The sequence below is a fragment of the Phocoena phocoena genome, chromosome 19 (assembly GCF_963924675.1).
Source record: "Phocoena phocoena chromosome 19, mPhoPho1.1, whole genome shotgun sequence".
In the NCBI taxonomy this organism is placed as follows: Eukaryota; Metazoa; Chordata; class Mammalia; order Artiodactyla; family Phocoenidae; genus Phocoena; species Phocoena phocoena.
Genome location: NC_089237.1, coordinates 8,982,362 through 9,241,792, shown reverse-complemented (window position 1 = coordinate 9,241,792; position 259,431 = coordinate 8,982,362). Strand labels below are relative to the sequence as shown.

At 49.6% G+C, this 259,431-nt stretch overlaps 9 protein-coding genes and 2 pseudogenes across 15 annotated transcripts; 3 read left to right on the top strand and 8 right to left on the bottom strand.

Annotated features, from left to right (window-relative positions):
* Nucleotides 1–14,911: 14,911 nt before the first annotated feature.
* Nucleotides 14,912–15,289, bottom strand: LOC136138965 (transcription initiation factor TFIID subunit 13 pseudogene; annotated as a pseudogene).
* A 2,125-nt stretch (nt 15,290–17,414) lies between these two features.
* Nucleotides 17,415–23,653, top strand: LOC136138430 (uncharacterized). The gene is given in 10 exon segments (XM_065897109.1): nt 17,415–17,455; nt 17,918–18,354; nt 19,977–20,060; nt 20,665–20,753; nt 21,197–21,371; nt 21,600–21,610; nt 22,302–22,439; nt 22,677–22,869; nt 23,380–23,535; nt 23,538–23,653. Coding segments are annotated over 10 exon segments (1,440 nt in total).
* Nucleotides 23,654–26,484: 2,831 nt separating this feature from the next.
* Nucleotides 26,485–33,314, bottom strand: TMEM235 (transmembrane protein 235). The gene is given in 11 exon segments (XM_065897108.1): nt 26,485–26,501; nt 26,784–26,910; nt 27,225–27,288; nt 27,733–27,773; nt 27,776–27,981; nt 30,291–30,428; nt 31,035–31,115; nt 32,581–32,610; nt 32,613–32,678; nt 32,681–32,805; nt 33,262–33,314. Coding segments are annotated over 11 exon segments (948 nt in total).
* Nucleotides 33,315–39,537: 6,223 nt separating this feature from the next.
* On the bottom strand, nt 39,538–45,495 carry BIRC5 (baculoviral IAP repeat containing 5). The gene is made up of 4 exons (XM_065896949.1): nt 45,380–45,495; nt 45,013–45,122; nt 42,725–42,842; nt 39,538–39,631 (listed from the first exon to the last, which is right to left on the bottom strand). The coding sequence occupies exons 1-4, from the start codon at nt 45,488–45,490 to the stop codon at nt 39,542–39,544; spliced, it is 429 nt and encodes a 142-aa protein (XP_065753021.1). The 5' UTR covers nt 45,491–45,495; the 3' UTR covers nt 39,538–39,541.
* Nucleotides 45,496–54,501: 9,006 nt separating this feature from the next.
* AFMID (arylformamidase) lies at nt 54,502–67,196 on the bottom strand. The gene is made up of 10 exons (XM_065897107.1): nt 67,137–67,196; nt 65,153–65,243; nt 57,199–57,303; nt 57,069–57,117; nt 55,892–55,977; nt 55,724–55,796; nt 55,440–55,537; nt 55,110–55,188; nt 54,860–55,001; nt 54,502–54,651 (listed from the first exon to the last, which is right to left on the bottom strand). The coding sequence occupies exons 1-10, from the start codon at nt 67,194–67,196 to the stop codon at nt 54,502–54,504; spliced, it is 933 nt and encodes a 310-aa protein (XP_065753179.1).
* A 440-nt stretch (nt 67,197–67,636) lies between these two features.
* On the top strand, nt 67,637–77,274 carry TK1 (thymidine kinase 1). Of its 2 annotated transcripts, none has more exons than XM_065897042.1 (7): nt 67,637–67,702; nt 67,791–67,822; nt 68,849–68,959; nt 71,206–71,299; nt 76,471–76,560; nt 76,865–76,984; nt 77,074–77,274. In XM_065897042.1, the coding sequence occupies exons 1-7, from the start codon at nt 67,637–67,639 to the stop codon at nt 77,272–77,274; spliced, it is 714 nt and encodes a 237-aa protein (XP_065753114.1). The 2 variants fall into 2 exon arrangements, with proteins under 2 accessions (XP_065753114.1, XP_065753115.1); XM_065897043.1 differs by having other exon boundaries at nt 76,865–76,987; nt 77,248–77,274.
* Nucleotides 77,275–79,866: 2,592 nt separating this feature from the next.
* SYNGR2 (synaptogyrin 2) lies at nt 79,867–82,982 on the bottom strand. Its single transcript, XM_065897638.1, has 4 exons — nt 82,793–82,982; nt 80,719–80,956; nt 80,235–80,374; nt 79,867–80,145 (listed from the first exon to the last, which is right to left on the bottom strand). The coding sequence occupies exons 1-4, from the start codon at nt 82,889–82,891 to the stop codon at nt 79,948–79,950; spliced, it is 675 nt and encodes a 224-aa protein (XP_065753710.1). The 5' UTR covers nt 82,892–82,982; the 3' UTR covers nt 79,867–79,947.
* A 13,303-nt stretch (nt 82,983–96,285) lies between these two features.
* TMC8 (transmembrane channel like 8) lies at nt 96,286–103,906 on the bottom strand. Its single transcript, XM_065897106.1, has 16 exons — nt 103,755–103,906; nt 103,421–103,569; nt 102,925–103,074; nt 102,551–102,633; nt 101,884–102,020; nt 101,455–101,602; nt 100,925–101,095; nt 100,485–100,624; nt 98,882–99,005; nt 98,441–98,538; nt 98,075–98,258; nt 97,789–97,919; nt 97,541–97,699; nt 97,041–97,119; nt 96,496–96,554; nt 96,286–96,460 (listed from the first exon to the last, which is right to left on the bottom strand). The coding sequence occupies exons 1-16, from the start codon at nt 103,904–103,906 to the stop codon at nt 96,286–96,288; spliced, it is 2,139 nt and encodes a 712-aa protein (XP_065753178.1).
* Nucleotides 103,907–108,693: 4,787 nt separating this feature from the next.
* TMC6 (transmembrane channel like 6) lies at nt 108,694–125,010 on the top strand. The gene is made up of 23 exons (XM_065897105.1): nt 108,694–108,752; nt 108,907–109,049; nt 109,222–109,317; nt 109,637–109,795; nt 111,098–111,203; nt 111,348–111,441; nt 111,679–111,936; nt 112,227–112,417; nt 113,283–113,427; nt 114,059–114,214; nt 114,641–114,792; nt 114,899–114,980; nt 115,211–115,308; nt 116,374–116,469; nt 116,721–116,796; nt 117,467–117,600; nt 117,734–117,910; nt 118,005–118,083; nt 120,283–120,350; nt 121,587–121,649; nt 121,984–122,175; nt 122,782–122,889; nt 124,863–125,010. Exons 1-23 carry the CDS (start codon nt 108,694–108,696, stop codon nt 125,008–125,010), a joined length of 2,880 nt encoding a protein of 959 aa, XP_065753177.1.
* A 1,590-nt stretch (nt 125,011–126,600) lies between these two features.
* Nucleotides 126,601–127,974, bottom strand: LOC136139213 (uncharacterized; annotated as a pseudogene). The gene has a single exon (XR_010656794.1). The product of XR_010656794.1 is annotated as an uncharacterized protein (transcript).
* A 659-nt stretch (nt 127,975–128,633) lies between these two features.
* TNRC6C (trinucleotide repeat containing adaptor 6C) lies at nt 128,634–185,213 on the bottom strand. 5 transcript variants are annotated; one of them, XM_065898112.1, is made up of 20 exons: nt 184,895–185,213; nt 169,855–172,458; nt 162,682–162,897; nt 160,666–160,832; nt 157,655–157,735; nt 156,295–156,352; nt 154,033–154,175; nt 152,273–152,422; nt 150,817–150,963; nt 148,782–148,901; nt 146,578–146,661; nt 146,165–146,396; nt 142,774–142,941; nt 141,241–141,432; nt 140,606–140,749; nt 136,734–136,850; nt 134,699–134,893; nt 133,869–133,939; nt 133,216–133,355; nt 128,634–128,994 (listed from the first exon to the last, which is right to left on the bottom strand). In XM_065898112.1, the coding sequence occupies exons 2-20, from the start codon at nt 172,238–172,240 to the stop codon at nt 128,634–128,636; spliced, it is 5,172 nt and encodes a 1,723-aa protein (XP_065754184.1). In that variant the 5' UTR covers nt 172,241–172,458; nt 184,895–185,213. The 5 variants fall into 5 exon arrangements, with proteins under 5 accessions (XP_065754184.1, XP_065754186.1, XP_065754187.1 ...); XM_065898114.1 differs by lacking the exon at nt 136,734–136,850 and having other exon boundaries at nt 152,273–152,446; XM_065898115.1 differs by lacking the exon at nt 136,734–136,850.
* Between the last annotated feature and the right edge of the window lie 74,218 nt (nt 185,214–259,431).

Genomic DNA, 259,431 nt, shown 5'->3' with positions numbered 1-259,431 from the left:
TGAACCCTGGCGGTGCTGAGGGAACCCAGAGTGCAAATTCCACATCTAGCTGTGGGCCGGCGCAGGCACAGTCGGGGAGCCTTCCCTTCGTCATCTGCAGCGAAGCATTTACAGTCAATAAACGGGCTAATTAATTCTCTTCAAAGACCTCTCAATTATTCATCCTGGGCTACAGACAGAATAATTAGAGCATCGCCCACTCACAGCTCTGAAAGTAGAAGCAGGCTGGGCCACAGAGCTGAGCCCCCTGGGCCCACACAGCCTCAGGGGTCCCCAGGGGCCCCTCCCCCATAGAGACAAGGCAGGCTTTATCCCTGGGGCTCAGCAGGATGGAACCCCTCTTCTTCCTCAAACTTGCAAGCAGCCCAGATCATTACCCTCACTTCTCAGGGGAGGAAGGCAAGACCCCAAGCAGTCGGTGACTTCTTTTGCCCAACAGCCCATCAGAGCAGACCTACGTACACAAAGCCAGGCTCCGGGCACGCAGCCTCCCTTGGGGGGCTGCCAGGTGTGGGCAGTGGGGCTGCTGGACTTGAGCTGAGCCCTCTCTGCCTCTAGGAGAGAGGTCTGTGCTGGGAGGAGGGGCAGAGGAGGGAGAGGGGAGAGCGAATCCGCCAGCAACTGCAGGCCAGGCTAGGTAGGTCTGCTGCCCCAACGACTGCAGCGGAAGGCACCCTTGGGCGGCTGCAGCCCAGCTAGGACCCTGGGGTTCCACCGGGAGCAGTCCTGGCGCCCCAGCAAGACTCCTCCAAGGCGGCAACGGTGGGGAGCTAGCTTCCCTTCTCCACTCCAACTTCCTGGAGTTGCTGAAGTCCCATCCTGGGGCCCTGAGGGAGAAGGCAGCCGGCCTGCCCCTGTCCACCTTCTCCTCTCCAGCCCAGGTCCCCCACTGCCAGCTCTCACTCCCCTGACTCCCCCAAAGAGCATCGGCTGGCCGGCAAGCGAAGGGTTAACTCCCAGCCAATCCCAGACCGCGCCGAGTAGGGGGTGGGGGGCCGGGGGCGTGCCTGTCGGGAAGTATGGATTTCTGCAGTGGTTTTACTGGAAAAGCTGTAGCTGTAGGTGGGAGGGGGTCACCATGGCAACTTCTGGCTATGGGAACAGGTTGGCTGGTGGGAACCAATTCTTCCAGGGGCCCAATGGGGCCCTGCTGGCGCTTGGCACCCGGGTGGGGGGGGGCCCTCGGCTGCCTCCCGGAGGATCCTCACTTCTTGGGGCGGCACAGAGACCCTCCCCAACCTGGAAGTACCGCCTTCCCCACCTCCCTCCAGCAACACTCCCCCAGGGCTGGGCCCCAGACTCAGCCGCCCCGCCCCCACCCGCTGAAGCGCGCCCCACACCCGAGCTGTTAATCGATGAACCAATTACCCAGGGCCGCCTGGAGCTCGCGGGAATCTCCCTCTGAAAGAGCTTTACCTCTGGAGACATCCTCGACTCCGAGGCCTGGGGTGAAACTCAGGGAATGCCATGGATGAGCCTCCCCTTCCCTGGCCCTGCCCAACCAAGGGAGTCTAGATTCCAGGGGGCCCAAGAGCTCACCCCAACGCGGCCCCTACCCAGCCCCGACCGGGAAGATTCCGCCCAAAGCGGCAAGTTCAAGGAAGTCCTCCCCACCCCCAGCATAAACATGCACACCCTCTCTGCAAGGGACAAGGGCCCCGCTCTCCCCCCTCGAAGGCCCAGATGGGGAGGGGAAGGCAGCCCCCACGCACAGGGGGCTCCTGGGTGCACTTCCAAATCTCCATGCCCTCTGCCCCCGTGGAATTCCAGGCAGCTGGGGTAGACGCCACCCAGCGCCCCTCCCCATCGCAGGCGCCCCCTACCCCCAGCCAGACCTCCCACCGGGACCCTCTGCCGAGCCTTCCCAGGCCGCTGATTCAGCCCTCGGCCCCAGAGGGCCTCGTGGGTGCGGCTGGGACGAGGGTTAGGCCAGGGCTCGCTGGGCACTGCCGGTGGGGGGAGTCGGGGGGGCTCCCGGGCCCTCCATGCTCAGGTTCCTGGGGGCCTGGAGGATTGGCCTCGGAGACCCCCCTGCAAATCCTGCACACGTGGGGGGGGGCGGGTGTAAGGAGGGGTGTGTGCACGGGAGGCGCTTCCAGGAATCTCCAGTGGCGCTGCCCGAACGGCCAGGAATAGAGGGCATATACAGGACATAAGCAGCTCGAGGGACCTGCTGGGGACGGGGGCCAAGTGAAGGGGCAGGCCCGGCCCACTACCCTCCCATTGCTCCAGGAAAGACCACCCGCCTGGGTCCACATGGGCACCAATCCCTGCTCTGCTGGAGGTCCTTAGGCTGGTGACTCCTCTGAACCTCAGTTTCCTCATCTATAAAATGGGCAGGAAATGTCTCCAGGGGATGGTGAGCACTAAAAAAGACCATGATGCCCCGGCTCGTTAACAGGTGCGGGGTCCCAAGGTCACGCCCATTCTCTTCTCCTGCCACCTCCACCAGGCAAGAGCAGGGACCCTTCTTAAGGCTTCCTGGGTTGCTGCTGAAAGATGTGGTTCTCCACCCTCCTTCGCGTCCACCAGGGACTCACCGGGGAGAACTGGCCCCCCGGAGTGGCGCCCCCTGTTATGGGGATCGGGGCAGGTCAGAGCCCAGAGAGGTTAAGCCGCCCCAGGTGTTAATTCCCGCAGGCCGGATACCCGTTGCGGTTTCCCAACGCCCATCAGGGCCTGAAAGAATCAAAGCGACCGTGAATGGGGTCCTTCCTTCCCTCACCCCCGGGCTGATTTAGGGGACGCCTAAACTAGCTTCCCCTGGCTCCCCACTGCTCCTCCACAGTCCCCTCCCCGCCCCCGCTCCTGCCCTGGGCTTCCATCTCGCGCTCTCGGATCTGCCGAATCCCGATAAAACGTTTGGGGGAGATAAGTGCTGCGTATAAATAATTAAGACCACATGCATATTCGCCAACAGAAAAAAAGTTTAAAACCCCCATTCCGGGAACAGCTGCCTGCGTGGGGTCGGGCGAGACTGCCGAGGCCCACCCCTACCCCAGTTGAAGCCCGCCCCCGCTTACCCCCCCTTGCTCCTTGTGGAGGGTCTGCCGGGGCTCCTTCCCCAGAGAGCCCCTCCCCCAACCCAGGGGGACTGTCTCCCTGCTTGGCCCAGAGTGGGCAGAGTGGGCCGGGAGAGGGTGGCAGAGGGGCTCTGAGCCCACCGGTGGGGTGAGGGAGACTAGCACCACCATGGGGGTGGCCCTCACACACCGTCGGAGGCCAAGCCCCTGGCAGGATCCGCCACCCCAAGGCCAAGCACCCATGGGTGCTCAATAAACATTTACAGAATAAACGAATGAATGAACCAGCAAACTAACTGACCCCAGGTTTCAGGGGAGTGTCTGTCCTGAGCTCTGGCAAGAGGGCAGGCAGCCCTCATCCCCAACCAGCTGCTGGCAGACACGTTTCCCAGGTGCACCTTGTGGGCCTTAGGTGAGAAGGCGAGAAGTACTTCCAGAGGGAGTCAGGCCACAGGCCAGGAGAGTGGAGCTGCCCTCCCACCCCCCACACCCGCAGGAGGGTCAGCCAAGATGGTGCAGGGCTAAAGGGAGGCTTGCCCTGTCGTGCCCCTGCTCAAGAACCTGCCATGGCTCCCTCCTGACAGCAATGTCTAATGCCTGTGCTGGGGCTGTCCCCCGGTAGCCTGCCCTCTCTCCACAATGCATGCAAATCCTGTCTCTCTCGGGGTCCACTTCCCATCTTCGGAAGGAAGGCTCTCCCACCCCTCTACTCTTGCTTTTCTCATCCACATCTCTTCAGGTATTTCCTTAACACCCATCATGCTCCAAGCCCCATGCTGGGATCCTGAGAACAAAAGACACAGGTCTTGCCCTCAAGTAGCCTGCAGCCCAGTAAGGGACACTGGCAAGTGACTGGTAACAAGGCCTGCTCTGAGGTAAGCCAGGTGCAGAGGAAACAGGGAGAAAAAGGTGTGTCTTGGCAGAGGGTTGAGGGCTATCATGGAAAGCTTCCTGGAGGAGAAGACAAGCTAAGCTGAGTCTGGAAGACAGATAGGATTCCTCCAAGTGCAGAAGGGGAGCAAGTCCTGGGGGTGCCTCCAGGCGCTTCCAGCACTGCCCCCTACTGGCTCTACACACACCTGTGGTGCTCGCAGACAGAACTTTAAGGTGTGGGTTCCAGTCCTTACTTACCAGCAAGTTACCCTCCGGGACCTCAGTTTCCTCATTTGTAAAATGGGGATCATGGTCCCGGCCATGCAGAGCTCCTTGTGATCTATCCTTGGCCCTCTGTCATCGGCAGGAGACAAAGCACCCTACCCCAGCACCCAGCACCGCTGGGAAAACTAACAGGTACCCAGTAGACATTGACTGGTAGATGGATCGAGGACCTCAGCATTTTCCTCCTGATCTTGCTTCCTCAGCACCAACAAACCCCGGCAGGGAGCACTAGCCGCTGCTCACCCCGAACTTGGGGAAACGCACTGACACTCCAGATCACTGGCATCTTGCACTGTCACCCACCCACCTGACCAGGAACATGTGATGGCACAAGCTGTGCCCTGCCCCTGCTCTGGGCCCCACGGGAGCGTGACAAATATTTGTTTATGGGGTTAAGCACTCTGGCAACGAAGCTCCTCCCAGGCGCCCAGGGCTGGAGAGACAGGTGGGGGGGCTCAGAAGGTGCCACTCCTGCGTGCTGCCCTCCACCCTGAGCAAGGGGTTCTTGGGTTCCTGATCAGACGGCCCAGCCATGGCTGCCTCTCCCACACGCCGTGCCAGGGCGAGCTCAGTCTTGTCTCTGTTCCAGATGGGAGGAAGTGCCCACCAGAGAGAGGCCTGAGCCCCATCTATGCCCATGACACCTGCTGGTCCTCAGACCTCCCCCATCAAGCCAGCTTGAGCCTTTCCACTGATGCCAGCTCTCCAGGTCCCTGAATGGAGGACCTTCCTTCATCCTGCCATCCTGGACTTCAAGCTCAGTAGGAAGGGGCCCAGGATAAAAGATGAGAAGCCCTAAGAGACAGTGACGTTCAAACCCTCTCACTGTTTGGATCATGTAACCTCTCATAAGAAATATTTGAACTCATAACTCCATATGAGCTCATAACTATATATGTACAGTTATTTATAGGTTTCAAGTTTCCACGACTGTATGAATCTATTACCTGCATTATAAAATATTCACAAAAGATAGACCTTTTAAAAGGACGAAATGTAAATCCTAAGCATAAAGTTCTCCTCCCCACCCCAGTAGATTATCCTGTGTGTCCCACTTTGGAGACCAAAGTCAGGGAGAGGCCTCTTGGACTCCCCAGCTAAGACGGGGTCCTTAGCAGCTCCCCCGCTTTGGCCCATTCCCCAGCCTCACGTCCCAACCTTCCTCCTTCCCAAAGACTCCCCCTCTGAACTCTGCCACCATGAAGACCTGCTTTCCCTGATACCAGTCATCCTGTCCAAAGCTGGGGAGTCAAGCCCAGGATGTGCAGGGGGCCCCCCCAAAAGGGCCATCTCCCATCCTCTGCAGGGCTGCCGTGGGAAGAGAAATTAGACTAGTCTGTGGCACAGGGGACAGAAACAGGCCCACCGGGGACAAAATAACAGAAGGATCAGGGTTCCTTATAAGACAAACGTCCTGCAGTTAGGGCACAGAGGGAGGGTGCTCTTCACTACTAGACAAACGGGTTTCAATTGTACCTCTGGGTAAATGACTGATGGTGGGGCTGTCTCTAGGGCAAGAGGCAGGTGTGCCATCACTAGGAATACCATTTATAAACAAGGTAGGATCTACACCCAGGGTGCTGGATGTCTGTTCCTGGATTCAGAGCCTGGTGGACGCTGGGCTGCCATTCTCGCCCACACCCCCGTGACCTTGCAACTCCTCTGGGGCAGTTGGGGAGGCCCACCCCAGGTGCACATGGCAGGGAAGCCCTGGAATTCTGCAGCGGAAGCCCTTTCCCATCCTTGTCCCTGCGGATAAGGCCCAGGAAAGCTCTCGGGTAGCGGACCCCAAAGCCCCGACTCTTTCTGTCCATGTGAGTCCCGTCCAGGTCTGCTCGCCAGAACCTTGTTTGCGCTTCCTTCTCACACAGGCTCTGGCCCCAGCGGCTGCAGGAGCAGGGAAAGGGGAAGCAGGGGAGGTCAGATGGGAGGTGCTCTCCGTGGGTACTCTGCCCAGCCGAGGGGCAAGCGGAGGAGCCCGGCCGCCCACCACCCAGCACCTGGACCCCCAGCCTCCGAGCCTGTGGCCCGTCGCCCTCGAGTCCTCCACCCCCAGCACAGGGTCAGCATATGCGGAGCAGGTCCCACCCCAGACAGGCCGCCAAGCCCACGCCCGGCATCTGACCCCTCTGTGTTCCCCGCCGGGTGGGCTGAGGGGCCAGAGCAGAGGCCCCGGGAACAGGCGAGGGCCTGGTCGGCACGGAGCTGACCCTGCGCCTCGGCCCGGCCAAGTAACAGGAAGCGAGAGGCCGATGCCGGTAAGAGAGCAGATTCGAGAGATTAGCAGTCAGCTGCCTGATCAGAAGCCGCCTGGAGTTGGAGGACAAGTTACTGGAGGAGGAGGAAGCTGCCGCAGCAAATGGCGCCAGGCCCCCAACACTGGCCTCCTGCTGACGGGGCCCAGCCGGGGCCTGGGGTCGGCGGGGCAGAAGGTGCAAGGGTCTGCTCTGGTGGCAGCCAGAGCCGGGGGGGCCTGAGAAGGCGGGGAGTCCAGAGGGTCCCCTGGGCCCAGAGGGCGGGTCCTGCAACTCAGGGAGTCTCCAAAGCTCTACACCCCGCTCTCTCCTGGCCCTACTGCCTGTGCACTCCCAGCCCCTCCTCAGGGAGGCCCTTGAGGTGGGGACCCAGCCCCGGGCTTGCTTGGCTCCCCCCACAATCCTCCCTGCCCTCACCCCAAAGTGATTCCCGGAAGGCTAGCTGCTTCGCAGCAGAATGGAGGGCGCCCTGGGGGTACTGTCCCAGCGGATTTCCCAGGATTCCGGCGCTCGGCCCACCCTCCTGCCAGGCTTCACCCTGGGCCGTTCTGTCTCCCGAGGCTCCCCAGGCCCCTGAGGAGCCCTTAAGACCCAGAGCTCCCTGTGGCCCAACCCCTGGAGCCCAAGGTGTGGGTGCTTCTGTGGAAGGGGTTGGACCCTGACCCAGTACTCTAATCCCGAGAGGCTGAGCCCCCAGCCTTGCACACTCTGGGAGGGTTCCTGAGAGGCAGCAGAGGCCTCCCACCCGCACAGGGGTCACGGAGCTGTAAGGCCTGTCCATGGCCACCTTTGTCCCCAAAGCCTTGGTGGCATGTGCCTCCCATCTTCCCTTTCACTTCCGACCAAGACCTTCCCCAGCCCCATCTCAAGTGCTCCCTCCCCCAGTCAGGACACTCCGATTCCCACTCTGACCCAGGCAGTCCCCCAGTGCACGCCTGGGCCACGCCTGGGGTGGAGGGAATGCAGCCCCCGTGTCACACGGGAACCTTCTCTCCGAGCCGCAGTTTCCACACCACAGGGCAAGCAAGTGGCTCGATTTAATGGGAAAACTGAACTTCCAAACTTCAGAGGACGATTAGGAGAACGTCATTATGACCTTGAGGACAGGAAGGTGTTCTTAAACGAGACATTAATCATAAGGTGGAAGGGGATTTAATTACAGACAACAAAGAGCTTGTAATCTATGAAGCGTTCTACAGGGGCTGCCCTGGTGGCGCAGCGGCTGAGAGTCCGCCTGCCGACGCAGGGGACGCGGGTTCGCGCCCCGGTCTGGGAAGATCCCACATGCCGCGGAGCGGCTGGGCCCGTGAGCCATGGCCGCTGAGCCTGCGCGTCCGGAGCCTGTGCTCCGCAGCGGGAGAGGCTACAACTGTGAGAGGCCCGCGTACCGCTAAAAAAAGAATTCTACAAAAGTGAAAAGACAATCCATAAAAGGGGAAATTTTTTTGCCATACACGTAACTAACAAGGGTTAGTATCCAACATATGGAAATAACCGACAAAACAGTTCAAAGAGACTTAATCAGGCTCCTCAAAGGAGCGGAATCTGAGGGCTAAGACCTAAGCAAAGGTGCTCACGTCGGTCAGTTACCAGGAAGAGCAGATTAAAATCACAGGAAACTGCCACTCATCCACCAGAATGACTGAAGTTTTGAAGTCTGACGATGATGCGGAGTGATGGAGACAACGGCAAGCAGTGGGTACCACGGCGGCGTTTAAATCATTCCAGCCACTTTGGGGAAGGTTTGGGAGTGTCTAGTAAGGAGGAGATAAGGATTGCTGCCTCAGTAGTTCCTTCCCAGGCGTTTGCCCTGCAGAAATGTGTGCACTTGTGCCCCAGGAAACACGAGTGCGAGGGTGCCTGCTCACAGCAGGGCTGTTTGGAAACCAAGTCTGAAAACAGCCAAAGGTCCCCAAATGGGAGAATGGAGAAATATACCGTGGCACACAGTGGAAAACCGCACAGCCGTGGCGAGAGCCAGCTACAGCTGCAACACGGATGAATCTGGCAGGCGGAGCGTCAAAAAAGGAGCCAGGCACACATGACCCAATTCATAGCAAATCCAAAACCTAGCAGTACTCGGCTATGACTAGGGACCCATCCATGGCGGCAAAACCATAGAGCAAGGCAGGTAATAAGCATACAAGTCAGGCTGCAGCACAACTTCTGGCGGAGGGAAGGGGCTGTGCATAGCAAGGAAACTTACTGGAGTCCTGGCCGTGTTCTGTTTCTTGATCTGAGTGGCAACGACATGGGAGTTCGTTTTATATTTATTTGTAAAACTGTACAAATATGCTTCATGCGATTTTCTGTATCATGCTGTGTGATAGCTCATTACTTTTTCAAAAACACAAGTGCATCTGAGCACCCACTGTACCAGGCCCTGGGAATCCGCACACAGACTCGCACCCAGCCCTGCTCCTGGCACTAATGGCCCAGGAGCTCGTGGGATGAGGATGTGCTTTCCCCTTGGCCAGCACAGCATGGGGTCTCCTGCCTACCATAACCTCAAGCTCACTGCAGAGCCTGCCTGCTGAGCAGTGAGGCGCAGCCCCCCACTGCTCCCGTTCTCTCCTGGTCCCCCACCCTGCTTGGAATTCCAGAGATGGCTCTGGAGGGAACCCCTCTGCGGCGCTGTCACGGTTCCCTCCCCAGTGGGGGAGGCACAGGGGCTTGAACAGGCTCCTCCCATGCCCTACCCTCCCTCCCACCAGCACATATGACCTTGACATACTGTGCCCGGCCAGGGCCCCCAGGCCCAGAGCTCTGTCCCTTGTCATCCCCCAGTCTTCAGAGATGATGGTACAAAGAGCTTTCCCTCGACTCCCAGGCTGTTGGGCCTGGACCCAGGCCAGTGCCCTATAGATCCTGCAGGCTCAGGGCCAAGAGGATGGGATGGGAAGGACATCTCCCCAACCTGTTTACAGGACCCAGGCCGCTATCTCCAGCTCCAATCTGCTGCCTTCCTTTATCTCAGCGGGGCCAGCCCCGGGTTCCCAGCAGCGGCCTTGCCGTCACTCACTTCCTGCCAGCGGCCCAGCGTTACAGGAATATGCACACTGAACTTGGCTCGTGCGTGTGTACGTGTGTGTGTGTGCACCCACACCCCAGAGCCTGCCCCTGGAGGGGTGCCAGGGAGCCTGGGGGTGCCGCAAGAGGCAGCCACCCCAGGACTCATATCTCGCTCCCCCGAGAGCCTGCCCCGTCCTCCCACTGCTCTGTGTAGGCCAGGGAAGGGGCTACCTCGGGGACCCCCAGCTTTCCCCAGCATCTGTTCCTCATCCACTCCTGCCCCCTCCTGCACAGGGCCCCACAGCCCGCCACGGTCAGAGCTCCCGACGGGGCTCCCCGCCTCATACCACAGTGTCCGCACTGGCTGGGGGTCCTTGGGGTCGGGGAAAGTTGGGCCGTGTGTCCCCCTCATCTTCCATTCAACTGGAATTACCGAGTGCTGTGGGCTGAGCTGGGCTGGGCACACAGGACACCTCGAAGGCCAAGAGTGTCCCGGCCCTGCCTATAACCTGCGGTCAGTGACAAGAAGAGACCCTACCTGCACCCCAGAAGGACAGCCACCTCCCTCCCCTGCTGGACCAGGGTCAGGGAGCTTCCCGGAAGGAGCGTCTCAGCTGAGACAAGAAGACAGAGAAGGTGCTAACCAGGGACACGTGCCGCTGACTGGGGGGTTTCCGGGCTGAAGGAGCAGCAGGTGCAAAGATGTCGGGGTGAGAAGGAGGCCAGCACATTTGCGGAAGCAGAAAGGCTGCAGCAGTGTGAGGGAGGTAGCTGCGCGGAGGATGCGACCAGGGAGGGGCTGCATCTGGGGGCAGGAGCCCAAGTTGGCTTGACCCGGGGCAGTGGCTACGGGGTGGGGGTGGGGGTCCGCATGGAGGCAGGAGAGGACCCCATGACCTCCAGGGTGGCAGCTGGGGAGGGGGCTGGACTTGCCCTCTGAGAAGAGGGGCAGGGAAGGGGATCAGCTCAGTGACCTGGGGTGGGGGGCAAGCAAGGCTGGCTGGACCAGGGGCTTCTGGCTTCTCATCTGGGAGCTGTGAACTGTCCCCAGCTTACCAACAGGGTGACTCAGATCTCAGACACACACTCTAGGGACACACACACACACAGGCATACATATGTATACACGGGTACACACACATGGGCACACACACGTACCCCCCCCCCATGTGTACAGGCACACCTCACTTTATTGCATTTCAGACACTGCTTTTTTTTTTTTTTAACAGATTGAAGGTTTGTAGCAACTCTGCATCAAGCATGTCTATCGGCGCCATTTTTCCAAGAGCATTTGCTCACTTTGTGTCTCTGTGTCACATTTTGGTAATTCTCCCAATATTTCAAACCCTCCACCAGCAAAATGATTATGACTCACTGAAGGCTCAGATGATGGTTAGCAATTTTAGCAATAAAATATATATATATATTTTTTTTGCGGTACACGGGCCTCTCACTGTTGTGGCCTCTCCCGTTGCGGAGCACAGGCTCTGGACGCACAGGCTCAGCGACCATGGCTCACGGGCCCAGCCGTTCCGCGGCATGTGGGATCTTCCCGGACCAGGGCACAAACCCGTGTCCCCTGCATCGGCAGGCAGACTCTCAACCACTGTGCCACCAGGGAAGCCCAATAAAATATTTTAAATTAAGGTATATACATTGTTTTTAGACATAATGCTATTGTACACTTTTTAAAATCTTTTTACTTTTTTCATATTTTATTCCATATATTGATAGGTTAAGAAAGTAAAATATTCCTAAGTACTGATTCACAGATAATGCTTATAAGCGGCACACAAAACATTCAGTTTCACAAACGGTAATATCCAAGATCCCCTTAAATGCAATTTTAATCCTTACTTTAAGCTAAGTGCAAGAATAATACAATAAGCTAAATACACACAAAACCTGTATATGCTGAACTACAAAAGTGGTTTCCATAGCCACACATGGTCTTCACATTTCCACAATGAACAAGTACTAACAAATATGTTAATAAAACACTACCCCAGGACTTCCCTGGTGGCGCAGTGGTTGAGAGTCCGCCTGCCGATGCAGGGGACACGGGTTCGTGCCCCATTCCGGGAAGATCCCACGTGCCGCGGAGCGGCTGGGCCCGTGAGCCGTGGCCGCTGAGCCTGCGCGTCCGGAGCCTGTGCTCCGCAACGGGAGAGGCCACAACAGTGAGAGGCCCGCGCACCGCAAAAAAAACACAAAAAACCACTACCCCAAATGCTTATCCTGCCATCGGCTTTTTCCGCAGTGCCATTACTGCTACTGAAAGCACTTATTATTTTTTTTTTTATAATTTTGAATTTTACTTATTTTTTTATACAGCAGGTTCTTATTAGTCATCAATTTTATACACATCAGTGTATACATGTCAATCCCAATCGCCCAATTCATCACACCATCACCCCACACACCCGCGGCTTTCCCCTGTTGGTGTCCATACATTTGTTCTCTACATCTGTGTCTCAATTTCTGCCCTGCAAACCGGTTCATCTGTACCATTTTTCTAGGTTTCACATACATGCATTAATATACGATATTTATTTTTCTCTCTTACTTCACTCTGTATGACAGTCTCTAGATCCTTCCACGTCTCAACAAATGACCCAATTTCGTTCCTTTTTATGGCTGAGTAATATTCCATTGCATATATGTACCACATCATCTTTATCCATTCGTCTGTTGATGGGCATTTAGGTTGCTTCCATGACCTGGCTATTGAAAACAGTGCTGCAATGAACATTGGGGTGCATGTGTCTTTTTGAATTGTGGTTTCCTCTGGGTATATGCCCAGTAGTGGAATTGCTGGGTCATATGGTAATTCTAATTTTAGTTTTTTAAGGAACCTCCATACTGTTCTCCATAGTGGCTGTATCAATTTACATTCCCACAAACAGTGCAAGAGGGTTCCCTTTTCTCCACACCCTCTCCAGCATTTGTTGTTTGTAGACTGTCTGAGGAAGCCCATTCTAACTGGTGTGAGGTGATACCTCATTGTAGTTTTGATTTGCATTTCTCTAATAATTAGTGATGTTGAGCAGCTTTTCATGTGCTTCTTGGCCATCTGTATGTCTTCTTTGGAGAAATGTCTATTTAGGTCTTCTGCCCATTTTTGGATTGGGTTGTTTGCTTTTTTAATATTGAGCTGCATGAGCTGTTTATATATTGTGGAGATTAATCCTTTGTCCATTGATTCATTTGCAAATATTTTCTCACATTCTGAGGGTTGTCTTTTTGTCTTGTTTGTGGTTTCCTTTGCTGTGCAAAAGCTTTGAAGTTTCATTAGGTCCCATTTGTTTATTTTTGTTTTTACTTCCATTACTCTAGGAGGTGGATCAAAAAAGATCTTGCTGTGATTTATGTCAAAGAGTGTTCTTCCTATGTTTTCCTCTAAGAGTTTTATAGTGTCCGGTCTTACATTTAGGTCTCTAATCCATTTTGAGTTTATTTTTGTGTATGGTGTTAGGGAGTGTTCTAATTTCATTCTTTTACATGTAGCTGTCCAGTTTTCCCAGCACCACTTATTGAAGAGACTGCCTTTTCTCCATTGTGTATCCTTGACTCCTTTGTCATAGATTAGTTGACCATAGGTGCGTGGGTTTACCTCTGGGCTTTCTATCTTGTTCCATTGATCTATGTTTCTGTTTTTGTGCCAGTACCATACTGTCTTGATTACTGTAGCTTTGTATTATACTCTGAAGTCAGGGAGTCTGATTCCTCCAGCTCCGTTTTTTTCCCTCAAGACTGCTTTGGCTTTTCGGGGTCTTTTGTGTCTCCATACAAATTTTAAGATTTTTTTGTTCTAGTTCCGTAAAAAATGCCATTGGCAATTTGATAGGGATTGCATTGAATCTGTAGATTGCTTTGGGTAGTATAGTCATTTTCACAATATTGATTCTTCCAATCCAAGAACATGGTATATCTCTCCATCTGTTTGTATCATCTTTAATGTCTTTCATCAGTGTCTTATAGTTTTCTGCATACAGATCTTTTGTCTCCCTAGGTAGGTTTATTCCTAGGTATTTTATTCTTTTTGTTGCCATGGTAAATGGGAGTGTTTTCATCTTTAGCGTATAGGAATGCAAGAGATTTCTGTGCATTAATTTTGTATCCTGCAACTTTACCAAATTCATTGATTAGCTCTAGTAGTTTTCTGGTGGCATCTTTAGGATTCTCTATGTATAGTATCATGTCATCTGCAGACAGTGACAGTTTTACTTCTTCTTTTCCAATTTGTAGTCCTTTTATTTCTTTTTCTTCTCTGACTGCCGAGGCTAGGACTTCCAAAACTATGTTGAATAATAGCGGTGAGAGTCGACATCCTTGTCGTGTTCCTGATCTTAGAGGTAATGCTTTCAGTTTTTCACCATTGAGAATGATGTTTGCTGTGGGTTTGTCGTATATGGCCTTTATTATGTTGAGGTAGGTTCCCTCTATGCCCACTTTCTGGAGAGTTTTTATCATAAATGGGTGTTGAATTTCGTCAAAAGCTTTTTCTGCATCTTTTGAGATGATCACATGGTTTTTCTTCTTCAATTTGTTAATATGGTGTATCACATTGATTGATTTGCATATACTGAAGAATCCTTGCATCCCTGGGATAAATCCCACTTGATCATGGCGTATGATCCTTTTAATGTGTTGTTGGATTCTGTTTGCTAGTATTTTGTTGAGGATTTTTGCATCTATATCCATCAGTGATACTGGTCTGTAATTTTGAAAGCACTTATTTTTAGAAGCTTTAATTTGACCTGGGAAAATGAGTTCTCTTAAAACCTGACAAATAGTATAAGCTCCAAAGATTTTAAATCAAATAAGTCTTCCAACACAGAAGTATTCATAGGGAACTTTTAGTTTCTTAAAAAATAAAAAATTAAAATAAAAAAAATCACTCTTGTTATCTAAAGAAAAGAGTATTAAAACAAATTATCTTAAGACAAATAAACACTCCTAAAAAAAGGTTGTATTTTCTATCATTTTCTCCTTAAAAGAAACACAAACCAGTTCACTATCTTTTAATAACTTAAGACTACTGTAATCTAAAAACTTTAGAATACATGAAACACGTCTTAGCTATCAAAGGTACCATTTAGATTTCACATATTAAACAGCTACAGTACAGCCTACAATGGCACAAGTACACTTAAAACATAAATATTAATTCATCATTTAGACAGTCAAAAGTCAGAAGGAACTGAATGGTTTGCAAGGTACTTTGACTTACATGTGGTCACTAAAATCCAGTAAGTAATTCAAAGTATGGTAATATAATCGCAGGCAATTAAAGGCTCAAATATCACTCTAAAATTGAAGACATGAAAATAAAGACTGAAAACTCTGTGGTTCTCTATCTTTCATTCACATGGCTAGATATCAGAACCTTACTGTGGAAAATATAGTTATTAAATATGATTTCCCCAGAAAATAATGAAGCTGCAGAAAGTACAAAAGGTGTCAAGATCCATAGTCATAGTTTGCTTCATCAAATGCTTTTCTAGCTCGTTTCAGTTCTTCATTCATAGTAAACAAGTCTTTAACCCTAGCAAACTTTGCTGGGTCCTTTCGCATCAAGAAGATGATATCTTCAACTTGTACCCGACCTTGTCTTCCAATTGCCATTGCCCTGTGAGTCATTTCAGTGATGAACTCTATGACAAGGTCTTCAAGAATATCTACTGACTCAGTGTAAGGATTCTGATCATCCCCAAACCCATACACCATACGCCGTAATTCTTTAGAAAAAAGTCTCTTTCTTTGACCCTGTCCACCTTCTGCACCTCCTCCAATTTCTTCATTTTCCTCCTCAAAGGTGGGGTCTTCTTCACCTGCCATCCCAGCAGCCAGCCACCTCCAGCATGCACCCGCCTCCCACGGAGCTGTTATTGCACACTTAAAAGACTACAGTGTAGTGTAAGCCTAACTTTTTTTTGTTTTTGTTTTGTTTTTTTTGTGTTTTTTTTTTGCCTAACTTTTATATGCCCTGAGAAACCAAAAAATTTGTGTGACCCACTTTATTGTGATACTCACTTTACAGCAATGGTCTGGAACCCAACCTGCAACATCTCTGAGGTGTGCCTATACACTTACATAACAAATACTTATACACACAGCTACATATACTCCTATGTGCGTGCACATGTAAGTGCATGCCTGTACATGCATACATGCGTGGACATATCAACATGCACGTGCACACAAACTTATACACGTATACATGTACACACACATACACAGACACATTCACACACGTGCATGTGCCTACACAACCCCCTGAGGCCAAGCCTTGTTCAGAGGGTCTCCCCCCTTGATAAGACCTCAGAAACAGACCTCACTGGCCCAGGGAGAGCCCCCCCACTTCTCCCCTGATAGCCTGAGCTTTCTGGTCCCGCCCCCCCCCCGCCCCCGCACTGGAAGCCACCACTAGGCGAGGTAGGGGTGGCCAGGTGCCCTGGGACAAGATAGGAGGTGATAAGCAGCCACCTGGCAGAAGCAATCTCTGCTGGGCCCAGCCTTCCCCAGGAACAGCCCACTCTCTGGGGAACAGCTCTGCTATGGGAGGAGGAAGGCCCAGTTTGGTGACCAGCTGTGTCACCTGGGTGGCATTCTTGGGTAGCCCCCAAAAATGGCAGGTAGCCCCCTGCCCAGCCCCCCTCCCGCGAGGTTGCTGTGAGGATTAGCTGGGAGGCTGTAGGTGGGAAGGCTTGGCAAACTGTGAAGTGACTGCAAACACAAGGTCACTCTGTGGTTCTGCCATGGCTGGGAGGTGCCTGGGGATCCAGCTGTTTGCCCCCTTCTCCCTGCTCCCCTGGGAGCCACCATCACTGCCCCAGTCCCTCCCTTCCTTCCCACAGAGGCCTCTGCTCCCCTCCCCCCACTTCCCAGCAGAAGGGTTGGAGCCAGACACTGAGATAAGGGGCTTGTTTTCTAAGGGCCCGGAATTCGGTGGAGATTGAGGGTCAGGGCCGGAGGGCACTGGCGCTGGCAGGAGGAAGCGGGGCGGGGTTAGGGCATAGTGAGCCTTTCGTTGGGGCCCCAGACCCTATGGGGACTTGCAATTTCCACCCTTTCGGGATGGCTCTGCAGGCACAGGGGGAGAGGTGGAGAGCTCCAGTTGTTGGGCCCCATCTCCACCCCTGCTCCCTTCTCCTTCAGGGCCTCAAACGTTCCAGCTGCCTCCTACCCCAATCCTTTGCCCATGCTGTTCTCTCTGCCCAGAACACTCTCTCCCCTCTGCCTTTGTCTGATTAACACCTTAATGTCTTCAAAGCTCAGCCCAATCACTGCTTTCTCCAGGAAGCCTGCCCTGATGCCTCAGCCAGGTCCAATGCAGCTTCTCCCAGCACCAACAGGCAGCATCCTGTCCCCATCCCGAGGACCTGACCTCCAAGGGCAGGCTGCTTTGCTCTCCTATATCCCCAGACCCAACCCGGAGCAGACACATGGCAGAAGTCCGATGAAGGTCAGTGTCTGAGAGTCCTCTTTGCTGAGGGGTGCCCTGATCAGAGGCGTGGGTGCCTCTTCTGGTGACCTTCAGCCCCTCAGGACCGACTTCCTCCTGTGAGGAAGAGACATCTGTGGTCCACACTCTGGGAAGGGGAGCTGCTGAGTGGGGCTGGGCACTCAGAGGGAGGCCTGTCCTCCCTGAGTGAGGGAAGGTCACCCTGCAGGAGGCCCAGTCCAGGCTGTCAGGCTGCACCCCACAGCAGCACGAAGGCCCAGGGCCCTGGACTGTGACCAGTAACCATGGTAGAGCAGTAGGAGAGCAAGCACGCATACACGGTACCCACTACCAGCCAGGCACCAGGGCCAGCAGGAGAAGCCTTAAGTCGTCAAATCCTCAACAGCACATTTTGCATTTAAGGAGACTGAGGCACGGAGAGGTTAACTGAGCTGTCCAAAGCCACACACCTGGTAAGTTGGGACTTGAGTCAGTCGGGTCCTTTTACCACTACCTCGCATGGCCCTGGGTGGAGGCAGTCCACCCGTCAAGGGCCGGGGGTATGGAGAAGGGGGTTCTCCAGGCACCCCTCTAATTCCACCTCCATCTGAAGTCGGACGCTCAGATGGGTTGCACCATCTTTGTGTCCCTCTGCCTGGCACCTAGGCGATGCCTGACACCAGTGGGTGCTCAATAAATCTGTACTGAAAAAAGTAGATAATGGGAAGCTAGTTTTTAGGGGCAACGTAACACAGTGGTTCAGAGCTGCACGCTCCTCGCCAAGTTCATTAGCTCTGTGTGTCTCAGTTTCCCCATCTGTAAAACGTGATGAAAAGAGTACTTGTCTCCTAAGAGCTGTCTAGAGACTTTACTGCGTTCACACTTGTAAAGTGCCTGGGACAGTGCGGGGCACACGGTAAAAAGCACATGAGCGTCTGCTCTATAAAAACTTGCCTGGTTTCGGTTTCTTCTTGGGTAAGCAGAACCCTTCCTCGCCCTCATCCCTGGTTCGCGCGTCGCAGACCGCGACGAAGGTCGTACTACAACTCCCAGCATGCCGCGGGGGCCCTCTCCCGGACTTGCGCGGTGCCGGCCGTGACGAAGGCCGAACTACAACTCCCAGCGTGCCGCGGAGCCGTCCCGCCAGCCACGGTCGGCCGCGGCCGAATTTCGGAAAGTCCTGCTGCTCGGATCCCGCCGCTCCCGGTCGCCTTCGCCGGGGAGGTCGGGGCGGGGGAGCCGAGCGCTGCCCCCGCCATGCTCCGCAGACTGGCCCGGGCTGCGACCCAGCAGCAGGGGGCCCTCTGGGCGCGGGGATCTGGGAGCCAGGCGGGGATCCCGACGCACGTGGTGGACCTGCGCAGCGACACGGTTACCAAGCCCGGGCCGGCCATGAGGCGCTCCATGGCCGAGGCGGTTGTGGGGAACGACGACTACGGCGAGGACCCCACCGTCCGCGGTGAGCCCGGCGTGCAGGCCGGGGCCGGGGGTCCTCGCGGCGACCCCAGTGCGCTGTCCATGGTGCTGGCGGGGGGAGAGGTGGCCCGGGACCCGGGGTGGCGGCTCAGCTGCAGGCTAGGCATTGCGCTTGGCGTCCTTGCGGCTCAGTCTGACGCATCACTCGAGAGCCTGTTAGAAATGTAGATTCTCGGGCCCCACACCGGACCTCCTGAGCCAGAATCTGCAAGTTAAAACAGGATCGCCGGGTGACTTGTGTGCTCATTAAAGTGTGGCCCCACTGCCCGATGAGATGGGTGTTATCTCATCTTGCAGAGGAGGGCTCCGAGCAGCTGAGCCAGGCACTCAAGTTCCCATACCGAATAAATGGCAAAACAGGACTTGAACCCAGGTCTTCTCACTCTAGCACCGTTAGCTATTGTCCTGCACCCACCACCTTCCCACATGAAGACAAAGAGAAAACCCACCTAGAAAAGGGGATTCTCCACAGGCTGCATCCCCCCGCCCCCCAGGAGTGGGTTCTAAAAACCTAGGGAGTGTTTTCAAGATGGTGACTGGTGCCGCCACCCTGGGTTGAGAGTTGCTGCCTTAGTGAACCATTGCTATTGCTGGAGTGTGTAGGACCGTCAGCTGTGCCAGGGGCAAGCCTGAGGGTTACCACTTGAGCCCTGAGGGCCTGGATGTGGGGTCAGGTGGTGATGGGGCTGATCATGCATCCAGCAGACACCCACTTTTGCCTGGAACTTCAAAGATGCTGACCCACTGCTCAGCAGGCCACCTGATGCATAGACAGTCACCCCCACTGAGGTGAGGGAGGTGCTGGGGTTAACGTGCATCCACAGAGAGTGCCTTGGGGACTGGCAGGTGGGGACATGGGACTCACAGGAAATGGAGACTTTGTGGAGGAACCTCTTAAAAGATGAGTGAAGTGCTCCACCCCCAACTCTGGGCAGGGAAGGGAGTGCTGGCTCACCGGGCAGGGGAACTGCAGAAGCAGAAGCAGAGTGGTGCAAAAGGTGTCTGGGATATGGATGGGGAATGGGGCTGGAGTGGGTGTGCAGGAGAGCATTCCTGTCCCTGGAGGGGAGGCAGAAGGCAGATCCCCCCCGGTCTTGAATGTCACGGCAAAGGCTTCATACTGTATGCCACAGGCAGAGGGAAGCCACAGTGAGCTGTAAAGCCGGAGCCGGAAGTCCCGCCCCCTCCATCCCCCCAGAGTCTCCTCCAGTCCTTCTGTTCTGGGAGAGGAAGTCAGCAGAGAAACCGCAGGGCCCCACCTGCAAGGGACTGATGGGAAAGGAAGTGAGACAGGTGTGAGGTCTGGGTGGGACAGGAGGGTTCAAACCACAGAGTTTCAGTGTGTGTGGGGAGAACATGGCCCAGGAGGAGGCGGGGTACAGAGGGTCGACTGAGGGGCCCCTGGACCCAGATGTGCAGCCACCAAGACCACAGGCTGCAGCTGGCAGACCAGGGCTGGCGTCCTGCTTGGGTACTCACCACAGCCTTGGGCAAGATGCCCTCATCCGGACAAAGGGCTCATGGGATCGGCAAAGAGAGGAATTTGAAAAGTGCCATTGTTGATGTGACCCCCCCCCGCCACGCCCCCATCCCTTCCCACCTCAGAGCTTCAAGCCACGGCTGCGGAACTGCTCGGGGTGGAGCGAACCCTGTTCGTTCCCACAAACACCATGGCCAACCTCATCTCTGGTGAGCGCGGGGCGACTTCCATTTGCCCTCCAGGCCCTCCCTCCATGCTTCTCCCTTTTGTGCTGGGGGCTGTGACAATGTCAGTGGGGCTCTGAGCCATCTGGAACCTGTAACCACACCCTCCTCTCACCCCTTCCTGCCTGGGGGGGTCCTGCACTGAACTTCGTGACTTCCCAGCATGCTGCCACACCTTTGTAAATTGCTCCTTTATCAAATACTCCGGATTCCCAGGGTGCGTGTGCCCTCTGTTTCCTGCTAGGGCCTGACTGGTGCCCGTGCCCTGGGCTGCTTATTCCCCAAACAGCAGCATCGTGGCTGGCTTCCCCACGCAGGAGATACCCTGCAGGTGGGCTGCAGGGCACAGGGGTGTAGGGTGTGCAGCGCCCAGTGATCCACAGGGTCACCGTCTTAGACTTGTGGACTTAGTGGGATGGTTTTCCAGCACATGGCAGGAAGGTGTCTTGAAGGGGCGCTCTTTCCTAACTGGCATAAGGCACTTGGGAGTTAGCTGTGGCCTTGGGGGTCAGTCCGGCTGAGCTGGTTGGGGACAGATGGGCCCCATGGGACTCGGTGCCAACGCTGTCCCCCACCCCATCTACCTTAGTGATGTATCACTGCCAGCGCCGGGGCTCCCCACTCCTCCTTGGGCAGGAGTGCCACCTCCACGTCCAGGCGCAGGGCGGGGTGGATCAGGTAAGGGCCCAGCACCGCTCGCCCGGGGCCAGCACAGGATGCTCAGCAGGTGGGGTGAGAACCTGCCTCCCAGGCACCAAGTTGGGACCTGCAGAGGGAGAAATGGTGGCCTCTCCAGGGAAGGCAGTAAGGAGAGCCATTCCCAGATTGACCACACAGGGGCGGGCTCGGCTCAGGCCAGTCGGTTTGCTGGCTGTGCTTGTAACCCTGCTGCCCCCTAGTGGGAACCCAGAGCACTGGGCGCTTAGGGAGGAGGGACTGCAGCCTCTCAAGCAAACATGGTGCCTTCAGTCCTCCCCCACCCTTAGCTGGGATGTCTATGCCCACGTCCACAGCACAGGGGGAAGGCTTCACGGCCCAGAGCTGGGGAGGAGCAGACAGGACAGGGGTAGGAGGTGCTGCTGGACCCCTGGACCTCATCCTTTGCACGCCCACACCCGCAGATCGCTGGGGCGCACTCCCACCCCCTCCCAGACCTGCCCCATGGCACCCTGGACCTGGCTGAGCTGGAGGGGCTGGTTGCACGGAGCCTTGGGAGCCGCTCCCACCCGGTCTGTGAGCTCATTTGCCTGGAGGACGCCCACAGCAGCTCAGGGGGCCGGGTGCTCCCCATCGAGTGCCTATGCCAGCTAAGCCTGGCCCCGCCACTGTGCCCCCACCACTAGCCAGCTGCTGGCTTTCTGTCCCTCAGGCCCCTCTCCTGGGGTTTAGTCCCCTCTGATACATGCCTGGGTGCCCATCAGTGGCCGGAACTGCTGTAGGAGACATAGGTGCGGTTCTAGGCGCAGATGCAAAGGGAATTATTGCCCCAGTGCCCAAGCTTTTCTCCAAAGAGCAGAGACCCAGTCCTCAGGGAGGCGAGTCCCCAAGCAGCACCACCTTGGTCGGTTTTAGGGCCAGGGTGCGAGGGCTGGGCTCTGCCACTCTCCCCTGCGAGAACTTGAGCGCTAACTAACCCTCCAGACCTATTCCTCACCTGGGAAACGGGACTGAGGGCATCCTTCCAATAGGGTTGCGGTGAGGCTTCAGTAAGATGAGGCATTCATCGCTTGGCCCACAGTGAGCCCGCCATAAACAGGAGATAAAACCCTTATCCTCGGGCTTCCCTGGTGGCGCAGTGGTTGAGAGTCCACCTGCCAGTGCAGGGGATGCAGGTTCGTGCCCCGGTCCAGGAGGATCCCACATGCCACAGAGCGGCTGGGCCCGTGAGCCATGGCTGCTGGGCCTGCGCGTCCGGAGCCTGTGCTCCGCAACAGGAGGGGCCACGCAATGAGAGGCCCGAGTACCACCAAAAATAAAAAAAAGAAGAAGAAAAGAAAACCCTTATCCTCGACCCCCTTTCACAGAGGACAGCCTCAGGCCCAGGCCCAGAGTGACTGCTCGGGTGCCAGATGGCCAAGCTTGTCACCAGCCAGCTCTCCTGACTCAAACCCCTCATGCTTCCTCAAGGACACAAGCCCAGTGATCCTCCAGTGATCTGGAGACCCATCCTCCCTCTGCCCCTCCCCCCAGCCTGGCCCTCTGACCCCTCCTGCCTCTCACCCCCAGGTGCACCTGCTGGCCCAGAGCTATGGGGTCCAGGTTCACCTGGATGGGGCCCGGTTGATGAATGCCGCGGTGGCTCTGTGCATGCCCCCTGCCCGCATCGTGGAGCACTGTGATTCTGTGTCTCTCTGTTTCTCCAAGGTAGGGAAGCCGCTGGGCCGCCCCCGAAACAGGAGGGTAGAGATGCCCACAGCAAGAGGCCGAGTTGGGTCCCCGAGCTCCTATGTTGGCAGCTGCTCACGCTGGGCCCCTCTAACCCCCTCCCCCTGATGAGGCCACAGTGTCGCCCATCCCTGTCCCTTTTGCCCCCTCCAGAGCCCCGAGGACAGAGATGCACCCCCATGGGCAGGCAGGCAGGACTCTCCTCTCTTCCCCCAGGGCCTCGGCGCACCAGTGGGGGCCCTGGGTGGGGGACCCAAGGGCTTCACTGAAGAAGCCTGGCGCCTCCAGAAGGCCCTGGGTGGGGGGATGTGCCAGGCGGGGGTGCTGGCCGCAGCTGCCCTGGTGGGACTGACTGATGCTGAGGAGGTGTTGCTGAAGGACCACCAGAACGCCCAGAGGTTTGCCAGAGGTGCCTGGACACCCCCCACTTCCCTTTGGCCCCAGGGGTGTGCCTTGGGGGTCCCCTGTAGCCGGGCCCAAACCCCCAGCAGGTGTGCATCCTTCCAACTCTAGAAGGTGAAGGTTAGCCGCTGAACCAGCAGGGTTGGGATCCAGGTGGTCTATGCTTTACCAGGCCACGACCGTGCAGGTCCTAGACCAGTAGGCACCCAGTGCGTGTTAGTAATTTTCTACAGGATCCCGCAGAATGTAGCCTTTAACTTGGGTTGAGTCCTCACAACAACCCCACGATGTCCCCACTTTATAGATGAGGAAACCTAGACCCCAAGAGGTTAACGGATTTGTCCAAGGTCATGGAGCTGAAAAGTAGCAGAGACAAGCCTGCCCATGTTAGGAATAAGACTCCCTCTTTTCTTCCCACTACAGTTGGGCTGTCCTCTGCCTTTCCTGGGGTGACATGGCTGGAGTGGTAGGGATAGTGGTGGGGTACTGGGGTCGGGCTCCACTTACCACAGGACCTGGGCTCAGGAACTGGCATCCCCTGTCTGCTCCGTGGATCTCACCACCGGAGGTGAGGTGAGGGTGGATGGGCTGCCGCCCGAGGAGCTGTGCCAGCGCCTGCAGACCATGAGCGCTGACGAGGTGGCCCAGACTGGCCACGCGGTGCGTGTGCTGCTGTTCCCTGGACTGAGCGGTCAGTGCGAGCCGTGCGGCACCGCGACATCTCTGCACAGGACACCAAGCTGGCGCTGGGAAAGTGGGCGTTCGTGCTGAGGGCCCTGAGGATGGGGTGACGGACCCTGTGCCCTGGGTGGGACGGAGGGAGGTGGGGAGTGGAGGTGTCCCCAGGGAGTGGGTGGGAAGAGAGGCAGTAAAACAACACCCCTGTCATCCACTGGTCTCCTTGGACCCCTTCACTTCCATGACACACGGGGTGAGGCCTTCCACCTGTTCACCCAGCAAACCTCGCATACCCCTGTGTCCGGGACAGGGGCCCAAGCATGCAAGGACAGGTGGGACCCCATGCTGGCTCTCCCAGCACAGCCCAGGAGGCAGCCACATGGCTCATGAGAGCATCTTGGGGACTTGCAGGAGGAAGCATGAGAGGACACAGAAATGGACACTGGTATTGGGTGGCCTAGTAGGGGGCTGGGGCTTTATCTTGCAGTCATCTCATCTGTATTTACCTTTTTTTTTTTGCGGTATGCGGGCCTCTCACTGTTGTGGCCTCTCCCGTTGCGGAGCACAGGCTCCGGACGCGCAGGCTCAGCGGCCATGGCTCACGGGCCCAGCCGCTCCGCGGCATGTGGGATCTTCCCGGACCGGGGCACGAACCCGTGTCCCCGGCATCGGCAGGCGGACTCTCAACCCCTGCGCCACCAGGGAAGCCCCTGTATTTACCTTTTTAAACAGTAAAATTTTTGTGCTTATGAAATAATATGTCATTGCTGCACATAATTTGGGACAGGATCTCCTTTCTAGCAGCTCCTGGGGTAATTTAATTTAGGCAGACTCAGTGGTTAAGACCACCGTCCTGCTGAAGTTAACAAGAAAACCTGGACAAAATATATGTTTAAAAACCGCCTAAGAATAACCACTGTTAACATTTTTGCGTATTTCTTTCTGGATATATACATACGTATGTATATATATGAATCTGTGAATGTGTGTACGGATTTTTTTAAATAGGGGAAACAGGCCATCACATCAGTGCTGTAGAAAGCCCTTAGTAGGAATCATAGGAGGAGGACTAGCTTTGTGAGGGTAGAGGATGCTTCAGTTTAAGAGTGGTGTTTTAGCCCTGGTGCACAAGTAGTTAGAAGTGGTTGGAAGCGTAGGCATGGTGCTCAGGAGAGGGCCTGGGCTGGAAGCATGACGGTGAATGTGAGTGACACGAGGAGAGAAGGCATCTGGCGGGCCAAAGAGGCTGAAGCTGAGGACCCTCCTTCTTTGCCTCCCTCATTTAAAAAAAAATATTTATTTATTTATTTATATCGTTTTGCCACACTGCACAGCACGTGGGATCTTAGTTCCCTGATCAGGGATCGAACCCAGGCCCCCTGCAGTGGAAGTGCAGAGTCTTAACCACTGGACTACCAGGGAAGTCCCTGCCTCCTTCCCTTAGAAGAATCTAGATCTATGTATACTCTGGGAGATGCAGCTCCTGGGGTTCCCCAAGGCCCCAGAACCACTCTCCTGTGCTTGAGGGGTGACAATAATACAGAGAATCAGAAGAAAGCCAGCAACTCTAAGCCTCTGCAGGGTCTCCTGCCCTGCCCTGCAAAATGTGTACTGTAGTCGTTATCCATTGCTTGGTAACAGACTACCCCCAAACAGCAATAATCCTTCATTACTTCGCATAGTTTCTGTGGTCCAGGAATTAGGGAGAGGCTTAGCTGAGCAGTTGTGGGAGTTCTTGGAGCTACTCAGGAAGTTGCAGTCAAGACCCTTCCTGCCAATGCAGGGAACACGGGTTCGAGCCCTCGTCCGGGAAGATCCCACATGCCGCGGAGCAACTAAGCCCGTGCGCCACAACTACTGAGCCTGCGCTCTAGAGCCAGCGAGCCACAACTACTGAAGCCCGCACGCCTAGAGCCCGTGCTCCACAACAAAAGAAGCCACCGCAATGAGAAGCCCGCGCACCACAACGAAGAGTAGCTCCCGTTCGCCACAACTATTGAAAGCCTGCGCGCGGCAACGAAGACCCAACACAGACAATAATTAATTAATTAATTTTAAAAAAAAGACCTGGGCTAGGAGCTAGAGTGAACGTGAAACACCCATTGTGGACTTTGGCCAGTCAGAGACTGAGGCTTGCCTGGGCTGGCCTCACTGAGTCATGGACAGGTCTGTTCTAGAAGCAGGGGAGGGGCAAGTGCCCCTTCTCTCCACCCTCCCTCAGGGAGTTCTAGGATCCCAGGGCCACCCATGTGTGTCTGTTCCAGTGTCCACGCCTGGAGCCCCAGCCTGTCTGCAGTCAGAGAGGCCCAGGGTTAAACTCTCCCACACCCCGACCCCCAGCAAACCCACACGAGAAGCCCTGTGTGAGAGGATGGAGAGGTCAGGTAAGAGCCTCCCAAGCTGAGAGGACCTGCCCACAAAGCCAGACCCTGGATCCAACATGAGGCCCCAGGAGTCATCCCTGCCTGTGCTGACCAGAAATAAGAAGGAGCTCAATGCGTCTGCCGAAGACGACTCTGGATGGACGGACACACAGACCACACACAGGATGTCTCTCTCTGGATGGATAGACAGACACATAGGATGTCTCTGGATGGACACACACACACACACACACACAGCTGGTAACAGGGCTTCCCTGCACTGTTTGGAAGCCATGGGCATGTATCGTCTATTCTAAAAAGTTTTAAGAGAGTAAAGGTTTAACTGCAACACAGAACGAGCTGATTTCTTTAAGGACAAATTGACACAATGTTAAATGCTTAAAACACCAGTAGGAAGGGAGGCCCCCACTTAACCCCCAAGCTCTTTGTCCCTCAGTGGGACTCCCTTGATGCCCCCAGAGCTTCCTGTAACTTCCCAAGCAATAAAGGGAGACGGGGGGGAGGGGGAAGACCGAGGCACAAGAGAGGCCGCTGTGGACGCCCCAGCACACACCCCAGACTCAGGAGGGCCCTGAACCTGAAACGAAGGCCAAGGAGGGCTTCAGGTACTGCCCAGCATGGCAGGAGAGGAGCCTCAGCCTCCCTAGACCACGATGACCAGCGTGGGCGGGCCGACCACCTTCCCGTCTGTCTGGCCTCAGAGGAGCACCAGGCCTGGGTGTGCCTCCATTCAAGGAGCCTGCAGTCAGAACTCCAGGCTCTGGCCTCTGCCACCCTGGGTGGCCCCCGCCCCTCCTGGCTGAGAAGCCCCTCCCTCTCCACCCTGGCATGGCTCCCCCGCCCCATAGGACTTCCACACCTGCTTGTTCAGGGGCCCACACGGCCCTGGCAATCACAGACATTCCCCAGGGAGCTGCAGACCAGGATCGGGTCCTGGAGCGCCGGCCCCTCAGAAGGAGCAGCGGCACCAGGGCGGGGACAAAGGCCTGAAAACAGGGGGAACAAAGGCATGTCCAGCCCCCTGAGCTCCCCCTGCACCTGCACATCCGAGGGGTCGCCCCAGTCCTCAGTCCCCTCCCCAGCAACGCCTGCCCTGGGGAGGGGCAGGGAGAGGACAGAATAGAGGCCCGCGTGGGCACGGGCTCTGCTATCTGCTCTGGGGTGATCTGGGCCTGTCTTCCTTCCGTGAGATGGGTGAATGGGACCTGCTGTGAAGGGTGATTGGGAGACTGGACGAGCAGAGTGGACGAGCGGGCAGCACTCAGCACGGCGCCTGGCACGGGGGGTGTCTGCCGGGTACCTGCTTCTCTCTCGAACTGCCCCCTCCTGAGGACTGGGGTAGCTTTTCCGCCTGACTCAGGTACCTAGGAACGGGGGCAGCTGTGGCACACCAGGACTGACAGGGAGCGGCGAGCACAGGCCATGGTCTCAAGAGGCCAGGAGGCCCGCTGACCTCCCAGGAGCAGCACCCTCACACGACCACCACAAGCCGGCCCTCGGCCCTTCGCTGCTGCTTCTTTCTGGGACTCAACCTTTCTCACCTCTAAAAGGAGGCTAAACCACTTAGGCCCTAAAGAAACAACAGAGCAGAGGAGCCCCCCAAACATCAGGCAAGAGAAGTCTGGATTCTCAGCTCTGCTCTCAGCCCCCTGCTCACCCCAAGGCCACCCCTCCCAGCCAGGACTCCAGCCAGGCCTTCAGAACCGAGCCCCCAGCCTCCTTCCCGGGGCCTCTCAGGGCCGGGCTCTGACCACCCAATCTCAGGAGATGCACAGGGAAACCGAGCCCCTGTGCCATGACCTGCCTGCCTGGGACTCAGACGCCCACAGAGTGGGGGGCGCCCGGCTGCTGGCTTAGGCTGAGGGCTCGAGCCTCTGTGACCAGGAGGATGCCGCTGAGTGTCTGTAAGGGACAGGAGCCCCAGGCCAGGGCCACAGACCAGCCAAAGCTGATGCAGATGTCCTGCACGTGTCGGGGGCCGTCCTGGCGGGCCGTCTCAGCAAAGGCCAGGTGTGAGTAGCTGATGTAGGTGCTGACCCCTGTCAGGGTCAGGGCGCCTGGGGGTGCAGAGTGACCACTCAGCGCGTCTGCCTGCTGGGGGCGCCTGCCCTGCCTGGGCCCCTGGCCAAGGTGGGTGTGCAGACACAGCCTCGGAAGCTTCTGCCCACTGGCCTTTGGGGAAAATGGAGGCTCCGATTCAGTCCTCAAACCTCAGGACCTCACTCCACAAAACCGCCTTGCAAACAATACAGCCTACACCCCCAATACATGGTCCCTACTCACATAACTGCTTCCACATATACAGCACCCTCCCATACCCCCTGGAGTTCCCAACACACACACACACACACACACGTACGTGGCCAGTGACCTGTACTGGCAGCCGGGAAGGGTGGGGGGAGCTCTGAGCCAGGCCCCTGACCTGCACTTCCGTCCCCTGTTCCTCACAGCTCCCCCTCCCCACTTTACTGGGCCCCAGCCTCCCCTCCTGGCCCTAGCTCAGTGTACCTCTTTCCAGAGGCCCTCTCCCCTCCCCAGGTCTGAGTTTCAGCCCCTTCCTATAACTCCTGTTATAACCCCTGTCCTTCACCAGACGGGGATGCCCTCCTCCTCCGACCCTGCATCTCCGCACAAAGGAAGAAGACTGGCTTTGCACATAGTGCCTGGTGACCCTGGAGGGTCAGGGGCAAGCAACGAGCTGGGCACTGGGACACCTGCCTGTCCACCCAGGCTCAGAGGGACCAGCCCAGAGAGTCAGCCCCTGTCCCACAGCTGCAGGCTGACGTCAGGGCCTGCCCTTGGTGCCCACTGTAGGGAATGTACGGTGCTCCCTCGGGACACTGCCCAGCCACAGCAAGAGGCTGACCAGATCTGACCTTCAGGGCCAGGTCTGGATCTCACTGGGACCCAGAGAAGGGACAGAGCCTGGGGTGATGGCTGTGGAACTCATCACCCTAGGCCCTGTCTGTCCCCAGCTCCCTAGCTCAGGACCCAGCCAGTGTCATGCGGGAGCTCTCTGTGTCCCTCCCTTTTCTTGCAGTGATGATGGTGATGGGGAGGGTTGGGGTGATCTGGCCTCACACAGGTCCCCTTGGTGTGACATTCCTGTCTCAGAGCCCCCAGAGCTGGTGCATTTGCCAGCACTGGCCTCACCTGGGCCACCTGTGCGGGCTCCTGACGGTGATGTCAGATGATCCATTTCCACCGGGTGCCCGCCATGCAAGGAAAGCAGAGGTGCAGCCAGTGTGGCCTCTGAGCAGTGGAGCAGACAGGGTGTTCTTGGAACCAGGCCCACTGCCGGCTCGCCCTCGGAGCCAGCGGAGCGCCCCCTAGCAGCTGCCTGCAGACCCTCCCTCCGCCCACCGGCCAGTGCCTTGGTTCCAAGCGCAATACCAATTCAATACAAATTTCTCCTGCTCTCATTCTCTACACCAAACACCCAGGCTGCTGGTGCCCCTGGCAACTGGCACCTACTCCCTCCTGACCAAGGCCTCCCAAAGGGCCCAGCAGCCCCTGGGGAGGACGCAGGCCTGCCCAGGAGGGAGCCCCAGGCCGTTGTGTTCTGGTCCTCGTGCCACAGCCCTGACAGTGGAGCTGGCCCAGGACATCAGACTCGGCTCAGGGCTGGTCCTGGATGGAAGGGGTCACTGAGGACTGACCCTGAGGAGCCTCCAACCCACGGTCAGCGACAGCCAGCCGTGGGCAGCTGGGGACAGCGGGTGGGTGGCTGGCTGGGGCAGACAGCACCGAAAGGCAGTGAAGAGGACTCCAGGACAAGCTTCCTGCTGAGCTCGGGGAATCCTCGGACATCTCAGCAGGAAGATGCGACCCGAGTGCCTGCAACGCTGTGTCCCTGAGGGAGGGCTCGGCCCAGAGCCTGTGGGCTAGATGTACGCCAGCTCATGCACTGTTACTAGTTGCAGTCTGGGCCTGGCTTGGGGTCACTGCCAAGGACTCCAAGGTCCCGTCTCACCCTGTCTGGCAGATGCCAACCCCCCTGCCTGCACTGCCCCCTCACCAGGGTGATCTGGGAAGGACAGGGAACAGGTGCAGGTTGGTCCGCCACCCCTCGTGCGGGTCCAGCGGGGCAGTTCCTGGGACCCCTCAGAGATCCTCGTTCCTCCTGCGCCTGGAAGCTCAACCCTGGGGCTCCCTGGCCCCAGTCCCTGGCTCTGGGTTCACAATCAGAATCCCTGCCCCTACACAGTCTCCAGCACCACCCAGGGCGCCCCCACCTGCTGCAGCTCAACGGCCAGGGTGGGCTCCCAGGCTCAGAGCAGCGGGGTTGGGGGCGTAGGGGATGGGGCAGCAGGAGAGGCAGCACCCCACTGCCAGGAGCTGCGGCCCTCACAGCCCCCAGACTCACCCCCCAACAAGAAGCGGCAGCCCATGAAGAGCAGCCGGGGGAGGCTCTGGGCCGGGGAGCCGAGGAGGCCACGGATCCGGCCGCACACGACAAGGACAAGGCTCAGGGGCAGGACCACCACGAGGGCTCAGCACAGCGCTGCCGGGAGAGGGGGTTCAGGGAGCAGGAGGGGACCCGGACCGGCCCCCCAAGGAAAGCCCAGCTGAGTACTGCAGAGCCTTGTCTGCCTGGAGGTCCTCCTTCGTAGGACGCTCGGGACTGTCTTGGCCTTGGCCAGAGGAGGAGCTGGGCCATCCGATTCCCTCTGATGTCTCCACGGTAACCACCTGACCCTCCCAGGGGCCACCCCTTGTCCTGGCACAGCCTTCCTGAGGCCCAGGGCGAGGGAGGCTTCCCAGTACCCTCCCCAACCTCCCAGGCTTCTCTGGGGCAGCAGAGACGTGCCCCCAACTCACCAGGTGGGAGATGCCCACCGGGTAGACCCATTTGGAAACATAAAGGAGAGTCAAGAAGGGGCATAGGGAGGGCAGGACAGGCTGGGGGTCGGGCGCCTGTGGTCACAAGCCAATAGCAGAGCATGGGGGCTGAGGCCAGTCATGGGGTTTTTCAGATACATATGGCAATGTCCTCTGGGCAACAAAGGGTCCAGCTGGAAGCAGTTCTGTGGGTCTAGGATGAGGGGGTTCTGAGCCTTGCCTGGAGATTAAGGAAGGATGGGGAAATGCTTGCCACACCAGCACTCACAGATGAGGTGCCGCACCAAGGTCGAGGCATCCAGGCTCTCAGTGGCAAAGGGGTCAATCAGGGGGATGTAGCTGTTCTGCCCTAAAAAGCAGAAAGAACGCAAAACCTGGTGGGCTGGACCCACCCTGTACTTCTCAGAGATAGGTGGCCTGCAGGTTCTCACCCCCAACCAGAGCCAAGGGCCCCGAGAGGTGGCCACAGGGCCCCATCAGGTTCTCTCCTGCCACTTGGAGTTGAGGCCCCAAACGGGTTTGGACGGCTCAAGACCTTTTGTTTGTTTATCTAATGTACAAATAAGACCTACGTGGATGCCTGTCGAAAAGTTTCAAACACTGCAGAGAGGCTGCCCTCAGGCCTCCCTTGGGCCTGCTCACACGTGGAAGCCAGGCTTTGCCTGCACAGGAAAGGGGCCCTCTGACTCTCGCACACACGGGCACACACGCGTGCACACATGCAAGTCGGGAGAGCCTCGGAGGCTTAGGCTGCCTGTGGGGCGGCTGTCAACTGCACTGTCCTTCCTCCCCGGCAGCTCCGAGGAAGGCGCTGTGTCACACGCACACTGCCCTTGCTCACATACACGTGCACACTCGTTTACTCATGCTCACGCACATCCCTGCCACCCTGTGCACGCCCTGTGCAGGGGAAGGCCCCCAGGCTGGCCCCAGCTTGGCGAGGCCCGCAGCTGGGGTGCGTGTGGAAGCCCACTGCCTCTCCCCACCCCTCGCCGAACAAAGCCCTCCCCGCTCCTGCCCGGGTCTGAAGCCACGCGGTGCTCCGGTTTTCCGCCCTGTGTGTCAGGCCATCGGGGGTATGGGAACAGGGGCCCTGCGCCACAGCCCTGGCTGTGCCTGACAGGGACCGGGGCTGATGGGGTGACCAGACCGAGCCCTGGACGGTAATAAAGAAACAACTCCCAGTCACTGGGTTGAGGAACCCTGTCCTTGCCAGGGCCCCAGCTCCCCACACCTGGACCTCCCTCCTGCACACTGGCTCCCAGCTCAACCCCAGGACCCCTGCAGACAAGTGACAAGAACAGCAGCTGAGCACCCCTGGGTGCTGGGCCTGCCCGTGTCTCCCCTCCCTAATTCCTCCCACCCCGAGCCCTGCATCCAGAGAGGCATCATTTTCTCCCCATCTGACAGATCAGAACTTGGAGGTTGAGGGACAAGGTCCCAGGTCACCCAGCAGTGTCCTGCCATCTACCAAGTGATGTGCCATCACTTCTAACGCAAGACAGGCCCCCAAAGGGTGAGGCCAAGGGACTGTCAAGGGTTCCTGCTCTGGAAGGCTCTTGGGGTCCTTATGGGGCCACCCAGTGCCCCCCTTTTCACTTCCCACCCTTGGCTAGGCCCTGAGCCAGAGTCCCTTCCTCCTCCGGCCAGACTGTCACCAAGACAGTTGGGGGAAAGGTGTGCCCGAGAGACCCCCTTGTGGGCAGACAGGCAGGGGATGGGGCAGCCTCTCAGAGCTGCTCTGGGAGGAGGGGGTGTGGCCCCTGGGTCTGAGGGGAAGGGGTCACGCGGGGGAGGGGCAGCCGGTACGGTACCTTCGCAGATGCGCCAGAGCCGCGGGTGGGAGGGTGGCCGCTGTGGTTGCCTGCGTCCGCCACCTGCAGGAGGTACTGGTCGCTGGCCACGGCGGCACCAGCAGTGCAAAGCTGAGCAGCGCGCCCAGCCGGGCCTTGCGGGTCGGGGGTGCAGGGACCGGAGCGGAGTCGGGTATGGGGGAGAAGAGGGAGCCAGAGGGTGAGGGGGAGCACGGGAAGCTGGCACTTAGGGGGTGGAGAGAGCCAAAAGTGGGGGGAGAGGGCGTTCTGGAACCTGGGGGAGTAGGGCCAGGGAGAAGGGCTGGGGGGCACTTGGTGAGCAGGGCCGGGGAGGGGGCGCTGGGAGCGGGGAGTGGGGAGCCGAGCGGCAGGCGGGCACTCCCGGGGCTCTTTTGAGTGCAGTGCCCCTCCAGTTCGTCGGGAACTCCCACCTGTCGGTGATCGCGTGATAGCCCGCCCAGCTTGCCCCTGAGCTGTGTTCAAACGCCAGCATCCCCAGCGAGCTGGCTGCTGGCTGTGGGTCCCTGGGCAAATTTCTTAATTTCTCTGACCCTCCGGTTCTTCAGCGCCCAGATGGCCGGCTGAGGAGGGAGGGTGGGGCCTGAAATGGCCTGCGCGGGGGCTCAGCAGGCGGCCCGAATGGTGGGAGGCAGCCCGCCACCACCCCGTGCACACACATACTGGGGCACTCGGCTGCTGGTTGGCCCTGCGTCCTGGTCTTCATCAGTCTCCATGACCAAGCACCAGAGGGATCTGATGAACTGGGTGGGCTGGTGAGGGGCTACAGAAGGAAGGTGTCTTGCTTCCTTTTAGCTCCAATTACAAATGCCAAGTGAGGCAAGGCCAGCCTCTGCCTGTCCATCATTCACGCACAAACATAAACGAAGCTTCTCCTAGGACAGGTGTCAGGTGCTAGTGGGGTGGCAGGCAGAGGGGCCCCCACCAGAAGCATGCCTGTGACATGTGTGGGACAGACAGGCCGGGGCTGTCACAGTGAGGCTCTCGGGTTCAATCTTGGGAGACGGGAGGGCCTCCTTCCCAGGTCCCTGGACTGTGCATTGCTGTCCCCCTCCCCTGATGCAGGGCAGAGACGGGGGTCAGAGGCCTCACTGAGGGTGAAACTTCTCAGACGAGCAGCTTCTCGACTTAGGGTCATCCCAGGGCTCTCATTTCCAAGTGTTTGGTTTTCTCAGCCCCCTTTTCTCTACCAGGTTCTTCTAGGTTTGAGGAATATAATCAGGAAGTGAAAGCGGTCCTAGCAAAGTTACTGAAACCATACTTCCATTCAGACAGAGAGGCATGGAACAGTGTGGTACCATGCAGGCCACGCGTCATCCTCACGCCACACCCAAGACAGGCTTGGGGCACGCGGCGGGGTTGGGGTGGGAGTGACCCTAGCTGTGGCAGTCTCAGTACCCTCTTTCCTGACAGCCCTCCCCCAGCCCCTGCTCCGGAAGCTGGGTGCCAGCCAGGGGCCCTCCTCTCTCAGGGGGTAGTGGGCCTGGAAGGTGAAAGAATCCAGGAGGCAGACAGAGAAAAGCAGGTGCTCAGGGAGTAGCAGCCATCTACAAAGGCAGGGCGGCAGGTGGTGGTGGGAGTGGGGAGGAGGGGAGAGTGGGGTGGAGCTGGAAAAGCAGGTAATGACCCTAACACACACCTCACAATATGACAGAGATGGACACTGCTTCTGTGTGTGTTTAAGCTACGATCGTGACTGTGTTTAGGGAGAACTAGAGGAACCCTGTGGCTGCACGCTCCACACGCTTCCTCCCAGTGCCCCTGCCTCTCTGCCTGAGCTTGTTTGAAAGGGTCTCCTTTGCACCCATAAAACTTAAACAGAGCAGGATTCAGCTGTCAGGGCGAGCGACAAGTGCTGTTTGAGGCCACTGTGCCTCCAGAGCCCCACGTCTCTGTAGAGGAACAGACATGTATCCTGCTCATGTTGCAGTGTAGATGGCTGGGTGAGCAGTCTACTCCCTATTGCTTTAAAGCCCTGGTTCAGGGTTTTAAACCCTAGATGTGTAAGTCAGAGCCACAGATTGCATTGTCCCCAGACAGTGGGTACTGGTCCTTGAGAGGCTACTTGGATGAATTCCGCCAATCTACTTCTCTTGAGATGGATCCAAATTATACCGTAGCCCAGTGAAAAGGTACCGCTTAGAATGACCCACTATTTTTCATTATTCATCCTCCTTTCATCAATTTGCAATCCAGAACTTGTGAGCACCAAGCCTGTCACCAGGCTGTCAGGACCTCTTCAAAGCCAGCATCAGACCACTACCACCAAAATCAGGGGCAGGCGTGATCTTTGATGGAAGAAATCCCAATTACATGTGACAAAAGAGGGCTGCAGCCAAGCCTCTTTCCTTTAAACGTACACTGAACTAACTCACAGAAGCTGAAAGAACAGGATGCCGGAGTCCAGTGACAGGCTTCCTGCTCCAGGCCGACGACGCCATAAATGGCCTCCATCGCAGGACTGGGAAACAGCTGAAACCACTGGCGAAATTACTGTGAGAGCAGCTCGGCACCAGCTATACTACAACTAATCTCACCACATTTGGCAAACATCCTCCAACAGAAAATGAACTTTCCTAAGTCACCCTTCCCGACAGGTCAACTCCTTCACTCAGGGTGCATTGTGAAGCGAATTCATCCTGGTAGACTCTTCCGGTCAAAACCAATCCTTCTAAAGGGTTCTCGAATGATTGGGGTCACAGGTGGGAAGCACTGATGTGCGGGGCGGCAGCCGCATGGCTGGTCGCACTCATCCCCCAGGACTCACAGGCCTATGGGGGGCTCATCGTGGCCGCCTTGACAGGCTTTGCTAAGAGGGAAACGGGAGCAAGCCACCCCTCCCCCTCATCACAGAATGCACCTGCTGTCCCCAGAATGGACCCTCCCGTCCCCTCTGCCTGGCACATCTTTCCCTTCCTCATCCATCTGGCAGCCTCCTCCTCGTTCCTGACAAGCAGGATGCTCTGATAGCTCCTTGTCATCTTCTTGGTGCTCCACGGACACACTCATATGGCTACCAGGTGGCCTGTATCTTCCCACCATTCAGAGAACAAGGAACCCGTGAGCTCACTGCAGGAGGCTTCAAGCCCCGGACATAGCACCTGGCGAACAACAGGTGCTCAAGTGTCTGAGCGAACAGATGGACAAACGTCACCACCTTGGAGATCAGGTGGAAAACTGCCACAGAAACCTAGGCCCCAGTTTTGTCCCAGCCAGCTGAAAGCCGGCTCAAATGCTGTAGGCTGGGCCAGTGGAGAGAAAACCTACAGCTCAGTTGGCTCTTTGCTTCAAGAGCTAGATTCACCCAGGGCGAGACAGGAACTCCCTGGCGATGGTAAGCCTGGCTCAGAGCTCGCTGGGCTGTACCGCTCACCTCCTCTCAACTCAGGCCTTAGATGCCAAGCGACTCCAGACGCTGTACTGTAGTTATGACAGGAGAGGTTGGGCAAAGAGTACACAGAAACCCTGTTCTAGCTTTACGACTTCCTGTGAAACTTAGTTCAAAATAAAAAGTTAAAACTTGTACAGTGAGGATCCATGGAAGCCTCAGCAGGCAGGTGTCAGTTTACATGAGGGCCTTTGTGACAAAGCTGTCTGAAAAACGGAATGGGGACGGTTTACAGCACTAGCCGCCTGGGGTCAGGCTGTTGCCAAATGCCATCCCCCGCTGCACCCCCTCAAGGCTGGGCACTGTCATTAGACAGTGAGGGCCCAGCTTTGGGGATAGCCTGGATTCAAATTCCAACCTGAATGCTTACTAGTTGTATATCTTGGACAAGCTATTTCACCTCTTTACAAATCTCCATTTCTGCATCTAAAAAATGGGGGTAAGATCACATGAGACTTTACTGGCAATTGTTATTTCTTTTTAAGTGAGTACAACCTGCAAAGGATGGTCAGCATCCCAAGGGAGTGGCAACCTGCAGCCAATGGCTGACTGGCTGGCGCTCCATCTTTCCCAGCGCTGAGAATGGAAGATCCCCATTCCCCAGGCTGCCCACAGGCTCTGACCATGTCACACCTGACACCATTAACCACCAGTTACAACCCTTCCAGACTCCCTCCGACGTGGAGAACCTGAGAGGCAGACACATATTCGAGAGAAGGTTGAGGCTGTTCCCCTTAGCAAGGGTCTTAGACTTCATTAATAGATGTCTAGGAAACTTCCTGACGCTGGCGGCCATTAAGGTCCAGCAATAAATATGGTTTTTAGAACAAAAGTTTCTAGAAGAGGAAATGTGTAAGATGGTCTGAGCAGTCGGCCCCAGCTTTGCCTTGCTCCACAGCACAGCCCGACAAAGCCGAGAACTGCAGCAATACCCACTGTGCAAAGGAAACTGAGCGCAAAAACATTTTCTCAGCTTCTCTACAGAGCCAGTTTGTAAGGACCAGTTATTAAAGTGAAGTATCCATTTACAGATTGGCACAAATATCAAAAATAAGCAGCTGAGATGAATATAAAGGCGGGAGTGCTTTTTCCCCCATAACAAAAACCTCTGCAATATTCTCCAAACTTGGAGGGAAAAATTCATTTTACTCTCTGAGATGTGGCAGAAAAACCTAAGTCTGAGGTGCATTTTTCATAGCCGGTTTATACATGGAATGAGTCCAGATGACACAAACAAATGGTTCTGGGTTCAAGTGGCTCTTGCAGAGGAGGCCAAGGCTGGCTCTGTCTCTCTGCGAGGACTCATCCCCCCCTGCAACCGCTGGGGCGGGAAGGATCAGTTGGCAGGCTAAGAAGGGACCACTACCAAAAGCCAACAATATTTTAAAAGCCCAGTAGGGTCTGCAGTGTTTGAAATGAAATAGTTTCTATCCTTGGCAACTACCAAGATGACCCCCAGAGGTTTCCAGTAGGACAGTAACAATCCACCCTGCAGCTTAACTTCGTGAAGGAGGATGAAATTAGATCTATCATCTTAACATCAGGCCTCAGCCCTGCGTGAGCCGGCATCGGGGAGGAGAGCAGGGTACCCGTGCGGAGGTGGTGATGTGGAGAACGTGGCACAGACGTGGAGCAATGGAGACACAGCCATTCAGGGCTGACAGACCGCCTGCAGCGGCCCACCAAGTCTCCACAGCTCTGAGCCAAGTCATTTAGAAGGGATTCAGGCCACTGCCCTGTTCTCGGGGAGGAGCAGCCAGTGTGCGCCCTCCGCCTCACCAGGGCTGGCTAACTGTGCAGCGATTTCGTAAATGACAGTTGCTGCTAGATATCTCCTGCTACTTTACTTTGTCTCCAAATCCATCTCAAATTCACATTGGTGCCCCCAGTGACTAAGAAAGGCTTTGTGCTTACTTTTAATTGTAGTTTGTCCTGTTCTGTGAAATAATAATTCAAACAAACAAAAAAAAGAAAACAACATTGCAGAATGCTGTGCAGAGGGGCTGAGGGCTTTGTCTCAATTCCTCTCCTCCTCAAATGAAAACCATGTTGCTACAATAAAAAAAGCCAGCTGAGGCAACAAGGTTCTAGGATCCCCACATCACTGGTGAGGAAACTGCAGCTCCGATTCAACAGGCGCCAGTCCCAAGCCCACAAGGCAAGCACACCGCTGGAGGGCACAGTTAGGGCCCGGAGTGGGTGTCCCACATGCCTTTTTTACAACTGCTCCAACCCTCTGCTTAGTCCGTGCTGGTGTTGAAACTCAAGTACCACTGAATTTGTGATCTTGCAAGACTGCAGACAACATAAACGACTCATCTATGTTTTTAAGAAGTTTCCCCAAAAGACGTTTTCCAATCCACTTTTTAATTTATTCCTTTAGGAAGATGCACATCAGAGAGAGACAGTGGAATTATCAGCTGCCTAATCCACATCATTAATGGGAAGTAGCTATTTGAAGAGTATTAGAAATATTAAGAACAGGAACTCCTTCCTTGGATTTTTCATCCCACCCCTGCCTGCTGTGTCCATGGATGATCGCTGGTCCAGAGCAAAACTTCCCAGGAAGAATCCCCTCTGTGTGCCCTGCTAACTAAAGAGGAAGAAGCAGTGAGCCAGGCTTCTGGAAAGTTCCTTGTCTGGCACAAAGGACAACCTTCTCCTCGTCTACTATAGAGAAATGTTGCAAACTTTCCATGTGCCACTGGAGGTGAAGAAGTACCTTCAGCTGCCCTCAAAAGCAGGAGGCCAGCTCTACTCTCAGACATCAGTCCTTCTGCATCCCCTCCACCCCCGGCCGCTCATGCTACAGTCATGGAAAGGGCTCTTACACAGATCAAGTCCAGAGGCAGAGTCTAGGGTCTAATCCCATAGCTCCCCCTTGTAAACCTGAAAATCACAAGATGGGATGGCGAGGGACACCTCACACACAGGGCACTTTCAGAGGCGTGGCAGGGATGGGTCTGTACAATCCACCTGGGAGGAAGGGAGCTGCTGAGACACCACAGACCTGATGGGGTAAAAAGGTATGGTCACAGGACCTGCAGACGTCAACGTGAGATAATACAGAGCACCTGGAACATGAGAAGTGCACACGATAAATGGAGATTATTATGCAAATGAAATTTAAAATGGCATTCTTAATCCTGTTTGTCCAGTCACAATGGACCAATGATCACATTCACACATCGCATCTCAGCTGGACAGCCAGTCGTCAGTGTGAAGCCCAGACAGGTCACTGTAAAAGGGCTCTACCCACGTGGACAAACTTCTCCCCTCACCCTAAGTCCGGGAATCAGTAAAGCAAACACTACCCGAGAGAAAAAGAGAATCCATCGCTGCACTTAGCACCAGCTGTACAACAGAAACAGCCCCCGGCACCGCCTTCAGGAAAAACCCCCAAAATACAGGTGAATATTCTAATTTCAAAATGCTGATGTTCTCCTTTCCTAAGGCACAGTTAAGAGGCCCCAGAGGAAAGCTGGTCATGCTGAGGGCTGTGCCTTGGAAAGGATGTGTCTGTGTCCCTGCGGGGCAGTGACGGTGGGGATGGCGTCACTCCGAGGCAGCTAGCTGCTCAATGGCACAGCGGACTTTCTTTGCAGTTTCTTCAAATTCTTTCTGTTTATTGTTGGTTTCCTTTGCCTGGAAATAAAGAATAGACAAATGAAACTGAAGCTCTAGGCATGCTCGAATAGAGATGCCCAGCTATATGGGGTAAATGTCCTCATTCACCTCATCTGCCTCTCTCTCTCTCTCTCTTTTTTTTCGGCCATGCCGCTCAGCTTGTGGGATCTCAGTTCCCCGATCAGGGATCAAACCAAGGCCCCAACAGTGAAAGCGCCGAGTCCTAACCACTGAACCGCTGGGGAATTCTCCTCAACTAGCTCTAATTTGAGCTGTCCCACAATAATTATAATAGAAAACACTGATGGACCGCTTTGCTTGTACCAAGCACCATTCTACCTGCTCCACACACCCTAACTCACTCACTGCTCCACGTCCCCATGAGGTAGGTGCCACCTTTATCCCCATTACACAGATGAGGACACCGAGGTCCACAGCAGCATCCAGCTCAGGGGTACCAGCTAGTCTGTGGCAGAGCCCTGCTCTTCCCCACTCCCCTACGTTGCCTCTGAAGCTCGCACAGAAAGTCCGAAGCCCTCCTCTTGTTCACTTCAACAGACGCCGCCAAGCATCAGTGTGCTCCTCAAACAGAGAAACCTTCCACCTGCAGCAGCTCTCTAAACCTGGCTTCCAACCTTTCATTCTGCTAAGTGTTCTCTCCAGGGGTACAAATGACCATCACATCAACAAATCCAGAAACCTCCTCCCTAATTTTCACTCTCCTGATTTCTCTGCCACATTAAAAAACAAACAATAGACTTCTATTGGGTTAAATGTTTTCTAATAAGAAAAACAATAGAGGTAACTTGTTTTCAAAAGAAGGTGGCAGCGATGAAGTAGCAGGAGCAGAGAGCACGTGGTGCACTCCAGGGTCAGACCCTGAGCCCCGGCTCTACCTCAGCCGCACACGTGCCCAGCGTCAGGCTCAGGTGGCTGCCTGACCAGTGGTCCTGTCGAACTGACCAGCAGCATCTCAATTAAATGCAGGGTCTCAGAAATTCACAGCATCAGGACAAACAACACTTGTTCCTCGTTTTCAGTATTTGTAAACTGCAACACGTAATTATCTCACCTGGATAAACGTTTGCCTTACAGCTGTGTGCTGCAATCCCATAGCTGACTTAATAAATGGTTTAAAAGTTCAGCTCCCAACTTATTTCCACCCCACGGTACAGTCGAGGTCCGCACGCCATCCCACCCCCAGGAGCGATGTACCCTAGAGGGGCCATCCAGGAGCTCTAGCAGGAAGCAGACAGGCCTCTGGTTATGCCCATTCCCTGCACTCTGACCCCAAACCTTACTGTCCACATCCATTCACATGCAAATGTGCCTAGGGACACAAGGGGACCTGAATTTTTATATCAGTGATAAATTATTTGCAACAAACCTCAAAATTGGGTGTCACTCTAGAGCAGCCCTGTCCAACAGAATTTTTTGCAATGATGAAAATGTTCAATTATCTGCACCGTCCAGTAGTCACTGGCCACATGTCGCTAATGAGCAGATAAAATGCTGCTAGTGCCACTGAAGGACTGAATTCTAAATTTTCTTTGATTTCCTTTTCTTTCTTTTTTTCGGCTGTGCTGCGTGGCTTGCAGGATCTTAGTTCCCCGACCAGGGATCGAACCTGTGCCCTTGGCAGTGAAAGCACAGAGTCCCAACCACTGGACTGCCAGGGAATTCCCCCCAAATATATACATTTTAAAATGATCTGGGGGACTTCTCACAGCTTTCTCACAACTGTTCCTGAAGTACACAAAGCTTGTCTTTCACCTAGAACAGGACTGGCAAACTACGCCCTGTGGGACACATCCATCCAGCCCATGACCCGTTCTTTTTTTTTTTTTCCATGACCCGTTCTTAACCCAAGGCTAAGAATGCTTTTTACATTTTTAAATACTTGTGGAAAAAAACAAAGAAAGAATAATCTCTAACAGAAACTCTGTGGCCCACGAAGGCTAAATACTTACCGTCTGTGGCACTTCACAGAAAACGAGCTGACCCCTAATCTCGAAGGCCTTCCCTAGCCCCCTTCCCAATTCCAGCCCTGCAGTTCCCAAGACCTCCATCGAATACACCGCTTTACTGACCACTGATTTCTTCTCACTTCCTGAAAAAATTTTCAATTTTGTCCTTAGCATTTAAAAGGTACCATATTACACAGAATTATTTCTATTGATCTCTAAAAAGGAATACGATTTTCAAGCGGAAAAGGACCTCAGAAACCACAGGAGTCTATCCTCCATTTTACAGCAAGGAAACTACGACCAAGACTGGCCTAAACTCACAAAGTCTGTGAGTGGCAGAGACAACTGGTACATCTGGACTCCCTGCCCAGGGCTTTGCTAAAAATAGATTAAATACCTGAATATTTACTCTCTGTAGAGCTGCCAGATTTAGCACATAAAGATAGAGCCTGCTCAGTTAAATGTGAACATCATATAAACGAGTAATTTTTTAGTAAACAGCCATACAAAATGTGAGATATACTAAAAAAATTACTCGTTGTGTACCTGAAATTCAGACTTAACTGGGAGTCCTGGTTTTCTCTGGTAACCTTAATTCTCTACAGCCCGGGCTACTTGGGAGCTGCCTCTTTGTGGACTCACTGTTTCACTCTTCCAATAACCCAGTGCAAGAGCCTAAGCTCGCCTGCAGAAATCCCTTCAAGGTCCAGCAGGACTGGTGCCTCTTTCTCCCAACACACATAATGCCCCTTTCCCAATATGCTCTCTACTCTGTGTCCCCAAACCCTCTGTTCCCACCAGTGCTAACACATGAACACACCCTGTATAAATGAGCTACCATCTCAGTTGTCACTAAAGGCAGAAATGCCAGCCTAGCCATCACATGTCCCACCACCAGAGGTAACCGCACACTGAGGACACCTCTACTCAGGGGATACGTTTTTCTCTCTGCACAACCCCAGGGCCACACTCCAGGACAGATGCTTTTCTATGCTGTTATATCCACACACACACACATCAGAGGGGCTCAGAAAGTGCTTACTGAGGAAAAGCGTCTATGCAGTGCTTGTGACGGGCTAGGGAGTTTAGCACTAAAGATGCTGAACGGGATTTGCGCTTGCTTCTTATTCCCAGTAATACATACAATTTTGTTCTTGGCTCTTTCTTTATCCAGTTTTAAAAATTCGCTGAGGGTTAATTCTTCAAACTGCTTCTTGACAGAAAGGAAAGCACAACCAGATGAATGCTTTTTATGTTCTTCTCTAGAAAAAGCAACACACGAGCACGTCAACAGAGAAAATTCAGGTGAAGGGAGAAAGGCAAGTTTGTTACCACCAGCCCCCTCCCCACCTCACAGACACACACTGCTCTGCTTCAGGAGCAGGGTGTGAAGTCTGAAGTGGACGGAACCAGGGCAGGACCCACATTCCCACACAACTTGTCTCAGCACCTTCTTGCTCTGTGGACTCCCCCCAGCCCCACCCATATCCTGTGGCTGATGTAGTCTACCTGGAGTCTTTTAGCAATTAGTAGGAAAAGTGTTACAGAGTATAAATCCAAAGGTATCACATGTCAAAGCCCTTAAAATCCTTCAGGAACCATTTGCAGTTGTCTCATTTCACTCGAATTATTACATAATCTATTGGTTTGGAAAAAGGGCACCACTGACCCAGTTTCTCCAGTGAATTCCTCTGCCTCATACCATCATTCTGTGCATTCGGAATTATCCCTGCTAGCGGACAGCACTATAACGAGAACAGTCTGGGGAATTCCCTGGTGCTCCAGTGGTTAGGACTCCACACTTTCACTGCTGAGGGCCCAGGTTCAACCCCTGGTTGGGGAACTAAGATCCCGCAAGCCGCGCGGCACGGCCAAAAAAAAACCAAAACAAAAACCAGAACAGGCTGGAAGGAACACCCAGCCACGCAAATTCCAAAAGGACAGCCAATAGTAACTATAATCTGAAAATATTATAGCACTTGGAAATTCACTCCCAAGAATACAACCAATATTTCCCCAGTGATACCTGGTATGATCACCATATCATCCCAGTCAATACTGGGTCATGAGAGCAAACACATTAGGGAAAACAGCAACACTCTTCTTGCCAAGAAGAGAAACAACTCCGGTGATTCTCTACGGGGAAAAAAAGTTCAAGCTGTGGAAGCAATTGATTCTGACAGGAGAGAAAACGGTGCGGGGAAAATGTGGCATTACATTACAGGAATATTGTTGTCTGTATGAATATATGCACACAATAAAAAAGAAAACTAGATGTCCTAAAGAACAAAATCTAAAACAAAACTGAGTGTACTATTTTAAGGGGTGGTTTTTGTGCTGTATGAATTATAGTTCAATAAAGCTTCAGGGATTCCCTGGTGGCGCAGTGGTTAAGAATCCGCCTGCCAGTGCAGGGGACATGGATTTGAACCCTGGTCCCGGAAGATCCCACATGCCGCGGAGCATCTAAGCCCGTGTCGCACAACTACTGAGCCTGCACTCTAGAGCCCGTGAGCCACAACTACTGAGGCCCACGTGCCACAACTACTGAGGCCCACGTGCCACAACTACTGAGCCCACGACCCACAACTACTGAGCCCGCCTGCCACAACTACAGAAGACCATGCGCCTAGAGCCCGTGCTCTGCAACAAGAGAAGCCACCGTAATGAGAAGCCCTCACCGCAACCAAGAGTAGCCCCCGCTTGACGCAACTAGAGAAAGCCTGCGTGCAGCAACGAAGACCCAACACAGCCAAAAACAAATAAATAAATTTATAAAAAAAAAAAAGCTTCAGATTTAAAACCTCTTAAACAAGAAAGGCACCTGGACATCCCTAGGTCACAACAGGATCTGCTCCAGTATTCTGTCTAACCGGAAAGGTATCAAGCACCTACAAGAATGAGCCTTTCTTCAACACTCCACCCAGGAGGACATTCGGCCAAATCAGATTTGATTAGGTTGAAAGCTTCACCAAGGTGCCAGCAGAGACTCATCCTTTACAGCAGCTGTTTAGGGCACAAACGAGGCTGGAAAGCCACAGGTCCTTCAATAATACTTCGAAATTTAGATGTTTTTTGTGGGGGCCCAAGTCAAAACAAACGGTCCTATGGACATATATACACTACCAAACGTAAGGTGGATAGCTAGTGGGAAGCAGCTGCATAGCACAGGGAGATCAGCTCGGTGCTTTGTGACCGCCTGGAGGGGTGGGATAGGGAGGGTGGGAGGGAGACGCAAGAGGGAAGAGATATGGGAACATATGTATATGCATAACTGATTCACTTTGTTATAAAGCAGAACCTAACACACCATTGTAAAGCAATTATACTCCAATAAAGATGTAACAATAAATAAATAAAAACAAGGAACAAACGGTCCTGATGGAACTGGGGAACCCCGGAAGCCCAGCGAGGCTGGCCTGAGGGACTTACATAGGGTCGTCATCTGGCTCCCAGCCTTCCAACTCCTTGAAGCAGAAGAAACACTGAGCCAAGTCGGGCTCGTTCTCAGTTGGACAGTGGATGAAGCCGGCCGCGGCCATCTGCAAAGGAGAGCTCGGCTCAGGCCCCAGAGCGGAGAGGTTCCCCCGAGTTCCGGGAGGCCACAGAGGGGCTAGAGCCCGCAGAAGGGGTCGCCCCAGGGGCCCGGGAACCCACAGAGGGACCGGAGCGCGCGGGAGGGGTCGCCCTGGGGGCCCACAGAGGGGCCGGGGCCCGCGGGAGGGGTCGCCTCAGGGGCTGGGGCGGGGCTCTGGGGGCGGGGCGGGCTTGGGGGCTCCGGGAGGCCGCGCGGACTCACTCGCTCCGGGGTGCAGGCGCAGCCCTCCAAGAAGGGCCAGTTCTTAAATGTGGAGACACGATGGTCCTTGAGGTAGAGCTGCCAGGCCGGGGGCAACAACGGGGTACTCATCCCGCCGCCGCCGAGCGGTGCCGCGATTCAAATCCGGCGGTTGTCAGCCGCCGCGGGGCATGTCGGGAACGCGCCGCCCGCGGCCTTCTGGGAAATGGGAAGCTGGGCGGCGCGGGGTATGCTGGGAGTTGTAGTCCTCCCGCCACATGTCTCTGCTTCTGCTCACCAGGCACCGACCCAACCCCGCCCCGCGCTTACTCCCATCCCAGCTGCTTGCAAACAGTGGTAGGAAGAGGAGTGGAGAATGGGCCGAAGTCCCCGTGATAGTTTCATGGAGTGGCACCTGCCGAGCACAAATGGATTAAGCCCTTTCAGCGTGCAAACTGTTATTGTTTTTGTGGGTACCCCACTCCTGGAACCTCCTAGTGCCAGCTTCCTCAGCCAGCCCTTGTGCCGTCCGGGTTGGAACATGTGCTGAGGCACGTCCATCTAGAGGCCACGCATCCATCCTCCAGGGGAAAGATTTCACATAGATGAAGTACACAGCTAAACCTCCACCCTTGCTGGAGTGAGCTGTTCACTCGTCTCTTTTATCAAGTCTTTTCACTGAAGCTTCCTGGAAGTCCAGAAATTGACCCTTGGAGCTTTGTTCTTCCTTTTCCACCAGAATTCCTCAGGAGTTAGATATCCCTTCTAAGTCCCTGCCCCAAACAGACGTGCGGGTGGGGGTCAACAGAAGTGAAGCAATGTGTGGAAACAATGCCCACTGCCCTCCAGTCAGGAGACCTGGGTGTCGTATCAGGGAGGTGGGATTGTTATGTGACTCCAGGAAGTGAACAGCCTAGGACAATCCGCCTGGATAATAGAAATGAGAGCCCAGGGAGCAGGCACCTTCCTGTAGGCACAGCCAGACTGGGTTCAGAGCAGGCCTGTGTAGCTGGTGCCTAGCCTCATGAGACGCCCCAGCCTTCCAGCTGTATGAACCTGACTTTAAGTGGTTTTTATAGAGGTTTCACAGGCTTGGTTGATCAAATCATTGGCCTTTGGTGATTAATTGAATCACCAGCTCCTCTCCACTCTCTGAAGATGGGGAGGGTGGGGCTGAAAGCTCCAAGCTTCTAATGAAGGCTTGGTCTTTATGGCCACCAGCCCCAGCCAGAAGCATTTAGGGGTTGCTCATTAGAACAAAAGACACTCCTATCACTCTGGAGATTCCAAAGGTTTTTTAGGAGCTGTGTGCCAGGAATCGGGGACAAAGACCAAAAATATATTTATCACAAAGGCAAATTTGCATTTTTATGTGAACTTTCTGGATTTTCAAATAGTTGGCAACAAATCCTGATGGATAGTGTGATGATCAGACAAAACTGTTTTGAGATCATAAAACATCAATGCTAGATATTACCTTATGGCCATCTAGTCTCACCAAAACTTTTGTGAACACATTTTTCCTCTACTGTAAGAGTGACACATCAATGCTGTAAAAGCAAAAATCATGCAATGGGAAGGAAGTCTTCCTCTCCCCAAAGACCTCTAGCAGAAAGAAACTTTTCAGCAGTTTCTATGTATACTTCCAGGTGTGTGTGTGTGTGTGTGTGTGTGTGTGTGTGTGTGTGTGTGTGTTCATACACCACTTGGCATCCTGTCTTTTCAGGTAACAGCACATCTCAGCTTTATCAGCACCTAGAGATCTCAACATGTTTTATAATATCTGCATCGTGTTTATTGGATGGTCTACCCTAATTCCAATTAACAAATTTCCCATTGGGTATCTCCATTTTTTTTTTTTTTTTGCTATTACGAATTGTACTACAGCAAACAGACACACAAACGTACAACTATGCCTGTAGCATAAACATCTGCAAGCAGGATTGCTGGGAAAGTGTGTGTGTGTCTTTCAACATTTTTTAATATTGCCAACCTGTCCTCACAATCATCAGACCAGGACACGGTTTGCTCTGCCATCTTGTCTGGGTGGATGTTGACCCTGCCTTTTTCATCCTAGGATATTTTAATCAGAGTTCTACCAATACTGATAGCATCTGTATAAAAATATATATCTTCCAGGGAACTCCCTCGCAGTCCAGTGGTTAGGACTCTGCGCTTTCACTGCCGAGGGCACAGGTTCAATCCCTGGTGGCGTGGCCAATAAATAAATAAATAAAAATATATATCTTCTGGATCAAACACCATCAAGTCAACGTATTTCTGTGATTCATTTTCTATTTGGCACCAACATATACCAACTTTTACCATTTAAATTTTTATTTTACTGAAAACTTCAGCTGCTTAGGTCTTTTCCATAAGGTTTTTTTTTTTTTCCAGTTATCTATTTTTGTCTGCGTTGGGTCTTTGTGGGTTTTTTTGTTTTGTTTTGTTTTTTGCGGTACGTGGGCCTCTCACTGTTGTGGCCTCTCCTGTTGCGGAGCACAGGCTCCAGACGCGCAGGCTCAGCGGCCATGGCTCACGGACCCAGCCGCTCCGCGGCATGTGGGATCTTCCCGGACTGGGGCATGAACCCGTGTCCCCTGCATCGGCAGGCGGACTCTCAACCAGTGCGCCACCAGGGAAGCCCCAGCTTGTTTTATACATAATAGTTTATACCTCTTAATCTCCTGCCCCTATCTTGCCCCTCTCAAATTCCTTCTCCCCACTGGTAACCACTAGGTTGCTCTCTAGATCTGTTAGTCTCTTTTTTTAATATTAACTAATTTGTTTTACTGTTTAGATTCCACAGATAAGTGATAACACACAGTATTTGTCTTCCTCTGACTCATTTCACTTATGCCCTCCAAGTCCATCTATGTTGCTGAAAATGGCAAATTTTCATTCTTTTTTTATAGCTGAGTAGTATTCCATTCTATGTGTGTGTGTGTGTATATATCACATCTTCTTTATCCAGTCATCTGTTGTTGGACACTTAGGTTGCTTCCATATCTTGGCAATTGTAAATAATGCTGTTGTGAACATTGGGGTGCATGTATCTTTTCGAATTAATGTTTTCATTTGCTTCAGGTATACATCCAGGAGTGGAATTGCTGGGTCATATGGTAATACTATTTTCAGTTTTTTGAGGAATCTCCATACTGTTTTCCACAGTCGCTGTACCAATTCACATTCCCACCAACAGTGTAGGAGGATTCCCTTTTCTCCACAGCCTTGCCAACATTTGTTTGTGGTCTTCTTGATGATGGCCATCCTGACAGGTGTGAGGTGATACCTCACTGTGGTTTTGATTTGCATTTCCCTGATGATTAGTGATGTTGAGCATCTTTTCATGTGCCTGTTGGCCCTCTGTATATCTTCTTTGGAAAAATGTCTATTCAGTTCTTCTGCGCATTTTTTAATAGGCTTGTTTGTCTTTATGATGTTGAGTTGTATGAGCTGTTTATATATTTTGGATATTAACCCCTTACCCATCATATCATTTACAAATATTTTCTCCCATTCAGTAGGTCGTCTTTTCATTTTGTTGATGGTTTTCTTTGCTGTGCAAAAGTTTTAAATGTAATTAGGTCCCATTAGGGTTTTTTTGCCTCATTACATTCTTATCCTAAAAGATCCAAATAATCCAGATGAAGCCAAAACACCCCCTCCTTGTGTTCCCGATGCCACTTCCCTCCCCGGAGGGGAGCAGAGGTGTTAGGTGTGGCGCCTCCCCAAACTTTTTCTCTGCATTCACACACTCGTGTGCACACACAGAAACATGTCATTTTGTGAGTATTAGGTAATGCTGTTGAGATGGTACTATATTGTATCGTTGAGCATCTTGCTCTTTGTCAGGTAACAGTATGTCTTGGAGATGTCCCCCGTTATAAACACAGACCTCGGACTTCCCTGGTGGCGCAGTGGTTGAGAGTCCGCCTGCCGATGCAGGGGACGCGGGTTCGTGCCCCGGTCCGGGAAGATCCCACATGTCGCGGAGCGGCTGGGCCCGTGAGCTATGGCCGCTGAGCCTGCGCGTCCGGAGCCTGTGCTCCGCAACGGGAGAGGCCACAACAGTGAGAGGCTCGCGTACCGCAAAAGAAACAAAAAACAAAAAACCACAGACCTCTTTCTAATGATGGTCGGCTGCTCAGATGTACTTACTCCCTACTGATGAATATTCAGGCTATTACCTATTTTCGCTATAATCAATCATTCTTGAACTGCTAGCTATTCAGAGTGGGCGAGAGAGGGGTGTGGTGGATGGTGGGTGGACCCAGCTGGCTCCTTGGGAACTGAATGCACACACACCCCTGTGTGTGGGGGGGAGTGGCAGAGGAAGTATGTTCTACCTGTGGATGTCACTGTCCTGTCAGTCAAGGTGTTAACCCCAAGGATAAAATCCCAGGGCTTTCCGGGATGAATCCAGACGTCAGGTAGAGCCCAGGACAGAGTAGACAAAGGAGTGAAACAAAAACACAGAACAAAAACTGGTTTGGGGAGCTCTTACTCTTCATTTTGGTTGGGAGTTGTCACTTTTGTTTCACCCTCTCAGCAGACTGTGGGCCAGATTCTGGGTATCACACATGGCGTGGACCCGGGCCAGACTTTCCCTGGAACCCGCTCGATCCAGGCCAGGGGCAGGCCATGGAGATTTGTACTCGTGTCCAGAGCAGTGAGGGGAATGGACCCTGGCCGGGGTGGGTGGACAAACAGAGGTGCTGCTGGGCACAGGGAAAACTGAGGCCGGCAAGAATGGGAAGCAGTCGGGCTCTTGGGAGAAGTTTCACAAGTCGGGGTGCATGCTGGTGGCGGGGGTTCTGGTGTCATCAGGACTCCTGGAAGATTGTTTTCAAAATAATCTGCAGCAGGAGGGAAAAATACAAAAGCTCCAGAGTTGGAGAGGCTCTTGTGAGGATCTCTTGGGAGGAATTTGATTAAAGAAACAGGCTACATTTTCGATCACAGAAACGTAATTTAAATGAGTCCTTTCCCACCTCTCATTTGAAATGTCGCCCACTCATTGACCGTTTTTGTATGACCCATGAGCTAAGAATGGCTTTACATTTTTAAACAGTTGGAAAAAAAAAAATCAAAAAAAGAATACTTTTGTGACATGTAAAAATTCCATAAAATTCAAATTTCTGCATCCATAAGTACACTTTTATTGGAGCAAAGCCACATTTAGTCACCTGTGAATTGTTTCTGGCGGCTTCTGAGCAACAGTGGCAGAGTTGGGTAGTTCTGTCACAGACCATATGGCCCTCCAAATCTAAAATATTTATTAGGTTTCTTTAAGAGATGTCATTTATTGGGGGCTTGTTTTTCCCCAGTTAAAAAAAAAGTAATACATGTTCATGGTAGAAAACTGATTTTTTAAATCCATTGTAACACCACTGGTAAACGTTTTTTGCGGATGCATATATATGCCTCTAAGGGCCTAGCTACCTATGTATCATAAAACTAGGAAGATACTAGGCCAGTTAATTTTTGTGGTTTTGCTCTTACCTCTGAAGCAATTTGACATGTCCTAACTAATTTTCACAAACTTCACTCTGTTTCCTGATTATATCATAATTTAACCTCATTAGACATTTAGGTGATTTCCAAGTTTAGAACATTAATAGAGCTACAGAGACTATCTTTCTGTGTTTCTCTGATTATCCTGAAGACAAATTCCAAGCAGCAGAATTACTGGGTCAGTGGGTTTGGGTCCACATTGCCAGGCTGTACTCCCGAAGCATCAGGCCAACGTGTGCTCCACGGGATGGGGGAGGCCCACTTCACTGTGTCTTCACCAGCATTAGGCACTATTATAACTAGAATATTTCCCGTGAGAGGTGGGAAAGGACTCATTTCCAGTTACATTTCTTTCTTTCTTTTTTTTTTTTAAAGACTTTTTGGATGCGGACCACTTTTAAAGTCTTTATTGAATCTGTTACAATATTGCTTCTGTTTTATGTTTTGGTTTTTTGGCTGTGAGACATGTGGGATCTTAGCTCCCCAACCAGGAATTGAACCTGCACCCCCTACATTGGAAGGCGAAGTCTTAACCACTAGACCACCAGGGAAGTCCCATTTCAGTTACATTTCTATGATCACTAATGCAGCTTACTTTTCCCCCATGTTTACTGGCCATATATATTTCTTTTTGAATTATCACTTATTTTTTGTCCATTTTTTCTATTTATTTCTGTTCTTAAAGAGAAATAGACATGCTCTGATTAAGTGGTACAAACTATTGACACTATGTATAAAATAAATAAGCTACAAGGTTATATTGTACAGCACAGGGAATATAGCCAATATTTTATAATATCTTTAAATGGAGTATAGGCTATATAAAAATATTAAATCACTATGTTACACACCTGAAACTAATATAATATTGTAAATCAACTAAATTTCAATTTAAAAAAAGAACTGTTCTTATTGATTTGAAAGTGCTCTTTGTGTGGTAAGGATATTAACTATGTGAATTAAAACTGAACGCTATAAAAGCCTAATGGAGGGACTTCCCTGGTGGCACAGTGGTGAAGAATCCACCTGCCAATGCAGGGGACACGCCTTCAAGCCCCGGTCCAGGAAGATCCCACATGCCGCGGAGCAACTAAGCCCGTATACCACAACTACTGAGCCTGCGTTCTAGAGCCTGTGAGACACAACTAATGAGCCTGCATGCCACAACTACTGAAGCCAGCGTGCTACAACTACTGACCAGCACGCTTAGAGCCCATGCTCCACAACAAGAGAAGCTGCCACAATTAGAAGCCCGTGCACTGCAACGAAGATCCAATGCAGCCAAAAGTAAATAATTAAAAAAAATATTTTAAAAAAACGTCCTATTGAGGTGGCAGCTAATTGGGAGTGGGGGGAGGGGGAATTGGAGGAAGGTGGTAAAAGGTACAAACTTCCAGTTGTAAGCTAAATAAGCACTAGGGATGCAATGTACAACATGATAAATTTAATTAACACGGCTCTATGTTACATATGAAAGTTAAGAGTAAATCCTAAGAGTTCTCATCACAAGGGAAAAATATTTTTTTCTTTTTCTTTTCTTTTGTATCTGTGAGATGATGGATGTTCACTAAACCTATTGTGGTTCATTTCATGATGTTTGTAAGTCAAATCGTTATGCTGTACACCTTAAACTTATACAGTGCTGTATGTCAATTATATCTCAATAAAACTGGAGGAAAAAGAAATATTAAAAAAAAAAAGTAAAGTTAATCAGGTACCCACTTTCCCAGGAAAAAAAAGTAGTGACTGTATATTTTCCGGGTCCATGGCAAATATTTTCCCCAATCTAGCCTTTGACTTTTTTCAAATAATTTTTTCAGTTGAAGTATAGTCAGGACTTCCCTGGTGGGCCAGTGGTTAAGACTCCATGCTCCCAATGCAGGGGGCCCAGGTTTGATCCCTGGTCAGGAAACTAGATCCCACATGCCGCAACTAAGAGCATGCATGCCGCAAGTAAGACCTGGTGCAGCCAATAAATAAGTAAAATTTTTTTAAATAAATAAATAAATTGAAATATGGTTGATTTACAATGTTTCAGGTATACAGTAAAGTGATTAAGTTATATATATATATAATATATATATTTTTCAAATTCTTTTCCAATATAGGTTATTACAAGATATTAAATATAGTTCCCCGTGCTATACAGTAGGTCTTTGTTGGTCTTCTATTTCATATATAGTAGTGTGTATAGGTTAAATCCAAATTCCTAATTTATGCCCCCCGCTTCCCCTTTGGTAACCATACGTTTGTTTTCTATGTCTGTGAGTCTATTTCTGTTTTGTAAATAAGTTCATTTGTATCATTTTTTCTTTTAATTTGTTTTTTTAATATAGTTTTTGGCTGCGTTGGGTCTTCATTGCTGTGCACAGGCTTTCTCTAGTTGTGGCGAGCGGGGGCCATTCTTCGTTGTGGTGCGCGGGCTTCTCATTGTGGTGGCTTCTCTTGTTTTGGATCATGGGCTCTAGGCGCGCGAGCTTCAGTAGCTGTGGCACATGGGCTCAGTAGTGTGGCGCATGGGCTTAGTTGCTCTGCATGGGCTTAGCTGCTCCGCAACATGTGGGATCCTCCTGGACTAGGGATCAAACTCCTGTCCCCTTCATTGGCAGGCAGATTCTTAACCACTGCACCACCAGGGAAGTCCCTGTATCATTTGTTAAGATTCCACATAATAAGTGATATCATGAGATATTTGTCTTTCTCTGTCTCATTTACTTCAGTTAGTATGATAATCTCTAGATCCATCCATGTTGCTGCAAATGGCATTATTTCATTCTTTTTTATGGCTGACTAATATATATATACCACATCTTTATCCATTCATCTGTTGATGGACATTTAGGTTGCTTCTTGGCTATTATAAATAGTGCCGTTATGAACACTGGGGTGCATATATCTTTTTGAATTATAGTTTTCTCCAGGTATATGCCCAGAAGTAGGATTGCTGGATCATATGGAAACTCTATTTTTAGTTTTTTAAGGAACGTCCACGCTGTTCTACATAGTGGCTGTATCAATTTACATTTGCACCAACAGTGTAGGAAGGTTCCTTTTCATCCTTAGACTTTTTTTTTTTTGCGGTACGTGGGCCTCTTGCTGTTGTGGCCTCTCCCGTTGCGGAGCACAGGCTCCGGACGCGCAGGCTCAGCAGCCATAGCTCACGGGTCCAGCCACTCCGCAGCATGTGGGATCTTCCCAGACCGGGGCACGAACCCCTGTCACCCTGCATCGGCAGGCGGACTCATAACAACTGCGCCACCAGGGAAGCCCCATCCTTAGACTTTTAAAAGGATTCTCCACATTAAAATTGTAATAAACATGTGGCCAACTCCATCCCTCCTTTCCCAACGGAGTTGGTGTTGCTTTAATGCTTACACACAAACAAGCTAATACTTTCTTGTACCTGCCTGTCCCCATCCACACCAGAGCCCCATGCAGATCCCACCTGTGTGCCCAGGACCAGCCTCTGCAGATCACCTGGGGCTGTTTCAGAGGGAGGTGAAGTACAGGAAGCAAGCGTGGCATTCAATCCCTATCGTCAAGTCCCCCAACCTCCTGGATGCCAAAGAGCCAGCGAGGTGACTCCCCATGCCCCCTGCCTGGCCACCTCACCTTATGTGTAGGGGCTACAGCAGGATGCATTCTGTCCACGGTGAAGGGATGCACCCTACCTGGGTGAGCACGTAGTCCTTCTGGGTTAGGTTCCAAAGGATTTCAAAGTGATCCACATCATGGAGCTCTTCAAAGGAGGCTTTCCACCCTCCTCGGCGCAGAGTCTGAGTAGGAGAAACGAGGGAAGAGGAAGCATTAGCCTGCGGGGGGTGGGGGGAGAGGGGCTCTCGCAGCTGCCTGGCACATACCAGGTGCTAAGTATTTATTGAAGAAATGACTGGTACCGTGGGGTCCGTTTGGGTGAAATAAACAGGAAGATAATAAGACTGCATGACCCTCAACCTCGAGCCACGAGCGGGGTGCTGGGGGTACCTGATAAAGTTCCCTGGACTGTCGGTGGAATTCGGGGCTGTCGTGTTGGCCCACAGTCACCAGGATGCGGCAGGCTGGATCCACAGGCTGTGTCGGGGCTGTCTGCAGGTGCCACTGTGGGCTGTTCCTTTGAGCAACCTCCCTGGTGCAGGGAGAAAGTGTGGTCAGGACAGGGAGCAGCCCTTGCTGCACCCCTGGCCCTCCTCGCAGGCTGCAGGCCAGCTGGGGGACGAGGAGACAAGTGACTCACAGGGTTGTGAGGAGAGAGGCATTCTCAGAGGTGTGCATGACAGGCTCCAGGTCATAGATCCCGCTCACCAGGAAGAAGCCTGTGAAGGTAAGGAACAGTCACAGAGCCAGGCTGCGGGTGGGGCAAGGTGGGGCCAGCCCGCCTCCAGGGCCAGTGGGGCAAGGCCAGGGTAAGGGGCAGAGAAGAAGCAAAGCAGGCCCTGCTCCCCAGGCTCAAAGCCCCGAGGTCAAGCTATTCACAGCTGTTGAAATTTCAAGCAGCTGTTACAGACCCTCAGGCCCATCAGGGGAGGGTGAATGCCGCCCAGCCAGGCTCAGTCCCCGTGGAAACCTTTGAGGTTGGGCGTGACCCCATGCTCGGTCCAGTTGGCCAGGAGCATCATGGCGGCGAGGTGAGCCCCAGCTGAGTGTCCGCACAGGTAAATTCCCCTTGAGTGGGTCAGAGCAGAGAGCTGGGTTTGCATCCAGTATAACCAAAGCAACAGGCCAGTATAAAGGAGTCCCAATTTGCCTTTTGCTCCAAAGCCAGAGGGGGCAGTTGGGCTGCATCCAAGAAGCTTAGTCCACTGTCCTCCCACTCAGTCTGACAAAAGGAAAATCTACAGCGATACCCACTGGTTGCCTGGATACTGTTTCTGGACAAACACGATGCTCTGGGTCACCTGGTCTACCATCTGGTCCAGGGTGCCTGTGCAGAGGGTAGGAGCTATGTCAGTCTCCGCCAGGGGCCCTCTCCCCTCCAAAGCCCACCAGCCCTTGCACCTGCAAGACTACCCTCATTACCTTTGGGGGCAATGTCATAGGCCACTATCACCACAGCCACTCCCTGTGCTGTCAGTGGGCTGACCATGAAGGCTGACGAGTCTTTACTGCAGAAGGAGACAAAGACATGACAACTGGAGGCCACTTGGCCACTAGGCTGCTTCTGTGTCCTGTCCACCCAGGGCACTATCGCTCTCTGACCTGGTGCAGTAAGGGAAGAAGGGAGGCTTTGTCCTTACGACATCACGTGCTAGCTATGGGACCCTAGAGACTATATTTAACCTCTGAGCCTAATTTCCTTCTCTGTAAAATAGGAACAATTATGTTTTTTCTCTTAGGGTGCTGTTTTTGAGAATTGAAGGAGGTGAGACATGTAGAGAGCTTCACAAAGCAAAGGGTAAAAATGCAATAAATGTAGCATGAAGATGATATGCTTGAAGAGCAGTAGATCCTATAACAGACAACTCCTTAGTAAGATCCTAGGGAACAGCAGTGTCCCTGAAGATCCCAAATTCCCCTCTGCTTACCTTAGGATGCCCCGTGGTCCCAGTTTGCCTGGGACTCTCTCTTTTTTTACCACTGAAAACCCCAGGTCCTGGGAAACCACTCACTTCTGAGCAAACAGGGATGCTTAGTCACTGTGGTTTTCCATTTGATTAGAGTAGACTGAACAGGCTTTTCACTGGGTATAGTGGATCCAATAGTGTCCCCCCAAAAAACGTGTCCAAATTCTAAACCCCCATACCTGCAAATGTGACCTTATTTGGAATAGGGGCTATGCAGATATAATTCAGAATCTTGAGATGGCATCGTCCCAGATTTAGGATGGGCCTTAAATCAAATGACTGGTGACATTGTAAAAGAAAGGAGAGGGAGGATTGAAATACAGACACACAAAGACCCTGTGAAGATGAAAGTTGAGGTTGAAGTGATGCGGTCACAAGGCGAGAAAGACCCGGACACCCCAGAAGCTGCAGGAGGTAAGAACGGGTCCTCCCCAGAGCCTTCAGAGGGAGCGTGGCCCTGCCCACACCTTGATGAATTTCAGATTTCTGGCCTCCAGAACTGTGAGGTAAGACATTTCTGTTGTCGGAGCCCCCAAGTTTGTGGTAAGTTGTTGCAGCAGCCCTAGGAAATGAAGAGTCCAGGCAAAGATGAATCTCCCTTTTTCTCCATTCATCCAAATCCCCCGACTCACCTTCCGCTCTGCCAGTATCCTCCATGAAAAAACATGAGGAATGGCAAGGCTGTAGGACAAAACAAAGGGCGTGTGGGCCGAGGCAGGGCTCCCAGCTGAGATCCATGGGGGACCACTAGCCCCGGCTTACCTTCAGACACTGCCTCAGGAAAGTAGATGTCCAGTTTCTCCCCTTCGCCGTCTCCATAGGGGACATCGAGCAGGTTCCTCCCGGTGGCCTGGGCCCTCTTGGTAGCTGTCTCCAGAAATGGACAAGTTGCTGTCAGCACAACCTCAGGCAGAACCTTTTTGCCGAAAGCCCCTTTGGGTTGACCAGTTAGCTCCAGCTATCAGTGCTTCCCCAAGTCCTCATGGTAATCGGGGCTGGGGTCTGAAGCATCCCACAGGTGCATAGTTACAAAGAAATCAGACTGGCCCATCCAAGTGGGGGCCAGAACTATCTGTGACGTCTGTCTCTGGTGAGCTGGCAGTTCTGATGGGCACCATTTCGACCACTACTTTATTACATGCTTATTATATGTGTTACACTTGGCTATGTGCTCTGGGAAGTATAAACTTTTCCAAGTATTTGGAAAAATAACCTTCTAGGAACTAAGATATAAAATCACTTGAAACAAATAGATAATAAAGCAATATGAATATATAATTGAGCACCATGATGGGAGAGGTCAGAGGGATGTGAAAATTGGCTAGGACTGGGGTCAGGAGAAAGGAGGAAGTACATTTACGTAATTTACCGTAAGTAAATTAAATACCAAAGGCAAAGGCCTAGAGGTGGGATGGGACTCTGTATGTTCATGTTGCAGTGAACAATGTCCCCTCAAGGCCCCACTTCGATCACTGAAACCCAGGAAGCTCAGCTTCCTCTATCACTGGGTGCCAGAGAGTGTAAACTGGTAATTTCTTCCAGGGGGGCAACTTGGAAATATGTATCAAAGCCCAAGAAGATCATATTCCTTGATGCAGAAGTCCTTATCTATACATTTATTATAAGGAAATAATCAGAAATATTCTTAAGGACTTGTTTTAAAGATGCCCACACTAATGCTATTTATGACAGCAAAACATTGGACACAGCCCAAGTGATCTACAATAGAAAACAGGTAAAATACATTATGGTATATCCCCTTTCTCTCCTTTATTTATTTAAAATTTTTTATTTTTATTTTTTAAATTTATTTATTGATTTTTGGCTGCATTGGGTCATCATTGCTGCGTGCGGGCTTTCTTTAGTTGTGGTGAGCGGGGGCTACTCTTCGTTGCCATGCATGGGCTTCTCATTACAGTGGCTTCTCTTGTCGCAGAGCACGGGCTCCAGGCGCGCAGGCTTCAGTAGTTGTGGCTTGCGGGCTCGTTGTTTGTGGCTCACGGGCTCTAGAAGCACAGGCTCAGTAGTTGTGGTGCATGGGCTTAGTTGCTCCGAGGGATGTGGGATCCTCCTGGAGCAGGGCTCGAACCCATGTCCCCTGCATTAGCAGGCGGATTCTCAACCACTGCGCCACCAGGGAAGCCCCTCTCCTTTATTTTTTTATCCCAGCATTCATTAATCCTTCATATGTTTTTTACTTGTTTACTGTCTGTCTGTCACCCTAACTAGAACATGAGCTCTGAGAAGACAAGGGCTTTGCTTTGCCCACCTCTGTACACCCAGGACCTGGTACATCATAACCACTTAAAAGAAAATCGTGTAGGGAATTCCCTGGTGGTCCAGTGGCTAGAACTCGCACTTTCACTGCCGAGGGCCTGCGTTCAATCCCTGGTCAGGGAACTAAGATCCCACAAGCCGTGTGGTGCAGCCAAAAAAAAAAAAAGAAAACTGTGGTGCTCTGCGGTGACCTAAATGGGAAGGAAATCCAAAAAAGAGGGGATACATGTATATGTAGAGCTGATTCACTTTGCTGTACAGCAGAAACTAACACAACATTGTAAAGCAACTAGACTCCAATAAAAATTAATTTTTAAAAAGAAAAGTGTGTAAAAAAATAAAAGAAAAAGAAAATTATGTAATGAATAAATATTTCAGTGAGTAGTGTCGGGTCAACTAAATATCTGAAGGAAGAAAAAAATAGTTTCTTGATCCCTACCTCACACCACACCAGACCAATTCCAGACGGACCACAGCTTTAAATGTGAAAGCGAAGACAATAAAGCTTTTAGAAAAGGAAATAGGAAATCCTAATGACCTTGGACTAGGCAAAGATTACACAAACAGGACCCAAAATGCATTAACCAAAAAGGAAATACTGGAGGGAGAGTATTTTGCCACATAAAGAGCGAAAGCAGGTTACACAAATACCATACAGCACGAACACTGCAATCTTTCTGATACTGAAGATTGGTGGCAAGAGACCTTCAACTTGGGATCCCTGTCCCTGGAAGCCTCCAGATCCCCAACCTCGGTGGCCATGGTCCCCCCGCCCACCGGCCCCTTCCCAAAAATACTCACCAGGGCTCCCTTGGGTTGGGTGATTCTGCAATTCCAGAAAGGGCAAACTAGGTAGACGAAGATAGTTTGCATAGATTGTGTTTATGCAAGTGTGAATAAACTGTTAAAATGGGCCGCCTCCATTTCTGCTGGACTGCTCAAGGTCAAGAGAAATAAAAATGGTGGCAGATGCCAAGTTTCCCACGTGCCTAAAGCAGGGACCAGGCTGCCTCTGCAGGACAGGTGAGGTGGCTGAAAAACCGATTTTGCCATCACCAACACCCCACCCTTGAGTGAGGGAACAAGGCCAGGGGGAGGCTTCTTAGGAAAGGGATGAGGCTGGCTGTGTTCTGTGGGTTCCCACTCCCTCTCTCATGGAGGGGTGGAAAGGGGCTTCCCATCTCCTAAAGCTTCAAGCGACCAACTGCTCAGAGCCTGATGTGTGACTTCTACAAGGATCAGACCCAAACAGGCTTCACCTGCCCCCAGGTGCCACGCTGGGTACAGACCACTCCACAGGACACACTTAACTGAATCAATCCATTATTAAATAGGTACGTTTTACTTGATTAGAACCATGAGATTCTGTTAAGCAAATCAAATGCATTGCATCTGCGATTATAATTTGAAGTGCTTTTTTCAGAATTCCATCACATCTTGTAAGTTGCGTTGAAAAGTTGACGGGAATTTAATCTGAGCTATCTGAGCATTAACTTAAAAAATAAATGAAATGCCATTCATTTTTCTTTTGAAGAAATAATATGTTTATATGGTTAAAAAAATATACGACAGGCATTTGCATGAAATATCCCTGCCAAGGTGACTGTTATTATTAATATGGATATGGACTCTCTCTCCCTTTAATCCAAAGGGCAGCATATGAAATACATTTCTGCCCTGCCTGTTTCACTTCATATTTCTTGGAGAGCTTTCCCAATCAGTACATAGACAGCTTCCTCGTTCTTTTCTTTTTTTCATAAACAGTTAACTTTCTATTCCATCCTATGGCTGCACCTTAATTTATTTAACCAGTAGTGACACTTTTTTTTTTTTTTTTTTTTTTTTTTGCGGTACGCGGGCCTCTCACTGTTGTGGCCTCTCCCGTTGCGGAGCACAGGCTCCGGATGCGCAGGCTCAGCGGCCATGGCTCACGGGCCCAGCCGCTCCGCGGCATGTGGGATCTTCCCGGACCGGGGCAGGAACCCGTGTCCCCTGCATCGGCAGGCGGACTCTCAACCACTGCGCCACCAGGGAAGCCCTGGGTTAGAAAGAATTTTTAAAATTGAAGTGTAGTTGACTTACAATATTATATTAGTTTCAGGTGTAAAACTCAGTGATTCAACGTTTTATACATCACACTCCATTTAAAGTTATTACAAAATAATGGCTATATTTCCCTGTGCTATACAATATATCCTGTTGTTTCTCCATTTTATACATAGTATCTCTTCTAGAAATAATTTTTAAGGCTGTTTATGCTATTAAAAACAAGATTGCACATTATAAGTACAGAACACTTTCTCCTAGGAGAAAAAAAGACTATAAGAAATGATATCACAGTGTTAACAATGGGTGACAATTATTGATGGTTTTATTTTCTAAAATCCTTTTCAATCAGCAAATGCTCCTTTTGTAATCAGAAAACAATTGTTGCCTAAAAATAGCCAACCTCAGAGAGTGCAGAGCAGGGCTATTATAACGTGGTCTGTGGACAATGGGTGTCCCACACGGCTTGCTACTGGTCCATGATGAACTAAGTAAAAAGTTGGAGGTAAACATTTGGAATACATGCAGTTTGGTAGAATGGCTGTGTCTATTGAACTTAACAAGAAATTAGGGCTTTCAAACAAAAACTTGTGCATGAACGTTCACAACAGCACTTTTCACAATCGCCAAAAGGTGCAAACAGCCCAAATGTCCATCAATGGATGAATGGATAAACAAAACGTGGTCCATCCATACCATGGAAAATTATTCATCCATAAAAAGGAATGAAGCACTGACTTGCTACAACATGGTTGGACCTTGGAAACATTATGCTAAGGGAAAGCCACCACACACAAAAGACCACACCTTGGAGGATTCCATTTATACGAAACGTCCAGAATAGGAAAATCCATAGAGACAGAAAGCACTCAGTGGTTGCCAGGGGGATGCTTAACGGGTAGCGGCTTTCCTTCTGGGGTGATGAAAATGTGTTGGAACCAGGTAGAGGAGACGGCTGTACAACATCGTTAAGGTACTAAATGCTGCTGAACTGTACACTTTACAATGGTTAAAGTGGTACCTTTTATGTTATGTGTATTTTATCACAGTAAAACAAAATTGGGGCCTGTATTTTGCGTACCTTTGTTTTCTTCTTTTGGTTTTTCTGATGGAGAGGAAAAAGCACAATCTCAGCCTTGAAAGGCAGGAGGGGACCTCAGAGAGGCTCTCAGTCGCAGGGGCTGTCAATCACGAGGCCCCACCCACCTCGCTGGTGATTGGTGCTCCTTGGGCGAGGCGTGGTTTGGGGGAATGGGAGTTTGGAACTGTGCCCCAAGCCGGGTTATACATATACCTCCTTTAGTTTCTTGTACAATGTGTTTTTACTGAGTCTTGTTACTCAAATTTAATAGCTACTGGTAGAGGAAACAGTTCTTCAAACCTCCCTCTGCCCGTGCTCACCCAGCTGTCCCCAGTTGCCCAGCCTGAGAGAGGCCAGGCCTTGGTGGAGGATAAAAGTGACCTACTCGGGCTTCTCTAGTGGCGCAGTGGTTGAGAGTCCGCCTGCCGATGCAGAGGACACGGGTTCGTGCCCTGGTCCGGGAAGATCCCACATGCCGCGGAGCGGCTGGGCCCATGAGCCATGGCCGCTGAGCCTGCGCGTCCGGAGCCTGTGCTCCGCAACGGGAGAGGCCACAACAGTGAGAGGCCCGCTTACCGCAAAAAAAAAAAAAAAGTGACCTACTCATTGAAAGAGGGCAGTCCCCACTGCAAGTTACAGGTCGACGCTGTTAGAATGAATATAGATCAAAAGAAAAACAATTTCATTCTCCGTAGTGCAAAAAAGGAAAAGAGAGTTACCTTCCTCCCTTTTCTTAGAGCATTTATTTTTAGGAGACCTCATCAAATATCCTTTCTCTACCCCTTTGGGAATGTGTGTAAATATTTTATCTCTCTACCTATCTATCTATCTATCTATCTATCGCTGCGCGGCTTGTGGGATCTTAGTTCGCATACCAGGGACTGAACCCAGGCTCTCTGCGTGGAGTCCTAACCACTGGACTGCCAGGGAATTCCCCATATGTAAATATTTTTTAAAGCTAAAAGAGTCTCTTGCCAGTTTTACAACCTAGGAACGTTCTTTTCAACGACCTGGGAGCTCTCCCTTTGAAATATAATTATCAAGCAAGATACCCCATGGGAGAGAAGGACCCTAACTTCTGAAGGCACCTGGCTCCAAGTTGCAAAACCACCTCTTGCCTTAAGGATATGGGAATTTCTCGTCTTCCTCTGGATAAAGGCAATTTGCAAGCACAGATGGCCACCCTTATGGAATTAGGATGGACTAGGGCAGTAGATAGTGCCCTCAGGTCCTCTTGCTTGAACACGGGCATGCTGATTTTGAGAACAGGTATGCCCTAGGGATATAAGCCTGGCTGTATAAAAGGGTGAGGTTTCTTCCTGGTTTTGCAATTTCCTTACTCAATTAAAAATCATGTTTTCTTTCTCTTCTACCTCTGTGGAGAGGTTTTCTGGGTTGGCGGGGGATTCCCCTGTTCATTTTTTCCACTATACATTCCTTCGCCATCTTCTGGGAGTTTGACTCCAAGGAGGCAATCTGCAAGTCCAGAGGTCTGGGGAACTCCACCAAGAGAGGCAGCTGGTGGGACTCACCAACACCACCTAACTGTCATCACCCCTTGTCAGCCTGCTCCCCTCTTACCTGGCAGCTCAGCTCTGGGAAGTGGTGGCTGTCCCTAGCCACATGCGCTTGGGTGAGTTGTTTAACCTCATCATGCAGGACTAGGATGGGGTGAGTGAGACACCTCAGGCACAGCATGGGGCAGGGCACCAAAGACTCAGTAATGAGGATCGCTATGGGCTGAAGGCTTGTGCCTCCCAAAAATTCGTACCCTAATGCGATGGTGACTTTGGGAGGTAATTAGGTTTAGTTGAGGTCATGAGGGTGGAGCCCTTGTGATGAGACTAGTGGCCTTATAAGAAGAGGAAGAGCAAGCGTTTCTTTCTCTCTCTTTCTGCCATGTGAGGATGCAGGGGAAAGGGGTCTATCTGCAAGCCAGGAAGAGTACCCTCACCAAGGAACCAAATCACTTGGCACCTTTTTTTTTTTTTTTCAATTGGCACGTTGATCTTGGACTTCTCAGCCTCCAGAACTGGGAGAAAGAGATTCCTATTGTTTAAACCACCCAGTCTATGGCATTTTGATATGGCAGCCTGAGCTGACCAATACAAAGATAACATTTAAGTGCAGTATTTTTAAAAATCAAAATTAATGCCAAAAAGTCCACGATGAAAGAAATATCAACATTTCCAATAGACAGCCTCCAACCCTGCGCATGCATGGCTCCGCCCACTCGCCTGGCCCTAATGCCCCCCCTGTTGTCGCACTCACCTTCTTCACCAGTGAAATAGGGCAGATGCACCTGCGGCACCTCTGGGCCAGCTGGAGCATCGAAAACAGGAAGGGAGGTAGGATGTGAATGTAAAACTGTCCACAGGGCTTCTCAGGAGGGATTGCTAAAGACAGTCTCTGAGGGCAACAGCCTCAGAGTCTCTTTTAAGCCCTTGCTTCTTATGAGAGACTCCCTTTCTCTACAGGGTCAGCTCTTTTCTCCCTCAAGACAATTACAATAGACAAACGGGTTTTCTACCAGCTCATGTAGGTTTCTCTGCACACTCAAATATATATTGAGTATATAGAGACACATTTGGTGCAGAGCTAGGCACAGTAGGGGACTCTGAAGAGCCCAGGACACAGCTCCACCCCCTATCAGGACAGGGAGGGCGCTGAAATGTGCTGGAATAAACCCCCACTAGCCTGTCCCTCCAGCTGGGTTATCTCAGTGTAGAGAACCACCAACCCTGGGAGCTCCAGTCAGCCTGCTGACACAAAGCTCATTTGCCAACATCCAGTTTTCCGACTTGGAGGAGAGGCTGGCTGCTCCCTCACCCACACGTCCCCCATGGAGCCCGTCTGCCCAACCCAGCTCAAAATGTTCTAGAGACCTGGGGCTGGGATGGGAATTAACCTTGAGACTTCACTAGCTTACAGATTCCCAAGCCCTGATTTCTCTAAAGAAAAAAAAAAGACTTCTTTGCTTTTCGTAGATAGCAACAACATCCCACATTCAGCAGCCACATTCCTTTTTTCACTCCACTTCCCTGGGCCACTGTGGCCTTAGGGCCTGGGCATAGTTGGCAGGTTGTCTGAGCAGGAGGGGAGGTGGAGCATGGTCACTGCCCCTGCCCTGCCCCCGGCAGTCCTGCAGAGAGGGCTCCGGGGCACCTGGCCCCGAGCAGATGAGGTGCCTGGACTTTGGGAACTGTCCCGAGAGGCTGGGGCTGGGAGGCCCCTCCTCCCCGCCCCGGCATCCTGAAACACTGCCACATGCTAAAGTCCACCTGAAGCAGCCACAGAGAGAGCCCCCGGTACCTTCGTTTCCTATCTGTGAGTAGGTCCTCAAGGCCTCCTCTGCTCCCAGTCGGACGACCCATCTGCTCGGGGAGTACTGGTTCTCCAGCTCCTACGGAACAAAGACACGAAGTTCCATAAGACCTTTGACCTCCACACAGACTGTGCTCCTGCCCCTCCGTGTGCCTGTATGCTCCTCTCGGCCTGGAGAAGCCCCTTCCCTGATATCTCAGGCTCTCATAGATGCCCTTAGCTTCCTTCAAGCCCCCCAGTCTCCAGCCTGGCAATCCGCCCCCCACTAACTAATTCGGCATTTCAGATACAACACTGCAGGTGCTGCCAGATCCACGGTCTAGAGCAATGGCCACGCCTTTAACCAGCAGGACAGCTTTACAGGGAAATGAGGTCCCATAGATCTGTCCCAGTTAATGCCATCATGGGTACCACTTCCACAGCGGCTAAGACCACAGGAAGCCAGGGAGCTGGGGTGGCCACTGCAGAGAAAGTGATGTAGAGCTGATATTCCCTGAAAAGGTATGATTCTGACTGCAGGTGGACGCAGCGCAATCGGTGAAACAGAGGTGAAGAGGAAGGAATCAAAGGTCAGTTTGGAAATGTTGACCAGCCAGATTGTGGAAACACAGAGGTGAGGCTGGGAGGCGGGGCCCGGGGGGTGAAGGGTCTTGAATGTCAAGCTAAGATGTTCAGACTTAACGCAGAAAGTAATAAGGAACCAAGTTTTGGAGAAAGGGCTCAGAGGCAAAACAACAACAAAAAAACAGGTGAAGGCTGGACTGGGAAATTTGAAGACAGGTGGCCTCATGGAAAGGTCTTGGGCTCTGGAATCAGATGGGCTGAGTGCCAGCCAAGCTCCATCACTTGCAGGCTCTTTTACCCTGGGCAACTTACTGACAGTCAGTTCCCTCATCTGTATAATGGGCAAAACAATAGTACTTTACTTCATTCACATGACTTATAGCTTTCAGCCTTGTGAGGCCATATACCTTGTGAGGCTGAAAGCTATAAGGCATGTAAATGAAGTCAAGCTAGCCACTCAAATGTGGGTTTCCCCCTCTTCGCATTGAACAGGGTTCTTGGCCAGGGGTCTTTGGATCTGTACAATCTATGCCCGTCGGATGTCTGCAGTCATACCTTGCACACTCTGTGACTGCTATCATCATCATCTTTTATTATTGCTATTATTTATAATAATGATAATGCAATGGGTTTCTGAAAGTGCTCTGATATTATAGGGGTGTGGGTGTGTGTGTGTGTGTGTCTATGTGTGAGACAGAGAGAGAGACAGACAGACAGACAGAGAGAGACCGAAAAAGAGAGGTTAGGATTTCTTGGGGGCAGTATCTGTAACTGTCACCACATTCTTAGAGGCGTCTGTGACCAGAGAAAGAACCACTACCTGAAATGTAGGAAAACTAGTTAGGAAATTATAACAGAATGATAAGCATAACAAATGCTTTGCATATGTGGTTTCTAACCCCCATAACCGTCCCTCAGTAAATACCAGCCCTCCGGTATTTACTCCTTCAGGTCTGACACATCCTCCAAACATTGCACAACCTCAGATTAAGGTCCGGAACTTCGGCCCCAACCTCATCCCGGTTTATGGGTATTGACATAGCCAGGGCTGGACTTCCCTGGCGGTCCAGTGGTTAGGAATCCGCGCTTCCACTGCAGGGGCACGGGTTCAATCCATGATCAGGGGACTAAGATTCTGCATGCCAGGCAGTGAGGCCAAAAAAAAAAAAAAAAGTAGAAAAACATAGCCAGGGCTTCCATTTCCTCTACCCTTAAAATCAGGCTAGCAAAAGCCTACCTGTGGCGAGAAGTAAAATATCAATAAATCACAGTGCTAAAGCTTTCGGGAGCTGGCACACAGTAGGCTATCAACGGCGCCCACAGGAGTGGTTCTAAACTTTTTTCTCAATCCCCATCTCATCTCTGAACCACACTCCTCAGCCCCAGCCTCTCCCAGTGATCCGCCTACCTCTTTAGACATCCTCTTCCAGGGAGCCCCGCGCTTAGGACCTCCGTCCAAGTCGTCCATCCCGCTGTGTACGAGCCGACAGGTGCCCGGGCCGCCTTTTTATGCCAGGAGGGCGGGGCTCTGGTCAGGCCCAGTCCCTGGGAGCCGCGCCCACCGCCCTGGTGAGCTGAGCCTGGGGCGCGCGTTCCCGGTCCCTCCCACGAGGGGGCGGGCTTAGGCCAAATCTCCCGCCGGTCCCACAGCCGCACGCTGATTGGCTCCGGGCCGGCGGCGCCGGCTCCCGATTGGTCCGCGCGCCGGGGATAAAGCAGCACGGCGCGGGAACCGACGAGAGCCTGCAGGAGGGCGGCGGCGGCGGCGGCGGCGGCGGCGGCGGCGGCGGCGGCGGCGGCGGCGGCGGCGGCGGCGGCGGCGGCGGCGGCGGCGGCGGCGGCGGCGGCGGCGGCGGCGGCGGCGGCGGCGGCGGCTCCTCCTCCTCCTCCTCCTCCTCTGAAGGCACCATGAGCTGCATCAACCTGCCCACCGTGCTGCCCGGCTCCCCCAGCAAGACCCGGGGGCAGATCCAGGTGCGGGCCGCGGGGCGGGGTCGGAGTCGTGATCGGAGCCCGGGTGTCAGTGCGCACCGGGGCCCAGTGACCTCTCCTTCTCTCCTAGGTGATTCTCGGACCCATGTTCTCAGGAAAAAGGTAATGGCCTCGCGGGACGGGGGTAGGCCGGGACCTCTTCCTCTACTTCCCTGCTTCTCCTCCAACCCCCAGGACCCCGTCCTCCTCCCATGACGCCCCACGACCCCGAGCCTGCCGCCGCTCTCAGAGCCCCGCTTCTAGAGCAGCCCGCACTGCCCGACCCCGTGCTCGCGCCCAGGATGCCTCTCCTCCGTGGGATCCTACCGGAGGAGAAGCGCCTCCCCTTCCCGTCCGGGTCGGAACCTCTTCCCCTTGGGGTCATTCAACCACCGCTCCTTCCGGGAGCTGGTCAGAGCTGCTCACCGTTTAGCCCCTTACTAAAGCCCTCTCTGAAGGGTGCATCTACGGTGGCCAGGCTCTGTGCGCCCTGCAGTATCTGTGGCTTCCTTGCAGTGTATGATTGTTTCCTTAGATGGCCCAGAGGCGTAGTTACTCTGCACACTGAAGAGTCAAGCGCTGGTGCCTTTGCTTCCCTGAAGTGATAGAACCAATCCCAGTGAGCCCCCAGTAACTCCCCTGGCCCCCCTTCCTATATGGCGCTGGGGAATCACTCCGGCTCAAATCCCTTGCCCACGATGGTGAGGCTCAGGGTGGGCTCTTGGACTCAGAGACAAAGCGCTTCCCTTGTTGCACCAAAAGGTTCTGTGAAGTTAGTTCAGGCTATGTGAAGAACTGTGGGGTGAGATTACTTTGGAATGGAATCTGAACCCCTCTCCTGTGCATGTGGTCTTTGCTTTGCCTCCAACAAAATCACTCCTCCAGCCCTTCCCTGAATCACCTGAGGGCCCTTCTTTGCCTCCCTCCCCATAGAGAATGACTGTCAGCCCAGGCATGCTCCTCCCTCCTGGGTCTAGACTGAACTCTCTGTGTGGGCCCTTTCTGTCCTCACTGGTCCACGCTCTGCCCTGCAGCCTTCCCATCCATTGGTGGGGCTCAGGCTGTATACCCCTAGAAGGTGGTAGGGAGCCCGACTTGTGCTGATGGGGTCTTCCTCGCCCACACTTATGCATGGGCCTTACCTTGCAGTACTGAGCTGATGAGACGGGTCCGTCGCTTCCAGATTGCCCAGTACAAGTGCCTGGTGATCAAATATGCCAAGGACACGCGTTACAGCAGCAACTTTTCCACGCATGACCGGTCAGTCCCTGCCCCTTCTGTCCTGTCCCCACACCTTTTGTGAGAAGCCCAGTGGCTGTCAGAACTCTTTAGAGAGGATGGTTAATAATGCTGATGCCGGGCAACGAACCGTTCAAATCTGCAAACTTTTCAGGTTGCTTGGCAAGGTACCCTAGAACTTGGCCTTTCTTGGGGCTCTAGCCCAGTGGTTCCTAGCGGGACGTGATTCTGCCCACTAGCATCTATTTGCAATGTCTGGAGACGTTTTTTAGTTTTCACAACAGGAGGAGGTAAGGGCATGATGTCAACTAGTGGGTAAAGGGCAGGGATGCCGCTACATCCTACAATGCACAGACAGCCCCATGACAAAGAATGATCCAGCCCCAAATGTCAGTAATGTCTGGCCAAGGTTGAGAAACCCTGCTCTTGACCTATGTGGAGGTTGCAGACTGGTTTTGCTGGCCTGCAGGCTGAATTTTATTTAAGTTTTTAGTTGGCTTGTCCTTGCTGACTCCCTGTCTCGTGGCCTTTGTGCATCCCCCTTTTATGTTTATCTGCCTGTGTCCTGTGGACATTTCAGCCTGCAGCCTGAGGTTGGGAGGTTAAATTTAGTACCACGCCTGCCATTCCGTACAGCGTTTAGGGCCTGATGGTTTGGAGGCTGAGACACTTTTCTCGTCTTCTAGATTCATCCACCTGAGCCCCCAGCATCAAGGCTGTGCTGTGTGTGGCTTCAGGGTGGGAGTGCGGCGGGCTCTGAAGCTGGGCAGGTGGGTGAGGCGGAGAGGGCCCAGGACTTGGAGTTAAGTTAAACGTTGAGTGACGTTTCCTGGACATGTTGCCTGATGCAGGTCATTTACGTCTCCAAGTTTGCTTTCTCATCCCTAAAACATAGGTGTCCGCTGCTCAGGACGCGAGAAGTGTCAGGGGAAGACAGTGAAAGCAGTGGAGAAGATCAGAAGTGCAGCTTCTGGGTCTGTCAGATGGGGGTGGAATCCAGGCTCTGCCCCAGTGTCACAAATCCTCTCTAATCTGGGCTGTAGAGGCCCAGACGAGCTGCAGCAGAGGCCTAGCGCTTGGCAGGGGTGACAGTGCTCCAGAGACGCTGCTCTTGCTGAAGCTGGAACCGGCTTCCTGCGTTGCCTGCAGGATCAAAGCAAGATAATCACTAAGGAGTTGTAAAGTTTTACATGAATATATAGCTGCAAAACCACAGAGCCGTCAGGAAGCTCCTAGCTCCTTGGAAGGGTAGTTCAGAGGAGCAGGCAAAAATGGAAACAGAAGAAAATAACATTGCAGAAAAACAGAAACTAGAAGACAAAGAACAGCATTCCTCTTCCAAAAGGCCTGGCTGTGGGGCAGGGTGGGGTCCACCGCGTCGTCATTTAATGCACTGGAGCTCTTCCACACGCGGCCTTTCACTTTCAGACTCTGCTGGGTGGGAACCTCCCCTCAGGACACACGAGGCAGCAGTATGAATGCAGATCTGAATCCTGACTCTGCCAGTTAATAGCTCTATGATCTCTGAGAAATCCTTTAATCAGCCAGAGGAGTCAAAAGGAGGGAATTCTAGGTCACTGCACTGCTGGTTGGTGTTCGTGGCTTCTCTCTCCTGGGGCACGGGGACGCCTAGTCTTAGATTCTGGTGCTAATGGTCTGCCCGGGGCCATGGTAGGACTTTCATGGGCCCCGGGGACTTTCTGCCTTCATGGGCCCCTTCCTCTATAAAGAAAAAAATTTAAAAAATATAATTTATGACTGCATTGATATGAAGACAAAGATAATCCAGACTGAGTTACATTTATTCTGATTTTTAGAAGAAATTAAAATGTTTCATTCGTCCCCAAAGCATCATGGGCCCCAGGCACTATACCTGATGAAGTAACCCTGTCTGCACCCCACCCCACCCCACTACACACACACACACACACACACACACACACACACACACACACACACACACACACACGCAGAGCAGAGAAGAGCTTTGCATCTGGGTTGAGCTTTACATTGAGCATTGCTAATTTCCGGTCCAAAGCGTGAAGTGAAATAGCTCTTGTTGAATAACTGGTTTTCCAAACAAAGGCCTTTACTCTTCTCCCCAGATGCCTTCCCACAGGTGCTAATTTCTCAAAGCTCTGGGCAGACATCTCAGCCTGCTCTGCAGCTAGGGGTTGCTCATGAGACCATTTCCCTGGCCCCTCATTCTGGTTCCTGGTCTCCTCTGGCTCCCTTCTCTTGCTCACACTCTGGCTTTCTGTCCCCAGGAACACCATGGAGGCCCTGCCAGCCTGCGTGCTCCGGGATGTGGCCCAGGAGGCCCTGGGCGTGGCTGTTATAGGCATCGACGAAGGGCAGTTTGTAAGTTGACTTGTCCTGATAGCACTCTTCCTGTGAACTCAACTGTCCCCCTCTTTCCTCTGCTAATTTGGAGGTTATTGGTTCAATTTCTGATATTTTTATAAGGTAAACATTGTTAACTTGCTTTAACTAGTGTCTGAATACCCTTTGAATTCCCTTCACTGCTTTCTGTGTTACTGTTATATAGAATTTATTGTACCTTAAAAAAAAAAAAATTTACAGGACTTCCCTGGTAGCACAGTGGTTAAGAATCCTCCTGCCAATTCAGGGGGCACGGGTTCAAGCCCTGGTCCAGGAAGATCCCACATGCCATGGAGCAACTATGCCCACGAGCCACAACTACTGAAGCCCGTGCGCCTAGAGCCCGTGCTCCGCAACGAGAAGCCACCGCAATGAGAAGCCCATGCACCGCAACGAAGAGTAGCCCCTGCTCGCCGCAACTAGAGGAAGCCCACGTGCCGCAACGAAGACCCAACACAGCCAAACATAAATAAATAAATAAATTTTTTTAAAAAAAGAAGCAACATTGAGCTAAACAGAACCAAACCCTCCCTATACACCAGTGTTGAGAAATCAAATTCTTTGTTTACTGTAAAAATAATTTTTTAATATATATAGTTTATTTATTTACTTATTTATGTTTGGCTGCATTGGGTCTTCGTTGCTGCGCGCGGGCTTTCTCTAGTTGCGGCGAGCAGGGGCTACTCTTCGTTGCGGTGCATGGGCTTCTCATTGCGGTGGCTTCTCGTTGCGGAGCACGGGCCCTAGGCGCACGGGCTTCAGTAGTTGTGGATTGTGGGCTCAGTAGTTGTGGCTCACGGGCTCAGTAGTTGTGGCTCGCGGGCTCTAGAGCGCAGGCTCAGTAGTTGTGGCACACGGGCTTTGTGGAATCTTCCTGGACCAGGGCTCGAACCCGTGTCCCCTGCACTGGCAGGTGGATTCTTAATCACTGCACCACCAGGGAAGTCCGCTTTTTTTTAATTTATTTTTTGGCTGTGTTAGGTCTTTGTTGTTGCGCGGGCTTTCTCTGGTTGCAGAGAGCAGGGGCTACCCTTCATTGTGGTGTGCGGGCTTCTCAATGCAGTATCTTCTCTTGTTGTGGAGCATGGGCTCTAGAGCGCAGGCTCAGTAGTTGTGGAGCATGGGCTTAGCTACTCTGCAGCATGAGGGATCTTCCCGGACCAGGGATCGGACCCGTGTCCCCTGCGTTGGCAGGCGGATTCTTAACCACTGTGCCACCAGGGAAGTCCCTGCCCCACAGTTCTGTTCCCTGTTTCTATGGCTACTTCCTCCCTGGCCAGCAAGTCAAACTCGAGTTCCCATAACTAGTGTTTATTAAACCTACTGCAGAAACATCACCAATCTTCTGTTCTGCCCTCGCCCCTGTGGGTCTTGCTCTGCAAGAAGTTCTGGGGCCCAGAGGTGGCTGCCTCGGTTGCCTCTCAACATGGGACCTGACAAAAGGACTGCCTCTTCCTCCCTTCATCCTTCCCTTGGAGAGGGGTACATCTGAAGACCCCACGCTATAAGCTGAGGGTGCAGTGGTAGGTGGGCCGCTGGATCCTGGGCATGCCAGCCTCACAGTGTCACTCCGAGTGTTGGTCTTACCTCTGTTTCTTTTTAATTTTTTTTTTGTCTGTGCTGGGTCTTAGTTGCAGCCATGGGATCTTCGTTGCAGCGTGCGGGATCTTTAGTTGCAGCATGTGGGATCCAGTTCCCTGACCAGGGATTGAACCCGGGCCCTCAGCAGTGAGAGTGCGGAGACCACTGGGACCACCAGGGAATTCCCTAGGAGAGGTCTGGTTTTGTCTTGACCATCACAGTCACAGAATGGCCTTGCCGGAAGTTCGTATTTATAGATCGGGCTCATATCACGTGTTGTGACCATTTTTTCCTCATCAGCAAATACCTATCCTTATGAACGTAGCATGTCTTACATGAGCTGGCCCCTCGGGTGTGGCACTTACAGGCTGTGATGGACGTGTGTGCGGACATCCTGGCTATCGTCCGGTGTATTGGGGTTTATCTACTAAGTAGAATCACTGGTCAAGGGACCGATCTCATTCATTCAGTAAGTGTTTGCTGAGCTTGTGCCGTGTGGCAGCGATGTTCTAGGTGTTGGGGATACAGCCAGGGTCTCGCCCTTGCACTTACATTCTAGTTGGGGGAGAGAAATATGCAAAAGGTGGTGGCAACCGGGGGAGAAAGGCACTGTGAGGGGGTAGAGCTAAGGTGGGGATGATGCTTTTTGAGGACGGTCAGAAAGGGGCCAAAAGGAAAGTAGGGTGAAGGTTCCCAGTCAGGAGTGTGCTTTTGGGCATATCTCAGGAGCAGCCAGGAGGCCAGGGGCTTTGGCCAGGTCAGTGGGAAAGACTTTGGCGTTAACCCTGGGAGAGCCTGGAAGCCGCCCAGGGCGTCTCCTCTGCTGGAGGAGCATGGACAGCGTTGGGGGGTGGGGGGAGAGGCATCTGGGTCTTTGCGGAAATCCCCGGCGGTGGAGGGCAGGGTGGTGGCGGCTGCAGACACACATCCTGTTCCAACTGCCTTTCTCTTTTGTTACTCCGGTGGCTGACATCATTTTCCCTGTGTTTCTACTTTTGTAAATTGCCTCCTTCTCTTCGTTGATCTTTCCTCTACAGGACATGATGTAATCGGTGCCAGTTTGTCACATGCTGTAAATATTTCTTCCCCGTTTATTTGCCTCTGGATTCGGTCTGTGCATCTCATTTAGTCTCTACCATTCATGGTGGAACGGTTGAATGTTTCAGTGTCACATCCTTCGTTCCTGTCCTCTGTGGCCTTTGCGCCTTCAACACCAGCCTGGCTGCCAGGAAGCCGGGCCTCCCCCGGGGCAGGGCCGGGGTGCTTCCCTCGTGCATCATGAGGGCGCCACCTCTCGGCAAGATAAGGACGAGGGTGAAACTACTTCTTGGCTTCCTGATCTCCCCTTTCGGTCCTCGCCCCTCATCAAACCTTGTTCAGGAAGTGGCTCACGGCAGGCCAGCCCAGGTGCTGGATCGCCAGGTGAACCAAATGGGTAGACTTGTCACCATCAAGAAACCCCCCGTTACTTTTCTACCTGGATCCCGTGTGGCAATCATTTTTGTCTACCAAGAAAACCCTACGTTTACTAGGTCCTCTGAAGTTCCGCTTTGAATGTAACCTGTATTAGAGTCTATGGCTGCTGTGACATGTACCACAGACTGGGCGGTTTAAACCACAGACATTTACTTGCCACAGCTCTGGAGGCTGGGAGCCCAAGGCCAAGGTGTGGGCAGGGTGGGTTCCCCCTGAGGCCGTGAGGGAGAATCTGTTCCAGTCCTGTCCCCTTGGCGTGCAGGTGGCCATCTGCTCCCTGTGTCTGTCCCTCTCTGTGTCCAAATTTCCCCTTTTTACAAGGACACCAGTCATACTGGAGTGTGACCCTACTGACCTACTTTATAACTGGATACCTCTGCAAAGATCCTCTCTCCAAATAAGGTTCTGCACTATTGGGGGTGAGGGTTTCTACGTATGGATTTGGGGGGTGGGAAGGGACACAATTCAACCCATAACATAACCTAAAAAATTTAATGGCAATAAAAACAAACGTCAGTAATGTGGTCAGTTACCAGTGGGCATTCTGGGATATTGCAGACAGCTCTGACCTTACCTTTGATCACTCAGGAACCCCAGCTGGGGGCCCAGGGTTCAGTGTTTGGGTGGGGGCGGGGTGGCATGTGAACAGGGGACAAAGTTTAAGTGGAAGAACTGAAGTCTCTGATGGTGGGCATCGCTGCAGCGGGCAAGGCGGAGGACCCTGAGAGGTCCCCAACCCTGGTGTGGAAGGACCCACATCTGATGAGGCCTTGACAGGGAGAGTGAGACGCAGGGGATGCTCATCCCAGGGCGGTTTTGCCCCCAGCCCCTACCCGGGGGATGTCTGGCAATGTCCGGAAACCATTTTGTTTGTGACAATGGGGGTAGGGTGGAGGGCACTGGCTGACAGCTCCTTGCAGGCTGGGGGCTGCATTTCTGTGACCTGTGATGAGTCCTTTAGAGAAGAAGAGGGGCCTCACCTGGAGCCTCTGGGTGGGAGGTGCTGTTTCCGTAGCTCAGGCTCGGCAGCCCTGCAGAGGCCGTCAGATCTGGCTTCGGTGAATCCCGCTGGAACTGATCCAGGTTTTCTAACCCCTCTCCTGGACCTCGTCTTGCTGAGCCCTCAGGTCTTGGTAACTTTGTACCTACATGAGCGGCTTGGAGAGAGACCCTTTGCCCAAACACAAGAACTCCCCACTTCACCCAACCCAAAGACCAATCTAGACAGATGATTGACCAGTGAAAGTTCACCAAAGAATTTAAGTAGCAGCCTTGCCCTGGGCCACTTGAAATTTGATTTACCAAGTAAGTGACCTTTCTGCAGGCCCTGTATTTAGAAGGGTGTGCCGTGCCATCCTGCTCTAAGTGGCCAGTGGAACCCTCACCCCTTCTCAAGGCGTCACACGGGCACATTATGTTTTTTAAAAAAGGCAAACACACAGAGCCTGCCTCTCAGGCAAATAGCATATGTCATAAATTATTCGAGGGTCCTTAATCCCTAAACACCACCAAGGGCCTTCCTTGCCTTTTCTTGGGCTCAGAAACGTGAAGTCATTGCCAAGGTCACAGCTAATGGGTCCAACCAAGACCACGGTTCAAGCCCAAGGCAGCCTCTGGTCTGGGCTTTTGACCACTGCGGTAGCAGACTGCCTCTCCTGGTGACTGTTCCGGGTGCTTGGCCTGGAGTGGGGCCCGGTTCTGCCATGGAAAGCGGGCAGGATGCTGGAGTGACGTGGGGCCCGGTTCTGCCATGGAAAGCGGGCAGGATGCTGGAGTGACGTGGGGCCCGGTTCTGCCATGGAAAGCGGGCAGGATGCTGGAGTGACTGGGGCCCGGTTCTGCCATGGAAAGCGGGCAGGATGCTGGAGTGACGTGGGGCCCGGTTCTGCCATGGAAAGCGGGCAGGATGCTGGAGTGACTGGGGCTGCTGCAGATGTGCAGGCAGCGTGCCGGGTGTGGGGGGCTGGGGCCACCCTATTCTCGCGCCCCACGCCGATCCAGGTGGCCAGAGCTGTTGGGTCCAGCCACGTGTCCGTGGCTCCTGGAAGCTGCTGCCCAGGGCGGAAGCTCACTCCTCCTCTCACCCTTTCCAGTTCCCTGACATCGTGGAGTTCAGCGAGACCATGGCCAATGCCGGGAAGACCGTCATTGTGGCTGCACTGGATGGGACCTTCCAGAGGAAGGTAAGGCGTCTGGTCCACGTCTCGGGATGGGACCCAGGAGGGAGGAAGGGGCCGGGGCTGTGCACAGATGGACAGCTCACCGCGCCCTGGATGACCAGACTGTGCCAGAGCCCAGGCGCTCAGGCAAGCCAGACCCAGCTCCCTGGTTTGCCCCAGACTAGGCCGCCTGCTGCAGGGGCTGGTGCTCTGGGGGAAAGCAAGGTCAGGGCCCAGTTTCCTGGCTTCGGGGCTGTGAATCAGAGGGTTTCAAGGAAAAGCCCACCCAGTGAGGTAAGTGCACACCAGTCTTTCCATGGGAATACAGGCTTTCGGGACCATCCTGAACCTGGTGCCCCTGGCGGAGAGTGTGGTGAAGCTGACGGCGGTGTGCATGGAGTGCTTCCGAGAGGCCGCCTACACCAAGAGGCTGGGCGTGGAGAAAGAGGTGGCCCCTCCTGCCTTCTCCAAGGGGTGGAGGGGAGGGGGTGGTGCTGTGTCCCCGCTCAGTCCCGGCGCTTCCTGTCCCATGGCCAGGTCGAGGTGATAGGAGGAGCAGACAAGTACCACTCCGTGTGCCGCCTCTGCTACTTCAAGAAGGCCTCGGGTCAGCCTGCCGGGCTGGACAGCAAAGAGAATAAAGAGAACTGCCCAGTGCTGGGAAAGCCCGGGGAGGCCACGGGAGCCAGGAAGCTATTCGCTCCTCATCAGATCCTGCAGTGCAGCCCGGCCAACTGAGGCACAGGCCCCACACCCAGGATGGGCGCTGACCGGCCACCTGCTCCTGTGCCTGCTGCTGCCCCCTGGCGGACGCCTGCCCCCTGCGTGCTGCCCGGCCTTCTCAGAGGAGGAAGCGGGGGTGGGGGGGTGAAGTTTCACCAGCGCCCCTTCCCCGGCCAAGGGCCACGGGCCGGTGGTCTGCACGTCACACTTCCCTCCTTGCCTGCCCGCCGGCTTCCCTCAGTTCCCTTCCCAGACTACTCACAATCCACCCCAGGCCGGTGCGGGGCCACTGCTGACGTGAGTCCCTCCCTCTCCAAGCGGTGAGGCCGGAGGCGCAAGTTCCTGTGGCATCGGCGCTCCTGGCTTCTTCCCCTTTTGTGGCTTTTGCTGTTGAGTTTCTGTTCTCACTGGGAAGTCAGAGCACCAGCACCTCTGGCTCAGCACCAAGCCTCCTCTCGTGCAAAGACTTTAGTCCCCCTGCCTGGGACGGGCTCCTGGCCCTTCTGAGGATGGCTGGACTTGTTCTCTCTTACTTCCCTTGGGGCCAAAAGCCCTTCCTGCTCTGGCGATCATTTTCTCCAGAATTACAGCTTCTTCCATGTGGGTGACACCCTGCTGGGGCTCAGATCCCAGGGACTTGTCTTTTAAAGCAGGGGCTGTGATTTTTCTGTTGTAGTGTGTGAAATTAATAACTAATAGTAAAACTTACTGGTTGATGAAAGCGTATTTCTCTTTAACTGTCTGGGATTCCCCGGGTCTCACTGGAGACAGCTCTGACCTGATTTAGGTGTGGGGATTTCTTTTCAAATCATTTTCTAGTACTACTGATCTCTTAGCCACAACGCTTTTTAACTGAGAAATGATCGTGAAGTGTGTCCTGAGAGGAATGTTTGCCTGCTCTTCTGTCTGGGCAGGTTTCAGGTCAAGATGGGTGGATGAAGGAGCCTGAGGCCCAGGTTGGAAAGATGAAGCTTTGGTCTGTGCTGCCAGGTGGGGCTGTGAGGTCAGGTTTTGTTTGTGAAACAGACACTTGACAGTTCAGGAGCCAAGAAGACCAGCTCTGCTGTGCCTCAGAAAATACGCTGTGGGCAGCTTACACGGAGGCAAGAGTGCGCCAGGTCGGGTGTGGGTGGGGTGAGCCTGGGCTGTAGGTGTGCCCCATGCAGATGGGGGTCCGGGTTTCCCACCCTCGCCCCAGCTTCTCCCTCCCCTTTGCTCGCGGTTGGTCCCAGGTTACAAAGGTGCAGTACAGTGATGAGACCGTAATTCCCAAACCCTATTAGTTTTTACTCAGGATTTTGAAACTGTTGTGGCCCACCTTTGACAGCTCCCTGTCTGGGCTCAAAAGGGGAAGCCCCGAGTTGCCCTGGGGGCCCTGGCCTCCTGCCTGAGCCGGGCTTGTTCCCTGGGGCGGGCTGGGCGGTCAGGCCGGCCCCCTGTGTGTCCGGAACAGGCTGCAGAGGTGCTGAGCCCTGTCTACGGGAAGCAGAGGGCCCCTGCCCCTCCAGGGGCACGCCAGGACCCTGGCAGAGCGGCCCAGAAAAGCCATGTTGTTTACAGGCTGAGCACAGTTACTATTTTAAGATGCTGATGGGAGGGCAGCGTGAGCAATGAGACCCTGGGTCGGTGGGGGGGTGGGGGTGGCAGGGAGCTGCTAGGCACGCTGGAGGGCCAGACTGCCACAACTCTGTTCAAAATACAGGTTCCGTAAGACCTCGGCCAGAGGGTGTACCTCAGGGTGGAATTTCTCTTTCTCCTACCCCTAGACAGAGGCCCCACCCATGACAATGGAGATTATGAATGAGAAGAACATTTATTCCATCTCCAAAATTAGTCAACAGAATCCAAGGGTGCTGTGCATCTTCCCCCAAGGCTCTGCAATACATTCAGAGCAGCCTGGGGGCTGTGGGTGTGCTCCACGCCTCCCAACTAACGGTGGTGGGGTATTTACATAAAGCTGGTTGCTGTCGTCAGGCAAAGCCCCTTCCTGCGGCCAAGGGGTGGGAGCAGAGACAGTGCTGCCCGCCCGAGCCCGCTGGTGGGGGGCGGCACCAGCCCTGTGCCTAGGCTGTCAGGAAGGTGACCCAGAGGCACTGGCATAGAGCCCAGATCCAAGCGAGCAGACATTTCAGCAGTCAGCACGGGCTGCCGCTCGCAGAGCAGGCAGGGGGCAGGGGGCTGGGGGCAGAATGAACCTGAGTGAGGAGGAAAGGAGCCCCAGCCCAGTGCCAGCAGCAGAGCAGGGGGAAGGCCCCACAGCCTCATCTTTGGCAGAGACCCCCAGATGGCGGTGGCCACCGAGGCCTGCACGTGGCCCGGCTCCTTCAGGCTGGGGAGAAGCTAAGGCACTTGTCAAACCAGCACATCAGGCCCTTGGAGCTACTTCAGGTGGGGTTGGGGATCATTAAAAGCAATGACAAAACCCATCCAACCAAAAACCCTTCCCTAAAAAATGCCCTCGAGGAGTGGTGGGTGAAGCCCCCTGGGGCACAGGCCGAGGCTCTGAGGCCAGTAGCCAGGACGAGGAGGCAGGGGCTCTCTCTCCAGGCTGTGCGTCAGCTCCGACAGGTGCCAGGTGGATCGAGCAGGGCCGGCAGCTCTGGGAGACCAGCCTCGGGGGAGGAGTCCGGGAAGAGGGGAGGCCCCCCAGGCGCCCTCCCTCCTTCCCTTACCATCCCCGGCCGCAGCTCAGTACACGGGGGGCGGCTGGTAGCCCTCTGTGGTCTCGGCGTTCTGGGTGAAGGGCGGCTGTTGGTAGCTGTCCACAGGCGCGCCTGGGTAGGAGGCGTAGGCCGTGCTGGGGTCCAGAGTGGGGTCCACGTAGTTCTGGATGAAGTCGTCCACTCCGGCCTTGTAGCGCTGGTAGGCCAAGGAGGCCAGCACGCCCTGCAGAGAGCCCCGAGGTTTGGGTTCCTCAGCCCTCCACCACCCTTCACCAAAGACACCAGGACCCTGGCCCGTCCTGGTCCACTTACCCAGGAGAAGACAGAAAAGAAGCTGAAGGCGATGGCCGCCCGGGCCGAGTCGGCTCCCACCAGCACATATTCCGGTTTGGTGGCTGCCCACTGATTGGCAAGGAAGCAGAAGCTAACAAACCACATGAAGGTCCAGAGAGCTGGGGAGAAGGCCAGGAGGGCAGGGTTAGCTCCACGGAGTAGGCAGGAGGGCAGGCACCTCCTGGAGGGAGAAGCCTCCGGGGGTGTAAAGGCCACTGATGCAGAAGCCAGGGTGGGGACAAGATGCTATCCTGGGAGTCCCTGCTCCAAGTCCCACTCAGCTGCGGAGGGTTTCAGCAGATGGTGAGAAAACCTTCCGTGACAGCCTGTCTGCTGGGAGGTCTGGGGACCTGGAGCTACTCCCACCCCTCCCAAGCTCTGTAGTCACAGCACCCTAGAGCTCTTGGGACCACTGCCGCTCCTGTTCACCCCAAGATCAAATGGAGGTGCAGCCGGCAGATACCTGAGAAGAGCAGGTCGCTGATGACCAGGTACTTGCGGTCAGTGGCGTTGCTGATCTGGGGGAAATAGACGTCGACCACGAAGAAGAAGGCCGAGGCCAGGAAGGCCAGCACCCCGATGGCGCTGCCGAAGCGGCACGCGTCCTCGTTGCGGTTGAACACGCAGTACTGCTGTCTGGACTCGTGGGTGTTGCTGTAGCCCTCACTGAAGATGCACGAGAACACGATCAAGGCAAAGACCTGAGGGGGAGGCAGGGGAAGGGCTGAGTGACTGCTACCCTCGTGGGACAAACCCCCCAGGTGGCACACAGAGTGGGGCCTCCTCTGCTCCTGCTGTCCCCCCTGCTCCAGGTCGGTGTCCCAGCCCCTCCTGAACTTGGGGAGCGAGCCCCTCCCTCTCCCTTCTCCTGGGCTATCATCTCCAGACACCAGTCACAAGTCACGAGGGGCATGGCCGGGGATTCCTGGACTGGGGATGGTGGGGAGTGAAGGGGATCTCCTGGGAGGGGACTGCCCGCCCAGCTGTCTGCCTGGAGGATGGGTACTGGTGGTTAGGTACTTGAAGGTTAACGGCAATCGCCCAAACTAAAGCACTCCCACTTTCAGTGAGTTTTAAACAGGATGGGTCACAAAGTCATAAAAACCCAAGCTTGGAGTCTCACCCCCATCACCTGTCTGAGTCACCTCTACAGCACCCAGCCTCTGCCTAAACACCCAGTGATGGAGGGCTCCTCCCACCTCAGGAAAGCCATGCCTCCGAGCCGAAAGAGCGTCCCCAGACCCCCACCTCCTGGAGCTCCCTCCACCTCTTCCCTGCTGGGCTCCCCAGTTTGGCCAGCTTCTTTCCTACAAGGAATTCTGGGCTCTTTGGCATCCTGGCCCCTGCCCTCCCAGGGAACCCCAGCTGGCCTCCCGCTCACAGTGGGTCCCACCCACACAGAGCACCTCAAGCTGGTCTGCCCAGCAGGCCTGTGGACACAGCTCTGCACGCAGACCCCTGGATGTACTGGGGTGGGGGTCGAGGGGGTGTACCAGCCAGAACGCTGGGAGGGGCTCCAGGCCCTTGCGAAAAGCCTCACGTCACCCGTCTCCGCCCCAAACTGAAAGGCCACCGCTCACCCCTGCCTTATGTCAGCAGACCCGGGACAGTCTGGATGCCTGGCTCCCTCTGGGACCGGCCCAGGCCTCTCCCCAGCCTGCCCTGCCTGCCTGCACAGGCCCTCTCAATAGGCTCTGGAGCTGGCAGTCACAGGCCCCACCCCCAGCTGGAGATGAAGCCGGAACTCTGGATGCTGGGAGCACTGTGCCAGCCTGACTCCTGGCACTGCCATCCCGAAACGTGGGCATCTGCTCCTGGAGTCAGACCCCACAGTCAGGCAGAGCGGGGGTGAGAGTGTCACCAGGGCAACGCGTAGGGCTCCAGTCCCAGGCAGGGGCAGGTGTGGTGTGGGCGCCGCATGCCCAGCCCTCTGCCTGCGGGCTGGCTAACAGCTTGTTCAGCTTTGGGCTCTGGTTGTCCGAGAGCACGGGACCTCCCACCAACGCCCCACCCCCGGTAACCTGGTACTGGAGCGCTCATCCAGCTCACATGGAGGGGAACATCCTGGGGTCACCTGATCTTGGATGGGGAAGCAGACCCATGGGCTGCTCTTGAGAGACTCTATTTCAGGGCGCCAGGCTGCCCCCCAACCCCACGCACCCCACGTGGCTTCGGAAAGCCCCTTCCTGATGAATTCCCCCAGGGTGGGAGTCGCGGCGTGCCGGCCACCTGTCCTGGAGCCGCCTCAAACTCCTCCCACTGCCAGCAGGGCCACGGGCCTGCTCCCCGCGGTGCCGCCCGGCCATTCCGCGCCCGGGCTGGGAGGTGGGGGGTGGCGGGACCCGGGTTCGGGGGGCGGCGGCGCCCGGGGGGTGAGGGGCTGGAGGGTCCCGGGCCCCGCTCGCCCGCCCTACGCGCGCCGCTCCCACCCCCGGGCCTCGGCCGCCACCACCTGTCGCGCTCTCAGGCTCGCAGCGGCCCCACTCCCCCGGCCTGGCGACGAAGTCGGTTCCCCGAGGCCCCGCACCCCGGCTCACCAAGCACACGGCGCGCACCACCACCTGCGGCTGCGTCAGGAAGCGCCTCAGGTCGAAGGAGCCGCCCGCCTTGGCCGCGCCGTAGGCCCCGCTCTCCATGTCGCCGTCGCAGCCGTCGCAGCCTCCGCCGTCGCAGCCTCCGCCGCCGCCACCGCAGCCGCGGACTGCTGAGGAGCCAGCCCGCCGCCCCGCCCCCGGCCCGGCTCCTCCCCAGGGGCGTGGCCAGCACCGCCCCAGGGACCGAGGGCAAAGTCCGCCCCAGACGAGCGGCGGTGCAGGAGCGGCAGGGTTACCCCGACATCCCGGCCTGCGCTTCCAGCGGCCGACATCCGTCCAGCGGCCGCGGACTCGTTGTCCAGTCCACCTCTCGGCCGGAGTCTCGTCCCTCTGCTCTGCTGGTCCGCAGGGCGACTGGAAAGGGCCAGAGAGTTCCCAGGAAGAGAGGGTCGCAAGGAGGGCCCGCCCCCCTGCTCCATCCACTCTTTGCCCCTGCACTCCCACCTCCGCCTCCAGGAAGCCCCGCCAGACGCCGTCTGGGCCCCATCTGCCCAAGACCCAGGCTCCTACGCACCTCCTCTCTTCTCCCCCATTCTACTCAAACCCCAAGCCACAGCCTGGACCCCTCCCTGCATGGCCTGTTACTCTTTCCTCCTTTCTGGAGCTAAGCCTGGGATGTGGTCGAGACCACCGCCCCTCCCAGTTTTTCCCGAGCCGGGCCCGGCCCCAGGGCCACGTAGGGCCGTGCGTAGGGCCGACTTCCAGGCTCCAAGATGGTGTGCAGACAGAAACGAAGTTCCCAGGGTGGCCGGCAGGGGGCAGAGTTTAATACAATTCTTTCCGGAAATGGTTCAGAGCGTCCAAACTGGGATGGCTCTAGGTGTGTGTGGGTGGGGACGGGGGCTGGTTCTCCAGGAGCCTCAGGCTGATTCGGCAGGGAGGAATTCCAGACATCATAGTTGCAGGTAAGGATTAATGAGGGGGTGCTGGCCAGGTGGGGCCCAGAGTCCTCCAGGTGAATGGGACGGTGACAGGTCAGCGGTGGAGCCAGAGGACTGGGCCACCAGGAGATGGGGTGCCACTCCAGGGAAGAGGGGAGCAGGGGTGGGGGAGGAAGCAGTGGTCCTGGGTGGGCTGGTGCCTCTGGGCCTTCACATCTACCCCACCGTCTCCCCAGACCTGGATGGACGGTGACGAGCTGCTGAGCGGTGAGGAGAGGGGCCCTCACAGAGCCCCGTCCCCCTATGGACCTCTCCTTCCCCCTACAGCTCCCCCCGTACTAAATCCCTCAAACTAGCACCATGAGTATTTTTTTTTTTTTTTTTTTTTTTTGCGTTACGCGGGCCTCTCAATGCTGTGGCCTCTCCCGCCGCGGAGCACAGGCTCCGGACGCGCAGGCCCAGCGGCCATGGCTCACGGGCCCAGCCGCTCCGCGGCATGTGGGATCTTCCCGGACCGGGGCACGAACCCGCGTCCCCTGCATTGGCAGGCGGACTCTCAACCACTGCGCCACCAGGGAAGCCCGCACCATGAGTATTTGATGAAGAACACCAGCGCTTCAAGAATCCAGGCTGGTGGGGCTTTTCTTCATTCTTTTCTTCATTTCATTTCTTCAAATGGTGGGTCCTTCTATAGGGGACAAGGACCAGGGCTCTCCTGGGGACTCTGCCCAGCCTGCATCTTCTGGTCACGACCTTGATGACAAAGGAGTTGAGACTCCAGGTTAAGCCAGCACACCTCCCAGCCACCCCCTCCCAAGGCCTCCAGGAATTTTATTGGTGGCAAGTGCATCAGTGCCCTGGGCAGGACGAGGGGCGTGAGGCTTAGCCACACCACGAAATAAGGTGGGGGCACTGAATCACCTGGAGGCCAAGTACTGGCCCCTGGTCTGTATACCCCCTGTTATAGAAGGGGAAACTGAGGCTCAGAGAGCTGACATGGCTCGTCCATGAGCCTAGCCTCTGGGACAGACTTGGGAGGGAGGGGCGCAGAGGTAAGACAAGGAGAGTGCCAAGGACTCCTGGACAAAGCCCACCAAAGAGGCTGGCCAGATGTTAGTGAATCGGTCGACCAAACCCACACTGGGGTCCTAGCTCAGGCTGAGACCCCCTGTCTCAGCCAGGGAGGTTTGATTTGCTCAGTCAATAACAAAACGGATGCTGAGACTGGAAGAGCACCAGCTTTCTTCAATGGCCAAAGAATGGAGAAGCAGGAACATAGTTTGCAAATCAACTCAACCCAATTCAGTTGGAGACACCAAATACATAGGAGGGTTGGAGTAAAAGGGAGGGGTTTGGAATGAGTGGAGGAATATTCATGAGTTATCCAAAAACAGGGGTGTGGTTTGGACCTGGAACTGATGCAACTCTCCTTTTCAGTTCTCATAGGGGCTTTTCTGGTTGTCATCATGGTGATCGCCAGCTGTCCAGGTGCTGGTGGGTGTGTCATTTAGCTAACGTATAGAGCGTGTAGTAAGGCTCTAGATCTATTGGAAGTCGAATCCTCCGCCATCTTGAGCCTAGTTGGTTCTAATTGGTTCTTGTTTTTTTTCTGTTTGCTGCTTCCTCCTGAAACTTAGATAAGAGTAATTGGTTTCTCTTCGAGGGAGGGACAGGGGTGTGATTCTGGGGAGACAGCTTTGGTACCAGAGGGGCGGGGAGGATGACCAGGAGACAGAAGTGTCTTAGGAACGAGGGGAGGTGCGAAGTTCGGAGGCAGAGGTGACCGCTGCCAAAGGCCAGGCAGGTGGGGCACACAGAGGCCTGCGTTGCCCAGAGTTGGACAGCACAAAGGCCCTGGTCACTTTACAAGTCAGTGAAGTAATAGCCTTAGAGAGGGGACCCCAGGAGGTCCGGCCCCTGCCTCCGGTCACCAGCTGGAAAGACTGACGGGGTTTCCATGGAGGGCAGAAGCCCCTGGCCCACCCTGGTGCCCCGGAGGCTCCATCCTCCTCAGACCAATAGGGAGTATTGGAGAGAGCCCCACCCAGAGGCAGTGGACTCCACGACAAGGCGGCTAGAGCATGGTCAGGGTCAGATAAAGCTGCCAACGTGCTCCATGGGCACTTGGCACACGGTAGGCCCTAAGTAAACTTTTGCAAGTCATGCATAAGCCATACGGCCCTTTCTTTGCCCTGGTGGTGTTACCGAACTCAAGTTCATGTGCCCAACACACTGCGAAGCCAAACAAAACAAAATGTTGGAGTTTGGAGCACAGAAAGTTTTACTGCGGGGCCATGCAAGGGGGACGGGGCAGGGGCGCTCGTGACCCCCCAAATTCCGAACTCCTCGCGGGCTTTCAGCAAAGCACTTTTATTGGCCAGGTGAGGGAGGGGAGCCACAGGTATGTGATCAATTCTCTGATTGGTTGGTCTCACAGAGGTTAACATTATCAATCCTTAGGCACCAGAAGGCCCCTGGGCTACGAACCCATGATCATCAAGTAGTTAATTTCTTCCATTGGGTCGTGGGTTTTAGCATCTGAAAAATTCAGGAAATATGCCTGAGATACTGTTATCTGGGTACTTCAGAGAGGAGCTACAGCAGAAGATATGGAGGAGGGGTCTGTCCTGGGAAAGCCCCATAGGGTCCTGCTTGGTTCCAACGGCAGCCCTGCCCTACCAAACCACCACCGGCTCTGCCAAGCCAGGGCCCCCGTTGGTCCGCATAGGCCATCAGCAGTTCACTCCTCCCCCACATCCAGCACCCTTTTCCTACCTGATCTGCTTGGTCCAGCTCAGTTTCCAAGAAAAGATGGCTATGATGGAGATGAGGCAGCCAGCCAGCACGAAGGTGGGTCCCTGGGGCAGCTCTCCTGTGAAGGAGGCGGGGGACAGCTGGGCTGGACTTCCGTTAGGCCAGGCCAGGGTAGGCAGGGCTGCGTCAGGGCACCCGTCCCTGCTCTTGGCACCTCCCACTGACCTACTCAGAAGCGCCAGCTGCCCCTCTGGAAACCAAGGGGCCCTCTCACCTGGGGGCACCAGTGTGAAGGGAGTGTGCTGGACGCTGATGTTGTTTTCAGCCTGGCACCGGAACCAGGCCGACGTCTGGTTCAGTGGGAAGGAGAAGTTGGCTGGCTGCCCAGGGTTCCGAGTCTGCTGCATGTGGATGTGCCCGTTCCTCCTGACCAGTCTGTAGGTGATGGGTGGGCTGCCCGAGGACGCCTGGCAGAACACCTCTACCCTGAGGCCTGTCCCCCTGTCCAACAGGGTGAAGTCAGCTTGCAGCTGGGACACCGGCTCTGGCAGGGTGGGAGAGGGCGGGAGCACAGGTGTGGCTGGGAGACTTTAATGCCCTCCCCCTAGCCAGTTCCCTCCGTACACATGCCTAATGAGCCTAGGGGCCTAACTGACTGATTGCTCCTCCAGGCAGCCTTCTGGATTGCTCCCTCCGCTTCGCGTCTGAGCTTCTACCCTACTTGCAGTGTATACCATACAATTTCATACATGTATTTGGTTTTATTTTCATGTGGTATATTCTGGGTTGCCAGACTTAGCAGCTAAAAATACAGGACACCCAGTTAATTTTGAATTCAGATTAACAATTAATAAAATTTAGGCAGTCTCTTAAAGATGAGACAGTCCAAAGAGGAAGGAGGAAACCAACATTTAACAAGCACCTTAAGAAAATGCAATTCCTCAAAAAGTTAAAGAATTACCACATGATCCAGCAATTCCACTCCTAGCTATATACCAAAAGAATTGAAAACAGGGACGCTAACAGATACTTGTACACACATGTTCACAGCAGCACTATTCACAACAGCCAAAAGGAAACAGCCCAGATGTCCATCAATGGATGATGGATAAACAAAATGTGGTCCGTCCACATAACGGAAGAGTATTCATCCATAAAAAGGAATGAAGCACTGACACCTGCTACAACATGGATGAACCTTAAAAACATTATGCTGTGGCTTCCCTGGTGGCGCAGTGGTTGAGAATCTGCCTGCTAATGCAGGGGACACGGGTTCGAGCCCTGGTCTGGGAAGATCCCACATGCCGCGGAGCAACTAGGCCCGTGAGCCACAACTACTGAGCCTGCGCGTCTGGAGCCTGTGCTCCGCAACAAGAGAGGCCGCGATAGTGAGAGGCCCACGCACCGCAATGAAGAATGGCCCCCACTTGCCACAACTAGAGAAAGCCCTCACGCAGAAACAAAGACCCAACATAGCCAAATAAATAAATAAATAAAATGTAAAAACCAGAAAAACACATTATGCTGAATGAAACACATCAGACACGAAAGGCCACATATTGTATGATTCTATTCATGTGAAATACCCAGAATTTTTTTGTTTTGCAATACGCGGGCCTCTCACTGCTGTGGCCTCTCCCGTTGTGGAGCACAGGCTCCGGACGCGCAGGCTCAGCGGCCATGGCCCACGGGCTCAGCCGCTCCGCAGCATGTGGGATCCTCCCGGACCGGAGAACGAACCCGCGTCCCCTGCATCAGCAGGCGGACTCTCTGCGCCACCAGGGAAGCCCTCATACTATTTTTTTTTTTCAAACACTCCTTCATGCAAAATCTTTGAAGTTAAGTAAAGCTCTATCTAGAGTTTAATCTACTCTCCGGGGCTCCAGTTTGCAAACTGCTACCAACAATTTCGTCAACGTGACTCTGGGGCCCAACAGTCAACGGCTCTTGGGGCCAGAATCTTCCTCCCCCACCCCCCCCAGGGAAATGTGGGTCCAGGCTTCAGGGTGATGACACTTTTGCTCCCTTCACTGTGGGGAAATGACCTTGACTTAACAGAAATGGAAAGAAAAAGCTGGCCCACCTTCATTTCCATTTCGATGGCCATTAATAGAAGCCTGATTTACATAAGTTCACAGACAGGAGCCACTTTCTTTTTTAGTGCCCTACAGGGTAGAGCACTCAGTTTTTATTCTAACAAGACTTGTGTGGGTCTTTCCTTTTGATTATTTAGTTTATGCATCTAGCCCACCCATAACGAGGGGTCTATCATTTAATTACAAATTCATCATCTGTGTCTGAACGTTTGAAGATAGGATGGCACACTCAGAATCTGATGAAGCGACAAGGACACCCTGGGGACCGGAAGCTGAGCCAGGCCAGGGCTGGGGTGATCGAATGGCTGTGCAGAGCCTCCCACTGTCACTAAAGAAAGAGCGAGCGGCTTAGGGCTGTGCCCAGGCTGGGCAGTGGATTGCCGTCCAGCTGGGCTTGGAGGCCCTTCAGGATCGCCCCTACCTCTCCCTAGCTTGTTTCTGTGATAACCCAGAAGCTTGGAGATTGGAGTCCCAACCCTGGAGGCCCAATTCATTAGACCTGAGCTCGGGCCCAGGGATCTCATGAGGGTTGAACAAGCAGCCCATCTATTGAGAGTTGAATTGTGTCCTCCAAAAAGGAAGATGTATTCAAGCCTTAACCCCAGGTACTTGTGAATGGGACCTTATTTGGAAATGGGGTCCTTACAGATGGACTTCAGTAACCCATGCTGGATTAGGGTGGGCCCTAAAGAGAAGAGACAAAGACACACACACACACAGGCCATGTAAAGACAGAGGCAGTTTGCAGTGATGCTGTCACGAGCCAGGGAACGCCAAGGACTACCACAGCCCGCAGGTGAGGCTTCAGATGAAGCCTCCAGAACCAGGAGAGAATCAATTTCTGTGTGGTACTTCATTAGAGCAGCCCCAGGAAACTAGCACAGCCCCCTTACAAGTGAAGCGGGTTTCAGGAGTGAGGGGGAGGGGACAGTTATCAAGATTCCTTTGTACGCACTCACTCACACTCTGAATCTGTCCTTCGACCGGCCGTTCCCCAGCCCCCACCCCGAACATTGTCTTCTTTCATGGCAGCCCCACGGGAGACCCCAGGCTCCCAGGTCACCCTCATCTTCCTGCCCCACCTTTTCTAGGGCTCTGAAAGTCCCCCTTTACGTCCCACCTCCCCCTGTGCCCTCTGGAAGGCTGGTAGGCTCAGTTGGCACCAAATCCCGGAACCCTCAAGCTTTCCTCTCACATCTCACCTTCTACACCTAATGGAAACCAGCCTCCCCTCCCCCGCGCAGTGCCTGCACCAGTGGTATTTCAGGGGGCGGGGGGTCCTCACAGCCTTCCCAACACTGGCGTGGGATGGCGAGGGCGGGCATCCTCTTGCTATTCCTGGACCACTCTCCCTCCTCCCTCCCTAAACAGCAGACTTGAACCTCATGTCTTCAGACACTGCACCCTGCCCCTCTGGGTTACAGTTACCGAGAAATGCCCACCATCCCTTGAAGATTCTTGTGCCTGGTTCCTGCTACACTCAATACTGCACTTGCCATGATTCTTGGGGATTTCAAAATACACAGAGAGAAACGTTCCAAAATCTTGGCTCTTAACACCCAATATCTCAGGCCCAACCTCTCGTTCCCATTAGTAGTAATCAGTTGTAAGGCTGCCCTTGACTTCGCCAGTTCCCAGCTGCTCAGACCAAAACCCCCCGAGTCATCTTCCACAGCTCTGTCTTTCCCATCCCAACCCATCTATCAGCAAAGGCCTTCAGAATATACCTTGACCACCTTGCCAGGCCTCCTGGCTATCACCCAATCTCTCCTCTGGATCCCGGGAACAGTCTAAAGGCTCTCTGGGATTCTACCCTTCATCCCCACCCCATCTCTTCTCAACACAGCAGCCAAAATGACCCCAGGAAGAGTAAATCAGGTCAACCCTTCTGCTGTAAACCCTCCAATTGCTATGTCCACAGGGTCCCCCCCTACTCAACACTGCCCCCCCCCACCTCATCCAACACTCCCCTGCCCCTGCTTCCTGTGCTCTGGCCACGCAGGCCCTTGTCCAGGCACATCCTGCTCTACCACCTCCTTCGTGTCATTGCTGGCGTGTCCCCTTCTCAGTGATGACTTCCCAGTAGATGGTGCCCTCCCTCCCCACCCCCAACCCATGTTCCCTTCCCCTCTTCCCTGCTTGCTGTTCTCTGGGACCTATCACGTTCTAGCACGCTGTAGAATGTGCTTATTTTTATTATCGTCTGTCCCTCCGGCCCCACTAGAATGTAAGGTACATGAGGGCAGGGATCTCTGTTTTGTTTCTGCACCCACCATCCTGGGGCCTCAAGCAGCGCCTGGCACCAAAGAGATGCTCAACCAGTAATTACTGAACGACTGGATAAATGAATGAATGAATGATTTGTCAGTCGGCTCCTTAGGAGTTCAGTTAGCAGGACTTGCTGGGCAAGAGTCTGAGCAGAAGTCAGGGGCCGGAGGGGGGTGGACCGGCCCTGCCCAGGTACTTCCCGGAGACCCAGAGGCCGGGGCCCTGCGCTGTTCCCCTTTTAGCGGAAACACCATGATGTGTTTGTTTTTAAAGCAAATAAGGAAATGATAGTTGAGCCCGTGCGGCACTCAAGTGAGGTCCACCCTTAAGTGGAATAGAGGCGGCTGCAGCTGCAGCCCTGAGACCAGGGAAGTTACAGGTCCAGACGAGACCAGAGGAAGGGCAGCCGCCCTTGCAGAGATGTGGAGAGGAGGAGGTGACTGACCACCTTGACTTTAAGGGTAACAGGGTCGGAAATGGGGGCAGGGGAGAGGGCAGGAGAAGGAAGGGGAGTGGAAAGACGGAGGCGGCCAAAGCTGAGGGGAGGAGGGACGGCCACCGGGAGCCTCCCCTCTCACCGGCTCTTACACCAGGCGGCTGGTGGAGAGAGGGGCCCTGACACCTTCCTGTTGCCTCTGAGAGTCAGGCAGTTTCCCCTTTGCTGGACCTCAGGGAGGGGGGAGTTGGGGGAGCCCAGACTTCCTCATTCTCTCACTCGCCCTCCTCCTGGGCCAAGGCACCCCACCAGAATGCCCCCAGCCTGCCCTGGGGTCACACCCACCCCGAGGGGCTTCTGCTACAGATCAGGCACTCAGAGTGATTGGGGTACACCTGCCCGGGACACGCCCTCTGCCCGCCTCCGCTGGTAATACCCGCCCCCCCCACCACACACAGCCCAAGGGGAAGCCAAGCACTCTCCTTGCCCCCACGTCACTGTCCCCACCGGCTGCCTGTTGTCCCGCCCACTCCCACCTCCTGCAGAGCTTTCTCTTCTCCAACCCTCCGGGGCCCTGCAGGGGTTGAGGCTGGGGTCCAGAACCTCCCAGTGGTCTAGCAGCAGACGCCACTCACCCGCAACACCCTTCCCCCCGGCCGGCCAAGGCCTCTACCGTGGGTGGGGCCTCTGACTCCAGGGTCCCCATCTGGGGGTACTCCGCCCTCCAGCATGCTGGGAAACTCACCTTTCTCCTGCTTCGCGGAGCTGCTGGTGGCTGTAAGAGAGGGGAGGGCGGTTAGGAGAGCCCAGGGTGGAGGGGAGGCCAGAGCCCACCCAGAGAGCCTCGTCCTGAGCCCAGAAGGAGGCCCAGGACTCCACAAGCACCTTCACTCACAGGAGCTCTTTGGCGCCCGGAGCGTTTCGTACCATCAGCCCATTCCGCAGATGGGTAGAGTGGGCCCAGAGTGGTGACGCAATAACTGGCTGCTCTGAGACTCAAGCCTAAACCTTCCCCTCTCTGTCCTGTGCTTCCAGAGGTGTCTCCTGTGCTCCCTAGACCCCTGGACCCTGAGTCTGCCACCTCAAGGCCCCGGCAGCAGCCCCCTCCCACCATGTCCCTGGGCAGCTCACCTAGCGCAGCCAAGCAGAGCAGCCGCAGGACTCTCATGCCTCTGCCGCGTGGGACCCTCAGCCAGGAGAGCAAGAGCTTCCTCGAGCGAGGCCACCTCCACTCCAGAGCCTCTGGGTACCCCCTGGGTGGGTGCGTGCCTGCAGCGGGGAGATAACCGGGATGCCACAGCGCCCCAGGGCTGGGCCCAGGACAGCGACTCTCCCCACACCCCCAGGGAGTTAGGAGGGGCCAGGAGCCAAACCAGGGCTCACAGTCGCCGCCACTGCCGAGCTGTAGGACCCCCGGGGTAGAAGATGTCCGTGTCCTCACCCTGGAGTCCTCACCGGGACCCCGCCCCCACCCCAAGGTGGAGGCACTGGTAGCCAGCAAGGGGGAATTAAGCTTGCTAGCCCACTGATTTTGAGATGAGAGGATTATCCCAGATTATCGAGGTGGGCCTGATGTAATCACGAGGGTCCTTCTGAAGAACTGGTGGGTTGGACCCCTCAGGGCTGGGGGCTCAGGGCAGAGAGAAGAGAGGGAGCAGGTAAGGTGGGACTAGGACCCATCCAATCCCACAGAGGCTTTTTTTTTTTAAATGAATGAAGTGACTTTATTGAAACACTCCCTGTTTCTACACTGACACAGCTGCATATGTGTTTTTCTCCTGCTATCACAGAACGTGGAGCTTTGATTTGTACACAGGTGCCTTCCTCAGGGAGGATGTCCCACCCCCAGGGAACAATTTGCTTCCTGTGCGGGCTCTTCTCTCCTACAGAGCCTCACAGGTCAGTGGCACTCACATCCCCAGCACAGCCCGGGAACCGGCACCTGACCCAAGGCAGGCCAGTTACAGCCCTGCCCTGGGGCCCCTAGGCCCGGCTCAGGGGCACCCACTGAGGCCTGGGCGTGTTGGGAAGCTGGTCTGGTGGGATGACCCTGCCCAAGCCTGGGCACAGTGTCCTGGAGCTCCCCTGAGGACTAGCTTTGTCAGCTCGGTGGTCCCTTCTCCTCAGTGGGCAAGAATCAGCGTCTGTCCCTTGCCACCCGGAGTCCTGACTCGCACCCCTGGGGATGTGCTCTGGGGACCCACCTACCTCTCTGCATTTGGGCAAAAGCTAATCTTCTCTTAGTTTTCCTAGCGAAATTCCCTTCCAGAAAGTCTGTTCTCACTCTGCCGGGAGGGGTGTGTGGAAGGAACTGACGACTGAAGGCAGTCAGAAGGGTCCCCTCAGCTGTGGGCAATCTGTTGCCTGAAGTCCCAGAAGCTCGAGGTTTTTCCTCTACGTTGTGCTCAGGGCTTCTGATTCGAGCTGAGGCAGCTCATGAGGAGCCTCCGCCTTTTATCGGTGTGTCTGGGGAGCCAGAGTCAGAGCAGAGAATGGTGGGTGGACTCGAGGGACAATTCCCCCAGGCCTTGGTGGGACCGGGGGCATCTCTACTGCCTCACCCTGACTACCCGTCTCCAGCCATCACCTGTGTGCCCCATCAAATGAGGGCTGTTTCTCTGAGCTGTTCTGCGCCTCTTCTCCACAGGCTGCAGGTGTGACAGCACTGAGTAGGTTGCCCCAGGTGAGTCCAGGTCACCTAGATGGAGCGGAGTCAGGGTGTCCTCAAAGCTCCCCTGTCACCCACTAGACTGACATTTCGTGATTCCTGCCCACCGAGGGCCAGTCTCCTCTATGATAAATGGCCTTACCAGCACCTCCTTGCGTCACTTTCCTGGGAGGGTCCCCTGGGTGGGAATCTGTGCTGGGCTGCCTTGGCCAGAGTAGCTGGGAGCCCTCTCAGGGCTGGGTGGGGAGAGTCCGGGACCCCCCCGCCCAAGGTGGAGGCACTGGGGCTCCTGCACCTGGAGAGACCCTGGCTTCACTTACTGCAATAACCCCACGGGCCTCTCCCTGCCCACGTGTGTCTTCTTTGCTGCTGGTAGACGCTCAACGTTACCGGACCCCCGGGCTCTCCAAGCCCAGCCATAGGTGTGCTGGTTCCGCCTTCACTCTGGTTGTCCTCCTGGGCCCCAGAGCCCAGTCTAGAGGCCTCAGAGTCCCAGTTTCCACAGCTCAGGCCCGCCCGGCCCGTCTCTACACCATGGCTCAGGCCGTTCCTCTGCCTTCACCTCCTGTCGAGTCCTCCATCCCCCAAGGCCCCGCTAGTCGCCCACTCCACGAATCCCTCCTGCTGACTGCGACGGCTCCCCCCTGAGCCCCAGGTTGCCTCGCTGGGCCAGCACGGTCACAGGGCCATCAGGGCCCCTTCCCATCTCTCCCACTTTGCTCCTTTAGGCCAATGACCATGTTGTAATAGGGCCTCAACTGCTCTCCTAGGAAGGACACTATATAAGTAACTGCTCATTCAATCCTCACAACCACGCAGAGGAGGGTGGTGTCATCCCCAGGCTTTGGTCAAGCAAACTGAGGCCCCGAGTTTGAGTTCCTCAAGGTCCCGAAGCTCGTCCCCCTCACATCCGGTGATGCACTTGGCGGGTTCTCTGAAGGCACGTGAAGGTGATGAGATGGACCTGGATGCCACAGTGCTGCAGGTTCTCCCGCTTCGCACCCAACAGCCTCACCCCCGGGGGCTCATTAAACCACATCGCTGGGCTCCACCCTTAGAGGAGGTGCGGTGGGGCCTGAGAACTGGCTTTTCTAACAAGTTCCCAGGTGATGTTGGTGCTGCTGGTCCGGGACCACACGTTGACCCTAAGCTGCTAATTAACAACGTGTGTCGCCTTCTTTGGGGCCAGACTGGTTGCCCTCCCCAAGCTGAGCACGTAGCTCCCCGTGCCTCCCGCAGTCTCATCACCAGCCCCAGAACAGGGCCCGGCACTTGTTGACAGGCAGATGGGTCATGTGATGCTGGGTGAGTGAGAGAGAGGGACAGCGACAGGAGGAGCTGAACCAGCCAAGACTGCAATGACCACGTGAAGCCCCTGGACTGAGGGCGCCGGGCCAGAGCCGCCCAGATGCCGTGTCTAGGCTGGGAATCCAGCCAGGCGCTGGCCTCCTGCTGCTGGAAGTAGAGCCTCATCAAGTACGTCCTGGGGTTTCTCCTGACCTTCCCTCCTGATGGCTCTTTAGGCCAGCAATCCTCAACCCTGGCTGCCGGTGGGAGTCACCTGGGAGCTTTAGAAAGTCCAGATGTCTGGCTGCTGGCTGCACCTGGACCAATTGCGTCAGAATCGCTGGCACAGGGCCAGCATCTGACGGGGCTTCTCAGGAGTTCTCCGAGGCTGAGAACCACAGATTGAGAACCTCTGCAGCCTCGGCACCGGAGGCTTGGGAATCTTGGATGCAGCCCTGCCTTCCTGGGCAGCGGGCTCCGCTACCTCCCGGGGCCCACACTCGGAGTGTCTCCTGATGCAGGTCAGATCTGAGCTCTGCCCCTTGCTGACTCATAACGTCTGTGGGTCTCAGTGGTCTCACAGGTGAAGGAGGAATTACAGGAGGTTGTGTAGGGTGCCTGCAGTCAGAGCACAGTAAGCCCCCACTGTTTGCTCTCACTGCGGCCAGGCCTTCCCCTTCCCGCAGGTGGAGGTCTCTGGACTTTTATAATGGTACTGCCCAGGATAAACAATTCCTGAGCACTGCCAACGGGTGTGTATTTATAAACTGCATTCATGGGTTACTATACTAACATATTATGCATATTATAAAACATTCAACAAAAATAGAAACTTTTAAGGATTGAGATAAAAATATAAATACAAGTTCCCATATTTTCTTCTTGACGCCCCTAGGTATATGCACCCCACCTTGGGGCACCCTGCTGGAGGGCCCACTGAGAGAGGCGGTGGTCACCTGGGGTCACGAGCGTGGGGCGAGGGGTCAGGAAGTGGGGAGCTGCACACGGGGCCCTGGGGAAGCTCCGGGCGGTGGTGGGGGTCGGTGCTACAGCTCCGAACCGCTGGGGAAGTGGCAGCTACGGACGGGGACCCGGACACCGCACAACCCGGCAGGATCCTCAAGGGAGGGTTCCGGCCTGGGGGCCCTGGGTCCCGGGGAGCCCGGGCACGGGAATCCGGGGCAGAAGGATCTCGGGCGCGAACCTCGGGAGTGAGGGGACTCGCTCCCCTCTTCCGCCCCAGAGAGTCGCCGGAGCCCGGCTCCGAAATCAGTCGCGACAGGTCATCCACCAGGTGCCACTTCTCCTGCACTTGCTGGGGCGGAAGAGGGGAGCGAGCGGCCGGTTTACGAGCGGCGCCTCCTCTCACCAGCTGCCGCGGGAGAAGCGGCCACCTCGTAGTAGCAGCCCCGAGGCCCCGCCCCACTAGAGTTTCCCCTCCCCGCCCCCGCTGCGGCCCCGCCCCACCAATCTCCCGCCCTATCCCTAGACCCGCCCCGCCGGGCCAGAGACCACGCCCCTCCCGATCCCGCCCAGCCCAAGGCCACGCCCCATCAGGTCCCGCCCCAGCCTGGCCAGAGACCACGCCCCCGCCAGTTTCACCTCCTACTTCGGCCCAAGCCCACACTCCCATTAAACCGGGTCCCCAAGCCTAAAGCCACATTCCTGTTGACTGGTTCCCGGCCGGAGGCACCGGTTCCCTCCCTCCACCTTCCCCGCTTCTATCCGCGGCCTGAGGCCACACTCCCGACAGGGTCTTGCCCGGAGTCCGTGACCCCTCCCCAGTCCGGCGGACACTCACCCACACCAGTTGCTTCCGGAGCCCCCGGATGGCCCTCGCGCTGGCCTGGGACTGGGAGACGCACACGGTCAGGACAAGGCTTTGGATAGACGGGGATGCTAGGTCAGTCAGCCCCCTACTTCCTCCTTCCCCACCCCAGTCTTAAAAACCACCTCCCGGGGTCTTCTCTCTTCCAGGTTCCTAGACACCGCTTTCTCTCTCCTCTCCTTCCTCCCACTGGTCGCTCAGCCCCTCTCCTCTAAATGGTAGTAAGAATAACAAGCGCGGCAGGCTCACAGCGTGTCTGCACCAGGCAACGTGCTTCCCCAGTGGACACTTAAAGTGCCCGCTTTACAGGTGAGGGCCTTCAGGGGCTGCCCAGGGGCACAGGGCAACCCCCAGGACACGTGCCCTTGGGCCCCTGGCTCCCTGCGACCTTGGGCTCTCCTTGTCTGGCCCCCAGATCCCATGAGACTGGCTGGGAGTGCCCCTCCCTCGGCCCCTGCTGCCCTGAAAGGCACCTGAGCAGGATGAGGAGGGGGAAGCTGAAGGCGTGGGAGCCCAGGTAGTGGAGGATGCGCTGGCTAGGGGGTGGGAGCCGGAGGGCCACCAGCTCTGGGACCACCTGCCAGGGGGCTGAGTAGTTGGTGAAGAGGCCACAGTCCCAGGAGGAGCGGATGCTGGGGAGAGACCGCCAGAGGAGGGCCGGTGTCAGTGCTCGGGTGACGAGCTGCCGGCCCGGCAGCCTCAGCCCGTCTGCTCCCCTCACCTGCTGACCACATAGCCCAGGGGCACAGCGGCCAGAAGCAGGCCCAGGATGAGCACCAGCTGGAAGAAGAAGATGGAGCTGGAGGCGCGGAATGGCCGAGGGGATGCCCTGGAGTTCCTCAGCAGGGTGTACTAGGGAGCGAGCAAGGACACAGGGGCCTCAGTGCAGTGTGCAGATGGGAGGTGCCCGGCGGGGCAGCAGCAGGAGTTGAGGGCTGCTCTGCTGAAGGCGCTCGAGGTGCCCACACAGGTGCGGCCCTGCTCCCTCCCAGCCCCTGAGCCCTCACCTTCTTGATATAGAAGGTGAGGAAAACGAAGATGCTGTTAAGCAGGGGCAGCAGGGGGCAGTAGAAGAGGCCCATCCAGGTGACCGTCTGTCCCTCCACGATGTCCAGCACGTTCTTGGGCAGCAGGAACTCCTCCCGGTCCAGCCAGGCCCAGAACCGGCCTGAGAACCGCTCCACCAGCAGCCTGGGGGAGGGGAGTGCCCAGGTACCCACCACCCAGAAGTGTGTGGACCTCGTCGGTCCTGGCTGTGGACCATAACACACTCACACGGTAACAGGCATGTAGAAGCGCTCACCCCTGGCTGTGGCCACTGGCCACCCCCAGACACGCCCACTCCACCCCCGTAGTGTCCCCACGTGGCTCACCTCCTAGGCAGGCTGACAAGGAAGGTGAAGGCCACCGTGAGGAGGAAGTTGAAGATGCTGAGTTTGTACAGCTCCACCCCCACCGAGTTCTCCCAGCACTGGTCAGAGGGGGCATCTGTCACTACCCTCGGTCCCCAACCGCCCCTCACCCACCCGCTGGGGGACTCTGTGGTCTAGGAGCCTTGCCTGGAGTCTGATATGATTGCTAAGTTAAAACCCGGGCCTGGGATAAGATTTCAGCAGACAACGCCCACAGTCTGGGCTGCCTTTCTGCACAGCGCAGAATGTGATGTGAATGACGCCCCCTGGAGGTGACTGCTGGGTGGGCGACTCTGCCCACAGCCTCTCACAAAGGTGAGACCCTGAGAAGGACGAGGAGATCAAAGAGGTGGGGCTTTGCAGAGGACAGGAGGGACAGGCCCTGATGGAGTCACCGGCCACCTGGTAGTCACATGCGTTGTAGCCGTAGGACTCACAGCTGGTCTTGTTTCTGCCAAAGCACAGCAAAGTCTGGCCCAGCGAGAAGGAGAACATTCCCAGGCTGGCCAGCTTCAGCACCACACACCTGGGGGTCAGGGGAGGGGGCGGGGACTGTGTCAGCGGAGGAGCCCAGGTACATGGCACATCTACTCGGGACACAGGTGTGGCTGACATCTGCATGAACTCAAGTCTCTCCCGGGCCCAGCCCCCTCGAAACCCAGAGCCCAGCCTCCTTCCAAACTGCTCCATGCGTGGCAATATTTCCCAAAGTGCGTTCCCTAGAATCTTGGTCTCTAGATGATTCACAGGAGAAAGGTTCTGTTTACATCAGTTTGGGAAACACGGCAGTCCAGCCATCCTCCCCCCACACCCAGCTTGGAGATTCACAGGCACATACGTGCTTTTATATCATTAATGCAGGTGAGCTCTCTCTTCTAAGGCCTATTAATGCCCTAGTCCGTTTACACCGTCCATATATCACAAACACGTGCATGCATACTCCTGAATAATATGTAACTGGATCACACAGGTAGGGTGGCCTAACCCCAAACGATTGCCTGCACGTTATATCAAAGTGTGGACTTTCTTTTTTTTTTTTTTTTTTTTTTTACTTTTTGTCCATACTTTGCAGCACGTGGGATCTTAGTGCCCCGACCAGGGATCGAACCCGCGCCCTCTGCATTGGAAGCACGGAGTCTTAACCACTGGACCGCCAGGGAAATCCCATGAAGTGTGGACTTTCAAGGCTGATACACGGCCGGAGCCTGGCTGGGAACAGTGGTTCTTGTGTTGAGGAAGGCAGGGGTGGTGGGGGCTTATTTTTATCTTCCATCCTTTTGAGCATTTTGAATTTTTTTTTTTTACCATGTGCACGTGCTATTACCCACTCCAAAAATAAAATTTCAAAGCAAACACAGTCTACCTCGGAATGGGTAGATACGCAGAATGGGCTCTGGACAGCTTCTGTGCCAGGGAAGCCCAAGGAAAAGCAGACCCTGCCAAGTGAGGGGTGGGTGGCAGACGGAAAGAGAACCTGGGCTGGAGCTGTTGTGTGTGTGGGGTCCTGTGGGTGGGTGGGTCCAAGGCAGGACCCGAGTCCTGGGAGAGGAGACAGAGCAGAGCCTGGGGGCGGAGGACGGCTTGAGTTTGAACTTGCACCCAGCAGGCATGGGGAGCCTCCCTTGGCCAAGGCGCTTGACCCTTTCAAACCTCAGTGTCCTCATCTATCCAGTGGCAGTGAGGATGGTCCTAACTTCACAGGTCACGTGAGGGTGTCAAGGTGAGGGCTGTAAACCCTCAGGGCACATGGGAGGGAGCTGTGTTCCTAGGTAGGTGACTGTGGTACCCAACGTGCCCTGGCAAAAACAGTCACTGGCTTGCTTTGGATGGTGGGGACTGGAGAACCTTAGACCGGGGCCCCCCAGACTGTGTGTGGGAGCAGCTGCCTGCCTTCCCTTGCACGGGACCCCTGATGCCAGGTGATAACCAAGACAGGCGGCAGGACACAGCCCTTCCATGCCCTCCACACTCCGTCCCACCTGTCACCCCCCCAGGTGTCACTCACCAGATAAGGGTGAGGTTGACCTCAGTGTTGGGAGGGTAGTTTTCCAGCTGCACCAGGAAAACAAACAGCAGGGGACCCAGAAAGTTGACCAGGGCGATGACCCCAGGGGGCAGGTACTGGAGCAGCAGAAACAGGGACTCCTGTGGGGAGAAGTGGATAAGGGGGTGCCGCGGGCTGGGGGGCCCCCAGCGGCTCCCCCATCCCCTACGACCCCCTTCAAGTGTAACTCTGGTGCAGGCCCGGAATCTGGAAGCCCACGGATTATTCCCAGTGGCAGCAGGGGGTATCCACAGGTAGAGCCTGTGTGACTTGGTTATGACTTTGGGCAAATTGCTTTAACCTCTGTGAGCCTCGGTTTCCTCTTCTGCAAAGCGGGACCATCCCGTCTCCTCCCCCAGGCCTGGCCAGGATTAAATAAATGCATGTCAGTCGCCTGGCACCTCCTTGTTGTCCTGCGAGTACTTGGTGGCCCAGAAGATAGCACTGATGGCCCCAACCACCAGAAGCCCGATGAGGATGTTGACCCGCAGGTAGGTGAGCAGGTGGCAGGCCCTCTGAGCCCGGGTCTGATGCTGTACCATCAGCAAGTGACGCCCCTCCTCCAGCTCCACCTGTCATGGGGGCAGGGGCAGGGGCACAGGTGGGTTACAGCTGGCCCAGGGGGAAGGGGAGGGGGCTGGCAAACAGCCCCAGGTCGGTGTGCGTGGGGAGAAAGGCTGCCAGGCTCTGGGCGAGGCTGGGGTGACGCTGAGGCGGGGACAGACGGGCTGGTTTTGTCCAGAGCACCCCCAGAGTACCGTGCAGGTGAGCGCTCACACCCAGACACGGCACAGCCCCCGCCTCCAGCTGGAAAACCGTGTGCGCACACACACACACACACAGACACACTCAAGCCACACACTCATAGTCTCACGTGCTCTCACACTCACTCACTCTCACAACTCACACTCATGCACATCCTCACACACACCTTGAACTCGTTGCTGATCTCATGCTTCTTGATGGTGGCTGCCTCCTGCCCCTGGATGCAGAAGTCCCAGGAAGAGAAGACCTTGGCGCTGAGAGGTGACCTGTAGTCCTGGCCCAGGAACATCTTCTGTGGCAGCCCCTTCACCATCCTGGAGGGGGCAGAGGCCAGGGCTCAGCCTCGGCTCGGCTCTGATCTGGGATGGGAAGTCCCAGGCAGCCCTAAGTGCAGCCTCTGGCCTCGGCCTGGGTGGGGGGGTGGGGACACAGGAGCGGTGGCCCCGCTCCTGAGGTCTGCAGCTGGGGATGCAGAGTTCCGGCCCTGGAACCTCCATTGGCAGGGACTCCCTGCCAGCTTGGGGGTACCACGCCAAGCAGGGGTGATCAGGGAAGACCCCCTGGAAAGGGGTGGAGGCAGGGGCTCTGCTCTCACTGCCGTAGAATCCCACAGAAGCAGAGGAGCAGGCAGGCCAGTGGGCTCAGTAAGTAGGCCAGGCGGATGCTGTATATTGAGCTGCTCTCAGGCCCCGCTCGGTACGCGCCGTAAAAGAGATAGGTGTTGTTGAAGGCCTGGGGATGTCAGACAATGACAAGTGAGCCAGGCTGTGTGCTAAGTGTTTTCTTGCTGTTAACACATTAGCCCTCACAGTGACCCCATCAGGTAGAGAATAAGAGTATCCCCATTTCACAGAGGCTCAGAAGGGTTGGGCAACTTGCCTAAGGACACACAGCTTAGAAGAAGAGCCAGGACTGGAACACGGGAGCCCGCACGGTAACCACCCAGTGGCTTCCAGGGATGAGGGCAGGGTGGTGCTTATCCCAGAATCCTGGACACTTTTTCCCTTCTTGTCCTTCAAACCCCGACCCCAGCTGGGCTCTGAGGGCCGTGGGCACATATCCATGGGCCTGGGCTGTGCACAGTGGCCTCAGCCTCTCTCTGACCCCACTGCTGACCCAGCCAGCCTGTCTGTGGAGGATCGTCTCCCTAGAAGCTAACGTGCCCTTGGAGGGGTGAGGGTCCTCTTAGACTGGGGTTCCCTGAGGCTAGATCACCAGGTTCCCCAGCCTCCCTGGTCCACAGCCAGTACAGACCCACTCACCCTGCCGGTTAAAACATTCCAAAGTACATTGTTGAACTTGGGAACACCAGTCTGGGGCTGGTGGCCACCAGGACACTGGAGGGCTGTCGAGGAGGGAGAGGGGTCCAATAGGCAAGGGTCCCCAAGGCATAGGTGAGACTCTGCCCCTCTCACTCCATAGCCTCCAATCTCAGGAGGCCTGAGCAGGGTCATGAGGGCATGTCAGGAGGCCTGTTATGCAAAAGGCGAGATCGAGTAGAGCCTCATGGCTGGACCCAAGCAGGACGATGCCCAGGGTTTGGACACAGAGGGTTGGGGCTGTCCCAGTGGACCAGGCCCCACAGGGTTCAGGTGGGCTCGGGGGGCACTGTTCCCTCCGTGGGCCAGGCACTCACTGAAGTTCAGAGCAGGTCCTCTGTCAGGGGGGCGGAGCCAGGTCAGGGGCAGCAGGACGAAGCTGGTGGTCAGAAGAAGGGTCAGGAGGTTAAGCAACAGCAGGAAGCGAAGGAAGGTGAAGTAGGACTGGATTCCGGTGCCGAAGAGGCCTGCGGGGAACAGCAGGTGGGTCCGGAGGCGCCGAGCCGTGGGCCCAGCTGATAACCTGAGGGTTGTGGGGTGTGGGTGAGCAGCCTCGCAGGGACCTCAGTGTAACGGCCAGTCCTGGAGGCTGGCCTAGCAGTACCTCTAACAGCCACCAGGGGTGCCATCATCCACCAAGGTTTGAAGGGAGGCTCTGGGGGCAGAGGGGGATGTGTGAGGAAGGCGGGGTGGGTTGGTGCGGGTGGAGAGGTACAATGGCCAGGGGGATAATGCCCTCCTCTGGTTTCCAAACTAGACATTGAGACTCCAGAGAGGGGAGGCAGGAGGTGGGGATTGGGGTTCGGGTCCTACCCCCGATCTCGTAGAGAGCCCCCTCCCAGAGACCACAGCCCCGGGCCAGCCGCCGTGCTGCCTCCCCCAGGCGCCGTCCTGCAGTCTGCTGCCTGCGACGCCACTGCTGCCAGCACGAGGTCTTCACCCCCTCAGGCTCCCGCAGCTGCCTGGGATGGGGTGGTGATGGGAGGGGTCCCTGAGTCACCCAGCATGCCCACCTGGCCAGGCAGAGCATGGGCCAGGGAGTCTTCCCACTGCTGGTGATTTCCACCCCCCCAACCAACAGTTGCATCCTCTCCCCAGCCCCACTGCTCCTCCTCCGCTGTGTTCGGCAGGGTGTTCGGGCACCCACCGGATGAAGCGCTTGTCCACCATGGCGTAGGGCAGCACCCGCACAGGTTCCTGGGAGGAGCACAGCCGCTCCATCTCCTGCTCCCACAGCTCCTCGCCGGCCGGCTCAGGTTCTGGCTCCCCTGAGGCCTGCACCGACCACTGCCTCAGCATCTCTGCGATGGGGTTGAAGTTGGGGTTGTAACGCTTCCCCCTCCTGGGAGGGGATGCTGTTGGAGGAGATCTGGCTCAGTCTCCAGCCACATCTCAAAGCAACGTATGGCCTCAGTTTCCCCATCTGTCAGACGGGGAGAAAGGTCCAAAGGGCTCGGAAAGATGGGACGTCACAAACAAAGCCAAGGCCAGGTGTGGGCACAGTTAAGTGCGGTGGAGCCCAAGGCCCGCTCTGCCCCACCTCAACCGGTTACCAGCGGCCGCAGCCCTTCCCCATCGCCCCCTGGCAAGGGACAATTCCACGTGCCGATTCTCCCATTGGGAAGACCTCTCTGCCGCAAACCCCAGCAGTTCCCTGGATTCAGCATACTGCAACACCTCGAATCTGGACGTGTTGGGACCTCCTCTGTCTTCTACCTGGTGGTCCAGATCCCGGGACTGGGTCCACCCCGGCCCCCCATGGAACCCAAATGGGGAAGCGTGGCTACAGCCCCGGCCGTGGGAAAGGAAGGAAGGGACCCCTCTGCCCCTCAGCAGCGGTTCTCACCCCTTCCCCGCCAGCTGCCAGCAGCTCCTCGGCCTCAGTTCCCTCTTCCACCCCCTCACGATCCCCCTCCCCTCACTCTGCACCCAACTCACCTGGGGACAAGGGACAGAGAGACCGTCCTCCGACTGGCTCCCGCCACTCCCGGCGGGGCTGCGAGAGAGCCGAGGGGAGGAGTCACATGACAGGAACCCCAGCACCCCTAGCCGTCGCCTCCCAGCACCCCTAGCCGTCGCCTCCCCGCACTCCTCTCACCCCGCCTCCGGCACTTCCTCCGCGCTCCACTGAGGCCCGCACTTCCTGAGGGGGCGCGGAGCGCCAGCAGGCAGGTGAGGCGCTGCGCGTGCGCGCTGGGCGGGGGTCGGGCCCTTCCTCTCCCCACGGGGGACCCGCGGCTCCTGGGCCGAAGGTCTGACCCTGCGGGGCTGCGGTCGGCTGGGCGCAGGCCCCGCCCCTTATCCGCCGGTAGCCCCGGCTCAGAGGGCGCGGTAGTGCAATAACTTAGGGGGTGGGTCCGACCACTCAGGGCTGCTCGATTTTCAGAGGCCCTGGGCGTTATTTCTCAACTTCCCGCCTCGATCTTTGGCACTTAAGCCGAAGCGGCCCAGCGCCTGGCCTATAGGAAGCGCTCAGGAACCCGCTGCACTCATGCCCCGCCCCGGCGAGTTGTCTCGGCCCTTTCTCTCTCTTGGGACCCCCTGGGAGGCCCCGCGGTCCTGTCCTTCCAACTCCCTCTCCGCCTCCCCCCTCATCCCTAAAGAGCTCCAGTGTTTTTTCTGCCTCCCTGCCTGCTTCCCCTCCTGATTTTCCAGACCGCCCCGCCCCCCCGCCCCGCGCCCCATGCCAGGCCCCAGGCTGGGTGCTGGTGCTGGGCACACAGTGAGCATAGAGATAGAGACGGAGCGGGAGAGGGGGACGGACTAGTAAATGTACATGTCACTAGGAAGTGGCACATGCTCCAACAGGGTTCAATCCCGGAAGGCTCCCCAGAGGAGGTGACTTTCAAGTTGTGCCTGGGATCATGCAAGTAAAACGTGACTGGAGCATGGGTGTGCAGGGCAGGGAGTAGTGTTCGGGGAGAGGAGGGGGCTGGGCAGAGCTAGTTCTCTAGGCTGAGGTGCCTGTACCAAGATCCATCCTGAGGCAATGACTATTTGGACATCCTGGCTTGGCCCACCTGTCCTCCCCTCCAGGAGGGCCCTCCCCTTCCTTTCTGCCTTCCAGCTCACTTTTACCCTGACCGCCTCTCAAGTCTTCTCCCAACCAGAAATGGCTCCCACCACTGTCCAAATCCCACCCTTTTCTCAAACCCAAGGGTGACTCTCCTCTGGCCTGCCGGGCTTTTTCGAGGTCAGGTTTCTAGGTAGAGCTCCCAGGTGGACAAGACTTACACCCTGGCCGATGACACCCTGGAGGCCGACTGACCTCTCGGCCCGTTTCCTCATCTGTGAGCTAGGGTCATCAGTGCCCCCCTCCCTGGCTTGTGGGGAACAACGGAGCAAACAGCAATGGGGACAGCCCCCAAGTGTGCCTCCCCTCTTCCCCACCTAGCACACAGGAAGTGTGCCGGGACTCTGCTGGGGAAACCACGCCCACATCGGGAGGGCGGAGATAACCCCGGGTTCTACCAGCCAGTTTGGGGCTAGTTGTCGCAGGAGGCTGTGCTGGAGGAAGGGGTTACCCAATGTAGTCCTGCAAAGCCCGCCGTATCCGTGTGGCTTTGCCGCATGGTGTTATTTTGATAATCGCCCTGGGAAGTGGGAGGGTCTGGAATCATTGTCTCCATTTGAAACTTGGGGAAACTGAGTCCCACAGAAATTGGCTTCAACCGGAGATTGGAACACTTCCAGACACTCGTCGCCTTCATCTTGGTCAGACCTCAGGGTGGGGTGAGAGGAGGGGTCGGAAGCTGGTGGGGAGAGGGCACAGTCGCCGAGGGCTCGACGGGGAGGGGAAGCAGGAGGAGCGGGGCGCGCCCCCCCAGCCGGGTCACGTGACTTGTCCGAGCCCTGTCGCCACGTGGGCCGGGCTGGGCGGAGCAGCACTCTGGCCCCGCCAGGCCTGATACGCTCACAGGTCGCCCCAGGGCCCTTGGCCACTCCCTCCCTCTGACCTCACGACCCCTCCCGCAGCTGCTGGAGCCCAGACACAGTTTCCGGCGGCCCTCGCGGGGGACAGGTGAGCCGCGCGCTGGGCCCCTCCTCCCCAGCGCCTCCCAGGCCAGTGCCGGGAAGCGGATGCCGGGTCGTGGGTGGGGGTCGCAGCTCCGGGGCTTGGGGACCTCGCCCTCGTCCTCCTAGCCCCATCCAATTCCCCTGCGGCCACCAGCTCCACCCCCTCCGAATTCCTTTGGGCCTCTGGGGCCACTGGGCACTGAGTTGACTCCTCGGGTTCTCTTGGATCTCCCTGAGTTCACTACCGGAGTTGACTCTCTCAGGGGTGTCCGGGCGGGGGACGTGAAGATCTCAGCTCACCGCAACAGTCAGGTGGCGGGCGTCAGGGGAGAGGGCGGTGGTGTGTGTCTCTCGGGATGGGAAAGGGTGGGGAGGCAGTGTTTGCAGGTGGGTACCACCGGTGGAAAGTGGGCGTGTGGGAGACTGGCAGATGAGGGGTCCAGGGTCTCTCGGAGTTCCTGCCTTCCCTCGGCTCAGAGGCTGGGCCGCGGCTCTGACTGGGCAGTAGCTGCTCCCAGAGGACTGGCTTCCGGCTGGGGTGGGGTTTCTGGAAACGGGCCCCACCCTGCCCCTCCCTACCTGGCTCACGGCTCAGGAATGGTGCACCCTGGGAGCTCCTGCCCAACTTGTCCCTGCCTGGGCAAGGGTGCCAGGGTGCTGGGTACCAGCCGGACAGAAGTCTTGGGCAGTGCCCAGATGCCAGTGCCCAGGTGAGCCCCCATCCTCCAGGCAGCCTCTGAGCACCTTCCATCTCCCTGCTTCTCCCTCCTGGAGAAGGGGTGTGTGTGAGAGGCCTGTAGATCTGAACCTGGGAAGGTCTGTCTTTCTAGGAAGGAATTCCAGCTCTAGGGACTGGATTGGGGGGCACACCCTCAGCCCCAGCTACTTACCATTTCAGGCAGAGTTAAGAGTCCACCTCTTACCTCTCTCTGCTGGTTTCTCCACACTGTGCTCCTTGTGAGAGAGAAGGGGAGGGGGCTTGGACTCTGTGCGGCCTGGGCTCAGAGACTGGACACCCCGAAGTGAGGGCACTGTCTGGGTACAGCCCTAGCGGGACCTGCTCTGTCTGGACACCCTGGCCTCGCCTCAGGAAGCCCCTTGAGCTGAGCCAGCTTTCGTCTGTGCTGAGTTCCCTGGGGGTGAGGGTAGCGAGGAGGGGTGGACAGGGCAGACCGAGGGCTGGGCCCCATCTTGCTGGGGCAGAGCCTGCGGGACTCAGTGGGTGGTTGGGAGCCTGCTGCCCTTGCCCCACTCCCACGGGCTGAAGAGCCTGGACAAGGCCGCCCTGGTTCAGTTGTCTTGGGTGATGGCAGAGCCCGGACAAAGGCTGCCTGTTCAACGCCCAGCACCCCTCCCCCAGCCAGCTGCCCCGGCCTGCGGGAGGTGATGGAATATAGGGGAGTCTCCCAGGAGGGCTGTCAACATTGACGCGCCCAGGGTGGCGTGGAGTGACTCCTGTGGGGGGGATGCAGGGTGGGGCGCTGCCGAGGAGGCCATCCTGTCTGCCGTTCTGTCAGGCGCTGGTGAGGGTGAGGGCCCAGGCTGCTAGCTGTCTGTGGGATTTCCGGCCGGGAGGAAGTGCTGTGTGGTCACGGGCGGGCGCAGGGAAGGTCTCAACTGCTCTGACCTTTCCCACCCAGAGGGCGGCATCTCTGGGTCAGAGCCCTGGGAATGGAGAACCTATCTACAGGCACCCCACCCGCTCCCCATCTCTCAGGGATGGCGTCACTGAGGAAGCCGGTGGGGAGCTGCCCAGACTCCCCTCACTTCCTTCCTCCTTCCCTCCGGAAGGAGCTCCCCCTCAATCCGTTCTGGCCTGAGGATTATTTGGGGCCACTCACTTGGCCACGCGTTTGGTGTTTGTGTGTGGATGGGGGCAGGATGGGGGCTCAGGCAGCCTGGGCTGGGAGTGGCACCCCCCATGGTCCCCAGGGAGTGGGCAGTGGAGCCAGGCTAACTTTGCTGTAACGCTTTCTGTCTCATCACATGGGCAGCGGGAGGCTCCTGAGGCTGTGTCCAGGCTCTGAACTGCCCTAGGTTGGCAGACTGGCTGCGGGTGGGCCGCAGATATGTCCCGGTCGCTGGCTTTTGTCCTCAATGTCCCTGAGACCCCACAGGACCCAGAGGAGTAAGTGCTCTGAGGTGGGGCTGGGGGGCTGGGATGTATCACCCCCAGGGAGGGGTGGTCTGGACCTCAGCCCTTCGGAGGGGGTAGGCTGCTGGGGCGAGGACTGGGTCAGCCGCAGCCTGAACTCCTGCCCCTTCCCCCATTCTCACCGCAGCAGCCAGGAGCCCAGCCCCTACGATGAGAGCGAAGTGCACGACTCCTTCCACCAGCTCATCCAGGAGCAGAGCCGCTGGGTGGCCGAGGAGGGGCTGGAGCTGCAGCACAGGGCGCTGGGGGCTGGAGCCCTGGGGGCCTCAGGTGAGCCCGCCTGCCCCGGCCCAGGCCGGGTGCTGGGATGTGTGGGCCGGACACGGAGCCTCTCAACCTCTCAGGAAGCCCCTCCTAGCAGCCTGGAGCAGCTGGTGGGCAGGGGATATCTCCGGCCAGTGGTGTCTGTAGAACCTCTGGACGAGTCTTTCTTGCTGGGCAGGCAGTGACCGCCAGGCCTTGCTGGGGCCCGAGGGCGCCCCTGTCTACAGCACGGCCACACTCCACATCTTGGCCAGCATGCCCAGTCGCACCATTGGTGAGTGGGACCCTCTGCCTTTGGACCCTGGGCTGGGCTGCGGTTTCCGGCGGGGATCTGTGTACCTCAGAGCCAGGCCTCTTTGGCTCTTACCCCACCCTGTCTGCTGCTTGGAGGCCCAGCTCAGTCCCATGCAGCCTCGCCGCGGTCTAAAAACGACTCCGGAGTCGTCACGGGGATAAAAATATGCTCTTGGGAACCCGGTGGTGCTTGAGGTCTCTTGTGAAAGAACTTTCATGGGTCCTGGGAAGGAGCGGGGGGGCAGCCCCTGCCTCTACATAAGAGGGGCGCGTCCCCCCCTGACCAGCGGCCTCCACAGGCCGGAGCCGCGGCGCCATCATCTCCCAGTACTACAGCCGTACGGTGAGGCTGCGCCGCAGGGCCGGCCGGCCTCAGCTCAGAGATGTGGGCCGCTCAGCCCGGCCCAGCCTCCGCCTGTACGACCTGGAGCTGGACCCCGCGGTCCTGGAGGAGGATGGTGAGTGAGGGGGGCCCGGAGCCTCGGTGGGGAGGAGGTCAGCAGGCTGGGTCGGGGGACGGGGGTGCAGTGGGCTGTCTGAAGGCCCCCAGCGGTGAGGTCTCTTTGCAGGGGTATGGGAGTGTCTCGGCGTTCGGCCACTGGCGTAGAGAAGTGCGTGCCTTTCCAGCTGCACAGTGTTTGGCTCATGCAGGCACGCGCTCCACAGCGTCTGTTGAGTGTTTGTAGTGTCGCAGACGCTGGTGTTGGCTTTGGGATGTGATGGTGGTAAGCAGACCCAGTCAGCTCTCATGCAGCTTATCGTCTGCCTTGTGAAACAGGCAGGAACCAAATAAATGGATAAGTGGATGGTTGAAGCTCAGATAAGGGCAGCTGAGGAAAGGCACGCCGCAGGAGAGTGTCACGGAACCTGTCTAGCCTGGAGCGACCCAGGAAGGCTTCCTGGAGGAAGTGACACTAGAGTCAATGGGGCATGGGCAAAGGCCCTGAGGTGGGAGCCTGCCGGCTTGCCTGAGTATCCGGGAGGCCTGTGTGGCGGGGCTGGAGAACAAGGAAGAGTGGTCGTAGGAGGGAGCAGGGCCCAGCTCACAGGTTGGTCTTCAGCCAGGTGATCTCTGGCATCAGTGCCCAGGGGCTTGGGTACTTCCTGGGGCCCTGCCTGTGTTTCCTCTCCCTGTTTACCCAAGGCCTGCAGCTGGTGGGTGACGGAGCAGTGCAGGGTGGTGTGGGCTCTGAGGTCAGGATGGACGTTCCAGTTTCATTGTGTAAACTACGCCAGGTGTCTGCTTTCTGGTCATTTTTTATCTGTAAAGTGGGGTTAAAACAGCACCCCCTTTCCAGGGTGGTTGTGAAGATGAAAGGAACGAGGACATAGGGGAGGGGCAGATCTCCAGGTCCCGCCCTCCCCTACTCACCCCACCAGGCCTTGGCATAGTGGGATGTGGTGGGGGGACAGTGGGGACTGCTGAGTGGGGGGTGGACGGGGCTCAGGGGCATTGGGGGGTCAGAGCAAGATGCGAGTGGGGACCCAAGAGGAGAGTTTGGTTCAAGGCAGAGGGGCCCCTGGGCTGGGCCTCAGAAGAGGCTGGGAGCTTGATCGTGTCCTGGGCTCCAGGGGGCAGAGGTGACAGAGCGACGGCCAGTGGGGGTGTGGGACAGGTGAGCAGCACAGGGTCCTAGCAGAGAGGAGCCGTCGGGCCCGGCAGGGCGGCAGAGGCCTGTGTTGCCGGGGAACGGCCACAGTTGTGGGAGGGAGGGAAGGATGCTGCGGGGAACCTGCAGGGCTCCCTCCTGCTCCTACAGAGAAGCAGGGCCTCCTGGTGAAGGAGCTTCAGGGCCTGACGGTGGCCCAGCGGGACCACATACTCCGGGGGATGCCGCTGAGCCTGGCCGAGAAACGCTGCCTGCGGTCAGTGCCCCTTGGCCTCGTGCGGACCCCAGCCCCACTTCCTCGGCTGGGCGTGGTGGTTGGTGAGAAGGGCCCTGAGCCTGCGGTGGGCGGGTGGTCCCTGGGAGGGAGTGGACCAAGCTCTGACGCTGCCTCTGCCCCCAGAGAGGAGAGCCGGCCCCCGAGGGGCAAGCGGAGGGCCCAGGGGCGCCATGGGCTCCTCTCCTGCTGCAGCCGGCTGCGTGACAGCTGTATCCTGGTAGGCGCCTCTGGGCGGCTGGGGGCGGGGGCACTGAGGGGGGCCACGTGTTCTCCCTCCGCGTGCCGCTCGTGGGGTCCTCTAGCCTTCAGCCTGGCTCTGGGTGTGATCGACCCCCCCTCCCCTAGCGGCTTCCCCTCCACTGCCCCTGCGCTCTAGGCCTGGCCCGGGGTCTGGTTGGGGGCCGGCTCCCCTCTCCAGCCTCGCCTGAGGGCTGTCCTGCTGCTGGCCCCACAGGCGTCGCACAACCTGGGGCTCGCGCTGCTCTCGGGGCTGCAGGCCCTGATGCCCTGGCACTATGCCCTGAAGCGGATCGGGGGCCAGTTCGGCTCCAGCGTTCTCTCCTACTTCCTCTTCCTCAAGACCCTGCTGGCCTTCAACACGCTGCTGCTGCTGCCACTGCTGGCCTTTATCGTGGCCGTGCAGGCAGCCTTCCCGCCTGCGCCCTCGGGCTCCGCGCCCGCCTTCAGGGGCCTGGAGCTTCTCACGGGTGGGGTGAGGCTTGGTGGGGGCGGGCAGGCGCCCCCTTGTCACGGCTTCCTCCAGGGATCCCCACCCCACCCCTTGCTGCGACTCCGGGAGGGGGGTGCCCTGGCAGCTCCAGGGTGGCCGCGGCCCTTTGCCCACCTCCGTGTTCTCCTCACTGCCCCTGCCCTGGCCCTTCCCCTTCTGCCTTTCCCCTCGCCCTGCCCCCTGGGTGCCCTCCATCTGCCTTCCAAGCCTGAGGGTGGGTCAGGTGCAGGGAGGGGGAGAGTCCCTGATGTGGCCGGGCGTCCTCTCTACAGGGCTGCTTCACCCACACCGTCATGTACTACGGCTACTATAGTAACGCGACGCTGAACCAGCCGTGTGCCTCCCCACTGGATGGCGGCCAGTGCACGCCTGAGGCGGGCGGCCTGCCCTACAACATGCCCCTGGCCTACCTCTTCACCGTGGGGGTAGCTTTCTTTATCACCTGCATCACTCTGGTGTACAGGTAATAGCCCTCCACTCTATGACCCTGGCTCTGAGCACCATTGATCCACCCATGCATCCATCTGTCCATCCATCCATCCATCCATCCAGCTACCCATCCATTCATCCGTCCAGCTACCTATCCATCCACCATCACTTCATCATCCATTCATCCATCCAACATCACTCCATCCGTCCATCCATCAACCGTGCATCCATGGATCCTGCCTTCCTTCCATTCATCCATCCACACTTTCATCCATGCACCCATCCATTCCACAAACATTTGCTGTGCTCTGCTCAGGACGGGCAGGTAAGTGAGTTTGGTGCATGTCCTTGAGAAGCTTGCTGTCTACAGGAGAAGACAGGCCAATGAGGAGGCTGGGAAACTCCTGGTGTTATGTTGCCCCGGTGTTTTGGAGCATAGGAGAGGAAGTCAGACCAGCTCCCCAGGGCGGTGGCACTCATCCCAGAGAGGGAGGTTAAATAAGGGTGGGCTGGAGAAAGGCCGGGGAAGGTGTTTTGTTATCGGGAGAGGCAGTGCAAAGGCCCTGAGGTGAGCCTGACCCCTCTGCAGCCACGTTTGGGTGGGAGGCAGCCGGCCGTGTTGGTGGGGAGTGGAGCCTGACCCCTCTTCTAGCCACTTGTGGCTGGCGGGCACCCTGTTGGTCAGGGCTGATCTAAGAGTGGCCGGCAGTCCACACCAGGAGGCTGAGAGCTCTGGGCTAGAGGTGGGGCAGGGAGAGTGGCCGGAGGCCCATCCAGCGCTGGGAGGGCTCCCCTGAGTGGGTGGTAGGTTTTGGCTGCAGGGAACATCCCATCTGTCTTCTCCCGGCCTCTGCGCCTTCTGCCCCATCTCACCCTCTGCCTGCCTCTGCTTCTCCCAGCATGTCCCGCTCTTTTGGGGAGAGCTACCGGGTAGGCAGCACTTCGGGGGTCCATGCCATCACTGTTTTCTGTTCCTGGGACTACAAAGTGACTCAGAAATGGGCCAGCCGCCTCCAGCACGACAACATCCGAACCCAGCTGAAGGTGGGCTGCCCAGGGGCCCTGGGGCCGCTGTCCCCCACCCCGTGTCCAGGGAACACCAGTCAGGGCCTGCTCCGGTGGGAGAGGGTTAGGGCTGCTCTCGGGCCCTCTCCCCGGAGTCCCCGTGTCCTCCGGCCCCCGCGGGCAGAGGCCTGCAGGGTGCCAGCTGGCACGTGTCCCAGTCCCCGGAATAGCCCTGGGGTACACGAGAGGACACTGCCCAAGGCCTCAGGGCTTGAGGGTGGCTGGCCTGGGCCTCGCGGAAGGTTCTCTGCCTGTCTGGGGTTTCCCGCTGCGGGATTCGGGTCAGGGCAGCTCACGGCTTTGACCCGGCTGATGGGCACCCAGGGAGTGCCCTGGGGCTCCGGGTCAGCGAGGGTACGGCTGTCCACAGGCAGGACAGCTCAGGAGGCAGGGCTGGGGAGGGTGCGTGGGAGCGGCTGGGGCAGGCCTCAGCCTGCGGCCCCGTCCTGGGGTCTCCTGGTGCCTGGAGGGGCCCCAGAGCAGGGGGAGCGACGGGCCGTGGCCCCAGGGGTGGGCGGGAGGCGACCCCCGGTGCTCCCCGAGCCTCCCTGTGTGTCTGCGTGTCTCCGGGGGTCTGTGCCGCGGGTGACGGGCCCGCTGCCGCCCCCAGGAGCTGCTGGCCGAGGGGCAGCTGAGGCAGCGCCCCCGGAGGGCGTGCGGACGGCTGCAACAGGCGGCCGTGCTGGGGCTCGTTTGGCTGCTGTGTTTGGGGACCACGCTGGTGTGCGCCCTGGCCGTCTACACCTTCTCAGAGCTCGTGATCCAGGTGCGGGGAGGGCGTGGGGGTCCCCGCGGAGGCTCCGGCCGTGGGGTCAGATGCCTGCTTCGTTAGACTGGGCCCCCTGCGGCCCCGCCGCCTCCGCCCGGGCCCTCCCTGGAGGCCACTTCCCTCACGAGCCTTGCTCTCATTCTTGTTCTGTCTCAACACTCTCCCTATTTTTCTGTCCTTTTGTTTTCTCGTCTTCTTTTGGTTTCTCTTTTCTTCCCCCACACCTGTGTTCCATCCCCCGTTCTCCCCCTCCCACGCCCCTTCCTGTGCGGTTTGAACACGGGGCCTGGGGCGAAGGGTGGCGTGCCTGCCACTTCCACCCCCTCCTTCCGCCCCGGGAACCCCTCCTCCGTCTCGGGCCCATCAGTGGACCTGCCTCTGTCCTTGGGGCGCTGACCTCTGGCCCTCCCCCTGCCGTAGCAGAGCCGCGTGTCTGCTGAGCGGGACGGGGCGCTGCTGGCCCTGCCCCTGGTGGTCTGCCTTCTCAACTTGGGGGCCCCCTACCTGTTCCGCGTCCTGGCCGTCCTGGAGCGGCACGACTCCCCGGTGCTAGAGGTGTACGTGGCCATCTGCAGGTGCATGGTCGGATGGGACCGCCAGGTGGGGCTTTCTGGGGCGGGACCTCTGTCTCCCAGGCACCCCTCCCTCAGCCTGTGCACGCCCTCCCCCCTCTTTCCGCAGGAACCTCATCCTCAAGGTGGTCATCCTGGGGATTCTTTGCTACCACTGGCTGGGCCGCAGGGTGGGCACCCTGAAGGACCAGGTGAGGGCGGGCCGGGCAGTGCTGGCAGAGGCGTGGGGCTCCCCGGGCCCCTCAAGAGGGTCTGCCCTGGTCCCAGGTTGGGGGTGGACGTGGTGGCCCCTCACAGCAGCCAGCCCTCACCTCATCTTACCTGGCCCGGTCTACAAGCGTATTGGAGGCCCCCAGGTGGGCATGGGGAGCAGGGGTGGGGGGCACCAGGGCACTGGGGGCTGAGGCCGCGTCCGTTTCAGTGTTGGGAGGACTTTGTGGGCCAGGAGCTGTACCGGCTCATGGTGATGGACTTCATCTTCACGCTGCTGGACACGCTTCTGGGGGAGCTGGTGTGGAGGTGAGGCCCCAGGGGCGGGTCCCTGCGCTCACCTCCTGGGCACCTGGGCTCCCCCTGTGGAAGGGCTCCTGGCATCCTCACCTGTGTGGTGGAGGTGAGGGTCATTCAGGCGGTTCTCAGGCCTCTGAAAATCAGGACCTGACCCCAGATTGGGGCCATAAATCTCTACCCATGACGGCTCTTCTGTAAAATATCGATAAACTGAGAAAAACATTTAGGAGACAGGATGTAACCTATTTTGAGATTGGAAAGGAAAACAGGTTTCAAAATGATGCATATGGTATAATCTGTCTCACACAAAGGAAAAAGGGGTGGGGAGGAAGAACAGAAAGTAGAGGAACGTTTTCAGATGTCCTGGCTACGAGTGCTAGCATTGTAGGTGTCGTTTCCTTCTTTTTGTGTTTTCTTTGAGAACATATGAATTTAATAATAATAAGATTTTTAAAAAGCCGTAAAACAGGGACTTCCCTGGTGGCGCAGTGGTTAAGAATCCGCCTGCCAGTGCAGGGAACATGGGATGGAGCCCTGGTCCAGGAAGATCCCACATGCCGTGGAGCAACTAGCCCGTGCATCACAACTACTGAGCCCGTGCTCTAGAGCCCACGAGCCACAACTACTGAGTCCACATGCCAGAACTACTGAGCCTGCGCTCTAGAGCCCGTGCTCTGCAACAAGAGAAGCCACCGCAATGAGAAGCCTGTGCACTGCAATGAAGAGTAGCCCCTGCTCGCCACAGCTAGAGAAAAGTCCACGTGCAGCAACGAAGATACAATGCAGCCAAAAAAAAAAAAAAAAAAAAAAAAAAAAGGCAGTAAAACATTTGATGCTGACGTGCACATTTATACCCGGGTGTATCCGTACATGCTTAGAAAAAGGATGGAGATGAAGCTGGCTGCAGTGTGGACCCTTCAGGGTGGGACCCCAGGCCGCCGTCTCCCCTCTGCATCACTGGGCACTCTGGTGGGGCGGGCAGGGTCTTCAGCTTGGCGTGCGGGTCGGGGTGGGGACGAGGGTCTGTCTTGGGGATTGGCCCTCCTGCGTGACCCCAGTGGTTCTTCTGCCCAGGCTCATCTCTGAGAAGAGGTCTCAGGGGAACGGGAAGCCTGAGTTCGACATTGCGGGGAATGTTCTGGAGCTGATTTACGGGCAGACCCTGACCTGGTGAGCATCTCCCACTTGTGTCCCAGTGCCTGGCCCTTGGGGAGGCTGACCGCTTCCCCCTGGGCCACAGCAAGACCCAGCCCTGGGAATCTGGAGTGACCTGACCCTCACTTCCCCGGGGACCCAGTCTCAGCTCCACGGGGTCCCGACGCCGAGCCAGGCCCGGGTGGCCTTTCTAGGCCTGGGGAGCCACACAGGGGTCAGGACCCAGCCTCTGGGGTGCAGCCCTCTCCTCTCCTCGCTCTCCTCAGGCTGGGGGTCCTCTTCTCCCCGCTGCTCCCCGCCATGCAGATCATCAAGCTGCTGTTCCTCTTCTACGTCAAGAAGGTAGAGGTGCCGCCGGGTCCTGGGAGGGCGGCGGGGCCTGGGGAGACTGTGCAGCCAGGGTGGCCGCTGGGCCGGCAGATGCGGAGCCCTGACCCAAGTGGTGTGGGGCTGGCAGCCCAGGGCCACCCTCTGGGGTCAGTCCCACGGGCCACAGCTGACCCCCGCCCCGCCCCTGCATCGCTGCCTTTGTCAGGGTCCGTGGTCACTGCCAGGTGCCCATGTGCACGGGCCAGGGCTTAGGGCCGGGGGCCTGGGAGTGCTCGGGACCAGGTCCTTCTCCCCGGTCCTGTGCTTCCTCCTCTGTACAAAGTGGATGCTGCTCTGGGGGTGCTGCCGGAGATGACGTTCACAAAGCGTTGGGCACGGTGGAGGTGGCTTTTAGTATCAACCCTTTCACGGGCAGGTGACCTGGCCAGCCTGCCCCCCGTGAGCCTCAGTCTCCCCTCCATAGACCAGGAGGTAGCCCCGCTGGCCCTTTCCAGCCTGTGGGCTGAGATTCTGAGTGTCTGCTTCTCTGCGGGGCTGTCCTGGGGGATCGGCTCGGGCTCCCCCTGCAAGCAGAACACCCCCAGCCCACTGCCGGCCTTGCCCCCTTCCCTCTTGGAGGCCCCACCAGGCCTGGGGGAGGGTGGGTGGCAGGGTGGTGGCAGAGCGCAACCTTTGTCCCCAGACCAGCCTGATGGCCAACTGCCAGGCGCCCCGCAGGCCCTGGAAGGCCTCCCACATGAGCACCGTCTTCATCTCGCTGCTCTGCTTCCCCTCCTTTCTGGGCACTGCCGTCTTCGTCTGCTACGCCATCTGGCAGTGAGTGGGCCCTCGGCCTCCGGGGGGCGGGATGGGGAGCTGCCCCCTGGGGCCGCTGTGGCCGCGGTTTGGGTGGTGTGGGGGTGGCCTTTGTCCGGGCTGAGGGGTCAAGCCGCCCGCCCTCTTCCCCCAGGGTGAAGCCCTCGAGCATCTGCGGCCCCTTCCGGACCCTGGACACCATGTATGAGGCAGGCAAGGTGTGGGTGCGCCACCTGGAGGAGGCGGGCCCCGGGGTCTCCTGGCTGCCCTGGATCCACCAGTACCTGGTGGAAAGTGCCTTCCCCATCTACTTGGCATCGGCTCTGCTGCTGTGAGTGGGGGACAGGCTCGGGTGGGGGCCCTGGTCTCCCTCCCCCGGGGCTCCTGCGCGGGGGGGGCCCAGCCTGAGCGGCCATCTCCCGCAGGGCCGTGATCTACTTCAACATCCAGGTGGTGAAGGGCCAGCGGAAAGTCATCTGCCTCCTCAAGGAGCAGCTAAGCAATGTGAGTGCCCCTTGGGCTCCCACCTCGGGAGCCCCCCCCGCCCCCCGCATCCCCACTAGAGGCTGCCCAGCCTTGCCCGCAGGCTGTCCCTCCCTTCCTGCGCAGTTACTGGGCCTCCCACCACCTTTGAAAACAAGTCACTACCCCGTAGGTCAGAGTCACTTGGGCTGGCATTTCCCCAGACAGGAATGGCCTTTCACCTGGTCCTGTCCTCCCGGAGTCTGGGCTGGCTGCTCAGGGGCACCTGTCAGTGACAGCGGGTCTCCCCTGAACACTTGGTGGGCCCTGACCTCATCCCCAGGGCCCCAACCTTGCACCCAGGGCCCTGACATCACTCTCCCCACTGCTGTTTCTTCTTTTTTCCTTTTCCTTCCCAGTGTACTTAATGCTTGAGCCCACCTTGGGGCCAGCTGGTGCCTGTGTCCCCTAGGCGGTCACATCAGGGCTGGTGGCCACCAGCCACTCTTCGTTAGAAATGACTTGGGGGTCAGCTGCTGGGTGTCAGCTGAGGCAGGACAGGGCTGGGGTGCAGCTCGCCTGTGACTCTGCTGCTGGCTAATTGGTGCAGGGACTCTGGGTCAGGTCTTCTTGGGTGGAAGGATGCCCTGGGGACAGCTCCCACTTTTTATACGGTTGTAAGTAAGGCGGTACAAGGTAACCCCTCTCCTCCCCTTTCACAAACCGAGGGCAGGGCTCAGGCTGGGCATTTTGGCTGAGGTTCAGGTATTGGAAGTGGGCTTTTCCCAACCGGCTCCTGCCCTACCTTGTAGAGTTTTGGGGCCTGCGGTGTCCCGTGGTGGTGGGACGCACAGCAGCGTCGGGAGGGGAATCCCAGCTCCACCCGCCGTTCCTCTAGGAGCTGAAGGACGGTTCCCCAGGCGGCCCTTGCTGCAGGCTGGGTCCTCCCAAGGCCGAGGCTGGCCCTGGTTCTGAGTCTTTGGGGCCACACTTCTGATCTCAGCCTGCGCTCGGAACATCTTTTCCCTGGCCTGGGCAGGTGGCTTACTCAGGTGCACAGCCCTCTGTACCCACCAACTCGATGGAGAGAAAATGGGGAGGTCTCTTAAGGAGGTCCCACCTCGTAGTGTCTCAGCGCCTTCGTGGGTGAGCCAGGGTCCCCAGCGCCCAGAACGCATCCTGACCAAATTGCTGTTTTCCCTTTGTGAAGACTCCCTGCGAGGAATCCAGTCTGACCCCGGGGTTCGATGGGCCCTGAAATCCGCCTGATGTTTACTGGGTCCTAGACTTAAAGCTTTATGTGCGTTTTCACAGTCACTTGTCCAAAGAGCCCTGGGTTGGCCAGTACCTGCCCCAAAGACGTCTTTGTCCTAATCCCAGAAGCTGTGAATATGCCACGGTTACGTGGCATTGGGGTTGTGGGATTAGGTTCGCAGATGGAATTACAGTTGCTAATCAGCTGACCTGGAGGTGGGAGATTATCCTGGATTATTCGGGTGGGCATGATGTAATCGTAAGGTCCTTAAGAAAGGAAGTGGGTGAGTCACTGTCAGAGAAAGAGGTGTGAGAAAGACTGGACTGGCCATTGCTGGCTCTGAAGGAGGCCATGAGCCCAGGGATGTGGGCAGACTCAGAAGCTGGAACAGGCAAGGATAGATTCTCCCCAGAGGCTCCCGAAGGAACCAGCCCTGCTGACTCCTTGATTTTAGCCCACTGAGACCCATTTTGGACTTCTGACCTCCAGAACTGATGTTACATTTGTGTTGTTTTAAACCACTAAGTTTCCATAATTGATTAGGTCAACAATAGCAAACTAATAAAAGCCCCATGACACAGACATTTGTATCCCTCTTTTACAGATGGTGACCGAGGTCAGAGGGGAGGTAATTTGCCCAAGACAGACTAAGTGTCAGGGCCGGTTGCACATTGAGTCAGGCTGGGTAGGCAGCCCTCACTGTGCAACTGATCACATTTCCCTTTTCACCTTGGCCACTAGGAAGCTTAGATGCATATGTGTGTGTGTGTGTGTGTGTGTGTGTGTGTGTGTGTGTGTGCGCCCACTACTTGGCTCTTGGTATTTCCTTGTCCTTGTTTGGTGCCTCTGTCCCCCTTCTTTAAACTTTTTGTGCTTGTGATGTCAGACACTCTTTATGAGCTACCCCAAGTGCAGTCTGGAACAGGGCACTTCTGGACGGACACGTGATGGCTGTTTTCTCAGCCTTTGTGTTCTGGCATTTCTAGGAGGGGGAAGACAAAATCTTCTTAATCAACAAGCTTCAGCGTATCTATGAGAGGAAGGAGAGGAGCAGGTGAGGGGCCCTGGAGGGGAGTGTGTGGGGGAGAAGGAACGGGTGCTGCACCAGGAGGCCTCTTCCCGCCGGCGGTGGGGAGGGAAGTGGCTGCCGGCGTCCCTGGGTGGCCTGCAGCCTCTTGGGACTCCCCTACCCTCTTTCCCCACCTTTCCTCCTCAGGTGTGTGGGGCATTTGGGGGAGGAAGAAAAGTTTGCTGAGAAAGGAAAAAAAAGAAATGAAGGAACTGTGTGCAGGGGGCAAGGTGGAGCTGGGGGTCTCTCACGCCCTTTCCCTCCTCTCTGCCACCCCCGTCTTTCTTTATTTAAATATTTATTTATTTTATTTATTTTTTGGCTGTGTCGGGTCTTAGTTGCGGCCCGCGGGATCTTCGTTGAAGCATGTGGGCTCTTTTGTTGTGGAGCGTGGGTTCCAGAGTGCGTGGCCTCTGTAGTTGTGGCACGCGGGCTCTAGCTGAGGCACGCGAGCTCAGTAGTTGTGGCGCGTGGGCTTAGTTGCCCCACAGCACGTGGGATCTTAGTTCCCCATCCAGGGATCGAACCCACATCCCCTGCACTGGAAGGCGGATTCTTTACCACTGGACCACCAGGGAAGTCCCTCTGCCACCCGCGTCCTGATGGGTCGGGGGTCAGCCTGGCTGGCCTTCTCAGACCCCTGCCCCCATTCTCCCCGTGAGGTGAACACCCCGCCCGGGCGCCCCCCCCCCCCCCCGAATGCTGCTGCCTCAGCCCCGGCTGCCCTGGCGCAGGGCTGGGGCTGTTCCTGCGGCCGCACATCTCACCCTTCAACTGTTACCTGCGGCTGAGCCCAGGGAAGGGGAGATGAACTCAGACATCGTCCTGCTGCCTGGACAGACAGGCCACCCACGGGAATGCACACACACCCCTCCTCAAGCCCCGCCCGGCCAGGTGGGCCAGCTGAGGTCTGCAGGTCGAGGCCCCTGGGGCTCCCCCGCCCCGACCCCAGGCAGCAGGAGCCCCCAGAACGAGCCATCTAACAAGATCCCCTGCCCACACCACTCCCTCCCTTGCCAAGGCCTACCGGTGGTGAGTCCCGGCCTCGTCCGGCTCCTTCCACTTCTCTCCAGAGCCTTTCAGCCCTGGGAGGCCTGGAAACAGCTCCTGAGGAAGGCTGCTGGGGATCCTCTGGGATGACCGTGGGGCTTCTCAGCCTCCCAAGCGAGGCCCGCGCTGCCCAAGGCAACGGGGCCCCTTGCCAACTCCCCTTTCTGGCAGGGTTGGTAGGACCGAGGAGGCCGTGATGCCCCCGGCCGTATTCACAGACGACTGGGATGCCCAGTAGGACAGTGCTGGGCCTGGCAGCCCGGGAACCCTGTCACCCTCGGTTCCCATGGACCTGCAGACACAGATGCCGCCTGGAGATGGCCCTGCTGGGACACGGGGAAGGTGACGGGAGTCTGCAGCCCGTCTGAGGCTGGAGCACCCCCGGTGGACCCTGCCCAGGACTCTATTTATTCTGATTAAACACATTTTGCGAAGTGGGCTTGTCTTGTGGGAGTCCATGCTTATGTTCAGGCCTGCCCAGGTGCCCAGGGCTGTAGGTACAGGCCGTGGATGACCTCCAGGCCGAGGTCATGGGAACTTCGGCCTCGTGCATGTGCCGCCCCTTCAGTTTCTCCCTCTGGTTCTTCAAGGCTGCTCTCCTTGTCAGGCCAGGGCCCTGTGGCCTACCAGATGCCCGAGGGGCCTCCCCTGGTGCCGGGCTCCCCATGAAGCAGACTCTGTGCGGCTTCAGTGTTGAGCGCAGGGCGCCCTCTTCTGGCCCCGCCCCCAATGGCAGGGATGGACCGCGCGGCAGCTTCAGGTGCTGCCCTGCCAGCCTTGCGGGACGAGAACGGGGGTGCGTGGAGGGTGACGAAGTGATGCTCTAGTGGTTACTGGGGTGGGGGTGGAGGGAAAATATAGGGCGGGACCGGGGTGGGTCATTTGCTAGTAACTAGCCGTGGCGAGAGGAGCCTGCAGGCCGAAGAGCAGCCAGCGCCCAGGCCTGTGGCAGGAGCGGGGTCTGGCTGCTGTGACTGGCGGGGGGTGACCCCGGGTCCTGCCAGGCTGTGCTTGAGGAGCCTGTGGGGTGCCGTGGACCAGAGGGTGCGGGGAGGAGGGGACGGAGCTATCACAGATCCAGTGCCCGCTGTCCACAGGAGCTGGGGCAGCGGCCGCCGTGGGAAAGGATGGGAGAGCGGCGATGGGCCCACGTTCCTCATCCCAGCAGGGAACCTGGGAGAGCAAACCTGGCCTGGGGGGGCCAGGCCAGCCCCGCAGTGAAGATGCCACTGCCGTTAGCAGTGCTCCCAGCTGGGCCCACGCTAACCCCGAATGGTCCCTCTTCTGAGGACGGTCCCACGCAGGGTGCTCCTGCATTTGGCAGACGTCCAGGGGCAGACTGTCACCTTTCTCTGGCGCCCGACAGATCAGGCAGGATTCCTGGGCCTGTTGTGGCTGGTCCCAGCCAGGAGGTGCTTAAGGACCTCTACGAGTCGTTGGCCTGGGCTGTGTCTCCGGGCATGAGTGCCGCTGGGTGAGGTCGGGTGAGGACACTCACCTGGGCTCTAGGGGCCAACACCCCCGCAGATGTCTGCCTCTGTGTGAAGAGGATGCACTTTTGGATGGTTGGATGGATGGACATAAACTGACCACATCAGTCTGAGCTGGCACTGCCACCAGCTATGACTGGGCCCACTTCGCCTGCCTTGCAACAACTATGAGGTCAGTCAGGATGAGCTACTGACGACAAATAGGCGAAAGGCCCGCGGGTATTTCTGCAGAAGCCACGTGTGATGGTCATTTGGTGGCCCTGGCTGTCGACTCAAGCGCCAACTGAGGTGTTGCTGTGAAGGCATCTTGTAGGTGCTCGGCACCCAGTCAGCTGGCTTTAAGGGTTTTATCCCCAGTGACATGTGTGGGCCTCATCCAATCAGTCGAAAGTCCTCAAGAGCAAGGCTGAGGTTTTCCGGAGAAGAAATTCTGCCCAGGGCTGCGGCACCACCCGACCTGGCCGTGTACAAACTCCAGGCTCGCCAGCCCTGCTACCGCTGGAGCCAGGTCTCTTTACAGGCACACCTATCGCCCATCGGAGCTGTTTCTGATACACACGTGGCCTCAAGGTCCTCCAGCTGGAATATTCCGTGGTGGATCCTGTGTGGGGCTGACCCAGCGAGCGATGGCCGTGGAGTCAGATGGGCCTGCATTTGACCCTCATCAGCTCATGGCCTCGGGCACATTCTGTAACCTCTCCCAGTCTCAGTCCTCACCTCATGGGGCTGTTGAAACAACAGACACAGTCCTACACAGTGTTTAGCACCCTGCCTGGCACATAGGAGTTTTGCTAAAAAAAAAAAAAAAAAGCAAAGAGCTAGCTGTGACTGCCAAATGAGACGCGCTGAACTCTCGGAAATGGCTATTCCAATGGGTAGGCGGCCGACAGTCTCAGCCTGACAGGCTTCCTCTGACACTGCCTCTGCCCTGGCTGCTCGGTGGAACCAACTGGGGAGATGTAAAAACTCGGGGGCCTGGGCCCCAATCAGAGATTCCGGTTGAACGTGTGAGACGTGCCCTGGCACTGGGATTTTAAGAACTTTCTGGCTAATTCTAACACGCAGCCAGGGTGGAGAACCAGTGAAATGTCCCTTAAGCCTGAGGCTTCTGCGCACTTAGGGAGCATCTGGAAACGTGCTTCTGCTTTTCAGGATGACTGGGGATCCAGGCTCCGGGGCCAGGCCTGCCACACGGTCTGCCATTCAGGGGACGGTCCCACACAAGCTAAGCTGTGAAAACTGATGTGTAAAGCCAGTAAGTTAACTACATGTTTCCAGCACGACTCTTATGTGGTTTCTCCTTGATCCGCCCCATATGTTCTATTCCCGCAAAGAATCTTCTCGAAACGCCTTCCTGAGCGAGCGCGTGCTCAGCAACTCAGCCCCTCGGACCTCGCCGTTTACGCGGTTAGAATCAGCGCTGGCCCGGACGGCTCCCTCCTGGCCTCTCCTCTCCACTCAACAGTCCCTTCTTCGCACATCAAGCTTCTACCCACTGAGCACCCTGCCTTCTCTCTTTGCCTTCTCCCACGGTATCGCCACAATGATTTTTTTTTAAAAGTGCAGCTCTGAGCCTTGATTTTTCTCTTGATCCCAGACACCGAGCCTCCTTTTCACCTGAGGGTACCAGGAGCCGCCTCCACTCCAGGCCATGAGGCTGTCAGTTGGCTTACCCTGTGTTCCCCACCTGTCCCCTACTTTCCCCGGGCCTGGGAGGAAAGTGCCACCTCCTCCATGAGGCCTGCCTCAACCTGGAGGCACTGGGCTTGTTCTCCTAGGAGCAGGCATGGGGCCGGCTCGCTCCCTGTAGCGATGCTGGACTCACGGGCACTGAACGAACACTTGCAGAAGGGCTGCTCACAGCTCCGGCAGGGTCGGTGCCTCCAGGTGCGTACAAGGGTAGGGTGTCAAGTACATTCCACTGTCCACATTCTGAGTTCCATGAGTTTCGTTCTAGCCTTTTGCTTCTCCTCCGGATGGTGGCTCTTCTGCGCTTTCCTCCTCCGCTTTCTAAAGAGGCCAGTCAGAGCCGGGAGCTCGCCGTCTCGCCTGCGGGGGCCAACCCGGGTCCTATCTTCTCGATAAAACGTGACCGAGGCGCCTAAGAGTGGAGAGAAAAAGACACTCACTCCGCTGGTCTCTGAGCGGGGGTCACAAAGGACATTCTGGCTGGTTTTCAAGAGGCTGTCTTTACAATCCTGACGTGACAGGAGCACCGGTGCTGAACTTACTTAAGGTCATGGCAGGCGACCCAGGGGTGGACCTGAGAGCCAGACCCGAGTGTTCTGACTGCCGCCTGAACCCCGTGGGGAGAAGGCTGCTGCTGCTTTGCCCAGTGCCGTCACTTCAACTGTGCTTGTACAAGACGCTCTGTAAAGTTAGCTAAGGCTACTTTACCGAAACGAATGTCTAGGAAAAACAAAAGACCTTTTATTAAAAAAAAAAAAAAAAAATTTATTTATTTATTTTTGTCTGCGTTGGGTCTTTTTTGCTGTGCGCAGGCTTTCTCTAGTTGCAGTGAGCAGGGGCTACTCTTCGTTGCGGTGAGCGGGCTTCTCATTGTTGTGGCTTCTCTTGTACGGGCTCTAGGTGCGCGGGCTTCAGTAGTTGTGGCGCACGGGCTTAGCTGCTCCGTGGCATGTGGGACCTTCCCGGACCAGGGCTCGAACCCGTGTCCCCTGCACTGGCGGGAGGATTCTTGACCACCGTGCCACCATGGAAGCCCCAAAAGACCTTCACTACTCTCTTCTCTCCGAATATTTCTTATGCCCAAACTGGGTCATGGGTGAGAGGGAGCAATGGTCCTCGGCTGGGGCCACGTCCCACGGCTGCCCCAGATGACACCGGTTCCCACACGGAGCGGGTGGGTCCAGGCTCTACTGCACCTCTCGAAGACTAGTAATAAGATTTCAGTGTGGACTGCAAAACCACAAAACAAATGATAAGATCACAAGTCAAGCAACCAAGACGTGGAGGGTATCTGAATATATACGTGAACTCTGAGGACGGCATAAGACGACACAGGGAATTTCTTACACACAGTAGGACAACTCTCTCTCCCAACACATACAAAGTGAATTTGGATGACATCCGCCTCTGAAAAATAAAAAACACATTTATTTGAACAGCCAAGAAAAAAAATTGCAATTTATTAAGATTCAACAAAGCGTTGTACTTTTGAAAGCAACTTTCGGTGCATTTTCTTCAACAATCACATTCTATGAGGAAAAACATTAAAAGCCACAAACTTGTCTTTTAATCTCAGAGTTACAGACATCTTTAATTCAAAATAAAAGGTCCAAAGGAAAAAACCAAACCCACCCCAACAAAAAACAAAAACAGAGAGAATCTTTACTTCCATCCTCGATTTAAAAATATCAGTTTTCTACAACTCGATGCTAAATGCAGCATGGGAAGCTGTATGTCTGGGTGCACACGGGCACGCACGCACGTATATTTGGTGTACATACATAACGCAGGGACGTGTACATCAAATATACAGAACGCATGTAATGGCAATGAGATGCACTTACTCTGAGGAAGGTCTGTTTAGCTAAATACACTACTGAACTTGAGAAAAAAGTCTTGAACCAGTTTGTGCATAGTTCATGATCCTCTATAAAACCAGCTTTTGTTGACCTGCAATTTTGCAGGAACTTTTTTTTCTTTTCTTTTTTTTCTTGTTTTTTTTTGTTTTGTTTTGTTTTGATAAAACCATTAAAAAGCTAATTAAAAAAAATGTAATGCACAAGTTTCCTGATCAAGCAGGCAGGGAGCACATGTTCATATATTTTTTTAAACATACTCAAGGGTATGTTACTCCATTGTCTTTCTTTCTTGCGAAACAATCAAAACATCGATCATCTTTAAAACATAAAGCAATTTTTAATATATAAAGCACTCTTCGAACATCTATTTCCTTTGAGTCCATTATTTGGTACATACGTAACTGCTACACGTTAGAGATTAGGTATCTTTCTTCTTTGTGTTTTTTTTTCCTCTTTTTTCTTTTTTTTCTTTATTTTTTGTTTGTTTTTTAATAACATCTTCAGTGCTAGGAGTTGGGTTACAAAATACATGAAATGGTGTGGAGCTGCCCCTCGGGAACCCTGGCTTTCCTGAGAGCGCATCCGCGTGTGCAAGACAGTGACCACAACTCGTCACCTGGACGAAGGGGACAGTCGACAGAGTCCACGACGGTGGCCGGAGGGGAAAACAACACTGTTCAATCCCAGAGCTCTGAAGTAGCGGATCTGCATTCTGAAAATAGGTTTCTTTACGACGGAAGTCTTTTTTTTTTTTTCTTTTCTTTTTTTAAATTCCTTTTTAAAATTTTTTTATTTTAAAGTCTGAAGGAGAAAAAAAGGTCTGTAAACAGGTGGGAGCCCTCACCTCGGGCTCCTCCGAAAGCAGAGTCACAACCCACGTCCAAGTGCTTGTTTCCGTTCCTCCCGCGGAACCATCCACCCTCTACAAGTATCTATGGCCACAGTTCAACGAGAGTTGTTTTCTCTTTAACTTTATATTCCAAATGGAAAAATGGTGCAATACTCTGGTAATAATTTTCTTGCATTAGTCCACAATAAAAAGCTGCTAAAGGTAGGTATACATATTATTTCTCCAGAGATATACACTGTAATTTTTAAACGCAATAACAGAGTCCTTGAGTAAACATTTACACATGAATTGTCACCGGCCCTGTCCTATGAATTCTCTTTAATGTATAGGATTAGCTAAAGGAAGGGCAGGGACACTCAGTGCAAAGTTAGAAGCTAATAATAACAAACGTTTGACCAATGCGCCAAAAAAAAAAAAAGCACATACTGAATAAAAGGGAAAACCCACAGTTAAATCCCTCACACACTTAACACACACAGAAAGTGCGCACGCACACGCACGCACGCACACACACACGTGCTTCTGTTTCAACACACACACACATAGGCTGTGAACTTAGAAATTTTTCCTAGAGCCTGTTTCTGCGTACTGATGCCAACCTGGAAGTGTAGAATTAGACTTAGAAAGTGTTCACATTTCATTATTGGCCTGCTGGATTCAAGTATTTGCATGTTTGATATGTCTATTTTTTTTAACTTTTAAAAAATATTTTTTGGGATTAAAAAAAATGACATGAAAAAGTAATGAAACAAGGGTAATGTGCATAGGCGGCTCCGTGGGAACAGAGAACAGATCGCAGACCGCTCCTTCCGCTCGGCTCGCTGGTCTGGGCCGCCAGGACCGCGTCCCAGTGATGGACGCCAGCTCCCCCTGATTACGGGGTCCGCCTCTGGTAATGTGCATAACCGTCACAGGCTCGTTTTAAATAGGCTTTCTCGCCTCCCTCCCTCCCTCCCCACCCCCTTGATAAAATAACCCTTTCCAGCCCACAATCTGAAAAGTGCCCTTCATGAAAGAACTATTCTAAGCAGCTTTTATACTTAAAAAATCAAAACGACAACACACCATACAAACATAGGACGACACAAAATAAAAAGCTGTGAGAAGCATCCTGTCATCACACGTGACACTGACCCAGCGCAGCCCGCACTGTCTTGGGAACAGTTCGCAAGGACTGCGGCCAAGGTTCGTCTTCAGTACTGGACAGAGGTACTCGAAAGGGCTGCCGGGCTGCTTGGGTCAAGCGGGGTCCTCAGCGACGCCCGGACTGGAAAGGGTCAGCGTTTCTTCCTAGTGCTGATGACTGCGGTGCCCACGCGGCCTCTCCGGGCTAGATGGACTCCCCACTGAGAAGGTCGCCGGGAAGCAGCGTGTTCAGCGGGGTTGGGCTTCCGATGACCCTGCCATCGTCGCTACTGGGGGGGCCCCACAGGCTGCTGGAGTACTGGGGGACCCCGCCCCACAGCAGGTCGCTGCTCCCTTTGCCTGCCAGGCACGGGGCGTTCCAGTGGCCAGTGTCGCTGCGCACCAGGCCGTGGGAGCTGCCCGAGGCGCCCAGCCGCGTCTGGCTGGTCCCAGCGCTGGGCTGCCAGCTGGAGGTGGGCGGCAGTGCTTGGCCTTGGGCTAAGAAACGGTTCACTTCTTCTTCGCCAGCGAACTCGGCCAAGATGGTAGTGTTTCCCAGAACACACCTAAAAGAGCAGGACAGCAACGAAAATAAGAGCTGGTTTTTTGAAAAGATACACAGAATTGACAAACCTTTAGCTAGACTAACCAAGAAAAAAAGAAGACACAAATAAACAAAATCAGAAATGAAAGGGAGACACGACAACTGATAACACAGAAATACACAGGATGTGCCAACAAACTGGATAATCTAGAAGAAATGTTCAAATTTCTAGAAACATACGATTTACCAAAATTGAATCATCAATAGAAAATCTGAATGGACCAATAATGAGTAAGGAGGTTGAATCAATAATCAGCTGATTACTCCCCATACAGAAAAGCCCAGGACCACACAGATGGTTTCAATGATGAATTCTACCAAACACTTAAAGGGGAATTAACATCAAATCTTCTCAAACTTTTCCAAAAAACTCAAGAGGAGGGAACACTCCCAAACTCATTTTATAAGGCCAATATTATCCTGATACTAAAGCCAGATAAGGACACTACAAACAAACAAACAAACAAAACAAAAAACAAGAAACAAAACCCCCAAAAACACACACAAAAAAACAAACAAAAAAACCCACAGACCAGTATAAATGAATATAGATGCAAAAATTCTCAAAAAAGTAAAGACTCTCAACAAAGTACACGCCAGTTAAGTGGGACTTATCTCTGGGGTTCAGGCAGGGGTGGTGGTTCAACATATGTAAATCAATAAATGGGATACACCACATTAACAGAATGGAAGATCAAAATCATGTGATCATCTTAACGGGCGTAGAAGTAACATTTGACAAAATACCACGTCCTTTCAAAAACAAAAAACCACCACGTCCTTTCATGATGAAGACTCAACAAATAGGGTACAGAAAGAACAGGCCTCAACATAATAAAAACCATACATATACACAAAGCTAACATCATTTTCAATGGTAAGAGGTTGAAAGCTTTTCTTCTAAGGTCAGGAGCGAGACAAGGGTGCTCACCCTCACCTCTTCTATTTGGTATAGTATTGGAAGTCTTAGCCAGAGCAATCAGGCAAGATAAAGAAACAAAAAGTATCCAAGCTGGAAGGGAAGAAGTAAAATTTATTTGCAGACGACATCATCTTACATAGAGATAACCCTAAAGACTCCATCAAACATCTGTTGGAAGTAATCAAAGAATTCAGTAAAATTGCAGAATATAAAATCAACACCCAGAGAGCAGTTGCATTTCTTTCTATACACTAACAATGAAATATCTGAAAAAGAAAGAAAGAAAAAATCCAATTCACAATAGCATCAAAAACAATAAAACACTTAGGAATAAATTTAACCAAGGAAGTGAAAGATCTATACCACGGAAACTACAAGACTTTGATGAAAGAAATTGAAGAAGATACAAAAGGAAAGCCATCCTGTATTCATGGATTGAAAGAATTAAAAATACTTTTAAAATACCCATACAACCTAAAGCCATCTATAGAGTCAGCGCAATCCCTATCATATTCCAATGGCATTCTTCATAGAAATGTATAAACAATCCTAAAATGTGTACGGAACCACAAAAGACCCCAAACAGCCAAAGCAATTCTGAGAAAGAACAAAGCTGGACGCATCAAACTTCCTGATTTCAAACAACACTACACAGCTACAGTAATCAAAACAGTACGGTACTGGCATAAAAACAGATACATAGACCAATGGAACAGAATAGAGAGTCCAGAAATAGATCCCCACATACACAGTCAACTAATATTTGACAAGGGCACCAAGGATACTCAATGGGGAAAGGACAGTCCCTTCGATAAATGGTGTTGGGAAAACTGGACGACCACATGCAAAAAAATGAACCCCTACCTTACACCACTCACAAAAATTAACTTGAAATGGACTAAAGACTTAAACAGAAGACCTGAAACCATAAAACTCCTAGAAGCAAACAGGGAAAAAACTCCTTGACACTGGTCTTTGCAACAAAATTTTGGATGACAGCAAAAGCACAAGCAACAAGAGAAAAAAATCAACAAGTGGGACTACATCAGACTAAAACGCTTCTGCACAGCAAAGGAAACCATCAACAAAACGAAAACACAACCTATAAAATGGGAAAAGTATCTGCAAACCATCTATCTGATATAGAGAATATCCTGTAACTCAAATATATAGAGAACTCATATAACTCAATAACAAAAAAACCCCAAACAATCTGACTAAAAAATGGGCAAAGCAACTGAATAGACATCTTCCCAAAGAAGACATAGAAATGGCCAACAGACACATGAAAAGATGCTCAGCATCACTAATTATCAGGGAAATGCAAGTCAAAACCACAATGAGGTATCACCTCACACTAGTTAGACCGGCTATCATTAAGAAGACAAGAAATAACAAGCGTTGGTGAGGATGTGGAGAAAAGGAAACCCTCCTACACTGCTGGTGGGAACGTAAATTGGTGTAGCCACTGTGGAAAAACTATACAGGTTCCTCAAAAAATTCAGACTAGAACAACCATACGATCCAGCAAGCCCACTTCTGTGTATATATCCGAAGGAAATGAAAATAGGCTATTGAAGAGATAGATATCTGAACTCCCATGTTTACTACAGCATTACTTAAATAGTCAAGATATGGAAACAACCTAATTGTCAACAAATCAGTGGATAAAGAAGATGTTTATACACACACACACACACACACACACACACACACACACACACAGATACAAACAGACACACTGGAATATTATTCAGCCATGAGAAAGAAGGAAATCCTGCAACAACATGGATTAATCCTGAGGGTCTTATGCTAAGTAAGTCAAAGATAAATACTGCATGATATCAATCATATACGGAATCTAAAAAAGCCAAACTTGTCGAAACATTCGGGAGTAGAATGGTGGTTACCGGGGGCTGTGGGTGGGAAATGGGGAGAGGTTGGTCTCAGGGTACAGATTTCCAGTTAGAAGATGAGTAAGTTCTGGGGAGCTCGTGTACAGCGCGGTGACTACAGTTAGCAATTCTGTATCCTTTACTTCAAAGTTGCTGAGACAGTAGATCTTAAATGTTCTCACCACAAAAAGGAAATAATAATCATGTACCCTGATGTGGGTGTTAGCTCACACGGTGGTAACCATATTGCAATATATAAATGTGTCAGATCAACACTACACTCTAAACTGACACGCTGTTGTATGTCAGTTACATCTCAAAACAAAAACTCAAAACAAACAAACAAAAAAAGCAGAACAGGGGTCATGTGAGCAGAGCAGCTGTGTGTCTTCCTGTGTTCGCCTTGTTGGCGTTTCCCCCCCTTTTTTTTTTTCAATGGGAAAAGGGCAGCTGGAGGCTTCATGTCACAGGCCACCCAGAAATGGTCCTGCAGTTTACGTTTTAGTATAGCTATTTCCAAGGCCAGATTATGACCTTTTTTTCTCACTTTAGACTTCTAGCAGCTATGTCGTGTCGGTGTAGAGAGCACATTCTTCAGGAAGGGCATGAATGGACCATTAAACTTGGGCATCATTTAGGGTCAGTGCAATTTTATACCCTGGGCTAAAAACAGGAAGGATTAACTTCTAGGGCCCACACCCCAAGTGATGTCGCTGAGTAGATCTACTCACACATCTTATCAAAAGCGTCCTTTAATCAGGGGAGAGGAGTTGGCTGCAGGGACCACTACGAGGCCCAGCAGTGGGTCTGACTGTGTCGTGTGCCTGGAGACATCTTCTATGGACAGAGCATCTTCTATCACTGGGCTCTACATGTGCTCTCTTGGGGGACCCTTTCCCTACTGGGTTGGGGGGAGGCCGAGCCACGGCACTTCAGCAGCAGAAGAAACCGGCACGTCACAAGACACCTATTACGGGGTGAATTGTGTCCCCCCAAATTCATATGTTGAAGCCCTAGGCCCCAAGACCGCACTGTGCCTGTATTTGGAAAGAGGTCTTTAAAGAGGGAATTGAGGTAATATGAGGTCAGGGGGGTGGCCCTAATTCACTTAGACTGGTGTCCTTAGAAGGAGAGGAAGTCAGGACACAGACACACTCAGGCTGAGAGACTTGAGGACACAGGACTGGGCAGCTGAGTGCAGGCCGAGGAGAGAGGCCCCGGGGGCGGCCGACCCTGTCCACACCACATCGGACTTCCTGCCCGCCCGCGGTGCTCTGTGGCTGCGGCCCCAGGACCCACCCACAACGCCCAGCCCCCGCACCACCGGGCTGCAGCCAGGGCTGCGCGGGGCAGGGGAGGGACATACATGTGCAGGGACTTCTGGGCCTTGGCGGCTTCCTCCTTGGAGCTGTACCGGACCACGGCATTGCCTTGGGTTAGGTTCAGGTGGAATGTGATGAGAGGCCCGTGCTGCAAGCAGAGCGTCCGCAGGGTGGAGCCATCGATCTGATTAAGGAAGCAGAGGGGTGGTAACACGCGTCCTGGGGATTCTTCACCATACACGTTTATGAAATCCAGGTGCACTGTGCCTTGGGAAGATGTCTGTCCTTGAAAGGGCTTACTATATGATTACGATATTAACCTTCTGCACCTTGTAACTTACTGTGTAATTTAAAATCTTGGACATTTCAGTTATAGTTTCTGAGTTGGGCTAACAGAAGGAGGAGAAAACCCTGCTTTGGTTCCAACCCCCTCTCTCCAGAGCACATCGCACAGAGCCTCGCGGCCCCCGACCCTGGGAAAAGTGAGCACAGGCCAAATCGTTCTGGAGCGGGTACAGGTGAGCAGTTCTGTTTATAAGGGGACACTCTTTCAGCCTCGGAAGAGTGAAAGGTAAACAATTCACCAGCAACATGGTTAAATGACTCATGCTGCCGGCGCTGCCTCTGGGCCACGAGTGAGGCCTCGGGTCACCGACAAGGCCCTCAGGCTGGCGATGCCCCCACCGGGTGCCTGTACCTGGGGCGTGAGGTTGCGGAGAACGAGCCAGCTGCTTGTCCTTCCTGAGGTGTCAGTACTCCAGGCAGAACCTGTGCCCAGGGAAGAACCCGGTCAACAAGGCTGCGGTGAGTCAGACAGCTCTTCCCAATGCCCTCCCGTCTCACCACACGGACGCAGCATGGGCCGAACCTGTGCTCCAAGCCTTTCCCAACCCCCGGAAACCAACCCAGAGTCACAGTCCCTGCAGACCCCCGGGACGCGGATGTGGCGGCAGAGGCTTGAGAACTGCCTGGAAGTTCTGGTCTCCTCCTCTGCCCCCCTCCCCCACAGCTTTATAATCAATGCTCTAAAATCCCACTTGCTAAGAAAAATGAAGCAGACTTGCAGGGCTGGCTTCACTCTCGGCTTCTTAAATGCCCTGTGCACCGGGCTCGTCCCCGCAGTTCAGCAGGGGGCCGGAAGAAGCCTCCAGAGCTGCAACTTGGGATGGGGTGGTGCGCTCACACTGGGAATCGAGACCCTCATGCTCATTGATCGGGCCTCTCCAAGGGCCCAATGCGGCCCCTCAGTGGGTGCCGAGACCGCCCGCTGGGACCTCCTGGCTCCGAACAAAGCTGTGTGCGCGAGCACCCAGGGCTGATGCTGAAACACAGGCAGCGGAGCCTGGGCCCAGATAATCCCCGAGGGTCTAGGGCGACTTGGCCCCTCCTAAGCCCTCCCAGGGTCCAGGAGTCCTTACAAAGGAGCCGTAGGGCAAAATGATAGGTATCTTCCCTAAAGGACAAGCGGAGCAGGCACGGACACCCCCGTCCCAGCCACCCCGTTTGGACACGAGAACGGACGCGTACCCGAGGAGTAGGAGCTGGTCCAGCCGAGGGGACTGGCTCCCCAGGTGGAGGAAGGCTTGGGATTGGTTAACCCTGGAGGTGGCCTTGTGGGTGCAGTAGTGTTTCTGGGCACCTTCCACAGTTCATGAGACAGAGAGGCTTGTGTGTGAGAGGCAGGGCCAGAGGACCACGTCGATTTAATGTCTGACAGTTTACCTGGAAAGGCAGAGAAGTGGAGCATAGGCATTCCTGAGACAGAGAAGGAAAGTCATGGCAGCGCCTAGGGAATCACACCAGGCGCTCTGGCTCCAGAGGACTGCGTGACCGGAATGAAGCACCAAGTCAAGCTCCCACACGAGGACCACAGGCATCCTCTCTCTTGAATTTCTGCCCAGAGACACAGTCTGCTGGTGTCCGGTATAGACCTTGCCAGTACTTCTGATACTTAATTTGCTAAATGTGCCAGACACGCGCTTGCCACCCAGAAAAACTGCATTTTTGTAGTTCAGTGTTAAAGCCAAACTTAACAAATTCTGCTGGGACACATCTTATCTCGTAACAAACTACTCAAGGTCAAGAGCTTTTTACGCCATTTCTTTAGGTGTCAGTCCCCTGTCAAAGCAACGCCCCCTCTGACATAACCTGCCTAAGCTCACGCTGACCAGCGTCATCTTTGCGGCTTTGAGACTCGCTCCCCATGCCTACAGAAACGGGTGTGGCCCAGGGCTGAGCGGTCTGGCATCTTGGCATCTTGGCACCTTGGCCGGGGGAAGCCTGCTTTAAGGCCCTTGGGGAGAAAAACCAAAACCAGTAATGACCACCAGCTCCAGCCCCTCCTGTGCCCAGGGCACCTGCCACGCCCGCTTCAGCGGCCCAGCGCTGCCAGGACAGCAGGCAGAGTGGTCGCTGTCACCGTGCTCCTTGGGCAGCAGGGCAGCGCCCAGGCCGGCACAAGCCCCGTGTGGAGGGCCTCTGCCACCCTGGCGGCCAGGGTCGACTGCAGCTTCACAACAACAAATGCTAATCTGAGCAAAGGCGTCACTGATCAGAAAAACCAAAACGCCATAAAAAACTGCCTGAGATATGGGAAGACGGTTTTGTTTGCCCATCTCTTTAGCCAAATGATTGGGAAGCATTAGAGGCCTAACGCATCCCCTTTGTAAACATCAGAGGGAATAAACATTAGAAGGAATAGACATAATCCAGAAGCTCTTTTTCTCTCTCTTTTTAAATAAGACGCTAAAGTACATCAAAACTGCTTTCTCCCCTAGGCACTGGTATAAAAGAAATTCCTACAGCATTCTTACACGGATTTAAACAAAGGCTGGTGGACTGCAGAAACATATTTGAAGAAATTTATAAACAATAAACCCTCTTTACTTAAGTTCCACCTCTTTTTATAAACCTGTACTGTACACATTCTGTTTGTGTGTGTGTATCCATTATCTCTATCTATCCTTGTCTTAGAATTTCCAGATAACAATTCCTTTGAAGTTACTATGACAAACAATTCTCAATTCTCCTCTCAGCCTAAAAGAAAGTTCTAACTTGAAAGACTCGTAAGGTCTATACTGAGAGAGGAACAACCCAGGCCCCGCACCGATCCCAGAGACGGCAGTGAAGCACCGGGCTGCTGTGGCCTCCTAGCCCCTGGGGGCCGATGCAAGCTAACAGCAGGTCCCCAGAGGTGGCCGCCGTCACGTCTTTAAGCCTCCTATACCCCTGGTCTCATGGCTACGGGCGGGGAAGGGAGGAGAGGGGAAAGGAGCTGATGTGACACATCCTGCCCTGGGGAGTTTACATAATCCCCGGATCTTCGTGACAGCCCACGGAGAAGGTGTCACCATTCCCACTCCACGGGGGTGGGTGGTGGGTGGGAGCAGTGGTGCCCGAGGCCCCACGGCTGCTCAGCAAAGCTCAGGCCCGCTCTCCATCACACCACATGGCCTCCCAGCTCAGGGAGGAGCAGACAGACCACCAGGAAAAGCCAGGCCATCCGTTTTGTTTGCGGAAAGAGAGAAAAGGCTACCTGCAAGTCGAGAGGCCAGGTGCGTACCTGCAATACTAGGAGCGGGCACAAGGCTGCTGAGAGAGCGACTGTAGCCGGAGGCAGCGAGCGGCCAGGCACTCGAGGAAGGCAGTGTGGCACTCTGAGATGACGGTGGGGAGGACCCTGCAGAACCAAACGCGGCACTAAGAAAGGTGAGCACAGGCCTGCGGGGTGAGCCGCTCAGCTTGGGCGTGAGAGTCCTAACAGCCAAGAACCAATGTCCTCCTAGGCTGCCGTTTGAGCAAATGGTGGAAAATGAGAGCGTGATGCGGCCGAGACCACGGGGAGGAGAGGAAGACACGGGCACGCCGCCGCCTCTGGGGGCCCGGGGCCCTGGGAGAGGCCGGGGCGGGGTGCGGGAAACCAGGCAGCAGGAGGGAAGAGAACGACCACCGAGTGTTTACAACAACATGTCCAAGTTCCGAAGGATCCCACGGGTTTCCCCTTCCAAGTAAGATAAAGATAAAAACACAGGGCCAACTCCACCTTTTCACACCTCCAACAAGATCCACAGAGCTGTAAACAAAACTCCAAGCTTTCTGTTACAGATTTTGCCATAAAAAGACCAGCGCTTTTCCTGACTCAAAAGGTCTCACGTATCCCATCTCCCCCATTCGTATTTCTCTTTTGAATATGGGAATAATGAGGAGAAATGTGTGCTAGTAACTGTGTCACTGTGAGCTATCTTGTCCCCAGAACTGCGGTTCCCTGTTCCTGCTCCCGGGAGGGGGGCTGACAGGGTGTGGCCCCCGGAGCACCCCTGCCGGTGCTGTTTCCATGTCACCCCACCCGTTTTCTGAGGAAAGCGGGAAGCCAGGGAAGAGGGAGGATGAAGCAGTGGTGACTTGTGGGTTAAAGCGGGATGGATCAGAGCTCTTCTGACTTGGCAAGTTACTCGGCCAGAGTGTGGAAGCTGTCTGGGGGAGGGGACAGGCGCACACAACAGTCTGGCTGTCAGGTTTACTACCGTGAACGGAATCTCACAAGACACGGGCCCCTGACGCAGGGCCCCAGCTGGGATGGCACTGAACAACGTCGGGAGTACCCTTCACTGGGACTACCAGGCGTGTGGCACCTCCCAGACTTGTGCGGTCTACAACCTGCACAGCTGTTTACAGCTGCTCTGCTGTAACTGACCTCCTTAGAATACGGCATGAGAGCGGATGAACATTAAAATTTATTTGTAATCTGCAGGTCTTCAATTTTAAAAGATGTCAGCTTTACTGACAACCTAATCGTAGTTCCTGAACCCTCTGCTTCCATTTACCAACAAAATGCAATCAACCCAAGATCCCAAATTATAGACTATTTAACCCTACGTGGCATTTCTTTTATAATTAACAGTAGGATACTTAGATTTTAACAGTGTTCTAGTTTTGACATTTTTAGTTTCATAGTGGAAACTGTCCCAAAAATTCTGGTTAATTTTCCTTTTCGTATCAATTTGTCAGGAGATGGCACAGCTGCATTTTACCATTCTGGTTGATATTCACCTCATAAAGGTTAAAACTATAAATAACATCCAAACAAATACTGGGCTAATTTAAATTTTTAATATCAAATCAGAACTTAACACCAATGACAATAAATAAAAACAAAAATGCAAATAAAAACCCAACACCTAGTATACTCAGTAAAAAAAAAAATTCCGTTATGAAAGTATGCAAAATAAATAAGCCAACAACAAGAGGCCAGTGGCATCTCTCACTCTTTTCCTTCTAGGGCACATTTCCTCCATTTTTTTCTCTGTATTTTATTTATTTGTTTATTTGTTTATTTTTGGCTGCGTTGGGTCTTCGTTGCTGCACGCAGGCTTTCTCTAGCTGTGGCGAGCAGGGGCTACTCTTCGTTGCGGTGCGTGGTCTTCTCATTGCGGTGGTTTCTCTCGTTGCGGAGCGCGGGCTCCAGGCGCGCGGGCTTCAGTAGTTGCGGCGCGTGGGCTCAGTAGTTGTGGCTCGCAGGCTCTAGAGCGCAGGCTCAGCAGTTGTGGTGCACGGGCTTAGCTGCTCCGTGGCATGTGGGATCTTCCCGGACCAGGGCTCAAACCCGTGTCCCCTGCATTGGCAGGTGGATTCCTAACCACTGTGCCACCAGGGAAGTCCCTTCTCTGCATTTCAGATCAAGTTGGTCACTCAAAAATACGACAGGCTTTTGTGGCTGGGCCCTGAGTGAGGTCAGCCCCTGGGGCGCCTGAAGGCCCTCGAGTGTTGGGTGCGGCACATGGGCCCTGGAGAGGGCCCTGGAGAGGGGCGGTCAGCGAGGTCTGGCCTTTGCAGTTTACTTCTGGCCCTGCGGCTGTGGTGCCTTTTGTAAATAAGTTCTACGTAAAGATCCGTTCATCCCGCCCCTTCTCTCAGATAAACAAACCAGGAGGTGGGGGAGCCAGGGCTTTCCGGGGCGAGGCCTGGTCACGGGGTGGAGGCGGCGCTGTCCCAGGGCTCCAGCCCCAGGAGGTCACACAGCGCCATGTGAGGCTGCAGGGAGCTCTCTGTTCTACAGCTGAGGTCCCGTTTCAGCCAACATCTCTGAGGCTGAGCTTCCCTCTGCCCTGACGTTCGTCTCATCTGCTCAGCTCTGCCCTCGGAACTCCCCTGCCCCTCCAGGATGCCTGTGTCGCGTCACGGCACACGCGTGCGAAGGCGGAGGTGGCCCACAATGCCCCAGGTGCCAGGGACCACAGGCTGACCATCAGGCACCAGTTGGGAAGCTCTGCTCTGTGCCGAGCAGCCTCGACTCTTTCCAAGGTCTTCTACTGCCCTGATCGGCATGGCTCACCCACCCTCCACAACCTTGAACACGCTGACCCACCCGGCTGCCCGGCTCAACCCAGCGGCCACATGCAGGGTGCCGAGGGGCGATGGCCAAGTCTCACCTCTGGCTGTGCCACCCCCCGGTCCCCACGACCTCAAACAGGCTCCACGTCCCCACAGCCTCTCGTCCCCCATGCCACTCATCTGTCCCTGACCTTGGGGTGGCCTGCAATGTCCCTGCTCTGAGATGCAGCCGCCTCGCGACACGAGGAATGCACGGCACTAAATGGGAAGGTGATCTGTGTTTATGGCGCCTTTCTACCCGAACCACAGGCACGCAGAATCCTGTCACTTGAAAGAACCACTGATAAGAATGGCCTCTCCCCCACAGGCCATATTTAGGTAGGAAAGGCCTCTCCCCCACAGGCCATATTTAGGTAGGAAACGTAAATTAATGTTTTGGGAAATATGCGAGTGGCCTTATTAGTGCTGAGCATCTCTGGTAAGCTGGCTCTTCTTTCCCATTATTAGAATTATGAGGATAAAACTCCATCAGCAACGGCACTTACAGAGCGTCTTCATTAGCAGGCCTTAAGGAAAGGCAAGTTACTGCCCTTCTCGACACTGCATTTGAAATCTCTGTTTATGTTCTGTAACCTTGCAGCTCAGCTCATCACTTGCTCTGACTGGATCCTGAAGTCTGAAGAGGGTGTGCCAGACCTTACAGCATCAGGAGCTTGTGCCAGGAAGCAAGTCCTGGAGAAAGATCTCAGGCTTTTTACCAGACTCTTTGAGGAAAGGAAAAATTGGCTGACATGGAAGAGAAAAGGGTCAGTTCACTTCTAGCTCAAAGAGATTTCAAGTGGAAACCTTCTTCTTAAAAAGCTTGATGGTTAATATTGTTATAACACAATGTTTATAAAAAACCATGTGTTAATAAATCCAGCAGAGACACTGAACCCAAATCAATTTCCATTTCCCCGTAAGCACTACGTTGCATCACCCGGCAAGAGAAGGTCCCCGTCGGACATGCCTTGCACGCCCCAGCCTCACCACCCACACCCTCCCGCTGCCCTGGAGCGCCTGCACGGAGACCACTGCATGGACACAGGCGGGGCGCCCCCTCACCTCCACTCTTGAGGAGGTAGCGGTTGACATCCTGTATGGTGGTATTGATGGTAGGCCCGGTGGGGACACTTCCAGGAGTGACGTCAGGGTCATTCTCGGGATCTATATTCTGAAGTCCTTTCCAGGGAACTCCAGGATGGAACTCTGGAAAATTCCAAACAAATGAAAATCAACACATGAGTATTAGAGCATCTTCATGTTGCTTCATGATAGCTTACGGAAATGTTTATAATCTGCTAATTAAGTTAAGAGGCACACTTTAGACTTTCTTTAGTAAATCACCAATCCTTCGGAACAAACTAGGTATTATAGCTACCACGCTGAACATTAAGATGGTGTCCAGACGGGAGGATAAAGCCCAGACATACTCTGACTGGACGGGACACAGCGCCCCCTTCCCCACTCTCCTTCCCCTCTCTCCTTCGACTGAACTGAGGGCTGCAGAAAACCCTGTGATGCCAACCACACCCACAATTTATCTGATGAATGGATTTCCATTGAAAAAGCCAAAGCTATGGGGTTAAGGCTTCCAGGATTCTGAGCTTGGATCCTGGCTTCTACTGGGCCTAATTGTTCCCATAGGCTTGGAGTGTTCTGATCGGCTGCCACAGGGAAGTGTGCACACTCTTTCTTACCTGGGGGCCAGTTGATGCTGGAGCCATTTGAGATTTTATCACTGTCAGATTTGGCACGTGACCAGCTATGGGGAACAGCTACAGGAGGACTGGCTGCTGACTCACTGCTCTGGATTAAATCGTACCGGCCATAGGAGTCGTCGATGGAGGACTTAGCTGGAGGCCCAATGCTCAGACCTCCAGGGATAGCACCTGGGGTGACGACAGGGAACAAAGAGCTGAGTGAACAGGGGACCCCGAGTCCCTGTGCTGGGCGCCGGGCCTTGCCCTTTGCACAGGTGCACGAACTCTCAGACTCGGTTTGGCCAGCACTTTCTGGGGGAAGTGGCTATTTCCGTTAGCCCAAACTTGGCCTTGAAAGACAAACTCTTTAAGAACTGTTTCAGTTGTTCAAGTTGGAATTCTTGATAAATGCACACCCACACCACGGTGAAGCCCTCTGGGGACAGCCTGTGAGTCCCTGTGGCCAGCTCCTGTCCTTGTTGCTGCCTGTGTCCCTTCCCCAGTCTGCTGCCCTCACTATGGAAGGACAAACAGGCATGTGGACTCGGAGGTCTTAACCCCACCCACCCTGGGCGACTGAGCTCTCTCCTGCCAAGGGAAGTGCCCAAATAGCACGTGATGATTTTCTTGTAGAATTAACCTTTAGGAAAAATTTTCTTTTTAGAATGCCTTATATCGAGAGAGAATTATACACCCTATTAAATTTCCTTTGCTGTTTATGCTATGAGGAATTTAAGAGCTAAATTTAATGCAAGTGAGATCACCTCCTATGGTTACTAGCTTTTTTTTTTCCCCGCCCTGGCCGTGCCTCGCAGTTTGCGGGATCTTAGTTCCTCGACCAGGGATTGAACCCTGGCCCCAGCAGTGAAAGCGCCAAATCCTAACCACTGGACCGCCAGGGAATTTCCTGGTTGTTAGCATCTGCTGCTTCTCTTTTCTAGGCATTAGATTTTCTATTGTGTTTTATCATTTTATTGAAAAAATTTTCTTTTAGACAAAGTTTTGGTTGAAGATACAGATACATGAGTGTGCGGCCGTGACCTGTATTCTTCGTTGCTCTGGGGCATTTTCAATTACTTCTTCGTTTGTAGCTAAGGTGTGAAAGTTGAGACTTGGAGAGGTTTGATCACTGACTACTTGGGATCTGACATACTCTGTAATGAAGTGGAATATGTATGTTTAACTTACTGAGGTAACACTGGTTTCTGACATGTAAGTGTCACGGGTGTGACACTGCATTTCGACTTTTGTCTACACCACGGGGTGCTCACCACCAAGAGCTTAGTTTATACCCGTTTCCACACAGTTGACCTCCTTTCCCCATTTCGCTCTCCATCCACCCCTTCCCCTCTGGTTACCACTACTCTAGTTCCCTGTTTGTTGTGGTTTGGTTTGGTCTCTTGGAATATTTTCTATTCAGCTTTCAGCACTGAATTCTTAGAAGGGAAATGCACTACGAGTAATGAAACAAGCATAACCAGCGAGTAGGAAAGAAGTGACCAGACTCCAGGCACCTTGGCTCGGACGTACCATGCTTGCTGGGGTTCTGGTCGAGTGGAGAAGCAGCACCGGGTAAGTTATCCATTGGGTTGGGATGTGTCCACTGAGGGAGGCGGGACTGGGACTGCGACGGGTCCTTCACTGATAAACCACCAGTCATGTCCATGCTGCTGACATTCATGTTTGGGTTCAGTCCAGCTAAAAACAAAAACGCTATCAGGATACGTCTGCTCTTCCTCTAAACGTTTACTTTCTAAAGCTCTCCTAGAGAATCAAACTAAGTCTTAATTCACAGCCAAATATTTTCAATGTAACTTTTAATGCTGGAGGAAAAAAAACCCCTTTTTGCCTTTTTAGTAACACACATCTGTAGGAATTTTATTCCTAAATTAGGGGGACGATGGTAACAAATAGTCTTTGATTAAGTAAGACCAATGATTCTCTTCATTTTACTCACTTTGGTGCCAAACGTGGTCCTGAAGCTTCTCAGTCAGAGCCCACAGAAAAACAGAACAAGTCCAAACAACTAGGAAAGTCTTTTCTGATCTCAGGGCACCTTGGGCAAACTCACCAGATCCAAACCAGTCTCTCAGAGACGTAAACGGTACCCTAAGGTCCCACCGACAGAACAAGCTGGTGGGGAGACCCCAAATCTGCCTTTAGTGAACTCACTTTACAAAAGGCTGCTCTTAAGGAGTTTATGAATTAAACATCAAACTCCCTTAAAGGACTTGAACTATTTCAAAGTGTGGGTGCTGCCGTCTGCCCTGGCTGGAATGTGAGCTGATCCTGGGTTTATTTCTTACAGCTAAAAGCAGGCATGCACTGGGGCACGTGACAAGTGCCCTCACTGTGCTGGGTTAGTGGAGAGAGATGAGGGGGACGATAGCAAAAAGGCTGAAGTAAAGAGTCCCTGATGGGACACCCGTCATGAGCTGGGCAGGCTGCTTGGCCGGACAGAATGACCAGTGCAGGTGTGACCCAGTGTATCCAGGCCATTTCTAACCTGCGGTTCCCACACCACATGTCCTGGTACGGAGCAAAGGTACTGAACATTTTTGTTCTTAACTTTAAATCAAGAGCTTCAAACTCAAATGCCCGTATGGGCTAAGTAGGCAACACAAATGAAGGTGATGCGGGCCTGGTGGGGACAGCGCCCGCCCTGCTACAGGTGCTACCCGTGCAACCAGTGAATGGAACACAGGCCCAAGGCAGCCATTTTCAAGAGAAGCCAGAAGCCACTTTTGGTTGAAAATTTCCAATTTTTAAATGTTGGCAATCACACACACACACACACACACACACACACACACTGTGCAGACCTAACCAAACGCCCATGGGAGTCCGACACCACTGGGGGCTACCTCCACCCACACAGACCCAGTCAGGTGAGGGCACAACCGTTAGGACGGGCTTCAGACTGGCCTCCAGAGCACCCCAAGTCCCATGGCCGGGCCCCACCCTCCCCGTCTCGTTTCTTTCTGTTCCTCCCTCCACTGGCAGCCAGCCTGGCCGGCCCTCGCCGACACCGACGGCCTCTTCTTCCATGCGAGGCTGGCTCTGCTCCACTGAACTCTACTTGTTTGAGGTCCATGCTTAAACCCTGCTCTGATTTTTCTTTCACCGCGCAAGGTGACCATGCACTCTCCCTTCCCTAAGCTCTGCAATAACCACATTGCACTGCCTATGAAGGCTGGTTTTCGTTTTTATACGCCTGGTCTTCCTGGGAAGACGACAAGCTTGGGAGTCAAGACAGCATCCGGAGAAGAGGCTGCACAGGAAGGAAGGCGGACGGGACTTAGAGCTGCTGAGGAAAAGGGGTGAGAACCAGCCAGAGAGGCAATTTTACAAACTAACTTTCTTAAACTTTATTAGCTATCTATTTTTAACACATTTATTTTTAAACTTTAATGTGATTATAAAATATTATCAGAAGTATTTTTCATCAATTTTGAAGATTCAAGGCACTAATTTTTTCACTTGTAGTAAGAAAAAACGTTTAAGGGTAAAGATTTGTGTACTACATTCTCTAAATATAGGTTAAGAGGACAGATGGATACTAGGAAGCTGAAGCTAAACATTTCAGGACAATAGATGGAACTGAATTTTCTTCTAAAACAACTATTATTAAAAAAGAAGTATTTACATAAGTAGCCAACATTCTACCAAGTGCTTGCTATTACAAAGTACTTTGCCTGTTAGTTCACCAAATCTTTAGAAGAACCCTATGAGGTAAGTATTCCCACTTTACAGATGGGGAGATTGAGGCAAAGAGCTGCCAGGCAGCTTAGTCGTGGGGGCAGTGTGGTGGCCTGATTCCTAAGGCAGGTCCTAACTACTAGACTATTCTGCTTCTTCAACACAGAGGAAAGTAACGGGTGGGACAATCACGAAGGGACAGAAGAACCGCAGTTTAGCATTTGTCAGTTTTGTATTAAAGACACACCACACTGGTTACATGTCAAGGAGAGAGCGCTCATGTGATCAGAACATAGCTCTCTTCTCAGAGATGTTGGTAGTATTCCACAGAAAGGGACCTCATTAGCCGAGATTCGCTGTCACTCACCTGGCCTTTGACCCTTTGGATATGTATTTCTCAGGTAACGAATTCCCTTTGCCCTGTAGCTTCAGACTCTAACAGCCAACCTGACAAGCCTGAGGCGCTTTCACCCACTTCTGGATTCTTAGAGCAAATTACAGCTGACCCTCGAACAACGCAGGGGTCACAAATCCGGGTGTAACTTTACAGCCGGTCCTCTGTACCTGCAAACTCAACCAACCGCAGGTCACGTAGCACCGTGATTTATGGAAAAAAACCCATGTGTAAGTGGACCACGCTGTTTCAGCCCGTGTTGTTCATGGGTCAACAGTATTCCCCGTACGATCACTTTCCTGACACAGCCCTTCTGACGGTCTTCAACGTCGTAACCTGTGTCCCTCCTGGCTGGCCTGTGTGACCTCGAGGGCGGCACCACATCTGCCACTGGCCTGCGGGTTTCAAGGGCTGGGCGGGCGCCCTGCCGGTTGGGGGTGAGGGTGTGCGTGTTGATCTGGATGAGTACACAGTCGTGCTCTGCACTACAGGACTTGTGCGGGCAACCATGGCTTTTTAAGACGTGCCTGGTTCACGGAAAGCTGCATACCCTTCCTGTTCCCAGCAGTTCAGGCTGGAGAGAGCCAGGGATGGAACAAAGTGCCGATTCAACAGTGGAGAGGAGATCATTCTGGTACTACTTTCAAAGATTTTATACTGAAAGCACTTATGGGCGCAGCGAAATTCTTGCTCTGCAAAGACAGCTGGGGCCCCTCCCTTACGAAGGAGACCTGGGAAAGCCTCGCTCCGGTTTTGCCTGGAACTGCATTTCTGCCCGGCTGTTTCAGCCCCGCCAGGCGCACGTGGTCGGCGTCGACCTGGACTCACCGAGAGGGTAGGGAGCGAAGGTGCTGGGTGAAGACTGCTGCTCTTTGGTCTGCAGGTCGGGGAGGCCGGGGGCCTGGGGGTGGGGGGGGAAGCTGTCCAGGGCCGATTTGCCTGCAGAGGGGTGCAGAGACAGGGGCGGCGGGGGCGGCGGCGGCTTCACGAGCAGGGCCTGGGCCAGCTGGCGCTGGTGCTGCTGGATCTGCTGCTGCAGGTTAGTGATTGTGCGCGCAACCTGCGGGCGGGGACGTGCGGTCAGCGGGTCGGGAGGGCCGCCCGGGCCGCCCTCCTCCCCAGCCCAGGTGACGCCGAGGCCTTCGAAACGGGAGGCTGAGCGAGAGAGGAGCCAGTGACAAGTGACAGGCCAGGGGAGGTGACAGCTAGCGACCCGGCTGAGCCACCCGGGGGGCGCCTACTTGCTGCTCCTGTTGTCTCATGGGTCCGGAAACGTTCCGCTGGGCCTGTAGCATCTGCTGCTGGATCTGTAAACGTTGGTACGCCTGTGGACACAGACACAAAGAGAAGCGTCCAGTAGACTGTAAGAAAGCCCCAACAAAGGGTTCCACTTCTGTACATTAGTGTAAAAAAACAAAAAAGGCACAGATTCTCGGTCCCCTTACCATCCTGTGGTTTAAGCATAGCGTGAGGTATGAAGCTATTTCAAAAGGAGACATGTCTTCCCAAAACCTTCCTAGTGCACAGACTTTACAAAGTAACTCAGTCAGTACCCCTGTTTAGTGCTGGTAATGAGGTCTGTCAGCAAATATTTTTCAGTTAATGGAGAGATCAAAATTCTTCTGCTCGATTCATACAAACTAAAAAATAAAAAAGAAATGAGGGGAAAATAAAATTTTTTTTCCCCTTATAAAGATGCAAGTTGTCCAGAATGGCTCAGACCATGTGGCAGGACAGCAGTGATCGGCGGCCACAGAACAATACACGTTAAAGGGCTTGTAGCTACCAGGAGCCACGTGTGGCCTTGGTCCACAGGGAGCCTGAGGTCCAGACGTGGCCACTTCTGCCACACAGACCCCGTCCACGAAGCCAGCGAGAATGATCGTCAGATTCTTCCCACAACGAGGCAGAAGGCCGGATCATTTGTTTCGAAAGTTGGCTGAATACTGTAAATTTTTTCTTTACAACATGGATTTTTTGGGACATTTTGGGCAAGAAGATTTATTGAAATAGAATCCAAGTAGAAGCAGAGATTATACTACTAGAAATGCCTCATTAATCTGTAAATTAGAGAGGAATAAAATACTTAAGTGAATCCTTATAGGCTCTAAAACTTAACCTTAGGATGTACTGAAATATCACTTTACCAAGTTTTCCAGAAAAAAATGTTAAAACAGTGTACATTGTTTTTAAAACAGAGCAGATTAAACATAATCCAACATTTTCTTGGTATCTTTTACACTACAGAGGTCAATAAAAATTATGTGTAAATAAAGGATTCCAGAACATCAGTACGACTGATAACGAGTTCTGTCTCACGTCAGAATCTAGCCGTCCTCTGTGTTATCAAGGAGTGGAAGGCTGTTTTCCTCTGCAGCGACAGCTCTAAATAGCATGCTTCTCAGTTGCTCCCCGCTGAGGTCGGTGGTCCCTTCCTGGCGCTGGCGGTAGCACACCGCCCAGGGGCCTTACAGCATGACTGTGAGGCAGCTTGGCTCCCTTTTCCGAGTGAGGTCCAGTCCCGGCCCGGATCCCGTGCCCAGGGCCCTGGGTACTTCACTGCACTGCGGCTTGTCCTAGGTCACCCCCACCCCACCTGGCCACTACCTGGAACCAGACACCCAGACGGTCAGACGTGTGTCTAACAAACGCTGAAGGGTCAGGACTGAGAGCCCAGGGCTCCCCCGTAAGGAAAGGCTGACAGCATGGTTTTGTCTATTGGAGGCTTTTCTCCCTTCACGACTCCTGGTCATTTTCTAGGAGATGAAGCTGTTGGGCAAGACTTCTAAATAAATCAGGTGTCAACGTATTAAAGAAGGAAATAATATACCAGGCCTTCAGGGGATATAAGTTCAGGATGCACCTAGGGATGCAATGCCATGGCATTTCATGGTAAAAGCAGTAAGACTGCTGAAAATTAAAAATTCAACGTATGTTAAACTATAACACTTGCAAGAATTATTAGGCTACATCAGCCTTCCTCAAGAGGGATTCTGAGAAAATCAAGTCCTAATCTCTAAGGCATCTCATCTCCTGTGTGTAACGAAGTAACTTCTGTCTTTTGCTTCTAGAATGGTATCTGTGTAGACCATCCTTGGAAGAATTTAGAGAACAATCATGAAATGATTTGTTGGGTTCTGTGGTTCAGATGAGAAAGGCTGGCTGAGAGCTAACAGACACCCTAACTGTCAGATCTGGAAGACTGATCACGAAAGGGCCAAAGAATCCACAAAGCTTAGTGGACACACCCTTAAGTGAAGAACTTCCTAATTCTTTTAATAGTTTACAAACTTCATGAAAGTCTCAATGACATTCCCTGATGTGAAGAAAAGCGTTACAGCGACTGCTTTTCTTCAGTCGGCGTGCAGGTTGCTGGCACATCCCCGAGCTCACGGGGAGAAGGCTCTTCCTCTGTCCTAGAACCCGAGCAGATCTACCCACTCACCAGCTGCAGCTGATAGAGCTGGTTCAACATCGTCATATGCTGAGGATTAATTGGCGAGGTTAATAGTGCAGGGTTGAGACCAATGTTTTTTGCTGCAAACTGCAAAAGCTGTGCTTGAACCTGTTAACAAAAAATGCACCATTAGACATGGATTCTCTATTCAAACATCTACTTGTCTGTGCAGCTTTTTGAGATTCAAAACTGAGTAAATAACAGTTATATTTGTCTCAGTGAACTTCAAAAGCCATTAAAAAATTTACAGACATTTTAACATTAGTAGTTTACATGCTTTTGTGGATAATATGAGAGGAAGAAAGGAAGGAAGGGAGGGAGGGAGGTAAAGGCAGATGGCAAGAAAGAGATTTCTTCCTCCAAATATTTTAGTTACGAATTAACTTTCTAGGGCTCTGGGTTACTCCCATCGGTAACTGGTTTCACGTTCTGTCGAAATGAAGCTAAGCGGGCATCGTTTAAGGGTGGGAGACAGCGAAGGCGTGGTCTCCGGGAGGAAGTTCGAGCCTCCTCAAAGGAGGCCAGTGTCTGCGTCTCACACAGGTGCCTTGGACTAGTCCCCGCAGGAGCTCAGCAGATGGCACCGCAGCCATCTGACCGGGGGGCCTTGTTCCAGGGCAGGCAGGGACCCCTTCTCAAGTTGACACGTTCGGGAAGTGGTCTCCCCCTGCTCGTGGGACCAGCCATTCCTCTCGGGGGGCCCGGCTGCCCAGCCTCCCATGTGGCATGTGCCCTGGTGTGGCCGGCCAGCCCGCCCTGACCGCAATGGTCAGCCTGCCTCCCTGCCCAACTGGCATTCACTGCTCTGAACCCTTCAGGGGTTTGGCACCGGCCAGCTCAGTGTTTTCCACGGCGTGCGCTGTACGCTTATCACAGCAGTTACGCAAGATGGTTTTAGGTAGAGCACAGAAGAGTATCTTTTACAGTCGTCTAACGTGTATTAGAAAAATGTTGCTTTTTCTCTTTACGACGGACATGTTCAGTTTTAAGAATAAATTTATCTAAATTAAGAAGGCAAGTCAACTTAAAGAAAACACATTACGTAACAGTCGTGGGAGGCACACAGATGAGTGACGTTCGGGACACGCTGGCTTGCTGTGTGCGGAAGGCTGCTCTCTGTCTCCTGGACCTGTCTCTGCTCCTGTGCCTTAGCTGGGGTGGCCACATCACTAGGCTTGGGCAGTGGGACATGAGTGGAAGTGGTTTGTCTCTCGCTTTCCCTCCTGTCATTGGGCAACGGCCGAGGCAGAGCTGCTACTTTCTGCTCCGTTGCTTGGGGGCGAATTACTTGTCTGTCTCACCCGAGCATCTGTATTTCAGGGTGTCTCTGAGTAGCAGCTTCCAGTGTACCCTGTTTAATGCATTTCACTATTATTTTACCCAGATTTCAGCCATCTCAACTCAGTGCACAGATCTCTGGTCAAACAACTGTGGAGGAGTAATTACGTCCAGCGAATTCTATGATTTACCATTTTAATCTATTACTGAATATTCTTTTAAGCGGTAAGGACTGTAACACTGTAATTAAAAACTCAGTCCAAAGTCAAAAATTATGGAAATGTTCTAAGAGTAAACAATATTAATATGAGAAGAAGCTGACATTATGCTTTAGAGCTATGCAAAACAATATCCTTTTCCTTGATTCTATTTGCTCTTTTGTTTTAAAACGATCTAATACTAAAGAATAAACTTAACTCAAAAGTCTGTGATATGGACACTATTATATATTGTCACATTTAGTTTGTCACTAAAGCATTACTCAGTCCTTCACTGCTTCTTAGAATTTTCTTTTATGTCCCAAGCAATTTCACTTGCCGCTTTCCTCTCCCACCAATCTAGAAGAATTCAATGAGCTCATCCGAGTAATCTTCTCAAGACCAGGACAGAAGTCCCAGCCCTGGCCTGTGGGGCGGGGGCCCTGGGGGAGCAGCTCCGGAAACGCCTCCCAGGGCAGGAGGGTGGGACGGACAGGTTAACAGGGCGGGCTGACCGGCTCTCAGTGTAGCGCGGACGCGGGTCTGACCTGAGGGGATAGAAACTGAGGCACTTGAGCACGGAGACTGGGCTGGGAGGAGCTCAGGGGCTGCACGGGCGGCTGTGGCGGCTGCTGCATGGTCCTCGCTGGGGCTGCTCCGCTGCTGCCAAACATGCCCAGGTTGCCACTCGGTGTCTGCAGGAGGCGGAGGGCGCGTTACACAGTCTCCCGGGAGCAAGCGGGGGGCAAGGCTGCACCTGCTTCCTGCCGCTCTCAACGTGTACCAGAGGGGATGCTTGAGAAGTGCTGTCTGAACTGGGTACAGATGACAGGAGATCTGCCCGCAAAGCCTGCCTCTGTCTTTAGATCACAGAAGCCGCCCACAGAGCCAGTTTTAAGTGCCCCCGACAAGGCCGCCGTCTTCCAGGAGCAGCAGGCAAGGCTGTGTGGGCACCGTCTGTGCAGGGGTAAAGGGCATCTGTGTGGGGACCACTCACCTGGGAGAACAGGACATTTTCCAAAAGGAAATATAATTATGATTTCAACAAACCTGAAATTGAATACGTGAACAAGTCCAGGCAGTTGACTTTGTGTTAAATATAAGAACTATATATTTGAGTGCTTCTTTCTACTTTCCTGACTGGGTATCTGATCCCCGGGGCCCGCCGGCCAGGCTGCTGACTTCCCGACCGCAGAAGAGCTGAAACTGGCACCGCAGCCCGGTGGGCAATAAGAGATGGCCAGGATCACGCGGATGGGGCGCCACTGAGAACTGCCGCCGGCCACCCCAAATCTCACAGCATCGCTGGAAGAGAAGGCTCAGAGCTGTGTGATGTGAGCCTCCCCCGGGAGAAAATCAAGAAGAGCAGTTCTGTGGATGGGAAGAGCGTGACGCGCTTCCGTATCATTTCATTCCAGGGGAGAGAAGTGACACGAAGCGGCTGTCGATCAAAACCCCAGGTCCCTCCGTTCAGGGACGTCTGAGGGTGACTTTCACCTCCCCCAAGAGTGTCAAAGGCAGGGAACAGTGCCAACATCACTCTCTGAAAACCACTGAGAACCTGCAAGAGATGTCACCTCTGTTCTGGGAAAAAGGGGAGAGTATGGTGTTTTCCTGCAGATCAATGCATTTAAGGTTTCGACTGTCAGGAGAGACAGGACGGCACTGCCTGGACCTGTGAACGCATCGGGCAGGTGAAGACGGCTCTGCGGTCCATGTCATTTCACTAGCAGTACTTTAGTACCAAGGGTGTTTTGGTTACATGTAAAAATAAATATAATTTTGAAGCATTTCCTATAACATGGTTAAATTTCAAGAACTGGATTCAATTCTTGACAGCAGTACATCACTTGGAAGGAAATCCTTATAATATTTCAGCTTCCTTTACATATTCAGTTATATTTTCAAATGCAGGCATTAATTAAAAATAAGGTTTGTGTGTCAAACACACTTTCTTAAAGGCAAGTGAGAGAGACCACGGTGGCCCTCTACCAACAGCCTTACCTGTCTAGAAGAATTCAAGTTTTGCATGCCCAGCCCTGAGGCAATCCCGCCCAGGGCCTGATTAGGGAGTGCACTGTTGGAAAGGGGGAGCTTCAGGCTTGGTGAAGGCAAAAATGGTGAAGTCGTGGGCTCTTCCACGAGGCCGCCATCCTGATTGGGGAAAGAAAGCGTGAGCTGTGCGCAGTGCCCGTCCGCACACAAAGCACAAGTTTCCCGGGACACAGTAAGGGATGCGGATGAACAAAGAATTAAAAGATCAAAAATGTGTGGACAGGAAAATGGAGAAATGGTCAAAAGGAAGAGAGGAAAAAGAAAAAAGAGAAACAGGATTAAGATGCTGTTTTCATTTTAACAATTATTTTACAAACACATATCAGCTTATAATATTCTCATCACTACTGACCCTGCCTATGGGTAGGAATCAGAAGAGAGACAAACACTGTAAAAAGTCTTACTTGGAAAACACTTTACAACCATTTTCAAATAAACAGGCTCCTTTTGAGAAGTTATTAGCAAGGCTCTAGGTATACATTAGGTTGAAATCTGCTGACATTCAAATGTTTTTGACCTACAAACAGCGATTTCATATGGTTTAACCTAATAATAAGGTAAATTATAAAACAGACAAAAATCTTGTTATTATTATTTTTTTACATTTATTGGGTGCCAGGTCCTTTGTAAATTTATCTCATCTAACTTCACAACAAACCTGCAGTTATTTATTGATAGACTGATTGATTGCCATGCCATGTGGCATACAGGATCTTAGTTCCCTGACCAGGGAGCAAACTTGTGCCCCCTGCAGTGGAAGTGCAGAGTTTTAACCACTGGACCACTAGGGAAGTCCCCAAACCTGCAGTATTATTTCACATTTTAAAGATACGGAAATAAGTCAGGGTCCCACAGTTAGCAAATAAAAATACAGGGTGTGGAGTTAAACTGGAATTTCAGATAAACTACTAATAATATCTGAGAATAAACATGGTCCAAAAATGATTCATCGTTGTCTGAAATTCCGATTCCTCTGGGCACAGTGGCGCCGGGCAAGGCGAGGACTCCACTGTGTGGAGTGCTGGCAGAGGACGCTGCTAATCGGAGAACAGACGAACTCTCAGCTCTTCTCCTATGAGCTTGCTTTTAGTCTGTTTGTTTGCTTTAAACTTGTCCTTTCTTGCTTCCATTTTTTTTTCAAGGATGAACATTTTGATTGAGTTTAACGGGATGCTGTTTCCCCCCTCTGAGGTCACACCAATCTGGAGAGGGAGCATGACGATACTAAGGGGAATGAACCGGCGACTACACTTGCTGAAACATCTAAGGGGATTTTCCCACAGACCCCTGCATGTTCTCTGAAGTAGACCATCCAAGCAAGGGCCATGAGACATGGGTGCCCATGCCTAACCACTTCTAGACCCTTTTTCCTGAGATTAGACATGTAATACATCATTTCCAGTGGGAAGAACTGTGCATATAAAGTAAGACCGTAAAACAGAAACTTGATGGACCCTCGTCTATTGGACAAATTGAAGCAGCCAAGCTCACCCGCTAACATGAAAATCAGTTTTCAATTTCAGTATTTTTATTCCTAGTCCCATCATATGAACTATAACACAACCTCTTTTGAGTTAAACATTCATATATATTGGAAAAATGGGTAAAAGTCACTTAAATATTATAGCCCAATAACTTTTTAATCCAACACAGTGAAAACGAAAAACACCTCTTGTTAAAAACAAACAAAAAGCCACCTAAACTCATACCTTGTCCAGGAAGGTGGGGCGGTCCGCGGAAGACTCTTTGGAGATCGGTGGGCGGCAGCCAAGGGGCTTGGTGACCATCCCATTGTAGTCGGTCACTCCCAGTCCACGCTTGTCCACATCCACCTTCTTTTCCAGCAGAGCGCCTGGGGCAAAGCAGACAGAAACAGCGCTTGAAACGAGATGCCTCGGGGGTCGGCTGTGAGTTCTGAGCACGGACGGGCACCAGCCTACCCCCTCAGGGAAGGAGTTGAGACGCTCACCCCCAGAAAACAGGGGCCTCGGGTTAGCTCTGGCCCCTGCTCCTCGTCCCTCGCAGCCACGCCGGCCACCTCTGCCACTGTGGGGCTAGGCCCTTCCTCTCCCCTGGGACTTGTCGCCTCTTTTTCCAAAGAGGGCCCTTCCCTGGCTGCCCCGCCTCATGGCCATCGATTTCCACCTGCTGAGTCCCTACTGGCTGTAAGGACCTGTCCGAATGTCGGGGATACAGTACAATGCAAACCAGACAGAGTCTGTCCTTGTGCTCTTCCAATTCAGAGACTGGTGTTTTTTCCACTCCCTCTGACTCTGCGCCGCCTCGCGGCTCTAAGGAGGCGGGACTAACTCCCTCCAGCTCACACCGATTCCCTCTGTCCTGGCAGCTTATACCACCCATTTGGCATTTGCATGTGATTATAAAGTTGATCCTCGGGCTTCCCTGGTGGCGCAGTGGTTGAGAGTCCGCCTGCCGATGCAGGGGACGCGGGTTCGTGCCCCGGTCCGGGAAGATCCCACGTGCTGCGGAGCGGCTGGGCCCGTGAGCCATGGCCGCTGGGCCTGCGCGTCCGGAGCCTGTGCTCGGCAACGGGAGAGGCCACAACAGTGAGAGGCCCGCGCACCAGAAAAAAAAAAAAAAAAAAAAGTTGATCCTCATTATTTGTGAATTCCGAGCTTGTGAATTCACCTACTTGCCAAAATATACTTGTAGCCCCCAAATCAATATTATGGCGGTTTTTGGTCATTTGTGGACATGTGGGGCAGTGAAGAATTTGAGCCCCCGACACACATTCCCAGATCAGGCTCTCACAAAGCGACCGGTGTCCTTTTGTGGTGCACTTAGGGCTATCTCTGTGCTTTTTGTTGGTCATCACAGTGGTCCCCATGGTCCCCAAGCCAATGTGCTGTCTAGCGTCCTAAGCGCAAGAAGGCTGCATGGTGCCTGCTTTGTTCAGCAGCTCCTGCAGCAGCACTGCCCAGGCGGCTGAGTTCAGCTGATGACAGGGCAGTGCAGCCGGAACAGGGACAGAATGTCACCACCGTGTATAAGGCTGTGTGGGGGGAGCTCAAGTAATGTCTACAGTGTGAGATGAAGCTTCAGAAAAGATGGAAAGCGGCTAAATTTGTGGATTCACAAGATGATAACTTATTTAAAAAAAGCAAAGCTCACGGCATTGGTGTGAGTCAAAAAGGGAACAAAATCTATGGTCACATTATCCAGGGTCAGGAGGATGTTCAACCCTTCATAGCTAATACTTTATTATAAAGAAATATGGCACATAATTATTTGTGAGAAATACATATTAAATACGGTGTCTTTAAACAGAAACACACATAAAACAAGGTTACGTGTTGACTGGTTGACAAAAATGCTGTGGCCAGAGGCTTAGACGATCTCAACCCTGTATGTTCCCGAGGAGCAAGGGTTTAGTACTTCCTGATTCAGTGTCTGCAGGGACTTTATAGGACGTAAGTACCACGAATGATGGGAATCAGCTGTATTTTACATGTAAACATTTAACATAATTGATATTATTTTTAAAGCAATTCCAGAACTAGGGTTGCTTGTTCCTTGACAGTAACTCTCGTCTCTCAGCCAGCAGGCGATGCTCCCGTGGGGCCCTGAGCAAGCCCTGCCGGGCGCGGCACGAGAACAGCTCACTCAGCACCCAATGAGGTGGGCACGTGGTCCCAGTGCCTTTCTCCAAGAGGGTCACTATCTCCCCACTCAAAATAGATGGAGATAGAAAAAATTCATCCATTTGTTGCAAAAAAAAAAAAAAAAAAAACCCAAAACAGAAAAAGCAAACGTCGTTCAATGTGGTGTTTGGCCATTTGTTCCCAGTGCCCACCAGCCCTGAGGGACCGGCCCCGTGGCAGGTGCACATCCTGCGGGTGGTCTTGTCTCCCCAGCGCGTATTCAACCATTAACCCACGACTCTGAACATCAAAACTCACAAATTGGTACCTTTAAAAAAAAGTGTACTTTAGGTATGTCATCTTACTTACTCATGGCCTGGTCAAGATTCATATTATTACTCTTCAAGGCCTCTTCAGCTGGCTCTCTCTGTGGAGGGAAACAGAGTTTTCACTAGGACTGCGTGTTAACAAAAGGAAAAGCTTGTAAAGAGCTCTATCACTATTAACTCAGGGAAATGATTGATATTAACCTAATATTGTTAGATTTTGGAACTAGAAATACTTTTCTTCCGTGTGGTTAGAGAGAAATGTCTTCTAAATAAAAAATACTTGTAATAAGAAAATGTACTGAATTGATTTTTAGAGGGAAGAACTTGTATTTAACATTTTAAACCCCAAATGTCCAGTGCCAGGAGGGTCTTATTTCTGACTCTGTGGTTTAGCAGGGTGAAACCTCTCCCAGGGCAGCTGCAGGAAGTCACGGTAAGAGTCAGATTCTAGGCTCTGCTGTAAACTACTTTTCACCAAAAAATGTAAAGACAACATAACACAAAACACGTAGGTTCATTTTGATAATTATCTCTCTGATTGAAACAGACTAGTCTCGGTGGAGGCCAAAACCAGGCTGGGCATGGTGTTGAAGCACTGCAGGGCCAGTGTGGGCCTATCACCTCACCCGTGGGGAGGCTGGGCCCCCGGCCGCGCCCGCACAGGGTCAGGGGCCTGCACCCCACGTGAAGTACGTGGTCCCCTGCTCCAGTCTGGGGCCACTCTAGACCCATCCTTTAGGGACATCTGCAGCAATCAAAAGGCAAACACTCATTTGAATAAAGATTTGGAAAGAAGACATTTGAAGGGGCTATGTGGCAGATACTGAAGGGGCTACGTGGCAGATATAGGAGGCACCGCTCATGGTCTGAACTCCTGCCACTGGCTCTTAGGGACTGAAGAGACCGGGAGGCATTTTCAGAAGAAGACCCTAAGATTTCCAACTCTCCCTACACACGATATGAAACTCAGGAAGCAAATAGGTCTGGTTAGGATTCTTTATCTGGACACGAGGGTTTAGTACTTTATACCAGTTTTCTCTTGAGATCTTGGTCAACGTACTGCATAAACGAGTGAAAACTCACTTTTAATTATAAATGAAAAGAAAATATAAAGCTGTATAAACCAATGAAAATTAAAAATCACACATCATTTTTTATTCTAAGAAAAGGTTCTCACACCTTTCTTGATAGAAATGATGTGGATCTTTGCTGTAGTTCAAAGCAATGATCCCTAAGCAGAAGCGCCCAGGTGAAAGGAGAATTTACGAGTTAGGTTTTGCCAACAATCTCAATCCCCCAAGTCTTCCTTCCGTGTTACACATGACAAAGGTGGGCAGGACACAACAGGGCCATGCAGGGCAGGACACATGGCGGGAGGAGTAAAGTAAGACGCCAGTCACCGGGAAGCCCATGTCTGTGAGTTGTTTGATCAGCCGGGTCATGATCCAGGCCTCGTCCTGCTTGCCAGATGTTTTCATGCCCTAGAACCAAGTGTGGGAAGGAGAAAGTCCATGAGCCACGCTTTGATGCATTTCTTCCAGAAATGGGAGATGCCTAAAATTCATGTTGATTTACATGTCACAGTGTCTCTCTGTTACCGCTGAGCAATGCTGTGCTCCACATCGCCCTGACAGCATCCGGCGGCTCGTGCTATGAAATGCTTCAGGGCGCTTCTGAGGTTGGCATATGTGTGCGATTTATGGACTTAAAAAAGCAAGAAAATTATTTCTTTTCTCCAGAGAATGAACTTAGTTCATCACAAATATGTACCGCTTCCATTATCAAATAATCATAAGAAGTGCTCCCCCGAACACGACCCTATAATAACCACATAAAGTTTACTAAAAATTACATGGCTTTTATGGCTTTTGCCCTTTTATAAGCTTTATTCTAAAAGATGACAAAATACAGGGTGTTCATTCCAACAGAAAAGACAAGATGAAAGGGATCAAAAAAACCTATTAATTTTGTTAAGTATTCATCGTTTATGGCCTGTAGGGTGGAGAAAAAAAATAAGTGGGGAAATGGCGGTGAGGGAGAGGATGAAGACAAAAGGTGGGAGTCCAGTGGAAAGGAAAGGGCAACGAGACGGAGAGGGGGCAGCAGGGCACCGTGGAAGGGCTGAGCGTCAAGATGTGACCCCTCAAGAATCTCCTGCTCTTCTGCAACGAGGGGGATCTAACAATGCGTTACTACCATACACAAAGTATTCTTCACAGTGCTTTCAAAACTGAGCCTGCCACGATCACAGGACGGAGCATGTGGGGTGACTGTAAACTAACAGGCTCACTTTCCTCAAGCAAGTGGCTTCTCTAGAGGTGACTTTAATCATTACTCTGTGGCCAGAGCCAGGTTTGCCAAGAATATACAATATTTTAACTTATCAATTTGGTGTTTCTGGTCCCATCATTAACAGGATTATTTGCCAGCCTGATTGTGAAAAGATTTAATTTGAAGTCTGCAATCATTTCTACTCTTTATGAGCAAAAAGCTGTGGTTTTAGTTTCTGGGTTCTGCTTACTGCTAATTGAATGGTTTTCAAATTGAAAAATTTTTGAACAGATAATACATTCACATGATTCAAAAGCAGAAAAAAGGGGCAAATGGAAGCATCTTCTTCCCGCCCCATGACCCGTCCGCTGAGTTCTTCTCTCCTTACTCATCCTTCCAGAGAATTTTAAATTCAACAGAGGCCATTACAAGTACGTGTGTGCCTCACACTCACACACCCATTTTCTCTTCTCTTCCCCTTGCCCCCCAAAAGCGGGGTTGTGCTATACAGATTCTCTGTATCTTGCCTTTCACTTAGCAATATATTTCACTGATCTTTTCATATCAATGTTTAGTTTCTTTAAAAAAAACTTTAGTTTTTCATAATACGGATGTAGCATAATTTAACTAGTTACCCCATCGATGTGCACTTAAGTTACTATTTTTTTGCTGTCCCTTGACAAGTAGAAGGTCTGTGTCAAAGTGCTGACGCATCGGTAATTTTGACAGATGACGCCACACTGCCCTCCATTTGGGTTACACTAGTTTACGCTTCCACCAGCAATGTATGAGAGTGCTGGCTTTCCTACAGCTTTGTGAAGACAGCGTGTTTTGGATTTCTGCTGGACTGAGAGATGAAAAATGGCATTTCTTCTTGTTGTTTTAAATTGAATTCTCTTTCTGCAAGTCAGGTTCAATATCCTTTCACACGTTTAACAGTGACTTGTGTTCCTTTTCCATGGATCACCTGCTTACATTCTTCGCTTTTGTCTACTGGATTACCGGTGGGTTTAAAAAAAAAAACAGTTTCTAGGATCTTTCTCTATTTATCAGGAAGGTCAGTCTTCTCTATGACTTACAAATATTTTTTTCCCTTTTGACTTTGATGATGAAATTTTCTATCAGGTATAGTTTTTATGTTTACTGAAGTTATAAGCCTTTCATTCCATGGCTTTTAGATTTTGGTCATAGTTAGAAAGGCCTCTTCCTCGCCAAGGTAGTTTTTAAAATTCTCTTACATTTTTCTCTTTCATGTTTGAATTCGTGATCTACCTGGAAGCTGTCTTGGTGCGCATCTGTGCTGTGGACCTCCCTTGATTTCTTCTGGAGGCTGTGCATCTGGGTGCAGAGAACTGATTCCCTGGGGAGTGCTCACACTTCCTGCTCCCAGGACCCCATTACCTCTCTTAAAAACCGAGGATCCTGGGCTTCCCTGGTGGCTCAGTGGTTGAGAGTCCGCCTGCCGAGGCAGGGGACACGGGTTCGTGCCCCGGTCTGGGAAGATCCCACATGCCGCGAAGCAGCTGGGCCCGTGAGCCATGGCTGCTGAGCCTGCGCATCCGGAGCCTGTGCTCCGCAATAGGAGAGGCCACAACAGTGAGAGGCCCACGTACCGCAAAAACAAAAACTAAAATAACCCAAGGATCCTAAAGAAGTTTTGTTTATATGGGTTGTATTTATTGATATTTACTGTATTAGAAATTAAAACTGAGAAATTAAAAAAACTGTATTAATTTGTTTAAAGATAACCATAACAAAGCCATTATATGTTAATATAACAATGTTTTTTAATGGAAAATAATTATATTTTTTAAAACAAAAATTTTTAGTGAGAAGAGTGGCACTGTCGTACCTGAATGAACATCTCCCTACTGTCCAGCTTCACAGAAGCACCTGGATTCACCCATCTGTTCTTGCCTTCGCTCTGCTGTGACAGCAATGGCATGTAGTCTCTGGAAAACCCCATTCTACGCTCGGCAGAGACCCGCCGAGAGGGCCTCAGGGCCACCAGGGTCCTGAGAGCACTCTGAGAACCTCAGATCTCTCTGTCACTATTACCTGGAGATACCACCTTGAAACTGAATGTTTTTAAGTACCACCACTGATTTTTAGAGTTTATTTCCTTTAGTGTCGCACGCACCTTTTGGAGTCCTTTTTTGGGGGCGTTCCCCCAGGAACTGCAGGAGGAGGTGCTTTCTTGGGAAGCGGCGTTGTTCCACATGCCCCCGTCCTCGTCTTCCCACTGACCAGCACCGAGGTTCGCATCGTCCCCGCCGCTGCCCCAGCCTTCTTGCATAGATTTTGAAGCTAGAAAGAGAGGGAACACGAATGTATCAGATTCACCATTCCCAAAGCAGACAATGGTGCCCTATAACATCATTTAGGGGGAGGCAGGACAAAAGGGGTGTACATAACCTACCTTTTACTACTTTGTTTCCCTTAGCCCTAAGAATTTAATTTTCCCTACTAGAAATGTAATATACATGTATATATGTACCTATTTTTTTCTTCAAACTTCAGCTATTTGTAGCCTGTGCTGTTCCAAACTCCTTTAACCAACTAGAAGTCATTTCGAAGCATGGACATTCTAACAGTAAATCCTGGAGGCTACTGAAGGTGGCAATCTCTGCATGATATGGAATGGCTGGTAAAATGCAGAGTCCTGAGAAACGTCACTATCCTCCCTGTCACGTGGTATGTCACGTGGACCAGTGCTCCCCCAACGCGACCATACCCGAGTTGCCAGTGGATCAGGAGAAATGCGGCAGGTCTGCGGTTGGGCCCAACAGTCTGCGCTTTTGACAAGCTCCCAGGAGATGCTCCCAGAATGACAGGATGGAGACAGCTGAGGCTATAGGCAGAGGGAGCTACAAGTTGAATACTGAGTTTCGATTTCAGGATATTATCTTTCTCCTTTCTTAAAATACAAAGCAATTCTTGGTATAAAAGTTACCCCAGGGCTTCCCTGGTGGCGCAGTGGTTGAGAGTCCGCCTGCCAATGCAGGGGACATGGGTTTGTGCCCCGGTCCGGGGAAATCCCACATGCCGCGGAGCGGCCGTACCGCAAAAAAAAATTACCCCAAATTTTCACTTCCTGGGGAATCTGAAGGACAAAGGTCAGGTGACAGTACTGTTACTAGAGTCTGTAAGACGATGAAGACATGAGGCTTACAAGGTGGACAGGCATATAATTAGGCCTCCAAGGACAAATTATTAAAAACAAATATACTACCCCAGTGCCTGAATCTAAATACCCAGGAGCTCCCCATCCTTTAGATGTATAACAAGAAGTAATATAAATGAAATAAATAATCCAGCAGAATGGTTGGTATACAGAGCATACTATCCAGTGTTAACAAAGTAACAAAATACTAAAACAATAAAGTTTCATTTTAAGATCTGAGACATTTAATGATGTCCAAAAAAAAAAAAAAAAAAAAAACCCCGAGCTTCTGCAGCCATGTGAACAATTAATTTTAATATCAGACTTAAATCAGCAAACATATTCATGCTCTTGTCGTAAGTATCACATTGCAAAACAGCCACACGTTACAGGATTCCACTTGGTAAACATGATCTGGTCATTTGTAAGGATGTACATTTTATATGTATACTTATCATACTTTCAGATAATGGGAGGAAAACACAGCATGGTTTTTCTCTTTAAGAAAAGAAAAAAAGAGAGAAGAAGCATAAACCTGGAGAATCTAAAGCAGAATTTTGTTTACTTGAAAGCAAAGCAAGTGTCAGACTGCTGTTAAGTAATGTATGAACCTAATCTCAAAAAGAAAAATGGCCTGCCTTATCCACCTTGCTCAGTGAAATAGCAAGTTTAAAGAGTTTGAATGGCAGGTAGGAGAACACTGCTGAAGAAGCGTGGAGGCTACTAACCATCAAGCAGCTATGCTTTATTGCTCTGATCCTTGTATTTATTTTTTTGTGAAAAGGAGAACATGGACTTCTGTTAAAAGCTCCCTTGTGTCCTTGTATCAGACAGGGCAAATATTTCTTTACAGTTTTAGTTTAACGTTAGACTTAAAAATGAGGAAAGCGTCCTAAAACACTAATTCTTAAAATTCAATGAGAAGCATCCCTCTAAACAGACGACCCGGGTCCATCTCGAACCGGCCAACCCAGGGCAGGAAGCACAGCTCACCTGGTTTGCACAGGGCTGGGGCGGCAGCGGGGGCGCCGGCTCTTCCAAACGTCACCGCCGGCTCGGTGGGCTGGTCCCCCCATCCGCTGCCGCTGCTGGGCGGCTTGCCCCATGCTGCTGTGCCGTTATCAACCAGGGTAGAAGGGGAGGATGGCTCTCCCCAAGAGTTTTCAGCCTTTGAATGAACATTAGGCATTTCTCCCCAGCCTGACGAAACTGAAAAGGGCACCAGGGGAGAGAGAAAACAATAAAAATGGAACACAGAGAGAAAGTAAAAATGGTAATTTCAAGTTCAAAATAATTTTGAGAGAATCTATCTTTAGGATGGCTTTTAGTAGAAAGCGAAAAGGAGACAATACTGAATCTAATCAGATTTGTTCAGTTTTTTTTAAAGTTGCATTTTTCTCACTCCTGACCCCTACCCACTTAAAAGTCCATTATATTAAAAACTATTCAATTCACAGTATTTGCAACATGATAGAGTTTAAAAGAATAGTTTAAAAACTACAGTTTAAGAAGTAGCTCTTTTACTTCTGGTATTATACACAACAACCTAAAAGAAATTTCATGTTACATTAATCTCTTATAAAAAAATTTACAAGTGGCAAATATACACTGAAAATTATTTTTGCTTATCTTTTGACCAACCATCAAAGACATATATCTGGGCAAAGAAGTGAGAAGATGGCAGATTAGACATGTACAAATAAAGTAATAATAGAGAACCCAGACAATTCTCAGGTACCAGCAGTGGGCTGAGAAAGAGCTGAGGCATTCATCTTTAAAGATGGGAACAGAGTGGAGGAATTATGGATAAGCGTGGTTCCAACAAACACACTGATTGCAAGTATTTTTTGCAAGAATTTTTCAGAATTCTTCTTTCATTCCTCCACCCAGTCCTGTTGCCATAGCATCCTGATCTGGGACTGGGATGCAATGAAACTAGATAAGGGTCCCTGATGAATCCAGAAGGTTATGGCATCACTATCTACAGGCACAGAAGAGGTCACGAGACCAGGCAACAGTAAGGATCTCCCCACCTTCTTTATACTTTAGTAAGAAAAACATTTTATGTTATATATGCAAACTTCACTTTTTCCGAATCAACCCAAATTCTGATCTTTTTGCTTTTGCCCATAAGCTCACTTGACACTACTGATAGTCACAATGACAGGTCATGTCACTTGTAGTCTTCATACAGATACAGTTTCTCGGAGACAGAACTGTGAATGTTTTAAATACTAACTGAAGAATAGAAAGCATAAAATACAAGTAGCCAACCACAAATTTTAAGTTATTTGGTTAAAATATGGATAGTACCATCTCCATTATGAAATTTATTAATTTTCTGACTAGAAACACCATGCGATCAGCTCCCATGATGCTTTACTCTAATAAAATGCAATAATATTGATTCACAATAAAAGTACATGCAACCTATGAATCACTTAAAACTACAAACTCTATGCTGAGTAATATATTATGTAAACTATTACCAATATCAGGAAGTTAGCCCTAACTGCTGTTGTTGGCAATTGCTAACTGTAATATTACCTATAATTACACATAAAACAATAACGCATTTTGGGAGGAGTTTTACAAATCGAAGGGACAAAATTAAATTAGGAAAATTAACACAGATGACAAAAATTATGGAAGTTTGGAGAAGATAAAATAATACAGGTGTTGCTAAAGGCCAATCAGCTATAAAAATACTGATTTAGGGCTTCCCTGGTGGCGCACTGGTTGAGAGTCCGCCTGCCGATGCAGGGGACATGGGTTTGTGCCCCGGTCCAGGAAGATCCCACATGCCGTAGGAGCGGCTGGGCCCGTGAGCCGTGAGCCGCTGAGCCCGCGCGTCCGGAGCCTGTGCTCCGCAACGGGAGAGGCCACAACAGTGAGAGGCCCGCATACCGCAAAAAAAAAAACAAAAAAAACAAAAAAAAAAACTGATTTACTCTTAGTAATTAAATAACAAATTCACCTAAAATCTGTCTGTCACCCTTATACTGCCATCTTTTTGAAATACAGTACTACAAATTATTTAAGTCAAAACTAAGAATAAGTGTTAAAACCCTGGTAATTATAGTTAAAGAGGTTTTAATTCCTGAGAAAGCAGCAGGAATGTCTACAGAGTATTTTTATATGGGAGGCAAACGGTCTGCAAGCAGCAGGTTCTAAAACCTTAGAAATAAATGGAAGAAGAATTGCTCACTCAGAAAAGCAAGAAAACAACATTTCCAGTTTAAGTTGATCTCTGGCAAGAAAATAATTTACCTACAAGGCCAAACTAACATACACATCAGAATGAGTGCACCACCTGACAACCGAGAGCCTCTGGAAGAGATGCTAAAAACCCAGGCACACCAGAACGTTTTGATGCAAAGCAAATATTTTCGGTAGCTAGGAGATAATTTCAAATACATACTACCAAAATAAATACGATCTCCACTTTTAATGTTTATTGCTCAAGTGAATTTGGTATCCCTGTTGTTAATAATTTTATAGAAGTTCTTTTAAAGTTGGGCTTAATGAGGCTGAGCAAATTTCTATCTTGCATTAAAACACTGATATTAAAGTTTTAAAAGATGGTCCATGGGATACAGGAGTCATTCCCCCCCAACCTCCCCCCTTTTTTTTTTTTTGGCCACACCGCATGCGGGATCTTAGTTCCCTGACCAGGCATCGAACCCATGCCCCCTGCGGTGGAAGCACAGTCTTTAACCAGAGAAGTCCCAATTATCTCCCTTCTTCAACTGAACAAACACAGTGCTGGGAATAAAATAACAACAGCAATGAGATGCTACCAGAATATGTAGCTTTCAGTCCGTTTTAAATATACAGTAAGTCCCCTACATACGAACGAGTTACGTTCCGAGAGTGCGTTCGTAAGTTCAACAAAGTTAGCCTAGGTACCCAACTAACACAATCAGCTATATAGTACTGTACTGTAATAGGTTTATAGTACTTTTCACACAAATAATACATATAAAACACAGAGAAAGAGAACATTTTTAATCTCACAGTACAGAACCTTGAGAAGTACAGTAGTCCCAGTACAACAGCTGGCGTACAGTACAAGGGGCTGGCATGGAGTGAACAGGCAAGAAGCGTTACTGACTGGAGGAGGGAGAGGAGGTGGGAGACGGTAGAGCTGAAGGATCGTCAGCAATAGGAAATGGAGAGCAAGCTGCACTTTCACTCACTCATCCTGGGCTTGAAGTAAAGACACTGCACGACTGTGCTCTATACAGCACTGTACAGTACAGTACACAAAGCACAGCCACTTGTAGAGGACGCACGCGCGTGACAACGTACGCCAGACATGTTGTTACCGAACCCAGGTCCGCTGCTCGCCACTCAAAAGCCAATGAAGAGGCCAGGCTGGTGCAAATGAAAGTTTGCTTTATTTCGGATGCTGGCAACAAGCGGGGAGCGTGGGGAGGGCGGACGCCTGTCCAAAGGCCGACTCCCCCCTCCCCCGACAATCAGGGGGCAACAGCTTTTAGAGACAGAGGGAGGGGGCTACATGTAGAAACAATACAGTCAGCTCTGACAGGCATCTTGAAATTGGTCATCAGTGGTCTGACCAGAGTCATCTGGATTGCTTTAGGTACTGTTAATCTTCAGTTCCAGGGTCTGTTTGTTCCCATTTCCTTGAGGCCAATTCTTGGAATTGTGGCAGCTTATGTCATGGCTACAGCCTGCTCAGCATGTAGATAACTTCTGCCACCTGGTGTGGGTTTCAGTATCTATAAGACAGCTCACAGGATACGGCTCAGAATACTATCTACAGCCACTGAGGAGGAAATAAAGGTCCTTGGCTATGTTTACTGACTAAACTATTATTATTTGGTCTCCTCTGTTTTCCTTTGTTTCTGCATTTTCTCACTTCTCTGATTAAACTAATTCTTTGGCCGAAGTTTTTGCACAGACAAAAGGCAGGCTGAGGACACGGTGGGAGGGGGCAAGGACCCTAGGGTCCTGTTCCGTTTCAATGTGAACTAATGTAATTGGACACGTGAACACACATTCACATCTTTGAAAGTTCGCAACTTGAAGGTTGGTATGTAGGGGACTTACTGTACATTCTTTATCTTTCTATCAGAACGGAGAAAACCAGGGTGCCCAAGTGCTGCAGGCCCAGAAGACTGGCGTGAAAATGAGCACAGAGCAGGTAAGAGGCCAGGAAACAGAACCTAGAGAAAGAGAATCTTCACCCGACTCAAAGATTCTCATCCTAAGCACTACAGATAGTTAAGTTGGGAGGTGGCATTCATTCGTTATTCCGTGAAATTAGAGATCAATGCTAGCTTGTTCCATGGATGCTACTTAGAGAGTTCTACAAGTGTGACAGCACTCCTTTTGGGGAAGAAAGGTTCAGTTAAAAAGTGACCACTTACAATTAAGTGAAGGAAAAATAAAGGACTGAAAATTTAATTGATTAGGCCTTTGAGTGCTTGCTATGCGCTTGGTATTTTTAGGTACTAACTTAAGTATTAACGAGATGGGAGTTTGTTCATAATGATGGCACGTAAGCCTAATGTAAATTTATTACAATGCTTGGATGGCTACTGGCTTATGGAGGGGCAGAGCACCAACAATTTTTCACATTTACTGCAGCAACAATTAATTCTTCACATTTGAAATCAAGATAGGTACTTAGAGTGAAGCTTTATGTGGAAGAGTTTGCTCAGTCAGATGCAAAGCAGCCCATAATTTTTAGAACGCCCTGTTTCTCGGGCATTTATTTGACACTTCTGTTCCAAAAACAGGGGAGTCTATCTGAGGGTTACAGATAAGGGTCCTTTTTAAAGCTGACCACGTGGTCTCAAGTTGCACAACAGCCTCTTAGGAAGAGCTGCCTTTGCCCGTCTTACTGGGTCATCACAGAGGGTAGGTATCAGAAACAGAAAAATAGGTTTTTATTTTAGTGCATTAATGCCGATTTTAAATGGGCTAACTCTTTCTTATCGATATGCTGTGTCGAGGGGCAAATGGCATCTTTGTCTCATTTTTCTATTCATTTTGAACTGAAGGTACCTAAAGTGAAAACCTTCATGTGTATCCGCAGGACCTGCACTGACAGGCATCTCCTCCTACTTCTTGAGCAGGACTTCTGATTCCCTGGTCCTCCTTCACGTCCAGCCCGACTTACCAAGTCCCTCAACACACAGGAAAGTATAAACAGCCTAACCAAACTGAAACCCAAGAAAAATCTCATACCCACACAAAGCACTGATGGCTCACAGCCCAGTCCTCTTTCAGTAACTACTGCGTGGTGCTTAAAGTAGAATTCCTCTGGCTGGAGGGGTCGGTGAGATCGATTTCTGAAGTTATGGTGTGAGAACAGTCATGCTCTAACTGCATCTTGCTGATTCACTCCATCTGCAGGTGACTCTACTTTTGAGTATCATTTTTATACCAAAGGATGATAAAAGAGCAATTGAGCTTCTAGGACAGGGCGGCTTGCAGGCAGGACAATGTCCTCCAGCTTCTGCTCTAAGGAGACTTAGAGAAACAGCACATGTGTTTTATCTACCTAGGGAGAGGATTCCCAAATCCAATTTCTTCCAAGTTTTAGTTCATCGAATGGGTGATACGCTTCTTCCGTGATTAACTCACACAATCTCTGCCTTTGGTTATGTTTGTGCCAGAAAACTAAACGATAAAGCAAATATAATATCATTAGAATAAGAATATAATGCAAAGTCAAGTCCGCTTCTGGCTGGGGCCTCCTCCAACCTCATGAGACAGCTACAGGGATTACCACCGGCACAGCTGAATGCCTGGCCAAGGGTAATGAGACCCATTTCCGAGGAGCTGAGGAGAATAGGTAGATAGGTATGTAGAATACGGATTACAAAATGTTCTGGAATAGGAGCGACATTAGCAGTACTCTTCTGGTTTTCTGATTGACATGTGGCACTATGTTTCACTTCCATCCACCGTGGGAGGACACAGCCCTAGGCAAGATATCATGACCCCACCATGTCACTGGTTTCACTCAGATCAAGCCCACAATGGCCTTCATATTTGACTAAATTAACCGGGTAGTTATCTTTCTAACCCCTCACCCCACCACCTCCCAATCCCTCTCAAATTATCTGTACGTCTTAACGAAACCCGACAAAGTTTAGGGGTGAAAGAAGCCGTCTCTGGAGATTCTCCCTTAATCTCACTGCTAGATTCAGAGTTTACTGTGAAGATAAGTTATTCATCAAATGTTTTATTAATTAATATTCAATGTTCTCCTGTGTCTGCAAATAGATTTTTAAGTGTCCCAGAATATTTATTTCTAAGTGCACGAGATAATCGGGCTGTACTTCAGGATCTGCTTTCACTTCCTTAGAAACGTAAGTAAGGGCTACGCTTGCAGGTCTGGCTCAGACTTACCCCAGGCCTCTGGGCAGAGCTGAGGCGGCGGCTCTGCTCCAAGCCAGCTGACACCACTTCACACCCTCCACCGCCAGTGAGACCCCGAGTCTGAGAAGGACTGGGAAGGGCAGCTTACCATCTCTGATCAAAAGGCAGGCATGGGGTATTTCTCTAGATTGTTACTGTACTGTGTCCCAGCTCCAGAATGGATCTGAACCTCCAGACCAATGACACTAGCAATCTCTCAGATTGGTATCCCCCAGTCCCCAAGCTCCTGGGTAATTCTAACAAAAGCCCTCTGGTGTTGAGAACCAGTGGTTTATCTCATAAGGAAGTGAAGACTTGGGACTTCCCTGGCAGTCCAATGGTTAACACTCTGAGCTTCCACTGCAGGGGGCATGGGTTCCATCCCTGGTCGGGGAACTAAGATCCCACATGCCGTGCCGTGCAGTGAGGCCCCCCCAAAAAAAACCAAAAAACAAAAAAGACTTTGTAATAAGTAAACACAAACTAACATCACGGTCCTCAATCTTTCCTAAGAGAACGTATTTCTTCTTCCCTCTCCTTTCTTTTGAAGGTGCTTAATGTTTTTTTTTCTTGAATTAAAAGCTATCAGAGAATCCTACTTAACTTTCTTCTCTTTGGGTGACATTCAATACGATATTGTAAGGTGAAGGGCACTAAAATCAGTTTAACGTTACTTGCTACAAAAACGCTAGTCGCGTATGTGTGCAAATGTAATGAGAATAAACATTTTTTCTTTGCCTCTAAAGGAACACACAGCCCCCCACGTACCTGGACCGAGCAGTGGCGATCGGTTCAGCTGGGCGCTGGCCTGGTGTGTCGGGGGCGCCTCGGCCACGTTTGCGTTGGTGCTCGCGGTGGTGGTGCTGGTGCTGGTGGTGGTGCTGACCGAGGCACTGCTCTGGATGCCCGGGTTGTTTCTGTCCCACATGTTTACAGTTTTATTGTTGTAGTTGCTCGGGTCGCCCCAAGCTGAGGTACCATCATCAATTTCCATTTTGCGTCGAATAGATGGCGGGGAAGGTTCCTCCCAGCCCGTGGCCTCACTGCTGTCCTTCTGTTTGACAGGGACCGGCCCCCCAATCCACCCTGCTCCTGTCTGTTTAACGGAAGTGGCTCCTCCCCAGTTCCTTGCGCTGCTGTCTTGGGGTTTGCTCGCCCAGTTCTGTTGCGGGCCGGGCTTTAAAGACTCTCCCCAGCTTGTCCCTGGATTCACCTTTGCATTTGTGCCGTTGCCCCAGCCACTGGTCCCAGACCTTGGAGCCTCATTCCAACCAGACCCTGATCGATTACTGTCAGCATCCCATCCAGAGCCATTTTTTTTCCCATCCCCCAAGTGTCCAAGGACAGAAGACGAGTCTGCCCAATCTCCCCCTCCTGCACTCCAGGCTGGATTCGATTTGTGTCCATCTCCCCAGTTCTGAGCTCTGGGTTTTTGAGGCTCACCCCAGGTGGGTGACTTGTCCTCCTGATTTACGGTCCCACTCCAAGCGTGGCCACTCTTGGCCGCAGCAGCATTATTAACAGCAGTAGAGCTTATCGTGTCCCCCCAAACCCCGGGGCCATTTGGCGCTTTGCTGCTGCTCTCTCCCCAACCTGTGTTTGCTGGCGCAGCAGCAGGTGGTGAGCTGACCCACCCCGATACTGAAGAGGTATTTGTACTGTTCATGATGGACCCATCGTTCTTCCCCCCTGAGTTTGAAGGCTGAGTAGCTGCACAACCCCAGGCCTCTGTCCCATTGTCATTCTTTCTCTCAGACCTCGGGGATTCTTCAAATTCCCAGGCAGTGTTTTGCTTTACTGGAGTCTGTCCCCAACCAGTATTAGACAGAACTCTTGGGTCAAGATCGTTCCTTGGCAATTGGATGTGCCCTTGGTCTAGAATCCCTTTGTCTCGCCTTCGGCCTTCTGTTCCTTCCCTCCCAGCGCTTCCTTCGTTGTGGCTGCCAGAACCGTCGCTGCTTCCTTCACTTGCTGTCGTTCCAGAAGATGCAGCTTTGGCCCAAGAGTTCGTGTGTTCGCTGCCAGGCTGCGTGGCAGGATTCTGGCTGCCGACACTAGGACTCTCCCACCCTGCTGATCCTTTCCCATTGATGTCGCTACTGGAATGCTGGTTTGGGGGCTTTCCCCAGTCCCCGTTCACCCCGTTAGAGGGGCTTCTGCTGGGGTGGCCCCAAGCTCCCGAATGGAGGTTACCGACGCCATGGTTGCCACTGCCCCGCCCCCAGGCGAGGATGCCAGGACCAGCAGGAGGTCCCGAATCCCACGCGTTCCCTCCGTTTCCCTCCTTGTGCACAGCACTGCTGGAGCCATTCTGCTCAGCACTTGATGCCGAGTTCACAGTGTCGCCATTCCCCTGATTGAACCCAGAACTGCTATTTCCTGTGGCAGGGTTACCTGGGGACAGTCCCCACACAGAACTGCTGATTCCTTCACTGCCACCCCCACTGACTTGAGAAACTGATGATCCGTTAGCACCAGGAAGGCCTTGCAGGTGGGGCGGGATGATGGCCCCCATACCAACAGCCATGCCCCAGTTTGGCAGTCCGTTTGTCTGCACTGCATTGATAGGGTTTGGTGAAGAGTTCAGGGGGTTAGTGTTATTTGGTCCATCAGTGTTAAGGTTCTGAGGTTGTACGCTGAAAGACACATTCTGAGAAGTGGACGTTTGTGGTTCTGTGCTCTCTTGCGGCAGCAAGTTTCCCCAAGCACCTAAAGTGCCTGCTGGGTTCCCATTCTGGTTGCCCATGTTTTGACCTATGGCACTGACTGGACCGCAAATACTGGAAGGGTTGCCTGTCGCCACAGTTCCTTCATGTCCAAGTACAGGCCAGGCAGCTGGGTTGGCATTGGGATTAAGGTTAAGATTAATGCCAGCATTGGAGTTGGAAGCACCCCAGCAATTCTGACTTCTCCCATCTCCGATCATGTTGTCCATCTTTCCATCCCCACCACTGAGGGAGCAGTGAGCCAGGCCGGAGCTGGAGCCTGTGGCTACGCCCCACACTCTGGCTGCATTTCCATTACCGTTTGCTCCCCCCGCCCCAAGGGCACTCTGATTAGAAGGGCTTTGGACGAGTGCGCCGTTGGTGCCATTATTGCCGTTCGTCTTCTTGGTATGTCCAGTGAAGCTGCCCTGGGCACTCCCTGTAGCCATGCTACTGTTCTCTGAGCCACAGCTGGAGGTACAGTCAGTGTCTGTCGTACATTCTGAGGCAGATTCAGCCTCTGTTCCCGGGATGGAAGGCCACGCCTCCTTATCGGTCCTGTCTATTATCACTTTATCCCAGCTGCCGTTGGCTTCGCTCCTGTAAGTGGGCTGCTGTCCCCAGTGGGAACTTTCATAGTGCTCTGCCAGCCCACTGTGGCCGATTTCTGAAAAAGATGAAACAAGTTCAAAGTCAGATTCTCCTCCCACTTATCGCTGAATCAACTGTTAAAACTAGTCTTTGGGGGAAGCTCTTTATTTCGAGTTTTCAATTCTGAATGACAAATACTAAAAAATGACTTCAAGAAAAAAGTTATTTGTCTTCTAAGTAGCTCCCATTCAAAAAAGAGTTAACGCTTCTAAAATTACTTTAATTCTTACCACTACACCATACTATTGAGAAGAGTCACAATGCACGTTAGCCCAGGAGCAGCTCTGAAAGCATCTGTAGTAAAGAAAGTGGCTTAACTGGAAGCAGTTTGCAATCTATGGGACTGTGCAACACCTGTGAATACTCAGCTTCTGGGAAACGCTGGCTACAACACTGAAGCTCCCATGGATGCTGAGTGCAATTTGCAGTTCTTTTCAAGACTTCTAATGACTCATAGTATTAGATAGAAGTTACACAGCTCATTTGGTAGAAAAGAATTGTAAATGTCCCACAGAATCATATAACAGAACCAATATTTTGGGGGTGGGGGATGGAGGGAGAGAGAGAGAAGTGGTTTTAGAAAATGATCTCTCATGTTATCAAGGGTACAAGAGTTAGAACGACTTGATTACATTTATACTACTTTATCTGTTATTACCAGGGATTATGGTTTATCCTGGTTTCCTGTGCATTAATAAAAAATATTCTCAGCCCTATATCTGGTATCTTCTCGGATCTCTATGGATTCCTTCTACATTTGCTTTCTACTTCCTTAATTTAGCCTTTTCTTTGGAGATCCCCAGAATAACTTTATACGATATCTTCTATAGTATTTATATCTTTTCACTCTTAGGATCCTTTTAAAGAAGCTAGTATTTGGTATCTGTTATTTACCTCCTTTAATTTCCTAATTTTTTGAGTATTTCTAACATTGCAATCAAACTTATATTCCAACGAATTTTCCAATAGACTTCATTCGAAGTATGCATCACTCAAGACCTCACACAGTTTAGAAATCGTTGACAGAGTTTCTTTAAATAGTATGATATACAGATAATTGCAATGAAATATTTCTCTCTTTTAGAACATTTTCATTATTATGTTCTCTGCAAATTAACTTCAACAAGAAATATCTTACTCATGGACAGTCAAACTGGGTTCCCCCCGCAATCTCTTTTATAATTTGATGGAGCTAAAAGAGGAAGTATTCAAAGAATTATCACCATCACTAGAAAGAACATACCAAAACTAACTTCAACCTTAAAAAAAACCCCAAAACCAATGACTTCTGTTGCCTGATTTACAACGAATGTAATGAATGTATCAGCTCCACGCTCTAACCAACTGAGCTAACTGGCCGTGACTGAAAGGAACGCAATGAATTTAGAAGGATGGTCTAGGTGACTCTAAAGTAGGCAGGTAGGTACTTCCCTGGCAGTCCAGTGGTTAAGGGTCCGTGTTCCCAGTGCCGGGGGCATGGGTTCGATCCCTGGTAGGGGAACTAAGATCCCATATGCTGCATAGAGTGGTCAAAAAAAAAAAAAAAAAAATCAACTGTGTCGCTTGTAAGAGGTTTTTATTCTTCTTTTTAAAAAATGTTTGGCAGCATTGGGTCTTCGTTGCCGCGCACAGGCTTTCTCTAGTTGCGGCGAGTGTGGGCTTCTCATTGCGGTGGCTTCTCTTGCTGCAGAGCACGGGCTCTAGGCGCGTGGGCTTCAGTAGTTGTGGCGCACGGGCTTAGTTACTCCGAGGCATGTGGGGTCTTCCCAGACCAGGGCTCGAACCTGTGTCCCCTGCATTGGTAGGCAGATTCTTAACCACTGCATAACCTGGGAAATCCGAGGCTTTTGTTCTTAAGAAAATAAAGAAGTAAATATTTTTTAAAAAGTAGGCAGGTAATTCCAGGTGAAAACTACAAAGGGAAAATGAAGATAGGCAACAGAAAACTTTAGGTATCTAAATTACCATAAAACAACGAAGTTCTTTATTGCCAAATATTGATATTAGGGGTTGGCTCTGCTACCCTGGTTTATGACAATTTCCTCTGTTAGTTTTGCCTATACTATAAAAACTAGCTAATGTAACAACCAATTTAAAGAGATCAACGAGGGCTTCCCTGGTGGCCTTCAAAATAAAGAGATCAATGAGCCACTCATCATTTAACACTGAAAATAAGACCAAGTTAAAAAACAGAGATTATCCCTAAATGCTCATTGACAGATGAATGGATAAAGGTGTGGTACATATGTACAATGGAATATTACTCGGCCATAAAAAGGAATGAAATTTCGGGTCACTTGTAGAGACATGGATGGACCTAGAGACTGTCATATAGAGTGAAGTAAGTCAGAAAGAGAAAAACAAATGTCATGTATTAATGCACATATGTGGAATCTAGAAAAATGGTACAGATGAACCAGTTTCCAAGGCAGAAACACAGACACAGACGTAGAGAACAAACGTATGGACATCAAGTGGGGAAAGGTGGGATGGGATGCATTGGGAGAATGGGACTGACATATATACACTAATATGTATAAAACAGATAACTAATGAGAACCTGCTGTATAGCACAGGGAACTCCACTTCGCTGTACAGCAGAAACTAACACAACACTGTAAAACAACTATACCCCAATTAAAAACAAACAAACAAACAAAAACCAAAGATTATCACTTTTTGTCAGCAAACCTACCACAGTTCACTCTCCCTCGGTCTTGCCTCTGCAGGGACAAGGTTTACCCAAAGGCAGGCCACCTACCTCTTGACTAGGAGAGCACTCACTGCAACCTACACCCAGGAGTAGCCGGTTACCAGCCTGGCCTAGCAAGGTTTTATATCCATAATGCTTGCCACATATTAGGCAACCAATAAATGTTTGTTGGACAAACGAAAGAATCAATGTATAGAACCAAATATGAGTTTAGCTAAAGCCACCAATTAGCTGAACAATCTGAAGCCATTTCTCACTCTACAAAGACGGCGACGGACTAACCGCCTAAGCCCTAAGGTTCTCAGCTCTAAAATCTGTAACCTAGAGTTTATATACACTACATAAGAATCACACACAAAAATACCTAGCAACATAGGTGACACTGTCGATCTCAACTACAATATTGGAGAGAAGATTTTTTTTCTGGTAAAATATAATTTTCCATTTTAACCATTTTTGAGTATATAATTCAGCAGTGTTAAGTACATTCATTTTGTGAAACCATCACCACTATCCCTCATCCCAAGATGAAACACTATACCAGCAATACACCAGGGTTCCAATTTCTCCACATCCTTGCCAACACTTGTTATATTCTGATTTTTGAATAACAGCCAGCCTAATGGGTGTGAAGTGGTATCTCATTGTGGTTTTGGTCTGCTTCTCCTTAATGATTAGTAATGTTGAACATCTTTTCACATGTAAAGCATTTTTATAATCAAACTGATTTATTTCATTTAAAATGAACAATCCAAGAACTACATTGTTTGCATATAAAAAACCCATAAAACCCAATGAGTTTTCAATAAATAATGTAAAACAATTCCAAAATATGCCATCCTCCTACTCAGATGGTTTTGTTTTGGAATTTTCTACAAATATTTATAATCAAAACATAAAACTGTAAATAGTAAATATTATTTAATTTCTGACATTATGAGATGATAAAATGTAGGAGCAATGTTGTTGCTTGTGAGAAAAATAAATGTAGATCATTACATTTTGAGCTATATAACATCCTACATAACATTTTACAAGATAAAATAATTTATAAACTTCTCGAGAGAGGGTAAGGCAAGTAATGAACTTAATACAGTAACGAGGGGATTCCCCGGCGGTCCAGCGGTTAGGACTCCACACTCGCAATGCCGAGGGCCCGGGTTCAATCCCTGTTTGGGAAACTAAGATCCCACAAGCTGTGCAGTGCAGCCAAAAAAGAAAAAAAAAAAAAAAAATACAGTAACTAAACCTGAAAAGGGGAGATGGAAAACAAGGAGGAGAAAAATTACATGAAAAACACTGAATCAACATGCTGATAAATACCTGAATTCTCTACTTTCACGGATAGTCCTCTGCCCTTAGAGCTTTACAAGAGCAACAAAGGGCCAAGGACCAAAGGCTAACGTTGCAATTAAGGAGATAATCCTGTGAGAAAAAGGATTTTTTTCATTCACGTAAATTTTAAAAATCCCAAATCTCATGAAAAATATTAGTCATTAGGTTAAAAAAAACACACACATCCATAAAGGTGTATCAAGGGTATGTAGCGTCGCCGTGCAGCCTGGGCTCTTTCTAACAAGTGTGTCTGTTTGCTGAAGGGATGGCCCCCACAGTGATCAAGTTCCACCGCTCAGTCCTTCCCTGGGGTGAAGAGGAAGAGCTCAAGGGCAGCAGAGCCAGCTCAGCACCAACGAGGCAGTGCTGGCAGGAGCCCCAGCACCCGAGCCGACAGAGGGCAGGATGAAGTCTCGCCTGTGCGTTTACACACTGGAGTCTCTAGGACACTTTCACTTACTACGACTGGATTCTCCTATGAGAATCTCGGAGAATTTCTAACTGTCTCCCCCAGACCCATTCCTGCTTCTCTCCAGTCTCTTCTCAGTAATGCACCAAATAGTCTTTCCAAATGCACCTCCAGCAGATCATGAATGCCTACTCACACACTTCAAAAGGTTCTTAACATCAAACCTACGAGGTATCACCTCACACTGGTCAGAATGGCCATCACTGAAAAGTCTACAAATAATAAACGCTGGAGAGAAGAAAACCCTCACACACTGTTGGTGGGAATGTAAATTGGCGCAGCCACTATGGAGAACAGTACGGATGTTCCCTAAAAAACTAAAAACAGAGTTACCATATGATCCAGCAATACCACTCCTGGGCATATACCCAGACAAAACTATAATTGGAAAAGATACATGCACCCCTATGTTCATGGCAGCACTATTAGAATAGCCAAGACATGGAAGCAGCCTAAATGTCCACTGACAGAGAAAGAAGATATCATATGATATCACTTGTATGTGGAATCTAAAAAAGTTATACAAATGAACTTATTTACAAAACAGAAACAGACTCACAGACATAGAAAACAAACTTAAAGTGACCAAAGGGGACGGGGGGAGGGATAAATTAGGAGTTTGGGATGAACAGATACACACTACTATATATAAAATAGATAAACAACAGGGACCTACTGTAGAGCACAGGGAACTATATTAAACTATAATAGGGAACACTGGAGTAAGGGCAGTTCTGGGAAGGAGAGAAGAAAGGGAGATGACGGACTGAGATCCAGACATATTGAGTCTGGGGCGGCTGCAAGACCTCTGAGCGGATCCGCCCTCAGTCCTGGGAGAAGCAAGTCAGAAGCTCAGACGTTAATGTGCACCAGCAGTCTCTCCGTGTGGACTCACGCATCCTCACAGGTGCTTCATCCAGCTCCTCAAAAGGCCATTAGCACCGCTCTTCTCCCCTCTTCACTCCCCTCCATCACCTGCTTCAGTAGCTCGATCAAGTGGGGGCTACATCCAACAAGCACTGGGGAATCTATGTGTTGTCATCCACTCAACAGGACGCTTTTCTCAAAGGCGAGAATGTGTCTGCAAGTGGTGTATGCCAGGAGACCAGCGCTCCTAACTCAAAGGTGAGCTAAGTGTTCTGGAACTCGGTACACATGGTGGGAAAGGAGACGAGAGAGAGAAGGCTAGAGGAGAGGAGATAAAAGAGGGAAGGAGGTGAAAGCATGAGATGAAATGTCCCCCTGGGAATTCCCTGGCAATCCAGTGGTTAGGACTCGGTGCTTTCACTGCTGTGGCCCTGTGTTTAATCCCTGGTCAGGGAGCTAAGATCACTCAAGCTGTGTGGTGTGGCAATAAAAAAAAAAAAGGAAGAAAGGAAGGAAGAAAAAAAGAAATGTCCCCCAAACACCAAGGGAGTTTTACTGAACGGGTACTTACACCTGTGTTTTGGCACAGAAGGTATAAAGGACAGGGGGTCACTGCTACTAAAGGAACCTAAAGGAGAAGCTCAATTCTCACCAGTGCACGGAACAGCTCAAGTCCATTTTCAGGTGAGGACTTCTGTCCTAAGCTTGCAAAGACGGCCACCCTTATATAAGGAACTATTTGGAGGGGCTTCAAGTGAGGCTAACAAGTTAATCTGCTATATACACTTATATGTGTTATTACCATGTAAGCCACTAAAAATATTTTTCTACTTAAGATGTTTTTAGTTGTAATGGAAACAGTGGATAAGGAAACAAAATGAAAGAGACAAATATTACGATGCCTTTCATTGTAATTAAACTTCAAGAACACCAAAATGATATACGGATTTTTCCAAGATAATACCACAGCTGGGGGTGTTTACAGGGTCAAAATAAACATTAAATACATTAAAAACCGAAAAGTTAAGGCTAAATGGTAAAAATTACTCTATGCCGTGGTTCTACAATTTGATTTCCGGCCTTTGCTCCTTAGTGTTCCCAGTTCTGGTACATTAAAGAAAGCTCTAGCCCCAGGATCTTTCTTTACAGGGTCCTCTCCTCCTACAGTTTGGGGCCCCGTACAGAGTCTGTTCCTGTGTGACTCTAGTCACAGTGTCCTCCGATGACAGTTCCCTGAGACACTCACATTCTGCTGAACAAGCAAGTTCAACAGCCCTACCGATACTGCACAGATGAACAAGACCTCGTCTCCCCTCAGAGAACTTTCTGTGCCGAGACAAGCATGATATGCACAAAGTGCCACTCTTTGCTCTAGTTTTTTATTTTCCTTCTTTCACTTTATCTTGTTTTCTCATTTTTTCCTTCTCAAAAAGTTTTAAAATGGGAATCAACTGTGTCCTATGTACTTTAATATATAAAAAAAAAATAGTTTGGGGACTTCCCTGGCAGTCCAGTGGTTAAGACTTGGAACTCTCAATGCAGAGGGTGCTGGTTTGATCCCTGGTTGGGGAACTACGATACCACATCCTGCACAGCCAAAAAAAAAAAAAAAAAAAGTTTGAACACATAAATGCATTTAAAAGCTGGAAAGGACTTGAAAACTAGAAAGCAGAAAGTTATGATTTTAATGCAATATTTTTGATTTTCAAATATAGACTTAAGTTGATTTGAAAATACCACTCACCGTCTTCTTAGTGCAGTGGTAAAAACCAGACAACAGAAAACAAAGAGCAGAACCTACTTTCCCAAAACACAAAGGAGTTAAACCTAAAGCCACCTCGGAAAAATTAGGCTTTCCCCACTCCCACCAGCCTTTCCCCACTCAGACTCCTTTAAAGTCTTCTGTGGGTATCTGAGGAGCACAGCACACTATTTGACTAGTTCTGTTCTGGGGAGCCCCTAAAGTCTCTCCTCTCTTGCCGCTCATCGTCATCATCACCGACACCACCATCACGTGAACAGCATCATCACTCCCACCATCACCACCACCACCACATATTCTGACACTAGAATTTATCCCCAAAATGAAAACGTGTTACATTTTTAAGGCTATTTACTCTATGTTTAAAGCACACCATTCTTCTTGGGAGAATTTATGACTTCAAAAATATTTGAATAACATGCCTTTCATAAACCAAAGTCTCTTGACTGTGCTATCGATTCAAAAACCCATCTTTTAGTTATAGTCTAAAAGACTCTATGAGAAATTTGTGAAATGACTGACTTCTGGGAACAGGCATTTCGAGATGAACGAAAGCTCTAAAATAAACCAAGACTGAATTCTCTTGTAGGTTATTCTCAACTCTCCAGGATAAGCCCACAGGAACTGTTAAAGGCTAAAATCCACGCGACTGTTATGCAGCAAGTTTGAGAGTTTATACATAAGTCTTCCTATCCCTAAGACGTCACATATTTCATAGCACTTTCAAGTTCTACGTATGTCCACACATATTAAATTAACTGAAACTTACAAATTACATCTGTTTTACAGATGGGGAAACAGAGGCTCAGAGGCCAGATTTGGAAAAGGTGTTATAACCAATAACCAGTAAGGACTGAACAGAAATGCCTATCTTCAGGATAAAATTCCAGTGCTCCTTCCATTACAACATTCTATCACCAAATGTTAAATTCACTTTTTCCCTGCTGTTTGAATGGTTTACACGTTCTAAAAATAGGTGTCTCTATAAAAATGTAAGTAACATAAACAGTCTTAGGTGATTAAAAAGGATCACACGATAGCATGGTTTAAAGAAAAAAGCTTTCTTTTTTTAAATTCCAAAATGTTACCATGTAAAGATAAAATTTTCAAGAAAAAGTGTTTAACAAAGAGCTTCCTGAAGCTACAGTAAGCGAGCTTTTAATTAGGTATCAAATTAATCAGATAGGGAAGTGTGGACAAGATTTACTCAGAAGTGCGCGGGATGCTTAATTATTGCTAACGCTGACAAACAGTGCGTAGTCCATTCTTTCTCACCGCAGTCCTTTTAACCGAAATGACAGAATAATAAATTGTAAAGTCATTCCAAATGCCTTCCATAGTTGAAAACACATGAGTGCTTCGCTTACTGATAACACACAGTCCTCGGTTTCAAGGGGCGGGATCAACGAAACCACCGTTTTCAGCTTTGGAGAGAACCGAAGCCACCTCCCTCTCCACTGCCTTGAGTGTGCGTAAAAATCTTGTGGAGAGAGTGCTCTGAGTTCAGAATTCCGTCACTGGACAGACTCCGAGACATCTCCTCCGTCAACTTCTATCAATGGAAGGCATTATGAAATGCAGAACCAAGTGAAAGGTTTACTGCAAACAATAATGAAAGTGTCCAGAGGAAAACGCTTATTCCCTTGTTTTTCTGCAAAACGGCAGGAAACGAGGCTGCTTCCTCCGCGGTCAGACCCTGTGAGAGGCACTGCCGAGCGGGGCGGCCCCGGGGGCGGCGGCGCGGGGCCCGGAGCAGCTCCATGCTCAGCGGCGGGGGCGCCATCTTAACGCGTCGTCTGCGCGCCCCTCGCGCCCCGTCCGAGGCCCGGGAGAAGCAGCTGCTGTCTGCTCCGTGTCGGCTCTGTTTCTGCGGCTCTGCGGGCAGCGGGGGCGAAAGTACCTGCGGAGAGGGGCCGCCCACCCCCTGGAGACGCTACCTTGCGCGCCGAACGCCCGGGCGCCCGCATCTAGGGCAGCGCGGGTTCCCAGCTCCACCCTGTCGCCGCGCCGCCCCGGGCCGCCGGCTGTCGTCACCGGGAGGCTCCGTGCTGGCTGCGCCCGGCGACCTGCAGGCGCCCGCGGGGCAGGAGCTGGCGTTGCCCTTCCCTTCCCGGGAGGGAGCCGATCACCCCCTCCCGCGGGAGGGGCGGGGGGAGGCATCGGCGCAGAGGACTTGAAAGCTCTGATTATCTAATTGCATATGACACTAAACCGATCTTCCTGCCTCTTAAAATTCGTTCAATTGTCACAACCATTTTCACTACAGGACCCAGTTACAGCAGCACCAGAGCCACTTTTCCTCCGTTTTTTGAAAGTCTGCCAAAAGAGCAAGGGCGCGTTGCCCATTGGCTGCATGCAAATAAACCGCTGCTCCTTCCTACTCCTTTGTGTTCCGTTCCTTCCTCTTTCCCGCTTTTCCTGAACACACACTAAACGTTCGGCATACCAACACTAGCTATAATTTTCTAAATGAGCCCCGTATGTAAATTGGCACGTGTCCAACTTCTTTCCTGCTTCTATCTACAAAAGATCTAAGTAGCAAACACTACCGCGTATTAATCCAAGCCTCAGTTTATGAATGTACAAAGTAGCCACCAAAACAACACATTGTTCTGCCTTAAGCGCAGCGAGAAAGAGTTTTTTCTCTTTTAAAAAAGATAAAAGCTCTCAAATGTTTCAAGCTGGAGTTATACTGCAGGTTGGCAAAAACACAGTCTGAATAGAAAATAACATTTTTCTGGAAGCTTAATAGGGTGAATCACTACACATATACGACTATATACACTTATCAGTTAAAATTTTTGCCAGTTGGCTAAGTGACAAGGTCACACAGGGGTCGTGGGTCTGGAAAACGAATCGGACCTGTCTCTTGACCACACTGCCACACTGCCTCCATGCCCGGGGGCATGGTCCCTGTGCTGATTCCACTAGGCCATGGGACGGCGTCCCAGCAATGCTTTGCATTGACAAAATCAAGCGAGATCTTTGGAAGCGGGTTTGAGTTGGAGATTCCAGGGAAAGGACCTTAGAAGTCTCATTTTAGGTGAGAAATGGAAGTACTGGCTGTGGCATAATCAGTGCCGGCTGCCAGGACTTCCCCTTCAGTTCAGTTCCTTTCACTCTGCTCAACTAGCCGCACAGAGGAGGTTCGGACACTGTCCTTTTAGGATACAATACAGGTTACACAGTATACAGTGAGTGTGAGGCTGCATGTTGCGGACGAATGGAGTATCCTACAGCTTCAAGAGGAGCTTGAGGACAGAAATACTCAAGGGGCTTCACGGAGGGTGGGTGACTGTGATTTGCAGACAGAAAGGGGCAGGGCGATCAGGTGTGTGCATGTGCTGGGAAAGGCAACACTGAGTGTGGCCTATTTGTGAAGCCACACGGAAACAATCCCAATCAGAACGGAAAGCAGGACCCGGGGACGGAAGGAAACATGCTGGCTGGACAAGGCTGGGAAGGGCACTGAGCCAGGCAGAGAGACGGAGACTGCATTAGGAACTAGGAAACCAGGACAGGTTTCCGAAGGGACCTCTGAAGCTGTGATACCAGAGACTGCTGGTGAAGAGATGAAATTGGTGTAAAACAAAGACTTTTGCTTGGGAGCCAAAAAAATCAATCATTTCTTATTTTATTAATATAAATTGATTCCATTTCAAGATGTTTTTATGTATAAAATGATGATTTAGTCTTCAATGTATGTATTTTAAAAAGTACAAACAACTAGGAATAACTTTCTGGAGAGGGATATTATAATTACAGAGCCAGATACTTTCTTAAAGAATATTACTTTCATATAAAATTTTACTGAATCAATTTCTTGATTACTTTCTCCTTATCTAAGAAGATACCAGTAACATTTCGCACCTCTCGCATTTGGTGAGAACACTGATGCAAGACTGCCAACTAATCTTATAACAATGAGATAAGCCCAGAAATAAGCAGGGCTGTTACACTTCTTTTTCAGTTTTTCTATATAAGCGTCTTAAATCAACACCCCAAGCTATACAGGTCTGACTATACAATCTTTGTCTCTGTTAAGATTGGTCGGAGAACCGTATTTCAGTGTGGAAAGTAACCATATGTTTGACTATAAACTGGTTGCAGTTAAGCAGATGGGATTATATTCAGTGAATATATTTGATCATTTCTTTTCTTCCTAGCTTTTTGCTGAAAATCACTGACCTACATCGCCTCTACCAGGAATTTAGCAGATGAAAGTAAAGACTATTTGAAGAGACATGGCAAAGCTGTCTAAAAATATTTGTTTCAAATAAAACCACAAAGTCATGGTTTTGAGAAATTCTGCTATAAATACTTCGATGTCATGCTGGAATTATTCCCCATATAAAAAGGCAGCACATGAAGGAAAACAAATATTAATATGAATTGTGACATGTTTCTTTTAAATTCTGATGTAACACAAGAAGCCTCCTTGACTCTCTGATTACAGACCTGAATTTCACTACCATCAGCAAATACGCTTTCGATGCCAGAACCATTGCCAATTGTTAGTTAAATTACTTGAAACGTAAAGATTTAAGAAAATCAGAGATTCATGGCAGTCAAACACATGTACTTTGCTCTTCCAAAAATTTCCCAAAAACTCCAGTAAATAAATTTTTAAAAGTGTAAATCCATGAGGTCAAGAAGATGGGAACAGGAGAGAGAGGAGATGAGAGATGCTGACATTCTGGGAGCGGAAAAACAAATGAGCACGTGGCGAGCTCTCCTGGGAGCCCAGAGAAAGTTATCGTTGACCTGCAGGCAAGGACACAACAAGCAGCAGGCGGCGCAGAGCCCCAGACACCGCAGGGGCCGAGCACGGGGAGACAGCAGGCAGGGTTGCCTCAAGATGCTTGAATAAGTTCCTGAGAAACACCGCTCCCCATAAAATGCTACTACCTCCCTGCACAGAAAGTATGTGTGCAGTCATGAGATACCCTAGTAACCTGAGGGAAAAGGCTTTTATTTTGAAGTGTTCACTGCAGGGTTCTAAAGCATCTGCCTTGACAGATTTCTATGTACTGACATATACCTTTAGTTTCTGGTGAGCAACAAACTTAGCTGAAGTAGCTAATGCCATCTGAAAGTGTATGAGGAACAATATAAATAAGTAGGGGGAACTAGAAGTAAACCTTAAAATCTAATTGAAATGAATCAAGCTATCATCTAGCTAGCTAACTTTACTAAGTGTATAGTAAACATGGATCAAAATATGTCCATTTCTATTTCTGGGCAGCAAGTTGAAAGTAGCAAACCAGTTCTCAGATAGAAAGAACGCCGGGTTCTGTGCGGTTTACCTGGCTGGGGCTTGCTGGGGTGCGGCTGTGCTCCGGCTCCAGGCAGCGGGGGAGGGCTCAGCCCTGCAGGCCCAGCACCCTGGGTGGGGCTCACGCTGGTCAGAGACCCCGTGGGCAGCGGCTGACCTCTCTTTAACAGCTGCTTCTGTTCTTGCTGGCGGAAGCGTGGAGGCACCTCGCGAGGCAGGTAACGGGATGCAGCTGGCTGCTGGCCGCCGGCAGACGCACGTTTGCCATTGCTGCTGCTGGAGGGAGTGCTGGTGGAAGTACTGGTACTGGTCCCGGCAGGTTGGAGCTGGCTTGAACAGGTCTTAGTAGGTTCTGGCACTAGAAGGAACAAAAGGAAAAGACCCCAACACTTTAGTCATCACCTCCTTCAACCCAAACCAAAGAAAACAAAACCAAAAACTGAGAAAGAAATGACAATGGAGAGCTTTGGAATCGAACTGCACGAAAGCCCAGAGTTCCAGGCTTGAGACCCAGTTGTCCTATAAATGAACCTCGATCCTGAGCTGTAGCTCCTGGCTAGTTTCCTCATCTATAAGACAGGTGATCACGCTGGGTTAGAGCAGCAGCTCTTCAGCTTGAGCTGGAGTCACGTTAAAGGCCTGATTCCTAGGACCCGCCCGGGGAATTCACTTGGTTGGAAGGGAGGGGAGACTGCAAATCTGCATTTCTAATAAGTTCCCAGGTGAGGGTGATGCCCCGGGTCCTGGGCCCACACTTTGAGAACCACTGCTCTAAGTCTGTGCTTCTCAGATTTAAGGGATCATTAGATGTCCATGAATTTATATATATTATTTGTTTTAATTCTGAAGACAATCTGAAAAAAAGTGTATATATATATATATATATATATATATATATATATATATATATGTGTGTGTGTGTGCATTCTGGGTTCTCTGAATAATTAAGGCATTCGTGGTGATGGTATCTAGAGCGCCACTACACTCCTCCCAGATTTATCGGAAAAGAATGCCGGTAGGCTAATTCGCAAACGATGCATTAAGTGAAAGCCGAAACCCTACCAGAGTGTGCTGTACCAACAAAGGTTTCACAGCAACGGAAACAGGAAGAAGGAGCAGGAGAGTCGAGTAGCAGCCCTGCTGGCGAGCACGCCAAACGCAAAAGGTGATCTGAGCGGTGGCCCTGAGGGAGGAGTGGAGCACAGGCCTGTCAAGTGCCAAAGAATCTGAGCCTCAAGTTCATTTCCATCTTGAATTTGAAACATTAATATCCAGAATATTATGTTACCCTGTTATTTGAAAAAAATTTTTTTCGACTTAATTTATAAATGTCTTTGATTTCAGAATTGAGTAAAAGCTATGTGCAAAACGAGTTATACCTAGTTCTCTGTATATCTTGTATAAGCAGCATTATAAAAACCTTTCCAGTCGACACTGTTTGCCTTCTATTATCCCTTGCGATCAGCCCGCATTTCTCACCTCCCGCAATGGGTTCTGCTGTCCACCCCGCAACCCCATTGTACACAGTCAGTATCCGCGAAGCCTCTGCCCGCTGTTTTTCTGTCACCCTGCCTGGCAAACCCTCAATTCTGGATGAAGCCACTGTCACTGTCCACTCTCTCCACCCTGGACTCGGACTGCTAAGTCTCTCAAGAAAACAGAGCCGTGCAGTTCGGCATCACTATGAACTCCTGGGCCCTAACCTCAGGACACGCTCAGTGCTTCCTGACCAGCCTATGATTTCCTGGGTCTGCCTGGTTCCACTGCTGTCAATGACTCATACAAAGACCTTCCACTCTCCAGTGATAATGCCTTTATCTCCCATCCCCAGAAGATAAACTGGACCTTATTCTTCAAAGAAATAAAGACCAGCAGGCAAAAACCAGGTTTCTGCTCCTACAATACACATCACACTGTTCTCTGTCCCACACTTCTGTTATTCCTATCCAAGGCCAGTATTATATTTACCAATTCCGAGACTCACGTTTCTTCACATGTGAAAATCACTTGCATCGGCATGTGTCTTACCATCGACGGCACATCCCTTCCTCAGTGGCACATGAAATACTGGGGCATCTCACTGCCTATGGTGTCAGAGAGGCACCACAAGACGGCTCCCTCCACGGCTCTGGATCCCGTCTCAGGGACTTTGTGTGTCCTGGATCTTCAACTCATGACATTCTCCAGAGCAGATATAAAGGCTCAAAGTTGAAGACTGGGTCTTCGATTAATTCTTTGTTTTACAAATATTTATATTTTTTCTTCCAGGGCTTAGTAGATGGACATCGCTGAGTGTACAAGAGAAGAGAAATCCGGCCACCGAGTTCGCGTGTGGAGTGGAGGAGAGCACATTTCCAACCGGTAACCAGGCCAGGATGTGGCCACCCTGCAACCAGGCCCTCCTGGTCAGCACTTAGACATGCGCACACCTCTGCTCTCTCCAGACAGCGGCGCTCCGGCTCTTCTCGACCCACACCCCCCTCCCGACTGGCCTCCTTCTCCTCTCCTCCATCACACTTCTGGTCCAGCTTCCTCACCTGCTGTGTGCCTCTCAGCCAAGTCCTCTCACCCTCCTCTTCCTCCTTGTGGCTGAAACCCTATGCCCCCCTGAGCTTCCTCTGCTTGCCCTCTCAGTCGTCTGTATTGGCGGTGACTGCTGTGGCTGTCCTGAGCCTCTCTTCCTGGGCCTCCACGACACTGGAAGTCCTTTCTTGGATTTCCTCTGACCTCTCCAGCCACTCTTTTCTGCTCCCCAATGACAGGCTGCTTCTTCTGCCTCTTTAAGGCTCTGCTGCAGACACTAATCCTGGGTCATCTAATCTATGCACAACGCTTCATTTATCAACCCTGTGGTCCTGGTCTGAGACCTGGATGGCTATCAGATACCTACATCGAAGTCTTACGGGCACCTCAAAGTCAACGTGTCCCAAACACTCATCGGCTTTCTCGACTCATTCTTCTTCTGAGTCTTCCCGTTGTTCCTCCGGCAAATGGCTCCAAGTCAGAATCCCAGGTTCCATCCTTGATTACTCCCCCTATCTCCCCAAACCTATATCCAACCAACCACCAAACGTTGACATTTCTAGCTCCCAAATGTCTCCCCTAAGTAGCCCTCAAACTACTCCATCAATTTCCATTCCTTTTGCCATGACCAGAGCCTGTTTCTAATCCATCATCCACTGCGGCCAGCATGATCCTTTTGAGATGCAGACCGCCTCCCTGGTTTAGAAGGCTTCGGGGATTCCTACGGCCCTTAGGATAAAGTCCAAGGTCCTAGCAGTTAGCTGTCCTAATGCCCCATTTTCCAGCCCCCTCTAACTTCACGATGCTGAACTTCCTGCTTCTGGGCCATTGTGCCCCCTCTTCTGTCTAACCACCATGTATCATCAGTCCTAAAACAACATTATTTGCGCATTTCAACATCTCTCAAACTAAGATGCATCTTATAATTGATGTTGTATGTATCAGTTTAAAAGGCAATGCTTTTTTTCTAAGTGGTGCATAAAATAATGCATAAAACAATTGATCATATCTCAGATTCAATAAAACATGGTAATTCCTAGTCATTCTTTAAATATCAAATTAAATGTCACTTCCCCTCAGAACCTTCCCTGACTCTCCTAGGCCAGTTTGGGTGTTTCCCAATGCATTCAGCATTGTATATTGATTAGATGAACATCCATTACATCTTTTTTTTTTTTTTTTAAAGAAAGTGATAAAACCTATTATAGGTTGATTTTTAACACTTCCTTTTTTTTCTTTTTTTTTTAAATTTTTGGCCACGTTGTGCAGCATGTGGGATCCTAGTTCCCTGACCAGGGATCTAACCCACACTCCCTGCAGTGGAAGCACAGTGTCTTAACCACTGGACTGCCAGGGAAGTCCCTACAGGTTGATTTTTAAATGTACAGGGGCCTTCAAATATATTTTTTCCTGATATTGGCCTTTAGCTAATTAAACTAGTAGAAGTTTCTAAGTATTTACCTAAATGAGTGGAAAACTTATGTCCACACACAAAAATCTCTACAGGAATGTTTACAGCAGTTTTATTCATAATTGCCAAAAACTGGAAGCAACCAAGATGTCCTTCTATACGTGAGTGGATAAACAGACCGTGGTACATCCATACAATGGAATATTAGTGTTAAAAAGAAATGAGTTATCAATCCACAAAAAGAAATGGAGGAACATTAAATGCATTTTATTAGGTAAAAGAAGCCAGTTTGGAAAGGCTACATGCTCTATGATTCCTATAATATAACATTCTGGAAGAGGCAGAACTACGGAGACCATAAGGCACTCAGTGGTTGAGAGGGGCTTGGGGGAGAGGGAGGGAGGGAGGGAGGGATAAGCAGGCAGAGTGCAGGAGCCTTTCAGGGCGGTGACACTGTGATACTGTGAGACTGGATACACAACATGAGGCATTTGCCAAAACCCATCAACTGTACAACACAAAGAGTGAAGGCACAGGTAAACTTTGGACTTCAGTTAATAATAATGTATCAATACTGGTTCATCCATTGTAACAAATGCACCACACCAAGGCAAGATATTAATAATAGGAGACACTGAGGGTGGGTTGGGGGTGGGGAGATGGAATATACTGGAACTCTTTATTTTCTACCCAGTCTTTCTGTAAACGTAAAACTGCTCTAAAAAATAAAGTCTATTAACTAAAAAGACAAAAAACGAAAAGCAGAGAAGCAAATTTGATGTCTCTTTCACTTTCCATTAGGACTTTGCGAACGAAATTGAGAGCAGAGTAGAGGTACACTCGTCTGGGAAACTTAGAACCACTGACTTTATTTCAAAACATGTAATCAGCTACCAATTCACTTAACTGCCCATTTTAATGAATCTGGCCCAAAGGCTTCATTCTAGACCTTGCATTGCTTCTTAGGAAGCTCAGAGTCTGAATGCAATTGGTTCTTTCCTTTTACTACAAAATTCAGAAGCAGCAGAAGAAGAAAAGGAGGAAGAGGAGTAGAGGGAGGAAGGAAGCAAGAGAACCACTAGAGAGCCCTACCTGCCCTCGTTACAAAACCCTGTTTCCTTTTGTAGTAACCAACATCGGCTGGCCAGCTACTATCAGGCAAGGCGCTTCCACCCGTCATCCTGCCTGTTCAAAGGCTGGAAACGAAGAACACCTACCTGAACTCAAAACCTGGAGGAAACAACTGGCAAGGACTCAGAAGCAAAGAACCCACACTGAGCCTAAGAAATCACCCCGTCTTACCCTCATCCACACAGACTCCCTCGGCCCAAGTCTGCTAACCAAGATGACAGTTGCTGTCAGGACTGGTCTTCCCTGACACTGCTGTTATCTTTTCAAAAGTATCAAAGGACAAATTCAGGGCTATTTTTCTTCAAAACCTTTAGAGGAAAAGGAATTCATGATACAGAAATGAAGAAATATATGAATGTTATCAGTTACTAGTTTATTTATTTATTTTTTGCGATACGCGGGCCTCTCACTGTTGTGGCCTCTCCCGTTGCGGAGCACAGGCTCCGGACGCGCAGGCTCAGCGGCCCTGGCTCACGGGCCCAGCCGCTCCGCGGCATGTGGGATCTTCCCGGACCGGGACACGAACCCGTGTCCCCTGCATCGGCAGGCGGACTCTCAACCACTGTGCCACCTGGGAAGCCCCAGTTACTAGTTTTGAATCTAAATAACCAGTTCTAAGTTATTTGATATGAAATACTCAATTTTCCTTGTGTTATCTGCCTGATGCATTTATGTGTAGTCCTTTTTATGTCTAAGATAGCCCCTTTTTTTAAAATTTTATTTTTTAATGCAGCAGGTTCTTATTAGTTATCTATTTTATACATATTAGTGCATATATGTTAATCCCAATCTCCCAATTCATCCCACCACCGCCAGCCCCCCATCCCGCTTTCCCCCCTTGGTTTCCATACGTTTGTCTTCTGCATCTGTGTCTCTGTAAGACAGCCTCATTCTGAGAGTGAAAGTACTCTAGGCCAGTCTTCCCTTTCCGCGTGAATAACTGCTGATTAAGGCAGGAGCCAGCAGGTGAACTAAATGTTTCTTACATTTTTAAAAGGCAGGGAAAAAAAACAATGAACAATATGTCACACAGACCATATAGATATGGCCTACAAAGTCTAAAATACTTACTATCTGGCCCTTCACAGGAGAAGTATGACCAGCTCCTGGTGTAGGGACTAGAAACTTCTTGTGCTATTATAGTAAGCATCAGATGTACAAATTTCTTAGGGGAAAAATCCAAGTAATGTATATGCCGAAGTCTTGTGTGAGCGTTGTTTTAATAAATAAGTAAGTATAACTAACTAGTTTCATGTCTCCTCTCCAATTGTGAGGCTCACCCTCTCTATGATTACTGAAAGAAGGGTAATATGATGCCATTACTCAAGAAAACAAAGGGAACACTTTAAGTTGAAGATATTTGATCGTTCTCTTAGAAACCCAGGTGCTCTTAATACAGCCTAGCACTGAGCTGTGAGAACAGAATGCACTCTGTTACCCTGTCAACACAGACTGGATGAGCTGCTCACCTCTTCTTCCCATTTGCTCTGCTGGCCCTCTGACCAGAAGCAAGAAGCAGACTTCGAATCTTTGGCCTCATTCCTCTGCCCTGGACTCTGCGGAGAGGCCATCCAGGTTCACGATTAGGACCATCAACTCTAGGCTGACACCCGAATACTGTCTGTTCTATACTGCCCCCAGCTCTAGTTCAGCCTTGACCTTCAGTTGTGTACTGGACGGTGATGCTTGGAAGCTGTCACCCTTCAAACTGAAAGTACCCAGAGGCCAAACAGGATTTCCTGGGCTGAGCCCAGGATGGTGCTGACTTGTAGGAAGGCACTGAAGCATAAGGTGTTTCTCACCTAAGTGAACCAACAATCAACAGGGGAAATAAAAGTTACAAGACACAGAAGCATGTGGTATAGACTGGAAGTTGGTCACTTAGCGGAAAGATAACCATGTACTGCCCAACATGGTAGCCACTAACCACATATGGCTACCGAGCACTTGATGTCTGAACTGAGATGTGCTCTAAGTACATACACACTGCATTTCAGAGAGTCAGTACACAAAAATCTCATTAATTTCTATATTGATGTATTGAAGTGATAAAATTTTGAATATATTGAATTAAAAATATTAAAAGTAATCTCACCTGTTTTTTTTAGTTTTAAAATGTTGCTACTGGAATATTTAAAGTTCCTTATGTGGCTCACATTTGTGGCCTGAATTCTATTTCTCTTGAATAGCGCTGGTCTACAAACAGCACTGCCTTCTTGAAGGAGTTAAAGTCTGAGTTGGCTTCTCAGAAATGTGTTGAATTTAAATAACTATCTGTTTTCATAAAGGACCATCAGTCGTGGTAGATCACAAGCCTTTTCGAGTGAGAGATTTTCCATTACAATTCTGTACCAACCGAAGTACTAGCGCCTTATCTCACAAACAGAAAAATGTCACTAGATATTTGCAAAGTACCAAGCGAGACCAAGGGCCCAGAGTACAGAGCAAGCACAGTATTCCCAACTTACCCACACACTCACCCTCATGGTTGTATTTCTAGCTGCCTGAGATACTAGTGTCATGGCTGGTGGTCTCGGGGGGGGGGGGGGTCACCCTGGATGCTGAGGAAAAGGAAGAGAAGCATCACTCAGCAGAGGGACGAGGGAGAGGGAACCAAGAATTCTGACCCTGCCAAACTGCACCTCTGGCCTCTTTTACATGAGATAGTGATAAACCTTCTTTAAGCTAGTATTTTGCAGATCTTTGAAACTAGCAGGCAACTAACAATCTCAATTGAGAAATAGAGACTCTTAAAATCTGGATCTATTCTTAAAATACAGATAAATCAAATGGTCAGTTTTGACTATCCATACTCTCTTCAGATCCACATTTCTCAATCTGTCGCTGCCCAAAGAACTAGGCTAGGGTATCAAAGCAATTCTGACATGCCTCTTCTCAAACAGACCCGGATCTAAGGTGATACCTCAATGACAAAGTCTCAGAAACCAGTCGACCTGACACATCACTATTTTCACACAGTAGAACACAGTAAGGCAATGGGAATTTTAGCTTGATTCATATGGCTCGTCAACAAATGATGTTTTATTTAGAAGAAATTAGAATAGCAGCCAGTGAATAACTACACAGCTAATAAAGAACTTCCAGCAAGCTGGACACTTCGGTTCTTTAATAAACCTTTACTTTTTTTATTTTAAATGAGAGCGACACCTGCCGGCGAAAAGGTAAGATGTTAAATCCTTATATAAGAAAGCAAGTCCTTTCAACAATTTTCTTTCCAAGAAACAATTTTCTGCTTTCAGTTAAAAATTTCAGGGGACATCGTCACATCAGGGTCCAAATAGTTTATAAATTCCTACCATTGCCTTTCCAAAACAACAGGCCACAGTATAGGCAGGAAGTTTAGACTGTCCCTTCAGGTGTCTGGGTGACTTCAGGAAGGATCTCCTTTCAAACTTTTGTACGACACCTTGCCATCTCTAGGAGACCAAGACAGAAGGCTCTGCCCTTGCTGACCCAGCCTCCTTAACTTTTATTCTACTCTGGACGACCCCGTTCTCTCTTCTGCTTCTCTAGCCATTTTACATGGCCCAAGCCCCAAAACTGCCATCTGGACGCCCCCCACCCCCCAGACCCCCTGGCCTTCCTTCCACTATGCTATCCACACCTCTGTACCATCCCAGCCTTCCGTCTGCTTTCCAGACTGCCTGAAACTGCAGGCTCAGGAAGCGACGAGTTCTGTACCCACTTCTGCTATTCCAAGCCCCTACTGCTAACGCTCCTCTTATAATCTAACGTGGTCGGCCCAAAGTCCCTTATAGCAACTGTTTCAAACTTTCCCTACCTCTTCCAAATCCTGATACCCACCCCCTTCTCTCAATCTCTGGCTGGGACTCTAGGTTCCTGAGATCGATGCTACTCACTCACTCACACACGTGAAGCCTTTCTACAGCCCAGCTCCAGGTGCTGGGACCTTCCAGTGAACAAAAAAGGCAGACTCCCACCTCCTCACCCCCTCCGCTCACATCTCAGCAGGGGAAAACGACAATGAACGTGATGCATTTAAGATAAGTAGTCATCAGAAGGTGCTAAGTGCTGTGAAAAACGAGGAAAGCTGGGCAGGGTAACTAAGGGCTCAAGCTGACTTTTCTCATGTTATCTGCCTATCATTTTCACACCCCACATGTGTCAGTATCCTCATTTATCCTCTCTTTATTTACTTATTTAGGAAATACATAATCAGTGCCTATTTTGTGCCAGGCACTGGGTGTGTTGAGGAAAATAAATAGATACGGCTCCCGTTCTTGTAGTTTATAGTCTAGTAAGAGATACTGTCTTAAAAATGATTCCACAGATATACAATTACAAGTTGCCACAAGCACGATAAAAGCAATAGGATAAAAGAACCCAGCTTAGGTTAGGGACTCAGAGAAAGCTCCTTTGAGGAAGTGACAGCTAAGCTGGGCCTGGAAAACTGTTGGCTGGGTGGAACGTGTCTGCGAACTCACGCCCACCAGCTGGGACAGGGCATGGGAGGGTCTTGAAATGGGAAAGGGCTTCCGTGCTTTCAAGGTCTGAAACAAGGCTGGTGTGGCTGGAGCTTAGTGCCCAAGGGAAGAGCTGCTGGACACAAGGCTGGAGAGGCAGGCGGGGACTTTGTAAAGATTCTGGGTCCCATCACTTGGACGACAGCTGGAAGAGCACTCGGGGCAGCCTGTGGAGGGCGGCCCCGTGGTGTTCCTGTCCTGGCTGCAGCACACTGACGAGTCTGGAGCCTCCAGTTTCGGGCAGAAGTTCTCTGGGGATGGGCTCCTCTGATTACAAACTCACAGAGAGTCCAGGATGTTGTGGCCACTGGCTGTTTAAACTCAACAAGCAGGTGACCTTGATCAAGAGCCTGTCTGTCCAGGCTCCAGAGCCAGGGGGTCCTGTCCGACAGCACCTTCCCGGCAGCCATGGCCCAGAGCAGCAGCGCCCTCATTGTCTTGTTCTATAAACTCGGGAGGTTTGGTTCCTGCTACGAGGTACCTTGTGCTGCTTATCAGAAACTGAACAGAGCAGGGGAGGGTGGGGTGCCCAGTGTGTTGAGGTGTTTCCATCTTATTACCCAAGCCATACTACAAGACATTCTTTGTAAAAAAAAAACTTTATTTGGAAATATTTAAGATGTACAAAAAGGCATAAAGACCAAATAGTCAACAAACTCCATGGACCCAATCTCCAGCTTAAGAAAATGTCCCCAATTCCACCAAAGGCTCTTCTCTCCCCCTCCCTGGCTTCATACTCCACCTCCCCCCAGGAGACTGTGGCCATGCGCACTTTGGGGTTTATCATTCCCATGTGCTTCTTCTCTTCAGATGCAGTGTAGTGGCTATGGGCATAGACTCATCTATTTAAATCTCAGCTCTGCCACTTACTGGCTGGTGACCCTGGGTAAGTCACTTAACTCTGTCCCTCAGTGGTGCCACTTGTAAAAATGCAGGTAAGTGGAGGATGAAGTGAGGGTAACAATACCTCACTGAGAGGGTTCTTTGAGGAGCGAACATTAATATATGTAAAGAGTCGTTTAGAATAGTGTCGGTCACATAGTGAGTGCATGGTAAGTGTTTATGTTACAGAAAAAATGCAATGACACTTGTTGAAGATGGTAAAGCAGAGTTGATACAGGACCATCACAACGGGACCACTGTAATGGGATTTTACAGTGTGGGAGAGAGACTGGGCTCAGCTCGGAATATAGCACGGGCACGTGGGAACTGAGAGTTAAGGAGCAGGGGGTGAGGGTGTCAGTGGATGGAAAACACTAAGAGGAAACATCAGGGGTGAGGGGGTGTTCTGGCTAAACCAACCTAACAGGATTCTTGCTGCAGGCAGGCGGGGTGGGGGTGGTCGTCAGACATCACCTGGGCGATGGTGGAGGAGGAGGAAGGAACCTGGTTAAAGCGACCCAGTGGGGCTCTTGCTAAAACTAGATTTTTACAGGGAGGTGCAGAGATGGGCCTAAGAGAAGGTCCAGGAGCCTGAGAAAGGTCTGGTCAAACAAAGAATCTTTGTCAGTCTTAATAATCCTCTTCCTCTCAGGAGCAATGGGAGGTATTTTAGGCTGATTAAAAACAAAAACCATGGGCTTCCCTGGTGGTGCAGTGGTTGAGAGTCTGCCTGCCGATGCAGGGGACATGGGTTCGTGCCCCGGTCCGGGAAGATCCCACGTGCCGCGGAGCGGCTGGGTCAGTGAGCCATGGCCGCTGAGCCTGCGCGTCCAGAGCCTGTGCTCCGCAACGGGAGAGGCCACAACAGTGAGAGGCCCGCGTACCGCAAAAAACCAAAAACAAAACCAAAAACGAAACCCAACTTACATTAAATGAACTGCAGACGATGAAGTAAACAAGGGAAGAAGAGAGGCAACACTCGAAGAGGTTAGGCCAGGCGACAACTTGGGACAATGACCGCTGTACTCAGGATCATCGGAGCACTAGATCTCCAGTCTGGCCCTAGGCCTCTCGCGTGAATTTGGGTCTCTCATTTCCGCTGTTTGAGAAGTGTGAAGCACTATACAAGTGTTATTAATGAACAGCCACCCCAGCTTTTTAAGAGCCTTACAGAGCAGCAATCAAAGGTGCCTGCTCAGCGACAGGCACACCAGCGGCAGGCCCCGCAGGGGTCGGTTCACAGCTGCGAGGAGGCATGTGCGCGAGGGATCCGGCAGTGACTAGGCGCTCTGTCCGCTGCGCCAGCTCCAAGCGTAAGCACGGCCCTGGAGATGGTGGAAGTCTCTGCGTGGGGCCCCGGTTCCTATCACTGTCTTGGTGGTGGGGAGAGGCAACACTGGTGGCAGCTTCCTGACGGCTGGGCTGCGGCAGTGACACCGTGCTCCTGAAGCCAGCGGTACCGGCGGGGCCTCCTGACTCTTCCCCGGGGAGCAGCTCTCCTGGAGGACCCTTTGGGGAGTCATATCTGCCTCCCAGCCTAGGGCACGCCCGCCCCCCCCCCCCACTGATTTTATAAGCACCCAATTCCCTATACTTAAACTCATTTCTGCTTAAAATAGCTAGAGTAGTTTCTATACTTTTCAATTCAGCTCTGGTTAAGAGCACAGATTTTTTTTTTTTTTTTTAGCAAGTAGGACATTTAAATCTTTCATTCACCTAGACGGTATCACAGTATATGGTATGAGCTAGATATTCAACTAATGACATTTACTGTAACGGGACTTACCTACGTACACCTGGATTAGACTCTCAGAGGCTACCTCCATTAGCCTAAAGTATGCTGACAAGGAGGCATGCAATGGGTTATAGAAGTATATTTTAAAAGTAAGTTTTTATAGGTAAATGTTAACCTAAAGGGACGTTTTAACCTACACATTTCAATACGTCTTATTTCTGAAATTTGGATGCTTCTACAATTGGTGTATAAATTTAACATACTTTCCTCATTCACCCTCCAACTCCATCAATAAGACATTATTAAATCAATGGTATGCCCTATAATTGATGCTATCTTAGAACTTAAGAAACAAATGTTTTTATATGATAAAGCATAGAATTTCTCTTATGCATAAGACACCACACAATGACAAAAAAGGAAAAATATTTTAAAATCATGCATTAATTCTAGCCATTTCAGAATATATACTCCAAGATTCAGAGTTTCTTAAAAATTTAAATTTACTGAAATGTATATGTTAACTGTTTGCAAAATGTGACTATGAAAGAGAACTATTCTCCTGTGCTGAAATAATCAGTGATTCCGAGGAATATTTTCATTATTACAATTACTTCTGCAACCTCTACAGCGACAAACATTTTAGCGAGACGTTCCCTTAGAACAACAGAGATTCAAGGAGAAGACAGCTATGAGCGCTGGTCTATCTGCTGCGTTTACCGCAGTCCCGGTGGGATACAAAGCGGTGGCCCTTCTGCTTGTTCTGTTGATGGCTTCTGGCTGATCTGTCACCACAGCAACTTTCAGAGTCCAGCTCAAATGAGCACAAATTCATTAGCTACTAACTACATTAACTTCGTGTCTGCGGCCGATGAGAAATGCTGTTCAGAGTTGTTTTCTATTCTAATGGATTATAGTTACCTCTCTGAAAGGTATTAAATTAAACGCTACTCTTAATGTATCAGACTGGATAATATGTTACAGTAAAATTATTTTAATAAAGGCTACTAACAATAAGAATCATTTCATTAAAAGGTTACCTTAGGGACTTCCCTGGTGGCGCAGTGGTTAAGAATCTGCCTACCAATGCAGGGGACACAGGTCTGAGCCCTGGTCCGGGAGATCCCACAAGCCACGGAGCAACTAAGCCCATGTGCCACAACTACTGAGCCTGTGCTCTAGAGACCGAGAGCCACAGCTACTGAAGCCCATGTGCTTAGAGACCGTGTTCCGCAACAAGAGAAGCCACTGCAGTGAGAAGCCCGCGCACCGCAACGAAGAGTAGCCCCCACTCACCGCAGCCAGAGAAAGCCTGCGCGCAGCAACGAAGACCCAACGCAGCCAAAAAATAAATAAATAAATTGGGGGGGAAAAAAAGGTTACCTTGTTTTGGTCCTTGGATTCTTCTACTCTAAGAAAATGTATTACTTGTCACACCGGCAAATGTTTCTAGGTTCTTTTAAACGTCGGCTAGCTGATTTAGAAAATAAAAATTGAAAATTTTGATAACAGCATATGTTAAAGCCAAGTAGCCAATACAGCATTAACATATATTGGCTTTTCTATAACCTTGTCAATACGGACCATCAACTGAAATACTCCCCCAAAGAGGTGACACACCGGACAGACGTGAAGGGTAAAGGAAGTCCAGTGAGTGTACAGCTTCTACGTCTGACCTCTTCTCTCTACACACAGAATCATCCGGAGCTGAATAAGCTCTGGAAGCAAAGAGCAAATCCGAAATCTCATGAAACAGAGGTTTTAAGTGGGATTACGTCTCACCAGTGTTCTCCCAGGACATGTATACTGCCTTGTGCAGGAGGGCTGTGTGCGTGTGTCTTAATAAATTAATAAATTGTGGAAATGAACTTATTTACAAAACAAAAACATACACACATAGACAACAAACTTACGGTTACCAAAGGGGAAAGGGGGTGGGGGAGGGATAAATTAGGAGTTTGGGATTAGCAGATACAAACCACTATATACTGGGCTGGCCAAAAAGTTTGTTTGGGTTTTTCTGTACCGTCTTATGGAAAAACCCAAATGTAAAATAGGTAAACAACAAGGTCCTACTGTATAGCATAGGGAACTATAGTCAATATCTTGTAATAACCTACAATGGAAAATAATCTGAAAAAGAAAAAAATATGTATAACTGAATCATTCTGCTGTACACCTGAAACCCTGTAAATCAACTACACTTCAATAAAATAAATAAATCACGGAATAGCAATAATCCTGAGATGTTTTTCCTCCCACAAAGTGCAGAATCCTACATCCTGCCAGAAGAGGGAGCCCAAGTTTCTCCAACATTTAGTCAGAGAAGGCAGCGGATCGGGGAGGGAAACTGCCCATATTGCTAATTTATTTTGAAAAGCCTCCTTACTGTTCTTAGGAAAAGGAATGTTCCACCTCTATCACACCCTGGTCTCCATCTACCACTTTCTCCTCATCTCACACCACTCTCTCCCCCTTGCTGATGGCTCCTAGGCCCTGACGGCTTTCTGTTTGTTTAGGGTCCAGCCAGCCAGCCAGCCTTTGCAAGCGCTGCTCCCTCCGTACGCGGGAGCCCTTCGCCCTCTCTCTACCCTCCTGGGCCTAGGTTCTCGTCATCCTACAGGTCTCAATTGAAGCAGCACTCAGTTGCTTTCCCTAATCCCAGCCTAGTCCAGGCTCCTGTGTTCTGTGCTCTCATTAATCAATGCTCCTCTCCTTCACTGCAGTTGGTAACGATACCTATAGCATTGTGCCTGATGTTTATGTCTGTTCCCCATAAGACTCTAAGTTCCAGGAGAGTGGGAAATATATCTATTTGTTTTTTTAATAAATTTACTTATTTTTTATTTTATTTTTATTTATTTTTGGCTGTGTTGGGTCTTCGTTGCTGCATGCGGGCTTTCTCTAGCTGCGGCAAGCAGGGGCTACTACTCTTCGTTGCGGTGCGCGGGTTTCTCACTGCGGCGGCTTCTCTTGTTGCAGAGCACAGGCTCTAGGCGCGCGGGCTTCGGTAGTTGTGGCTCGCGGGCTCCAGAGCGCAGGCTCAGTAGTTGTGGTGCACAGGCTTAGCTGCTCCGCGGCACGTGGGATCTTCCTGGACCAGGGCTCGAACCCGTGTCCCCTGCATCAGCAGGACGATTCTTAACCACTGCGCCACCAGCGAAGCCCCTATGTTTATTTTTAAAATCTTTTTCTCCCCACAGTGAACAGCAAGCGCAAGGCCAATAGTAGGTGTTTAATAAACATCTGCTGGATCAGATGGTTAGCGCCCGGTTGGCCTCTGGGCTCTGTCCACTCTGTCAACATGAGCCATCCTCCCTACCCCCACCCATCAGCTTAGCATCTGCAGGCTGAACTGGGCAGCGGTCTCACTGCACCCGCTGCCTCCAGCTCTCTCTCCAACTGTTTAATCCACCTTCAATCTGGTGCTTTCGGTGATCTTTCTAAAACATAAATCTCATGATGTCACTCCCCCACTCAGAACTCTCCAATGACTCTCCTTTTTCATAGGGTAGGCTCACACCTGATGGATGGGTTTGGGATGACTGGCGTAAGGCATCCCTCCTTGTCCTTGTCTCCACAGCTAAGTTAGGGGCCAATGGGAAGAGCGGCCCAGCTCCAGCAGGCATTTATCTCACTCTCAATCAGTACTGTCCTTTCCCCCAGTTTTCTCACTTATTTTCAAAAACAGGTTATCTTTTCTCATAGAAATATAAATACAGGATGAAAAGATGATCAAATGAATGTAACTTCAATCCTTTCAGGTAGAAGATGTGGGATAAATAAATCACAACACCCAGAACATTTTATTGCATTCACTTGCTTATATATCCATTTGCTAATACAGCCAACTCTTCCCATTACTATATCTCTTTGAGAACAGAGAACTTATCTCTGCTGTCTGATAGGTATTTATAACCTATTTACTAAATTAATTAGTGAACTAACTTGACAACTCTAGGTGATAAAATGTGACTAATATTTAGCTAATTTATTACTGCAATCTTTAGTATGCTAAAGCTAGATGAAATGTGATCACAATGGAAAGTGCATACTTTCTGATATAACTATCATACAAATAACTGCAGGCACAGAAAGAAAGGGAATGACTGAGGCATGCAGAAAACTACGCTGCAGTGACGAGACTTTCCGGCCGAGTCTAGGGGCCAATTTAACATTAGAAACCAATCTGGAGTCAGAAAGCAAATAACTCAGGAAGCAGTGGCAAAATATTTGAATACACATCCACCAAAGAAGATACGCAGATGGCAAAAAAGCACATAAAAGTAATGTTCAGCATCACTAGCCGTTAGGGAAATGCAAATCAAAACCACAAGGAGATTCCACATCTATCAGAAAGGCTAAAATTATGAAGACTGACTTTCCAAGTGCTGATGAGGATGCAAAGCACTGTGAAATGGGACAATCACTGTGGAAAAGTTCTGCAGTTTCTTGAAAAGTTTAGCATCCATCTATCATAAGATCTGGCCATTCTACTCGCACAGATTCACCAAAGAACAATGAAAGTGTGTGTGTATATATATATATATATATATATATCTCCATGTAGAGATTTGTACATGAATGCTCACAGGCACTTTATTCATCATTGCTAAAAGCTCAAAACAACTCAAATGTCCATGAACAGACGAATGGATAAACATGTTGTGAAAAATCCAAACAATGGAATACTACTCAGAATGGAATAAAAAGGAATGATCTCCCGATACACGCAACAACAGGGATGACTCTCACGAGTGTTATTAGGCTGAGTGAAAGCAGCCACGGGTGCACACTGTATGATTCCGTTTATGTAGTAGTCTAGAAAACCTTCTGTAGTGACAGAAAGGAGATCAGTGTCTGCCCAGAGACTGGCGAGGGGACGGAGGGGTAGGAGAGTTGGGTTGGGAAGGGGCACAGGGTACTTTCAGGGGTGATGGATGCTGTCTCGATTTCAGGGATGGCTTCACAGGTGTGCCCATGCCAACATTTATTAAACTGTTCTCTTTAAATACATGCAGTTTATCGTACGTCAACTATAACCCAGTAAAGCGCTTACAAAAAAGAAAACAAAAAGAAGAAAGCAATCTGGGCAAACAAATGACTTCTCAGAAAGCAGACTGCCAGCTTCCTTTAGAGCTATAAACTATAATTTTATGCCTGGAGATCATGATTATGTTTAACACTTCAGTGAAGTTATGCTAAATAGAGATGTGGACTTCACCTGAGACCTATCCAGAAGATGCAGTTAAAGGGGCTTATAACAGACAACAGATAAATTATCACTGGGTTTATTTCCTTTCCTCTAAAATTTGATCAAGAAAATATATATATATATATATATATATATATATATATATATATATTTCCTTAGGTTTTTTTTCCAATAAATTTTTATCCTTTTAAATTGTCTACATATTTAGGGGAAAAATACCACATCTTAATATACTTTCTTTTGTTTCCATGGAAAAAATATTCATGCATTTATTATATCTTCCTTCCCTAGGGATTTAATAGTAAAATTAAATAATTCCTTTAAACAGAGAGCAATGTGGTTAAAGAATGACATAGATAATACTTAAAATCCTATAAGATACCATCCCATAAAGTTCCCTCATATAACAAATCTCTTAGGAATTTCTTCCAGTCTTATTTGAAAATATCCCAAGTTACTTCTTAAAAGGAACTCACACAGTACTGGTGATATATAAGCAATATCTACGTCTCCAGTCCCTTCACATGATAGCGGAAAAAATATATAACTGACAACCAGAAGATGAGGGTTCTAGTTCTAGTTCTGCTATTAACTAGCTGTCAAAACTTGTACAAATCATTTAACCTCTTTGAATCTCATTTCCTATCTAACAGGAATTGGATAATCCCTAAGGATCCTTCAGGCTCTAAGATTTTATTAATCTTGTAGACAGGTAAATAAAATGCCATATTTTATAGAAAATATTGTGCTAAGCACGCCGACTAGATTTTAGATGCCGCTTTTAAGAGTAACTCATATACTCAAAATAACATGTGCTTTGGTTATGTGGATGTGAACGTGAATACACGTAAACTCAAGGAAGCTGGCCAATTCTATGACCCAGCATAACTCAGGAGAACACAGATCTGCTGCTTTATAAATACGAACTGCTGATTATTGTGTTGAGGCCCCTGAAGGACTGAGCAACAGAAATCAACTGCCTCAGCTAAAGAAAAGTGCCACCTAATTGGTGAAGTGCAGAAATCTGGGTTCATTTCTGTTTGTTTTTATCTATATCTGACTATGAAATTGGGAAGGCATGCTTTAAACATCAATTCTCACTTTTTTCACTCATGTTGAGGGGAAGCTTTATAAATATATGTTTAGGGAATTCCCTGGTGGTCCAGTGGTTAAGACTCCATGCTTTCACTGCCAAGGGTGCAGGTTCAATCTCTGGTCAGAGAACTAAGATCCCACAAGCTGCACAGCATGGCCAAAAAAAAAAAAAAAATGTGTATATATATATATATAAAATGAGCCTTAATAGCAGTACAGCACAGTGACCCTCTCCAAGCCTTTATCACTCAACATAAGGCTACTGAAAGAATATGCTTTCAGTTGACTTACATTAACAAAAGCATATAAAAGTCTGCTTACAATTAACAATTAGAAACTGAATGCATGCCAGTCAGAATGGCCATCATCAAAAAATCTAGAAACAATAAATGCCGGAGAGGGTGTGGAGAAAAGGGAATACTCTTGCACTGCTGGTGGGAATGTGAATTGATACAGCCACTATGGAGAACAGTGTGGAGGTTCCTTAAAAAACTACAAATAGAACTACCATATGACCCAGCAATCCCACTACTGGGCATATACCCTGAGAAAACCATAATTCAAAATGAGTCATGTACCAAAATGTTCATTGCAGCTCTATTTACAATAGCCCGGAGATGGAAACAACCTAAGTGTCCATCATCGGATGAATGGATAAAGAAGATGTGGCACATATATACAATGGAATATTACTCAGCCATAAAAAGAAACAAAATTGAGCTATTTGTAATGAGGTGGATGGACCTAGAGTCTGTCATACAGAGTGAAGTAAGTCAGAAAGAGAAAGACAAATACCGTATGCTAATACATATATATGGAATTTAAGAAAAAAAATGTCATTTAGAATCTAGGGGTAAGACAGGAATAAAGACACAGACCTACTAGAGAATGGACTTGAGGATATGGGAAGAGGGAAGGGTAAGCTGTGACAAAGTGAGAGAGTGGCATGGACATATATACACTACCAAATGTAAAATAGATAGCTAGTGGGAAGCAGCTGCATAGCACAGGGAGATCAGCTCGGTGCTTTGTGACCACCTAGGGGGGTGGGATAGGGAGGGTGGGTGGGATAGGGAGGGTGGGAGGGAGGGAGACGCAAGAGGGAAGAAATATGGGAACATATGTTTATGTATAACTGATTCACTTTGTTATAAAGCAGAAACTAACACACCATTGTAAAGCAATTATACTCCAATAAAGATGTAAAACAAAACAAAACAAAAAAACTGAATGCATGGAGAAGTTGAATACCTGATTGCAAAACTTATAGTCCTTTCAAGCAAGATTAGGAAACTAATTAAAATGCACAAATTTTTAAAAGTATATGACTCAAAACCATGAATCATTAATCATATGAAGTTTGAGCCATGTTGGGTCATCAAAATATTCACTTTTATACATGATATAATTAACTTTGAGCTTCTGGTATGAAAAATTATCTTTCTATTTTATGAACTTGAGAAAATCTGGCTAAAACCACTAAATTAAATTCACTTCACCTTTAGGAATATTATAGTTAATCCTAAAAAACCCCTTTAAATCCATGAAAAAACCCAGAAGACAATACGGAAAATTTAGGCTCATAAGGTCATCACATCACATGTAAAGCTATTATTTTCTCTGCCCAAATTAAGGGCAATGCCTCAAATAATGAACAGAGATTACTGATTACTGAAGCAAAACCCATTATAAAGTGTCCAACACTTAGACACTGGCTACTCCACAGCAGGGATACAATACACAAGTTAATGGTGTTTTGAAACAGGATTATATCTGATTCCTCTTCCCCCTAACTATGAGAACATCTAGGGTGTCACTCAGGCATTGTGTTCAGCTGGCTCTTTCATTGGTCACCAATGCAAAGACAATGTTGAGAAGAATTTACTGAGGACTGTTTTGTTTCTGAATAGGCTTATACAGAGGTTTTCAAGTTGCTTAGTGCAGCTCCTTGAGAGGCAAGGGATGGGGAAGTGTCGAATTAGGGGAAGCAGCAGAGAGTCCATATAGAATGCATATTTACGTATTCATAAAGAGATGCTTTCAAGGATGGTCAACAAAATGTTAACTGCTAAATATCTCAAGATGGAGGGATTTCACTGAACTTTAACTTCTTTTTAGACAATGAGAATATTATTACTTACATTTTTCATCACAGGAGGAAAAATAAGGAAAGGATGATTGAAACAACCCCACCGAAGACTAGAAAGCACTGAAGGAAAAGAGTTCCAGTCACAGAAACATGCCCAGATTCCTACAGTGCAGGATACTCAGGGGTACAGGAGGAGGAAACTGGTGAAAGGTGAGGGTGAATCCACTATTTGCATAAAAGTCTCCAGGGCTTAACTAAGCAGAGAAAATGCAGCTCCCCCCCCGACCCCCCCCCCACACATCAGGGCACAAATGCTGGCGGCACAGTGTTTCAAACAAACCCACTCGCTTGCCCGAATCTTAAAACAAAAAGAAAATGACCTGAACAGGGAAATCGCCAAGGCAGGATCTGAAAAAAGAGGTACTAAATTTAATTTTACCTGTAATTCTGTAAAGCAGAATTTCTAGCACCTGGTTTTCAGATTGCAGGAGGGGAGGAGAAGCATGCTATATATTAGATGAAGCTAATGAAAAAATTTCCAGTGAGATTCAGTTCTTCATTTGTCTCTTAAATGAAGATTCATAGTTCAAGTGAAGGGCTATGTTCTACTTTGGTAGAAATAGGACTGAATTGATGCCCTGCCATTAGGCCGTAGCGCTGCTAGGATTGCATCGATCTTCCTGTTTGTACTGTTTGTAACTATGGCCCCATCTTAAGTATTCCTAATTGAAAAACAAAGCCTCAGGAAACCGAAACTTAACCAGCCGCTCTCGCTTCTGTAACTATGCTTGCTGAACCCCCTTTTGCAACCATCCAACCAATCAGACGGTGACTAGTGTCTTTGTTTAAAAGTTAACCAATCAGTGACTAGTGTCTTTGTTTAAAAGTTAGCCGATCAGTACCCCCCACCCCTGAAGGTCGCGAGTTTGTTTGTACCTGTGTATAAAAGAGCTGTACTAAACTCCATCGGGACCTCTTAGCGTCACCGGCAACGAGTGCGCGGAGGTCCAGGTTCGAACCTGCAATAAATGACCCTTGCCGTTTGGCTTTGACTCTTGTCTCTGGTGGTCTTGTGGAGGGGTCTCGTGACCGTGGGCATTTCACAAGTTCAATGGTTATAGCCAGATATAAAAAACTTTTTAAGCATAATTAATGCTATATGAAGACTCGTCTATCGAGAATGGATTAGGCTAGTTATTCTCTAGGAGAAAGAAGAAAGGTATAATATATGTATGTGTATAACATAAAGAGTTCCCTGAAAATGTTTAAAATAAATCAAAATTTAAAGAAGTTTCAGTTATTGAGAAAATTAAGTCAAATATAATGCTAAATAGTGGAGGCACTGCTTTACTAATACCACTATTTATGCCATGTGTAATACTGCAGAGCAAGGAAGTTACTAATTGATATGGTCTAGTTATCTAATTATCAAAATAAAATCAATTCAAACTTCTACTATGTTAATTGATTCAGTGTATTATATAACCTTAGTTATAACTGTAGCCTCTCTCTTAAGAGTATTCAACTCCTGGACTCACTCAAATTGCTAAACTCCTTCCTACATTCTAACAACTCAGGGCCCTGAGACTTCTGGGTGCTGCCTTGTGGTGAGAGCAGGGTTCTCCGGCTTCTTGTGGTTCTGAAGTGGGTCATCACAACTGGCCAGGAAGTCAGAGAGCTGGCTCGGGAATCAGAGGCAGGACTGACCCAGCTCTGCTACTCACTAGCTCTGTGACCTTACCTAAGTTACCATACCTCTCTGAGCATCCCTTTCCCGATACAGGATTGTTTTGAAGCATGGTAGGTACTGAGATACAGTAAATGCTTGATGAATGTCTGTCGTGTGCCCTTCCTGGATGCCGTAAGTTCAGGAAGATTCTGGGCACATCAGCCCTGCTGTTCACTAGCTATACAGTCTTGGGGGCATTGGGCAAACTCTCAGAGCTTCAGTTTGCTCGTGTGGACACTGCAGACAGTGCCAACAACAACTGGAACTGATACACGTACAGGGTCTACCTGAAAGCAGCTGCTGCTGCGGGTGCCGGTCTCAGGCCTCCTGACTGCACACACACAGCAAGGAGCTGGGCGTGTGAGAGAGCGCAAGGCAGACTTGGCCCTGCCCTTCTGGCTACACACAATAGAGTAGGGGAAAGACTCGAAAATGACAGAAGGTTAGAAAAGCGGACCTATTGCTCCGTGTGAGCACTCATACTATTCCTACAATGTATCTCAACGTTCAGTCAGGCCCAGCTTGTGTTATTTAACACGCACGTTCAGTTGGAAATTCAGAACCACCACCTTGCAGGCAGCTGATTTTGATTGGAACCAGTAATAATGGACAGTCTGAGAAAGATTCAGACCTTGGTGCTGCTAATATTTATTAATGCATTACCTAGCAGCACTGTTAGATTATTTATAATTCAAAAAGCATTTTTTATTGTTCAGAAGGACGTTAATAATCATCGTTCTGTTCTGAGGCTAGTTAAAGCTATAGTACAGTTACTGACAAACTGTATCCAAAGGAGCAGTATTTTAGAGAAGAGAAAAGGCAAAGATGAAGACCCAGTAGGGTTGGAGTCAGCAATGAAGGTACTCATCAGAACAGTAATAGAAAATAGTAACTCTGCGTACGGCGGCAGGGCGACGTAATTCACGGTCACTGTACGATCACGAGCAATTTGTTACTATTTCAAGAGAAAATAACTATTATGACAGTGACAACAGAACACTGCTGGTACTGAATGAGGTTGTAAAAACTTCGCAAAATGCTAAAAGAAAAAGGAAATAGATGATTCAGAGCAATAGTTCTGTACTTTAAAATATGACAATTTTAAGAAACCATCATTTCTCATTCAAGATCATAATTTCAAAACAACCATGTACCAGGGCCCTTCTGACAAGTGTTTTGTAAATTCACACTACCACTGAGAGTGTAAGAGAGAAAAACGTCCTTTTTGAAAACTATGCTGTCTTTAAATATTCTTTTACATGAAATCCATCTCTTACCGTGGCTCTGCTGCGGAAGCTCTGCGGCCGCCTGCGCTGGGGTCAGATGCCCGGGCTCCCTCGAGGCCTGTCCTTACACTAACTCGAGGCCAAGAGCAAGCCACGTAAGTCACACTATCGGCCTCAGTTTCTTCACTGTCAGTTAACACCTGCCCTGCTCAATCATGAAGTTCAAATGAGACAACATAAACTCCACTCTGAAAACTATAAATGTCAAACAAAAGTGGAGCCCTTCGCCGTGTCGCTGCCTGAGACACAAACCTCTGCAGAGCATGTGTCTGTGTCTACGTTTATATGTGACAGTCCAAAAGAAATAAAACTTACAATTAATCACAGGCAACCTCTAGTGAGCACCAGCTCTGTGCCAGGCACCAAGCCTTGTCCATGTGGATCTCATATAGTCGTAAGATAGCTCTATGAGGTGGGAACCATTCACCCCTTACACTTCTCATTGTAAATATGAGATACCCAAGGCTGCCCCAAATTAAACAGAGCTGGTCTATGCGAGTCCTGAGTGTGTGCTTCCCAGCACTGGACAGGCCCTGAACAAATCAAGTATGAAGTGCGGAAGCTCCGAGTGTGGCTTCCCTTCTGCTCGTCTTCCGGCACATCACACAGAGATGCCCCAGTTCCTGTGAGAACCACGTATGTTCCCATCCACACCCATTAAGACAACCATACGCCAATTCTGGACTCGGAAAACAAAAAAGAAACCTTTCCCACATTATTAAGCAAAAACGGAAGAATATAGAAAGAATATACCTCTTTTTATTATAAATAGTCGGCAAAGAGAAATTGGAAGCTTTAAAAAAATTCAATATCCTTTGGTTGTTCTTACTCAAATTGGACCAACTTTATCAGCTTAATCCTTGATTGGTGTAAATCAAACCAAAGGAAAACTATAAAGCATTGTTTAGAAAGGTACTGCTGTAACGTTCTTTAGGCATTTTAGATTAAGCATATGCCAATTACATGCAGATGTAAAACCAGTTATAAATGAGGAATTTCACAGGGAATAGTAAAAAGCAGATTCAAAGGCAGGGTGAGATTCTTTGTTTTTAACCACCTATTTAAAAAAAAAAAGTCATCATCATAAACTTTGGTACTGTCATAAAATGTATCCCCCCAAAATAAAGTAAACTTACCTTTGGTTTTTTGATCAGCAGCCTGAAAAAAAAAAATCAGAAACTCTTTAGGAATAATGTGTAGGATGTACACATCCATATGAAAGTTTATAAGCAGACTTTAATATTGGAAACTTTAAAAACAAGTTTTTGCCCAGTTACCTTATTAAAATTTACTACTGGGAAAAATGTATAATTGTCTACATTCTATTAATTATGTGTCAATATTGCTCTAAAGGCAAAAAAAATCTATGTGGAAGCTCACTTAAGCTCTGTATTTTAATACAAACTAAAACGGATATAGTTTTAACTATAAGATGCATTAAACCAGGCAAGAACAATACAAATGGCATAACTTGGTACCTTAAATGCCCTAAAATTCAAGCATGGCCGTAAGATATACAGTAGGACTTTAGATTTTAATATTTACTAGTACAAGCTGTAAAAGAACACTTGCCAAAGCTGCAAAAATTATTTCTAGCTTTTCAAACAAAATCAGTTAAATGGCCCTTAGACATGGCTGCCCCGGACAGTTCAGTTTAAGTAAAATAGCACGGACATTCTTTACTACCAATGACTAACATCAAAGTCCTTCAAAACACAGCTCTAGTATTTCTGAGTCCTTAAAAAAGACATTCTGTGGCTGTCACCCTTTATCTATATCACTAGCACTCTAGATTGAGCATAGTGAATTTTAAAAGTAATAACCGAACCTCTGTAATGCAATGGCTATAATGCGGTGAGACACGAGTGATGACAGAAACAATGAACTAGGAACTCTAGCCAAACCTTTTTCTGAGCACCTTCCTTCTTTTTCTTTTCTTCCTGCTTTTTCTTTTTCTTTTCTTCCATCAAACGTTCCTCTTTTTGTGTTTCTTGTTCTTTCTCCCTATTAAAAATAAAGTGGTATTAGTATAATGTCCATTTTAAAATTAAAAAATGAAAAAACATTAGCTGCAGAAAGTTTTAAGTCACACAGCGTTTCACACATGGTATAAAGAAGGACATTTCTGAGAAGCAGTGTTAGAAATGGACCTTCATCTGTCCCCCCATCAGCTCCACTTCTCTGTTAAGTACCAGAGCACGTGGCCCTGACTCCTTTGGCGGTGTTCATTCACTGGCCCACATCTGTTGAACACCACCAACCTTTTATCAGGCAGTGTACCAGGAATTAAGGGTACAAGATGGAGAAAGACACTATAGTCCCTAGAATCCAGCCCCAGACCAGTATTTCTAGAAGTGCTGTCTCAGGGACCACCATCATCAGAATCTACCTATTAAAAGTGTAGATTCCTGGATCCCACACTAGCCCAACCAAATCAGAGCCTTTGGAGGTGATTCTTATGCACACCTTTTATGTTGGCTGGACAAGACAACTGTTTTTTAAACAAAGATCCCTACACAGCATGGTGAGCTACTATAAGGGTACACTGGAACATCGCATAGAGCAACACTTGGAAGAGTGAGGTAGCCTATGAGCTACGGCTTAAATGTGGCAAAAGTGTTTGGCTGGCATGGGGTGCTGTGCCAGTTATCAATTTACTGCCTGTCAGCTCCAGATTCACCCTCCAGCACTCGCTTTGCCAATAATGGACCCGTCCCCTCAAGCACTTCTCCTTCCCTGTGAGCGCAATGCAGAGGTTTCCCAGTGAAGGGCGCTGGAGGGGCTTGCAGCAGCAAGGGGCCGTCCCACTGTCTCTGGAACCTGCAGGGTGGGTTCAGCATGTGGCTATGAGGACACCTGGTGAGGACCCCAGCCACGGACCAAGAAAGGGCAGTCTCTTAGCAACCTTGCAGCTCTGGCGTGATCTAGTGTCACCTTCCAGTGACCCTGTCAACACAGACATTGTGCACTGCGGGCCTCCTGCTACTCGCCCCCCTCCCACACCAGTCTCTGTGGCCTTCTCCCAATGATGTGGCCGCGGCCCTCCTGACGGGGATGCCACGTGCTCCGTGCCCGTGGCACTGCCACTGCCACGTTGTCTTCACACCTGCACGCCTGGCCATCAACTGCAGCTCACCACCAGGAGGGCTGCCACCAGGGCTCCCACCTCCTGTGTGCCCCTGTGGCGGGCTACCGGCTTTCCCGGGCTGGAGGAGTGCTTCCTTCCTGCTGCCAGCAACTGCCCACTTGCTGACCTGGGCGAAACTGGGAGCCACTCTGCCATCCAGTGGGCTGCACCTACAGCTTCTTCAGGGAGCTCCAGCCTTGGGGAGGGGCCCCCTCCAATTGGCCCTTCCTCAGGTTCTCTCCCTCAGCCCTAGCTAGCTCTACAGTTGTTCTCTTACCACAGTTTAGTTACTCTTTACAATAAACGTTCCCTGTTTATATCACCATGTAGTTTCTGCATCCTCACTGGGCCAGAATGACACAAGTGGGAAGGAGGGTTTAATAGACTAAAGCAGAAGGAGCAACATGCACAAAGGCCTCAGCAAACATCACTGTCCACACACCACTGCTGTTTAACTTATTAATGTTGGAGTTTGTTTTTAACCTGTAAATGTGTTTACAACTACTACATGCATAGGGAGTCTCAACCTAGTGTCAGTTTGTACGTTATTTGAATACCATCGTAATAAAAATAACTTAAATCAACAAGCTGCTGATGATGGGGGGCACTCAGAGCTTATTCTTCCTTTAAAACAGTGGTTCTTGGCTGCTCATCAGAATCACCTGGGAAGTTTTAAAAACTCGCAATGCCAAGGCTGTATCCCTTTTCAGTGAAATCAGGGAATTGAACACAGACATCAGCAGTTTTAAAAGCTTCCAGATGACTCCAATGTCCGACCAAGGCTGAGAAACAACTTTTAAAAGGAAGTCAGTACATTTCCCAAGCTTGGGAACCAGCTATTATTCATTACCTTAGATGATACCTTCCAGGAATATTTTCATGTTAAAGGATGCAGAGACACTAAGAAATCTGTGTTTAAATATTCTTACAAGGTATAGGCAAGCCCTGTGAGTGATGGGTTGTTGCTGTAATCACCATGCTACTGCCACACATCTAGGGAAAAAGTGAACAAACGTTCACTAGGAATGTAGTGTCTGTCCACCGCTACTGCTATACTTTCTTAATCTACAGCATGATGAAAGCCTTAAGTTATCTTCAGATATTAAACTTAATAAAGAAGGCAAGTAGAGCTACATTTAAAAAAAGGCATTCTATAGGAGATGGAATAAAAAGGATTTTTGCTCGATTGGATTACTCTGAAAGTTAAATTAATTAGAACCAGCTATTCCCCCAGGAGTACAGTTAAGGTTTTACTGTACTGGTAAAATAAAGTGCTGTAAATAAACAGCTCACGTAGCCCTGAGATATCTTACACTTCTCCTGCCTGAGCTCATGTTCCTATGACAAAGCACGATTCAAATGTATGAACTTTAATAAAGTTTTTATCTAATATCTCCCTAACTAGCACTAATTTCTTCTACCTCTACAATTCCTGCAATTTTTCATTAATAACTTAAAAAAATCAACACTGAATCTCATTTTTTTTTTTTTTTTGCGGTATGCGGGCCTCTCACTGTTGTGGCCTCTCCCGTTGCGGAGCACAGGCTCCGGACGCGCAGGCTCAGCGGCCATGGCTCACGGGTCCAGCCGCTCCGTGGCATGTGGGATCTTCCCGGACCGGGGCACGAACCCGTGTCCCCTGCATCGGCAGGCGGACTCTCAACCACTGCGCCACCAGGGAAGCCCTGAATCTCATTTTTATTTGTAAAGTAATACATGCTCATGAGAAAACATAAACGGTACAAAAGATACGTTAACAAAAAGACAGATTCTTCCTTCTCCAGTGTCCGCAGGCTGTCTCCTTGGAGGTAAGGAGTTTTTTAAAGAACACTCTCTATGTGAATATACGGTTGTGTATCTTTAAAAATGCTTGGATTCCTATTTCTTATCAATTTGAGATAGTAACAATTTAATTTCTATAATGATGGATACGGATTTGGTTCTTCAGACCCCTATCTTCCACCCCATCACTGCTTTGAGTTCAAACGATGAACGGCATTTGCTTTAAAAACAGTATGTTAATGTTCGCTGCAGAGCTAGGTAGGGTACTGTGAGGACATTTAACTTCTTGTGTAGCTGCTTTTTTTCTAGAGTTCTTAACTGTTCTTCTTTTCCTCTTGCAATATCCTCCTTACAAAAATTGTTTTTGTTTTTTACATATCCACCCTCCTCCAGTTTAAAAACATGAGGCCTCTCCTCAACTGCATTTCCCAAACTCCTTTCCAGAGCCTCAGTCCAGCTCACTCAGTCAGGAGCACTCTGCCAGAGTTTTCTAATATCCTCTAGTTATTTTAACAAAAAGAAAATTTTGGGGCTTCCCTGGTGGCGCAGTGGTTGAGAGTCCACCTGCCGATGCAGGGGACATGGGTTTGTGCCCCGGTCCGGGAAGATCCCACATGCCGCGGAGCGGCTGGGCCCGTGAGCCATGGCCGCTGAGCCTGCGCGTCTGGAGCCTGTGCTCCGCTGCAACGGGAGAGGCCACAACGGTGAGAGGCCCGCGTACAGCAAAAAAAAAAAAAAAAAAATTTAATTGTGGTAAAATATACGTAAAATTTGCCATCTTAACCATTTTTACACGTACAGTTCAGTAATGTTAGTCACACGGTTGTACTACCAATATCCAGAACTCTTTTCATCTTGCAAACGTGAAACTCTGTGCCTAAGAAACAACTCCCCACTACACGCCCCCTCTCCCCAGGCCGCGGCAACCACCATTCTATTTTCTGTTTCTATTAATCTGACTAACCCTAAGTACCACATTGTGGTTTTGATTTGCAGTTCCCTAATGGTAGTGATATCAAGCATCTTTTCATATGCTTCTTGGACATTTGTGTATTTTGGGGGGCCTACTCTTTTATCGTAGTTTACATATTCCTTATTTTTAACACTGTATCACTGTGTCATTTCTATCAATCCAGATTGATACAGTGGGAAAGGAGGAATTAACAGACTAAGCAGAAGGAACAGTGTGTGCAAACTCCTCATCATTGCCCATCCATGAATGCTGACCTAAACTTACTAATTCGGTCATCTCGTGACTTCCCTTGTTTTCCTCCTTGAATGATGCCCTCAGTTATGCTGGAATTGGCTACCTTTTTGTTTCACTGATGGTTTGGCTGAGCATAAATTCTAGGTTGAAAATCAAGTTTGAAGGCACAGTGCCCCTGTATTCTAGCATCCATACCTACTCAAGAGAAGTCTGATGTCATTTTGCTTTTTTAGTCCTTTCTAGGTGCTTTCCCCCCCTCCAAAGCTTCTTTTCACCCCTGGGATTCTGAAATTTCATGATGATGTGCACCTTGGTATCTTTCTCCCCCATTATTTGTGCTTAGTATTTGGCTGATGCTTTCAATATAGAGACATTTCTTTCAGTTCTCTATTTTATTGAAAACATCTTCTGTTTTCTAAACAACACATATTAAGTTTCTTGGAGGGATCATCATAATTTATCTTTATGTTTTCTACTCTTTTTTGTTATTGTTCTCAGTTTTCTGAGTGCTTAACTGAACTTGATGTTCCAGTCCTTCTACTGAGCTTCTTATTCCATGATATTAAAATTTTATATAACTTTCTTATTCTCCAGTTGCTCTTTTCCCACAATACTAGGTTCTTGTTTTATGGACGCAAATCATTTTTATGCTAGCAGAGGATATTAATTAGGGTTTTTCTGAAGTTCTGCTAAATTATCTGCATTGTTTCCTTTCTGAACAGTTCTTCCCTTAGACTCCCTTTGATGTGAGAGACTTTTCTCAATTGTCTGGTCATCTTTGGTTTGACCGTTCAGGCTTAAAAAAAACAAAACAAAAAACCAATTAGTTTTGTGTGCATGGGCTGGACTTGTTTCCTCATTGGCTTTGCTTTAGGGAGACAGGTTGGGGAGCTGGCTATTTTGCTAAAGTAGCCTCAAAGGCGAAAACATGCAGCCTTTCCCCTGATTAGCAGGGTGCTTTATTCAAAGTATTAGCTACCAGACCTTAACCACCTAGAACTGCTGAAATTTTCAATGTCATTATTCTGAATTCTGACCATAACCTCCTCTCCTTACTATTTCCACTGTACCCATTCATTATCTTTACCAAAAACTCCTATTCCTTGTCTGCCATTTTCTTCTAGGCTATTTTCATCAGTTCCTTTACTAGAGAGCCTAAACCTTAAGATCATCTCATATGTTCACTAATTCAGTCACTCAGGAACTATACAACTAGCATATGTTATTTACTGTGGTAGGCACCAGGGACAAAAAGAGGGATTGATTCATTTAACAAATATTATAGCAGAGATTACAGCAGTGACAAGGCAGAGTTCATATGCTTTTAAGGATATTCATATAAATAATGCATCAAATAAATGATCACTATTACAGCAGTGATATGTACAAAATGCAACGAGAACATAAAAGTCTGCTGGGTGATGCCCTCCTGCTTATGTTATCTTTCTATTATAGTTAAGGGGACCTTATGTCCTGCTTTTAATGAACACTGTGTGCTTCCTTCTGTACTCTGGGCTGTAAGTACCTTGGTGGCAGGACTGTCTTCTGTCTCTGTGGCACCAAGAAAAGCCTGTCATCATTCAGGACATTTCTAGTACCAACTTCTGGTCCATAATCTCAGGTGAAATTTATACTGGAAAAAAATCTTCTATATTTTCTTTTCAAGGGAAACTTTATTTTCTGAAATGACCCAGTAATATTTAATAAATTTCTATCTACCTTTTGAGGCTAGTAAGAAGATTATAAACTGTATTTTTTTTCCTATGTGGAGAAGTTGTGAGATTTACAAGTCAAGCTGTAAGGGAAATAAAGAAGAGGGATAGCCAGGTTGGGAGAATTTCACTTTTAAATTTTAATTTCAACTTAAAAAATTAAATTTAAATACATATGACTTTATATACATGTGTACATATAATCTTATATATTTTTCCCCAATATAACCTTTGCTTTTGTTTCTCATTTGCTTGGCATCCCTTACTCATTCTTTCTTCTCCCTCCACAACCATCTCAAAGGTTCACTTCTCCACCTCTCTTCCAGATGACCCATGTAGCCACCTGGTTCATATCCTTCTGTGCCTCTCTCCATGCTCATGTAATTAGATGGAAACATACATACCTATATACGTTTACAAAGGGTTTTATTTGATCATTGTTCTTTAACACAGGGATCATGTTATGTAAACTTCTTTGCATCTTGCTTTTCTCATTCAATATATGTCTCTCTCTCCTCATCCCCTCTCCCAACTGACAGATCTAATCCATATCCATTATTTCTAATGGCTACATAATATACCATGGTGTGAATGTTACCATATTCGATTCAGTTATTCCTCTATTCGTACACATTCACTTCATTTCCAGTTTATCACCATTACAAGTAACTCCAGCTTTAGTCTATCTAGCTTCTGCTAAAGAGAACAACATTGCTTTGATTAGTGATATAGCTAATGCTTCAGTAATAGTGAAAACTAGGTAAGGAGAAATCTCATTCGGGGCTCAACTTCAGGACCCAGAGCAAGTCTGAAGGGGCAAAGTGGACATAAATTACCTATACTCTGTGTGGCAAGGCATACCTGTCATGGGTCCCTAGTATACTGAATTCTACTGGAAAGAAAATATTTTTAATAATCTGGATTTTCCAGATGCATACTTCCTTTACTCTCAAATAGTTTAGCAATCACTGGATTAGGAGGCTTTGGGTGGAGAAAGAGCCACACTCGTATTTTGGAGGCAGCTAGAAGAAGGAAGTGTCGGGAGGTAGGAGACTGCCCTTAAGTGGAGCCTCTATGGGTATCAATCATCTCAGTATTCCTAGCTAACTACACCTTTTCCCAGGAAAACATGATTTGACAGCTGTAGCCACCCTACGCCAAAGTTTCTAGGTGGAAAGTCTTCCAAATTTCCAGTCTTTTATTAGTTGATTACTCCCTTTTTGCAAATGAACGGGATTCAAAAAAGAGGGTGGGCTTGTTTTTGCCTGTGAGGTTTAGTCACCAGAAACTAACCTAGTTTCACCTACAGGACACATCACAGCTTATGCTCTGAAGTTAGACTCCAATGTCATGTCATTAAAATATTCACTAATTCAGTGTGTATGTGTTTGTGTGCGTGCACGCGCGTGTGTGTGTTATATGGCGTTATATACAGTTTGGCTAATTCAATTAGAATTTCCTGGCAGGGTTTATGTTAGGAAGAGCTGGTTAAGTGTTATCAGACAAAATTAAAAAGGGAAGGGGAAGGAAGAGGTATCCTGTCCAGTCGTCAAATAAATATTTAAGATTCTTTATTTTTCAACATGTGTTTGAATACCCGATACAGCCTTGTGGGCAGTACAGAAAGGATAAGACATAAAATAGTCTTAGACCTTGAGGGGCGTAGAATCTAATAGGAGAGTGACAGTAAAGCTTGAATTATCCTTAATACTTGATAGACTATGGAAATAAACAGAATAATGTAGTAGACAGCTTATGCTTGAGATTCAGAGTCACAGAACTAGGTTCGAAAGTAAAGGTCACTAGCATAGGAGGTCAAGGACCTGTAGGCTCAAGTATGGGCTGGACTGGGTAGAAGAACTGGACTGTCATGCAGTCATTCAGCGTGACACCAGGACGTGGGGTGGAAAAGGGCACCACAGCTCTGACAAACAGGAGCAGAGGGTGGAAGGGAGAGTTTTTATTTGAGGATTAAAGGAAAACACAGTTAGAGAGAATCTAAGGTCTCCTGATGTTCACAGCTTTGTGTAATGCCCTCCCCGTGAGTGTGGGAGGGACCTGGGACTTGCTTCTCACCGCTAGAATATGGCAAAGGTGATGGAATGCTGCTGCCTTAACTACATTTATAAGACTCCATCTGTTTAGCAGACTTGCTTTAGTCTCCCTTTCAGGTGTTGGCTTTGAAGAAACAGCTGCCATGAGTCCTACTGCTGCAAGGAAATGAATTCTCCCAACAGCCTGAGTAAGCTTGGAAGCCCACCTTTCCCCAGTCAACTCCCCCTGCACACTCCCCGCCCATGAAAACCCAGACCTGGCCTTGACTGCAGCCTGCAGTGGGTCCAGCTAACTAACCCATGCCTAGCCTCCTGACCCACAGAAACCGTGAAATAATGAATATGTATTGCTTTAAGTTTGTGGTAATTTGTCATGCAGCATAGGAAACTAATACAGGTTGTGATTTAAGACTTCCGGGGCAAGCCAAGATGGAGTAAGCTCACCACAGCCTCTCTGCCACTGATTACCACAAAAGACTGGATGAGGTACAATATAAATTCAAAAATACAAACTATGAAAAGTAAACAAAAGCAGGTGGACTAGGCAGAGGAGTCAAAACTTGGGGAGGTGACTGTATGGGGGCGAGTTTCTCACCTCCCCTCCTCTTGAAGCTGGTTTGTTGTAATTTTGACAGAAGGTTGGCCCCAGTCACAGAGCTGTGCTGTGCTGTGCTGTGCTGTGGTGGCCCTGGCAGCTGAAACTGAGAGAAGCCCATCTTTCTGAACAGAGAATTAGGAAACTGAGCTCTTGTGAGCTAGACAGTGTGGGGGACCCAGAGAGCAATTGGCTGGAGGAGACCCCCAAAGTCTGTGCATAAACTTTCACAGTTCTGGGTTCACCTTCGAGTCATGCATGTGTGGGACAGACCCAAAACAGCGAAGCAACTGCTTTGAAAACTGAACTACAACTTCAACTACTCTCCCCTCTTCTCCCCCAAGTCTTGGACTAACCCCTGAGTGACACAGGGGTGGGCCAGGCCCAAAGCAGCATAGCATGGTGAAAGCTACGGAAACTGAACGACATTTGAACCACTGCCCACAGAAGGCGAGACAGACTTTGTGGTCTGAACCTAACTGGGTTGATTGCCTGCTAAAACAAAAACAAAACAAAATAACAGCAACAGAATCAAATGCTCTAGAGGAGTTTAATAGGACTCAAAGTCTATACAACACATTCAGAATGTCCAGGATAAAATCCAAAATTACTCTTCATACGAAGAACCAGGAATATGTGGGCAAACTGTCAGGACAAAGTACAAGGGATACCAACTCCCAGATGACCCAGGTGTTGGAATTATCAGACAAAGACTTTAAAGCAGTTATTGTAACTATGCTCCAGGAGGCAAATAAAGGTAAATGCCCTTGAAACAAATGGGAATATAGGTGTTCACAGCAGATAAACAGAAACTGTAAAAACAGAAGCGGAAATTTTATCCATTCATTCACTTATTTTTTACTTTTTGTCTGCTACGCAGCTTGCAGGATTCTAGTTCCTTGACCAGGGATCAAACCCCCATCCTTGGCAGTGAAAGCGCAGAGCCCTAACCACTGGCCCGCCAGGGAATTCCTTCAAGTGGAAATTTTAGAACTGAAAAATAAAATATCTGAATTAAAAACTTCACTAGATGAGTGCAATGAAAGAATGAATGAGGGAAAAGTTTGTGAACTTAATTCAAGCAAAAGAAATGATCTGATCTGAAGAACAGACAGAAAAAAGATTGAGAAACATGAAGAGTCTCAGGGACCATGGGACAATACCAAAAGGTCCAACATTCATGTCATTAGGGTTCCAGGAGTAGAGGAGAAAGAGACTGGTGAAGAAAATAAATCTGAAAAAATAATGGTGGAAAACTCCCCAAAGTTGGTGATATAAATAAATTTACAGATTCAAAAAGCTCTGTGAACTCCTAATAGGATAAACTCGAAGAAAACCCCACTCAGACATATCATATATTAGGCACAAGCAGCCAGATTGAAAAGGATACGTGCTGTAGAGCTCCATTTATATGACAATCGGGAAAAAGAGAGCAATTATAGGAACATAAAACAGACCTGTGATTGCCTGGGCCTGGGGAGGGAGGAAGATATTACTACAAAGGGGCAGAGCAAGGGAACTTTTTTGGAGGATGACAGAACTATCCTGAATCTTGATTATGATGGTGGTTATATACACCTATAAACATTACATATATATACTGTATGCATTTGTTGAAACTTAGATAACTGTACGCTAGAGAGTGAATTGTACTGTACGTAAACTTTTTAAAAAAGTGAATAAAAACAACAAAAATCAAAAACAAAAGCAAAAAATGATTTGTAAATGGTCACCGGGTGGGGCGGGGTGGGGGGGAAGGTGGTGGTTCTGGAGAATGTGGAATCCCTCCCTCATGCATCTTCTTCCCCCTCCATTCCTGGCCTAATGAGAGATGGGGTTTCAATTAAATGGAGGGGGGGACATGGAGTGAGTTGTGAGGGTACAGAGTTAAAGATCTTCATTCACCACAGGACCAGTGTACCATAAGACACAGGGAAGATGTGGAGAAAAGGACGAGACACTGATTGGGAATGCTGACTGTAGGAACCTTTATTTTAGAAGGATGGAGAAGCATCACAGAGATCTGAAGAGAGGCATGGCAACAGCAGCTGGCCTCGAGGTATTCCAAAAGAACTCTGACATTATTTTCATTTTAGTGCTAATACAGACTTACTACTGTGGCTAAAACACCAAACCAGAACAAAAGCCAGCAGCACCCTTAGTAGGGAGCAGTCTGACTGACCAGACTTCTTAGCAGTCCCTCTCATCGGATAAACACACATTATGGTGTTTGCTGTCTAACCACTGACAGATATATCCACTTCCCTGTCCCACTAATGCTTCTCTACATCTTATTATCTTCTTCCATTGGCTTTTTGTCACAGAACAAATGACGTCCCTCATTTGGTAGGCTTTTCTCTGAACAATAAAGTTGATTACCTCCGTCTGTTATTTTTGCCGCTCAGCTTCCTTTACTCCTCCCTTTGGAAATTGTGCCCCAATTTCCCCCAGAGTACCAGTCCTTCTCTCACGCTAATGTTAAGGACAGTGGCTCCAGAGATGTGTCTGGCCAATCAAAAAGCACTGCATTTCCTGGGCCACGGTGATTAGATTCAGGATGACTCTGCATGTGAACATCACAGGAAGGACGCTGAACGGAAACTCAAGGCCTTAATCACAGAGGGCCTGGAAATGAAGCTGACGCCAAGGAAAAGAAGCAAAGAAATGGTGTGAGAATTAAGTCTTGGTAATGTATGTCCTTTGAGCCCAGGAACAAGTTGTTCCTGTGGCCTGGTACCTCAGTGCCTTGCCCTTGCCTGGTCCTACTAGGCCAGTCAAGATCCTCCTGGAATGTGAATCCTGAACTGAGTGGCAAACAGCTGGAACAGATCCATCTCAGCGACTGCAGCCTCCAGATCTGTCCATTAGCACTTGCTACCTAGATTTTGCAGGCTGAGGAGCCCGGCTTCTCAGTTTTTCCTTCAATGATGTCAGCCACCTCATATCATTCCAAAGTCCCTCTTCCCCTCCCATTTGTACAGAGTCACTTTCTGTTGCTTGTAACCAAAGAATCCTGATAAATACAGTTTCTCAACAATCTATTTATTTAATTTAGACTTACTCAGTAAAAGTATGTGCTGACTGGATCTAGCACTATTTAATTATGATGTCTCAAAACTAATCATGTTCAGTAAACATTTTTAACCACTATAAAAACTGCTTTAGAATTACTATATCACATGTCAGTTACAAGTATAGAAGTTATAAGTACTGTTTTTCTTTTTTTTTGGCCGAGCCACACAGCATACAGGATCTTAGTTCCCCGACCAGGGATTGAACCCGTGCCTTCCACAGTAGAAGCATGGAGTCTTAACTGCTGGACCATCAGGGAAGTCCCTAAGTACCATTTTGTGAAAACCTTTTATTTCATTTCTGAGTTTAAAGTAGCCTCAAATTAAGTCAGAAAATGACACTATACTTTTTATTGTTGCTCCATTTCCATCGGCAATTTACATAATGATACTTGAATATGCGTACTTTAAATATGCTTAAAATAATAGAAGCAAATCTCCAACCAATCTCTCAGATACAGTAGTCCTGGCTGGCACATCCTGTTATGTAAGCCACAGAGTGGTTATTAATAATGATCAGGATTTCACTGTTTGCTAGAAATTTTTAAAACAGGTACGGTACTGGGTAACCAATGACAAGCATGCTTTACCCAAAAGTGTCTACTTCCAACTACTAAGGAATGTGGAGGTGGAGAACTGTGCTGGCTGTTGACTTACTGCCGCTCAGCTCCACGCTCAGCTTTTTGCCCACTCTGTGAAAACTGGGACCTTTAAACATTTTCCTTTGCCAGCGGGCACGATGTTAAGCTTTTTCAACAGAGGGTGCTAGAGAGACACAGCAGGAAAAGAGTTTTGCTCTTGGCTGACTCCTAAAGGCCCCTCCCTCCCCCACCCTGAGAACTTCCCAGCAGTCCCCCCACCCTCCCACGCTCAGTGACTTTTCTGCCATCCCTTGTGCCCTATCCAGAGGTCTGGACCTCAGCCAGGGGGGCTCTCACTGGGCACCCCATCTCAGCCCTGCGGGCAGAGGCTACTCCTTATACCGCTATGCCTGCAAAATTTAAAGCTTTCTCTACTGACTAGCAAATCCCTCATTACTCCAATCCCGTTAGAGTTGGCAATTCTTTATATTAAGCTTTTCCCTGTTCACGTTACCGTTTGGTTTCTCTCTCCTGACAGAAGAATCCTTAAATTAGAGCCTATTTCAATCCTGTCAACAAACCGGAGACTTTTTAATACTGCCACACTAATGAATACGTAAAATTCACAGATGTGCCTAAATAACAAATAAATGACATCAAATATAAAACAAGTTAAATTTAATTAATAGCACATAGACCTGAAGTATGAAACCTGATAGGTGTGGAAAAAGACTCTATTTGCCTGGATTTGCCTAATATCACTTGCCCAGTATTTTTTGTTTGACTCAATAGTATTTCTATGCTCTAAAACTTGTGATACATCTGGGCAAATTTAGAGAAGGTTCTCCTTCATGATTATGAAGAAGAAAGAACAAAGTCCTGGCACCATATAACCGCAGGCCAGTCACTAAAATGATGAAACAGACACCTGGGGCAGTTATCAGTGAGAGAGCTGGACTGCAGATCATTTCCAGGGTAACTTTCTGTTTAAAAATGTTGCAATTCTGGGACTTCCCTGGTGGCGCAATGGTTAAGAATCGGCCTGCCAATGCAGGGAACACGGGTTTGAGCCCTGGTCTGGGAAGATCTCACATGCCGCGGGGCAACTAAGCCCGTGTGCCACAACTACTGAGCCTGCGCTCTACAGCCTGCGAGCCACAACTACTGAGCCTGCTTGTCACAACTACTGAAGCCCGCACGCCTAGAGCCCGTGCTCTGCAACGAGAAGCCACCACAATGAGAAGCCCAAGCACCGCAAGGAAGAGCAGCTCCAGCTCGCCGCAACTAGAGAAAGCCCGCGCACAGCAGCAAAGACCCAGTGCAGCCAAAAATAAATAAATAAAACTTAAAAACAAACTCTTTAAAAAAAGAAAAGAAAAAAAAAGTTAAAATTCTGTGAACTAAAAGGACTGTTAACTGTGGACTCAATTTCCGGAGCCATTAAACTAACCTGTGCTCAAAGCTGCATTCTAATTTGGGAGAGCAGGCAAGTGCACAAGACCTGGGCAGAAATAGCTTTATGACAATCTGCACAATGGAAAAGTCAAATATAAAAGGAGATGATACCACCACCATCCACCCACTCCCCTGATCCAGAAGCACCTGTGAAGCCAGGGTTTATATGAAAGGATAGTAGGAAAGAAGGTTTCAAGGGTCTGTGCTGGAGTCATGAGGTGATAAAGGCGTCAGATGCCTGTCTAAACAGTTTCTACAAAGAAACCTAAGGCAGGAGATAAATTATATGACCAATTTTATTTGTGCAGAAAAAACACAGGTACTGAAAGGGATTGTTAATATTTCACATTAAAAATGTGAAATACAAAGACTCATTTCAGAAATGATTAGGAAGAAAACCTACCTGAAAAATATCAGTTATTAAAAGAATTAAATTTTCTGTTTTGTTTTTTAAACATACACCAGGTTCATATGACCAAAAACAAAGAAATAAAACAACAAAGTCTAGACAGAGATCCTACGGGAACCTAATTAAGAAAACAAGTGTTCTAAAAAAAAAAAAAAAAAAAAAAAAAGAAAACAAGTGTTCTATAATTTGCCATGGTGCTCTTATATAATCAGGTCTAGTCCTTAGTCATTCATTCAACAAACACAAAGCAGTGAACTGTCCACTGGACCCTGACTTGTTCAGTTCTATACTTTGAATAGTAAGAAGTATTTATTTACTAGTCACAGATTGTTGTGTCAGTACCTTAATTACTGTTTTAAATCAACAACTCTAAAACTCAAAGTATGTAACTTGTATGACCTGGATGTCCAATACTACATTCACATACCAATTTAAAAGAGCAAATGTTTCCTATTACTCTCACAAAGTCAACTCTCTGCTAGTTGCCACCATTTTGGCTTTCTGATTTCTTTAAAAAAAAAAAAAAAAATTCAGAGTTCACCTCCTTAAAGGACTCTAATGGAACCACGTCTGGTAATGGATTAGTATTAAGTGCTCAGAGCTAACCCACAATCTGCCTTATAGTGAAGCAATGAGCAACTTACTAAATTATGCTACTATTAATGATTCAATTCCTCACTCTGTCCTTTATGGCTTCTTATTAAAACCATGAGAACATACACCAGTTCTACAAAGGAAGAAAAAGTTTCCCTAGCACTCAGGTCCAGAAATAAGTTTTCCAGGGGATACCTCTCCCAGGTGACATAGAGTCAGGCTCTGGACAGCTTCTTTCAGGCCCTAGAGCATGCACATAGCCAAAAGCATGATGGGAAAACTCAGGGAACTGTCAAAAACTCAGCAATTCTCTAGGGAGCCAAGGTACATGGTCCAGGTATGAAGGTTTCCGATGGTTTTGCTGAATCCAAAGATAAAACCTAGAAAATCAAACAATCCTCCATAGATAACAAGTTCAACTGAAAAATACTAGGGCAGAAAAATAGTTTGAGGTTGTAGTCTTTGGAAAAACTAATGATAGCAACAGCTATCATTTAGTAAACATTGGGCTTGCAAGGCCTCTTCAATAGACGACCCCAATGACTCCTCAAAACAACTTTGTTAAAATGGACATCACCTGCATCTTAAAAGAGGTGACTGAAGCTCAGAGGATCTCGGTGAGGTGCCCACTGTGACACAGACAGTAAGTGACTGTCTCTCAAGCACATGCTCCTTCATCATGCACAATGTATCCCTGAAGAGCACATACGCTTTGTTGTACGTAGTCCAAGAGCAAGAGCCATGTGCTTCAGATTTAAGACAAGCTGATAGTAAAGCTGACCCCACTTTTTGGAAATTGAAGAGTCCAATTAAGACAATCTCTTAGATGATACATTAGTTACAGTACAGGCAGAGCCACTGTAACTAAGAGACCCCAAAATGCAATGTCCTCAAGACGTTTCTCCCCCAAGTCCGGAGGCTGGCCAGGTACCTTTGCTCCAGGAAATCATCTAGGGACCCAGTTCTTTTCATTCACTAGAGGAGGGAAAAGAAGAATTGCAGAGCAAATCATTTTCTTTTTGGTTCATGCCCTGGAAGTTCATACATTATTTCTGCTCATATCCAATTAACCGGAACTTTATTCATATGCCCATATCTAGATACAAGTACGGCTGGGGAAATCTAGGTGTGCTCATCTAAAACTTCTTCCAAAAGGAAGGAGAAAATGCATTCCTGGGGGAAAATAAAGTTTCCAGAACTGATGGAGCGCTTCCCCATCTCTGTGTGGAGATAAAAAGTAGGTAATTTTCCCAAAACAAAACAGATATACACACACAGATACAGATTTGTGTTTGTGTGTTACTTGAACAAATGATACATAAATCAAGTCCCCAACATTCAACTCTATAGAATATGAGCAGAATGATTTTGGGCAGAAACTTCTTCAAGGGATCAAGATGTCACCAGTTACTTGCTGTGGCAACAGAAAAATCCTAGTAATGCTTCTACAGAATGATTGAGCATCACAAGGTTGCCAGTAAATCTTCCAGAATGAATCTGTTATAAAAATACCAAATTTTATCTAATCTAAGATGCTTTCAAATATAAGATGCACCATTATTTCTTATGCACTAAGAAAGAAAAATGCTGCCAATTACACCATGACATACCATTATTGTCTATAAGATGCATGCCAATTTCAGAGATGTTAAAAGTGGGAAAAATGTGTTTCTTAGAACAAGTGAAATACAGTATGCCCCTGAAATAACAAATCAAAGTGATCTACCTTATGAAATTACTGGACAAAAACCAATTAAATTTTAGAAAATAAATTGTTGCTACTAGGCCATTCTTTATGATGATAATATAAATAAATATATGGAGGTCAAACATACACTTCATGAATTTAAAAAAAAAACAACTCAATTCTTTGGGAAAGTCAGACAGCTACTTTCATAACACATGAATTACAATTTGCTAAGAAGCACAGGGCAGGGGCTTCCCTGGTGGCGCAGTGGTTAAGAATCTGCCTGCCAATGCAGGGGACACGGGTTCGAGCCCTGGTCTGGGAAGATCCCACATGCCGCGGAGCAACTAAGCCCGTGCGCCACAACTACTGAGCCTGTGCTCTAGAGCCCGCACACCTAGAGCCAGTGCTCCGCAACAAAAGAAGCCACCACAGTGAAGCCTGTGCACTGCCACGAAGAGCAGCCCCCGCTCGCCGCAACTAGAGAAAGCCCGCACACAGCAATGAAGACCCAACACAGCCAAAAATAAATAAATTAATTTAAATATATATATATATATAAAATAAGCACAGGGCATTGTGAGAGCACATGAGGGAGGAGGTAGTCAGGAGAGCATGGGAGGTTTCCTGTGGAGGTGAGCTAAGCTCTGAAGGATAACTAGCTGAACTGGCAGGGGAACAGCATGGATAAAAGCTCTATGGTGGAAAAGAAATACGGCACGTTTTGAGAACAGCAAGATGACTAGTGAGCCTAAAGCATGGGGACAATGAAGAAATGGCTAAAACAGGTCTGGTGGGATAAACGTGAGTTAAAGTTTTTGGTCTTATCCTCAGAGCGGTGAGAAGTTACTGAAGAATATTCAGCAAGAGAATAACAATCATATTTGTCTTTTTACGAGGTCATTCTAGCTACTACATGGAGAATGGAATATATGTGGATAAGAGTGGACAAGTGGAAACCAATGAGTAGGCTCTGCTGTCAGTCTAAGAGTTTAGAATTGGTAGTTTAGATTTGGGGAGCAGCAGAGGATTTGGGGATGGAAAGCAGGGTTTGAAAATTATTTAGGAGATGAAATGAATAGAACGTGGTGATTAACTGCATATGGGCATAATGGAGAGGGGGGCATCGAGGACAGCCCCTGGGTTTCTCACCAGTGTGACTAAATGTACGGCATCGTTCAAGATAAACACTGGAGAAGAACACCCTGAATTTGAGATGCTTGAGCATTAAACTGGGAAGGGAGCTGGCAGCTCGATATATAATTCTGTATTCAGAGGAAAGATCTGGGCTGGAGAGAAATCTAGGGAGCTGTCAATGCAGAGATAAATCAAAGCCATGGCCACAGCTGAAATCAGGTAGGGATGGGGTTAGAATGAACAGAAAAGAGGGCCTGGGACAAAGACTTAAGGAACATCAGCATTCAGAGGTCAGACTCAGGAGGATGTGACTGTCATTCAAACACCCACCCATTATTTATGCATCAATTCTTTATTAGTAACTGGCTACAATATGCCAGACTCTGTTTTAGGTATAAGGATATCCAGTGAACAAGATACATTAGCTTCCTATTATTAAGGAGCTTACGGTTTAGTGAGTAACCAAATAAAAACACAGGAAAATAAGATAATTTCAGTTTGTGATAGTGCTGTGAAGAAAATAAAATTGGCATCGCAACTCAAATTCCATGATGGCATGACATCAGTGATGAGATTTCCAAAATGATGAGTAATTACTGAGAACGTTCCAGACAAAGTATAACCTTCCCTCAACTTACATGAGAGCTGCTTTCCTGGGAAATTCAGTATATATCACAACAGCACACACACACAGACTGTATATACATGTAAAATAGGCTCTGTGTGAGAATAAACAAAATGTTCACCCACCTAAATATCCAGAGGGCTATCCAAAAGCCATCAAGGATGTGGTACCAGGCTTCACTGTATGGGGCTGGTCCAGGTACTACAGAACATCTAGGATCCTTGGCTCCTAACCCACTAAATGCCACTGTGCCTGAACCCAATTGTGCCATAGCTCTAAACACATCTCCGTATTTCCAAATGCCCCCCAAAGGAGTTGGTACCTCCCCTGCTGAGAGCTGCTGCTTTATGGCAACGAAGTACACCCTGCTAAATGACACAAATTCCAAGAAATGGAGAGGCACTGAGGTATCCATACTAATGAATTCTAGTTGTAGACATTTCCATGAAGTGGCAATCAATCACTCTTTTTCATTCGATATATACAGTTGACCCCTGAACAACATGGGTTTGAACTGCGCAGGTCCACTTATACGTGGATTTTTTTCAACAAATACATACTACAGTACTACACGCCCTGAGGCTGGCTGAATCCAAGGTTGTGGAACCACCTACATAGAGGGCCGAATGTAAAGTTACACGCAGATCTTCGGCTGTGCAGCGGACTGGCACCCCTGACCCCCACACTGTTCAGGGCTCAACTGTACTTACTATGTGCCAGACAATGTTCTGGTCCCTGCCTTCACAGAGCTTACATTTTAGAGTTTCTTGTCTTTTATGGATATATGCCCAGGAGTGTGACTGCTGGATCGTATGGTAACTTACTTATTTATTTTTGGCTGCATTGGGTCTTCATTGCTGCACACAGCCTTTTCTCTAGTTGCGGCGAGCAGGGGCTACTCTTTGTTGCGGTGTGCGGGCTTCTCGTTGTGGTGGTTTCTCTTGTTGCGGAGCATGGACTCTAGGTGTGCAGGCTTCAGTAGGTGCAGCATGTGGGCTCAGTAGTTGCGGCACGTGGGCTCTAGACCACATGGGCTTTAGTAGTTGTGGCATGTGGGCTCAGTAGTTGCAGCTTGTGGGCTCTACAGTGCAGGCTCAGTAGTTGTGGTACACAGGCTTACTTGCTCCGTGGCACATGGGCTCTTCCCGGACCAAGGATCGAACCCGTGTCCCCTGTATCAGTTGGCAGATTCTTAACCACCGTGCCACCAGGGAAGTCCGAGCTTACATTTTAGAAAACTGGAATAAACACACAACTACTTGAAATAAAGACGATCCAGAATGTGGTTCTTATACTTAAAATCTATACACCCTGGCATCTCTCAGGTAAAAGTACAAAGAGTTTCCTTGAAAATTAATGTTATTTTCTCCATTAACTGTTTGTAGTCATTTGTAGGCACATGTACCATAATAGAGATTTAAACATTCAGCACCCAACAAATGACATCCAACACTGAAAAAGCAATTGTGTACTTTCAAATCGCACTGAAAAAGTTTTTACAGTCTGAAAGACAGTAGCACCTACTGGAAAAGATGCTAATTATAACCAAACCCTTTTGGACTCTAAATATGCTCAGACATAAAAGAGGGGGGGAGCTGTGCATTTTTAACCAGGGAATCATTAAAGTACAGAAGTGATCTCCATGGAGAACAGATTCACAGATGGGCAGATGCAGAGAAGAAATTCTGATGTTGGGAAGAAGATGTGATAAAGAGTAAAGAGCTGGTAAATATTGCTAAATAGCACAGTACCACTGGTACACGGTTGACCACAGTGTTAATTTACACTCTCAGTAACGCTCAGTTCAGTTCATGGAATTTTCTAAACTTGAAAAAGGAAGATTATGATTGAAATAATTCTATATATAAAATTTTATACTTTTTTTAAAATTTATAACAAGGTATTCTCACACTAAGCAAGCTTCACAAATACAATTTTTAATGACAGATAACATAATATTTTCATCGTGTAGACAGACCATAATTTTCTTAACAATTCTCCTGTTATTTACTTAGGTGTTTCCTTTTTATACTGCTTTCATCACTAACCCTCATTTGTGTAGTTTGTTCTGTATTTGTGATTATTCGATTTTGTTCTGTATTTGTGATTGTTCTCTTAAGAGAGGTTTCCAGAAGCAGACTTACTAAAACAAAAGGGTATAATTAAGAGTTTCAATACTTATAGTCAAACTGTTATCCAAAAGCATTTTAATAATCTGTACTTTTTTATTAGCTGAGTATAAGAGTGCTTAATTCAAAATATCCTCACAAGCACTGAGTATTATAATTTTTAATCTCTGCTAATCAGATAGAAAAAGTATCTCACTGGCATTAATTTACAATTCTTTGATTTTTTTTTTTTTTTTTTTTTGCGGTACGCAGGCCTCTCACTGTTGTAGCCTCTCCCGTTGCGGAGCACAGGCTCTAGACACGCAGGCTCCGCGGCATGTGGGATCTTCCTGGACCGGGGCAGGAACCCGCGTCCCCTGCATCGGCAGGCGGACTCTCAACCACTGCGCCACCAGGGAAGCCCTCTTTGACTATTAATTCCCCATATATTGTTAACGTGCATGAATTTTGTTTTCTGTGAATCAACCATTTATATTTTCTGGTCTATCCCTTGGGTTCTTAACTGGTTTTTTCTTTATCAATTTGTAAGAATTTATATGTTAAATGGATTAACCTTTTATCCTGTTGCTGTAAACAATTTCCCCATTTTTAGTTTGTCTTTTAATTATTTTTAATTTTTAGCTATTTTTTGTTGCATACAGTTGTTTTACTGTGTTGTTAGTCTCTGCTGTACAGCCAAGCAAATCAGTTATACGCATATGCACTCTTTTATATATCTACTCTTTATATCCAATCAGTTATATGTATACATATATCTTCCCATTTAGGTCACCACAGATCACTGAGTAGAGTTCACTGTGCTATACAGTAGGTTCTCATTAGTTATCTATTTTATACGTAGTAATGTATATATGTCAATCCCAATCTCCCAATTTGTCCCATCTCCCCTCCCCCCTTGGTAACCATAAGTTTGTTCTCTAGAAGTGACTCTATAGAGTCACATATGTGACTCTTTGCAAATAAGTTCATCTGTACCATTTTTCTAGATTCCACATATAAGTGATATTATGCAATGTTTGCTTTTCTCTTTCTGACTTACTTCACTCCGTATGACAGTCTCTAGATCCATCCACGTTTCTGAAAATGGCAGTATTTCATTCCTTTTTATGGCTGAGTAATATTCCATTGTAATATATGTACCACACCTTCTTTATCCATTCCTCTGCTGATGGACATTTAGGTTGCTTCCATGTCCTGACTATTGTAAATAGCGCTGTAATGAACATCAGGGTGCATGCATCCTTTCGAATTATGGTTTTCTCCGGATATATGCCTAGCAGTGAGATTGCTGGATCATATGGTAGCTCTATTTTCAGTTTTTTAAGGAATCTCCATAGTGTTCTCCTTAGTGGCTGTACCAATTTACATTCCCAGCAACACTGCAGGAGGGTTCCCTTTTCTCCATACCCTTTCCAGCATTTATTGTTTGTACATTTTTTGACGATGGCCCTGCTGACGGGTGTGAGGTGATACCTCATTGTAGTTTTGATTTGCATTTCTCTAATAAGTAGTGATGTTGAGCATCTTTTCATGTGTCTGTTGGCCATATGTATGTCTTCTTCAGTGAAATGTCTATTTAGGTCTTTCTGCCCATTTTTTTATTGGTTTGTATGGGTTTCCTTTGATATTGAGCTGCATGTCCTCTCTTAATTATCTTTGACATTTAGAAGTTTTAAATTCCCATAAAATCCCACAAAAAACTTTCACGAGATTTTTAGTGCAGAAACATTCCTCAAATTGTTTTTATTTTCTAGATTTCTTAATTGCTTTATACAGATGATGCTTTATTTAATGTTTCTTTAGGTGTAGGGTAGACACTAGGATTTATCTTGCCTCCTTTTAGATCAACTGAGTGCCTAGATGTCATTTAGTGCCCAGGACTGAATGATCCATCCTCTCCCAACTCATCTGTGACTCTGACTCTTCATATATCAAAACCACATATAACAGATGGGCCTGAGGACCATTCTGCTCCATTAATCACTGTGTGCTTCTGCCAGGACCACACTATTTTAATTATTCCGGTTTCATAAAATTTTGGTTATCTGCTACCACTAGTTTCCCTCATTATTCTTTTTTAAAAATTTACTTAACTACGCTTTTATCCTTCCAGATGAAATTTACAACCATTTTGTCATGTTCGAAAAGAAAAACATGTATTTTTTTAAAAAACAGAATTGCTTTAAACCTACAAATTAATTGAACCAAAAGCTCTGTAGGATTTAATTTTCCTAATTGAGGAAATCTCTCAATGTATTTCTTTCTTCTTTCAGTGAAACTGTCATTTTCTTTATATCTATTTCCTATACATGTTAAGCTCATTTCTAGGTACTTTATGATACTTTATTGTTATTATGTTAGGATCAAATAGTCTATGTATTGCCTAAATGGTTACTGATGGTAGGTATCCAGTCAGACTATTGATTTATCTAGACTGTATCAATAACTTTACAGCAGACCACCTTGGGTTTTCTGGATACACAATCTGTAAACAACCATCTTCTTTTCATCTTTTTATTTCTCATTTCTATTTCATATTGTGGTAGGCAGAATTCTGAGACACTCTCCCCATACTTAGCTGCTGGTTTATACATACTTTCTCCCAGTTATTCAATCAAACACTAATCTAGGCACTGTTGTAAAGGAACTTTGCAGATGTAATTAAAGTCCCAAATCAACTGACCCTAAGATAGGAAGATTATCTAAGGGGGCCCAACCTAATCACATGAACCCTCTGAATCCAGGTTTAGAGGTCAGAGACAGAAACCAGAAGTTCAAAGTATGAGAAGGATTCAACACACAGTTGCTGGTTTGAAGATGGAGGATACCCGGCTAGGAACATGGTGGCCTTGAGAGCAAGCCCCACTGACAGCCAGCAAGGAAACAAGGACCTTAGTCCTACAACCACAAGGAACTGAATTCTGCCAACAACGAGCCTGGAAGCAGATTTTCCCCCAGAGCCTCCAGAGGAGAGCTCAGCTTGGCTGACACCTTGAGTTCAGCCCTGTGAGACCCTAAGCAGAGACCTCAGTCATGTCATGCCAGACTTTTGGCCCACAGAACTCTAAACTAACATTGGTTGTTCTTTTAAACAGCTAGGTTTGTGGTAATTTGCTGTGCAGCAATAGAAAACTAACATACCTTATTAACCGGCAGGGACTTAGAAAGCAATGTCAGAGAAGATTAAATACTAATGTCAGTAAGTCTTAGCAGTCAGAGAACAGCTGGCATCAGAAACCACACCAATAATTTGAACAGGGTAGATTTAATAGATCTGTTAACTAGTAAAAGTTGGCTAACTTTTAAGAGGGGCAAAAAAGGTCTCTAAGTGGTCCAGAAGCAGCAAATGCAGAGAGCAGAAATTTACTACCTCTAGGCTGAGGGTGTATAAATAAGGGGCTAAGAATTTAGAAGAGGATCCCTCCCTGTGGACTGGAGGCAGTGTGGCTGCCATAGGACACACAGCTGGTGAGTAGCAAAAAGACCTAACAGAGGGCCCAAGTCAGAGATGGTCTATACAAGGGCCCTCCTAGGTGGCAAATAATCTTCCCCAAGGGTATTATGGGTGGACCAAAGCTGCCCCTTAAGTGCCACTGAGGTGAGAACCACCAAGACTCCCAGATGCTAATCTGCTGACTGCTGCACCAAAAAAGTACATTAGAACCAAGAAGGGAAGCCCCCCTTTGTCCCTCTCTTCCTCCTTCCATTGTCTCTCCAGTGCCCCAAATGGGTGGCAGCCTCATAGTCCAACTCAATGAAACTATTCTGTGAACTCTTGTAGAAGCATTCCCCACTTGGAAAGTAAGAACTTCAAACCCCAGCAGAGCTCAAAAGTTTCTAGAATGAAAAGCAGAAATTCTGCAAGTGGGTTATTTGGTATAATAATTAGTGAGAGAGAGCTTTTAGGGTTTTAGCATTGAGTACAATAGGGAAAGCTGGTGTGAGAGTTTATACCACATTAAACAAATACCCAGCTCTTCCTAATTTGTGTCTAACAGAAGAAATAGTGATAATGAATTTATCTATTTCTCCTTTTGATTCTGTTGATTTGTGCTTTATGTATTTTGAAGCTATCTTATTATGTGCATACAAATTTCCTAGTGGATTAACTCATATTGCATTACAAAATTTCCTTTTTTTATTTCTAGGGATGTGTATTGCCTTGAAGTCTATTTTGTCTGATATCACTTAAATTGACCATTTTACTACTTGTTTTACACTTTATTTCTCTCCTTTCTTGTCTTCTTTTGGACCAGTATTTTTTTATTATTCCATTTCCCCTCTCTTTCTCTATTAGCTTTTTTTTTTTTTTTTTTTTTGGTAAGCGGGCCTCTCCCGTTGCAGCGGAGCACAGGCTCTGGATGCACAGGCTCAGCGGCCATGGCTCACGGGCCCAGCCGCTCCGCGGCATGTGGGATCTTCCTGGACCGGGGCACAAACCCGCGTCCCCTGCATTGGCAGGCGGACTCTCAACCACTGCGCCACCAGGGAGGCCCCATAGTGATTCTTAAATCTACGGCTTGATAGCATTCATCAGTTTTGGAAGATTCTCAGCCATTTTAAAAATTTCTTTCTTTTTTGACCGCGTCAGGTCTTAGTTGCAGCATGCGGGATCCTCATTGAGGCATACGGGATCTTTTGTTACAGCGTGAGGGCTCTTCGTTGTGGTGCGTGGGCTTCTCTCTAGCTGTGGCACGTGGACTCCAGGGCACGTGGGCTCTGTAGTTGTGGCATGCGGGCTCTCTCATTGAGGTGCATGAGCTCATTAGTTGTGACACACGGGCTCAGATGTCCCATGGCATGTGGGATCTTAATTCCCCGACAAGAGATCAAACCCGCGTCCCCTGCATTGGAAGGCGGATTCTTTACCACTGGACCACCAGGGAAGTCTTGATTCTCAGCCATTTAAATATTTCTTTTGACCTTCTTTCTCCTCTCCTCTGAGACTCCAAATATAAGTATTTTAGACAGCAAAGTGTCCCATTTCTCTATGTATTTTTTCTTTTCCTTTTTTATCCTTTTGTCTCTGTGCTTTAGCACGGATATTTTCTTCTAATCTGTCTTCCAGTTCATGAATGCTCTTTTCAGCTGTGATTAATCTGTTATGGAACCCTTCTGTTATTGTACTTTTCAATTCTAGAATTTCCATTTAATTTTTTTAATAGTTTCCAGTTTTCTGCTGAAACTCATATGTCATTAAATTTTCTGAGCATATTAACTGATGTTATCTTAAAGTCCAAGTCTGATGACCCTAATACCTGGATCTTCTGTGGGCGTCCTTATTGTCTGTCTTTTCTCTTGATATTCAGTCTTTTTTTTTTTGAAAGTTTAATGATTTATTTCCAATCCATGACCAACAAGGACCTACTGTATAGCACAAGGAACTGTGCTCAATATTCTTTTTTTTTCATCTTTATTGGAGTACAATTGCTTTGCAATGGTGTGTTAGTTTCTGCTTTATAACAAAGTGAATCAGTTATACATAAACATATGTTCCCATATTTCTTCCCTGTTGCGTCTCCCTCCCTCCCACCCTCTCTATCCCACCCCTCTAGTTGGTCACAAAGCACCGAGCTGATCTCCCTGTGCTATGCGGCTGCTTCCCACTAGCAAGCTATTTTACGTTTGATAGCATATATATGTCCATGCCACTCTCTCGCTTTGTCACAGCTTACCCTTCCCTCTTCCCATATCTAAGTCCATTCTCTAGTAGGTCTGTGTCTTTATTCCTGTCTTACCCCTAGGTTCTTCATGACATTTTTTTTCTTAAATTCCATATATATGTGTTAGCATACGGTATTTGTCTTTCTCTTTCTGACTTACTTCACTCTGTATGACAGACTCTAGGTCCATCCACCTCATTACAAATAGCTCAATTTCATTTCTTTTTATGGCTGAGTAATATTCCATTGTATATATGTGCCACATCTTCTTTATCCATTCATCCGATGATGGACACTTAGGTTGTTTCCATCTCCTGGCTATTGTAAATAGAGCTGCAATGAACATTTTGGTACATGACTCATTTTGAATTATGGTTTTCTCAGGGTATATGCCCAGTAGTGGGATTGCTGGGTCATATGGTAGTTCTATTTGTAGTTTTTTAAGGAACCTCCATAGTGGCTGTATCAATTCACATTCCCACCAGCAGTGCATGAGTGTTCCCTTTTCTCCACACCCTCTCCAGCATTTACTGTTTCTAGATTTTTTGATGATGGCCATTCTGACTGGTGTGAGATGATATCTCATTGTAGTTTTGATTTGCATTTCTCTAATGATTAATGATGTTGAGCATTCTTTCATGTGTTTGCTGGCAGTCTGTATATCTTCTTTGGAGAAATGTCTGTTTAGGTCTTCTGCCCATTTTTGGATTGGGTTGTTTGTTTTTTTGTTATTGAGCTGCATGAGCTGCTTGTAAATTTTAGAGATTAATCCTTTGTCAGTTGCTTCATTTGCAAATATTTTCTCCCATTCTGAGGGTTGTCTTTTGGTCTTGTTTATGGTTTCCTTTGCTGTGCAAAAGCTTTGAAGTTTCATTAGGTCCCGTTTGTTTATTTTTGTTTTTATTTCCATTTCTCTAGGACGTGGGTCAGAAAGGATCTTGCTGTGATTTATGATATTCAGTCTTTTTACATGCCTAGTTTTGGACTGAATGTTAGTCACTGCATGGAAAAACTGTGGCGGTATCTGAGACTGGATGATATTATCTTCCTCTAGAGAACATTTATTTACTTTTGCTTCTGACAGGCACTTCAGAGTAGAGGTGAAATCACTTTAATTTATTTTAACCAATTCAAAAGTAAGTTTCAGTTTCTGCAAGGGTTGGATTTCAGGATGATCTTTATGTTCATCATTACTCCTAGAATAAAACTTTTGTTTGGGGGTGGGGGAAAGCAATTAGGGAGGCCCAGCCAAGAGCCTGGGATGTTTACCAGGGTCCTTTCCCCACTGTCATCCCTGACATCTCTCTTGTGGCGCCCCCCCACTCCGCCAAGTCTGAACACTCTACTTAGCTTCTCAGCCTCCGTTTTCAGTTCAGCTCTTCAGTTACAGCTTTTGAGTTGGCAAATGTCTCTGAGGGGTCATGTGTCAGCAAATGTTTATTCTGCCTCTTACCTCCCTTCTTTTGGGAGATCTTGGCCCCTCAAAATCCTCAATGCTGGGACTTCCCTGGTGGGGCAGTGGTTAAGAATCCGCCTGCCAATGCAGGGGGCATCGGTTCGAGACCTGGTCTGGGAAGATCCCACATGCCGCGGAGCAACTAAGCCCATGCATCACAACTACTGAGCCTGCGCTCTAGAGCCCGTGGGCCACAACTGCTGAGCCCGTGGGCCACAACTGCTGAACCCATGGGCCACAACTACTGAAGCTTGCGTACCTAGAGCCCGTGCTCCGCAACAAGAGAAGCCACTGCAATGGGAAGCCCACACACTGCAACGAAGAGTAGCCCCCAATCGCCACAACCAGAGAAAGCCCACGTGCAGCAACGAAGACTCAACACAGCCATAAATAAATAAATAAATAAATAAATAAATAAATAAATAAATAAATAAGTCCTCAATACCCTGGTAGCTTCCAATGCCTTCAAAGAGTTGCTTTTTATATTCCACCTAACTGTTTTAGTTCTCGGCAGCAGGTGTGGTCTGATACAGCTAGTCTGCCTTAGCCAGAAGCAGGAGTCTAAGGGATATTGAATTTTACTCAGTGACTTTCCAGGTAGCAGTTAAGATAATCTTATGCTACTGCATGTCTCTAATGCTCTTTAGAAAGAGATTTTAAAGCAATAATGCTAACACTGATGAATTATACTTTCTGTAAATTACTTAAGATTCTCAGATTATATTTATGTTAATAGAAATCTAAAGATAGCTTTGTTGATGTCGTTTTCATGTTTTTGATATAATTATGCTAGCTTCACAAAGGAAAGTCAATAGCTTTCCCTCTTTCTAAAATTCTGAGACAATTTAAATAGTAAATATTAAAAAGTATAAAAGAATTTATGTTATTTTTATTTTTTATTTTTTGGCTGCACTGCGTGGCTTGCAGGATCTTAGTTCCCCAACCAGGGATTGAACCTGGGGCCCTGGCAAGCACCGAGTCCTAATCACTGGACCACCAGGGAATTCCCGTGAAAGAATTTTACTAACATTATCGAAAAGAAGAAACTTTCTGGAGAGAAATTCTTTTATAATTAAAATTTCTTCTTCATTCCATTTAGGTTTTCTGGAGTCTCAAAGGGTTCTGTGACTACTTAAAAGGTTAAGATCCTGTCCTACCACAAGGTTAAGGCTCAATAAATGTTTCCTTTTGACCTAAGAAGCTGTCTTTTTGTTTTGCACCAGGGCATAAATAACTACTATTCTTGAATCAGGAAGTTGCTTTTCATTACCCAAAGCTTTAAAAGTACTGGAGATTACAGATCTAAGAAAGATATTAGTGGAACTGAAAAGGGGATATTATTGCTCACTCTACTCTCCTCCTCTCCTTTCTCTCTTTAACATATGTGACTGAGTGACTGTATATTTCTTAGGTATCTGATCGTACTGAACAAAGTTTTACCACATTATGATAATTAAATGCCACAGACGATCGATTTAATAAGCACTTCTGGAACCCTGAATGGGGTTTCTCTGTGTGAAATACAGTAAATTAAACGGACAATATAATCATCACAAGAACAAATCCTAACAGTCTACAAAGAATACAAATTCAATCTCTATTCCATGCCTTTTGTTCAAGCAATAATTTTATAGGCCATCTGTGGATCTTTTCTGGATAAAACAACCCCCTCCCACACCTGACAAATCATACTAAAGTGATTACTATGGTCATGTCTATGATAGGGTTAAAACAATACCACTCTCTAGACTTGAATCACTCCTTTGAAATTACAGTAATATACACACAAATAGATGATAGCACAAATGTGTGGTAGGGAGGAACAGACTTGGCAGGGCTGAATACAGGGAAGATAACGTGTACCTACAATGTATCAAATTTATGCACTATCTCATTTAATCTGTATAGTAACCCTGTAGTGGGCGTTATTATCCACTTCTTCCAGATGAGCAAAGGCTCAGAGAAATTAAGTCACTGAGCTGATAAGTGGCATTCCCAGAAATCTATCCCAGAATTTATACTCCCAAGACCATGCTTATACCAGTGGTCCTCAAACGCTGGTTGTCAGTTAATGAGAATGGACTGCACATATTTAAAGTATACCATTCAGTAAATTTTTTTTTCATTCAGTAAATTTTGATATATGTATACAGCTGTGAAACCAACCCCACTATCAAGTAACTCCAGATAACACCACAAAATTAGAAAAATAAGGATGAGGAACATTTTTCACAAAGTTACATTCACTTAATTTATAGGACTCTCCTCTAAGATGGTGTCCTTTCTACTTCTTTGCATGGGAACGTCTTTTGTTTTATAAAATAATGATAAGAGCAGATGATGGTGGTTTTCACTCAAATGTCGGGACCACCGGGACTTCCCTGGTGGTCCAGTGGTTAAGAATCTACCTTCCAATGCAGCAGACGTGGGTTCGATCCCTGGTCGGGGAACTAAGATCCCACATGCCCCAGGGTAACTAAGCCTGCATGCCGCAACTACTGAGCCCACGTGCTGCAACTACAGAGTCCATGTGCTCTGGAGCCCACCCGCCACAACTAGAGAGAAGCCCACGCGCTGCAACAAAAGATCCCGCGTGCCGCAACTAAGACCCAATGCAGCCATAAATAAGCAAATAAATATTAAATGAAACAATTAAAGAAAAAAAAAGACGGCAACCATATGTCAGCTCCCACTTCTGCTGTTAAAACTTTACTTGTGTGTGAAGTCCCCAAATCTCTTAACCACATATTTTCAAAAGAATAGATTTTAGCCCCAAAAGGAAAGGTTTGATTAAATAATAGTTAAGAGATAATTACCTTCCTACAAGAATGACAAATATTTCAAAAACTGCTATGTGTAGCTTACCTTTATGGGCAAAATTATAAGGAAGGCATCCCCATTCCCTCTACCATCGTTTTCCAGTGGTCATGTGGTTTTAAAATTTTGCTTCTCATCCCCCTCCAGTGCACTGTCCCACTACTCCTACCAACATACTTCAAAACTTAACCTCAACAGATATGCTCATTGCCTTGATTGTGGGGATGGTTTCAAAGGTATATAAAATTTTATTGAATGGTATACTTTAAATATGTGCTGTTTAGTATATGTGGGGGAAAATACCTTAATAAAGATGCCCCCAAAATAATCTCACTAGGGGTATTAAGGTATTTGAATCTTTTGATATGTACTACCATTTTCACTGCCTACAGGTGTTTGTACCCATTTTCACTGCCACATTTTCACTAGCACCATACGAGTGGAAGATTCTTTTCTCATTCTCCTTAGGATTATATTTGAGCTTTGCCAACTGAATATGTCAAAAAATTTTTCTGGTTTCTCTAATTTGCTTTTCTTTGACTACTGGCAAGATAAACTTTTTAAATGTTTGATTACTAGTCTCTTTTATAAATTATCTTTTTCTTTGCTCATTTACCTATGTCAAAAGACATAAAGCTAGTGGGGTTTTTTTGGCAAGACCTGGGTTTGAACCCAGGATTGTCTGATCTTAACGCAAGTCACACCACCTCTTTGGATCGCAGTTTTCTCCTCTATAAACCCCAGTTTTCTCCTCTATAAACCCCAAAGATCTGCAAATTTTAAATAGCTTAAATTAGTTAAGACTCATTCTTGGAAATGCAGCAGATATACAAGATATAATGCTGGTCGCTAATCCATTAACACCTTGACTATAAAGAACATTAAATAGCAATGGTAATATACCCCCAAAAGAAAACCAAAAAAACCCACAAAACACACAAAGAACAATTCTCATATTTTTAATAAAAAATAAGATGAAAATGTCTGATAATTAGTATATATATTTTAACATGCATCAAAGCCTTAAGATAGCATTTTTCCTTCTTAACAAAAAAAGATGCAGAGTAAATTTAGAGCTATACAGCCATAACCATAATCCAGTTTTCAAACAACTTCATTATCCACCAAAGATTCTTCATGCCAATCCCCACTCTCACCTTTAGCCCCACACGACCACTAACACACTTTTGGATCCCACAGATTTGCCCCTTTTGGAAATATCACGTAAATGAAATCTGGTTGCTTTCAACTGGTACGATGTTTTTGAGATTCATCCACACTGTAACATGTATCCCAACTTCATTCTTCGTATTGCTGACTACTATTCCACTGTATGGATATCCATATGGATATCCACATTTCAGTTACCCATTTACCAGTTGATGGTAGTTTGGATTACTTCCACTTATTGGCTATTACGAATAACGTCCATGTTCATGCTTCCGTGTGAAGGTATGTTTTTATCTGTATTGGGTAGATATGTAGGAAAGGAACTTCTGGGTCATAGGCTAAATTTATGTTTCACTTTTTAAGAAATTGCCAAACTGTTTTCCAAAGCTGCTGCACCAAGCAATTCCCACCAGCAATGGATGAGGTTCCCCGTTTCTTCAAGTCCTTGTTATTGCCTGCCCTTTTGATTGTAGCCATTCTAGTAGATATGAAGTGGATATGGTTTTAATTTTCATTTCCTGAAATCTAATGATGTTGAGCATCTTATGTGCTCATTAGCTATTTGTATACCTTTTTTGGTGAATGTCTACTGAAATCCTTTGTCCATTTTTAACTGGGTATTTTGTCTTATTATTGGGTTACAAGAGTTGTTCTTTATATAACCTGAAACAAGTCCTTTATCAGCTGTATGATTTGCAAATATTTTCTTCCAGTCTGTGGATTGTCTTTTCATGTTCTTAATGGTATCTTTTGAAGCACAATATTTTTAATTTTGATGAAGTCCACTTTATAAACTTTTTTCTTTTTGGATCATGCTTTTGGTGTTTTATCTATGAACTCTCTGTCTAACCAAAAGTCTTGAAGATTTTCTCCTGCACTAACGATTTTATAGTTCCAGTTTTTACATTTAAGTCTATGATCCACTCTGAGTTCATTTTTGCATATGGTGTGAGGTCGAAATCACCTTTTTTTTGTTTTTTGCATATGGACAGCCAACTGTCCTAGAACATTTATTCAAACGACTATCCTTTCTCCACTGAACTGCCTTGGCACCTTTGTCAAAAATCAGTTCACCATAAAGATAAAGGTTTATTTCTGAACACTCAATTCTGCTCCATTTGTCTATATGTCTGACCATGTGCCGGTACCACACTGTCTTAATTGCTTTAGCTCTATAGTATATTCTTTTTGTTTGCTTATTTGTTTTGGCCACACCACACCGCACGAGGGATCCTAGTTTCCAGACCAGGGATCGAACCCGCGCCCCCTGCAGTGGAAGCGCCAAGTCTTAACCACTGGACCACCAGGGAAGTCCCCCTATAGTGTATTCTTAAATTGGAAATTTTAAGACCTTCCTTTGTTTTTTGCCAAAATGATTTTGGCCATTCTAAGTCTTTTGCATTCTCATGTAAACTTTAGAAGCAGCTTGTCAATTTCTGCAAAAAAGCAGCCTTCTGTGATTTTGATGGGAACTGCATTCAATTTATAGATCAATTTAGGGAGAACTGCTATATTAACATCACTGTGTCTTCCCATCCATGAACACAGACTGTTTCTCCAGTTATTTGGATCTTCTTTAATTTCTCTCAGCCATGTTTTGCAGTTTTCAGTGTCCAAGTCTTTCACTTTTTTTGTTAAATTTATTCTCAAGTATTTAATTCTTTTTGATGCCATAGTGAAATTGTCCTCTTAATTTCATTTTCAAATTGCTTGCTAGTATACAGAAGTACAAATGATTTTCATATACTGATCTTGTATTCTGTGACCTTGCTGAACTTGTTTACTAGTTCTAGTAGCTGTGTGTGTGTGTGTGTGTGTGTGTGTGTGTGTGTGTGTGTGTGTAAGAACTCCTTAGGGTTTTCTACATACAGAATCATGCCAAAGTTTTACTTCTTCCTTTCCAATAAATGCCTTTTTTTTTTTTTTTAACCTGACTGCTCAGGCTAGAATCTCCAGTATAATGCTGAATAGAAGTGAGGAAAATGGACATTCTTGTCTTGTTCCCAATTTTAGGGAGAAGGCATTTAGTTGCTCACCCTCAAATATGAGTTAACTCCTTGTGTTTTGTATGTTTTTCCTATACACCCTTTATCAAGTTGAAGAAGTTCTCTTTACCTAATTTGCTGAGAGGTTTTTTGTTTTTTTAAATCATACATGGGAGCTGAATTTTGTCAAATGCTCTTTCAGCATCTATTGCGATGACCATGTGGTTTTGTCTTTGATTTTATCAATATGGTGTACGACATTAAGTGATTTTAGGATGTTAACCCAAACTTGCAGTCCTAGGATAAATCCCATTTGGTCATAATCCTTTTTATATGTTTCTCGACTTGGCTTCCTAATATTAAACTGAAGATTTCTGTGTTTACATTGATGAGAGATATTGGGCTGTAGTTTAATTTTTTTATGATGTCTTTGGCTTTGTTATCATGGCAGTACTGGCCTCAGAATCAGCTGGGAAGTGTTTCTTTCTCCTGTATTTTCTGGAAATGTTTGTGAAGGCTTTGTATTAGTTCTTTTTATGTCTGACAGAATCTATCAGTGAAGCCCAGATGACCTGGGCTCTTCTTTGTGCCAAATTGTTAATTGCTAATTCAGTTTCTTTACTTGTTGGATGTCCATTCAGACTTTTCATTCTTCTTGAGTCAGTTTTGGTAATTTGTCTGTTTCTAGAATTTTGTCCATTTCATCTATGGTGTCTAATCTATGGTGTCTAACTTGTCTGCACAAAGTTATTCAGAGTATCTACTTAATTTCTGCAAGATCAGTTCTCAAGTCCCCTCTTCATTCTTGATTTTGGTACTTTGTATCTTCTCTCTTTTTCTTGGTCAATCTAGCTACAGGTTTCTCAATTTAGTTGATATTTTCAATTAACCAGGTTTTGGTTTTACTGATCTTTTCTACTGTTTTCTATTTCTATTTCATTGACTTCACTCTAATCTTTATTTCCTTCTTTTTGCTCGCTATGGGTTTAGTTTGTTCTTCAGTTCCTGGAATCATAAGGTAGAAACTTAAATTATTGCTTTGAGATCTTTCTCTTTTTCTAATATAGACATTTAAAGCTATAAATTTCCCTCTTAGTACAGCTTAGCTGCATCACATGAATTTTGATATGTTGTGTTTTCTTTTTTAAATTCAGTTCACAGTATTTTCTGACTTTCCCTTGTGATCTCTTCTTTGACCCATGGACTACTTGGAAATCACCTGTTTAATGTCCTATGTACTGTACATGGAAAGAAAGAGGGGCCCAAGGAGGACTCCAAAGTTTGAGGCTGGAGCAACTAGAAGGATGTAAGTGCTCTCGAGTAAGACAGGGAGGAGTACAGGCAGAGTGGATGCGGAGGCAAGAGCAGGAGTCAGGTCCTGACCCTGTGGGGTGGAAATGCTCACTAAACAGTCATGTGGAGATGTGGAGAAGGCAACTAGCTACGCAAATACTGAGTCTTGGGAGCAGCCCAGGCTGGCAAAACAAAACATAGGAGTCTTCAGGGTATGTATGGTATTTAAAGTCACAGGACTGAATAAGGTCACCAAAGGCGTAAGTGTAGACAGAAAAGAGAAAGTTTACACAGTGAACTTAGAGACGGTTTCAGGAAAAAGACTGGTGCTCTGTTAGGTATGTTAGGACATTTAGAATTTGATCTGGCAAGGACAGAAGCCAATTCAAGAATTCTATAAAGCCATGGGTGCGAAACAAATGTCATCACATGATAACGTCAAACCTGTGACTAATGGTGGCATTAATGATAACAAGATAATGATATCAAGAGACCCATCTCCAGATAAATAGACATTTTACAATATAGATTTATTAAAGCCAGGCTTATTGCATATATATTTACTAAAATTATAATATCCTTAAATTATCCATGTTACTAAAACAAGATTCTTACCCCCACACACCTGTGTTTTTCTTTACCCATATGCCTCTCTACCATTCTCAGTCATTCAATATGTATCTCTTCTGAAAACTGTGACATGAAAGTAAACAAGCAAAACCATTATCCCTCCAACCAGAGAGCCAAAGGAAGAAATAAAAGAGAATATGCTTATTCCAAAGCAGGTATCTTAATCTCTTCACCTTGTTAGGGTTTACAACACTCCATTCCTTCAAACTCTCTGTGTTGAAGAACTGGAAGAAAGACACAATACAGAAGAAAAATGGGTCAAGTGAGGAAACTGCTTTCCAAATGAAATGTGAGATTGAACAGGAAGTAGTAGGAAGTAGCTGAATTAGACAGAAGACAGACAGTTATCATACACTGCTCATATATATCAAAGGCACCTTACTTCTAGCTTATCCCATTAATAACTAAAGCATCCTAGCGTCAAGGTGATACAGATTTTCATTAAAATCCTTACTTTTTATAATTTGAATCAAAACCAGAATCCCTTTAAGCAGGCTTAAAATTTTCAGTAATGTTAAATTTCAAACAATGTTTTAAGAAAAACCTGCTGCTGTGGCAGAAAAAAAAGTAATCCATAAGATTTCAGGAGATCTATGTTTGTCTCACAGACATGCTCCTGCCTCAGCTGCATTCTGGATGCCAGACTTAGAAATCAGGGAGAAAAAAGAATTCACTATCAGGTTTTTCCAAGAGAAATAACATTTCTTATAAACACATCAAAGTTATTTTTCTTTCAGTGTACTTTTAGAGCCCCAAATGATACTACTGATATTGGGGCTATCTATGAACCCATTAGACACAGGTAATCTATGTTAACATTTGGTAAATTTTTAAAATTAAAAGAAGCCAAACGCCACACATCAAATTTGGGGCCCCAAGCCATGCTGCGCAGCATGCGGGATCTTAGTTCCCCAACCAGGGATGGAACCCGTGGCCCCTGCAGTGGAAGTAAGGAATCCTAACCACTGGACTGCCAGGGAAGTCCTGATCTCTTAGATCTTTAATGGTAATAAAAGTCACTCTGTCCATCTGAATGAGGGGGGACAACTGAACAGCCAGGAGCACAGTCCCAGCAATCAGGGAGCCCTGACCTCTCTGAGGTGCCCTGGTTTCCACATCTATTGATGAGAATAAAGTGGGTAATGTATTAAGTGCCCTGTACTTGGCACACAACAAGCACTCAAAAAAATATAGCTATTATGGAGTTTGGAGTCCTTTCTCCAGTTGTGGTTTTATATCCTCAGAGCAAACAGGCTTAGCAAAACAACAATACATCGAAATGAACGAAAGCACACTGTTTGTCCTATTGCCTCAAGATAAGCCTTCACCCCCATCTCTGAAGTGCAAAGTTTCAGGAGAGAAAAAAAATGAAAAGAGCAAATGAAAACAGCGGCAGGGGAGGGTTACAGGAAAGACAAATAAAAGGCAAGAAAAACTTCTGAGTAATCCTAAAGGCTGAATTCTGAAATCAATGTCCACTAATTTGAGATTTAGTTGGAAGACCACAAGCTAAAGAGAAAAGCCCATTTTCTTAGGCCATGGGATCTACATAATCAAAATTCTGCCATCAAAGGCTAAATAGGGGGCTTCCCTGGTGGCGCAGTGGTTGAGAGTCCGCCTACCGATGCAGGGGACACGGGTTCGTGCCCCGGTCCGGGAAGATCCCACATGCCGCGGAGCGGCTGGGCCCGTGAGCCATGGCCGCTGAGCCTGCGCGTCCGGAGCCTGTGCTAGGCAACGGGAGAGGCCACAACAGTGAGAGGCCCGAGTACCGCAAAAAAAAAAAAAAAAAAAAAGGCTAAACAGGCATATGTGTAAACTAATTAACCACATTTAATAACTGTGCTAAAAGAGTACTTATAGTTAACATAAATTGATTTTAAGAAAAAGAATTTTGACAACATCCTTTAAAAATTCGATCTGATTTCCAGAGTCCCCCTAGAGGAGTATAGAAAAATACATTTAATATATGCTAACCAGACATTGTGGATTGGCCAGAATGATCCTATTAGTTATAACACTCATTTTTCCAATGGCTAGTATCTAATGATAGTCACCTGATCTGTGAAAGGCAAACCAGGAATTATACCTAAAGTTCAAATGTCCTTAAGAAATGTCACATATTACTTCTTTACAATTTGGTTGGTGGCACTTACTGGCAATGCCCAGAGACCTGGAAAGAGAACTGCCCATTCCTACAGGTACCCACAGAAAACACGGTGCAAAGCATTCCACCGAGGACTGTTAAGATGGACTTATTGCATAACTCTACTCACACCTGCAGGTGCATCCTGTGCTCCCATGCTGGGCTGACTAGTTGAAAATATGGTGGGGCACTATCCTAAAAAGACTAAAAAAAAAAAAAAAAAAAAAAAGGCAGAGGAAAAGTAGTCATTATCAATCTCTTCCCTTCCCCCTATGATCATCTGTGGAAGCAACATCTCTGAAGAAACAAATGACTCAAAATTGAAATTTTTTAACCTTAGTATCCACAAAATACTGTAGATATTACAAAGACAAAAACATTATTATCCCTGCTATCAAGGAACTCAAAACCTAATAGAGAAATGATGATGATAATTAAGGCTTTTTTGCAAAGCACTAATCTATAAGTGGCTATGCTGGGGTTTAGAGTCCAAAATGAACAGGGAGAATAAATAGTGCTCATCAATTAAATGCAAAACCATAATACATACAAAGGTACAACAGTGGCTAAAGTTCTTATTCATCACCTGAATGTGGCAAATAAATAATATTTTTGTCTGTTTTAAAGCTTCCCCACCCCATTCTAGAGGAGTAAAAAAAGAAAAAAGTCTATTTTGTTGCTTTAATTTTTTTCTTTGTTAATAAAGAACATATTATCACTTCTAATAAATTCACCTAACTTAAAAAGTTCTAGTAACTTCAACACAGCCACCATGAACACTGGTATACTACTTACATTATAATCTGATCTCATATTTTCTGGAAATACTTAAGATTTGTTTTCTCCCTTTCTTTTGTCAATATTCCATATCCATAAAGTTTACAATATTATCTGGGACTATTATATAAAGTCTGAGTTAAGATTTTTTTTTTTTTTACAGGGATGGTACTAAGAAAATTCAATTTCGTTGAGAGTACTCACCATAATTAACAGCAGAACCCTATTATTACATGGCTCATTACATACTGGGATTTATGCTTGTGAGTCAAATCCCCACCCCAGAACCTCAAACAATAAACTCTCCTAAAACTGCTATATTATGTGCCATCTTTCCCCGATCAGCGTTTTAAAAGGACTCATTTATGTATTTAATCAAACAGTTTAACATTAGCTTCTTTATTTACTTAATTTAAAGCCTCTCTGGAACATCTCAGAAAGAGCAGCGAGCATAGTGTATCTGACCTCTTAGAATTCTTTCTTTCCAACAGCCCACGCCAATCATTTGGTATTATTTTGTCCTGCTGATTTTTCCTAACACCATTTCAGTGTGCCCCTACCATTACGTTTGTCCAAGCTCGCATCACCTGACAGACAACCACAACAGCCATGGTTTTCATGCTTCCAATCTCCCCTCCAACCATCCACTGTGTATCAGCTCCATGCAAGTTTCTAATCTACCACTTGGTTCAATATCATGCCCATCAACAACCATCAAAAGTTCCTAACCAGCCAAAGAATGGAGATTCTACCCATATAACCCCTTCTAAACCTCACTGCCAACATGAAAACTCCATGTACAGCTAGGTCTCGGTGTTCACTTATTCAATAAAAATACTGAGCTCCAGTTGCTATGGTTAGGTACTTGCCAAAATGTTCCCCAAACATGGCTTGCCCATTCGTCTCCTTGTAGAATATTCCTTCCATCCAGCCAAATGCTATCTATCAATCTTCCAGGGCCCATTTCAAGTGAAGTTCTGCCTGACCACTGTGACCCATGGGTCCCCTCCCTCTTTCGAATGACTGGGCACTCTCTTTTCACATTCCCAAGTCTGTTCCACTGAACTACACTAGGAGGTAGTACCAAAGGGAAAACAGTGTTTGGTGGTCACATAAGTCTGGGAAAGGCTGACTGGGCTAACGAAGGTAAACGTTTCTTCTGCTGCTGGATTTCTCTAAGCATCCCACGTGCTAACATGCAGCTTCAAGAGGGGAGATGCGGAACACGGCTGTATAATTATATACCAACGTGGATTGCTGGGAACTTAAGGAAGCTTCACGACATTTAATTGGTATCTCAGTTTTTTGCTTTGTTTGTTTTTACTTGTTTGGTGCCTGCCTCCCTCACTAAGGACACCTCATGGAGGGCAGGGAGAGGTCAATCTTCATTGTGGCCACTGAACACAGAAGGTATTAAATTTCTGTAAAGGAAGGAACGACATGACCAGGCTTGGGCTTTAGAAAGTGGCTCAGACTCGGCATCAGAGGACCTAGACATGTTATTAAGGCTCTAACTTCGGGCAAACTATTCAACTTCCATCAGCCTCAGCTTCCCAATCTAGAAAATGAACACAATATACTACCTACCTTATAAGCTGCTGCTGAGGAATGGAAAACATACATAAAGTGCATCAGTGGGACACAGACCAGAGGAAAAGAGACTATAATCCAAGCTATTAATCCATGTGTGAGGGCTCTGAAGTAGACTGAGTGTAAATTCTGGCTTCACTTCCTACAAGCTGTAGGATCTTTTATTTCCTTCTCTGTCCTTCCTTTCCTCCTTTGTAAAATAGAATTAAAGCACCCATTTTCTGGGAGTGTTGTGAGGATTAAGTAAGATAAAACACTCACATCCTTGGCACACTATCACACAGTAGATGCTCAAATGTTAGCTGTACCTATTTGAAGATTATTTTTAAACTGGGATCTGGTGACCTGAGAGGATGCTCCTTAACCCCCCAACATGCACACACAATTCTCCACTGTCCTCAGTGACTCAAATGTACTCGCTTCCTTCCACACAGCCAACATCTGCTTCCCTCACCTACCCCCAAAACCTCATTTAAAACATCAGCCTCCTGAAGAATAAAGCCTACTGCTGTAAATTCCCTTCCTACACTTTCCCCTCCCTCTGTGCATTTCACATAGAGTGTGAGAAAACATGCAATCAAAGGAGTAATTCTACCCCACCCCCCCAATTCCTGACGTTAACATCTTTTCACAGTCCCAATGGTTGGGAAGGTGATAAGTTTTGCCTCTGCTGCCATTTCCCAGCTTCAGACCTTAACTTTAATTCCTGGTTGCTATCTTAAGTTATTCGTTTATTAAAAGAAAAATTAAAAACAAATTATCTTTGGTAATAAAAAATAAACAATGCCTTTGCCAGACTCAACCCAAGCAACTGATTTTAGCTGTGAGAAATCTTATCCTTAATAAGCTAGACTATACACATAAAATGAATCTGGCAAAACACATACGCCCAATAACCACCTCGGCACTAACCACGTCTGGCACTAGCCAGCCTGTGTGTTAGTAAAAGACTCAGTCACAGACAGGGGTTACCCGCTGCTGAGGATAATTTGACTTGATATTGTAGGTTTGCACTTCAGGCCTTCAGAGGAAGGGCATTATGAAATAGAACACTGTAATGATTTCTAAAACATTCTAAAGAAGGAAAACAGAGTAGGACTTTAGATTGAAGAAAAAAAGCTGTTCAGGTGTTTGTATTCTAGAGGATCATAGGGGATCACCTGGATTTATACACGTAGATGGGTGTTCACAGAAAATGCTGTAACCTTATAACAAAGATGAGCTGACATGTCTGCACACTCTTCCATTTTCATATTTTTGTATAAAATTTTTTTTTAAATTTTGTGTCAAAAACGGTTTATGAAAAAAAAGGTTTATGAGGAAGTAGAGTGGGATCTAAGCCACATGGTACCTATCTAGCCCATAGGCTCTCTTCTCTGGAGCACAGACTCCACAGGACTCTCTCCTTTGGGCCCTGTACACAAGGCCCAGTGGCCAGGTGATGTGTCTTCAGGCAGGTCATTACCCAACAGGATAGAGGTATTGCAACAAAGAGGCAAACAAGGAGAGGGAGACCCTGAGACAGACAACCCGCTGCTCCTCATTTCCCACAGCAAATGTTGAAATCCATTGGCCTAGAAGAGACATATTTCAGAAGCTGTATTCTTGCCTACCCTTAACCATTACTACATCTTAGAAAACCAAAGTCCCAATGCGGAGCTGGAACTCAGAGAGCCACACAGAATATTAAGAGTTCAAAATAGCAGTGAACGCTGCTTTCCCAAGCCCATTCCTTCTGTTGTGGTTTGCAGCCATGGAGGGCTCAGGAGGGTGCGAACAACTATCTGTGCTACAGCAGGGATGTTTTATGGCTGGATGCCCAGATTGTCTAGCTCTGCACACAGCTCTATAGTCTTTGAGGGCTACAGAGGAAGAATGCATTCTTAACAAACAGCTCTCCATCCCTGCAATAGCTTCTTCATTCTCTGAAAGCATGTGTGGCCAAGAAAAGAATTCATTTTTAGTAAAACTCCAAAAATAGCACAAAGGGTATGAACTTTCACCATGTTTTTAACACGCAAATCCTTGTCACATTCCAGTCGGAGAACTGAAAAATAACTATTTTACTTTTCATTAAATAAGTTACAGTTCAAATACATAATGTGCACAAGAGAAAAGTTACAGGATTATTTTAATTAAGTTATTCAAACAAGTTCACTGGGCAAGGAGTACACATTTTTTGGTTTCAATGTCAAACATACATTCTCTATGTAAGCTTTTATAGTTATTTCTGACAACAAGGAATCTTTATATTTTTAAGTAATTATATTCCCGAAGAGTTGTGTATAAGCTGAATGTTTATGATTGAAAACATCTTAAAGCTTATGTATATTATTTTGCAAAGTAAAGAACACAATGCACAATTATTTAAAAGCTAATTTGATCTACTCGATACTCTGTAATGACCTATATGGGAAAAGAATCTAAGAGTGGAGATACATAGATAGACAGACAGACAGACAGATACACACACACACACCTATATATAACTGATTCACTTTGCTGTGCAGCAGAAACTAACACATTGTACATCAAGTATACTCCAATAAAAATTTAAAAATAATAAAAGCTAATTTGTAAAAATGTAGATAGCCATGATCAGACTCGCTTAAAGAAAGAAAATCTGTAGAATGTCCTAAAAAAAAAAAGGCGGCTTCATACTCTGCTCCCTCTACTTACATCTATGGCATCTTCAAACAAAATTATTAAGATGTTAACTGTCTTAATTAAGCAAATAAAATCCAGTCACCTTCACCGTGAAGCCAGTTATCACACAAAATAGACCACGACACTAATACTCTTTGAAAAGATTTCCTTACAGCTCACCTAATAAATAAATTAATTAATTAATTAAAAAAACATCAGAAGAGCCTCTGAATAAAAGGTAAAAACCCACCTGATTGTCTCAAAATCAGGAGTAAGAAGCCAAAACAGTTTTAATCACAGAAAAAGAAAAGCAAAACAAACAGACAAAAACAGAGTTACCTGGTTCTTGCCCACCTACAGCTCTGCCTCCTCAGGGCTCCACCTCCTGCTCCCTCAGCCTACCCAGGTTCCAAGGCTTTCTATAAATCTGTCCCTTGTCATATTCCCTTGCTACCTCTCCATTTCTCATGCTTTCCACACAGGCTTCAGTTGCTCTGGCTAAGTAATCTTTGCTTGCTCCATCCCCAAATCTTAACTAACTCATATGCTATTCAGATATGTGGAATAGCCTCAGACTTCACATCCAATCCATTTTCTTTCTTACAAAATCTTCTCAGATATCACCTTTACACAATAAACCCTGACTGAGAGGTCCATATCATGGAAAACATAAGCATGCAATCTCATGGATCTAATTCCTACTGGGGAAGGCCAAAAATACCCCCCATAAAATAGTCTTTAAAATGGCTCTCAGCCTTAAAATGTTAAGTTGTTAAAGAAGTTATATGATGTCAAAGACATTCTATACGCTCAAATCAAATAACAGAGAAACAGACTTTCACTAGCACTCTCTCTTTTTTTAAGTTTAAATTAGCATCACTTTCTTGAGTCGAGCAATAGTAAGTTTACATTCAGGACCTTATCACCCCCGCTTGGAGTTTGGGAAGTAATGCAAACAACCCATACAACCCATTCTCGGCCAGTACTGTAGGAATTTTATCTTCCATTTCTTTCCAACTGAAAGCTCTCTTCAGTAAGGAAAAAGGCTGCCGCCTTTCCAGCCCTGACCTCCTCCTCCTCCAGCTTGGTTTTGGAAGTGAGCCAGATGACAGCATTCGCAAAAGCACAAATTTATCTCCGTAAAGCCGGCTGTTTAACAGAAAGGTGGTGGTGGTGAGAAATACTGTAATTTAAAGTTTCCTATATTCCCTCCATGGTTTAGTTATAGTTAATCATTGAGAGTCAAATGAAACAATTTGCTCCACTTTCTCTCAGAATCAGTACTCTAAGGCAACTATTTGTTCCAAAATTCCTGAGCCAACTAAGTATAAACATAAACCTGTTACAAAATACTCTTTGTCAAAGTGTTAAAACACATGCCACTTGAAAAAGAACAACGATAAACACTGTGAGGAGGAAAACCTAAAATCAACTTTGACGTGTACCCCAGGTTACTACTAAAACATTTAAATGCCAGAATCCAAAACGAAGTAGTTAGGATTAAGTCTCATGACAGCCTCAGTGTCAACTTTATTTCATTTCATACCTTAATAGTAAATCAGAGGCGCCAAACAGTAAGGTCTCTGATTTGGACAAGAATATGAAAGACTCAGAACAAAGTAACAACTATTCAGACGTTTATCATCTGTGAACACCAATAATAAAATTAATTCGGATAATACAACTGGGTTAGTCATTTTGAAAACCTCATTTTGCATCATTTCCCCCAACAAAGCATCCTAGGAGTGCCACACAGAAAGGTGTTCAAAGACCTTCACCACCTTCCATGGTTCTGGAATAATGTAAATTTTTTCAAAGTGCCCTCTGCCAACCAAGTTCATCTGGCCTGGGGCTAAGTTTTATCCTTTATTCCTTCATGTAGTATTGAAGGAAGTCTGGAATCTATGCATAGAATTGTCGCACCCCCTACACATTTCAAACTGGCCACCACTGTCTTCGAAGATCACTCAAGCCACATTTCCAGTGCCTCAACTCATCCCCATAGTTACTCAATTCTAAATGTAGGAAATAACTTGCATAAAATAAGCCTCCTGCGGGGTCAAATTACGTTCAGAGACGTAGCAGCCTCTACACAGTGATCATCAAACTGACCACCTACACCGCAGCACATCCACGTGAACACCGGATACAGGAGAAAACCCGAACCTCAGCAACACAATGGATTAAACCAGCCAGACGCCTCCAACTTGCAACTCCTTAAAGACGCTTAAGTTGGACATCTACAGAGCACCATTTTGAGTTCAGAATCTGCAGTTCATGCCTAGACATAACCGAGCAGACCACTCAAATGGAGGTTCAATCTGACAGAGGCAAAGGTTCGAGACAGTCGCACTCATTTTGCACAGAATCCCTGAGGCTGTCGAGCGTCTTACACCGAAAGAGGTGCAGCCAGGATCTGCGGCTCCTCCTCCCCCGCCCCGCGACGTGGAGGCAGCAATCCTGCATCTTCCGTGAGATTCCCAAAGCTGCGTGTAACCTGCAAGCGAAAGGTTCTCCACCGAGTTAACGCGCAGGGAACCCCTGTATCTGTATCTGCACATTTAACAGGCACGAATCTATTAATGAATCTCATCCACCAGGCAAAGGTGCAGACGAGGCGTCGCTCGAGCGGGGGTGGCCCCGAGGCGCTCGGGTTCCGCGCTCCGAGAGCGGGGCAACTGCGGGTCGGCTCCCGTCCCCCGTGCGCATCGCCCTGCAGCCTGCAGCGCGGCGAGCAGCCCACCTGATTCCAGACCCGTGGGAGGCCGAGGGGCTCCTCCATGCTCGCCTAGGCACGCCCGCGCCTGCTCTCCCCCAAACAACGGCGCGGGAGGCCCCACACCGAAAACGTTTGGGTTCATGCATGCCATCAGAAATGCAAAACCCGCGGGTGACTGCTCAGGGGAGCCAATTCCACCAACCGCATCGTTTCCAGACACCACACACGCAACCGCCGTGTGGCCGCGCCGACCGTGCCGATCGCGCAGGGCACCGCGAGCCTCTCTCCCCGCGCGCGCCCGCACCCGGCCCCGCGCAGCCGGCAGCTCCTCCCGCCGCCCTGCGTCGCTCACCCTTCCCGCCGGGACCCGCGACCCCTCGCGCTCCGGGTCCGGCCGAACAAAGGCGACGCCAACGGCTCCGCCGACTGCGGCGGCTCGGAGGCCCGGCCCGCGCTCACCTGGGATCCGTCCCCGGCGGCGGCGGCGGCTCCTCGGCGGGGCTCCGGCGGCGCGGGCCTGGCGGCGGCGGCGGCAAAAACGACTCGAGCAGCCGCCCCGGGGCCTGCGGGGCGCTCGGGCGGCTGGGGCCCGCTCAGCGCCGGCGCCGCGGGCTCAGGTCCCGGCGCGAGCGGCGGCGGCGGCGCGGGCGGGTGGGCGGCGACGCGTCCCAGCGGGTCCAGGTCCGGCCCCGGCGACGCCGCGACGCGCCCTCCTCCTCGCACCAGCAGGCGGGACAGCAGCTCCGGCGCGGCCCGGGATCCGAGGCGGCGGCGGCTGCGCTCGGCGCTCTGCTTTCGGCCGGCTCCGCTCCCTCCGCCTCCGGCTCGGGCGGGCCCGCGGCGGCGGCGGCAGGAGCGCGGCAGGCGCAGGGACGGCCCTGTCAGGCGCGGTGGGGGCGGCCGGGGCGGCGCTCAGGGCTGCGGGGCGGCAGGGCCGACGGCGGCGGCTGCGGCTCCCGGGGCCGTCGCGCTGAGGTGCGGAGCTGCCACCGCGGCCATCTTGTTGCTCTAACTGACAAGAACCCCCCCTCCCCCCGCTCCAGCCAGACGGGGAGCTCGCGCCCCCTTCCCCGCCCCGCCTTGGCCTCCAACAGGAAGTCGTCCTGGCCCCTGGCACGTGACTCCACCATATCTGCATACCGGAGGGCCAACTGGCCAATCGGCACTCTAAACCCGAGCTCCGCCCCCGCGCGCCCCTCCCCGGCCCATTGGCTACTTCCAGCTAAGCCACGCCCCCTTCTCCCCCCTTAATACCCGCCAGCAGTGTAGCTCCCCAGACCGCGCGGGGAGCGCGCCAGGGTGCTGGCGGGTACGCGCGAGTCCCGAGGGATCGCGCTCTGCTTGGGGTGCGTGGAAACTCGCGAGGCGTCATTCCTTGTCTTAGGTTGCTGCGAGTCTGCATTAGCGCGGCTCAACCGCGGGGCGAGGACCCGGCTCTGTGCGCCCGCTCGGTTTCCCCAGCCGGCCGGCCCCCTGCGGCTCCCGAGCCAGGGTTTTGCGCTGTATTTTCACCCGTTGGCGCTGGCCTTCTATGCGGCGGAACGCGGAGACGGCCCGGGCGCGCGTCTCGCCCGTGCCGTGCACACGCCCTGCACCTCCCCACCGTGCACACACACGTACACGCGCCAGCCGGGGCCAGGGAGCATCCTGCTCGCCGCCCGCCTCCCAGCCTGCCCCTGCGCGCCCTCTGCGAAGCAAACAAGCCTCGCTGCGAAACAGCCCCCGGGAGACATCCCTGTCCCCGGAGCGCGAGCATCCCGCCCTCACCGCGCAAACAGCTGTTGGGCCGAACGCGGGCGCTCCGGCTCCCACCGTCCACGGTTCCTTCCCGGTGCTCTGCACCCGGTAGTGGTCCTCCATCCCGCCTCTCCTCTTCCATGTACACTAGTCATTAATCGTGGATAAGGTCAGGAGCGATGTGCAATTTAAAAGTCCCTTTTTAACTTTCGGTTCAAGTCACGAGATGATATTGAAACCAAGATTTCTCTCCATTTTCGTGAAGCGTGGTGGAGGCAGGCCAGCTTTCCCCTTTGTGCGGTGGAGGCTCAGCGGTGCTACTTGAAAGTTGCTAGTGTTGGAGACCATTCCCTATCTACGTGTCCCCGTCTTGAAGAGCAGATGACACGTTACTTTCGCAGTGCAATTTTGTTACCGCGAGTGTCTTGCTTTGAAACGTCTGTGGATGAAAGAGACACAACAAATTCCCCTTTCTCGATTCCCTTCGGGGTCCCATGAGCTCGGCGCCCTCCTTTCTTCTTACTGCCATATTTTAAGCTCTCCGGTAGTCAGAGTCACAAACGACGCTCTAAAATCATCTTCAAATGTCTGTCTGTGCTGGGTATTTCGCCTCCCGAAAACCCTCATCACTTAGAAAGCTTTGAAGTCAGCCGGAGCTGACATAGAGGCTTCTGCCTTTTCCACTCAACGTTTTATTTACATTAATTTGGTTCTTGACTTCGGAGAAACCTGCATCCTTTGTATTTCTCAAAGATAAAGGTATCATCACATGCTCCAGGAGGGAACTCAAAATAACATCTTCAAAATATTCAGCGTCCACTAAGTAGACTGCTAAATCAATGAGAGATCCAGATACCTGGGTGGACCCATCATTGCAATAAGCAGAACTTCGCTTTTTGGAAAACTGAACCAAAATTACACGATTTAATATTGGTCCTTGATGTTGAATTTGTGACTGTAACCTCTCAACTTTTCTCCATCTTGTTCTTTTTACTGTCCCCCTCCCTCAGCTTAAACCAGGCAAAATAATTGTCCTCTCCTATTATCTTACACTGTAAACACCTGGAGAAAAGGCAGCACTTATATTGACGATAGTTTCTGAACCAAAACTTAGACTCGTGGTTTGGCATGTGGGCCTGTAGCAACAGAAAGAATACTTGAAATTAGGGCTGATCCAGAAACATTGAGGTATGTGATGGCCGTGAGTGTGGAGACTGCAGTGTCACTTATCAGTGGCTATTTGGGCTGAATAAAGTATGAGCAGCCCCCAGGCAAAGTTGTAAAATGGGTCAGTGCATATTTGGGGTCTGTTATCCCTTTATCAGCCCTGCCACTACCACCTCATAACTAAGGTATGGGTTATAATCTATAAAAATGGGCAAACCCCACAGAATTACATGTAAGAGGATTAAATATTAAGTGTAGCTCTTAAGTTAAAAGGTCAAGGGACTTTCCTGGTGGTCCAGTGGCTAAGGCTCTGCACTCCCAATGCAGGGAGCCTGGGTTCAATCCCTGGTCAGGGAACTAGATCCCACATGCTGCAGACAAGAGTTCGCATGCTGCAACAAAGACCCAGTGCAGACAAACAAATATGTTTTATAAATTTCTAAAAAAAAAAAAAAAATGTGAAGTAGTTAAGGACAGATGGAGAAGACCTGGCTGGACACATCTGGGAGAATGTAGGAGGCAAGCCTGGGATAAGTGTGTGGAAGGTTTGGAGGTGAATTTTTGTTCCATTCAAGGAAGAATCATGAGAGTTATCCATAGAAACTCTAGCTCGAAATGTAACAAGATGCCACATCTCTTTTAAGCAGAAAGACAGGCTGATCACATCCTCATCTCCATAGATATTGCAGAATAAATGACTGCATTGGGCACAAAGGTTGAATTAGCTCAGTGGTTCCCAAAGTGTGCTTTTTGGACAAGCAACAGTATCAGCATCACCTGGGAGCTTGTTAGAAATGCAACTTCTTGGGCCCCACTGCCAGATCTGCTGAATCAGAAACTCGGGGGTGGGGGTAGATATCTGCAGCTTAATAAGCCCTCCAGGTGATTTTTTTTTTTTTAGTCTTTTTTGAATTTGTTACAATATTGCTTCTGTTTTATGTTTTGGATTTTTGGCCACAAAGCATGTGGGATCTTAGCTCTCTAACCAGGGATTGAACCCGCACCC

Coding starts and splice junctions, on each gene's coding strand:
- BIRC5 (XM_065896949.1), bottom strand. CDS start 45,490: ATGAGTACCCCGTTGTTGCCCCCGGCCTGGCAGCTCTACCTCAAGGAC. Junction 42,843..45,012: donor GAGCCAGATGACGACCCTAT/GTAAGTCCCTCA, acceptor TGCTTTTTCTAG/AGAAGAACATAAAAAGCATT. Junction 39,632..42,724: donor AAAGAGCCAAGAACAAAATT/GTATGTATTACT, acceptor CTTTATTTCCAG/GCAAAGGAAACCAACAATAA.
- AFMID (XM_065897107.1), bottom strand. CDS start 67,196: ATGGACGACTTGGACGGAGGTCCTAAGCGCGGGGCTCCCTGGAAGAGG. Junction 57,304..65,152: donor CTCACAGATAGGAAACGAAG/GTACCGGGGGCT, acceptor TTCTGGAGACAG/CTACCAAGAGGGCCCAGGCC. Junction 55,538..55,723: donor AAACAGTATCCAGGCAACCA/GTGGGTATCGCT, acceptor GACCCACTCAAG/GGGAATTTACCTGTGCGGAC.
- TK1 (XM_065897042.1), top strand. CDS start 67,637: ATGAGCTGCATCAACCTGCCCACCGTGCTGCCCGGCTCCCCCAGCAAG. Junction 67,823..68,848: donor CCCATGTTCTCAGGAAAAAG/GTAATGGCCTCG, acceptor CTTACCTTGCAG/TACTGAGCTGATGAGACGGG. Junction 76,985..77,073: donor GGCTGGGCGTGGAGAAAGAG/GTGGCCCCTCCT, acceptor TCCCATGGCCAG/GTCGAGGTGATAGGAGGAGC.
- SYNGR2 (XM_065897638.1), bottom strand. CDS start 82,891: ATGGAGAGCGGGGCCTACGGCGCGGCCAAGGCGGGCGGCTCCTTCGAC. Junction 80,375..80,718: donor CAGCGACCTGCTCTTCTCAG/GTATCTGCCGGC, acceptor CCTTCTCCCCAG/CTCTCTGGACCTTCATGTGG. Junction 80,146..80,234: donor TCTTTTCTGTCTTCTCCTGG/GTAAGTGGACCA, acceptor GGCTCTCTGCAG/GGCGTGCTGGCCTCCTTGGC.
- TMC8 (XM_065897106.1), bottom strand. CDS start 103,906: ATGCTGAGGCAGTGGTCGGTGCAGGCCTCAGGGGAGCCAGAACCTGAG. Junction 97,920..98,074: donor TCACCTTCTATATCAAGAAG/GTGAGGGCTCAG, acceptor CTCGCTCCCTAG/TACACCCTGCTGAGGAACTC. Junction 97,120..97,540: donor CCCCTCCTCATCCTGCTCAG/GTGCCTTTCAGG, acceptor GTCTATCCAAAG/CCTTGTCCTGACCGTGTGCG.
- TMC6 (XM_065897105.1), top strand. CDS start 108,694: ATGTCCCGGTCGCTGGCTTTTGTCCTCAATGTCCCTGAGACCCCACAG. Junction 111,204..111,347: donor GCCGAGAAACGCTGCCTGCG/GTCAGTGCCCCT, acceptor CTCTGCCCCCAG/AGAGGAGAGCCGGCCCCCGA. Junction 122,176..122,781: donor GGACCGCGCGGCAGCTTCAG/GTGCTGCCCTGC, acceptor GGCGCCCGACAG/ATCAGGCAGGATTCCTGGGC.
- TNRC6C (XM_065898111.1), bottom strand. CDS start 172,240: ATGGCTACAGGGAGTGCCCAGGGCAGCTTCACTGGACATACCAAGAAG. Junction 133,940..134,698: donor GACCAGCTCCTACTCCTCGG/GTACGCGTCCGT, acceptor CCCTGGGCACAG/GTTCTGCCTGGAGTACTGAC. Junction 133,356..133,868: donor TCCGCAACCTCACGCCCCAG/GTACAGGCACCC, acceptor TTCCTTAATCAG/ATCGATGGCTCCACCCTGCG.